This window comes from Taudactylus pleione, unplaced genomic scaffold (assembly GCF_031769625.1).
Source record: "Taudactylus pleione unplaced genomic scaffold, aTauple2 ptg000987l, whole genome shotgun sequence".
NCBI lineage: Eukaryota > Metazoa > Chordata > Amphibia > Anura > Myobatrachidae > Taudactylus > Taudactylus pleione.
This window is the reverse complement of record NW_028285388.1, coordinates 2,215,742-2,456,597: the sequence shown is the minus strand read 5'-3', so window position 1 is coordinate 2,456,597 and position 240,856 is coordinate 2,215,742. Positions and strand designations below refer to the sequence as shown.

The 240,856-nt window shown below is 48.8% G+C and overlaps 7 protein-coding genes across 14 annotated transcripts; 2 read left to right on the top strand and 5 right to left on the bottom strand.

Annotated features, from left to right (window-relative positions):
- Positions 1–13,108: 13,108 nt before the first annotated feature.
- On the bottom strand, positions 13,109–45,885 carry NGB (neuroglobin). Of its 2 annotated transcripts, XM_088460879.1 has the most exons (4): positions 45,632–45,885; positions 37,194–37,305; positions 35,314–35,433; positions 13,109–13,920 (listed from the first exon to the last, which is right to left on the bottom strand). In XM_088460879.1, the coding sequence occupies exons 1-4, from the start codon at positions 45,733–45,735 to the stop codon at positions 13,774–13,776; spliced, it is 483 nt and encodes a 160-aa protein (XP_088317005.1). In that variant the 5' UTR covers positions 45,736–45,885; the 3' UTR covers positions 13,109–13,773. The 2 variants fall into 2 exon arrangements, with proteins under 2 accessions (XP_088317005.1, XP_088317006.1); XM_088460880.1 differs by lacking the exon at positions 37,194–37,305.
- A 30,140-nt stretch (positions 45,886–76,025) lies between these two features.
- POMT2 (protein O-mannosyltransferase 2) lies at positions 76,026–125,006 on the bottom strand. 2 transcript variants are annotated; one of them, XM_088460868.1, is made up of 21 exons: positions 124,720–125,006; positions 123,439–123,523; positions 121,875–121,979; positions 120,902–121,010; positions 118,357–118,465; positions 118,119–118,278; positions 115,798–115,904; positions 115,514–115,596; positions 115,203–115,312; positions 115,058–115,124; positions 114,924–114,984; positions 88,255–88,333; positions 88,033–88,178; positions 81,661–81,752; positions 81,033–81,109; positions 80,881–80,952; positions 80,585–80,644; positions 79,799–79,904; positions 79,432–79,572; positions 77,842–77,953; positions 76,026–77,172 (listed from the first exon to the last, which is right to left on the bottom strand). In XM_088460868.1, exons 1-21 carry the CDS (start codon positions 124,908–124,910, stop codon positions 77,067–77,069), a joined length of 2,178 nt encoding a protein of 725 aa, XP_088316994.1. In that variant the 5' UTR covers positions 124,911–125,006; the 3' UTR covers positions 76,026–77,066. The 2 variants fall into 2 exon arrangements, with proteins under 2 accessions (XP_088316994.1, XP_088316995.1); XM_088460869.1 differs by lacking the exon at positions 80,585–80,644.
- A 28-nt stretch (positions 125,007–125,034) lies between these two features.
- Positions 125,035–139,667, top strand: GSTZ1 (glutathione S-transferase zeta 1). 4 transcript variants are annotated; one of them, XM_088460874.1, is made up of 9 exons: positions 125,035–125,088; positions 131,172–131,223; positions 131,319–131,386; positions 133,733–133,813; positions 136,184–136,309; positions 137,583–137,658; positions 138,706–138,758; positions 138,899–138,948; positions 139,413–139,667. In XM_088460874.1, the coding sequence occupies exons 1-9, from the start codon at positions 125,071–125,073 to the stop codon at positions 139,537–139,539; spliced, it is 651 nt and encodes a 216-aa protein (XP_088317000.1). In that variant the 5' UTR covers positions 125,035–125,070; the 3' UTR covers positions 139,540–139,667. The 4 variants fall into 4 exon arrangements, with proteins under 4 accessions (XP_088317000.1, XP_088316998.1, XP_088316999.1 ...); XM_088460872.1 differs by having other exon boundaries at positions 137,580–137,658; XM_088460873.1 differs by lacking the exon at positions 125,035–125,088 and adding an exon at positions 130,600–131,037 and having other exon boundaries at positions 137,580–137,658.
- On the bottom strand, positions 139,332–150,725 carry LOC148454518 (uncharacterized). 2 transcript variants are annotated; one of them, XM_088460870.1, is made up of 12 exons: positions 150,584–150,725; positions 147,177–147,350; positions 146,748–146,853; positions 145,648–145,773; positions 145,248–145,464; positions 143,986–144,108; positions 143,153–143,340; positions 142,883–143,079; positions 142,096–142,199; positions 141,934–141,994; positions 140,393–140,490; positions 139,332–140,310 (listed from the first exon to the last, which is right to left on the bottom strand). In XM_088460870.1, the coding sequence occupies exons 1-12, from the start codon at positions 150,643–150,645 to the stop codon at positions 140,093–140,095; spliced, it is 1,674 nt and encodes a 557-aa protein (XP_088316996.1). In that variant the 5' UTR covers positions 150,646–150,725; the 3' UTR covers positions 139,332–140,092. The 2 variants fall into 2 exon arrangements, with proteins under 2 accessions (XP_088316996.1, XP_088316997.1); XM_088460871.1 differs by having other exon boundaries at positions 142,102–142,199.
- A 7,785-nt stretch (positions 150,726–158,510) lies between these two features.
- TMED8 (transmembrane p24 trafficking protein family member 8) lies at positions 158,511–173,900 on the bottom strand. Its single transcript, XM_088460865.1, has 6 exons — positions 173,648–173,900; positions 162,989–163,088; positions 162,810–162,912; positions 162,369–162,510; positions 161,993–162,289; positions 158,511–161,268 (listed from the first exon to the last, which is right to left on the bottom strand). Exons 1-6 carry the CDS (start codon positions 173,784–173,786, stop codon positions 161,051–161,053), a joined length of 999 nt encoding a protein of 332 aa, XP_088316991.1. The 5' UTR covers positions 173,787–173,900; the 3' UTR covers positions 158,511–161,050.
- A 6-nt stretch (positions 173,901–173,906) lies between these two features.
- On the top strand, positions 173,907–178,274 carry SAMD15 (sterile alpha motif domain containing 15). Of its 2 annotated transcripts, none has more exons than XM_088460866.1 (3): positions 173,907–174,125; positions 176,564–176,668; positions 177,899–178,274. In XM_088460866.1, the coding sequence occupies exons 1-3, from the start codon at positions 174,039–174,041 to the stop codon at positions 178,064–178,066; spliced, it is 360 nt and encodes a 119-aa protein (XP_088316992.1). In that variant the 5' UTR covers positions 173,907–174,038; the 3' UTR covers positions 178,067–178,274. The 2 variants fall into 2 exon arrangements, with proteins under 2 accessions (XP_088316992.1, XP_088316993.1); XM_088460867.1 differs by having other exon boundaries at positions 173,908–174,125; positions 176,564–176,662.
- Positions 178,275–193,095: 14,821 nt separating this feature from the next.
- Positions 193,096–240,207, bottom strand: NOXRED1 (NADP dependent oxidoreductase domain containing 1). Its single transcript, XM_088460881.1, has 7 exons — positions 240,162–240,207; positions 228,866–229,094; positions 228,601–228,785; positions 214,523–214,703; positions 204,452–204,612; positions 195,395–195,578; positions 193,096–193,616 (listed from the first exon to the last, which is right to left on the bottom strand). The coding sequence occupies exons 2-7, from the start codon at positions 229,033–229,035 to the stop codon at positions 193,484–193,486; spliced, it is 1,014 nt and encodes a 337-aa protein (XP_088317007.1). The 5' UTR covers positions 229,036–229,094; positions 240,162–240,207; the 3' UTR covers positions 193,096–193,483.
- Positions 240,208–240,856: the final 649 nt, after the last annotated feature.

Below are 240,856 nucleotides of genomic sequence, written 5' to 3'. Positions count from 1 at the left end.
GACTTCCATCAACCATTGCTAGCCAGTCTCAGAGGATGGTGAGAGTTGTCATCCTGTATTTCTTCTTCAGGGTCCACAGGGAGACATTGGGGTGTAGGTGGGACCTGGAGGACCGGACACCAACAGCAAAGCTTTTCAATCCCAGGATTCTCCGGTCCTTCCCCCTATACCCCACCCACAGCCTGAAGGGCTCTTCAGTTCCGTTGGTGTCCGGCTGGAGCTGGATAACCATTATAACTGCATTAAGCAGCCCAAGCTTTTATTTTATGATTTATTTTATTTTCTATTTTTACTATAACTCCGGATGTCTGTGCTGCCGCCCCATCACCCCTTCGCGGTGCCATGACACCAAGCCTGTTCTAGGTACTCCCGGTGGGGCTCCGAGGGGGACTAGCTAGCAGGCTCCCCAGACCCAGACTGCAGCCCGAAATTCAGGGGACAGGTAAGGCGGAACTCCTTTTACGAGGACCCGCATTTTTACGCAGTCTTACCTCTTGTCTCAGGAGACATACCGGAGGCGCTGATGTGGACACTGGTGTGCCCACAACTTCACTAGACCACCAGGGCATATATATATAATTGGCGCAGGGCATATGTAGAGGCCAGGGGACCTGGTGGTTAATGTCAGCATAGGGGAGAAGGTGCCCTCCCTGCAGCCCCTCCCCCAGCTCAGGGCGCCATTCCACTGCGGTCCTGGTGTTCCCTGGACTGCTTCTTCCTCATCCTCCGTCCCCTCAGAGACGCGTGGCAGCCATTTTATGCAAGCAAGTCTCCGGGAAACGCTGGGTCCAGTCTCACTGTATACCTCTCCCACGGGCCAGGTTATACAGCGCTATATCCTACCAGCCACTGTGCTCTGTGTAGTTTATTTTAGTGCCCATTGCAGACATGTCATGTTTTTCTGCGTTTGTACTGTATGTGACTTGTGCTAGCGCTAATCTATACTTTCTATACTGTCAGTTTATACCTTTCCCTTTATTCTATTATTCCCTGACATACTAAGGTATAGGGGGGTTTATTGTACCTCACATCTCCTATATAATTGTGAGGGCTATTGCATACTATATAGTGCGGTTGCACACTACACTGTGCCATATTATACATTTACACATACTGCAGGGTGTTCACTGCACTGTACCATACTGTGTATTCTATTATTCTTGTAGCTATGTCTGGCAGAGGAAATAATAACAAGCAGCCTCAGGCTACTGCCCCTGATCTGGTGTCCTGTAAGTCCTGCTCAGCAGGTTTAGCCCCAGAGGACCTCATTCAGGAGGGTTTTTGTACTAATTGTTACACAGCCCCAGGTCCCTCAGCCCCGGTGTCTCTCCCTCAGCACCCACCCTGGGCGGCTGACAAAACTTGCGGACCACATAGCAGTCCCTGTGGTAGCTCCCCCTGTGGGATGACCACTGCAGGTACACCATGCAAATCATGGGTAGACGTACTGTCTACCTCAGTACAGAGTTTGGCTAATACCGCTATGGTTTTTCAGCAAATACTGCAAAAAGAAAAACCTTTACCTACTAAAGGTCCCCCTATACGGCAAGATATACGTGCTATATCATGACGTGTATGGGCACGATATTGTACCTGATATTGTGCTGCGCGCTCCCGTGGGATCGTATATATCGCATCCCCAGATCTTCCTGCAGGTTCATCTGATCTGGGATGTGATATACGATCCCATTCAGATGGAGGAGGGGAGAAGCCAGCGTATCGTGCGGTCAGCAGGGACCACACGATTGCCGGAGGTGACAGCACGATCTGTCTGTCGACGGATCAGCAGTCGCCCTACACGGTGCATCGCACCTTAAGCCTACTAAACGTGCTCTGTTATCTTCCCAGTCCACACAGTTACCTGATTCTGGGAGGCAGAAGACGCAGTCCTCTCTCATTCTGACTCCATCTCAGGAGACGAGGAGCCACCCTCTAAACTAAATATACCTGCTCTTGTGAGAGCTGTAAAATCTATTTTCTACTTCAGGGTCCATAGGGTATCCACAGGATACCTTGGGGTATAGGTGTGACGTCAGTCGCAGGGCACCAAAGAGTTAAGCTTTCAGCCTCCCAGGATGCACTAGGTCCCCCTCCTATACCCCACCCCCGGGCCAAGGCACCTCAGTTTAGTTTGGTGCCCGGCCGGCGTCGGGTGCACCTGTCGGAGTGGGGGCTAGAAGAGCCCCTGAAGCTTTCTTCAGTGCAGCTGTGGCTGCACATCTGGATGTACAGCATGGACAGTCAGTCCTGACGTCCATGCTGTCTTCCCTACACCCCCGCCGGTACCAGAACGCCGGTACCGATCCGGGGATGCTGGTGAGCATCTGGGGTCACAGCTAGCGGTGACCCCAGATGTTCCGGACCATGGCCGGATCCAAGGGGGACAAAGGTAAGCAGCGGGGTCCCGCGGTGGGTCCCCGCTGGTCACATGGTCCAAAGTCCCCAGGCAGGGGGCTCCCTGGGGACTGGCTGCAGCGTGGAGCCAGGTACTGAACCTGCGCTTTCCACTACCCCCTGGGACAGCGGACCGCAGCAGAGCGGTAGCGCTGCGGCGTCCCAGGGGTTAAATGCATGCCAGGGGAGCGCGCCTTCCCTGTCTCACAGCCGGCACCTCCCCCGCTGCACACAGCCCTCTCTGCACTGTGCTGACTGGCCCTGTGTCAGCGCTCCTCCCCCAGGCCAGCTTCTCTCTGCTCCTCGGCGGCCATCTTCTCTGCAACGCATGGTGAACGCTGCAGGAAGTCTGGAAGGAAGCATCGTGGTCTGGGTCCCCCCGCATACCTCTCCTCCGCTGTGGCTCAGGTCTGTGTATGCAGCGCTGTGTCCTACCAGGCCCTGTGTCTGTGTAGTTGAGTGATCAGCGCTGTTAGTGCAGGAATTGTTATTTTTCTGCATTGTATGTGACTGTGCTAGCGCTGCCTGTAACTTTTCTTCTCTAAACTGTCAGCTTTATTACTGTCCCTGTTCTTTCTGCTAAAGCCCTTGCGGTGCGGTGCTGCAGGGTGGTCTCTCGCCTATTTAATACTTAATTGGTGAGAGAGGTCACATACGTGGTGCCATCATGTCTGAAAGTGATTTTCCCCTCCGGCTACAGTGTACCACGTGCAAAGTACCGTTAGCGGAGGGGGAGGGTAGCGCGGAGGGCCTTTGCCGGCAGTGTTTGTCCATGGCGCGGCCTATTACGGTTACAGCACCGGTACAGGAGCCGCCCTGGGCTTGTTTCGCTCAGGCGCTTACAGCTTTAGTGGGCCAGTTAGCTCCGCAGCCCGCGTTTACTCCGATGGGTTTGTCCCAGCAGTCTGTGGTGTCGTCACCCATGCAGGGGTTCCCACGACAATTGGTGGTACCCCACAGTCTCCCTATTTCCCCGCTCCCGGGTTCTCAGGAGCCAGCGTGGGTTAACTCCCTGACGAGTTCTGTACAGCACTTGTCGGATGTGTTGCAAGGGGAGTCTGTGATGCGGCCTCATAAAAGGCCGGTGGCGTCTCTGTCCGCTCCTTATGAGGATGACGAAGGGACGTCTGATGATGGGGAGATTCTGGATCCTTACGATCAGGAACCTCTCCATACTAAGGACGCTGATGCTAAGTCCAAAGTATATATTCCTGGACTTATTCGGGCGGTCCGCACAGCCTTGGTGATTGAGGACGAAGTTCCCCCAGCGGCTAAATCTAAGTATGCCTTTTTCAAAGATGTGAAGGGCGATGCCACAGTCTTTCCTCTTTCGGGTCAGTTGGTGGACCATTTAGAGGAGGCGTGGAAACAACCTGGCAAAAGATACCAGCCGCAGAGACGCCTGGCGGTGGCTTATCCGTTCGCGGATAATTATTTTGCTAAGTTGGAATCCCCTCCACAGGTGGATTCTCACGTGACCCGTCTTGTCCGTAGTGCCACATTGCCGATACCATCCATGTCCTCCCTTAAGGATGCTACGGACCGCAAGGTAGAAATCTGCCTGAAGTCCGCTTATTCCCTTGCAGGGGGGGCAGCACGGCCGGCTATGGCCATTTGCTGGGTTGCCAGAGCGATGGAGCGCTGGGCGGATTCATTAGAGGCTTCTTTTGAATCAGACTTGTCAGGCCGAACAGGCGGAGTTGATTGGCAATCTCCGTGATTCGGCCACCTACATCAACGAGGCGGCTCTAGACATTAGTACTCTGGTGTCTAGAATTTCTTCAGCAGCGGTAGCTGCTCGTCGCACCTTGTGGCTGCGATCCTGGAAGGCGGACGCAGATTCCAAGAAAGGTCTGGAAGCGTTGCCGTTTACCGGAGAAGTTCTCTTCGGTCCGGATCTGGATAAGATTGCGGCCACGCTGGCGGCAGCCAAATCTGCTTGTCTTCCGTTGGCCGCTGCTCCTTCTGGTTCTGGACCATCGTCCTTTCGGTCATCTAGGGCCCAGGGCAGGCCCAAACCACAGTCGTTTCCTCGACAGGCTGGCCCTAAGAAATCGGTCAAGCCCCGGAAACAGGCATGGAGTACCAGACGTCCGGCCCCCAAGCCAGATGACAAGCCTGCGGCCTGACGGTCCGGGTCTCCCCTTGGGGGATTCCAGGGTGGGAGGCCGCCTGCTGCAGTTCTCCCAGTGTTGGTCGTTCACTACGACAGACACTTGGGTTCTGGAGGTGGTCTCCCACGGGTACGCCCTCTCCTTCCGGCACGGACCCCCGGCTCGATTCTTCACCACGGGTCTACCATCAGACCGGAACAAGGCTACGGAGCTGCGGAAGGTAGTACACACTATGCTCCAGGCTGGAGTTATAGTGTCTGTTCCATTCTCCCAGAGGGGCCAGGGTTTCTATTCAAATCTATTTTTGGTACAGAAGCCCAATGGGTCATATCGTCCGATTCTCAACCTCAAAGCACTCAACAAGTCTTTGCGGGTCCCGAAGTTTCGGATGGAGACCCTACGGTCCATCATTCTGGCGCTGGAACCTGGGGACTACATGGTGTCATTGGACATACAGGACGCTTACCTGCATGTCCCTATTCTTTTGCGCCATCAAGAGTTCCTTCGGTTTGCAATCCGCAGCGACCACTTCCAGTTTCGGGCGTTATCTTTTGGCCTGGCGACAGCACCACGTGTTTTCACCAAGGTGATGGCGGTCATGGCGGCTTCTCTGCGGCTGCAGGGAGTCCGCATGTTGCCGTACTTGGACGACCTGTTATTGGTGGCAGGATCTCCAGAGCTCCTGTTACACCACTTGGACCTGACCATTGCACTGCTGCAACGGCACGGCTGGCTTATCAACTGGCAGAAGTCCACTCTAATCCCGTCTCGGAGGATTCTGCATCTTGGAGCCTTATTGGACTCGGGACAGCAAAGGATCTTCGTGACGGAGGACAAGATCTCTGCTTTACAGTCAAGGGTGCGCAGTTGTCTGCACAGCCGCCGGGTGTCCTTACACTCGGCGATGAGGTTACTGGGCTCCATGGTGTCGGTGTTCGACATGGTGGAATACGCCCAGTTTCACTCCAGACCTCTGCAGCACCTGTCCAAATGGAACGGGCTGCCTCAGTCTCTGAAGTTCCAGACGATTGTGCTCACCCCGGAGGTTCGCCTGTCCCTTGCGTGGTGGTTAAAGACGACCCACCTCAACAAGGGACGTCCGTTCTGGGTTCCAAATTGGGTCCTGTTGACAACGGACGCCAATCTTCGGGGCTGGGGAGCAGTTTCGGGTCCACACTTGTTCCAGGGCAGGTGGACGCCGACAGAAGCGGAGCTTCCAATAAATATCTTGGAACTCCGTGCGGTCTTCAATGCTCTCCTGCAGGCACAGCGGTTTCTCCAGGGTCACCCGGTGCAGGTCCAGTCGGACAACGCTACCACCGTGGCCTACATAAACAGGCAAGGAGGAACTCGCAGTCGGCGGCTCTCGTAGAGGTCTCTCGGATCCTGGTTTGGGCGGAGCGCAGTCTTCCAGCCATATCAGCGGTCTTCATCCCGGGAGTGCTAAATTGGGAGGCGGACTTTCTAAGTCGCCAGGACGTTCATCCAGGGAAATGGTCCCTGCACCCGGACGTTTTTCAACTACTGGTGGACAGGTGGGCTCTTCCAGAAATCGACCTCATGGCGTCCCGGCACAACAACAAGTTGCCGGTGTACGGGTCTCGCACAAGAGACGAAGGGGCGTCTCTGGTGGATGCTCTGTCCGTCTGGTGGACGTTCAGGTTCGCATACCTGTTCCCTCCGGTCTCCCTTCTTCCACGGGTAATCCAGAAATTCAAACCGGAAGGAGGGACGCTCCTGTTGATAGCTCCCGCGTGGCCCAGACGGCACTGGTTCTCAGACCTTCAGGGTCTGTCCGTGGACAGTCCTCTGCGGTTGCCGCTACGACCGGACCTTCTGTCTCAGGGTCCTTGTCTTCACCCGGACCTGACTCGGCTGTCTTTGACAGCGTGGCTGTTGAGACGGCCATGCTGAGGTCCCGGGGGTTTTCCAGCTCTGTGGTGAGTACCATGTTACGAGCTCGGAAACCGTCTTCCGCGATGATATACCATCGCGTGTGGCATACGTTCTTCCAGTGGTGTCGACCGAGAGGTTATGCACCGCGGGAGTTTCGTCTGTCTCGGATTCTCGCCTTCCTGCAAGCAGGACTAGATCATGGGCTTCGCCTTGCTTCTTTGAAGGTACAGGTTTCGGCCCTATCTGTCTGGTTTCACCGTAGGATTGCTACAATCCCGGATGTGCGCACCTTTATGCAAGGTGTTCTCCGTATTCAGCCGCCCTTTGTTCCACCTGTGGCGCCTTGGGATTTGGCTGTGGTCCTGAGGGCTCTCCAAGGACCGCCGTTTGAACCACTGGGCTCAGTGGATATTAAATGGCTAACAGCTAAGACTGTTTTCCTTCTGGCTATTGCTTCGGCCCGACGTGTTTCTGAGTTAGGGGCTCTTTCTTGTAGACCCCCTTTCTTGGTTTTTCATGGGAACAGGGCAGTGCTCCGCACTCGGCCCGAGTGTCTTCCCAAAGTTGTTTCCCAGTTTCATGTTAACGAGGAAATCGTTGTTCCGGCCTTTAACTCACCGGGTCTTTCCGTGGGTGAGGCCTCTTTGGATGTTGTGCGGGCCTTAAGGACTTATGTTGACCGCACTTCTTCGTTTAGGAAGTCGGACGCTTTGTTTGTCCTCTATGGCTTCCGTAAAAAGGGTTGGCCTGCTTCAAAGCAAACTTTGGCAGCCTGGATCCGTATGGCTATTTCTGAAGCTTATCTTCATGAAGGCCTGCCGGTTCCTCCTTCTGTGAAGGCTCATTCCACTAGGTCTGTGGGTCCTTCGTGGGCAGCTCGACGTGGTGCCTCTGCAGTCCAGATCTGCAAGGCTGCTACGTGGTCCTCTGTCCATACCTTCGTGAGGTATTACAGGTTTGACACCTTCGCCTCTCCGGATGTTTCCTTCGGGCGGCGGATTCTCCTTTCTGCACAGGAGCGTCCCCACCCTTAAAGGATACTGCTTTGGGACATCCCCAAGGTATCCTGTGGATACCCTATGGACCCTGAAGTAGAAAATATGAGATATGGTAAGAACTTACCCTTGTTATCTCTATTTCTACGAAGTCCATTGGGTTCCACAGGACTCCCGCCCTGTCGCACCTGTGCTGCAGATGGGCTTTGCTCTGGTCACCGGTTTTCCGTCTCCCTCTGGTGAGAATGTGATTCTTGTATGTGTCCAGATCTTTGTTCTCTCTCTTCCTTCTCCTCCTCCGGCCTATGGCTTGGTAACTAACTGAGGTGCCTTGGCTCGGGGGCGGGGTATAGGAGGGGGACCTAGTGCATCCTGGGAGGCTGAAAGCTTAACTCTTTGGTGCCCAATGACTGACGTCACACCTATACCCCAAGGTATCCTGTGGAACCCTATGGACTTCGTAGAAATAGAGATAACAAGGGTAAGTTCTTACCATATCTCATATTTTTTGCCTCAAGGAAAAGCCAAGGGTCAGTCCTTTCCACGACAGAAGACATCAGCCAAGGCCTCCAAGCCTAGGGCCAAACAGCCCTGGGCTACTAGATGTCCACCTGGCATGTCTGAGGACAAGCCTACAGCCCGACGGGGTGGGCCCTCCCTGGGGGCTCCCAGGGTGAGAGGCGGACTTCTTCAATTCGCCCAAATTTGGCATCAAACCACGTCAGATGCCTGGGTAAGGGGAGTTGTCTACCACAGATATGCCCTCTCATTCCTGAAGCATAGGACCCAACCAAGGCCCTGCTGCTCCAAAAAGCCATTCAGTATTTACTGAATTCAGGAGTAATAATTCAGGTCCCCTCCTCACAACGGGGCAAGGGCTATCATACTACCCTTTTCTTAGTTCAGAAGCCCAATGGGTCTCATCGACCTATCCTCGACCTCAAATCCCTGAACAAATTTATCAGGGTGCCCAGGTTTTGTATGGAAACCCTCCGTTCTATTATCCTAGCTATGGAGCCTGGGGATTTTATGGTATCTCTAGACATTCAGGACGCTTACCTACATGTACCTATAGCGCCTACGCAGACCCATTGCAGAGTGATTGACAGGAAGTGCCATTTGTGGGTGGTGACGGCAGGGGAAACGCAGGCGTGCCAGTGTATTTCAACGCCGTTGCAGGGGCGTGCATAAATTATCCACTGCAATGGCCTACGCAGCCTGAGGCCTCAGAGATTGCTAACTTCCACGCACGCTATGAGTAAGGTCAGAGCTTGTGCAAGTGTGTACCCCATTGGACTCAGACAAAAGGATTTAGTGTAAATACATAAAACCCCAACCATTTATCTGCCATTTTTGGACAGATAAATGGTTGGCTCTGTAGAGATTTGTGAAGTTGTGTACAGAAGACTAGGTGGTTGCCTGGCACATCAGCTCACCCGGGGGGCCCGATGTTTCCCCGACACCAAGAGGCACTGACCAATTGAATAAAGCATGCCTTCACGCTTACAGGAAAAGGTCCTGTGTCAATGTAACCCAGGCAGATTACCAGCTGGTAATGGGCTGTTTAGATGCTGGCCAACTTCTCTAGTGAACATTGTAACAGACCAACCTGTAATTCGACCTGCTCAATTCCCAGCTTCTGTGGACTTGGGGCCTGATTCAGGTTGGTTCGTAAGGCTGCGTTTGCACACAACCCACTCCCTGCGAAAATATGCTAATGAATGCAATCACACGGCAAACGCAGCTCTATACTAAGATGGCCATCACTGTATAATGCCTACCCACTTCCCATGACATGCATCCGCAAGTCAGCGAAAACATCGGTATCATCGGAACCATCCTCACAGTTGTGGTTGACCTGATCCTACCCGCAGGAACTGCTAAACATCCTGTCGCCATCTAGACTTCTAGATTCGGGTAAGGAGCTTTCACTTTGAGATCCCAATGAGTGATAGGTGAGTGATAGTGATGAGTGATAGGAGCAATGTATGGAGTTTGCACAGTATTAGTTCCTCAAGGAAGACCTGCAATTTAGGAAAGAGAGAGTCCGTAATCTCAGAGAGAACCAGGAGGGCTGCAACCTGAAGCTTTTGCAGTGCTGACTTTCAAACCCCATTCCAGACTCTTTAAGAACAGTAGGAACTGATCCAATCATATTTGTGTCTGTCGGCTTAATAAACTTGCGTCTCAGTTATCCACCCCCAGAACAAAAACTGCTGTGATCCCTGAAACATTTACATCAGCCCATTGCATGATTGTTCTGGTCTCTCTTGATGGCCTAGTACATCAGGTACTATGACTCCTCCGGGATGTAGTTAATAGGACGGCAGACGAATTGCCGCCGGTCTAAATCCCAACACAACATGCTCGACAAGGGACTTAAGATAGGTGTCAAAATGCCGATGCCTGTCTTAATCCCGACGCCGGAAGACCGACCCTCGCCAAGGGAGGGTTAGGGTACTTAACGCCCGTCGGGATCTCGATCTGTCGCACTGTCACTGTCGGGATTTGAAACGGCAGCTGTCGAGCCCCCGATATTTCAATCCCATTCCGACTCCTCCATTTAATTGCCATAGAAGAGCGACAGTCCCTAATGCAATCGATGCAACGGCATAACTAACCGCCAGTGTGTCAGGGAGAAACCAGTGGCTTTGTCATTTGACCCACATAGCATTAGAGAGACAGCACGCTGGTATTTAACAGGCTGCACAGATTTTGAGCCTGTGCATCCCTGCCCCCTCTTGCTATTCCCGAGGTACCAGTAAGAGTAATTGTGTTGGGGATGGTGGAAGAAAACTTCAGGTGCCTGGTCAATGATCTGCCACTGGAGTCGCACCTTTAGAAATGGTCTGTAAAGCTAACTGTTTAAGTTATGGAGAGTCTAGTTCCATTTCAATATGAGCTCAATCTGGAACACCCTGGAATGGACCTGTGCAAATTGCACTGCCTCAAATGTGGAAACAGTCTATACTAGGGCCTTGGTGCAGAGGTGAACAGTCACCCGTCTACGTGCTAACAGGCACTACACAAGCCCCTGGAGTAAAGGGATTTTTGAGAAGCCCCAGGAAAACCATCCAGGTTGGATATCTCATAGTTGATAATACAAATGGGATGTTTCCAGAACATGAGCCTGCAGCAAAGCCAGAGGGCCCACATTGACCAGCAGGTCATCCAGCTATGGGACTACAGCCGGGTTCTTTGTAAACACTCTCCTCCCTGCAGCCAAAATGAAAGTTAAAGTGATGAGACTGCACAGCAAGCATGAAGAGACACCGATATTTCTTCTAGATTGGAACATGAGATTGCGTGCTCTTGATTAATGTTCATAGATACCATGAACTCGCCCTGCTCCATGCTGTTGATGTCCACCTCAATGATGAACCTGGATGTTCAGAGACTTATGGCTCAGAATAGGTAGAAAAGTATAATTCTGACTGAATTAGATTTTACACTCAAGTATCTTCCTGTTTTGGGAATAGGATGCAGTTACCGCTCCTACGGAAGTGATAAATAGTGGGGACTTCAGGGGATCTAGGACATATCCTTGATGTACGATGCCTTGCTCTCTGCCAGAGGGACAAATAGAGCAAATCCTAGAGCCCTTTAGTTTGGGAGGTAGACAGCGAGAAAGGAACATTTTACCACTGTGGGCAAATAATTGATTTTGTCCATGTCAGGACCGAACACAACCTCCCCTGAGAATTCTGTACTCTACCTCCGCATCCCTAAGCCAGAACTGCTGAAACTGAAATACTTGCCCCAAATCAGTTACGTATCATTGGCAGCATCTCCAAATCCTTGCTAGGGACTGCAAGCCTGTGGGAGACCTCAAACTTACACTCACCTTTGTTCCACGCCTCACCTTGAAGGTCCTCCAGCTTAAACAGTCAGCTCCTACGTCCTGCTGTCATTGGCAATTGGGGGCTGTTTCAGAGTTGCATGCAAGTTGCTTTGCGGACGGATCTTGCTACTTTTTGCACTGCACAGGTTTAGTAGCAGAGTCTACCCAACATCTCCGCTAGCAGCCGAGCAGCTGTAACTGGGCGGCAACAGACTGTTTACACATAGGATAAGTGTCCAGTGGGAGTGTAGACGGAATTTCTGGCTGATCAGCGGTGAGCATACATAGAGATCAGTCTGATTTCTGAGCATGCTTTTGCTTCTGTTCCTCCTCCACCTTGTCCAACTTGTACCAGCTACCTGGTGAGGCTTCCATCCCCCAGGGCCCAGCACCGAGAGATGGCTTCCATCCGCACGTACCTCCCCTACCCTTCCTTAGTTTCTCTGTACCTAGGCAGACCCCACATGACAAGCCCCCACCCCTACTCACATTCATCTTGTGCAGACCTCTAACACCCCCTCCCCTGCTCCAGGCGAGAGGAGAACTACTTACCATATTGCAGCACCTCCAGACCTGGATCGAAGGCACTAGAAGCATAGGGATCCCGGTCACTATCCCACGGTGTGTGCAGGGAGAGGGCAGGAGGATGTAACACCTGTGGTACCTCTTCAGCCACTCCATGCATCCCCAGCCGCAGCTTTTTGGTGCGATTAAAAATGTAATATGCTAAAGAGAAAAAAAAAAGCAATTCAGCCAGAACTAAAGAGAACACCCAGCTCCGCTGTGCACGTAACAGACTGGAAATCGCAGCGCGCTGCGGGGTATAGAAAGAGCAGAACTGGAGCTTTTGGAGGTAATTGCCTAAACCCCTGCCCCCACCATACCCAGCACCTTCAGTCCCACATGGATGAACAAGAAAGCTCATGTAATGAAAGGGGTGATACGGGAGAGGCAGGAGGTAGGAATCTGATGTCACAGTTAAGGGGCACATCCACTAGACCAGTGGTTTTCAAACTCGGTCCTCAGGACCCCACACAGGTCACGTTTTCCAGGTCACTCAGCAGGTGCACAGGTGTATTCATTACTCACTGACACATTTTGAAAGATCCACAGGTGAAGCTAATTATTTCACTTGTGAATGTGAGGAGACTTGGAAAACAGGCACTGTGTGGGGTCCTGAGGACCGAGTTTGAGAACCTGTGCACTAGACGATCTACTCCCTGTCCAATCTCTAAACTATTTTCCCTTGAAATTTTATCTTTCAGTCTGAACGATTTGCAAACGATCTTTAATAGATCAAGTGAAATTGACCAGCATGTTCAGTCGACTGACAAGACGATCAAACGACCAGCGGGAGCGCACATCGTTGATCATTAACGGCCAAACACTGCACGATTTATAAACGATTTTTAAACGATTGAACGATATCGACATCGTTAAATCTCCTGCTAATATCGTGTAGTGGATGCCCCCCTTAAAAACTTTTGCGCCTCTTCAGATTTCTCCACCTATCGGTGGATGTTTGTTGATGTTAACAGGGTGGGCTATCAGGGAGTAGAACTACAGATGTGTCCTCATTCACCGATCGTGTTTGGCCGTACGGAGCGAGACACTTGGTGCGATTAGATGCCCCGCCATTCATGAACTTTCGTAATTTTACCAGAGTTTATTCACTTCATAGCAGCATAAAAAGTAGCTTAGAGGGCACTTGGCAGACTAGACTAGTATTTTTACCGCAGAGGAAATGGAATAAGGCGTAAAGTTAAATGGCGCGGGTCACTCATATCGGACCCCACACAGTGTTTCCCAGCCATTCCCTGTATCAGTGTGTTCCGCAGCACCTTGGGGTAGCCAAATAAATAAGAGGATTATTGTTTATTCCAGTTTAATACTGTGAACCACATATAACACGTGACTGACACATAAGCACGCCTACCTTTACATACAGACACAACCACCGTACACACAGAACATATACAGTACATGTCAGTCTACTTCCACCTCAATACTGAAGTCGATCTGCATGCTAGTATATATACACGTGACACGTCTATGTACCGGCCACCCATGACACTGGAGTGTGAGGACTTGTACACACGTGATTGTTGCCTCTCCCCGATACATGCCATATTAGCAGTTCTGGAAATCCTGGCTGGCTATGTGTCAGTAAGAACGGAAACAGGTTTTTCTTGCTGTATTACCATGTAGGATATATGCCAGTCACAAGCCTGGCATCAGTGTCGGGTGATATAGTGGTAAGTGCCCGACAGTACAGATAGACGCTCACTACACAAATACAAGTTTAACACACAGACTGGATACATAGAACGGTGCAGTGACCATTACACAGCTGGGTCCCTCCAGAGGCTTCTGCGAGACACAGAAATAATTTCTCTGGTTCTAAAACCACAGACCCCAGCTGCGCTTTACTGTCATGTCCACAAGAGTCCGGCGTCTTCTCAAGCAGTCAGCGCTGTGGGGTATATAAGGTAGACTGGAGTCTGGTACTGGTGCGTACATAAAAACATTCTCTTCAATGTTCCTGAGGATCTTTGTACCAGCCCCGGCTCATGGCACGCACCACTGTGGCGTACAGCTGGCTCCAGGCTTCTCGGGTATCAGAAGTGAAGATTTCTCCCAGACCTGACGCCAAAGCGAACAGCAGCGAATCCCCCACCGTCTGTAAGAAACAGCTCATGTTATAGACACTGCCTGTACCTCTACCCACTGTGCATGTAAGGTTATACATCTTTACCCACTGCATGTGGAGCAGGAGGAGGGTTTTACAGCTCTACACTCTGTGGAGCAGGAGGAGGGTTATACAGCTCTACACTCTGTGGAGGAGGGTTATACAGCTGTACACTCTAGAGGAGGAGGGTTATACAGCTCTACACTCTGTGGAGCAGGAGGAGGGTTACACAGCTCTACACTCTGTGGAGCAGGAGGAGGGTTACACAGCTCCACACTCTGTGGAGCAGGAGGAGGGTTACACAGCTCCACACTCTGTGGAGCAGGAGGAGGGTTACACAGCTCTACACTCTGTGAAGCAGGAGGAGGGTTATACAGCTCTACACTCTGGAGCAGGAGGAAAGTTATACAGCTCTACACTCTGTGGAGCAGGAGGAGGGTTACACAGCTCTACACTCTGTGGAGGAGGGTTATACAGCTCTACACTCTGTGGAGCAGGAGGAGGGTTATACAGCTCTACACTCTGTGGAGCAGGAGGAGGGTTACACAGCTCTACACTCTGTGGAGCAGGAGGAGGGTTACACAGCTCTACACTCTGTGGAGCAGGAGGAGGGTTACACAGCTCCACACTCTGTGGAGCAGGAGGAGGGTTACACAGCTCCACACTCTGTGGAGCAGGAGGAGGGTTATACAGCTCTACACTCTGGAGCAGGAGGAAAGTTATACAGCTCTACACTCTGGAGCAGGAGGAGGGTTACACAGCTCTACACTTTGTGGAGGAGGGTTATACAGCTCTACACTCTGTGAAGCAGGAGGAGGGTTATACAGCTCTACACTCTGGAGCAGGAGGAGGGTTACACAGCTCTACACTTTGTGGAGGAGGGTTATACAGCTCTACACTCTGTGAAGCAGGAGGAGGGTTATACAGCTCTACACTCTGTGGAGCAGGAGGAGGGTTATACAGCTCTACACTCTGTGGAGGAGGGTTATACAGCTCTACACTCTGTGGAGCAGGAGGAGGGTTATACAGCTCTACACTCTGTGGAGGAGGGTTATACAGCTCTACACTCTGTGGAGCAGGAGGAGGGTTATACAGCTCTACACTCTGTGGAGCAGGAGAAGGGTTATACAGCTCTACACTCTGGAGCAGGAGGAGGGTTACACAGCTCTACACTCTGTGGAGGAGGGTTACACAGCTCTACACTCTGTGGAGGAGGGTTACACAGCTCTACACTCTGTGGAGGAGGGTTACACAGCTCTACACTCTGTGGAGGAGGGTTACACAGCTCTACACTCTGTGGAGGAGGGTTACACAGCTCTACACTCTGAGGAGGAGGGTTACACAGCTCTACACTCTGTGGAGCAGGAGGAGGGTTATACAGCTCTACACTCTGTGGAGCAGGAGGAGGGTTACACAGCTCTACACTCTGTGGAGCAGGAGGAGGGTTACACAGCTCTACACTCTGTGGAGCAGGAGGAGGGTTACACAGCTCCACACTCTGTGGAGCAGGAGGAGGGTTACACAGCTCCACACTCTGTGGAGCAGGAGGAGGGTTACACAGCTCTACACTCTGTGGAGCAGGAGGAGGGTTATACAGCTCTACACTCTGTGGAGCAGGAGGAAAGTTATACAGCTCTACACTCTGGAGCAGGAGGAAAGTTATACAGCTCTACACTCTGGAGCAGGAGGAGGGTTACACAGCTCTGCACTCTGGAGCAGGAGGAGGGTTACACAGCTCTACACTTTGTGGAGGAGGGTTATACAGCTCTACACTCTGTGAAGCAGGAGGAGGGTTATACAGCTCTACACTCTGGAGCAGGAGGAGGGTTACACAGCTCTACACTTTGTGGAGGAGGGTTATACAGCTCTACACTCTGTGAAGCAGGAGGAGGGTTATACAGCTCTACACTCTGGAGCAGGAGGAGGGTTACACAGCTCTACACTTTGTGGAGGAGGGTTACACAGCTCTACACTCTGTGGAGCAGGAGGAGGGTTACACAGCTCTACACTCTGTGGAGCAGGAGGAGGGTTACACAGCTCCACACTCTGTGGAGCAGGAGGAGGGTTACACAGCTCCACACTCTGTGGAGCAGGAGGAGGGTTACACAGCTCCACACTCTGTGGAGCAGGAGGAGGGTTACACAGCTCTACACTCTGTGGAGCAGGAGGAGGGTTACACAGCTCTACACTCTGGAGCAGGAGGAGGGTTATACAGCTCTACACTCTGTGGAGCAGGAGGAGGGTTATACAGCTCTGCACTCTGTGAAGCAGGAGGAGGGTTATACAGCTCTGCACTCTGGAGCAGGAGGAGGGTTATACAGCTCTACACTCTGGAGCAGGAGGAGGGTTATACAGCTCTGCACTCTGTGAAGCAGGAGGAGGGTTACACAGCTCTGCACTCTGGAGCAGGAGGAGGGTTACACAGCTCTACACTCTGTGGAGGAGGGTTACACAGCTCTACACTCTGTGGAGCAGGAGGAGGGTTATACAGCTCTACACTCTGTGGAGCAGGAGGAGGGTTATACAGCTCTACACTCTGTGGAGCAGGAGGAAAGTTATACAGCTCTACACTCTGGAGCAGGAGGAAAGTTATACAGCTCTACACTCTGGAGCAGGAGGAGGGTTACACAGCTCTGCACTCTGGAGCAGGAGGAGGGTTACACAGCTCTACACTTTGTGGAGGAGGGTTATACAGCTCTACACTCTGTGAAGCAGGAGGAGGGTTATACAGCTCTACACTCTGGAGCAGGAGGAGGGTTACACAGCTCTACACTTTGTGGAGGAGGGTTATACAGCTCTACACTCTGTGAAGCAGGAGGAGGGTTATACAGCTCTACACTCTGGAGCAGGAGGAGGGTTACACAGCTCTACACTCTGGAGCAGGAGGAAAGTTACACAGCTCTACACTTTGTGGAGGAGGGTTATACAGCTCTACACTCTGTGAAGCAGGAGGAGGGTTATACAGCTCTACACTCTGTGGAGCAGGAGGAGGGTTATACAGCTCTACACTCTGTGGAGCAGGAGGAGGGTTATACAACTCTACACTCTGTGGAGCAGGAGGAGGGTTATACAGCTCTACACTCTGTGGAGCAGGAGGAGGGTTATACAGCTCTACACTCTGTGGAGCAGGAGGAGGGTTATACAGCTCTACACTCTGTGGAGCAGGAGGAGGGTTATACAACTCTACACTCTGTGGAGCAGGAGGAGGGTTACACAGCTCTACACTCTGTGGAGCAGGAGGAGGGTTATACAGCTCTACACTCTGTGGAGCAGGAGGAGGGTTATACAACTCTACACTCTGGAGCAGGAGGAGGGTTATACAACTCTACACTCAGTGGAGCAGGAGGAGGGTTATACAACTCTACACTCTGTGGAGCAGGAGGAGGGTTATACAGCTCTACACTTTGTGGAGCAGGAGGAGGGTTACACAGCTCTACACTCTGTGGAGGAGGGTTATACAGCTGTACACTCTAGAGGAGGAGGGTTATACAGCTCTACACTCTGTGGAGCAGGAGGAGGGTTACACAGCTCTACACTCTGTGGAGCAGGAGGAGGGTTACACAGCTCCACACTCTGTGGAGCAGGAGGAGGGTTACACAGCTCTACACTCTGTGGAGCAGGAGGAGGGTTACACAGCTCTACACTCTGGAGCAGGAGGAGGGTTATACAGCTCTACACTCTGTGGAGCAGGAGGAGGGTTATACAGCTCTGCACTCTGGAGCAGGAGGAGGGTTACACAGCTCTACACTTTGTGGAGGAGGGTTATACAGCTCTACACTCTGTGAAGCAGGAGGAGGGTTATACAGCTCTACACTCTGGAGCAGGAGGAAAGTTATACAGCTCTACACTCTGTGGAGCAGGAGGAGGGTTACACAGCTCTACACTCTGTGGAGGAGGGTTATACAGCTCTACACTCTGTGGAGCAGGAGGAGGGTTATACAGCTCTACACTCTGTGGAGCAGGAGGAGGGTTATACAACTCTACACTCTGTGGAGCAGGAGGAGGGTTACACAGCTCTACACTCTGTGGAGCAGGAGGAGGGCTATACAACTCTACACTCTGTGGAGCAGGAGGAGGGTTATACAGCTCTACACTCTGTGGAGCAGGAGGAGGGTTATACAACTCTACACTCTGGAGCAGGAGGAGGGTTATACAACTCTACACTCAGTGGAGCAGGAGGAGGGTTATACAACTCTACACTCTGTGGAGCAGGAGGAGGGTTACACAGCTCTACACTCTGGAGCAGGAGGAGGGTTACACAGCTCTGCACTCTGGAGCAGGAGGAGGGTTACACAGCTCTACACTTTGTGGAGGAGGGTTATACAGCTCTACACTCTGTGAAGCAGGAGGAGGGTTATACAGCTCTACACTCTGGAGCAGGAGGAGGGTTACACAGCTCTGCACTCTGGAGCAGGAGGAGGGTTATACAGCTCTACACTCTGTGAAGCAGGAGGAGGGTTATACAGCTCTACACTCTGGAGCAGGAGGAAAGTTATACAGCTCTACACTCTGTGGAGCAGGAGGAGGGTTACACAGCTCTACACTCTGTGGAGGAGGGTTATACAGCTCTACACTCTGTGGAGCAGGAGGAGGGTTATACAGCTCTACACTCTGTGGAGCAGGAGAAGGGTTATACAGCTCTACACTCTGGAGCAGGAGGAGGGTTACACAGCTCTACACTCTGTGGAGGAGGGTTACACAGCTCTACACTCTGTGGAGGAGGGTTACACAGCTCTACACTCTGTGGAGGAGGGTTACACAGCTCTACACTCTGTGGAGGAGGGTTACACAGCTCTACACTCTGTGGAGGAGGGTTACACAGCTCTACACTCTGTGGAGGAGGGTTACACAGCTCTACACTCTGTGGAGGAGGGTTACACAGCTCTACACTCTGTGGAGGAGGGTTACACAGCTCTACACTCTGTGGAGGAGGGTTACACAGCTCTACACTCTGTGGAGCAGGAGGAGGGTTATACAACTCTACACTCTGTGGAGCAGGAGGAGGGTTACACAGCTCTACACTCTGTGGAGCAGGAGGAGGGTTACACAGCTCCACACTCTGTGGAGCAGGAGGAGGGTTACACAGCTCTACACTCTGTGAAGCAGGAGGAGGGTTATACAGCTCTACACTCTGTGGAGCAGGAGGAGGGTTATACAACTCTACACTCTGTGGAGCAGGAGGAGGGTTATACAGCTCTACACTCTGTGGAGCAGGAGGAGGGTTATACAGCTCTACACTCTGGAGCAGGAGGAGGGTTATACAACTCTACACTCAGTGGAGCAGGAGGAGGGTTATACAACTCTACACTCTGTGGAGCAGGAGGAGGGTTATACAGCTCTACACTCTGTGGAGCAGGAGGAGGGTTATACAGCTCTACACTCTGTGGAGGAGGGTTATACAGCTGTGCACTCTGGAGCAGGAGGAGGGTTACACAGCTCTACACTCTGTGGAGGAGGGTTACACAGCTCTACACTCTGTGGAGCAGGAGGAGGGTTATACAGCTCTACACTCTGTGGAGCAGGAGGAGGGTTATACAGCTCTACACTCTGTGGAGCAGGAGGAGGGTTATACAGCTCTACACTCTGGAGCAGGAGGAAAGTTATACAGCTCTACACTCTGGAGCAGGAGGAGGGTTACACAGCTCTACACTTTGTGGAGGAGGGTTATACAGCTCTACACTCTGTGAAGCAGGAGGAGGGTTATACAGCTCTACACTCTGGAGCAGGAGGAAAGTTATACAGCTCTACACTCTGTGGAGCAGGAGGAGGGTTACACAGCTCTACACTCTGTGGAGGAGGGTTATACAGCTCTACACTCTGTGGAGGAGGAGGGTTATACAGCTCTACACTCTGTGGAGCAGGAGGAGGGTTATACAACTCTACACTCTGTGGAGCAGGAGGAGGGTTACACAGCTCTACACTCTGTGGAGCAGGAGGAGGGTTATACAGCTCTACACTCTGTGGAGCAGGAGGAGGGTTATACAACTCTACACTCTGTGGAGCAGGAGGAGGGTTATACAGCTCTACACTCTGGAGCAGGAGGAGGGTTACACAGCTCTACACTCTGGAGCAGGAGGAGGGTTACACAGCTCTGCACTCTGGAGCAGGAGGAGGGTTACACAGCTCTACACTTTGTGGAGGAGGGTTATACAGCTCTACACTCTGTGAAGCAGGAGGAGGGTTATACAGCTCTACACTCTGGAGCAGGAGGAGGGTTACACAGCTCTGCACTCTGGAGCAGGAGGAGGGTTACACAGCTCTACACTTTGTGGAGGAGGGTTATACAGCTCTACACTCTGTGAAGCAGGAGGAGGGTTATACAGCTCTACACTCTGGAGCAGGAGGAAAGTTATACAGCTCTACACTCTGTGGAGCAGGAGGAGGGTTACACAGCTCTACACTCTGTGGAGGAGGGTTATACAGCTCTACACTCTGTGGAGCAGGAGGAGGGTTATACAGCTCTACACTCTGTGGAGCAGGAGAAGGGTTATACAGCTCTACACTCTGGAGCAGGAGGAAAGTTATACAGCTCTACACTCTGTGGAGCAGGAGGAGGGTTACACAGCTCTACACTCTGTGGAGGAGGGTTATACAGCTCTACACTCTGTGGAGCAGGAGGAGGGTTATACAGCTCTACACTCTGTGGAGCAGGAGAAGGGTTATACAGCTCTACACTCTGGAGCAGGAGGAGGGTTACACAGCTCTACACTCTGTGGAGGAGGGTTACACAGCTCTACACTCTGTGGAGGAGGGTTACACAGCTCTACACTCTGTGGAGGAGGGTTACACAGCTCTACACTCTGTGGAGGAGGGTTACACAGCTCTACACTCTGTGGAGCAGGAGGAGGGTTATACAACTCTACACTCTGTGGAGCAGGAGGAGGGTTATACAGCTCTACACTCTGTGGAGCAGGAGGAGGGTTATACAGCTCTACACTCTGTGGAGCAGGAGGAGGGTTATACAGCTCTACACTCTGGAGCAGGAGGAGGGTTACACAGCTCTACACTTTGTGGAGCAGGAGGAGGGTTATACAGCTCTACACTCTGTGGAGCAGGAGGAGGGTTATACAGCTCTACACTCTGTGGAGCAGGAGGAGGGTTATACAGCTCTACACTCTGGAGCAGGAGGAGGGTTACACAGCTCTACACACTCTGTGGAGGAGGGTTACACAGCTCTACACTCTGTGGAGGAGGAGGAGGGTTATACAGCTCTACACTCTGTGGAGCAGGAGGAGGGTTATACAGCTCTACACTCTGTGGAGCAGGAGGAGGGTTATACAGCTCTACACTCTGTGGAGCAGGAGGAGGGTTACACAGCTCTACACTCTGTGGAGCAGGAGGAGGGTTACACAGCTCTACACTCTGGAGCAGGAGGAGGGTTACACAGCTCTACACTCTGGAGCAGGAGGAGGGTTACACAGCTCTACACTCTGGAGCAGGAGGAGGGTTACACAGCTCTACACTCTGTGGAGCAGGAGGAGGGTTATACAGCTCTACACTCTGTGGAGCAGGAGGAGGGTTATACAGCTCTACACTCTGTGGAGCAGGAGGAGGGTTATACAGCTCTACACTCTGTGGAGCAGGAGGAGGGTTATACAGCTCTACACTCTGTGGAGCAGGAGGAGGGTTATACAGCTCTACACTCTGGAGCAGGAGGAAAGTTATACAGCTCTACACTCTGTGGAGCAGGAGGAGGGTTACACAGCTCTACACTCTGTGGAGGAGGGTTATACAGCTCTACACTCTGTGGAGCAGGAGGAGGGTTATACAGCTCTACACTCTGTGGAGCAGGAGAAGGGTTATACAGCTCTACACTCTGGAGCAGGAGGAGGGTTACACAGCTCTACACTCTGTGGAGGAGGGTTACACAGCTCTACACTCTGTGGAGGAGGGTTACACAGCTCTACACTCTGTGGAGGAGGGTTACACAGCTCTACACTCTGTGGAGGAGGGTTACACAGCTCTACACTCTGTGGAGGAGGGTTACACAGCTCTACACTCTGTGGAGCAGGAGGAGGGTTATACAACTCTACACTCTGTGGAGCAGGAGGAGGGTTATACAGCTCTACACTCTGTGGAGCAAGAGGAGGGTTACACAGCTCTACACACTCTGTGGAGGAGGGTTACACAGCTCTACACTCTGTGGAGGAGGGTTACACAGCTCTACACTCTGTGGAGGAGGGTTATACAGCTCTACACTCTGTGGAGGAGGGTTATACAGCTCTACACTCTGTGGAGCAGGAGGAGGGTTACACAGCTCTACACTCTGTGGAGGAGGGTTACACAGCTCTACACTCTGTGGAGGAGGGTTACACAGCTCTACACTCTGTGGAGGAGGGTTACACAGCTCTACACTCTGTGGAGGAGGGTTACACAGCTCTACACTCTGTGGAGGAGGGTTACACAGCTCTACACTCTGTGGAGCAGGAGGAGGGTTACACAGCTCTACACTCTGTGGAGGAGGGTTATACAGCTCTACACTCTGTGGAGCAGGAGGAGGGTTATACAGCTCTACACTCTGTGGAGCAGGAGGAGGGTTATACAGCTCTACACTCTGTGGAGCAGGAGGAGGGTTATACAGCTCTACACTCTGTGGAGCAGGAGGAGGGTTACACAGCTCTGCACTCTGGAGCAGGAGGAGGGTTACACAGCTCTACACTCTGTGGAGGAGGGTTATACAGCTCTACACTCTGTGGAGGAGGGTTATACAGCTCTACACTCTGGAGCAGGAGGAGGGTTATACAGCTCTACACTCTGTGGAGCAGGAGGAGGGTTATACAGCTCTACACTCTGTGGAGCAGGAGGAGGGTTATACAGCTCTACACTCTGTGGAGCAGGAGGAGGGTTATACAGCTCTACACTCTGGAGCAGGAGGAGGGTTACACAGCTCTACACTCTGTGGAGGAGGGTTACACAGCTCTACACTCTGTGGAGCAGGAGGAGGGTTACACAGCTCTACACTCTGTGGAGCAGGAGGAGGGTTACACAGCTCTACACTCTGTGGAGCAGGAGGAGGGTTACACAGCTCTACACTCTGTGGAGGAGGGTTATACAGCTCTACACTCTGTGGAGCAGGAGGAGGGTTATACAGCTCTACACTCTGTGGAGCAGGAGGAGGGTTATACAGCTCTACACTCTGTGGAGCAGGAGGAGGGTTATACAGCTCTACACTCTGTGGAGCAGGAGGAGGGTTACACAGCTCTACACTCTGTGGAGGAGGGTTATACATCTCTACACTCTGGAGCAGGAGGAGGGTTACACAGCTCTACACTCTGTGGAGCAGGAGGAGGGTTATACAACTCTACACTCTGTGGAGCAGGAGGAGGGTTATACAGATCTACACTCTGTGGAGCAAGAGGAGGGTTATACAGCTCTACACACTCTGTGGAGGAGGGTTACACAGCTCTACACTCTGTGGAGGAGGGTTATACAGCTCTACACTCTGTGGAGGAGGAGGAGGGTTATACAGCTCTACACTCTGTGGAGCAGGAGGAGGGTTATACAACTCTACACTCTGTGGAGCAGGAGGAGGGTTATACAGCTCTACACTCTGTGGAGCAGGAGGAGGGTTATACAGCTCTACACTCTGTGGAGCAGGAGGAGGGTTACACAGCTCTACACTCTGTGGAGCAGGAGGAGGGTTACACAGCACTACACTCTGTGGAGGAGGGTTACACAGCTCTACACTCTGTGGAGCAGGAGGAGGGTTACACAGCTCTACACTCTGGAGCAGGAGGAGGGTTACACAGCTCTACACTCTGTGGAGCAAGAGGAGGGTTACACAGCTCTACACTCTGTGGAGCAAGAGGAGGGTTACACAGCTCTACACTCTGTGGAGAAGGGTTATACAGCTCTACACTCTGTGGAGCAAGAGGAGGGTTACACAGCTCTACACTCTGTGGAGGAGGGTTATACAGCTCTACACTCTGTGGAGCAGGAGGAGGGTTACACAGCTCTACACTCTGGAGCAGGAGGAGGGTTACACAGCTCTACACTCTGTGGAGCAAGAGGAGGGTTACACAGCTCTACACTCTGTGGAGCAAGAGGAGGGTTACACAGCTCTACACTCTGTGGAGAAGGGTTATACAGCTCTACACTCTGTGGAGCAAGAGGAGGGTTACACAGCTCTACACTCTGTGGAGGAGGGTTATACAGCTCTACACTCTGTGGAGGAGGAGGAGGGTTATACCTCTCTAACATCTGTGGAGCAGGAGGAGGGTTATACCTCTCTCCACTCTGTGGAGCAGGAGGAGGGTTACACATCTCTACACTCTGTGGAGCTGGAGGAGGGTTATACAGCTCTACACTGTTTGTGGAGCAGAAGGATTATACATAATTTGGATTCTGGACATGTGAACTAACAGATTAGTCCAAGACTGGTTTGTGTAGTGATATGGGTGCATTGATGTGGTTTCAGGGTGATTACAAGTTGTGAGTTTCACAATTTATGCTGCTTACCCATTGGTGTTAAAATCACGCTTTTAATCATAATTTTGTAATGCAAGTTAAATATATTTCTATCACATGAGACCATATGTATAATGGGACTTTTGTACTTATCTGAAAGCCACTTCTCTGAATCCAATGGCGGACAATAAAACCCTGGGGTATAGACTGCAGAAGCAGGAGCTTAAGAGTGCTAAATTTCCTGGAAAAAATCAAGTTCCTTCCCCTCTGTACCCGATTGGTATCATGGATTCCAGTCTTTGCCTAATAAAGCCGCTAAGGACAGAACCAGGAGCGCAGAGCAGGAGGGAGAGAATAGAATAAAAGTTCTCCAACAAGAACCATAATCCGACAAGAATAACAGAAAAATGGCAAACAATAACAGAAACCAGAACAAAGCGCGAACGGCCAGGGCGGCCAGTGTCTCCTATTGGATTCCGGGATTAACTGCGAGTATAAAAATCTAATTTTCTTATTGGTAGAAATTTTGTACTATGTCGGTATTTAATTCCTTAGGTTAACGAATTTAATGATCTTAATAAAAACTTTAATTGGAAAAAAAAAATACAATCTAATTTTCTTATTTATCCATTGGGAACAGCTGTCCCCAAGAGGCTGCGCTCAGAAGTTCCAGTTCACAGCAGTATACATCCTAAACTGCCATCCCTGGACACATAAACATTAAATCTGTAGAATCTGAAGGCGTGTGGAAGACCACGTGGTCAAACAGCACAGCTGTTCCTTTGTGGCCCTATAGTATGCCACTTAAGAGTCCCCCACCAATCTGGCAAAATGGGCCTTCACATATTCATGATGTTCTGCACTAAATGTATGTGTGGTGAATTACTTAAGTACTTCAACTGGCTATGGTCCATTTAGAAGCAGGCCAGCATCTCTCATGGACATTTTGGATTACTAAATGGTTAATTATACATCCTGCACCTATCTCGTGCTACTGATGTGTCTCCATAAATGCCTGAACAATATCGAGAGAGTGAAGACAGTCCTCTTCCTCTACAGATTTATTGTGGTCCAAGGTTGGGATCACAATGTCCTGATTCAGATGAAACCTAGAAGGCACTTTGGGCTGAAAAGAAAGATTGGTTCTATGAACAATCTTGCCCTTATGGAAGATTAGAAAAGGAGAGAGACCTACAAGACAGACAGAGACAATAGCACCAAGTCTCAGCGGTGGAAATAGCCATCAGGGAGGTGGTTATCCAGGTAAGGAACTCTATGCCAAATCCCAAAAAAAGATGAAGGGCTGTCAGCACCAGGTTGAGGTCTCAAGGAGCTATTTGGGGGGCGGGGGACATATGGAGGCCTCATCACTCCCTGTAAGAAGGTCTGTGCTTCAATAAGTTTAAGATATGAACCTTCATAAATGCAGGAATAGCAGTAATTGGTCCAAACAAAAGAGAGGTAGGAAACTCCTTTGCTTCACCTCAGGAGATGTAACTATGTCAAATTAAGCAGCAATTCTTGGCCAAAACAGGCTTACAAGTCCTGAGCATGGTCTGAATCACAGAGCCAGAAAAATCCTTATCTTTAAAAATAATGTTTCTAACGGCCACGCTGTTAATGCCAGCCCATATAACTACAGGTGAAGGAAGGGGCTCTGGCGTAACACATCTGGATGAAAAGGCAGATGCCAGCCTGGACCCTCTGCAAAGCTTATAATATCTGGTAATACCAGAAGCACCTGAATACCTGGATGCAATAGATTGGTAAATCTAAAGAAAGTTGAAAGGAACAGACATGGCATCTACCAGAAACGCCTGTGGATCTCTGGTCAAGGAGCAGAAACTGATTCAACCAAAGTGCCATCACCTCAAGATCTGTTTGCCATCATCGGTCTACAATTTGCCGTAAGACTTCCAGATGAAGAGACCATTCCCCGCGGTGTCTCCTTGGGAATTCCCAGTTTCCTACCCCAAAATTAAGAACCTCAGTGATGGCTGGAAAGTTCTGCTCTGCCCGTTGCATGATCCTGCTGGTTTCTTTCATGGCCAAGGCACTCTTGGTGCCCCTAGTGATTTAGGCCACAGTCGTCCAACTGGATCTTGTGGTCCCTTCCTCGCAAAAAGATTTGCTTCCTATCCCTAAAGTACTGAATGCCACTCAGAGTAACAGAATATTTACTTTGACAATGGGACAAACCCCTCTCCATTGTCCCTGGTGGAGAACAGGTGATCTTTGTTGAGGTAGTGATAGATGCACTATTGGAGATATTCTAAAATGCAGGCTGCCCTAATGATGGTGACCCCTGCCCCATTTAGAAATTAGCTTGATTTGTAACACACTTAACTTAATAAGTAGACTCACCTCAAATATCAAAAACCCAATTTCCTTTTGGCCTTCAAGCAAAGCGCCTGTCTATGAACTAATCAGAACAATTCATGTCCCTGTAGAGATTTTTGTCCTCTGGTAAGAATACCCTCCTGGTGGGAAACCATAAATACAACTGCAGAAAGATCAGCTGCTGTGAAGGAGTAAGGGTGAATTACTTCCATATTTGAACTGTGAGATTCAGGCCTGGACCGTGTCTAGAACATTAGCCTGCAACAAGGCTGAGTATCCCGCATGAACCGATCATCGAGGTAATGGATGACTATCACCCCCGGATCAGAGAAGGACAGAAACGAAATTACTAGTTTTCGTGATCATCATTGTCATCATCTTTCATAAGGAAAGAGATGCAAATTAATGGTGGCACTGTGCTGCGCCCCCCAGGTTTGGAACTTGAATGTACGCAATGAACCTGTTCTATACTGTTGATGACCGGCCCTCAAGGGCTCCATCTTAAGCCTGCCCACCCACCATATGAAATTTAAGGAATTTCAGGTTCAGAATGGAACAAATAGATCACTCTTTGTTCTGGACCTAACACCGCTCTACTTTCAAGACAGAAAATAAAACTTCCATTGAATGGATTCTTTTAAGGTAAATCACAATATTTTTGCCTCCCGGAAGGCTGGAAAAATACTCATGGTAGGGACTACAGAGAGCGCTGAGGCTGGTCCAGTATCTAGAGGTGTCTCACAGACAAAGGGCCGTATTCAATTTGGAGTGAAAAGCCGTTTTCGGCAAAATGTTTCGCAGATGACGTAATTTTCGACGATTTCATTTATCTCCGTATTAAATGTCAGCGTCTTTTCGCCAGCGCGATAACGTAAATGCAATGTAATAGGCAAAAAAGTTTCGCCTATGACCACCCGGCGGAAAAAGTGCAGAATTTCGGTTTTAGGGTGCAAAGTTGCGGGAACCACCCTGCACCCTTTAGACACCCCCGACGCTAACTGCGTAAAAAAACACAAAAAAACCCACAAAGGATACCCCAAAAAAGCACTTTGATTTATTTTTTTTTTGCCCCTTTTTTCAAAGTGGGGGTACAAATTCAAAAACGAGCTAAATAGCATTTGGGGGGGGTCTGGAAGTATGGGGCAGGTGTATTTTTGATTGCAGGTGAATGCTGAAGGTGCGTTTTTGGTGTTTTTTAATGCTTGACTTTAGCAACTTTAAAAACAAGAGATATGGTAAGAACTTACCTTTGTTATCTCTGTTTCTACGAAGTCCATAGGGTCCACAGGGTTGACCTTGGGGTATAGCTGGATCTGGATCCACGGGCACCACACAGTTAAAGCTTTGCTGCTCCCAGGATGCACTTGGGTCCGTCCTCCTCTATACCCCGCCCCCGACCACAGGCACCTCAGTTGGTAAGCAGCTAAGGCCGGAGGAGGAGACTAAACAGAGAGAAGGAAGACTGGAACACACAAGAAACCATACTCACAGAAATGGGAGACGGAAAACCGGTGACCAGTCACATAGCCCACATGAAGCCAGGTGCGTCAGGGCGGGCGCCCTGTGGACCCTATGGACTTCGTAGAAACAGAGATAACAAAGGTAAGTTCTTACCATATCTCTTGTTTTCTACCTCAGGGTCCATAGGGGGTCCACAGGGTTGACCTTGGGGATGTCCCAAAGCAGTTCAACTAAGGGCGGGGACGCTCCTGTGCTGAAAGGAGCACCCGGCCCCCGAAGGATGCATCCTGAGAGGCGAAGGTGTCAAACGCATAGAACCTCAAAAACGTTTGAATTGAAGACCACGTGGCCGCCTTACACAGCTGAACAGCGGAGGCGCCACGTCTAGCAGCCCAAGAGGGACCCACAGAACGAGTGGAATGAGCCTTAACAGAGGCTGACACAGGTAAACCCTCCTGTGCATAAGCCTCACAAATAACGGAACGAAGCCAACGGGCTAACGTTTGCTTGTTGGCCGGCCAACCCCTCTTGTGAAAACCGAAGAGGACAAACAAGGAATCCGACTTCCTAACCGAAGCAGTCCGGTCCACATAAATTCTAAGTGCCCGGACTACATCTAAGGAAGCCTCACCAGCTGAAAGATCAGGTGACTGAAAAGCTGGCACAACAATTTCCTGATTAATGTGGAACTTTGAGACCACTTTGGGCAAAAACTCAGGACAAGTGCGGAGCACCGCTCTGTCCTGGTGAAGAATCAGAAAAGGAGGGCGACAGGAAAGCGCCCCCAATTCTGACACCCTCCTGGCAGAAGCAATTGCCAGGAGAAAAACGGTCTTAAACGTCAGCACTTGAGTTCCACCGACTCAAGCGGCTCAAAAGGAGGACCCTGCAAGACCCGTAGTACCACCGCCAAGTCCCAAGGAGCCACCGGAGGCACAAAGGGAGGCTGGATCCTGAGAACACCCTGGAAAAAGGTGTGAACATCTGGCAGTGTAGCAATCCGACGTTGAAACCACACGGACAAAGCAGACACATGAACCTTCAGAGAGGCAAGGCGTAAGCCGAGGTCCAAACCTGATTGAAGGAACTCCAAGATTCTGGAAACCCGGAACACCTGAGGATCATAGCTCCTGGATTCACACCACCGAAAGGAAGTGTGCCACACCTTATGGTAAATCCGTGCGGAAGCAGGCTTGTGTGCCCTAAGCATGGTACCAATGACCGAACTGGAGAAACCCCGACACCTTAAGACGGCTGTCTCAAGAGCCACGCCGTCAAAGACAGCCGACCCAGAGCCGGGTAAAGGCAGGGCCCTTGAGACAATAGGTCCAGATGCTGAGGAAGAAGGTACGGAGCGTCGATGGAGAGGCACCTCAGATCGGAGTACCAAGGACGTCTGGGCCACGCCGGAGCTACCAGCACGAGCGTGCCGCCGTCCTGCTTGAATTTCCGCAGAACCCGAGGAAGCAGGGATATCGGAGGAAACAGATACGCCAGGTGAAAGGTCCATTTCACCGACAGCGCGTCTACCAGACAGGCGCCTGCGTCTCTTGTCCTTGACCCATAAACGGGCAACTTGTGATTGTGATGAGAGGCCATCAAGTCCAGCTCCGGCAGCCCCCACCTGTCCACGAGTAGCTGAAACACCTCTGGGTGAAGCGACCATTCCCCGGGATGCACGTCGTGACGGCTGAGGAAGTCCGCCTCCCAATTGAGGACTCCGGGAATGAAGACTGCCGAGATCGCTGGAATGTGACACTCCGCCCAAGCAAGAATGCGAGACACCTCCGACATCGCTGCCCGACTGCGAGTTCCTCCTTGGTGGTTGATGTACGCCACCGTGGTGGCGTTGTCGGACTGCACCTGAACCGCCCTTCCGTGAAGAGCGGGGCCGGATGACTGCAGGGCCCTGTATACTGCCCGCAGTTCCAGAATGTTGATAGGAAGAAGAGCTTCTTCCGCGGACCAACGACCCTGAAGCGATAATGAGCCGGTCACTGCCCCCCAACCCCGAAGACTGGCATCCGTCGTGAGCAGGACCCAGTCCGGGATCCAAAAGGGGCGCCCCTCGAGCACATGAGCCGTCTGAAGCCACCAAGCCAAAGACTGCCGAACCTCCGGAGGACAACACCAGCATCTGAGAGCGGATCCGGTGAGGTAACCCATTCCATTCCGATAGAATCAGCCCCTGCAGGGGCCGGGAATGGAACAGGGCAAATTCCACCATGTCGAATGTTGACACCATGGAGCCCAGAACTCTCATAGCCGAATGGACCAACAGGCGGCAACTGCTCAGGCAACTGTGTATCCGCAGCTGCAGGGAGGAGACCTTCTCCGGGGTCAGGAAGATCCTTTGCTGACGAGAATCTAGCAGGGCTCCCAAATGAACCATCCGCTGAGATGGAATCAGGGAGGACTTTTTCCAATTTATCAGCCACCCGTGCGCTTGCAGGCAGGTGGAGATGTTGAAGCAGTACCTCCGGGGAGCTCGCCAGCAACAGGAGGTCGTCCAGGTACGGCAGCAGCCGAACATTCTGGTTCCGAAGATGTGCGGCCATGACCGCCATAATCTTCGTGAACACCCTCGGTGCCGTGGAGAGACCAAAAGGTAGCGCCCGGAACTGATAGTGGTGTTGAAGGATAGCGAACCTCAGATACCGCTGGTGCGAAGGTGCTATCGGAACATGGTGGTAGGCGTCCTGGATATCCAGGGACACCATGTAATCCCCCGGTTCCATCGCCAGAATGATGGAACGTAACGTTTCCATTCTGAACTTGGGAACTCTGAGGAATTTGTTCAGAGACTTCAAGTTGAGAATAGGGCGATGAGAACCATTGGGTTTCCGCACCAGAAACAGAGAAGAATAGTACCCCGTCCCTCGTTGTAATTGAGGAACGGGAACAATGACCCCTGCTTTCAGCAAGGACTCTATAGCTTCCTGAATCTGTAAAGTCTTGGTCGTATCCTGAGAAGGACTCGTGCAGAAAAACTGGTGGGGCGGTCTGTGCCGAAAAGACAGGGCGTACCCCTGGGAGACCACTTCTCGAACCCAGGCATCCGTGGTGGTATTGTGCCAGCACTGGGCAAATAGAAGAAGTCGGCCTCCCACTCTGGGGTCCCCCAGAGGGAGGCCCGTCCCATCAGGCAGAAGGTTTATCTTCCTGCTTGGAAGAAGGGCGCCTGGCACTCCAGGCCTGCTTCTTGGGCTTAGAAGCGGCCTTGGTCGTCGACTGCCTCGGGAAGGACTGACCTTTGGCCTTGCCCTGAACCCAAAAGGACCAAAAGGCAGAGCTCCGTACCTTGGTAGGTGCAGAAGCCGAAGGGTGGAAGGCTGATTTTGATTTAGCCAGAGTGTCCACAATTTTGTCCAAGTCTGGACCAAAAAGCAACTCCCCATTAAAAGGTAAGGCCTCCAGTCCCTTTTTGGAGTCCGCGTCAGCTCTCCAAGACCTCAGCCACAAGGACCGACGCGCCGACACCGCTGCCGCCGACACCTGAGAGGTCAGCAGGCTTGCATCTAACGACGCTTCCCCAATGTAGGAAGCCGCATCCCTCATTTGACCTATCAACGCTCTCTGGATCTCCGGAGCATCCTCCGGAAAGGTATCCTCCAAAGCGTTGGCCCAGCCCTCGATGGCCTTAGCCACCCAAGAGATGGCCATGGTCGGACGAGCCACCACCCCCGAGAGAGAGTAGATAGACTTCAAACAAGTCTCCACTTTCCTGTCCGTGGGATCTTTCAGGGAGGAGATCGACGGCAAAGGCAGCGTAGCGCTTTTAATTAAGCGGGTAACGTGGGAATCCACCGCGGGCGGAGTTTCCCACTTCCTGCAATGAGCCTCCGGAAACGGATAGTTCGAAGCCAACCGCTTCTGCGGTTGGAACTTCTTGCTGGGCAACTGCCAGGCCCCCGCCATGTGATCCGTTAACTGGTCGGACAGGGGAAAAACCGTCGAAGCTACTTTGGCCTTCTTAAAATTTGGGTACTTTGACCTAGGGGCCGGCACATCCTCCTCAATATGAAGGATGGCCCGCACCGCCCTAACCAATGCCGGCACATTAATGGAAGACTTAGCCTCCACCTCCTGGGCCCCGGCATCCGAGTCAGAGTCTTCATGGATCTCCCCGTCATCCGAAGACACGTCCGTGTCCGTGAACTGAGCCGCCAGTGAAGCCGGAACGGGTCGCTTGGACGCCTGTGGGGGCAAATCACTGTGCAACATAGATTGAAAGGCCGATGACGAAGCCGCCAGGCTCTGAACAGAGCTGGAGAGGACGTCCACCCAGGGAGGGGGTACCGCCTGAGGATACCCCTGAAAAAGGTACCATCGACTGCTGCGGCACCGTGGGGGATTGCACATATACAGGCAAACCCGCATAAGGACCCACAGTCTGAGACCCGGAAGGAGACTGCACCAGACGCGTCACACCCGGGGAACGGGGGATGGTAGGCTGGGGCAACACCCTAGAAGGGGCCGCAGTCGGGACCGCAAGTCGGTCCGCGATCGACGCCAGCACTTGCGTAAACATCGCCCACGGAGGATCCTGCGCCACCGGGGGTTTAGAAAGTCCAGGTACCAACTGGCACCGCCCGCACAGACCGTCCTGAGACAAATCCGCCCCGTCAAGTCCTGCCGAACAGCGTCGGCAGGAAAACAACACAGGAGCCACGGAGCGCTCATTCCCCTCATCAGACATGACACAAACTTTTCGCAATAAAAGGGTATCACCGAAACGAGGTAAGGCGTATAACACCCACGCACTCCCAAGTATGCAACACAAACAGCCCACAATATGGTACTGTGTAGCACACCGCAGTATGTGACGGACCTCACAAACACGTAGATCTATATAAGTGAGGTTACACAGAAAGAACACCCCTCCCCCACGCACCTGCGGGTCGTAGGAGAAGGAAAGGGATAGGTAAAAAGCTGACAGTAAGTAGAAAAGCACAGACAGCAGCACTAGCAAAAGTCACATACCATGCAGAGAAGTTATACTCACTGCACCTTCCGCTACAATCAACCTCCCAGATTCAGTGTCTGGGAGGGCTATAGCGCTGCGAACACTGTCCTGATCAGGGGAGAGGTACGCAGGGGGACTGGTCCACTGGAAGCCTGCCTGGGAGCTCTGCGATGCTGCCTGAAGATGGCCGCTGGAGAGCACTTAGGAGGAGTGGCCAGGAGATAACAGCCCAGGGACGCCAGCACGCATGAGAGAAGGCGCGCTGGGCTGAGGGGAGGAGCGCTAAAGCAGGGAAGGCTGCCTCCCCTGCTAGTAATAAACCCCCAGGGAAGCCGGTTCCCCGCCGGTCTTACACCCTGGAGGTCAGCAGACACGCGGGGTATGCCACATAGGGGGGGAGCCCGCCGTCGCTACTAGCGCCGCCCGTCTGTCCCCAGAGACCGGCGGCATGAAGACTACATTTTTACCCGCTTGAGTCCGGCAGCAGTCAGTGGGAGCTCCCGGAGCCACGCTAGCACTGACTCTGGGGTCCCGCTGCGATCCCCGGATCAGTACCGGCGTCGCAGCGCCAGCGGGGCTGTTGGAGCAGCAGCGTGGACGTCCAGAAGGACAGTCTGATGCTGCCGCTCTGAAGAAAGTAAAAATAAAATCTTCTTTAAAAATAAAGCTATGGGGCTGCTTATGCAGCCCCACTGCGCAGGGTGACCCGACTCCGGCCGGGCACCAACTAAAACTGAGGTGCCTGTGGTCGGGGGCGGGGTATAGAGGAGGACGGACCCAAGTGCATCCTGGGAGCAGCAAAGCTTTAACTGCGTGGTGGCCGTGGATCCAGATCCAGCTATACCCCAAGGTCAACCCTGTGGACCCCTATGGACCCTGAAGTAGAAATATGCTTGCACCCATTTTCATGTACCCCAAATTTGCTGGAACTACTTATTTTCCCCCCAAAAAATTGTAAAATACTATTCTGCACCACTTGCTGACAGACGCTAAATAGCGCCTTTTGAGACCATTCAAAGACCCCAAATACCTTCAGCAGGGCTAATCGGGGGTAACCATAGTGAACCCCCATGTCAGAGCATCTTTTGGGGGGTGTCAGGCTGATTTCCCCAAAAATGACAGGACTTTTCTCCTAATTGAGTTTAGCCACATCCTGTTTTCACCGATTTGAAATTGAATACGGGAATACGCACAATACTTTTTCGCGCAGAAAATCGTTGAAGACGGCGAATAGACCGGCCTCGGACTTTTCGCTTCAAATTCAATACGGGCCGCAGACCGTGATGGGACAAATGGATGCAGCAACCATAAGAAAAGAAAAAACTGTTTTAAGGGTTGTCTCGATCTTCCTATGCATGAAATCCTACAGAGCCGGCATTTGTACTAGGAATAGTGTTGGTTTATTATAGGTGCACAATGGAAACATCCACCCCAGGCACCTGGATCAGGTAAATGTATTACCGATGTCCCTTTCAAAGTCCAAGCCCTGGACATACTCCCCTAATCGAACTTAAAGGAGTAGTGAGAACAATGACAAGTTTATATCGTATTGCAACCTATACACACTGTTTAAGTTGGGCACTGCACCCACTCTCAGGAAATTTAGTGGCAACTATCGGACCATCTCCCGGAGGCAACCCCAAGGCTGAGGGATGTGGATTCAGCAGCAATATATAAAATAAACTTTAGTTTATACTAAAGTGACTGCAAATAAAATGTGCCCAGCTCTGGCAGCCAATCGGGGTAGGAAAGGGGAGGAGCTTGAGCTTGTGACTGTAAATATAAAGAGCCCAAACTCTGGTCTCTGCACTATACGTCCCATGTTCCAATGTCCCTATGGATGATGGAGAAAGAACTGATCAAATGAATCATGCGTGTAAACGGAATTTCTCAGTGTCTGTGTGCTGGGTGCGTGTTCATGCATGTGATAGATTACATTTACATAGAAATGCATAACACACACGTCTAGTATAAATGAGGTTTATAAGCTTCTTTGTATACTTGCACTTTAACATGTGCTAATATAACGCATCCCATAAGCCACATTCTACAGCAGTAAAAACATTTACACATCCGACAACAGTAATGTTTTCCGGGACGTTATGCAACAGTTAGATTGTCAGCTCTTGTAGCAAACAGAGTACTGTTCTGTAGTGGTAGTATGGTCACATATGATGTAGCTCTGTGTAAACAAAGTATCAGGTTCTTACATTGAAGGATTCCAGTTTCACCCCTGTAGCGCGGTGTTTCCGGCCTAGGCCGGTCAGATATTCATCTAGAGAGGGTAGAGAGTCTACGCTGCTCACCGCGGCATCGATGACCGTCATAACCTGGCGGAGAACAAGAGAAGCACGTTAGCAGGTGAGCAGTGCAGACTTCCTTGTAAATTAGAAGGGAGATTAATTTATATAAAAATATACACCTTACTTGCAATTTGCCGGGACAATAATTGGGAGAGAAATATTGTTAGAATTTTGGAATGATTACATCAGAATATATATACATATATATATATACACATAAAAAAATAGATGGCACTCAGATATTACGAAAAAATCATAATTGTATTCAGTATAAGTGTGGAATATATATATAATTTTCGTCGTCATGTGTATATATATATATGTGTATATACATATATACACACATATATATATATATATATATATATATATACACACACACACACATATACATATACATACACACAACAAAAATCAGGCGGCACTCAAGAGTCTTAGTACATACAATACCCTCACCAGAGGGATTTAATGGTCAGTCGACGTTTCGAGGTGTATCCACCCCTTCCTCAGGACAACATATGTATATATATATATATATATATATATATGTATATATATATATATATATATACACACACATATATATATACACACACACACACACACACACACACACACATATACGGCGAAAAATATATACATATATACACACACGTTTTTTTAACAACTAGATTTCTTTCTTCTGCTGAATTCCCGGGGGGCTGGCACGCTACCTCTGTGGACGTCTGTTTAGTCCGAATCTAGATTCAGTATTTGTGAAGGAACAAATTGGTGCTAATATAGAGCCCACATTGGATATCTTCTGTTCTTGTGTAATGACAGAATAACATATTCCTGCTAGGTATGTAGGCTGTGGCCATGGAGCCTGATAGTGATTTGGGGGGGCGGTTACAGGGGTACATCTAATAAAGACAAGGCAACCAATGAGGAGACATGAAATACTTACATAGAGGTAAAATCACATTTATACCAGAGATGGCGTCAGCGGATTTTCCTCTAGTTAGTTGGTAGCTGATGGAGAATTATGACGATAACGTTCAGTATAATAAAATGAAGTTGCTGCAGGATATTACTGACAAGTGACGCGCTACCGAGGAGACAGCACAGGTTTTCAGGTCACGTGCTCTGTTTAACGCTTACATTTCATGTGCGTTAGTAAGATACTGGCGCTATTACTGACCAGCTATGACCGACGCGTCAGACGGAAGAAGACTTATTATTCCATGGTTAGGCAACATGCAAAGTGTCATAGTTACATTACATGGGACTCTGGAGACAGTTTTTGTTTTATTGCTTTAAATAAATGTTCTTCACAAACCAGAGGGACAAACAGCTGCTAATGAGGGATCTAAATAAGGCCATATTAATAAGCAGAACACTAGCCCAGGGCCCCAGAAGGCTTCCAAATAAGACCCTGGATGTACCAACTCTGCTATCTTGGCCCCTGGTCCATCATTTGTATTGTAGTGAATAAGTCATATTCCCCTTAGTACAATGATAACAATACACATCCTGTGCCTCCAGCAACAACCTGCTGAGCTCCATCCCGTCTCTATCACCAAATTCTCCTCCTACTGTACTACTTGTGCCCTGTGCTCTCACAGACCAGTCCATCCCCAGCTCCGGTGCCCATCCCAGCTGTAACACCTGGCTCTCTCTCTACTGGTAATCACCCCCCCTCCCCAAAATCTGACCCAAATTCTCTTAGTTCCCAAGCCCCTCCAAGCTGGTCTCACAGCTGGAAACATGATGAGACACAATAAATGTTTCAGGGACAGGGAACCCACCTTGCGGATGTGTTCAGTGAACTCGGGGGAGCTCAGACACTCCTGTACATTTGAGAAGTTAGCGGAATTGTACTGGAAGAGGAAAACAAGATCCGGCTCCAGCTCAAACAGCCTAAAAGAGAAAGAGAACATCAGGACTAAGAACTGCAACAGAGAAAGGTACATTTCATACATGGACCAAAAGTCAGGAGTGCTGAGTGTACCAGGACCAGTACCAGGACCAGGACCTAGATTTGTCATGAGACATCTGGGCTGACTTATCAAATGTGGTTCTATCGTACATGTCAATGCGCTTGTTTACCTGGGCGGAGATGCACTTTCCCGTATAAAGTCCACAAGGAATGTACAAAAGCACTGAAATGAAAGAACTGGGTGAGTCCTGGGGCCTCTGCAGACACAAGGGGGCACACATTCTGCATTTAAACCTCCCAGGAGAACATCCTCACCCTGCATTTCCTCCATTCATGGTGTATAAAATTTGTTTCACGTGCTCAAAAAACTGGCACAAATGGCAGTTTCACTCCCAAATAATCTAGACGCCTGTCATTTCCCCGACGCCGGGAGACAGGCGCCCGGCATCCCGATCGAAGGAATGCCGGGCACCGCGAGCGGACAGCCATGGTGGGGGGGTTAGGTTTAGGGCACCCAGGGGTGACTTAGGGTTAGGCACACCCCTGGGAGGGTTAGGCTACGGGGAGGGAGGGTTAGGCACCCCCCAGGGGACTTAGGTTTAGGCAGCGGGAAAGGGGGGGTTAGGGTTAGACACTTAGAGGGGGGATTAGGGTTAGGCACCCCTAAGGAGGGTTAGGGTTTTGGGGGTTAGGTTAGATTAGTAGATACCTTACCACGATCGGGATTTCCAGCGCTGTCGGGCTTCCGCTGCCGGGCTCTGCTGTTTTGTCGGGCTGTCGCTGCCAGGATTCGAACTCCAGGTCATGCCGGGAAATCATACCGATTCCATCATAAGATGGGAGTAGGTCTGCCCCATAGTTTATTTGCCCGGTTTATGTCAGATACATCTGCACCCATTTTTTTAAGCATTTGTTTTAGAAGTGAAATACACGCCATCGTTCACGATTAGGTTTGAAAACATTTATAAGGGAAAAAAGAAAAAAAACTCTCAAATCCAGGTTGTGATAACTCCTCCTATTTATAAAATAGGAGCCTTTGGAGGAATAATAATCCTTGAGTGAAAACTCTGTTAGTTTCAACAACCCAAAAAGTATTTCCATATACTATAATTGTCAAGAAAGAAGGTGGCTTGTGTGCTCACGGCATGGTCTCAATAACTGGGTTAGCAAGACCCCTACTGTTAACAATCTTGGCTTCCCGAGCCATCCCAAGAATCAAACGTTAATAGGCTGCCACACAAGAAAATGGCCCCAACACACAAGTTCCTGCCATAGTGAAAGGCGCAAAGGCTGGTCTGCAGCGCTTCTTGTCTGACGTTCTGTGGGGTTTTGCGCAATCTGCAGAGACTGGGGAAACGTTAGGTGCACATCAATGAAATACATCCGCTGGTCACAGAGGTGCTCATTTATCTTTCAACATTCGCGGTGTATCCCCCCAAAACACACGTTTTTGGGGAATAGCTGCAAATATTAAGTATCAACCTAATGTATTATGGAGGGATCGCAGCAGAGGTTTCCAATAATCTACCGCTGTCTCTCCATTTTTCGCCAGCACTGAAAATCCCGCTGACGCGTTCACTTCACTCCCAGTACATCGCAGGGACGGGTTCCTTTTGGAGACCCTGTCCCTGCGGGTGCAAATTGATACATCCGGGCGGTATGATCGCATCCTGCAATGCAATCATGGGTGCTAAATATGGCGCCCTGCTCGCATTGCAAATGCGATAATTGATAATTTGGCCCCAGAATGCGGCGATACGGAGGAGCAGTTCACCATTTTTTTTGCGCAAGAGACACAAACAAAGATTCAACCTGAGGGAACCACTTTTCCTAGTCCAAGGCATTAACCCCCAACTGCAATGTAGGTGACTGCTATGGCAGGGTAAGACCATCCCATCACACCGGGGAAGAAAAGATGGACACATTTTCAGGGGCAAATGGAGAAGAGTGAAGTAGGATTTGTAAGCCTTATGATATGATGGGAAAGGATCACAAGAGTTCCCCAGTCATTTCTGAAGAAAGAAAGAGAGGATCCCCTCTGTACTTTCCGATTCCAGGGTCCCATCCTTATCAAGTCTTATCCTGATATCCGCTGTCTATAAACATTGTTGAGTTCTGACGAGTTGACTTTCATTAGTCCCAATGAAAATGGTTTTCAGGGATTCTCTCTGAACATCAACCATAAACAAGATAGATGAAAAATGGACATAAGCCTTATGGAGAGAGGTCTCAATCTACTCCTCGTTAAAGAAGCTAAATCCTCCCTCTGGAGTCCAGTGGTACAATCCAGAAATTAATCCAATCCAGGTGGTTTTCCCCATAACATTGCACAATTCCCGGGGACCACGTTAATGCTCATTAATCATTTTGTGATGGATGAGCAGCAGAACTTTGTCAGATTTCGAGAGCAGTTTTCTCCCTTCATCACCAGTGTTGCTGGCAGCTCTTTAATAAGCTATTTGAGGTATTTTCCATACAATAGATAAAAATATCATCTATGGTCTTGGTGGTAACAAATAACCAGAATCATGTTAAATACACTTTGGAGAACCAGGGCCTATGAGGGATTGGCTCTTCCCAACAACTCCCCCATCCCCTTGCAGTCTGAGAGTCGCTCCCCCACATTGAATAAATACAATTTGGAAAGGGAACCAAATATGGGAGTGAGATAGTTACTGTGGAAGTCTCCAAAAGCACAGGGACTCAAACTGTATAAGAGTGTATACAGAAGGCAGGTGTTCCTGTTCCCTTACATTATCCAGGGTGAACGTTTGGGTTCTCTCTAAAGAGGCTTATGGACCAGTTGGACTGACAATACTGTATTTTTATATACTTACTTTTACTGGCCATGTTTAGCCTCAAAGGCCTCAGCTGGCAGAACTGGGTGGCTTTGGCATGAGAACACTGTACATAACAGTTTTTTTTATAGCTGCAGGAACTTTGTGAATAAGTCTGAACAGATCTACAGTGCCTAGATAGACAGTCAATAGGTCAACACCAGATGGTCGACATGCAAATGGTCATCAGGGTCAAAAAGTGTCAAATGGCTGACATTAGAATGTCAACATGGACTAGGTCGATAGAGTCAAATGGTTGACATGATTTTTTAATATTTTTAGGTTTAGGATGAGGATTAGACATTTGGTGGAGGAGTAGGCTGCAGAAGGGGATGATTAGGGTTAGGATGAGGGTTAGGATGAGGATTAGGCATTTGGTGGAGGAGTAGGCTGCAGAAGGGGATGGTTAGGGTTAGGATGAGGATTAGGCATTTGGTGGAGGAGTAGGCTTCAGAAGGGGATGGTTAGGGTTAGGCATTAGGGAGAGGGTTAGGGTTACATTTTTTTTTTTTTTTTTTTAAAGTGTTGATTTTTTTGTGTCATCTATTTGTGTGTCGATATTTTGTATATATCGACCTTTTGACCCTGTCGACCATTTCGTGTAGACCTATTCACGGTTTATCTAAATAGTGTAGATCTTTCAATCCACAACCAAAGCATTTGGTCACAATGGACAACGTCTTGGGGTAAGCGACAGGGTCTCCCATTAACACTGCCTGAAGATCAGCTCTTAGTTAAGGATTGAACAGTCCTTCAATGACTCACATTTTTCTCTTCTCTTCTCTTCTCTGTTGAAATCATATGTAAAGTGAACAAGCAGATGAGACTACTCTGTAATTAAGTACTTAAATTTATAATCACTTTAAACTAGGGATGTGCAGGCTCGGATAGGTTTGAATTTGCACACCGAGTTCGGATTTATCCCTCAAAAAATCGGGTCTCAGAAAGAGGCAAAACATCATCATTCATGGACAAACATCATCATTCCTTGACAAAAGTCCATGGAAGATGATGTTTGTCCATGTAAGATGACGTTTTGCCTCTTTCTGAGACCCGATTTTTGGATGGAAAAATACGAACTCGGCGTGCAAACTCGAACCTATCCGAGGGTGCACATCCCTAGTTTAAACATTTTAAAAGTCTTTCATTGTTCATTTTTACGCTAATGTTACCTTATGTTGGATCTATGCATGGTTGTCCCTTGCAGGGCAGGTTCTGTTCGGTCAGGCACCAGCTCTTACAATGATGTGTTATCATTTCCTTCCTTTATTTTCTTTAGAGATCTTGGACTTAGGTCCTTCTGTTTGTATTATAGCAAAACTCAAAGAAACAAATATGATAAAAAAAAAAAAAATATCAGTCCCAGTCCTCAGAGAAGGAAGGATCTTGTCATTGTGACAACTTTGCTGTCTTCTCGGATGCCACCTTATGCCAGCCTAGTACCTCGTTGGGGTGCTACACTGGTAGTGACTGGAGCTGACTTATCACATGTGGTTCTATGGTGGTGGGGAAGTATTTCTGAGGCTGGTAATGGCTTTAAAGCAGGACTGTCAGGGAAAGTGCTGTCCTCTTCTCACATAAGCATTGCAGGAGTTACTATTCATATTTTCCTGGTTTCACTGCTCTCATTCAGGTTCTGAGGCCGCAGCAGGCGTACCGAGGCCGCAAGAGGAGGGCCGAGGCCGCAAGAGGAGGACCGAGGCCGCAAGAGGAGGTCCGAGGCCGCAGCTGGGGAAAGTCACAGAGAAGCAGAGAAAAGCTCAGCACAGGAGATGAGCTGGGAACACAGTAACAGCCAGAAACAAAGTAGCATCAGAGGAAGTGCTTACAAGGACCTCACCTATCTTAGATGTTTTTATGGCTAATAATAACACTGACTGCGGATGGTTACAAGACACCAATTCTACTACAACCAATAATTTTAGGAAAAGAGATACAAACTATATAGAAGAGAGACATTTATGAAGCAGTTGACTGTTCTAATTTTGGAACAACTTAAATGTGGAGTAAATGATAAGCTCTGGTGACATATAAACCTTCATATTATCAACATATACGTGGAGTAGATCCACAAAACCGTCCCCCAGCACACATGTAATGACAGCTGTCACAGGGGACACTCATGGACGTTTTCTGGTTCCTTCTTGTAGAAGACGACATTTTCCAGAACATACGTCACAGGGTATCGGAAGCAGAGAGGCAGAAATTATTGTATCACAACTACAAGGCTGCCGGATAGAGGAGAGGCTGGAGCATTGGATGGGCTCACTGTAAAGGTCTGACAATGGATTTCACCACCCACGAGCCACAATGTACAGGATTTGCCTTATCCAGCTAAAATCAGACTCCTGCTCACACATTTATGGTGGATAAAATACATTAATCCTGCTTAGGTTGAGGTATCTCCAACAAATATAATTTACGTCAACTTTCAATTGGCATATTATTAAATGTACAGTGCATACAATATACACACACAAACAAAAATTATTACATAGGTGTCAGTGGAAATAACATCAGTCAGTCATCCTCACTGTTCTCTGTACTACTGTTCTCTCCTGGTGTAACCCAGGCACATATACTACTGTTCTCTCCTGGTGTAACCCAGTCACATATACTACTGTTCTCTCCTGGTGTAACCCAGGCACATATACTACTGTTCTCTCCTGGTGTAACTAAGCTCATATACTACTGCTCTCTCCTGGTGTAACCCAGGCACATATACTACTGTTCTCTCCTGGTGTAACTAAGCTCATATACTACTGCTCTCTCCTGGTGTAACCCAGGCACATATACTACTGTTCTCTCCTGGTGTAACCCAGGCGCATATACTACTGCTCTCTCCTGGTGTAACCCAGGCACATACACTACTGTTCTCTCCTGGTGTAACCCAGGCACAAATACTACTGTTCTCTCCTGGTGTAACCCGGGCGCATATACTACTGTTCTCTCCTGGTGTAACCCGGGCGCATATACTACTGCTCTCTCCTGGTGTAACCAAGGCACATATACTACTGTTCTCTCCTGGTGTAACCCATGCACATATACTACTGCTCTCTCCTGGTGTAACCCAGGCGCATATACTACTGTTCTCTCCTGGTGTAACCCAGGCGCATACACTACTGTTCTCTCCTGGTGTAACCCAGGCGCATATACTACTGTTCTCTCCTGGTGTAACCCAGGCACATATACTACTGTTCTCTCCTGGTGTAACCCAGGCGCCTATACTATTGTTCTCTCCTGGTGTAACCCAGGCGCCTATACTACTGTTCTCTCCTGGTGTAACCCAGGCACATATACTACTGTTCTCTCCTGGTGTAACCCAGGCACATATACTACTGTTCTCTCCTGGTGTAACCCAAGCACATATACTACTGTTCTCTCCTGTGTAACCTAGGCACATATACTACTGCTCTCTCCTGGTGTAACCCAGGCGCATATACTACTGCTCTCTCCTGGTGTAACCCAGGCACATATACTACTGTTCTCTCCTGGTGTAACCCAGGCACATATACTACTGTTCTCTCCTGGTGTAACCCAGGCACATATACTACTGTTCTCTCCTGATGTAACCCAGGGATATATACTACTGTTCTCTCCAGGTGTAACCCAGGCACATATACTACTGTTCTCTCCTGGTGTAACCCAGGCACCTATACTACTGTTCTCTCCTGGTGTAACCCAGGCACATATATTACTGTTCTCTCCTGTGTAACCCAGCTACATATACTACTGTTCTCTCCTGGTGTAACCCAGGCACATATACTACTGTTCTCTCCTGGTGTAACCCAGGCGCATATACTACTGTTCTCTCCTGGTGTAACCCAGGCACCTATACTACTGTTCTCTCCTGGTGTAACCCAGGCACATATACTACTGTTCTCTCCTTGTGTGACCCAGGCGCATATACTACTGTTCTCTCCTGGTGTAACCCAGGGATATATACTACTGTTCTCTCCTGGTGTAACCCAGGCACATATACTACTGTTCTCTCCTGGTGTAACCCAGGCACATATACTACTGTTCTCTCCTGGTGTAACCCAGGCACATATACTACGGTTCTCTCCTGGTGTAACCCAGGCACATATACTACTGTTCTCTCCTGGTGTATCCCAGGCGCATATATTACTGTTCTCTCCTGGTGTAACCCAGGCACATATACTACTCCTGCTGAGCTGGATGCATATTGCGCTCTGCATGCTAAGTACAATGCTAATTTTTTGGAGCACATTTTGCATTTGTGATTTAGACACAAATTCCATCTAATTTCAGCATGAGCCAATGTGAGCCATTTTATGGCAGTGTAAGAACCCAATCGGAGACGCAAATCCCTAACGTACCTTTTACAGAAAACATCAAATAAAGTCTGATTCTTCCGTACTAAGATCTGCAGAACATTGCTCTGTCCCAGCTACCCCCCGACAGATATAGTGATATATTCTGCAGATTATTACATTACTAACCTCTCTAGAGATCTGCAGAATATTGCTCTGTTCCATCAACGCCGACAGACACTTAGTGATATATTCTGCAGACTACTCTATTGCTGATTTCTCTAAAGATTTGCAAAACATTGATTTGTCCTTTTAATCCTTCTAACCCCTGACACATACATAGTGATATATTTTGCAGATTATTATATTACCGATCTCTACACATCTGTAGAACATTGTATCTGTCGGGGCAGATTGGACAAAGCAAAAAGTTATATATTCTGCAGATTATTATATTACTGACCTCTCTAGAGATCTGCAGAACATTGCTCTGTCCCTTCTACCTCCTGAAAGATACATAGTGATATATTCTGCAGATTATTACATTACTGACCTCTCTAGCGATCTGCAGGACATTGTTCTGTCCCATCTACCCCCTGAAAGATATAGTGATATATTCTGCATATTATTACATTACTAACCTCTCTAGCGATCTGCAGGACATTGTTCTGTCCCATCTCCCACAGCAGATACTTAGTGGTGTATTCTGCAAATTATTACATTACTGACCTCTAGGGATCTGCAGAACATTGCTCTGTTCCATCTAACCCCACAAATTCGTATTAATGTTTCCTGCAGTGTCTCCCATACTAAGATACCATTAACCCCTTCCTGAATGTACCACCAGTGACGGAATACTTGTATCACTGATTAGTAGATGTGAGATCTTCCAAGAACAGTTCCTGGAATTAGCCATTTGTAGCACATGATAAAGCTGGCATATAATACTGTGCCATCTGGGCACACCTTGCCACCAGCCTGTGCCCTCGCCGTAACAGGTCAGAAGGATATTTGAGGTTTATCATATATAGCAGCAGATCACCCACCTGTTACTGGTCACAGTGATAGTACCAGAGTCTGAATAACAACCAATACTCATCATGTATTACTAGACCCATCTCCATCTATTGGCAGCTACATAACAGCATGGTCCCACACAGTACAGAACTATCACCAGTGCAGTGCCAGTCTCTCACCTGGTGAAAAGCACAGTGCCATGATGGATCTGGTCCTGGCTCACGATCTGCCAGCTGGCACGGATCAGCTTCTTCTGGGCTTCTGACAGTTGCTCTCTCTCCATGGTCCTTGCTTTGGTTGTGTCCCCTCCTCAGGGTCCTCAGTGGTGTCAGCATCCAGTATTGCCCAGGGTTATAGAGAGCACAGGAGGGGCAGCATGGCAGGGATCCCCCAGTTACTCACAATCTGCCTTAGTTATGGATCTCCCTGCTCCTCTGTGAATGTTTCCTGTCTCTTCCAGTATTTAAAGCTTTCCATCCCAGACCCCCTCCCACTCCCCCTCCCAGCCTCTGCATCCATTTCTTCATTTAAAGACACAGTGCCCTCTACAGCGTGATGGAAACTTTCTGATCTTCTATATTCCAGGAACAGGTAGCAAGCCCCCGCCCGCCCCCCAGCAAGCACAATGCCAATGGTGAGGAATAGTCAGGTCTGCTGAAGTCTACCTGCGATGTCTTTACTTATCTGTTTATTACAGCTAACTCTTATTTCTATGCTGTCCACAGGACTACAGTATATTCTACCCATTGTGCCACTGGCCAACACTGACCAAACTGACCCATGCCACCATCCCTCACTGACAGAACTGACCGTGCCACCATCCCTTACTGACAGAACTGACCCGTGCCACCATCCCTCACTGACAGGACTGGACCATGCCACCTTCCCTCACTGACCAAACTGGCCCATGCCTCCATCCCTCACTGACAGAACTGACTCGTGCCACCATCTCTCACTGACAGAACTGACCCGTGCCTCCTCCCCTTATTGACAGAACTGACCCGTGCCTCCATCCCTCACTGACAGAAATGACCCGTGCCTCCATCCCTCACTGACAGAAATGACCCGTGCCACCATCCCTTACTGACAGAACTGACCTGTGCCACCATCCCTTACTGACAGAACTGACCCGTGCCGCCATCCCTCACTGACAGAAATGACCCATGCCGCCATCCCTCACCGACAGAACTGACCCAAGCCTCCTTTTACTGACAGAACTGACCTGTGCCACCATCCCTCACTGATAGAACTGACCTATGCCACCATCTCTCACAGACCTGTGCCATCATCCCTTACTGACAGAACTGACCCATGCCACCATCCCTCACTGACAGAACTGACTTGTGCCACCATCTCTCACTGACAGAACTGACCTGTGCCACCATCCCTCACTGACAGAACTGACTCTTGCCACCATCCCTCACTGACAGAACTGACTCATGCCACCATCTCTCACTGACAGAACTGACCCATGCCACCATCCCAAACTGACAGAACTGACCTGTGCCTCCTCCCCTTACTGACAGAACTGACCCGTGCCTCCATGCCTCACTGACAGAAATGACCCGTGCCACCATCCCTTACTGACAGTACTGACCCGTGCCTCCATCCCTCACTGACAGAACTGACTTGTTCCACCAACCCTTACTGACAGAACTGACCCGTGCCACCATCCCTTACTGACAGAACTGACCCGTGCCACCATCCCTCACTGACAGAACTGACCTGTGCCACCATCCCTTACTGACAGAACTGACCTGTGCCACCATCCCTCACTGACCCTCAACACCATCTGTATGTTGTGGCATGAAAAATCGACATTTAGAAGGTTGACACCAAAATGAGGATATGTAAAATGTCGACATCCACAAGACACGGTCAAAATGTCAACATTTTCACTATGTCGACACTTTACATGTGGACGCCAGAATGTCGACAGTACACGGTGTGACCAAACAGTCATCTACAGCATTACAGAACAGCGTTTCTCAAACTCGATCCCTGACAGTTTGTGTTATATAGGTATCCTCAGGTTTAATTAGTACCACCTGTAGATCTATTGTGTTAATGAACATACCTGGCAATCTGGAAAACATGCACCGTTAGGGATCTCTGAGTACCGTGTTTGAGAAACACCGTTACAGAGGAATATATCAGACATGTAGTAATGAGAGGACCTGGCGATGCAGATACAGTAACTCTGGGTGAAGTGATTCCATCAGTCAGGGTCCTGGGTATAAAAATAGCCGCGCACGTTCTAACCAGCAGATTGTCATTTAATAAGTGGTTGCGTTTCCGAATGCTGCGGCTGACTGCAGCTGATGAAGGGACCAATTCATACTAATTAGCCAACACCAGTGCCTAGTAATTGCCATGGACATTGATTAATGGGCCTTATAGTCTGGAAGCAGTGTTAATACTGGGTGTGGGGGGTGTTATTAGCTGGATGAGGGTCTTAAACAATGACCCTCCCCCAGCAAGCTAAACATTTCTCATACCAGCAAGAGTCACAATGGTTCCAACCTCAATGGGAGAAGTAAGATCCTGACTGATGGACATTAGTGGCTGATTTTTCTATTCTTTATCTTGTATCCCAGTTTTTCACACAGTCAGCTCTGTATAATAATGTCTGGGGTCACAATACATACACAGCTCCTAGGGGGTCTATTTACTAAGCCTTGGAGAGAGAAAGTGAACGGAGAAAAGTACCAATCAGCTCCGGTCATGTTACAGGATGTGTTAAAAAAAATTACAGGAGCTGCTTGGTTGGTACTTTATCTCCGTCCAAGGCTTAGTAAATTAGACCCCATAGTAACATTTATATATTGTAGAGGTCAGAACTGAATGCATCACAGGGTCAGATAATAAATCCACATTATAAAAGAGCAGCTCCATAGGTCACTCTCATTTCTGTAACTGCCCATCATAAAATCATTCTTACTTTCATCAGGTTAATGTGTTGCACCTATAAACTATTTAGGAGAACAGACGGACCCTAAATACTAATGGAACAATATAAAATTATGACATTATTGTGGCTAACCCCCTACATTGGCTTTATGTGGGAGGTTGAGGAGTTTGAACTAGATTCTGAGCTGGGAGCCTGTGAAGTCGGTTGCAGATAGGGAACGCATGTGTCATACGGTGGGAGGGAAACAGAAGATGCGTTATTAGATTGCATTGGGGAGAGGCAAGTGTAATGGAGGCCAAAAAGAAGAAGGCTACAGTAGTAAAGCTGGCTGGTAAGGAATGTGTGAATGAGTTTTGGTGGTTTAAGGGTGAGGAAGGACCAGATTCTGGAGATGTTAAAGAGGTGGATGTAGCAGGCTGGAGAGATGGCCTGAATGTGGGGAGTGTGACAAAAGAGGGGGTGACACGGTGGCTGGTAGGCTGTGATCAAGTGGCTTTTTAAGTAGGGTTTAAAACAACGCAGTCTGATTGGGTGTGTGTATTCTATAGGTGGGCAGCAGCATGGACGAAGCCTTGGAGGTGAGCGTGGGATGTGGTCATCAGTGGGGAGTTGAGGCATTAATCTAGGGTGGAGGGAGATGAGGTTGGAGATGTAGCAGCGGCAGAGCCTGAGGGCTTTGTAGGGTTATATTAAGTTCTGTAGAGAATGGGGAGCCAATGAGCAGAAGGAAAATTAGAGTTATGGTAGACTTACCTTGATAACTCCTTTTCTTCATTGCCCATAGGGTCCACAGGGATACCATGGGGTAATGTGGTTGAAGAGAACCAGGCACCAAACCGTTAAAGCTTTCAGCTCCCAGAATGCCTCGGGTCCTTCTCCAAATATACCCCACCCCCAGCCACAGGCCTTCAGTTTTGTAAACAAGCCTCAAGGCAGGAGAAGGAAAGAGGAAAAGGAGAACAAACGTACACCAGAAACTCTCACACAAGACGAGGGATTTGGTGACCAAAAGAAAAGAAAAGGTATCCAATACAGCCAGGTACGTCATGGTGGGGTGCCCTGTTTACCCTATGGTCTTCGAAGAAAGAGAGTTATCTAGATAAGTCTACCATAACTAACTTTCTTCTTCAGGGTCCATAGGGATCCACAGGGATACCATGGGGATGTCCTAAAGCAGTTCCCCTAAGGGTGGGGGACGCTCCTGAGCAGAAAGGAGAACTCGTCGCCCAAAGGAAGCATCCTGAGAGGCAAAAGTATTAAAAGCGTACAACCTAAGAAAAGTGTGGACAGAAGACCACGTGGCTACCTTGCACAAACGTTCAGCAGAGGCACCACGACTAAAAGCCCACGATGGCCCTACAGACCGGTAGAATATACTGTAACCGTGCTTTGGACAGGGAGATCAGCCTGTGTGTACACCTGAGAGATAGTCATGCGTAGCCATCTCGCCAGAGTCTGCTTGTTAGCTGGCCATCCTTGTTTGTGAACACCATATAATAAAAAAAGAGCATCTGATTTTAGTTTGTGCGCTCCACATAGATACAGAGAGCACGAACTACATCCAGGGAGGCTTCACCTACAGAAAGATCTGGAGCCTGAAAAGCTGGAACTACAATTTCTTAATTCACATGAAAATGGGAAACTACCTTAGGAAGATAACCCTCCCTTGTACGAAGAACAGCTCTATCCTAATGAAAAATCAAAAAATATGGAGATATGGTAAGAACTTACCCTTGTTATCTCTATTTCTATGAAGTCCATAGGGTTCCACAGGATACCTTGGGGTATAGGCGATGGTGGCAGTCATCGGGCACCTTAGAGTTAAAGTTTTCAGCCTCCCAGGATGCACTGGGTCCCCCTCCTATACCCCGCCCCCGAGCCAAGGCAAATCAGTCACATACCAAGTCATAGGCCGGAGGAGGAGAAGAAAGTTCTGGAATGCACAAGAATAACATTCTCACCAGAAGGAGACGGAAAAACCGGTGACCAGAGCAAAGCCCATCTGCAGTACAGATGTGACAGGGCGGGAGTCCTGTGGAACCCTATGGACTTCGTAGAAATAGAGATAAGGGTAAGTTCTTACCATATCTCATATTTTCTACTTCAGGGTCCATAGGGTATCCACAGGATACCTTGGGGATGTCCCAAAGCAGTATCCTTTAAGGGTGGGGATGCTCCTGTGCTGAAAGGAGAATCCGCCGCCCGAAGGAAGCATCCTGAGAGGCGAAGGTATCAATGCATAATATCTCACAAAAGTATGGACAGAAGACCACGTGACAGCCTTGCAAAGCTGAACAGCAGAGGCACCACGTTGAGCTGCCCACGAAGGGCCCACAGACCTAGTGGAATGAGCCCTAACAGGATGGAATAGGAAGGCCTTCATGAATATTAGCCTCAGAAATTGCCATGCAAATCCATCCTGCCAAAGTTTGCTTAGTGGCAGTCCAACACTTCTTCCGGAAGTCATAGAGGATAAACAAGGAGTCTGACTTCCTAAATGAATTGGTACGGTCAACATAAATCCTTAGAGCCCGTACCACATCCAAGGTGGCCTCACCAACCGAGAGGTCTGGAGAATTAAAAGGCCGGCACTATGATTTCCTCGTTAATGTGGAAACTAGATACCAACTCAGGGAGGAAACTGAAAAATGAGAAAGGGAGGCCGACATGAGAGAGCAATGGTCAGAAGAAATACAGTCTTAGCTGTAAGCCATTTCAATTCCACTGAGTCCAGTGGTTCAAATGGTTGTCCTTGGAGAGCCCTCAGGACCACAGCCAGATCCCAAGGAGCCACTGGTGGAACAAAGGGAGGCTGAATACGAAGTATACCTTGCAGAAAGGTGCGGACATAAGGAAGAGTAGCAATCCTACGCTGAAACCACACTGACAGGGCAGAAACCTGCACTTTCAGAGAAGTAAGGCAAAGACTGTGATCTAAGCCCGCCTGTAGGAAAGCCAACACCCCGGATATCCGGAACACCTGAGGATCATAGCCTCTAGGGTGACACCATTCAAAGAAAGTATGCCATACTCTGTGGTAAATTCTTGCAGACGCAGGCTTCCGAGCTCTGAGCATGGTGTTAACTACAGAGCTGGAAAAGCCCCTGGACCTTAAGAGGGCTGTCTCAACAGCCACGCCGTCAAAGACAGACGACTCAGGTCCGGGTAATGAGAAGGACCCTGTGACAACAGGTCCGGACGTTGAGGCAATAGCATCGGAGTATCTACAGAGTCACTCCGAAGATCTGAGAACCAGTGACGTCTGGGCCACGTCGGAGCCATCAACAGGAGTGTGCCGCCTTCTTGCTTGAATTTTCGAACCACTCGAGGAAGAAGGGAGAACGGAGGGAAGAGGTACGCACACCAGAGGGTCCACCGGACCGACAGTGTCCACCAGAAGAGCCTCCGTATCTCTTGTTCTTGACCCGTACACAGGCAGCTTGTTGTTGTGTCGGGAGGCCATGAGGTCTATCTCTGGAAGGACCCACTTGTCCACCAGGAGTTGAAACACCTCCTGGTTAAGAGACCATTTGCCTGGATGCACGTCTTGACGGCTGAGAAAGTCTGCTTCCCAGTTGAGGATTTCCGGGATTAACACCGCCGAGATGGCAGGGAGATTGCCCTCCACCCAAGTCAAGATGCGGGACACCTCTGTTAGCGCCGCCCGACTTCGGGTTCCTCCTTGGTGGTTTATGTAAGCCACCGTGGTGGCGTTGTCCGACTGTACCTGCACAGGTTTTCTGTGGAGAACATGTTTTGCTTGCTGGAGAGCTTTGAATACCAGGCAAAGTTCCAAGATGTTTATTGGAAGCGCAGATTCTGCCGGGGTCCACCTGCCCTGGAACAAGTGTGGACCTGTCACTGCTCCCCAGCCTCGGAGACTGGCGTCTATCGTCAGAAGGACCCAGTTTGCCACGCCAGTTTGCCACCCAAAAAGGACGTCCCCTGTTCAGGTGAGTCATCCGCAACCACCAGGCCAGAGACAGACGTACCTCCAGAGAAAGCACCATGGTCTGTGTCTTTATCCGATGGGGCAACCCATTCCATCTGGAGAGGATCAACTTCTGTAGAGGTCTGGAGTGAAACTGGGCATATTTCACCATGTCAAACAGTGACACCATAGAGCCCAGTAACCTCATCGCTGAGTGAATAGACACTCGGCGGCTCTGAAGGCAACTGCATACCCCTGCCTGTAATGCATAGATCTTTTCCAACGTCACAAAGATCCGCTGTTGTTGAGAGTCCAACAGGGCACAGAGATGGAGCATCCTCTGCAAGGGAACCAGGGTGGATTTCTTCCAGTTTATTATCCAGCCGTGATTCTGCAACACAGAGATTGACCAGTTGCAGATGGAGCTGGAGGACATCTGGAGACCCTGCTAACAGAAGGTAGTCCAGATAAGGCAACAAGCGGACCCCCTGCATCCGCAGGTGGGCTGCCATTACCGCCATGACTTTGGTAAAGACTCGAGGCACTGTTGCCAGACCAAAGGGCAGTGCCTGGAACTGAAAATGTTGGTCGAGTACTGCAACCCTGAGGAATTGCTGGTGTGTTAAGATAATGGACATTCAGGATGCTTACCTGCATGTCCCCAATGACATCATGAAGTCCCCAGGCTCCATCGCCAGAATAATGGAACGCATCCTGAACCGAGGAACTCTCAAGGACTTGATGAGGGATTTAAGGTTGAGGAAGGGTCGTTAAGACCCAATGGGTTTCTGCACCAGAAAAAGATTGGAACAGAAACCCATGCCCCTCTGGGAGAATGGAACAGGCACTATAACTCCAGCCTGGAGCATAGAGTGCTACACTTCTGTAGTTTCAGGGCTTTGTTCTGATCTGACGGAAGGCCTGTTGTGAAAAACCTGCTGGGGGGCCTGCGCCGGTAGGAGAGGGCATAGCCCCGAGAGACCACTTCGTGTACCCAAGTGTCCTTGGTAGTCAGGTACCAGAACTGGGCGAACTGAAGCAGGCGGCCTCCCACTCTGGGGTCCCCAAAGGGAGGCCCATTAAGTCAAGCTGAAGGCTTATCGTCCGACTTGGGGGCAGGACGTCTTGTATTGCAAGCCTGCTTCTTTGGCTTGGCAGATTTCATGGACCCCGTCTCGGAAAGGACTGTACTTTGGACTTACCCTGGGCCCTATAGGGCCGAAAGGACGAAGTACCAGACCCCGATGGGACTGTAGCCGATGGCAGACACGCAGACTTAGCTGCTGCCAGAGTGACCACAATTTGGTCCAGATCAGGGCCAAACAGGACCTGTTCATTAAAAGGCAAGCATTCCAATCCCTTTTTGGAATCTGCGTCCGCTTTCCAAGAGCGCAACCATAGGGCGCGGCGAGCCGCCACTGCTACCGAGGAGATTCTGGAAGTGAGGAGACCTATATCCAAGGCTGCCTCATTAATGTACGTGGCTGAGTCTCTGAGATTGCCCACTAACTCCACCTGCTCAGCAGAAGAGTCAGTGTCCAGAGACGCCTCCAAGCTATCAGCCCAGCACTCCATGGCTCTGGCCACCCAGCACACGGCCATAGCCAGTCTGGACGCCCCTCCGGCAAGGGAATAAATGGATTTTAGGCATATTTCCACCTTGCGATCCGCAGCATCCTTTACGGAGGACATGAAGGGCATGGGCAATGTAGCACTCCTCACTAGGTGTGTGACATGAGAATCCACCTGAGGAGGGGTTTCCTACTTAGAAAAGTAATTATTTGCAAAAGGGTATGCAAAAGCCAAGCGTTTTTGAGGCTGGAACCGCTTACCCGGATTTTTCCAGGCCTCCTCTAAATGATCCACCAACTGACCAGATAGAGGAAATACAGTGGCATCACCCTTAATATTCTTAACGAAGGCATATTTAGATTTGGCCACGGGTCATCCTCATCCTCAATAACCAAAGCCGCACAGATTGCCCGTATAAGGCCAGGTATATAGACTTTAGACTTTGACTCCGCCTCCTTAGTACAAAGGGGCTCTTGGTCCGAAAAGTAAAAAATCTCACCATCATCAGACATGACTTCATCCTCATCAAACTGAACCGTCTGAGACACTAAAGGCCGCTTAGTAGGCCGTAATGAGGACTCCCCCTGTAAAATGTCCGTCAGGTGCTGTACCGTGTTGGACAATGAATTCACCCACGCAGGCTCCTGTGAGACCTAGGGGGGGCGAAAGCGGGAGACACTGGGGTACCATCAACTGCCTGGGGAACCCCTGCATGGGTGATGACACTACCGACTGCTGCGATAACCCCATCTGGGGAAACGCAGGGGACATCGCCAACTGGCCCAGAAGGGTTGTAAGTGCCTTAGCAAAACAAGCCCAGGGCGGTTCCTGCACAGGTGCAGTGCCAGAAACCGGGCATGATATAAGATAACATGTTCTACATAATCCCTCAGTGTTTCCATCACCCTCCGCTAATGGTACATTACATGTGGCACACTTAGCAGAAGAGGAAACTCACGTTCACTCTCAGACAGGATGAGTGTAAACGGAGCGTATGTGACTCCCCTCACAGAAAATACTTTCACTGTGAGGTAATAAACACCCTGCAACACCGCACCGCAAGGGCTTTAGCAGAGGAAGAACAGGGATAGTAACATGGCTGACAGTCAGAAAGTGAAAGTACAGTCAGAAAGCACTAGCATGAAGTCACATGCAATGCAGAAATAAATCCCTGCACTACCAGCACTATGATCAACTACACAGACACAGAGCCTGGTAGGAAACAGTGCAGCATACTCTGACCTTATCGGAGGAGAGGTATGTGGGTGACCCGCGATGCCACCTGTATTCAGCATCCAGCAGCGTTTGCACACTTCACTCAGAAAATGGCCACCGAGGGCCCAGGGGAGGAGCGCTGACACAGCCCGGCAGACCGCTATGGAAAGGCACTGTGCAGCGGGGGAGGCGCCAGCTGTGAGACAGGGAAGGCACGCTCCCCTGGCATGCAATTAACCCCTGGGATGCTGGAGCTTTACCGCTCAGCTGCAGCCCGCTGTCCCTGGTGGTCTAGTGGAAGCGCAGCTTAATACCTGGCTCCACAAGCAGCCTGTCCCCAGGGAGCCCCCTGCCTGAGGACCTAGGACTGTGTATCGGCGGGTACCCTCCACGGGACCCTGCCGCTTACCTGACCACTTTGAATCCGGCCACAGTCCAGGTAATCCGGGCTCACCGCTAGCGGTGATCCCAGACACCCACCAGCATCCCCGGATCAGTACCGGCGTTCTGGTCCGGCAGGGTGGAGGAGCGACAACAGACGTCAGTACTGACTGTCTATGCTGTGCAGCTCTTGTTGCAGCAACACTGTTTAAAGAACTTCAGGGGTCATAACAGCCCCCCTATGAAAATGGTGACCCGACTCCGAGCCGGGCACCTACGAAACTGATTAGCCTTGGCTCGGGGGCGGGGTATAGGAGGGGGACCCCAGTGCATCCCGGGAGGCTGGAAACTTTAACTCTAAGGTGCCCGATGACTGCCACCATCGCCTATACCCCAAGGTATCCTGTGGCTACCCTATGGACCCTGAAGTAGAAATGGGGAGCGACATGAGAGCGCTGCCAAATCAGAGACTCTGCACGCAGAAGAGATAGCGAGAAGAAAAAGTGTCTTCGCTGTCAACCATTTCAATTCTACAGAGTCCAGAGGTTCAAATGGGGGAGCTTGTAGCCCCTTAAGAACCAAAGACAAATCCCACGTTGCTACTGGTGGAACAAAAGGAGGCTGGACTCGTAGAACTCCTTGAAAAAAAATTCTAACATCTGGTGAAGAGGCAATCTTCCTCTGGAACCAATGATAGGGCCGCAATCTTGTCCTCTGGTAGAAAGACCCTCTGTGCCCGAGAGTCCAGAAGCACTCCCAAATGTACCATCTGCTGTGTTATAAAAAGAGAGTATTTCTTCCAATTGATGATCCAGCCATGCTTCTGTAAGCAGGCTATGGCCAGATGAAGATGGTGTTGTAAAACAACTGGAGTTTGTGCCAATATCAGAAGGTCGTCCAAATAGGACTCCCTGACGTCTGAGATAGGCCGTCATGACTGCCATTATCTTGGTAAATGTTGATAGGCCAAAGGGCAGCACCGGGAATTGGTAAAGTTGCTTTAGGACAGCAAACCATAGATATTGTTGATGGAATGGCGTACTGGGAACATGCAGATACGCATCCTGAATGTCCAGGGAAACCATACAATCCCCAGGTTCCATTGCCAAAATAATTGACCGGACAGTTTCCATATGGAACTTGGGTACACGGATAAATTTGCTGAGGGTTTTTAAATTTAGAATAGGGCGATGAGACCCATTCGGTTTCTGAACCAAGACTAGATTGGAATAATAACCCCTTCCTTGTTGTAACACGGGAACCAGTATTATTACCCCTGCCTGCAGCAGGGCGAGAATGGCCTCCTGGAGGGCCACCTTTACCGCACCTGATGGAGGAATTGTGCAAAATAACTTCTGGGTAGGATACCTCCGGAAAGTGAGAGCATACCCCTGAGAGAGGACTTCTCTGACCCAGGCATCTGTTGTTGTTTGATGCCAGCAATCCGCAAACTGAAGAAGTCGGACCCACACCCTGGTATCCCCCAGGAGGAGGCCCGCCCCATCAGGCCTCCTCCTGAGGGATCAGAGGACTCGCAGAAAGGTAACGGCCCAGCAGAAACAATTGGTAAGTAAACCATTTTTACCTAAATCACACTGCATCATAGTGTCATTGTCACCCTGATAATGCGTTCCTTATTTTCTGAGGTAATGTGAGCTGGGAAGGAGGAGTGCACCTACGACAACAGTGAGAAAGAATTATAACATACTGCCCCCAACACCCTGCCAAAAGTTATTGCCCACCTGGTCACCACCAGATTGGTAAATCACCTGCATTGGACGTCTCATCGCCCTCTAAACATATGTGTTGAAATTCCAGCCTCAAGTTTTTGCCCACCAGATCTTCTCCATAATCTTTCACTCTGACATATCCCACACATGAGGATTATAGTTACACTATACAAACTAGGGATGTGCAGGCTCAGATAGGTTCGAGTTTGCACACAGAGTTTGGATTTTTCCCTCCAAAAATCAGGTCTCAGCAAGAGGCAAAACATCATCTTTCATGGACAAACATCATCTTCCATTGACTTTTGTCCATGGAAGATGATGTTTGTCCATGAAAGATGACGTTTTGCCTCTTTCTGAGACCCCATTTTTTTGGGGAAAAATCCGAACTCGGTGTGCAAACTCTAACCTATCTGAGCCTGCACATCCCTAATACAAACTAACACCTATGTCCTAACATAGGCTATCCTACAATAGTTCAATTCCCATCAGAAATCAGTCACGAACAACATATCCACCACAGAGCACTTCCTTCAATCCCCATTGTATTTGTTTTTTTCTGAGTGAAAGAAGTAAGGACACTTCCAGAGGTAGCAGCTAGTGGTGCCAATTATACCCCTCTCCAGAAGCGCTGACCGCCAACTGCAATTTACTACCAATACTTGTAACCATAATCACACATGGAGCATATAATCTACAATATTAAGCAGATGAAAATATTTTGTCTCTTTCTTTCTCTCTATGTGATGAGACAATTTCCCAATTCCTTATAAGCAATCATGGAGTAGTATATTTCAATTATTGCATGTCAGGTATTTCCATTTATCAGTAAGAAAAAGTATATTATTTTTGTTTAAAAGTCTGAATCTTGCCGTACCAAACAAACAACTGAAGGCCTGTGGCTGGGGTATATATGGAGGAGGACCCGAGGCATCCTGGGAACTGAAAGCTTTAACTGTTTGGTGCCTGGATCTGTCCAACCACATTACCCCATGGTATCCCTGTGGATCCCTATGAACCCTGAAGAAGAAATGGAAGACATATGGCTGACACCAGGCAGCAGCCACAGGCAACAGAGGACAGCACAGGGTTGTCCATGAAGACAGATTTGTGGCAGGAATCAGAGAAGAATGAGAGAATACGTGATAAGCTCAGCATGAAGGGACCCGTAGACTTACTGGCACCAGTGCGGTATTTGCAGAGTGACGACATTTCCAGGATAATTCTGCATTGTAAAATACGGCCGCTCTCAACCTTAGTGCTAAATCGCCAACATTTTGTCACTTTGCAAATCTTGCACTATATTACATTTTGGGCCACGTGCGATTATTTTAAAAGCCTGGCCTGGCAGCAATATCACCTATCTACTTCCTAGAAGCGACGATTCTAACGGACCTTTGCAGACAAAGCTGGATGTCGCGCGGCATTGAGTTATTTAATCTTTACAGAAGCGCAGTAAAGTGATGAAACATAACCACGGCGGTTATCCCTGAGGACTCCCTCTACAGAAAGAAACTGGAACTGCAACACAACCACCAGCACATACAGCAGGATAACGCCAGTCCTCAAGTACCCGCCAACAAGTCCTGTTTGGTGGATCTCTTCAATCATGCTTATGTGAGTTTACCTATTTTGCTAGGTGAGTATTTATCCCAGCTGCTTCCATAGACGGAATCCTGAAAACATGACCTGTTGGGAAAACTTGAGCAATGATTTTGAGAACCTCTGCAGTAGATGAGTTTAAAAATAAATTAGATTAATTCAGAGATCCAGAAATACATTTTACTGATCATCAGAGAAACATGACCAGAAACGAGCTAAGGGAATTATGCATTATCATTATACTGGAACCTGCACTAGATGAGAGGTTCTGCGGCAGGCAGGGGGGAGATGAAATATTCAGACATCCCACTAACAAACCTCATTAAGTGAGTACAGGGAGGGCTCTCTGCAGATCAAACAGCAGAGTCATGAACACACACACACACACACACACACACACACACGTTAGTACGATGGTGCACAAATGCTTTCAGGACGTCACTTTTATGAAAGTTTTGTCCAGTTTCTAAACATATCCCCAGTAGTAGGACTCATGCATATCAACACTATGGTGGAGGGGTACTCAAACTTTTTTTGGGTGCCCATAGCTCGTTGGGAGCTATTCAGCAGTGTGTTCCACAGGTGCCCATTACTGATCGCTTGCAGCCTCCTGAGGTGTGAGCAGAAATCTGACCAATGTAGGGTTTTGGATGTTAATCCCCTGTATTTTGAGCACGACTTACGCGCTACGTGACGGGCACCCAACTGAATATCACTGGCCACTGCAGATGGGAGCTGCGGGCACGAGAAAACAATGAATTTTAACCTATGGGTCTGTCTCCGAGTTGCACGTGGTTCTGGTCACTCCAGCAATTGGATATCCATGTAACAATCTGCCTGGTATTCGGAATTAGCAGAGGGGCCATCATCAATATTTTCTGCATTTGCACCAGCCCTATCCTTGGTGAAGGAGGTCCAACTAGACGGATCTCTGCACATGCTCTACCCGGAATAGCACAAGGGGTTCTTATCCTAAGAGCTAACGTCCCCTGTTACCACCCTGTAAAGCATCTAAGCTGAAAGTTATATGCCAACAACTGTGCTTCGTAATACAGTCAGTCCCAGTGTTCCTTCACACTCAGGACACATGTAGACAGTCGTGGTGTCCCCGCACACTCAGGACACCTGTAATACAGACAGTCCCAGTGTCCCCTCACTCTCAGGACACATGTAATACAGACTGTCCCAGTGTCTCCTCACACTCAGGACACATGTAATACAGACAGTCCTGGTGTCCCCTCACTCTCAGGACACATGTAATACAGACAGTCCCAGTGTCCCCTCACTCTCAGGACACATGTAATACAGACAGTCACGGTGATCCCTCACTCTCAGGACACGTGTACTACAGACAGTCTCGGTGTCCCCTCACTCTCAGGACACATGTAATAACAAGAGATATGGTAAGAACTTACCTTTGTTATCTCTGTTTCTACGAAGTCCATAGGGTTGACCTTGGGGTATAGGTTGGGAACCAAATCCGGGCACCACGCAGTTAAAGCTTTTAGCTCCCAGGATGCACTTGGGTCCACTCTCCCTATAACCCCGCCCCCCAGCCAGAGGCACCTCAGTTTGTAAGTAGCCAAAGGCTGGAGGAGGAGAGAAAAAGAGAGAGAAAACTGGAACACTCTAGAACCATACTCACAGAAAAGGAGACGGGAAACCGGTGACCAGTAACACAGCCCATATGAAGCCAGGTGCGTCAGGGCGGGCGCCCTATGGACCCTATGGACTTCGTAGAAACAGAGATAACAAAGGTAAGTTCTTACCATATCTCTTGTTTTCTACTTCAGGGTCCATAGGGGGTCCACAGGGTTGACCTTGGGGATGTCCCAAAGCAGTTCAACCAAGGGTGGGGACGCTCCTGTGCTGAGAGGAGAATCCGTCGCCAAAAAGAAAGCATCCTGAGAGGCAAAGGAAACCAATGCCTAGAACCTTAAAAAGGTGTGGACAGAAGACCACGTGGCCACCTAGTAAGGCAAAACAGCCGAGGCGCCACAGCGAGCCGCCCACAAGGGTTACATGGCCCGAGAAAAAAAACAAGCATCAACAACAGAAAGGCCTACCCCTGGGTAAGCCCCTGAGGAAGACATACGAGGCCATCCAGCCAACATTTAGTTATAGGCCGGCCATCCTTTCCTGTGAAAACTAGAAATCTCAGACCACCAATAAGGAGTCAGATTTCCGTAAGGAGCTTGAACGGATCACATAAATCCAAAGAGGCCGGACCACAGTCAATGAGGCCACACCAGCCGAGAGGACTGGGGGCTGAATGGCTGTACCATAAGTTCCAGAATAATATGGAACCTAAAAACCACATTAAGAAGAAACACAGGGCGAGAGCAACTCACACCCTGACATGATGCCCTCCAGAAGAGGGAGCCACATGAGAACGCTCCCAAGTCAGACACTCTCCTGGTTAATATAAACACCCTGAGAGAAAGAGAGAGCCTAAGCAATAGACCATGTAATGGCTATCACAACCAGCGGTTCCATCGACTGTCCCCGGAGGGAACGAAGAACCACTACTAACTCCCAAGGAGTCCCTAGGGAGGACAAATGGAGGCATAGGCCAGAAAACACACCAAAGGATGAACTGGATACCAGAGTGGAGCAATTCCATATCTTAACCATACCGACAGTGTAGAGATCCGCACTGTCAGGAAGGCCAGGCCGAGGGTGAAACCCAAGCCAGCCGGCAGGAATGCCAGAATATCTGGAAATCCTGGACACCGGAGGATCATATCGACAGGTACGATACCGTAAGAATTACGTATGCCACAGTCTGTGGCAGATCCCAGCAAAGTCTGGCCTGTCTGCTCTAAACATCTCAATGAAGACAGAGCCAGGGAAGCCCTAGGACCACAGCAGGGGCGCAGTCATAGACAAACGATCCAGGTCCAGGGAAAAACAAGGACCCTGAGACAACAGGTCCAGATAGTGAAGCAGTAGGAACGGAGCATCGATGAGGAGACTCCGAAAATCCTAGTACCAGTGACGTCTGGGATGAACTGGAGCCCCCAGAAGGAAAGCCCCTCCGTCTCGAATTAAACTTCCGAAGACCTCGAGGAAGAAGGGAGACCGGAGGACACAGGTACACAAAGTGGAAGGACCACTTCACTGACAGAGTCACTGAAGGTTGCTTCAGTACTCCTAGAGCTGGACTGTAACACCGGTAGTGTGTGATAGAGTCAGAAGGCCATGAGGACCAATCACCTCAGGGAGGCCCCCTCTGCTCACCAGGAGTTGAAACCTCTCTTGGAGAAGAGACTAGTCCCCGGGATGCACGTCGTGACGGCTGAGGAAGCCCGCTTCCCAATGGAGAGCTCCCGGAATGAACACTGCAGAGTTGGCCAGGAGAAGACCCTTGGACTATGTGAGAATGTATGACATTCCTGTCATTGCCACCTAACTACCAGTGTTGCCTAGATGGAAGCCACTGTTGTGACACTGTTGGACTGAACCTATGCAGGTTTACCGTGACATAAGGGTTAGGCCAGAGTGAAGGCCCAAGACAGCCGAAAGTTCCAACAAGTGGCAGGGCGGAAGTGACAGACGTCCAGCTACCCCGAAATGAATGCGGACCAGACACTGTCTGCAGCAAAGAATACCCTGGACGAGATGGCCATAGCCACCCGGACAGAGACCGACTCGCCTCCGGAGAGAGCATCATCGTCCGAACAGCGATCCGATGGAAAAAACTCGATCCATCTGGAGAAGAGTCAATTATGGCAAGGCCTGGAATGGAACTGATCACATTCCCCCCTCCCAAAAGGTAGACACTCTGGGAGACCGCGCATCACCAAGAGTAATGACATATGTCGACCGCGTAGACATCCGCACACTCCAAGTTGAAGAGCGGAGAGCTGGTCTTACGCCAGAAAAATTCCCAGATTCCTGAGAATCCAGCAGTGCTCCCAGATGAAGAATACTCTGTGAGGGATGCAGGGAGGACTTTTCTCCAGTGACTAATTATCTGTGCCGAGAAAAAGCCACGGTTATCCTGACCCGGCGGTAAAGGACCTCGGTGATCCTGCTAAAAGCAGGATGACGTCCAGAGAAAGGAGCATTCGGATACACTAAACAGGTGAACCGTCAGAAAATCCGTAAAGCTGGTAAACCCCGGTGGAGTTAAGGACAGTCCCAAAAGGCAGAGCCCGAAACTTGCAAGTTTTGCTGTGGCACAGCAAACCTGAACCCCTGCTGATGAGAGGGCTCTGTATGTACCCGTAGGTACGTATCCTGAATACTCAGATATACCATAAAGTCCCCAGGCTCCAAACGTCGGATGATGGAGCAAGGAGGATTCCACCTGAGTCCAGGCACCCTTGGAATCTGATTCAGGGATTTGAGACAGAGTATAGGCAAATGAAGGACCAGTCAGTCACTGCCCCAGAAAGAAAAAAGAACAACCAGTCCCTCGCTGAGATAGTGAGGCTGGCCGAAATAGCTCTGCTTACCGCAAAGGCTGTATAGCTTTCTGGGTTTGTAAGGCCCTGATCGGAAGAAGGGCCCGTGTAACAACGCCTGTGAGAAGGCCGCCTGAGCAATGAGAGGCCGTTGAGAATCAGTATCTCACTCTGGAATCCCCCAGATGTAGACCTGCCCCGTCAGGCTGAAGGCTTATCCTCCGGCGTAGAAGCAGGGCCGTCCAGAAGTCCAGGACAGCACGGTACTAGATATGGTGGCCCCCGTGGAGGCCAACAGCCTAGGAAAAAACAGGCCTTTAGGCTGACCCTGAGGACAAAAAGACTTAACAGAGTTAGTCCGAATGTAGTGGGAGTAGCTAAAGACGGCATCTCTCCATTAGTGATACTGCCAATGATGCAACAATCTTGTCAAGGCTGGACCAAACAAGATATTCCCCATGGTAGGAGACTGCACCTCTGCTTTCCCATAACGCAGCCATAGGGTATTGCGGCGGATACAGACGCAGCCGAAACCCTGAAAGTTAGAAGACCGGCATCCAATGTAGGTAATCCCACATATGACAATTGCATATTTTATGTGAGCGGCAAAAGACATTTGAATCCCAGACGTGTTGAAGGGGAAAAACGTTACAAATGCATCAGCCCAGCATGCAACAGTATTAACCAACCATGCAATGGCCATGGTAGGACGGGCAACAGGCCCTGAAAACGAGTACATTGATTTCAGGTAAAGTTACCACCTACGGATCCGTAAAATCCGTCCAGGCCAGGATGGGAGGCATATTAATGCCTGTAACCCGACGATTAACATACAAATCCACCCCAGAAGGAGATTTCTTACTTGTGAGGACCCTCAGGGAATGGGAAACAGGAGGCCTTTGTGACCCCTCGTATCTGGCGACAGCCAGACTCCCGCCATGAGATCCACCCGCTGGGCAGAAACGAGGAATGTATGATACAGGTGCAGGATCGACATTCTATATATCCAGAATGAACCCGGCTACCAGCCCCAAAGCAGGAATAATAATACTTGAAATCGGCTCCCCCCATGTGAGGGGGAAAGAGCCGAATACACCCTCCAGTTCACGGCAGAGCCACTGGGAAGTAACCACAGGGCGTATATCACGCCATTTAGTATTTCGTAGAAAACGACATCCACCAGGGTGGCCGTTGTGGTAATCCCTGCAAGGGGAATGACAGACCGATGTGGTATCGGAGGTAATTCATGTACTGTGAAAAACCCCGGCAGGGAGCGATAGTCTGTGACACAGGGGTAAAGTGCAAGTAATTGTGAGATACCCCGAGTTGAAAAGGGCAGTATGGTGAAGTAACCACAAGCGAGTTACGACAATGGGGCCCGCCCGGCGATCCTCAAAGGAGAGGATCCTGAGAAATAAACCGCCCAAAGGGGTCGTGCAAGGGGCCCGGCACCAGATGGCGCCGCATACAAAACCTTTCTGAGTCAAATCCTCCGCACTAATACCTGCAGCACATGGCTTGCAGGATAGCAATAATGGGTGCAGTATCGTGCGCAATCTCCTGGTCAGATATATTTGACTATCTTGACGGAAATATTAAGCAGCGCCATACCGGTCCTGACTGACGCCAAGATTAGCTGCAGGGACCCATTATCAGCGTATGCAACACACAGTTCCATCTAAAATATGGCAACGTGCAGCACGCAACAGTATGTGACAAACCTCACAAATATTAACAAGTATATATATGTGAGGTCTCAGAACCACCCTAGGTCAGTGGCGTAACTAGGGTATTTGGAGCCCAGGGCACATTTGAAAACTGAGCCCCCCCCCTAACACACCGACATGTGCGCGCGCCGAAGGCGCGTGCGCGGGGAAAAATGGGCGTGGTCACTTTAAAATGGGGCGTGTCAACATGACACACCCCTTTATTTTCACACTGAAAATTCCTATCCATATGCACCTTAACCCCAGTAGTACCCCTTATACAGTACCCCCAGTATGCAGTTGTGGTCCTTCTTATGCAGGCCCATAGTAGTGCCCCTTATACAGTACCCCCAGTAGTGGCCCCCCAAATGCAGTGCCCCACGTAGTGTTCCCCTTATGCAGTGCCCCCAGTAGCAGTCCCCACAATGCAGTGCGCCCAGTAGCAGTATCCCCTTATGCAGTGCCCTTTATATGGTGCCCCCAGTAGTAGTCCCCCCCTATGCAGTGCCCTTTATATAGTACCCCCAGCAGTAGTCCCCCCCCCATGCAGTTTTCCCAGTAGTGGTCCCCTTATGCAGGCACCCTGTAGTGATCCCCCCTATCCAGTGCCCCCTGTAGTGGCCCTTCCTATTATTGCCCCCAGTAGTGGTCCCCCGAGTGCAGTGCCTCTAGTAGGCCCCTTTCATAATGCCCCCAGTGGTAGTTCCCCCCCAAGTAGTAGTCCCCAGTAGAGTAGGCGCTCCCAATGGTGCCCCCAGTAGTAGCCACCCCTCCCCCAGTAGAGGTCCCCCCAGTAGTGGCCACCCCTCCCCCAGTAGAGGTCCCCAGTAGTAGTCACCCCTCCCCCAGTAGAGGTCCCCCCGGTAGTAGCCACCCCCCTCCCCCGTTGTGCAGATAGGTTACAAAAAAATATATATATACACACACACACATTATATATATATATATATATATATATATATACATACATACCTATAAAAATATACTTACCTGAATCTCTGCTCCTGCTCCTGATCGCGACGCCACTCCCGCCCGGGCGGGCGCGCTCAGCATTATGGGACAGACGTCATGACATCAGTCCCATTACCCACTGCAGGAGCCGGCTCTTGCAGTGGGTGCTGCAGCAGTCAATGAGAGTCTATCTGACTCTCATTGGCTGCTGTTTAACACACGCATCGCCGCCAGTGCTGGCGGCGATGCGTGTGTTATGCACAGCCTGAGCCCGCCTCCTGGGGGAGGGAACGGGCTCAGGCGTGCAGTACAGGACCGGCGCTGGAAGCCTAGCGCCGGTCCTGTGTAAATGTGTAGCGCTGACCGCACTCATTGCAGTCGGCGCTACACTGGCTAACTAGGGCGGGCGGGCCGGTACCGCGGCCGGCGGCGCCCCCCCGCGCCGCCGGTCCAACAGCGCCCAGGGCACGAACCCCGCCCGGCCTGCCCTAGTTACGCCACTGCCCTAGGTACACCTGTATTAGGGCAGATAAAGAAAAAGGATAGATATACACTGACAGGTGAGAAAAGCAGACAGTCAGCACTAGCATAAGTCACATACAATGCAGAAAAATATATATACATACATTTGCATGACATATAATATACTGCACAATGCCGCTACATTCAACTGCCCAGATTCAGTGTCTGGGAAGGCTATAGCGCTGTGTACACTCACCCAAAATGGCCAGGTACACAGGGGGACTGGGCTCACTGACATCCTAAGAGTTCTGCAGCACCACCGAGAGATAATGGCCGCTGGAGACCTCAGAAGAAGCGTGGCCCGCGGAGAAAGCAGCTCAGCGACGCCAGACTGCGTGTTGAAAGGCGCGCTGAGCTGAGGGGAGGAGCCGCTAGACAGGGAAGGCTTCCTCCCCTGGCTAGCAATTAACCCCCCGGGATGCCGGCTCCCGCTGCCTCTATAATCCCTGGTGGGCTAGTGGACACGCGGGGTATGCCTCCATGGAGGGGGAGCCCGCCGCCACCGCTAGCGCCTCCGGTCTGTCCCCAGAGACCGGAGGCATAAGGCTGCATATTCACACGTGGATCACCGCAAGCGGTGACCATGCGACTTACCTGTCCCCGTCGATCCGGCAGCAGCCTAGGGATTCCTCCAGAGTCCGGCTAGTACAGACTCTGGGGTCCCGCTGCGATCCCCAGATCTGTACTGGCGTCGCAGCGCCGGCGGGGTGTAGGAGCGGCAGCTTAGACGTCCATTGGACAGTCTGACGCTGCCGCTCTGAAGAGTAGTAAAAAATAATAAAACTCTTTTTTAAAATAAATTTTAAGCTTAGGGGCTGCTAATCAGCTCCCCACTGCACTAACGGTGACCCGACTCCGGCCGGGCACCAACTTAAACTGAGGTGCCTCTGGCTGGGGGGCGGGGTTATAGGGAGAGTGGACCCAAGTGCATCCTGGGAGCTAAAAGCTTTAACTGCGTGGTGCCCGGATTTGGTTCCCAACCTATACCCCAAGGTCAACCCTGTGGACCCCCTATGGACCCTTAAGTAGAAACAGACAATCCTGGTGTCCCCTCACTCTTAGGACATATGTAATACAGACAGTCTTGGTGTCCCTTCACTCTCAGGACACATGTAATACAGACAGTCCCAGTGTCCCCTCACTCTCAGGACACATGTAATACAGACAGTCCTGGTGTCCCCTCACTCTCAGGACACATGTAATACAGACAGTACACCAGTGTCCCCTCACTACTGTTTAAGACAAATATCCTAGCATGGCGGCAGTGTCTTATACCGGTGACATGACATGATGCATGTACAAATCATGGGTTACTTACCTGCTGTAGATCACAGGGCACTAAAATGACCAATGAGGGGCTCCGTTGCTGGAGTAGCTAGGAGTAGGCAGCCCCTTCTCAGCTCTCCCGCTGAAATCCTGGTAAAATATCCTGTATTTGGCTATTCTCTCTCCGGATTGCCTCCGATCGTGTGGTAATCTCTAATGCCTGCTTTGTGGGAGACTCTCCGCTGCATATATTCCTGCATTCTCCTCTATACCCGGACCTGGTGATTCTGTCCTGACTCTCGCCACTACCTAGTAGAGTGGTGACTACCTACTGAATTTATACTTACCTTGGTCTGCGTCTCCTGGGGTGTTGCTGCCGCCTCCCGCTGTTAATTTCTCCATGTTTGCAGCTGGTCAGCTTTGGCGTTTGGGCGTCTGAGACTAGGTTCACCGCCATTTTGTTGCTGTGATCCTTCTGGCCATCGTCTGGATATCCTTGTGGTGCTGATGCTTCTTGGTATGCAGACTGGATGACCGGCTGGCTCGTCTGTCTCAGCACTGGTAATTTCAGCCTGACGCCTCCTGTCCCGACATTTACTTTCCTGGACTTAAGCCTGTTGGTTTGGTAAATTTTGTGGAGAACTTACTCACCCATCACCTCAGTTGTGATCAGCTCATTGTTTACCAAATATTCTGCTATTTGATATCCTGGACTTATCCTTGATTTACGCTCCACGTATACATACATATATATATTTTTGGATATATCCGTGATTGTTTACTTCAAGAATGGGTGGTTCTTTATATCAGATCCTTTGGGCAATTAAAATATCTACTCTCAGAACATGTGGCGAAGATGGATGTGCCTAAAGGCACACATCCACTAGACGACTAAATTGAGTGATTGAACGATAACGATATCGTTAGATAATCGTTTAAAAATCGTTGGTCGTTTAGACATTATCATCATACAAATATGTTGTAAAACCTGACGATATCGTCAGGTTCAACACGTTTGCAGATGATTGATGTACCTGCACGGATCGACTGCTTGGTCAGTGCAGGCTCATCACAGACAAACAACTGCACCATTACAATGTCGTAATTGTGCGATCTTTTGCCTGTCGTCTAGTGGATGTGTGCCTTAAGTCTCCTGTCCCTGCTGTCCTCATATCTTCTCCGAAAGATAATATTCTGGACTTATTTTCTCCATTGGCTGTGGACCTGCCTGTATTTGTCAACAACTTTGAGTCTGGGGGTGTTGGGCTGACAATGATCTGCCAAAATATCCTTTCGTTCATTTCTATTAGATGTGCTGAGGTTCCAAGATTTGTTACTCAAATATTTTACATGTTTTTCGATTTGTTCCCGGGTAGGATGGGACGATCTGTTCCCGGGCAGGATGGGACGATCTGTTCCCGGGCAGGATGGGACGATCTGTTCCCGGGCAGGATGGGACGGGACCATTTTTCTGTTTTTTTATTTTGGCAAGAGATAGAGGCTTGTCCAGACTAATATTATTGTCTACATAATCCTGATTGTTATACATTTGAAAGTGTTGTTTCAAGAATTTTTTATGGGGAGAGCTCCATGTCTATTTTTTCTGTAACAGGAGGGCGGAGTTTGGCCTAGCTTAAGGTCACTAGTCTATTGCCCTGGTTATATCTATTGCTCTATTATCCGTTATTAGGGATGGGGGGCAGGTGTTTAGTTTCGAAGGTAGTTAGTATAGATTTGGGGAGGGGAGGTAATTTGTGTGGTTTGCTTTGAGTATATGGTTTATTTTGGTGGATGAGGTTTTTTTTTATTTATATTTAAGTATATCTTTTATTACATTGTGCTGGTGCGGTTACTCTCAATGTCACACTTTTATTTATTTTTTTCTCATACTGGTTCAAGATGAGGGTATCCGAATGGTGCCTTCAGGTAACTGTTCTATCCAATTACTTGTTGGGGATCATAATTATATCCTGTTTGCTCACATATATTCTTTAACATGCTGTTATGCTACATGACATTATCAATGCTGCATTTATTTTATTCCTGGTCTACCACATTTATTGTGTATTTTTGTTATGTATGTTTATAATATTTTAAATTCAATAAAAAAAATATTGAATTGAAAAAAAAAGAAAAAGAAAAAAGACCAATGAGTATTTAGCCAGCGTACGCTCATTTATAAATACCTAAAAATGCTCCACCCTCCCCAGTTATACAGAGAGAACAAGTAACACTGCTCCAGCCCTGTAATTCTCCACTATGGGACGGTTACACAGGACCCCAGACTGCTCCTCTCTGCGTTATGGAAACTACTCTAAGCATAGTCAATATAACGGGCAGCTACTTTATGTACATTTCATACAACCACAAGACGATACAACCACACATCAAACAATTACTGAAAACCTTTTATTATGAAACAATTACTGTTTAAATTGACACATACTTTGCTTTTCAATGGTATCTGGAATATTGATAAATCATCAATAAAAGGCAGCTACAGATGTGTCCTCATACACCTAGCCTCCTCGCCCGGTAAATCGCCCTTCTAATCGCGCCATGCTGTGACTCTGTAGTGCCGAGCATCTTTCAGTGCGACTTTTTACATTCAAATGAGTCTTATTCACACAGTGATGAGACTAGATAGCACAAGCAGCTTCTGCTGAATAAAATGATATGCAGCATGCCCATGTTCTGTGCGTCTGCGGGTGTATCTGCATGCCCATGTTCTGTGCGTCTGCGGGTGTATCTGCATGCCCATGTTCTCTGTGCGTCTGCGGGTGTATCTGCATGTCCTTGTTCCCTGTGCGTCTGCATCTGCATGCCCATGTTCTGTGCGTCTGCGGGTGTATCTGCATGCCCATGTTCTGTACGTCTGCGGGTGTATCTGCATGCCCATGTTCTCTGTGCGTCTGCGGGTGTATCTGCATGCCCTTGTTCTCTGTGCGTCTGCGGGTGTATCTGCATGCCCTTGTTCTCTGTGCGTCTGCGGGTGTATCTGCATGCCCTTGTTCTCTGTGCGTCTGCGGGTGTATCTGCATGCCCTTGTTCTCTGTGCGTCTGCGGGTGTATCTGCATGCCCATGTTCTGTGCGTCTGCGGGTGTATCTGCATGCCCATGTTCTCTGTGCGTCTGCGGGTGTATCTGCATGCCCATGTTCTCTGTGCGTCTGCGGGTGTATCTGCATGCCCATGTTCTCTGTGCGTCTGCGGGTGTATCTGCATGCCCATGTTCTCTGTGCGTCTGCGGGTGTATCTGCATGCCCTTGTTCTCTGTGCGTCTGTGGGTGTATCTGCATGCCCTTGTTCTCTGTGCGTCTGCGGGTGTATCTGCATGCCCTTGTTCTCTGTGCGTCTGCAGGTGTATCTGCATGCCCATGTTCTGTGCGTCTGCGGGTGTATCTGCATGCCCATGTTCTCTGTGCGTCTGCGGGTGTATCTGCATGCCCATGTTCTGTGCGTCTGAGGGTGTATCTGCATGCAAAATGCTTCGTTACAGTGTTACAGCCGCTGACACTAACGTAGCATTTCACATGCAGATACACAGAGAACATGGGCATGCCGCATATCATTTCATTCAGCAGAAGCTGCGTGTGCCATCTAGTCGCATCCCTGTGTGAATAAGACGCGATTGAAGGTAAAAAGTCGCACTGAAATACGCTCTGCGCTACCAAGCCACCAGAGCTCCCGCGGTATGTGTTGCGCGACTTGTAGTGCATGGATAGATGTATGTGGACACATCGGTAGTTCGTTACTCAATCCCCATTATCATCAAAGTTCAGGAGAGAGTTTGCAACCTCCGTGAGGTTAGTCTTCTGGTTATGAAGGGCAGTAAATGTACGATGCGGGGCAGTAGGTGTAAGATAAGGGGCAGTAGGTGCACGATGCGGGGCAGTAAGTGTACGATGCGGGGCAGTAAGTGTACGATGCGGGGCAGTAGGTGCACGATGCGGGGCAGTAGGTGCACGATGCGGGGCAGTAGGTGCACGATGCGGACAGTAGGTGTAAGATAAGGGGCAGTAGGTGCACGATGCGGGGCAGTAAGTGTACGATGCGGGGCAGTAGGTGCACGATGCGGGGCAGTAGGTGCACGATGCGGGGCAGTAGGTGCACGATGCGGGCAGTAGGTGTAAGATAAGGGGCAGTAGGTGTACGATGCAGGGCAGTAGGTGTACGATGCAGGGCAGTAGGTGTAAGATAAGGGGCAGTAGGTGCACGATGCGGGGCAGTAGGTGTACGATGCGGGCAGTAGGTGTAAGATAAGGGGCAGTAGGTGTACGATGCGGGCAGTAGGTGTACGATGCGGGGCAGTAGGTGTACGATGCGGGGCAGTAGGTGTATGATGCGGGGCAGTAGGTGTACGATGCGGGGCAGTAGGTGTACGATGCGGGGCAGTAGGTGTACGATGCGGGGCAGTAGGTGTACGATGCGGGGCAGTAGGTGCACGATGCGGGCAGTAGGTGCACGATAAGGGGCAGTAGGTGTACGATGCGGGGCAGTAGGTGGAGGCAGTAATGATGCAGTCACACAATGCCCGGCCAGTGGGCAATGTGACCACACAGCTAAACTGCACCACCCTAGGCGCCAAATAATCGCCATCTGACAACATGACACGCAGAGTAGAAAAAAGGGGGGGTTAACCCCCTATTGTTCCTCAGCACACTGAATTGCACCTGCAACAATACATGAAGACTATATGGTGATAGAAACTCAGAGATATTAGTTGGAAGCATTTGCAAATCCATGGGAAGCTGCTAGGCCTCGTCACGGCTTCTCTGTCACTAGCAGTCCCTAACACTAAGGGGTTCATGTCCTGGGCGCAGGGCACATGAAAAAAACGTCCAGCCCAGGACTACCTCTACTTGGTATGACCCCTCCCTTTCATGCACCTGAAGAGTACTGCCAGATCGATTTGAGCAGCTGCCATTTTTTGTTTGAACGTGACACGCGGATAAAGGGATATGGTTCACATGATCTTCTGCGATATCCAGACCCAGTCGGTGGAAGGCTTGGACAGTAATATAATGGTAAATTAATCTGGTTAAACCAACAAAGCACATAAGTCAGGTATACGGCAGAGAGGTTATTTATCCTAATTAGTCAGAAGGGAGTAACGCCGGCAGCACGCGTCGCTGTCAGGTCCAGTGTGATTCTATGCTGGGCAACTGGGTCCATTAAAATATTAATAGCAATATTATCCCTTTATATTATTATTCTGTAGAGCTGATACAATTCCCATATCCGTATTTCAATCCAATAGTTTGCAGACAAAACCTGACCCATCTTGTCCTTCGCTTTGGTTACACAGAATAGTCACAGACACACTTATTTTATTTCTTACATTTTGAGATAAAAAAAAAACGTCCGTGTTGTAAATATCACATAGCTGCTGGCGTGGCCGGCCAGCGAGGGGTTAAATCCGTTGGGTACAATTACCGGCGCAGCATCCTGCAGCTGTAATTACTCCTCCCCAGCCAGCGGAAGGCAGCGAGCTCTGGTCCATCCTAATCTGCTGCTTTCTTCCCGTTCTGGACTTATTCCCATGGCAACCCATCCAATGACCACGGCCAGCCTTCCTCCATAGCTCTGTGACTGTAGGCCTGACTACCCCCCATCACATACACACAGGTCAGAGGCACTGGGGCTCCTTAGCTACACAACATGTGATGGTCTAGGGACAGATCCACCGCACAGAATATACCAAGCCCCATATTATACACTGCAGCTTTTATTATCAGCTGTGTCGCTAACGTGTGACATCCAGGATTGCTCCCAGTTCCCCTGATATGTGAATGGCCCCCGGCTTAGGAGTCTTATCAAAGGTTCCGGCGTGTACTATTTTGTGCTGTGTACGAGGGCGACCGGTCTCATCAGCTAGGACTCTAATGCTGTATCTAAATCATTAAATGTCCGTGTGTCAAAGGGCCTGATTCAGCAAGGAAAGGAGAGAACGCACGCACCCGTCCGCTGCGAGAATATGCTAATCAATGCGAACGCACAGAGACAGCAGCATAAGATGCAGACGCCCAGCCCTATAGTAAGCCGCCCATCTCCCTTTAATCAAAGCCTGATCAGTATGTAAGATAGCATAAACATCGGTAACATCAAGAACCATCGACCACATGTGCATAATAGTGGTTGACCTGACCTCGCGCAGGATCTTGGAAACTTCCTGTGTGCACTGAGTCTCATCACTGCGTCAATCGCCGCACTGGCTTAATTATGGATGCCCCTAAAACAGCGTCCCAACGCACACGTACACCTGCGTTCGTCCGACCACCCCCCGTCACTACCTGTCAATCAATATCGTAAGGGGTCTGCGTACACGCTGCATGTTGTCTGCGTACGCTTACCCGATTGCATTGGCTAGTGCATGCGCAGTATAAAAACATCAGCCAAGTGCGTGCGTTCTCTCCTTTGTGTTGCTTGCTGAATCAGGCCCAATGTCCTTTCCTATCCTGCACTCAGCTACAGTCAGGAAGCCTCTACTTAGCTGATAGGACATTGCAGAACCCGTCTCCTACTTAGGCTGATAGGACATTGCAGAACTCGTCTCCTACTTAGGCTGATAGGACATTGCAGAACCCGTCTCCTACTTAGCTGATAGGACATTGCAGAACCCGTCTCCTACTTAGGCTGATAGGACATTGCAGAACCCGTCTCCCACTTAGGCTGATAGGACATTGCAGAACCCGTCTCCCACTTAGGCTGATAGGACATTGCAGAACCCGTCTCCCACTTAGGCTGATAGGACATTGCAGAACCCGTCTCCCACTTAGGCTGATAGGACATTGCAGAACCCGTCTCCCACTTAGGCTGATAGGACATTGCAGAACCCGTCTCCTACTTAGGCTGATAGGACATTGCAGAACTCGTCTCCTACTTAGGGCCATATTCAATATGGGGCGAAAAGTCCGTTATCGGCGATAATGTATCGCTGATCATGTCATTTTAGCCTATTTCCATTATCCCCGTATTCAATTTCATTGACTTTTCGCCTATGCAGAATTGGGGTTTAGGGGTGCAGGCTTAAAAATAATAGTCTGCACCCCTGGGAATGGTCCCTAAAAATAATCTGTGTAAAAAAAAAAAAAAGGACACCCCAAAGAATTAATTAAAATTTTGGGGTTTAAAAAAAAAAAAAAAAAAAAAAAAAAAATATATATAGGGAACACACTTCTAAATTAGCGGAATGGAGTCCAGAGGGGTTCCCTTATATGCGGCAGGTGTTTTCTTCATTGAGGGGAGTAGCGGCAGGTGCATTTTTGCAGAGTTTTACAAATCATTTAAGGGACTTAAAAATATGCTTGCACCCATTTTCATGTACCCCAAATTAGATGGGCATAGTTATTTTTCCACAAAAAAACTTCTAAATGCTCTTCTGCATCACCTTCTTCAAAGCCGCATTTATACACCTGCCGCGGCTATTTAAAAACCCGACTTTCTTTTGCAGGCAAAAAAACGGGGGTACCCATAGTGATCCCCCAGGTCTGGACATCTTTAGGGGGGACCTACAATTATTTCCCGAAAATTCCCATATTTTTTCGCCGATCAAAGTTTCGTCAGTTCCCGATTTTGAGTTACAGGTAACAGCGGGCACGCGCGCGATACTTTTCTGCCTGCAAAACAGGTGAAGGAGGTGAAAAGTCCAGCAGGCGAAAAGTCTGGACTTTTCGCCTCAAATTGAATACGGGCCTTAGGCTGATAGAACATTGCAGAACCCGTCTCCTACTTAGGCTGATAGGCCATTGAGAACCCGTCTCCTACTTAGGCTGACAGGCCATTGAGAACCCGTCTCCTACTTAGGCTGATAGAACATTGCAGAACCCGTCTCCTACTTAGGCTGATAGAACATTGCAGAACCCGTCTCCTACTTAGGCTGATAGGCCATTGAGAACCCGTCTCCTACTTAGGCTGACAGGCCATTGAGAACCCGTCTCCTACTTAGGCTGATAGGCCATTGCAGAACCCGTCTCCTACTTAGGCTGATAGGCCATTGAGAACCCATCTCCTACTTAGGCTGACAGGCCATTGAGAACTCGTCTCCTACTTAGGCTAATAGGCCATTGCAGAACCCGTCTCCTACTTAGGCTGACACGCCATTGCAGAACCAGTCTCCTACTTAGGCTGACAGGCCATTGCAGAACCCGTCTCCTACTTAGGCTGACAGAACCAGTCTTTCAACTTATGAGTTAACCTGAGATACCAACCTTATGGCGTAGACATTAATGGGGAATAATCTCTGCAGCTGTAGGTTTGAGGCAACTTGGTGATATGAAATAAGGAGATTTGCACTACTAGAGAGCATTTTACTAGAAGATGCACCATGTACTTGTAGCTATTGTAGAACGGTGGTGAACAGTACACTGACCACAGAAAGGGACTAATTAATGTTGTATTTAATCACTCTTTAATGCTGCCTAAACTGTCCTTGTGCTCAGAGGACGCAGCCATCTGGGAGAGGATGAGGCCCACACACACACCTGCTCCATATACACACTGATATTCCATCTCCCCATAGAGCCAGCACCACCACCCCATGGATAACTCAGGTTAAAGGACAAACAGAGCTCTCCAGGGTCAAGGGTTCTGCACCTGAGACAACAAAGGGTTAATCTGTATGAAGCAGCGAAGCATTGTCCCCAGTAGTAGGAGAGGGAACACGTATTGTGTGGAAGCCGAGCTCTAGGGAGGGGAAATACTACAGAGGATGGCAGACAGCTGTTCTGGCCAGATAAAGACATGCAGATCACATAGGCTCCAACTTCCTAAAATGGGTAATGCTGGGGCGCCAGGGAGCAGAGGTTTATTCACCTTTGTTAGGAGACCAGAGTGACACACACACACACAACGTTCTGGTACTGTACATAGAGACACAGGCCAGTGCTCCACCAGCCTCCGCTAACAGTGCTTCCATCACAGGCCACAGAACAGATGTGGTATATAGGGGTATGGGCCAGTGCTCCACCAGCCTCCGCTAACAGTGCTTCCATCACAGGCCACAGAACAGAGGCGGTATATAGGGGTATGGGCCAGTGCTCCACCAGCCTCCGCTAACAGTGCTTCCATCACAGGCCACAGAACAGAGGCGGTATATAGGGGTACGGGCCAGTGCTCCACCAGCCTCAGCTAACAATGCTTCCATCACAGGCCACAGAACAGATGTGGTATAAAGATATATTGCTCAATCATTACAAGGCTATGCTGAACATAGAGGTCTCTCTAGTAAACATTTTCTCTGTGACATGTTCTACCTCTTCTGTGACCTGCCCAAACCGCTCCACAGAACTTCCACGAACGTGTCCAAGAACTGGTAATCTAGGTGTCGTCTTCCTGTCCAGGTCATCTTAGTCTATGGGAGGCAGGTATATGACCAGCACTAATACTGTCAGCAACTAGAGAATAGGTCCAAAAACACTGAACTAAAAGTCCCAGGAATCCATCCAGCGCAGGCCTGACATAGGGCTGTCGGATTCGTCTGCAAGAGGTCCCACCATGCCGTACGCCAGTGGGTGGAAGAGATAGAAGCTGGAAGATAACCAGAAAACACCATGTGTAAGTTTCATGGCACAGACACTGGAAGTCACTGTACTACGCTCACTGCCAGAAACACAGACCCCAACTCATGGAACTAAACTGTACAAAGGTGCAGGAACTGGAGGTCAGGTCACCATGTTCCAGCAATCGCAATGAACGGAACGTGTAGACAGCTCCAGCGTGATCCCGTGTTTCCAAACATTCAATTATTCCCAATAATCTCTATGGTGGGTTCTACGCAGAGTAATCATGGTCACAAATGACTTCTAGATCATCCCAAGTTGCTCTTTTATTTTAATAATACATTTTATACCAATAACTGGTTCAGAACGTATAGAGAAAAACATATGTGACTATACTCTTGTAGCATTAAAATACCTTACTGTAAATGATAAATAACTGTTTAGTTATGGAATGTTATCTGAATCAGAGGTTACAGTAATCAGCCACGTATTTGTTCTCCTAATTATGGCTGTGACTAGAAAGTTTATCACCCGACGCAAACAGGAGATTTGAACTCCAACCTCCCCAGTGTGGTCTTGCACAGCCCCAGTTACAGTCCTGCTCCTAATATAAAGGCTTCCTAAACTATTCCCAGGGGGCAGAGATCAGAGACATCAACCTCACAAGGACCAGACTGCATTCATGTACTGCCATTACCTGTATAGAAGCGTCAGCACCAGGACCGTTATCCCGGCTGTAAATACCGCCCGATGGTGTAACGGACAGAGGGCCTCAGCACACAGCCGGAGCAGGACAGATAGTGTCACAGCTGTAAGAAGAGGACACGGGATGAGACCATATTGTCCTCTCCAGTCCTGCAATTCACCTCATCCCCCTTCCTCCCCCAGATAGACAATGTCAGTCCAGTTCTAATCACAAGTGTGAGACAGCCCTCCCCCCACTCATCAGCCCATCAGCTGAGAAGCAGCTCTCATGTAAAGCCTGCCTCCATAGGAGTGAGAGAAGGAAAGGTGGCCAATGTTGGTACTCTCATTCATTATCATTACGGCCATCCAACTTGTAGAAACGCCCTGCAAGTGGTAGATGGCACACACATCGCTTTAAAGAGGTATACACATAAGACTTGTGCTTCTAGTACAGTGTTAGAGGCATGTCCTTATACAGGTGTGAGAGGGTCCTCTGTATGGCGTGCACTGAATTACTGTCCTTGTACAGGTGTGAGAGGGTCCTCTGTATGGCGTGCACTGAATTACTGTCCTTGTACAGGTGTGAGAGGGTCCTCTGTATGGCGTGCACTGAATTACTGTCCTTGTACAGGTGTGAGAGGGTCCTCTGTATGGCGTGCACTGAATTACTGTCCTTGTACAGGTGTGAGAGGGTCCTCTGTATGGCGTGCACTGAATTACTGTCCTTGTACAGGTGTGAGAGGGTCCTCTGTATGGCGTACACTGAATTACCTCTCATCTCTTTTTTTTCTTTTTGCACCTTTGCTAGTTATAAGCTGATTGAAGAACTTGCCTTTTTCTCTCGCCATCAATATTACCCACTGCGCTCATCTTATAAATGACTCCCCGCAGAAACTACTGTCCAGTTCCTCACGTCTCTGCTCCCTGATGCCAATGCCATGCCGGACATCTTCACACCCTGATGCCAGTCTCACATCTTGTCAATGCCAGTGCCATACCTCACATCTCATCTCCCCAATGCCAGTGCCATACCTCACATCTTCTTACCTCACCAATGAGTGTCCTATACCTCACATCTCCTCACCTCACCAATGAGTTTCCTATACCTCACATCTCCTCACCTCACCAATGTGTCCCATACCTCACATATCCTCGTCTTACCAATGTCCCATACCTTAAATCTCCCCACCAGTGTCACATACCTCACCTCACCAATGAGTGCTCCATGCCTCACCTTACCAATCAGTGTCCCATGCCTCACCTCTCCTCACTCACATCACCAATGAATGTCTCATACCTCTCATCTCACCTTACCAATGTGTGTCCCATACCCCATATCTCCTCACCCGACCAATGAATGTCCCATGCCTCACATCTCCTCATCCGACCAATGAATGTACCATACTCACATCTCCTTAACCGACCAATGAATGTACCATACCTCACATCTCCTCACCCGCCAATGAATGTCCCATACCTCACATCTCCTCACCATGAATGTCCCATAACTCACATCTCCTCACCATTGAGTGTCCCATAAATTACATATCCTCACCAATAAGTGTCCCACTTAAATTACACCACTGCTGCTCGTGCTTACCTGTTAGCATGCTAGAGAAGAGCATGGCTGGGAAGTAGTGGTGGTAGTACAGTACTCGGCCCATGAAGAAGAAGGGACAATAATGCAGCAGCCACCCCAACATCAGCTGTCCCCCACTCCCCAGGAGCAGGCTAAAGTTCTCTGCAACATAAACAACTTCTTGTAACATAAATCCAATATATAAATTATTACACCATACAATCCCCCAACCTAAATCCAGGTCTATTATTTAGGTAACAACAAGGCTTCTATAGCCCACAAATGGACCCCGGTCACCTAAAACACCGGAAACCACCAGCATGGAGACAGAGCAGAAGAGAAAGGAGATGACCCGTGTTACATAGACAATGGACTCTCCAGGATTTACCTTTCACCTTGTCAGACAAAGCGAGGCCACGATGTATGGAGACCGCAGCACAGAGGGCCATGAGAACATAGAGAACGAGACATCCCAGGTTCAGCCACCAAACAACCTGAGAGAATGAGAGAGACTTATGACAGGTCGACTCTAAAAAGGTCTGCAACGAATAGGTTGATACCAAATGGTCAACCTGTTCAAAAGATCGACAGGTTCAAAACGTTGACACAAAAATGGTTGAGACCTGATTTTTCCAACAAGTTTAAGGTTAGGGACTTGGGGGAGGGCTGGACTGCCAGAGGGGATGATTAGAGTTAGGCTATAGCTGGTGTGGTTGGCGGGGGGGGGGGAAGGGAGTTAGGCTACGGCTAGGTTTAGGCACTTTTGGGAGGGTTAGGGTAAGGCACCAGGGGGATGGTTAGGACTAGGCTATAGTTGGGGGGAGGGAGGGAGTTAGGCTACAGCTAGGTTTAGGCACTTGCGGGAGGGTTGGGGTAAGGCACCAAGGGGATGGTTAGGGTTATGCACCAGGGGGAGGTTAGGCTTAAAACAAAATAAAAAAAACGTGGAAACCATTTCTGTCTCAACCATGTGTATCGACCTTTTGTACCTGTCAACTTATTGTCGATCAACCATTTAGTGTCGACCTATACATTGTTGACCTGTTAACTGTTGATCTTTTATAAAGCGGTGATTCAGGAGGCATGAATGAAACCGCTAAAGACATAACGGGGGCACATGGTCTTCTCCACGGCACCTTCCAGGAAAATCCCCTTGCCACGATGATACACTTACCGGATTTCCCAAAAGGTAGATACGAAAATCTGATGCGTTAACACCAGAGAATCGGAGACCCTGTGTGGATAGGAAGCCAGGCGTGTTATATGCAAAGCAAACACACATCACACATATAAAGAAGAGGACTCTCCTCCATTCATGCACTTATTACAGTCTCAGAGGAGGTAACTCTCACAACTACAGAGGGGCCGTGAATAGTTTCAGTTGAGGCGCCCGCGTTCTGTGGTTACTACATGTAATGAGCGCTGTCTGAGTGTGTAAGATAAACCAACGTAAAGATCGCGTGTCCTAACCTGGAAGTTGATTGGCCAGTGCCAGGGCTTGGATGTGACTTCGTGCTCCTTGGGCTTTAGGCCGCTGTTAGCCTTGAAAAAAAAAAAAAGGCATAAAAGTATGTCACCCAATCTGCCAACACCTCATCTACCCAACTCCAAACTCTACTTACCCGCAGCATCACCACGTGGGACTCTGCCAGGATCTCAAAGAACGAAGGCTTCAGGATGGACACACTGATATTTGGCACTAGAGAAGAGAAAAGACCCAGCTGGTTTCAATACGGAGACTTATGACCTGATAGGGGCTGCGCTAAACACACAAACACACACACACACACACACACACAGGGCCCAATCCTGAATGGGACACTGTCAGATGAAGTGGCGCGACGTTCCTCGTCTGCGCTTCAGTCAAACCGCGCATATGTTCAGCCTTGTTCACACAGAGTCACAGTACAAATGTGACGCACAGTATCATACATGTGTGAGGCATTCATGGGCGTTAGGTGGCAGGTAACAAGGGGAGGGGGGCTAATCAGACACAAGAAGTGTCTGATTAGACACTAATTACACTGATTAGTAGTGAACGTCTTATGGGAATGTCGCTGATGGAGTTTCCGTTCATAGTAACACGTGACTGATGGGTCACAGCAGATTGCTGCATCTGCACCACTTTCCACAAACGCCCTCCAAAGATTAGTAATACAGCAAGCTGTGTATCTGTCCATTAATATATGCGTCTCTGGGTGCACCAATCACAGACGGACATAACTGTTACACAAGCAGGGTCTGACTTACGCCTGGGATTCCCATGATCCTCCACGTTCCACAGAGTGTTGGGGCTCTCGCGTATGTAGGGGCTGCAGGTGACCTCGCCCTGTTCCCAGCCCCTGTTGGACGTAAATACAGAGTACAGTGAAACTGTTGAAGAGTTGAGTAAGACGATACTTGTGCTATGTGGTGGCGCAGGGCTGCGCGTGCTATTACACTGATCGGCCAGCCCTGAAAATCAGCCCGTCTGCACAGATGCTGCAACAGAGGACACAGAATAGTGTATTGATGGCATTTCTCCGGCTCTCCTGCAGGGTGGCTCAGGAGAGACGCTAAATCCTTTATCCCTGTGTTCTGGCTGGGGGATGAATACTCTTCTCTAGCTGACAGCAAACAATCCAGTTCCCCACTAGTTATCCCTTTACGCAGCGCACATTCATTTCCCCAACTAGAACATGATGCCACAAGAGTCCATAGAGGTTGTAGAAAGATGGTCTGCAAAGCTGCAGACAGCCAGGGAGAGACCACCTAGGCAGCCCTCTCTTACACCTGGAAGGATTTGCTGGTTCCCCAGTGTTGGCAATGAAGACCGTACCACTAACGCCAACTATAGACCGTGTAAGCGGCACTTCATAAACAGCCATGAGCTGATCTTTCCACTGTTTGCCAATTACTGAATGGATGTCATAACCTCTATAGCGAGTGCTAATGGGGTTATCGCTCATTCTTAAATGGAGTGTAGAAAGCCTGGCTCACGTGACCTCCTGGCTCGTGTATTAATATAATAATCGGCACAAAGCATTTCTGTTACCTAGGACACTGCAAGACTGTAGCACAAACAAATGCAAGACAGAAAAGCTTCACCCATCCAATGTCTTTCTTACGGAGAGGATTTTAGGTACTTTATTACATTTATTAAAAGGACAGTTTTAAATTCTAGTAATATCCACTAACAGCTCATTAAATTATTCTCTGTACATGATAAGTTAACAAACATGAACCTTCTCTTGGGATTACTCAGAGAGAGCAGGAGACCTTTCATTTATACAGCATTAGAGGAGTATTGACAGTTACACCGGGATGCAGTCAGGAAGCAGACGGTCGAAATGCCGACCGCAGCTTCCCGACTGTCTAATCTCAGCAGGGGTCTAATAACAGGCGTCAAAATCCTGACGCCTGTCATTATCCCTACACCGGGAGCCCAACGCTCAGCATACCAAACGAAGGCAAGCCGGGGTGTTCCTGGTGGTCCAGTGACTTACCTTACTTGGTGGCTCCAGTTGTGGCTTACCTTGCTAGTTGGCTCCAGCTCTGGCTTACCTTGCTTGGTGGCTCCAGCTGTGGCTTTACCTTGCTTGGTGGCTCCAGCTGTGGCTTTACCTTGCTTGGTGGCTCCAGCTGTGGCTTACCTTGCTTGGTGGCTCCAGCTGTGGCTTACCTTGCTTGGTGGCTCCAGCTGTGGCTTACCTTGCTTGGTGGCTCCGGCGGTGACTTACCTTGCTTGGTGGCTCCGGCGGTGACTTACCTTGCTTGGTGGCTCCGGCGGTGACTTACCTTGCGGTGTTATGATGATGACTTCCGGCTGTGATAGAGCAGTCCCGGCAGCGAGTAACACCCCTAATCCCCCACCCAGTGCCAAACCCTAACCCTCCCGTCCCGCAGCCTAATCCTAGCCATCAGGTCCATGCAGAATGTCCACATTTCATACATAGCGATGTATTTTTTGTAATACAACAATAGATTTTGGCTTGTTAACGGCAGCCTCTGCCTAGATTTCACTCAGATGTGCATTGTCTGCCATCTCTTATACAGAACAGAATGCGCTTTTCAAATGACCCTTGGGGGTATATTACTAAAGGGCAGGTTATAGAAGTGAAGATGTTGCCCATAGTAACCAATAAGATTTTATTTATTTATCTAGCACCTTCTAGAGGATAATAGCTAGAATCTGATTGGTTGCTATGGGCAACAGCTCCACTTCTAAAAACCTGCACTTTAGTAAATATACCCCTTACTGTCTGTGACAGGAGTGCAGATCTATAATACTGACTATTTCAGCGCGAGTCACCCCATCCAGTCATTTTACAGATAGTCCAATGTGATCAGCGATCTTTGCAGTGTGACATGTTATGTAGAGACATGCTTTGGAGATATTATACTGGGATGAAGGCCAGCGGATGGATGTGTCCACAGTCTGACTGATCTTTTCTTACGAATTTGAAAAGACAAAATGCAGCTGGGCCACCCACACATTGTGGTCATACAGTATGCAGCTCTTCCCCACACACAGCTTCCCATAATACACTGCTCCCAGGCATGATCGCTGGAAGGGCTTATGTTCACTGCTTAAAGGTCAACGCGGTTTAATAAGTACAGCAAGTTGCTTTAAGGGTCCATCCTGTGAGTATAGAGAGAACTTTCCTTAAAGCGATCATTAGGTCAGTATAAGCTATGTTCACCATCCTGAAAATGTATAGTCCCTCCCCCCACCCAACAGGACAGGTTAGAGTAACTCTTAAAGTACTAAAGCAGGAAAGAAGGCTGGGCACACACCTCCTCTAATGTAATACAGGAGAGAAGGCTGGGCACACACCTCCTCTAATGTAACACAGGAGAGAAGGCTGGGCACACACCTCCTCTAATGTAACACAGGAGAGAAGGCTGGGCACACACCTCCTCTAATGTAACACAGGAGAGAAGGCTGGGCACACACCTCCTCTAATGTAACACAGGAGAGAAGGCTGGGCACACATCATCTCTAATGTAACACAGGAGAGAAGGCTGGGCACACATCATCTCTAATGTAACACAGGAGAGAAGGCTGGGCACACACCTCCTCTAATGTAATACAGGAGAGAAGGCTGGGCACACATCTCCTCTAATGTAACACAGGAGAGAAGGCTGGGCACACACCTCCTCTAATGTAACACAGGAGAGAAGGCTGGGCACACATCATCTCTAATGTAATACAGGAGAGAAGGCTGGGCACACATCATCTCTAATGTAACACAGGAGAGAAGGCTGGGCACACACCTCCTCTAATGTAACACAGGAGAGAAGGCTGGGCACACATCATCTCTAATGTAACACAGGAGAGAAGGCTGGGCACACACCTCCTCTAATGTAACACAGGAGAGAAGGCTGGGCACACATCATCTCTAATGTAACACAGGAGAGAAGGCTGGGCACAAATCTCCTCTAATGTAACACAGGAGAGAAGGCTGGGCACACATCATCTCTAATGTAACACAGGAGAGAAGGCTGGGCACACATCATCTCTAATGTAACACAGGAGAGAAGACTGGGCACACATCATCTGTAATGTAACACAGGAGAGAAGGCTGGGCACACATCACCTCTAATGTAACACAGGAGAGAAGGCTGGGCACACATCACCTCTAATGTAACACAGGAGAGAAGGCTGGGCACACATCTCCTCTAATGTAACACAGGAGAGAAGGCTGGGCACACATCACCTCTAATGTAACACAGGAGAGAAGGCTGGGCACACATCATCTCTAATGTAACACAGGAGAGAAGGCTGGGCACACATCACCTCTAATGTAACACAGGAGAGAAGGCTGGGCACACATCATCTCTAATGTAACACAGGAGAGAAGGACGGACTTATCATCATCATCATCTTCACCAACGGAAGACAGCTGGAGACCGCGTGCAGCTACACAAACTCATAAGGATTAAGGACAAGCAATTGAATTCTGTCCCCACATAGGTGTATTCCGCCATGCAATGCAGACATAAGCAGCTGTATCCATCCTGGCTACAGGAATGGGGGCTAAGCGGATGAGATCAGGGGCGTGTCTAGTCTGCTGAGATGTCTAAAACTGGCCACACATCTAAAGATTTTCTGTCCAACCAGCCAACTAGTTGATTGGTTGGAATGAAATCTGGTAACGTATTGGAGTAACTGATGATCAGCAATTTGCTCCTAAATGCCAGAAAACAGATGAAAATGACGTCAGACAAGTTTGTTAAATGTTTGATCTAAACAATTTGTTCAAAAAACAGTTTTTGTCCATTTTCTGGCGTTTGGGAGCAAATTGCTGATTGTCATTTGCTTTCATCCCTTACCAGATTTCATTCCAACCAATCAACTAGTTGGCTGGTTGGACAGATAATCTTTAGATGTGTGGCCAGCTTTACTCCCCTATCTCACTAACTGGTGGCCTGGCCTGTTCAAGAAATTTACTCTAGACCAGCGGCTTAGCCTTTGAATTGCTGCGACATCAGCTGGAGGTCAGCTTCCAACAATCAGCACTGCCTGCGGCAGGACTCCACCAGCTAGCGGGGAGCACCAAGCACCTGCCCCTTTTCCGCGAGTCTGGCAGCCGTCATGGATCTACATACCCTGCTGTCTCATGGAATGCCATCTCCCCAGGACTCCTCCAGTCACCTCTGCACTGCCATGCAGGCGCTCCCCCCCCCCCCGTGCAGGCGCTCCCCCCCCCACCCCACCCCCGTGCAGGCGCTCCCCCCGCCTTGCAGGCACTCCTCCCCTCCCCCGTGCAGGCGCTCCCCCCCCCTCTGTGCAGGCACTCCCACCCCCCTGTGCAGGCGCGCTCCCACCCCCCCGTGCAGGCGCGCTCCCACCCCCCCGTGCAGGCGCCCCCCACGGAGGGTAACAGATTAAGCAGCAGTTCAGGCGCAAATACAGAGCTGAATTTAGGATGGCTGTTACACATTAGCATAAGGGAGACGCCGGTTCTCTGTGCTCACTCCCTAGCAGCGGGAGGATCAGAAAACCTGCCTCGTGTATTTTATGCTACCATAAAGCACTATATAAACACCGAGTTCTCTTGTAATACAACATACTTAAAAAGGATAAACACAATAATACTCCTTAACTCCTTCATGGCAAAAACTGTTTTTCTAAGTTATTTCAAACTGTACTTTTTTTCAAGAATACGTATGATGTCACATATTGAATTAAAAAATATCTTATTTTATGAGAAATAACCAAAAAAAAAAAGAAAGTTTTTCCAACATTGTTCTACATAATATAACCAACATATGTACGATGGATGAGGTGGCTCTACATACCGTATTCTGCCGCACCGCCCCCTCCTCCTACTGGATATAAATAGTATCACATTCTATGAGCTTTTATTATCACTCCAGCACCCCCGGTACAGAGGCTGTTCCTCTCACGTTACATCATCCTTCCCCTTCTACCTCACTAAGCCCTGCATCAGGTCTATGTATCCACCCTCTATACGGGATGTAGTTAATAGACCGGCAGACGCAATGCCACCGGCCTAAATCCCGACACTACCTGCCCGACACGGGATTTAAGATAGGCGTCAAAATACCGACGCTGGAAGACCGACCTCACCATCCCAATCGTCGTGTGCCGGGTAAGCATAACACATAGCCCGGGGATGGGGGGGGTTTGATTTAGTGACCCCCGGGAGTACTTAGTGTTAGGCTAGGGGAAGGGGGGGGGGATTAGGCACCACTAGGGGGAGGTTAGTGTTAGGCACCCCCCCCCCCTAGGTTTAGTCTGTGGGAATAGGGGGGGGGCAGGTTTATGCACCCCTCGGGGGAGGTTAGGGGGGTTAGGCACCCCTAAGGGAGGGTTAGGGTGGAGAGGGGGAGGGGTTAGGATACTTGTCACCGGGCATCAGGATCTTCTACTGTCAGCCTTCCACTGCCGGGATTTGAACCGGCGGCTGTTGAGCAGTCGGTATTTCAATCCCATTCCCTCTGGACTATGGGGTTTATGTATCAAGCAGTGAAATGCATGGAGAAGTGGACCAGTGGAGAAATTGCCCATAGCAACCAATCAGCTTCCTACCTGTTATTTTATAGACTTTACTTGCAAAATGCTACTTCAAAGCTGATTGGTTGCTATGGGAAACTTCTCCATTGGTTCACACTTTTCACTGCTTGATACATAAACCCCTATCTGTCTCCTAGCCCATCCAACCTGCCCTGGGACCACGAAGCCCTGTGTCTCTGGCGGATCTCCCCCCCCCCTTCGCTTTGGAGTCTCTCATTCTCCCCGGGGTCCTTACGTCTGTGCAGTAGTACATCTTTCTCCTGGATCTCAGGGAAAGCTACTGGCCTTGCCTGACTGATGTACCACATGTAACAGCGCTCCTCTGCTTAACAGTTTTCATCATCATTTTGCAATTGACCATGGAATGTAATTACCCCGACTGTTTTTGGATAAAATTATAGATTCCTCTTTGGATAAAAATACTCCTTAAAAATATGAAGAGGAGATTTTTTACACAGACTAATAATACTTGGTGCGAGCACTGGACTCATTACCGAGGTCGGTAAATAACTTCTTACCAGATGAGGCAATACTTATACTCATTGTTGATCATTCACCAGGGGGAGGACTGAAAGAGGGGAGAGGAGAGGGTCTCTCACCATTTTGGAAGGGTCTTCCCCGGTGAGCAAAGAACACAGCCTGTAGATAGGTGCAGTATCCGGATCTGGCTACGCAAAACTTTCACTCGGCTTCTGCTACCGGTAACCTCAATCCTCCAGAAATCATTGCTGTCGCCGGTTCCGTTCTGTGAAAGGACGTGAGCAGTGGTTGGTCTCCTGGGAAGGAATAAAGACTCGGCCACTTCTCACCTTGTCACTCACCGTGCCGTATGCCGTCACCTGCAGATGTTTCTTGGTGAGTGGAGCCTCCCGCTGGTGACTGTGAAGATTGCGGCCTGTCCTGAGAATAAGCAGGAAATACAATAATTAAATGATGACCAGACCCCGCTGGGGAAAAGCATCCTCACAGAATGATGCTGCCACCCCCCATACCTCACTGTTGGGATTGCTGAGGAATGGGCAGTGTTAGGTTTGTGCAACACATCTGATTTGAATTGGGGCCAGGAGGAACCATTTTTGTCTCATTGACCACAAAACCTTATCCCACACTTTAGCTGATGGTTTGTGGCAATCTCTAGACGTGCTTTAATGCAGTTTAATGTGGTTTTCCTTTAGTAATGGCTTCTTTCTAGCCACCCTCCCATACAGGCCAGGTGTATGCAGGGCTCCTGACATAGCTGCCGGTGCACCCCCACCCCAGTCTTACATAGCTGCCGGAGCACCCCCACCCCAGTCTTACATAGCTGCCGGTGCACCCCCACCCCAGTCTTGCATAGCTGCCGGTGCACCACCACCCCAGTCTTACATAGTTGCCGGTGCACCACCACCCCAATCTTACATAGCTGCCGGTGCACCACCACCCCAGTCTTACATAGCTGCCGGTGCACCCCCACCCCAGTCTTACATAGCTGCCGGTGCACCCCCACCCCAGTCTTACATAGCTGCCGGTGCACCCCCACCCCAGTCTGACATAGCTGCCGGTGCACCCCCACCCCAGTCTTACATAGCTGCCGGTGCACCACCACCCCAATCTTACATAGCTGCCGGTGCACCACCACCCCAGTCTTACATAGCTGCCGGTGCACCCCCACCCCAATCTTACATAGCTGCCGGTGCACCACCACCCCAGTCTTACATAGCTGCCGGTGCACCCCCACCCCAGTCTTACATAGCTGCCGGTGCACCCTCACCCCAGTCTTACATAGCTGCCGGTCCACCCCCACCCCCGTCTTACATAGCTGCCGGTGCACCCCCACCCCCGTCTTACATAGCTGCCGGTGCACCCCCACCCCAGTCTTAGCCACTGAGCTCTGTGATTCCTGCACAGTTACAGTGGCCTCTAGGTGGCTCCCATACAAGTCTCCTTTTTGGCAGAATAGAATGATAGTAGAACTATACACACACACACACACACACACAGTATGTACAATAACTCACAGCTTACACACACAGTATTGTACAATAACTCACAGCTTACACACACACACTGTATTGTACAATAACTCACAGCTATAGACACAGTACATACAATAACTCACAGCTTACACAGACACAGGGCCTGATTCAGAGCCGCTCGTAAGCGACCGCACGTTCGCTCCGAGCGATGTTCGCACATCTGCGCATGCGTATGGGTCATAATGCGCATGCGCCGACCAGTCAGTGTGGTCGGAAATCGTGTGTTCGCAAAATTGCGAGTGCCTGCTAATTTGAGTGACAGGATGAGGCGTTTGTGGGTGGTAACAGGGGAAGGTGCTTGAAAACGGGGAGTGGAGATCCGAACGCAGGCCTGCCTAACGGTCAAAACGTGCGTTTTAAGGGTCTGCATAATTAACAAAGCAGCGTCATCGACCACGTCACTTGGTTGTTTCTTAGCCTGAACTGTTCGCATGATATCGGTAGGAAAATCCAACCACAAGCACTGCGAGCAGTTCAGACGCCTTTCGATGTACTCGATTAATCTAATAAATAGCGGAGATGACGTAGGATGCGAGCGGCCAGGGGGCGTCTTTACAAAATAGCGAGCGCATGTTTCGTTCGCTCACTCAGACATAGAAGCGTCAACAGACCGCAAAGAGCGAGCGCTCAATTTAAATAGCCGGCCCCTTTTTCTGAACGAGCGAGCGCAAATGGCGTCCGGCTCTGAATCAGGCCCACAGTACATACAATAACTCACATCTTACACACACAGTATTGTACAATAACTCACAGCTTCCACAGACAGTACATACAATAACTCACAGCTTACACACACACACACACACACACACACACACAGTATTGTACAATAACTCACAGCTATAGACACAGTACATACAATAACTCACAGCTTACACACACACACACACACACACACACACACACACAGTATTGTACAATAACTCACAGCTATAGACACAGTACATACAATAACTCACATCTTACACGCACACACAGTACATACAATAACTCACAGCTTACACAGACACAGTACATACAATAACTCACATCTTACACACACAGGCCCTGATTCAGAGCCGGACGCTCTGAGAGTGCTCGCTCTGAATCAAGGCAGCTTTTTTTTTCTATGGAGCGGCCATTGCTAATGCGAGCGGCCAGGATGATGGTCGCGATGGTCAAGACCATCGCGACCATCGGGCTTGCGACGAGACCCTTGTGGTAGGGTCGCGTGGCCGCAAGCCCCAGAGAGCTTTCGGCTCAAACAGAGCCGAAAGCTCTCCCACTGCCATCACTTGTGATGTCAGTGGGGCCGCCCCCAAACGGTAGACGTTCCCATGGGAATGCCTCAGTCTGGGCAGCCACCCCCCTGCCCCGCCCACCAAAGGGGGCGTGCTGTCACTCAACATCGACAGCACGCCCCCTTTGGTGCGATACCCGGAGCAACGGATTGCCCGTCGCTATCTGGGTCTCGCGCTGGCTCCATCGTGCGCATGCGCTCTGGGCCACCATCGACCAGGTTGTGAGCGCTCAGTTATTGCGACCGGATCTGAATCAGGCCCACAGTACATACAATAACTCACAGCTTACACACAGTACATACAATAACTCACAGCTTACACACACAGTACATACAATAACTCACAGCTTACACACACACACACAGTACATACAATAACTCACAGTTTACACACACACACACAGTATTGTACAATAACTCACAGCTTACACACACACAGTATTGTACAATAACTCACAGCTTACACACACACACACAGTATTGTACAATAACTCACAGCTTACACACAGTATTGTACAATAACTCACAGCTTACACACACACAGTATTGTACAATAACTCACAGCTTACACACACACACAGTACATACAATAACTCACAGCTTACACACACACACACAGTATTGTACAATAACTCACAGCTTACACACACAGTACATACAATAACTCACAGCTTACACACAGTACATACAATAACTCACAGCTTACACACACACACAGTACATACAATAACTCACAGCTTACACACACACACACAGTATTGTACAATAACTCACAGCTTACACACACACACACAGTATTGTACAATAACTCACAGCTTACACACAGTATTGTACAATAACTCACAGCTTACACACACACACACACACAGTACATACAATAACTCACAGCTTACACACACACAGTATTGTACAATAACTCACAGCTTACACACAGTACATACAATAACTCACAGCTTACACACAGTACATACAATAACTCACAGCTTACACACAGTATTGTACAATAACTCACAGCTTACACACACACACACAGTATTGTACAATAACTCACAGCTTACACACACAGTACATACAATAACTCACAGCTTACACACAGTACATACAATAACTCACAGCTTACACACACAGTACATACAATAACTCACAGCTTACACACAGTACATACAATAACTCACAGCTTACACACACACAGTGTTGTACAATAACTCACAGCTTACACACAGTATTGTACAATAACTCACAGCTTACACACAGTACATACAATAACTCACAGCTTACACACAGTACATACAATAACTCACAGCTTATACACACACACAGTATTGTACAATAACTCACAGCTTACACACACACAGTATTGTACAATAACTCACAGCTTACACACACAGTACATACAATAACTCACAGCTTACACACAGTACATACAATAACTCACAGCTTACACACACACACAGTACATACAATAACTCACAGCTTACACACACACACACAGTATTGTACAATAACTCACAGCTTACACACACACACACAGTATTGTACAATAACTCACAGCTTACACACAGTATTGTACAATAACTCACAGCTTACACACACACACACACACACAGTACATACAATAACTCACAGCTTACACACACACAGTATTGTACAATAACTCACAGCTTACACACAGTACATACAATAACTCACAGCTTACACACAGTACATACAATAACTCACAGCTTACACACAGTATTGTACAATAACTCACAGCTTACACACACACACACACACAGTATTGTACAATAACTCACAGCTTACACACACAGTACATACAATAACTCACAGCTTACACACAGTACATACAATAACTCACAGCTTACACACACAGTACATACAATAACTCACAGCTTACACACAGTACATACAATAACTCACAGCTTACACACACACAGTGTTGTACAATAACTCACAGCTTACACACAGTATTGTACAATAACTCACAGCTTACACACAGTACATACAATAACTCACAGCTTATACACACACACAGTATTGTACAATAACTCACAGCTTACACACAGTATTGTACAATAACTCACAGCTTACACACACACACACAGTATTGTACAATAACTCACAGCTTACACACAGTATTGTACAATAACTCACAGCTTACACACAGTAAATACAATAACTCACAGCTTACACACACACACACACACACACACACACACACACACACACACACACAGTGTTGTACAATAACTCACAGCTTACACACACAGTACATACAATAACTCACAGCTTACACACAGTACATACAATAACTCACAGCTTATACACACACACACACACAGTGTTGTACAATAACTCACAGCTTACACACAGTATTGTACAATAACTCACAGCTTACACACACACAGTACATACAATAACTCACAGCTTACACACACACAACAGTGTTGTACAATAACTCACAGCTTACACACACAGTATTGTACAATAACTCACAGCTTACACACAGTATTGTACAATAACTCACAGCTATACACACAGTACATACAATAACTCACAGCTTACAGACACACACAGTGTTGTACAATAACTCACAGCTTACACACACACAGTATTGTACAATAACTCACAGCTTACACACACAGTACATACAATAACTCACAGCTTACACACACAGTATTGTACAATAACTCACAGCTTACACACACAGTATTGTACAATAACTCACAGCTTACACACACAGTATTGTACAATAACTCACAGCTTACACACACAGGGTCTGATTCAGACCCGCTCGCGAACGCGTCGATGTTAGGCCACTGCGCATGCGCACAACGGACCCGGCTCCGTCGTGCACATGCGCGAGACCTGGATAGCGACGGGCAAGCCTTCGCTATGTGTCTCGCTACAAAGGGGGCGTGCTGTCGATGGTGAGTGACAGCACGCCCCCTTTGGTGGGCATGCCAGGGGCGTGGTTGGGCCAGGGGCGTGGTTGGCCAGACGTCTGGGGCCGGCCCCACTGACATCACAAGTGATGTCAGTGGGAGTGCTTTTGGCTCTGATAGAGCCAAAAGCACTCCAGGGCTTGCGGCAGACGAGACCCTATCACAAGGGTCTCGTCGCAAGCCCGATGGTCGCGATGGTCTTGACCATCGTGACCATCTTTTTGGCCACTCGCTATAGCTGTGGGTGGTCACTCACAGCTATGCGAGCAGCCAGGAGACCGCTCTAAAAAAAGAGAAGGAGGGCACTGATTCAGAGCGAGCGCTCTGAAAGAGCGTCCATCTCTGAATCAGGCCCACAGTACATACAATAACTCACAGCTATACACACAGTACATATAATAACTCACAGCTATACACACAGTACATGCAATAACTCACAGCTATACACACAGTACATACAATAACTCACAGCTATACACACAGTACATACAATAACTCACAGCTATACACACAGTACATAAAATAACATAAACAAAGGAGAAATACCAAACATAAAAGAATAAGGAATATACTATACATGCCGATCTAGTTTCTGCTCAGAGGGTTCCATTACTCAAAAGACTTTGGACCTGATTCTGCGTCGGAGGCAGAGGTGATGTCGGACACAGTTTGGTGATTGTTTTTTCATCTGGGCGTGAGTCTGGGTCACGCAGCGCATACATCCCTATTTTCTACATAAAGAATCGCAGTACAGATCTGAACACACAGTAGCAAACCTATATTGCAAATGTACAGGGCGCTCCTGGGTGGTGTATGAGGCGCTCCTGGGTGGTGTATGAGGCGCTCCTGGGTGGTGTATGAGGCGCTCCTGGGTGGTGTACAGGGGGCTAAGACGACAAATGGAGATGTTGCGTCTTAGGGAAGTGTCGCAGGCGTATCGCTGATAATGTCTGTGTACAGAGAATCGGTCACATAGGCGGCCGTACTATGACGGAAAACCTGCACCAAGCGGTATTTGAGCGCCTACGGACGCAGAGAGTGGGCGCCTCAGTCCTTGCACACAGGGAAGAATCCTGACTGCGACACGAATGCGGCAGAGTTTGATCTAAATTGATGTGTTTCAGGGGCTAAATTGCACATTTAAAAATCAATAATAAAAAAATCTTACGTTAGTAAATGTGCGATTTAACCCCTGTAACACGACATCAATTTATATCGATTTAAAATGGAATAAAATGAACCTTTAGTAAATGTACAAGCACCACCTACACAATTCTAACGGTGGCTACAGAAGTCATACTGTACCCACGGCAGTAACGCCATCACCTCTGTGACCTGCTCTATAGGAGGACGCCTCCTGCCGCGGCACGCCAAGTTATTCTGATTTATCATTTTCTGTACATAAAAGGGCCTTATACCCTAAAGATGTTACCCTGGGCATGGCAGGAAACCAGCGCAACCTAGTTCTGATCAGCAGTACAAGGGAAAGGACTTCGCTTTGCTCACAATTTGGCATGAAATGTGAACCATTAAACACAGATAAGAGAATGTTAGAACATGTGTATTTATAACTAGAGTTTCCATTCTGAGGCGATGAGGTCAGGGCAGCGGGCACAGCAGATGGGACTGTCCAGGCTCAGATCTCCGGCCCAGATAAATAAATACAATCAGGAAGTGACCGTCCCGGTGGGGACCAGTCCCTCCAGGAGTCAGACAGAACAGTTCCATCCTTACGCAATGCATTACACGCTGCTTCAGAGGCACACTGGATTATTTTGACATGAGCCATAAAAACGAGACGTCCTTTATAAACACAAGAGGTCAGCTAATGTTATACACAGCAGAATTTTTCCATCTCCAGAGTATCGGAGGCCAATTACACGTGGGAGACAGGATGGAAAACTTTCCTTTACAAGCCGCTTCCTGGGGGGGACTCTAATCTCATCTGTTTATGCAGAGAGTACGGCCGGAGGTCCAAGTCGGCCGATAGCCCCTTATAAAACACTTCATCTAAACCCAGCATATTTATTTCCTCATTTATCCCAACGGGATGGTATCATGCAGTTCTCATCGCAAACCCCTCCCTCAGGCTTTACAGCTGCACATCAAGAATGCAACTTGGGATGGCGACTGAAGGCGGTCGGCTCATCCACCATCTATTATGTGGAGCACAAAAACCGAAAGGGACAAATAGATTTGTTTAACACACATCAATACAGAAAGAATAGAGAGATAGATAGGTCCATTTCATAGTAAATAATCTAGAATTCATCTATATTATTAAGAAAGTGCACTGTGAACCAATTACAGCTAACAGTAGCTCATATATATATATATATATATATATATAAAATGTATGGAGAGTTATGGTAAAACTTACCCTAGTTAACTCTATCTTTTCAAAGTCCATAGGGTCCACAGGGGAGACAACGGGGTGTAGGTGGTACGTGGAGAACCGGACACCAACAACAAAGCTTTTCAATCCCAGGATGCTCCGGTCCTTCCCTGTATTCCCCGCCCACAGCCTGAGGGCAACTCCGTTTTGTTAACAAGCCCAAGGCAGGAGCAGGATAGGAGAGAGGGAAGATTGGTACACTGAGGAATCACACTCTCACACAGAGAAGGAAACAAGTGACCAGGAGAAGAAACCCATAGAGGCCAGGTGCGTCAGGGCGGGTACCCTGTGGACCCCATGGACTTTGAAGAAAGAGAGTTAACAAGGGTAAGTTTTACCATAACTCTCCTTTTCTTCGTCAGGGTCCATAGGGCTCCACAGTGAGACAATGGGGGAAGTCCCAAAGCAGTTGTTCAAGGTCAGGGACGCTCCTGAGCTGAGAAGAGAACCCGACGCCCAAATGAAGCATCCTGAGAGGCAAATGTAACAAAGGCATTAAACCTAAGAAAGGTGTGGGCAGAAGAGCAGGTGGCCGCCTTGCATAGTTGTTCGGCAGAAGCGCCACGACAGGCTGCCCAAGAGGGACCCACAGAGCGAGTAGAATGAGTAGATACTGTAGCCGGCACAGGAAGGCCAGTCTGCGTGTAAGCCTGTGAGATAGTTATGCAAAGCCATCTGGCCAGAGTCTGTTTATTATCTGGCCATCCCTTCTTGTGGAATCAATATAGGATAAAGAGGGAGTCTGATTTCCTGATGGAACTAGTATGGTCCACGTAGATCTTTAGAGCACGGACCACAACCAAAGAGGCCTCCCCTGCCGAGAGGTCTGGTGATTGAAAGACCGGAACCACGATTTCCTCATTAAGGTGGAAAACGAGAGACCACCTTGGGAAGGAAGCCAGGGCGCATTTGAAGAACAGCCCTGTCCGGATGAAAGATCAGAAATGGGGAGCGACAGGAGAGTGCCCCTAAATCCGATACCCTACGTGCAGATACTACAGCCAGAAGAAAAAGTCTTCGCAGTGAGCCATTTGACGTCTACTGAATCCAGAAGTTCAAATGGAGATTCCTGCAGTGTGTGTGGAGAACTACTGACAAATCCCACGGAGCCAAAAGGAGGAACAAAGGAAAGTTGTATATGGAGAACACCCTGCAGGAAAGTGTGAACATCCGGCAGAGGAGCAATTCTGCGCTGGAAGCAGATGGACAGAGCAGAGACGTGCACTTTCAAAGATCCAATCCAGCTTGAAGAAAGGCAAGGATTCGAGAAACCCTAAAAACCTGAGGGTCATAGTTTCTAGTAGCACACCACTGGAAATATGTATGCCAAGCACACCACTGGAAATATGTATGCCACACACGGTGATAAATCCTGGCAGAGGCCGTTTCATCACAGGCTTTCGCAAGGCTCTAAAAAAATGTTTACTGTCTAGAACATGAACCACTTATATGCCTAGATACACTGTCACAATGTACCAGAGGTGTCCATCGTCATAAGAATATATGTGTGTTTGTTAACCGCTAACTAGCTCCCTACTTTAAGTCGGACACACACGTGTCAGAACGGAGAACGCTTTAGAGCGTGGTCTGATTACAGCGCGAGCTGACAGACGCAGCTGTGGCCTGGGAGAGACTATCCAGCACATATTAGGGACTCTGCTGGGGTAACAAGTCTCCGGGTCACCACATTATTTGACAGACGCGGTGCGACCAGGGAGAGAAAATAGTGTGTGAACTAGCACGGGGGACACTGGTGGGGCATAAAGGGAATTCTATATACTTGCCAGATTAAGAAATATATGTCAGTAGCATATCGACCCCATGAATATTAAGCATGGTATTGAATATACTGAGGAGGCAGAGAATAAACAATTTTAAGATTGCATTTCCAGGTATATGCGAACATTTAATAAAGGTCTAACACACTAGATATAGCAGATTATTATTATACTGCTCTCTATTGGTAATGATAGGACAGTGATTGATTACAGGTTTATTGAAACTGTTTTTTTGTGAACTAAAAAGCGTGATAAAAAGGGACCTAATTGCAATATTATCGGTACCTACAGGATCATAAATAAGACTAATGTTGCATATCAGAGGAATCAAAACTACAGAAGCATAATAATCTCTTTATAGAACCAGATGACACTAGTAACTTATTTCTGATACATTTTATAACTGGACTCATAACAAAGGCCCTCATTCAGAGCCGGACGCTCTGAGCAGAGCGCTCGCTCTGAATGAGGGCCGTCCTCCATAGAAATGGAGCGTCCTCCTGGACGCTCGTATAGCTGTGGGTCACCACCCACGGCACATACGAGCGTGCAGGATGATGGTCGCGATGGTCTTGACCATCGCGACCATCGCCAGTGCGACCAGAAGCCTGTGGTCGGGTTTTTCGACCACAAGCCCTGGAGTGATTTTGGCTCTATCAGAGCCAAAATCACTCCCACTGACATCACTAGTGATGTCAGTGGGGCCGGCTTCTGACGGTAGGCGTTCCCTTGGGAACGCCTCCGTCTGGCAGGCACGCCCCTGGCACGCCCACCAGAGGGGGCGTGCTGTCAATCAACATCGACAGCACGCCCCCTTTGATCAGACACAACGAGCGAAGGAAAGTCCTTCGCTCGTCGCGTCTGGCGCATGCGCACGACGGAGCTCCCTCCGTCGTGCGCATGCGCAGTGCACACCATCGACCCACTTGCGAGCGGACAGCCGCTTGCGAGTGGGTCTGAATGAGGCCCAAAGTTACAACCAGATCTCTGGCAGTGGATACAAGTGTAACATTATATGGCAGAATTCCCATAGAATTCAAAGCAGCATAATAATTCTAGGGAAGTCTGGGTTCATAAACAGACAGTGGCCGAAAGTGTTTAGATACATTTTAATATACTATTCTTTTCTTTAGCACACCTAATATTTCACTATTTCTTTGAAAACTATTTTTAATATATACCAATAAAAACTTAATTTTTATATATTAGTTGGTTCAGAGTGCACCCTTACATATGATTTCTTTCCTCTTTTTTTTTTTTTTTTTATAAATTATTGGTCTTCGACTTATAGCATCAGGGTAGTACCTTATTGGAATCTTGCATATAAACTCTATAATATTATCTATATGATAGCAAGAACATGAATATGGAACCAACCAGATAATTTAAAATATAGGTTCATTTAAAATACTGGTACGGGATGAACTCATTACGATTGACCCTGACACAACCGGTCTGGTCGTAGAGGTAGTTGGAGAGGAGAGTCTACGGAGAGACTTTGAAGGTCGGAGTACCACTGGAAACTTGTGGATGTGTCGTGAGGCCACAAGGTCCACGTCCGGTAGACCCCATTTCTCCACCAGGAGCTGAAAGACTTCTGGATGTAGAGACTACTCCCCTGCATGCACGTCCTAATGGCTGATGAAATCCACTTCCCAATTGAGAAACCCCAGGATGAACACTGTGGAGATGGCCCATGTGAGGATGTGGGACACTTCTGCCATCGCAGACCGTCTTCGAGTGCCTCCTTGATGATTGAGGTAGGCACTGCCGTGGCGTTGTCGGACTGTACTTATACTGGCCTGCCCTAAAGAATATTCTAAGCCAGAGTGAGGGCTTTGTAGACGGCTTGGAGTTCCAGGACGTTGATTGGCAAGATCGCCTTGGCTGGAGCCCAGCGTCCTTGGAAAGGAATACTAGCTGGTCACTGCGTCCCACCCACGGAGGTTTGCGTCCGTGATAAGGAGTGCCCAGTCTGGGATCCAAAAGGGGCGACCCTTGTTTAAGTGGGACGTCTGTCGCCACCAGGATAGGGACAGGCAAACCTCCGCAGAGAGGCCCATCACCTGGGATCTGAGCAGATGGGGAAGCCCATTCCACCTGGAGAGGATCAGTTGTTGCAGGGGCCTGGAGTGAAACTGAGCGAACTCCACCATGTCAAAGGTGGACACCATGGATTCCAAGGTCTGCATTGCACAGTGAATTGACACTTGACGACTGTGGAGTAACCTGCGCACTCGGTGCTGTAGTGCAGAGATTTTGTCTGCTGTCAGGAAGATTCAGTGAGCCTGAGAGTCCAGGAAGGCTCCGAGATGTACCATTCTTTGAGAAGGGGTCAGGGAATACTTTTTCCAGTTGATCAGAAAACAGTACGTTTGTAGAAAGGAATTTGTTACTTGTAGATGGCGTTGAAGAATCTCTGGGGAGCTTGCTAAAAGCAAGAGATCATCCAACTACAGGAGCAGTCTGATCCGCTGACGAAGAAGATAGGCCGCCATAACTGCCATGATCTTGTTAAAGATGCGAGGAGCTGTAGAAAGCCCAAAAAGGCAGAGCCTGAAATTGGTAATGTTGCTGTAAGGACAGCAAACCAGAGATACTGCTGATGAGAGGGTGCTATAGGTACATGTAGGTTAGTGTCCAGAGACACCATAAAGTCCCCAGGGTCCATAGCCAGGACAATAGAGCGGAGGGTTACCATACCTGGGTACACTGATAAACTTGTTCAGAGACCTGAGGTTGAGGATAGGCCGATGAGACCCGTTGGGCTTCTGAACCAAGAAAAGGGTAGAATAATAACCCGTCCTTGATGAGGGGACCGGAGTTATTACCCCCGAGAGCAGCAAGGACTGAATGGCCTTCTGGAGCAGCAGGGCTTTTCGTGGGTCAGATGGAGGTCCTATGCAAAAGAAATGCTGGGGAGGCTGCCTCAGGAATGAGGGTGTATCCGTGGGAGACCCCTGCTTGTACCCAGGTGTCTGTGGGGTCTGACATCAGAACTGGGCGAATTGAAGAAGTCGGCCTCCCACCCTCGGAGCACCGGGAGAGTCCCACCCTGTCAGGCTGAAGGTTTGTCCTCAGATTTGGTAGGTGGACGTCTGGTAGCCCAGGCCTGTTTGGTCCTAGGCTTGGAGGCCTTTGTGGATGCCGACCGCCGTGGAAAGGACTGACCTTTAGCTTTCCCCTGGGGATGAAAGGACCGAAAGGAGTATATCAGAGGCTTCGTAGTAGATGCAGAGGGCAAGAACGCTGTCTTATTAGCTGCCAAGGTAGTCACAATTCTGGGCCAAACAGGATCTCCCCAGAGTAAGGCAGAGACTCCAAAGCCTTTATAGAGTCCGAGTCCGCGTTCCATGAGCGAAGCCAAACGATACAGCGGGCTACCACGGAAGTAACAGATGCCTTGGAAGTTAGGAGACCAGTATCCAAACCCGCTTCTCCTAAATAGGAGGCTGCATCCCTAATGTGAGTGATGCAGGACAGCTGTTCCCTCAAAGAATCAGAGGGAAATGTATCTTCTAGGGCAGGCATGTCAAAACATGCGGCCCGAATAAACATTTTCTGCGGCCCCAGAGTGTGGCCCACACCCCTACCCTGATCGAAGCACAGCTCCCATCGGACAGTGTTTACAATTACAAGCTGGCAACAGTGGTCTCTGAAGCGATCAGAAGCGACCATTACTGGGGACTCTGCATAAGGGGCACTACTAAGGACATTACTGGGGGCACAACATAAGGGGCATTACTGGGGGCTCTGCATAAGGGGCATTACTGGGGGCTCTGCAAAAGGGGCATTACTGGGGGCTCTGCAAAAGGGGCATTACTGGGGGCTCTGCAAAAGGGGCATTACTGGGGGCTCTGCAAAAGGGGCATTACTGGGGGCTCTGCAAAAGGGGCATTACTGGGGGCTCTGCAAAAGGGGCATTACTGGGGGCTCTGCAAAAGGGGCATTACTGGGGGCTCTGCAAAAGGGGCATTACTGGGGGCTCTGCAAAAGGGGCATTACTGGGGGCTCTGCAAAAGGGGCATTACTGGGGGCTCTGCAAAAGGGGCATTACTGGGGGCTCTGCAAAAGGGGCATTACTGGGGGCTCTGCAAAAGGGGCATTACTGGGGGCTCTGCAAAAGGGGCATTACTGGGGGCTCTGCAAAAGGGGCATTACTGGGGGCTCTGCAAAAGGGGCATTACTGGGGGCTCTGCAAAAGGGGCATTACTGGGGGCTCTGCAAAAGGGGCATTACTGGGGGCTCTGCAAAAGGGGCACAACATAAGGTGCACTTCTTGGGGCATTACTGGGGCACTGCATAATGGGCACTGCATAAGGGGTATTGCATAATGGGTACAAATTCAGAGGGCATTACAAAAGGGGCTCTAATACAGGGTGGAATTGCATAAGGGGCACTGCTACAGGGGACACTGCATTGGTTTTTATTAATAATAAACCTTTCAAAATTGCATAAGACTTTTTGTTTGTTGCGGCCCACACACTCTTAGACCTTTTGGTATTTTGAGTTTGACATGCCTGCTCTAGGGCCTCTGCTCAACTCTCAATGGCTTTTGCCACCCAGGCCATAGTCCTGGCAGGACGAGTAATAGCTCCTGTAAGAGAATATACAGACTTCAGGGAAGCTTCCATCCTTCTATCCGTAGTCTCTTTTAACCACTTGCCTGGCATGGTCGTATCAGATACGACCACACCAGGCTGGGCTTTCCCTGACATGGTCGTATCTGATACGACCAGTCAGGAATGGCCACTAGGCGGCTATGGGAAGTTAATCTTCCCACTGCCGCCTACATCAGAGGGACCTTCTGGTCCCTCTACACCCGCGGCTCCCCCTCCTTTGTCTCCCGATCACTGCTGGCCACAGTGATCGGGCATCTGGCGGCACCCCCCTCCCGGCGCGGCTGCAGACTCCAGTATATCCCGATCACTGTGGCCAGCAGTGATCGGGCAGCCCAGCCCAGCCGGCCCCACCCCCTTCAGTGAGAAGCAGCAGCGGCGGCACTGGTAGCCGCCGCTGCTGCTATGTATCGGAGCCGCCAGCGGAACACCCTTCCGCTGCGGCTCCGGGTACACACAGTGATCAGCGTGATCACTGTGTAGAAGCAGCAGCAGCGCGGCTCTGGTAGCCGCCGCTGCTGCTGAGTAGCCGGGCCGCCACCCTCCCGCTGTGGCTCCGGCACAGCAGTGATTACATAGTGATCACCGGCTGAGCAGAAGCAGCAGCAGCGGTGGCTCTGGTAGCCGCCGCTGTGCTATGGGTCCGGGCCGCCAGCGGGACACCGTCCCGCTGCGGCTCCGGCAGTGATCAATGGCCGCGTATAGACAGCAGCGGCGGCTCTGGTTGCCGCCACTGTTCTAAGTATCCGGGCCACTCCCTCCATCCTCAGCTGCTCCTCCTCCCCCATAATGCCCACTTTTATAAGGGGCCTGGCCATAATAAAATATATATACACATATATGTTCTGTATATACATATATGTTCGATAGATATCGCAGAGCCTCTGTTTAGGGATGTCAACCAACCATCGATGGTTTGCAAACATCGATGGTCTGGCTGAAAACAAGTGGTTTGCCATTGCTGGTGGCTATCAATGTTGCACCATCCATGGTATCCATCAATCGATGTTTAGGAAACATCGACAATTGTGGTCTACACAGATCTTGCCCAATCGCTAAACAATTGATGGCTTCTAACGATGGTTGAACCATCAATGGTACAGCTGTCAATGGCCATCACTACAGTATAACATAAAAAACAAGAGATATGGTAAGAACTTACCTTTGTTATCTCTGTTTCTACGAAGTCCATAGGGTCCACAGGGTTGACCTTGGGGTATAGGTTGGGAACCAAATCCGGGCACCACGCAGTTAAAGCTTTTAGCTCCCAGGATGCACTGGGTCCACTCTCCCTATAACCCCACCCCCAAGCCAGAGGCACCTCAGTTTGTAAGTAGCCAAAGGCCGGAGGAGGAGAGAAAAAGAGAGAGAAAACTGGAACACTCAATAACCATACTCACCGAAATGGGAGACGGAAAACCGGTGACCAGCCACACAGCCCATATGAAGCCAGGTGCGTCAGGGCGGGCGCCCTGTGGACCCTATGGACTTCGTAGAAACAGAGATAACAAAGGTAAGTTCTTACCATATCTCTTGTTTTCTACTTCAGGGTCCATAGGGGGTCCACAGGGTTGACCTTGGGGATGTCCCAAAGCAGTTCAACCAAGGGTGGGGACGCTCCTGTGCTGAGAGGAGAATCCGTCGCCAAAAAGGAAGCATCCTGAGAGGCAAAGGAAACCAATGCCTAGAACCTTAAAAAGGTGTGGACAGAAGACCACGTGGCCACCTAGTAAGGTAAAACAGCCGAGGCGCCACAGCGAGCCGCACACATGGCCCGAGAAAAAACAAGCATCAACAACAGGAAGGCCTACCCATGGGTAGGCCCCTGAGGAAGACCTACGAGGCCATCCAGCCAACATTTGGTTATAGGCCGGCCATCCTTTCCTGTGAAAACCAGAAATCTCAGACCACCAATAAGGAGTCCGATTTCCGTAAGGAACCTGAACGGATCACAAAAATCCAAAGAGGCCAGACCACAGTCAATGAGGCCACACCAGCCGAGAGGACTGGGGACAGAATGGCCGTACCATAAGTTCCAGAATAATATGGAACCTGAAAACCACTAAGAAGCAACACAGGGCGAGAGCAACTCCCACCCTGACATGATGCCCTCCAGAAGAGGGAGCCACATGAGAACGCTCCCAATTCAGACACTCTCCTGGTTGATATAAACACCCTGAGAGAAAGAGAGAGCCTAAGCAATAGACCATGTAATGGCTATCACAACCAGCGGTTCCATTGACTGTCCCCGGAGGTAACGAAGAACCACTACTTACTCCCCAGGAGTCCCTAGGGAGGACAAATGGAGGCATAATCAAGAAAACACTCCAAAGGATGAACTGGATACCAGAGTGGAGCAATTCCATATCTTAACCATACTGACAGTGTAGAGATCCGCACTGTCAGGAAGACCAGGCCAAGTGTGAAACCCAAGCCAGCCGGAAGGAATGCCAGAATATCTGGAAATCCTGGACACCGGAGGATTGTATCGACAGGTACAATACCATAAGATTTATGGCTGCCACAGTTTGTGGTAGGTCCCAGCAAAAGCTGATCCATGTGCTCTAATCATTCCAACGATGACAAAGCCAGGGAAGCCGTAAGACCACTGTAAGGACACAGTCAAAGACAAACGACCCAGGTCCAAGGCAAAACCAAAGACCCTGAGACAACAGGTCCGGGCAGTGAAGCATCAGGGATGGAGTATCGATGTAGAGACTCCGAAGATCCAAGTACCCCTGACATCTGGGGCAATCAGGAGCCACCAGCAGGAAAGCATCTCCGTCTCGATTGAAAACACTTCCAAAGACCTTGAGGAAGAAGGGAGACCGGAGAACACAGGTACACAAAGTGGAAGGACCACTTCACCGACAAAGAGTCGCTGAAGGTTGCTTCAGAATCCCCAAAGCTGAACTGTAACACCATAGTGTGATAAAGTCAGAAGGCCATGAGGGTCACCTCAGGGGGGCCCCCCCTGCTCACCAGGAGATGAAACCTCTCTTGGGGAAGAGACTAGTCCCCGGGATGCACGGCGTGACGGCTGAGGACTCCCGCTTCCCAATGGAGAGCTCCTGAAATGAACGCTGCCGAGATGGTCGGGAGGAGACCCTCGGACTATGTCCGAATATGTGACATACCTGTCATTGCCACCCAACGAACAGTGTTGCTAAAAAGGAAGCCACTGTCCTGACCCTGTCGGACTGAACCTTTTCAGGTTCACCGGGAAACAAGAGTTATGCCAGAGTAAGTTAATTGACAGGGTGGAATCGACAGACGTCCAACTGCACTGAAAAGGATTCGATCCAGACACTGTCCATAGCAAAGAAAACCCTGGACGAGATGGCCATAGCCACCCGGACAGGGACCGACTTGCCTCCGGAGAGAGCATCATCGTTTGAACAGTTATCCGACAGAAAAAACTCATTCCATCTGGAGATGAGCCAATTATGGAAAGGCCTGGAATGGAACTGAGCCCATTCCACCATGCATCCCAGAGTGTAAAGACATCTGTCGACTGCGCAGACAACCATGTACTCCTAATGGAAGAGAGGAGATTCCGTCTTACGCCAGAAGAATTCTCAGATTCTGAGAATCCAGCAGGGATCCTAGATGAAGAATACCCAGAGAGGGATGCAGGGAGGACTTTTTCCCCGTTGATTAAACGTCTGCACCCTGAAGAAGCCACAGTCATCCTGACCTGGCCGTAAAGTACCCCGGTGATCCCGCTAAGAGCAGGAGGCCGTCCAGGTACAGGAGCATTGGGATATACTGAACAGAAGAACTGTCAGAAAATCCAAAACGCTGGTAAACCCCTGTGGGGCTGAGGACAGTCCCAACAGGCAGAGCCCGAAAAATTGTAAGTGTTGCTGTGATACAGCAAACCTCAGCCCATGCTGAGGAAAGGTCTCTGTAAGTACCCGTAGGCACGCGTCCTGTATATCCAGTGATACCATAAAGTCCCCAGGTTCCAAACATCGTATGATGGAGCATAGGGATTTCCTCCTGAGCCCAGGTAGCTTTAGGAACTGGTTCAGGGAATTGAGACAGAGAATAGGCCAAAGAGGACCATTCAGCCACCGCACCAGAAAGAAAGCAGAACAACCAGTCCCTCACTGAGATAGTGGGGATGGCCTAATTAGCTCCACTTACCGCAACAACTGCATAGCTTTCTGGATCTGTAAGGCCCTTGTAAAGAGGGCGTACCCTCCTACCCACGTAGCCGCGGCAACTTGACACTAATACCGGGCGAACTGAGAAAATCGGTATCTCCCAGTTGTAGGCCTGTCCCGTCAGGCTGAAGAGATATCCGTAGGTTCAGAAGCAGGATCGGCTGGCAGTCCAGGCCTGCTCGGTACTGGATATGTCGGCCCTTGTAGATGCCGACAGTCTACGAAGAAACAGACCTTTAGGCTGACCCAGAGGACAAAAAAGACTTAACAGACTTAGTCTGAGGCCTTGTAGTGGGCACAGCTGAAAGCGGTAAACTTGTCGTTAGTAATACTGCCAATGTTACTACAATCTTGTCAAGGTCAGGACCAAACAATATCAACCCTAAAGATGGTATCTGTACCTCTGCATTCCCAGAGCGCAGCCATAGGGTATTACGGAGGATACAGTCGCAGCCGGAACTCTGAAAGTTAGGAGACTGGTATCCAATATAGGCATTTCCACCTATGACAACAGCATATATTACGTGAGCGACCAAATACATTTGAACCCCCGACGTGTTGGAGGGGAAAAAACGTTACAAATGCATCAACCCAATATGCAATAGTATTAACCAACCATGCTATAGCCATGGTAGGATGGGTAACAACTCCTGAAAGCAAGTATACTGATTTCAGGCAGCGTTACCACCTACGGATCCGAAGAATCCGACCACGCAGGAATGGGAGGCGTAGTAACGTCTGTAATCAGACGAGTAACACGCCCATCCCCCCCAGGAGGGGCTCGTGATGACCCTCAGGGAATTTGGGACAGGAGGCCAAACACTGTTGTAACACCTCCTATCTGGCAACAGCCAGAGTCCCGCTATGCGATCCACCCGCTAGTCAGCAACAGGGAACCCGAAGGCACGCAATACTGAGGGTGTATGATACAGGTGCAGGTCAACATTCACTCTAACCAGAATGGACCTGCTACCAGCCCTAAAGCAGGGATAATAATACCTGAAATAGGCTTCCCCCCGTGTAAGAGGGAAAGAGCCCCGAACAGTACCCAGTTCACGGCAGAGCCAACTGGGAAGTAACCACAGGGCGTCAACCACGCCGATTAGCGTTTCGTAGAAAACAACATCCACCCAGGGTGGCTGTTGTGGTAATCCCTGCAAGGGGAATGACAGACTATTGTGGCACCAGGGGGAATTCATATACTGCGAAAAACCCCTGCAGGGAGCGGTAGTCTGTGTCACAGGGGAAGAGTGCAAGAAGCTGCGAGATACCCTGAGATGAAAAGGGCAGTATGGTGAAGTAACCCCAAGTGAGGTACAACAATGGGGCCCGCCCGGCGATCCGCAATTGAGAGGATCCCGAGAAAACAAACCGCCCAAGGGGGTCGTGAAAGAGGCCAGCACCAGATGACGCCACATACAGAACCCTTTATGAGTCAAATCCTCCGCACTAACACCTGCAGCACATGACTTGCAGGATAGTAAAAATGGGTGCAGTATAACGCTCTATCTCCTGGTCAGACATATCTGACCAATCTTGGCGGAAATATTAAGCAGCGCTATACTGGTCCTGACTGATGCCAAAAATTAGCTGCAGGGACCCATTTTCAGCGTATGCAACACACAGTTCCATCTAAAATATGGCAACGTGCAGCACGCAACAGTATGTGACAAACCACACAAATATTAACAAGTATATAAATGTGAGGTCTCAGAACCACCCTAAGTACAGCTGTATTAGGGCAGATAAAGAAAAGGGATAGATATACACTGACAGGTGAGAGAATAAAGTACAGTCAGCACTAGCATAAGTCACATACAATGCAGATATATACATATATACATAAACATGTCATATAATATACTGCACTATTACACTGCATTCAACTGCCCAGATTCAGTGTCTGGGAAGGCTACAGTGCTGTGTACACTGACCTGATGGTGAGGTACGCAGGGGGACTGGACTCACTGCCATCTCCAGAGATTTCTGCTGCACCACAGAGATAAAATGGCCGCTGGAGACCTCAGAAGAAGCGTGGCCCGCGGAGGAAGCAGCTCAGCGACGCCAGACTATGGATACTGAAAGGCGCGCTGAGCTGAGGGGAGGAGCCGCTGTAACAGGGAAGGCTGCCTCCCCTGGCCGGCTATTAACCCCCGGGACGCCGGCTCCCTGCACCGATCGTTAAGTCCCTGGTGGTCTAGTGGACACACGGGGTATGGGGGGCCCGCCGCCACTGCCGGCGCCTCCGGTCTGTCCCCTGAGACCGGAGGCACAGGACTGCATTTGAATGCGCGGATCACCGCAAGCGGTGATCCGCGACCTTACCTGCTCCCCGTGGATCCGGCAGCAGTCCTGGGCGCCCACAGAGTCCGGCTAGTACAGACTCTGGGGTCCCGCTGAGATCCCCAGATCTGTACTGGCGTCTCAGCGCCAGCGGGGTGACGGAGCGGCAGCTTAGACGTCCTATGGACAGTCCGACGCTGCCGCTCTGAAGAGTCCAAAGTCCATGGAAAAAACTTTGTCCCTAAAAAAATAAAATAAGCTTAGGGGCTGCTAATCAGCTCCCCCTGCGCTAACGGTGACCCGACTCCGGCCGGGCACCAACTTAAACTGAGGTGCCTCTGGCTTGGGGGTGGGGTTATAGGGAGAGTGGACCCAGTGCATCCTGGGAGCTAAAAGCTTTAACTGCGTGGTGCCCGGATTTGGTTCCCAACCTATACCCCAAGGTCAACCCTGTGGACCCCCTATGGACCCTGAAGTAGAAATCGCTATTTTTCAAATAAAATAGTGATGGATAAGTTTAAAATTATGTTCTTGACCTAATTCAATCATAAAAGAAACCGACAATTTTGGAGCGGTTTTTGGAAAAAGAATTTGTCAGTTAAGTGGTTAAGGAGTTGCTGTATGGATAGGTAAGTTAGCATTCTTAACCAAGCATGTCACGTGGGAATCCACGGCAGGGGGAACTTCCCATTTAGTGCAATCAGTAGCTGGAAGAGCGTAAAAAGAAATCAAGTGTTTAGGCAGCTGAAACTTTTTATTGTGAAGCATATTCCATGTCTCACTCATTAGATCAGATAGCTGAGCAGAGTGAGGAAACTCTGGTAAAACTACCTTCTGTCGCCTAAAGAGTGGCTGGTTTGTCTTAGGAGTGGGTTCTATCATTTCTATTCGAAGAATAGATTTTACAGCTCTCACAAGTGCAGGTATATTCAATTTAGAGTTGGGTTCCTCGTCTCCTGAGTCAGAGCTGCATACACACACACAACGATTCAGTTAATGAATGATTTTAGTAAACGATTTTCTACCTTGAAAAAATGAACTAAAATCGTTTACTAAAGTTGTTCATTTACTATGTTCATTTAAATGTAATGAACGATTTTTATGAACTACAAACGATGTTTGCATATTAACTTAATGAAAATCGTTGAGTTGACAAGTCTGACTGAACTACAAACTACAAACGTGAACGCGCATGAACAATAATCGTTCACCGTTTGACTCAGAAAGTGAACGATTTTTTCAAACGATTATCGTTAAACGATATCGTTTAATGATAATCGTTCAAAAAATCGTTGTGTGTGTATGCACCATTAGTGGTAGGTAAGATGGGATCACTATGGATGATGGGACAACACTACAGTGATTCCGGAAAGTATTCACAACGCTTCACTTATTCCACATTTTGTTATGTTACAGCCTTATTCCAAAACAGAATAAATTCATTTTTGTCCTCATAATTCTACACACAGTACCCCATAATGACAACGTGTAAAAAGTTTTGGTTTTTTTACGATTTTTGCAAATTTAATAATAAAAAAATACACAACTAAGAAATCACATGTACATAACAATTCACAACCTTTGCTCAATACTTTGTTGATGCACCTTTGGCAGCAATTACAGCCTCAAGTCTTTTTGAATATGATGCCACATGCTTGGCACACCTATCTTTGGGCAGTTTCGCCATTAGTGATCAGTAAGGCTGCAAAGACGTAGGCTGCATTAGATTCCAAGTGTTAGATTATAAGTGTAATTACAATTTAATAACTAAGACGCAGTTACGCTGGAGTTAAGCTAGAGAAAAACTGAGGGAAAACATCCTCAAAGCCAGAACACCTCCTGACCGACATCAAGCAACATATTTATGTGAATTTCCAAATTCACCATCTGCCGCTGTATGAATACCTAGGACTCTCCTTGCTGCACTCACTGCTTGGACATTGCAGGTACCCCCCTATCTGCTGCTGCTCCTATTGATTGATCTTTGTTGTTCATAACATTTCTGACTGGATGGTCTCTGTACATTGTCATTTTTCCCCTCATACTCTCGTTTGTATTGCCTTTTTCCTTTGCGTCACATATGTTCACCTTAATCATCCTTTTAATAACTAATTCCTGCACCCACTACTCACACACCTCTCTTTATATATCACTTTTGGAGCTGTGCTCATACATTAGCAGCGCTGTTCTCTTACCTGTATTTCTGAACATTTAACTCCAGTTTTCATCTCACTTATTACCTCGTCCACAGCATGAACACGCTTACTGCAAACACCCCCCTTATTCAGTGCCCACATATTCCTCTGCTTTATCCATCTCTATCCCCCCCCTCCTGTCTCCTCCACTTATTGTTCCACCTTTTTTCTCTCATCAGTCTGCCTTCCAACCCTCTGCTCCTTTCCTGTTCCTCCACTCTCAGCCCCCTCCCTCCCTCCATGGTCTTGTTACCCCACCACACCACTAAGCCCTCCTGGTTCTGCCTGTCACCTCCAGGGCTGCCAAGAGAAATTCTGGGCCCAGGCACAACAACAACCTGTGGGACCACAACATGCACCCATTTGTGGGTGGGTCTAGCATGTGAGATGCACACACTGATAGGAGCATGGCATAGCACCCAGCAGCTGGGATTAAAGTAGTCACTACTGTATTAGGATGACAGGACAGTCCCATAATAGCTGCATTTTTATCTGGATGTACTGTATTTAGATGCTACAATGTAACACACAATAATTAAGGTGCTACAACTTTATTTTGTACATCTCATGTAAATAACACATAATCAAAATCTATTTGTTGACATAGAGATAGATGAATGAAGGAATTAATTTTGACATAACATCAGGTCATCTTATACACACACAATCCGCAGCACATATCCTAACCCATTGCTCCATGCTCCTTCCTCACTATCTACCCCATCTGTGTCACCCCTGTCTGTATGCCCCTCCCCTTTAGAATGGAAGCTCTCACGAGCAGGGCCCTCATTCCTCACCTGCTTCTCCTCCCCCTACTTATAGTATAATTTACTCCTAACTCCCCACAACAGCACCTAACACTTGGTTGCTTATGTCCTGCTGCTTGTGTTATGCAGCTATGTCTATAAACCATGTCCTTGTACTGCCTTGTATTGTACGGCTAATAACGTTTTTTTTTGTGTGCTCATTTATGTACTGTGTAAGGCGCTGCAGAACCTTTGTGGCGCCATATAAATAAAGGATAATAATAATAATTCCTCAATGCAGCACCTCTCAAGCTCCATCAGGTTGGATGGGAAGAGTCGGTGCACAGCCATTTTCAGATCTCTCCAGAGATGTTCAATTGGATTCAAGTCTGGGCTCTGGCTGGGCCACTCAAGGACATTCACAGAGTTGTCCTGAAGCCACTCCTTTGATATCTTGGCTGTGTGCTTAGGGTCGTTGTCCTGCTGAAAGATGAACCATCGCCCCAGTCTGAGGTCAATAGCGCTCTGGAGCAGGTTTTCATCCAGGATATCTCTGTACATTGCTGCATTCATCTTTCACTCTATCCTGACTAGTCTCCTAGTTCCTGCCGCTGAAAAATATCCCCACAGCATGATGCTGCCACCACCAAGCTTCACTGTAGGGATGGTATTGGCCTGGTGATGAGCGGTGCCTGGTTTCCTCCAAACATAACACCTGGCATTCACGCCAAAGAGTTCAATATGTCTCATCATGGTCTGAGAGTCCTTCAGGTGCATTTTGGCAAACTCCAGGCGGGCTGCCGTGTGCTTTTTACTGAAGAGTGGCTTCCGTCTGGCCATTCTACCATACAGGCCTGATTGGTGGATTGCTGCAGAGATGGTTGTCCTTCTGGTTCTCCTCTCTCCACAGAGGAATGCTGTAGCTCTGACAGAGTGACCATCGGGATCTTGGTCACCTCCCTGACTAGGACCCTTCTCCCCCGATCGCTCAGTTTAGACGGCCGACCAACTCTAGGAAAAGTCTTGGTGGTTCCGAACTTCTTCCATTTACGGATGATGGAGGCCACTGTGCTCATTGGGACCCTCAAAAGCAGCAGATATTTTTCTGTAACCTTTCCCAGATTTGTACCTCGAAACAATCCTGTCTCGGAGGTCTACAGACAATTCCTTGGACTTCATGCTTGGTTTGTGCTCTGACATGCACTATCAAGTGTGGGAACCTTATATAGACAGGTGTATGCCTTTCAAAATCATGTCCAATCAACTGAATTTACCACAGGTGGACTCCAATTAAGCTGTAGGAACATCTCAAGGATGATCAGTGGAAACAGGATGCACCTTAGCTCAATTTTGAACTTCATGGCAAAGGCTGTGAATACTTATGTACATGTGATTTCTTAACGTTCTTTTTTTATTTAAATTTGCAAATATCTCAAAAAACTTTTTACACATTGTCATTATGGGGTATTGTGTGTAGAATGTTGAGGACAAAAATGAATTTATTCCATTTTGGAATAAGGCTGTAACATAACAAAATGTGGAAAAAGGGAAGCGTTGTGAATACTTTCCGGATGCACTGTATATGGCAGAAGATACATATGGAAGATGTAAGGACAACAGTTTTCACCGATTTAACCTTTTCAAGTCGGGACTTGGGGCCCGATTCTTTGCCAATCTCAACTGCGATTACGCACACATCGGGATTACGATCACAGTGACTACGCAGACCCATCGCAGAGTGATTGACAGGAAGCGCCGTTTGTGGGTGGTGACGTTGGGGTGGTCAGCCGAATGCAGGCGTATCAGTGCGTTTGAACGCCGGTGCAGGGGCGTGCATAAATTATCCACTGCAATGCCATACGCAGCCTGAGGACTCATAGCGTGAACTAAAGTTAGCAATTTCTGAGTAAGGTCAGCTCTTGTGCCAGTGTGCGTGAGGCTGCGATGGTACTCCATGTTACCGATGGTTTCACAGTCTTGCTAAGTATTACGGATGTGTGTAAGTTAAAGTGGGCGTTCTTATGTTCTGCTGCTGCGGCATAGCGATCGCAGAGGATTAGCATACTATCTGAGACTGCGTGTGTAATCGCTATGGCAATCGCATTTGCGATCAGTAATGAACCAGACCCTTGGTGCAATGATTTATAATCAGATCCTCGCAGAAATATCCTTCATATGCTCATGACAAAGGGTCTCCTGACAAAGGGCCTGATTCAGAGCCGCACGCGAGCTCGATGTTTCCCCACTGCGCATGTGCCGCGTCCGGCGTGCACATGCGTGAGCCCCGTCCAGCAACTGAAGCTCAGTCGCTACGGGACTTGCTACAAGACGGGGCGGCTGTCGATGGTGAGTGAGAGCTCGCCCCGTTTTGTAGGCGGGTGTGGGTGTGGGGAGGGGGTGGCTGTACAAACGCAGGCGTTCCCTTAGGAACGCCTGCCGTTTGTGGGAATTCCTACTGACATCACTACTGATGTCAGTAATGGACTTCCTGCTCTATTAGAGCAGGAAGTCCACTCGGCCTTGCGGTAGCAAAGACCCTACCCCAGGGTCTCGTCACAAGGCCGATGGTCGCGATAATCGCAACGGCCTCCTGGCCGCTCGCACAGGCTGTAGGAGGTCTCCCACAGCTTTGCAAGCGGACAGAGAAAAAAAAACGCCCACAGACCCTGCGAGCTGCCTGTGGCAGCGAGCCCAGTACTACAGCGGTTTGCACAGAATGTAGGAGAGTCCTGGGATTGGTAACATTACACAAGGGTCACCAATCCTTTTCATACATAATGCGCCCCTGCTTCCAGAATATTTGCAGATATTGTATATTAAAGAAAAAGAAAAGACAAACCAAGGACAGTGAGCCCCAAACCCCGGTTATTCTACATACAAATATACTATATACAAATATACTACATACAAATATACTATATACAAATAAATATACTATATACAAATATACTACATACAAATAAATATACTACATACAAATATACTACATACAAATAAATATACTACATACAAATATACTATAAACAAAGTTTGATAGCTTTTTTTGTACAGCTCCAAAGCAGAACTTACATTTTGTGCTCCAGACGGATAATGTCTCCGTGATGGACAAATTCAAGGGGCGCTTCTGTGTCTGTAATGAAACGATAAAGGCATCAGTGGTAACCCCACGACTCCTAGCAACGTGGCCGGCCCGTGTCCATTACCGTATTCAGAGTCGTGTTTCTTCACAATCCACAGGTTGTTCTGATCTTTGTGGGAGTAAGTGGTGACCTGCAAGGAGGACGGGGGTGACATATCATCACTGGTCAATAGTGCGGGGAACCGGACAATACGTATTACTGTACCAACCTGCTGCTGCCGCGCTCCCACTCCCTCTGGGTATAAGTGCCAGTGTGAGTGCAGGTATCCGCTCGCCGTTCGCACGCTCTTCAGGGTAATGACTGAGCCGTACGCTAGGTCTAGGGAAGAGTGTAACCCATTATACACAGCGCTCCTGTGCGCCCCGTACACACATGCCATACACAGCGAGGGGGGGGTAACAAGAGAGACACACCACGAAACAGAGAAATAATGAGACAGAGACACAATGAGAGAGAGAGGAGAACTAAGACCAAATAAACAGCCCAACCACTAGATCTGGGACTCGGTGCCATACTTACGTTCCGGCATGGAGGCATTGTGGAGATTGTTTCCGAGCAGACGGGACTGGAAAGCTGAACTGAAGAAGCCATCACCAGGCCCACTACAAGACAGGGACAGGCAATTAATCCACGGAAACCTCACAAGGGCTGAAGTGCCTGAATAGGCTGTTGCTGTATAAGGTGCAGCCTGCGGTAACCTGCAGCTCTGTGATGAGCAACCTCTGCTGGATGGATAATGTGTGCGATACGCAGGTTAGAGGAGACACAGATCTGGCAGAAACGCACAGGGACCATCAATATACCTTTTATTAAGAACGGTGAAATGTACAGCAAAGATGAGGGAGTACAGGACAAGCGGCAGGAGGATGAGGCAGAGGACACGTGCAGCCAAGTGACGGAGGATGACTTCCTGTAAGGGGAAACACACGGCAGGTGAGTGCGGGATACGTATAATCCAGTCTGATCTGTGCGGGGTACGTATGATTCAGTCTGGTCTGTGCGGGGTACATATGATTCAGTCTGGTCTGTGCGGGGTACATATGATTCAGTCTGGTCTGTGCGGGGTACGTATGATCCAGTCTGGTCTGTGCGGGGTACGTATGATCCAGTCTGGTCTGTGCGGGGTACGTATGATCCAGTCTGGTCTGTGCGGTGTACGTATGATCCAGTCTGATCTGTGCGGGGTACGTATGATCCAGTCTGATCTGTGCGGGGTACGTATGATCCAGTCTGGTCTGTGCGGGGTACATATGATCCAGTCTGGTCTGTGCGGGGTACGTATGATCCAGTCTGGTCTGTGCGGGGTACGTATGATCCAGTCTGGTCTGTGCGGGGTACGTATGATCCAGTCTGGTCTGTGCGGGGTACGTATGATCCAGTCTGGTCTGTGCGGGGTACGTATGATCCAGTCTGGTCTGTGCGGGGTACGTATGATCCAGTCTGGTCTGTGCGGAGTACGTATGATCCAGTCTGATCTGTGCGGGGTACATATGATTCAGTCTGATCTGTGCGGGGTACATATGATTCAGTCTGATCTGTGCGGGGTACATATGATTCAGTCTGATCTGTGCGGGGTACATATGATTCAGTCTGATCTGTGCGGGGTACATATGATTCAGTCTGATCTGTGCGGGGTACGTATGATTCAGTCTGGTCTGTGCGGGGTACATATGATTCAGTCTGATCTGTGCGGGGTACATATGATTCAGTCTGGTCTGTGCAGGGTACGTATGATTCAGTCTGATCTGTGCAGGGTACGTATGATTCAGTCTGGTCTGTGCAGGGTACATATGATTCAGTCTGGTCTGTGCAGGGTACATATGATTCAGTCTGATCTGTGCAGGGTACGTATGATCCAGTCTGATCTGTGCGGGGTACGTATGATTCAGTCTGGTCTGTGCAGGGTACATATGATCCAGTCTGGTCTGTGCAGGGTACGTATGATCCAGTCTGGTCTGTGCGGTGTACATATGATCCAGTCTGATCTGTGCAGGGTACATATGATTCAGTCTGGTCTGTGCAGGGTACATATGATTCAGTCTGGTCTGTGCAGGGTACGTATGATCCAGTCTGGTCTGTGCAGGGTACATATGATCCAGTCTGATCTGTGCGGTGTACATATGATTGAGTCTGATCTGTGCGGGGTACATATGATTGAGTCTGATCTGTGCGGGGTACATATGATTGAGTCTGATCTGTGCAGGGTACATATGATTCAGTCTGGTCTGTGCGGGGTACGTATGATTCAGTCTGGTCTGTGCGGGGTACGTATGATTCAGTCTGGTCTGTGCGGGGTACGTATGATTCAGTCTGGTCTGTGCAGGGTACGTATGATCCAGTCTGGTCTGTGCAGGGTACATGTGATTCAGTCTGGTCTGTGCGGGGTACGTATGATTCAGTCTGGTCTGTGCAGGGTACTATAAATTAGGGTCACGGAATGTCAATAAAGCTTTAGTAGGGTTAACAGAACACTACACAATAACTAAGTATTTATAACAAAATAATGTATCTATTTCTAAAGATGGCCGCTGTATATTAAGTAACAATTCTGCCTAGTTTATAGCAATTAGAATAGCTGCTGGCTGCCATCTAGTGACAATAGTAACAGCTAGAGAATATTTCACTGAAACCCGACTGCAAGTTTATCCAGATGCAAAGTTTCTGCGATATTAACTCAAATATAATTAAGAATGTGTAGCATATATATATATGGAGAAACTTTATAGCACAATAAAAGTAAAGAGACATTTAGGATCAGTCTGATGCTCTGTGTATACAGCCAGCCAATGGTTACAGAGTATTATGTTATCGGTCTATAAATATTATTACATATTCAGGCAAGGTGATTATATATTAATTGGATTTAGATCTATTTTGTGGGCAAATGATTTTTCGTCAACTTTCTTTGCTGTTTTATCTAACATGATCGCCAACACTTGCACATACGTACTTAAACCTATATTACATGGTTACAGAATATAGTACCGCACCTAAAATCCCAAACTTTACGGCAACAACCTACCGGACGGATTCCGCGGTCAGTCTGATGCGAGTACATGGATTCTGGGGTGTTTCCCACCTGAGCAAACCAATGATTAATCCAGAGGCCTCACATTATAATTACCAGTGTCAGACTGAGATCTCCCAGCAGCTTCCACAGGTCCCTGACTGTGTTTAGACCGATGAAGAGAACCACGAAAAGGCCGACGAATTTCACTCCTATTGCTCCCGCCAAACTGACGCCAGTCAGTCCCAGCCACGACCACCAGGGGACGCTGAATGGCCTGAGATGAAGTACATGTAATGAGAAGCTGGTGTCTGCTCAGTAGAGGCTTTTTCCAGACCATCCTCTGTCCACTCACCTGCTGGAACAGGAATGGAACTTTACCATAGTCAGCACGGCTCCCATAATGAAGAATATCAGGATTGGGTCCAGCAGGATGTACTGGGACAGCGTGATGCAGCCAGTGTCTGGGGTAAACAAGAAAACCATCATAGTGGTTAGAAAGAGCACTCTGAACAATAGGAGTCACCATGTTTTAGAAGGAAGGGTAAGGAATGGGGGAGGGGAAGGAGTACCTGCTTAAAATTGGAGGGGAATATTCTGCAGCTCCACTGATCCATGTAAATGCTGCTGTCATCAAGACTCCAATATTGGCCCATGATGTAATCAGTGACAGCATCACTGTTTCTTTATTCACACAGTTAAAGATTTGTTCTAACTAAAATCTGTGGTCTGGAACCACATTAGCACGTCATACATTGTATTAGCCACCACTTGCAGACTGCACCCAAAGATTCTAAAACTCTCATCCACTATCTCCCACGGTGACTTCTCCAGCTTCTCTCCCCGCTTCTATCCAACCTCACTTTTACGGCAGGACTCTCTATGGTTTCCCTCACTCCCCGCTTCTATCCATCCTCTCCTCTACGGCAGGACTCTCCATGGTTTTCCTCTCTCCCCGCTTCTATCCATCCTCTCCTCTACGGCAGGACTCTCTATGGTTCCCCTCTCTCCCAGCTTCTATCCATCCTCTCCTCTACGGCAGGACTCTCCATGGTTTTCCTCTCTCCCTGCTTCTATCCATCCTCTCCGCTACGGCAGGACTCTCTATCGTTCCCCTCTCTCCCCGCTTCTATCCATCCTCTCCTCTACGGCAGGACTCTCTATGGTTTCCCGTCTCTCCCCACTTCTATCCATCCTCTCCTCTACGGCAGGAATCTCTATGGTTCCCCTCTCTCCCCGCTTCTATCCATCCTCTCCTCTACGGCAGGACTCTCTATGGTGTCCCTCTCTCCCCGCTTCGGCAGGACTCTCCATGGTTTTCCTCTCTCCCCGCTTCTATCCATTCTCCTCTACGGCAGGACTCTCTATCGTTCCCCTCTCTCCCCGCTTCTATCCATCCTCACCTCTACGGCAGGACTCTCTATGTTTCCCCCCTGTCCCCGCTTCTATCCATCCTCTCCTCTACGGCAGAACTCTCTATGGTTTTCGTCTCTCCCCGCTTCTATCCATCCTCTCCTCTACGGCAGGACTCTCTATGGTTTCTATCTCTCCCAGCCTCTATCCATCCTCTCCTCTACGGCAGGACTCTCTATGGTTTCCCTCTCTCGCTGCTACTCTTCCGCCTCCCAGCTCTGCAAATCCCTATGCTGATGCCTCTTTTTTTCTTGCAGCCAGTTCCCAGGAAACTGGTGATAGTGCAGCAACTGAGAGTAATTATCTTCTGCACAATGGATTCCAGCCCCGTCTGGTCAGCCAGCTTTACAGTACCAGCACTAACTAATAGTACACATTGTTTTAGTGATTTGGAATCAGTGAGAGCAGGTCCAGTTTCAGTTCCCAACCACTGTGCCACAACCCACTTACGTAGGACAATGGCAGGAGGACAGGAAAAAGAGAATTTTAAACTTATATTTACTAAGCCTTGTAGGTCCATAGCTAAAGTTCCTGTGTAATGTTTGTGTTTTATTGTCTCCTTCCTTATTCTCCCACGTGACAGTCAGTTTCCCATATTTTGGACTGGCTGTTGCCATAAAGCTTTTTTTGTTCCCCTCTGGAATCGTTATTTTCTATCCTTATAGTATTAGTCTCATACATAGTCTGATAGGGGTAAATTTACTAAGATGGGAGTTCTATTAAGAAGCGATGTTGCCCATAGCAACCAACCAGATTCTACTTCTCATTTATCTACACCTTCTAGAAGATAATACCTGGAATCTGATTGGTTGCCATGGGTTACATCACTTCTTAATAGATCTCCCATCTTAGTAAATTGACCCCCTTGTATTCATTATTCCCCTTGTTTTTGCAGTTAAGTTAAGTTTTGTTTTCTTTGTGTACAATTTGTGAAACTTTAATAAAAAAATTACCCGATTTAAAAAAGAAAACCCTTATATCTACCGAGATAAGGCTTGCCCCACAGCCGAGGACCGTCCCATAGCTACATTAACCAAAAGATCGTTCCCACCCATCATACACTTACTGTTAAAGTGCTCTCCAAAATTCGTGCTTATATTTACTAAGCTTTGCAGGTCCATATCTAACGTTACTGTGCAATGTAATGTTTGGGTTTTGCATACAAGCCTGAATTAAACCCTTATTCAAGCACTATCTTTCCTGTGGTCTCGTTGTGGCCCTAACTAGAGAGGACTAAAGTGGGATCTCTAACCTCTCTTCCTCTAAACTCGGATGCCTCCTTGAGTCACCCCGCTCCCTGGCCATGTCAATTATGTGATACAAGAAAGATGGCACGCTCTAACACAATGTAACAATGTACTTGTGTAGAAGCTTCAGTACGTCTTTGAAGAAAAAAAATATATACATTTAAAAGGCACACATACAGGCAAGACATTAATAATCAATATAGCCCATAAATGGTAACCTGGGGATAGAGGTTTCCTTACCTAACAGAACCAGCAGAGATGCGAGCAGAGCCCCCGCTAGCGATGTGGACAGCTGGTGAACGATAAGGAACACAAATGGAGGGAGCCAGGCACCCAGGAAGGCGCAGAACTACAGCAGAGAGAAAACGTGTTACTTAATGTTCTTACTCCGGCCTAATAAACACAGCAGGGAGCTGTAGCCAATGAGATCCGGTAACTAGCTAATGCTGGCGTGTATAGACCACATGCTCGGTTACTGATATATAGTGGGCAGGATAAAGGCTTGCGGACACAGGTGTTGCTGTCAGAGTGTGTCACTAGAGGGCATCTTCCTAATGCATTCAGTTCTCCATGGCCAATATCTCTGTGCAGCCACTTTTCAAATAATTGGATCTAAAACCAACCTACATCCAATAAGAGCATCAGACCATTCTCAGGGTTAAGGTGCGTACACACGCAGCAATATTTTGGACAATGAAACGATAATGATATAGTTATCGTTCAGTCGTCCAAAATATCGTTCAGTTCCTGCCCCAAAACAATGAACAACCGATGCGCGCTCCTGCTGGTTGTTGCCGTTCATCACCCGAACCTCCTGTCCAACCTGACAATATCGTCAGGTTGTAGCATGTTTGGGGATGAGGGAGGGAGCCCGGCACTGAACAAAATCGTTCTTGATATCGTTCAGTGTTTCTGCTCAGTGTCGTTAACGACACGGAACACACCCCTGCCGGGGGTACACACTGGACGATGTCGCTCATGGAGCGAATCGTCCTGTGTGTATGCAGCTTTAGAGGGATGGTGCTTGTGTGGGCATGTGATAGGAGGTACTAGTGGGAGGGGAGTGGTGGATTGGGAGAAGAGAGAGACAGAATATGCAGGACATATAGTGTAAGATGCACCCTGACATGAGAACAGTCACACACTCCATGCTATCTCCTAACGTTCATGTACCGGGCTTTGAGACTGGCACCCAGCTTGTCAGATATCTCACCCCTCTCATGCCCAGGTAGTAGTGGCTCTCATAGTGCTGCCCAGGCTTCAGAAAGGAGAAGGATCCATTGTAGCCAGTGAGATGACCAGCTAAACCAATCAGCATCTAGAGAGAAATATGCAGGACACAGATGTGCGTTACCTTAGTAGCAGTGAGACCACCAGTGGTTAGAACAGGGGGGAAGGGGGGAGAGATGGTTCAAGAGTTCTGCTCTCCGAGTTTTCATAAGTCATAAAATTAATGGCACTAGCTCCACTCCATATAGAAACCGCTTAATAGACAAAAAGACAAGTACCACGGTAACGGGGCATGTCCCCCTGACCACATAAGCAGAGCATAGAGGAGAACGCGGTAACAACAATAAAGCTTATATACCAACATTGTATGCAGGTGGCCAATCTGCTATGATCTAGTAACTGAACAGTAACACAATGAGAGGAAGCCTCTGATAGGTTTAATAGCTGTAGTAACTCACAATATCTATTTATTGCCCTCTCAGAGGGGTATACAATAAGGTGCGAAAAGTCGGTTTCTGCGGAAAAGTTTCGCCGGTGAAATCATTTTGCCATGCAAAAACTTTTCCCCGTATTCAATTCCAAAGACTTTTCGCGGTGTGGAAAGTCAATGCATTGGGATAGGCAAAAAGATTTGCCTATGAAAGCTGTCGAAAAAAAGTGCAAAATTGGGGTTTTGGGGTGCAAACTTGCGTGAACCACCCTGCACCCTTGCGACAGTCCCCTAAAGGTAAACTGTGTCAAAAAAAAAGAAAGTTTAAAAAAAAAAAAAATTAAGAACACCCCCAAAAAAGTACTTTCATTTTGGGAGTCGAAAAAAAAACAATGTTGGGGGACAAACTTAAAAACTAGCGAAATAGACTCCAGGGGGCCCCCAATATGCCCCAGGTATTTTTAAGATTGCAGGAGTTTGCAGCAGGTGGATTTTTAACGTTTTTTTTTTTAAACTTCACTTTAGCAACTTCAAAATATGCTAACACCCATTTTCATGTACCCCAAATTTGCTGGGACTACTTATTTTCAGCAAAAAAACCCTGCTAAATGCTATTCTTCACCACTTCTGCAAAGACGCTAATTAGCAGCTATTGACAGCATTTAAGTACCCCAAATACCTTCAGCAGGGCTATTCGGGGGTATCTATAGGGATCCCCAATGTCAGTGCATCTTTTGGGGGCGTCAGGCTGATTTCCCCAAATCTGAAAGGACTTTTTCGCTGGTTTCGAATTCGCCGGGTTCCATTTTCGCTTATTTGGAATTGAATACGGGGATAAGCGCAATACTTTCCAGCATGGAAAACCAGCGAAGACGGCAAAAACCTCGCCAGGCAAAAAGTAAGGGACTTTTCGCACATAATTGAATACCCCCCTCAGAGACAGATATGTTTGATATTATATGCATTGATAAATAAGTCACTTTTATGAGCACAGGTGCAGGAATTATACAGAAGCAGATTACGGATGGACATCAGTTATAGAAACGGTGACTTATAGACACTGATAACGGTCATACATGGAGAGGAGTGTTATTTAGGAGAAATCTCATTAGCTTACCTTTCCTAATGGAGGGTGAACATCAAAGAAAAATGTCCTGTTTATGTAATAGCTTCCCATCTTTCCAAAATGAGTCTCATCCCAACTGCAAGAGAATAAAACCATAATCATACTATAGGCAAGTCAAAAGATTACAGAAATGAGGCATCAGGCATAAGTGCATTCAAGTAAGTCCCCTATATTACCCCCATTTACCACACTCCATGCCCCGTCACTGGAACCTTACCCCCATATACCACACTATGTGTCCCTTATACACAGTCACTGGGCTCTTACCCCCATATACTACACTATGTGTCCCTTATACATCGTCACTGGGCTCTTACCCCCATATACCACACTATGTGTCCCCCATACAGTCACTGGGCTCTTACCCCCATATACCACACTATGTGTCCCCCATACAGTCACTGGGCTCTTACCCCAATATACCACACTATGTGTCCCCTATATAGTCACTGGGCTCTTACCCCCATATACCACACTATGTGTCCCTTATACATCGTCACTGGGCTCTTACCCCCATATACCACACTATGTGTCCCCTATACAGTCACTGGGCTCTTACCCCATATACCACACTATGTGTCCCCTATACAGTCACTGGGCTCTTACCCACATATACCACACTATGTGTCCCCTATACAGTCACTGGGCTCTTACCCACATATACCACACTATGTGTCCCCCATACAGTCACTGGGCTCTTACCCCCATATACCACACTATGTGTCCCCCATACAGTCACTGGGCTCTTACACCCATATACCACACTATGTGTCCCTTATACATCGTCACTGGGCTCTTACCCCCATATACCACACTATGTGTCCCCTATACAGTCACTGGGCTCTTACCCACATATACCACACTATGTGTCCCCTATACAGTCACTGGGCTCTTACCCCCATATACCACACTATGTGTCCCCTATACATCGTCACTGTGCTCTTACCCCCATATACCACACTATGTGTCCCCTATACATAGTCACTGGGCTCTTACCCCCATATACCACACTATGTGTCCCCTATATAGTCACTGTGCTCTTACCCCCATATACCATACTCTGTGTCCATTACAGACTCAGGGCTCTTAGCCCCATATACCACACTATGTGTCCCCTACACACAGTCACTGGGCTCTTACCCCCATATACCACACCATGTGTCCCCTATACAGTCACTGGGCTCTTACCCCCATATACCACACCATGTGTCCCCTATACATCGTCACTGTGCTCTTACCCCTATATACCACACTATGTCACTGGGCCCTTACCAGACATGGGGCGGCTCAGCGAGGCGGTAGAAGCGGCTGATGAAGGATAACGCAGTAACCGCTGCCAGCACAGCCCAGGCCTCCTTCTCCCTATCCCACTGGGGGTCCCCCGGGGACCGCTTGTCCTCAGCCATGATACTGGCACTTGAGGCGGCATCTGACCCATCACCATGGAGACGCCGTGACGTCATCACCGCTCTGCCAGCCGGGCCTCTATCTCCCTGTCTCTCTCATAGGATACATTTTGCTGTAGCCTCCTGTACCGTCCCCATAGGTTACTGTGAGCTCCGCGAATATGGCCGCCAGAGGGGGCGGGAGACACGACACTGACTGACCCCTCCCACCTCCAACATGGCGGCGCTGGGTAAGGTACGTAGAGCACGTGAAGCAATTGGAATTGCTGCCTTCTGATTGGTCACTTCCTCTTGGCTGCGGGGTCACATGTCGTCAGAGCGCCCGCTGCGGCCCGTAAAGTGTTAATACAGTGGATTTCACAGTATTACTAGTGTGACTGTGTAGTGTCCATCAGTGAAGGTGCTTCGGGCACGGTGGCTCGCTACATGGTTATATTCCCCCTCTATGCCCACTTGGATGGCAAGGAATGACGCTGGACACTGGCTGATGACGTCAGGGTCCTTTCCATGAAGGGGATTTAGACATTACCCTCAGGGAAGGGTTTTCCTGCCAGGGCATGTTTTCCGTATCTCCTTGCTGGAGCACATGGGGGAATCATTACTGACTGACTATCATTGTATCACTCCTTAAGGATGGCCATCAGCCATCAAAGGCCTGACATCGATGGTAACTAGTTTTTCTAATACCCAATGTTGCCAACTCTGAAATTAAAAATAAGCAACCAATAAGTAAAGGGCAAGCCCAAACCGATCACAAAAAGACCAATAAAAAAGCCCAATTTATGGGGGTGTCTGTCCTCACTCTCTACCTGTATAACTTCCTTTATCCCCGCTCTTCACTAACCTAAATATGTTAGTGTGTACACAGCCTTATTATCTGCCTATATTGCTTTTCTCCCTCTACATACCCCCTCCCTCTTTTCATACCTCATTCCCTTGCCAGTCTTCAGCCGGGTACACACTTGCCGATGTGTGTACCCAGCAATGAGACGCCTTGACCACGCAATATATATCGGACGGTCGAAGGATACTGCGCAATGCGGTGACCAAACGCCCGATATGTCGGGCACTGGCTCCATCCACTATGCAAGCGTCGGCATCTAGGTCGTTCCATCGGCCCTACATGCAGACCGACGAAACGACCCCGATGGACGCCCCCGTGGGAGTGCGCAGGGTCGTGCATAGTGGGTACACACTGGCCGATGTGGACGATATGTCGGCCTGATCAGCAGGATCAGGTGACATATCATCTAGTGTGTACCCAACTTTACCTGACTCCACATTCCTCTCACCCCTCTTCTTTACCTCCTTCATTCCTGTCACCTGTCTGATGCCATTATCCCCTCTCTTTAACAGCCTCAGTAGTTTTAACTCACCCCCATGTACCTGCCTCATATACATCATCTGTTTCACCTCTCCCTCTTGCCTGCCCCCTCCAACTTCAGCCTGTCCACTGCCTACTGCTCTCTATTCCCCAGACACAACCCCCCCCCCCCCCCCTCCCCTCCCTCAGTCACTACTGGTGTAAAAAAAACACACACACATACACTTACCTCCAGTGGTGCCTCAACAATGCACAAAAATAAACAAGCCCAAAAACAAGCTACCTTAAAAAAACAAGCCCAAAAACAAGCAACCATAAAAAAAAAACAAGCAACTCGGGAAAAAAAGAAGCCCAATTCCGCTTGTTATAAGCGGACTTGGCAGCTATGAAGACTTCCCTACAGAGTGGAACAGGCAGAAATGGCCATCGATCATCATTGGCTTTGCAACCATCGATGGTCTATGGCCGATGTCAAGTACTTTTGCCATTGATGGCAGGCCGCTGATGCTGCATCTGTGTCCTGACATTGAAGAACATTGGTGATGGTGGCCCTGATTTCCGGTCATGTGCAACACTCAGCCATCAATGGTATTCTTACGATGGTATAAAAAAATCATGAGCCATCGATGGCCGTCACTGCATGGCAGAGGTTCCCAAAAGTGGTTCTCAAGGTACCCCAACAGTTCAGGTTCTAGAGATATCCATGGTTGAGCACAGGTGGTTAAATCAAATTGACTGAGGCACTAATAAAGTCACGCATGGATATCCTTAAAACCTGGACTGTTAGGGTGCCCTGAGGACCGAGTTTGGGAACCTCTGCTATATCGAATTATGGCCAAAAAAGAGGACATAACCTTGTGTCAAAGGCCCCACATCACACTTAGGGGTCTATTTACTAAGCAGTGTTAGGCAACAGCGTGAAAAGTGATAAGAAAGTGATAAGGTGCCAGCCAATCAGCTCCCAACTGTCATTTTTCAAACACAGCCTGTGAGATGACAGGTGGGAGCTGATTGGCTGGCACCTTATCACTTTCTTATCACTTTTCAGGGTAAATAGACCCCTAATTTCCACCACTCTGGAGTGGCCCAGCATTCCCTGAGCTGCCCCCAGACTCACCCCTGCACTTAGATGTCATTCCCCGAACCCCTGATTGGGGCACTGCGGCCGTGGGTTGGACAGAGTGACAATGCCCGAAAAGCGGCTTTGGGAGTATGTTTAACCATGGATGGATTGTTCGATATCAGCCATGGAGGTCAAATGTTGGATGGCAGCTACGGTTAACAACTATAGATGGCCATCACTTTGCCTTTTACAGAAGAAAATGCCACAAACATAGGGAGCCAATAGGGAAGTTTTGGTGAAGACATGCAATGCAGGCCCATTGTCACTGATGAGATCTAATAAGCTGGAAACAGGGTGTATCTGTGGACGTATAACCTGCTTACAGGGCATATTTGCAAACGCTCCCTGATTGTCAGGAAGATTCCCTGAAATAGTAGCGATCTCCCTGACTCTGAAGAGTCCAGCAATCTCCCCGTTGGCACCTCACCCCCATTATAAAGTTGTTATATTGAAAACACCTCCACAGATATATACATTCAAATGCAGGGGCGCCGAGAGGGGGGGGAGCGGGTACAGATTACCTGGACTTCCTGAGGGGCCCGGGTCTGGCGCCGCCCCCCCCCCTCTCACAGCAGCCCAGCACACAGCGTGTGCTGAGCTGCATTTGGAGACTGCTCATGGCTGCTGATACAGCAGCCACAACAGTCTCCTGTGCCTGTGCAGGGGAGCGATCACACTGATCGCGCCCCCCCCTGGCTTTGCACCGGGCTGAGGGGGCAGAGAGCCCCCCCCCCTCCCCAGCGCGCAGCAAATCTTTTTTTTCTCTCGGCAAGGGGGCGTGTCCACGCCTCCCCTATTACCGGGGCCCACCACGGCTCGTGGCGGGCCTGTTCAAATGGGATCCTTAGTATCATGTCCCTGCCTTGGGTATAAGGCACAATGATCCCTATGGCTACATTATCAGAGTGTTTTCATCACCAAGTAGATCTTACTGAGCAATAACTGCTGCTTTGGGGCTCATTTACATTGGATGTAAGTCAGTATTATGACACGCCTCTCAGATGTACAGGACACGCCCACTTTACCGCCGCGCTCATAGGCGTTGCTTTCACAATTTCCTTGGATGTTTTTCAAAATTAGGCAAATATCTTACAGGGATCTATGGGGCCTGGTTATTTAATATTTTCTTAAAAGCCCAGAAAAGTGACATTCCTTATCACCGCATATCGCAATACATCATGTCTCTGACGCAGTGGCGGTTCTAGGGGCGGGCAAGCAGGGCTAGCACCTGGGGCGCTGCAGCCTGAGGGCACGGCCGCAGTCACCCCGCTGGCGACGTTTAATCTGGCGGCTCTTGCTCATCGCCATCATAGTTATTAACTGCAGCTGGCATTCTGGGACTCCCAGTGGGAGGGAAGAACACAGCACACAGTTTGTGTATAATACCCAAACTGTGCTGTTTTGTTCCCTCCCACTGAGACTACAATCCCAATAAGGAAATCCTGGCAAGGGATTTAACACAGGCATCGAAATACCGCCGTCTATGTTAATCCCGAAGCCGGAATCCCGAGAGGACGCAAGACCGATCGTCCTCAGCCGGGGTAAGTATACACTTAGCCGGGAATGGGAGGGTTAGGTTTAGGCATCCCTGGGGAAGGTTAGGGTTAGGTTAGTGTTAGGCACCTCCCGCGGGAGCGTTAGGGTGCGGGGGGTTATGTCTAGGCACAAATGGGGGGGAGGTTAGGCACCCCTAAGGGAGAGTTAGGGGGGCAGAAGGGTAGGGATAGTAGACTTAGCTGCGGTGTCAAGATTTCCAGCCATCGGGCTGCAGTAGTCGGGATTTGAACCGCCAGGCTAGAGTCCGGCAGTCATTCATTCTGAATCCGTAAAAAACATGTGTCTAACAGAAAATGCAGATATCCTTTCCCCCAATATAGAGTGACTGACAGTTATGCCCAGGAGTCTAGTGAACTTCAGAGGTGGACACTGTCTACAGGTAATATGTCGACATGTGAAATGTCGTCATGGTCAGAATATCGACATTAGGGTTAGGTTGCGGGCAGGGGGGCTAAGTTGTGGGAAATTAGAGTTAGGCACTAAAGGGAGGTTTATGATTAGGGGAGATTAAAGGTGGGTACACATTAGACGATATGTCGCCCGATCCGACAGATTGTGCTGGCATATCGTCCACATAAACAAGTGTGTATGCATCGTCAAACCACGCACTCTTCCGCGGGGTCATTCCTCGCATCGACAGATCGAGAGCTCTATCTGTCAATCTGATGAACGAGCCCATACATTTGGATGCGGCTGGTGAAGGAAATATCATGCTGGCGTTCACCAGATCGTGCAGTGTGCATGGACCGCACAATATGCCGTCTGTCGCCTCATAGGTCGGCTGGGTACACAGGTCGTCTAATGTGTACCCAGCTTTATTTACTGGAACGCTGGAGGATCACAGCTCTGACCTGGAAGTGACGTCACATGACCACCGATACCAGGAAGCCGCTGCAGCTGTCAGGAGCAGGTAAGTCACCGCTGGACCACCAGGGATGATGGCGACCTATTTCATCACTTCCTACATGAATGTTGACATTATGACTGTCGACATATCATACCCAAGCCATCCTGCAAATGTTTCTCTCTTATTTAATATTTAAAAGTGTTTAGCATTGTATTATCACAGAGGACGAGTTGTGCAATCCTGGGGCGTTGCCTCAACCTGAAAGAGGAACAGGAATCTGCGCCTGCCGGATAAACACATACGTGTGGCACTGACCCCATCACGTGTTACAGTCTTCTCCTGACTGCCACCTTTATGAGAGAGATACAAAAGAAGGACTTAATGTTGGATGTAAATAAATCCATCAGACACATTGGCCCTCATTCAGAGCCGCTCGTTAGCGGCAGTACGCTCGTTCCGAGCGATGTTTGCACATCTGCGCATGCGTACGGTTTTTAGTACGCATGCGCGAACCAGTCAGTGCGGCCGAAAATCGTTGGTACGCAATATAGCGAGTGCCTGCTATTTTGAATGACAGAATGAGGCGTATGTGGGTGGTAACAGGGGAAGGTGCTTGAAAATGGGGAGTGGAGATCCGAACGCAGGCGTGCTTAAAGGTCGAAACGGGCGTTTTATGGGTGTGTATATTTAAAACAGCAGCGTCATTGTTCACGTCACTGAGTTATTTTATAGCCAGAACTGCTCGCAAATTTGTGGTAGCAAACACCAACCACAAGAATAGCGAGCAGTTCATACGCTGGTCGATGTACTCGATTAATCTAATAAATAGCGGACATGACGTAGGATGCGAGCGGCCAGGGGGCGTTTTTAACAAATAAACGAGCGTATGTTTTGCTCGCTCGTTCAGACTTAGAGGTGTGAACAGACTGCAATGTGCGTACGGATCATTTGAATAGCCACCCCTTGTTTTTAAACGAACGACCGCAAATAGCGAACGGCTCTGAATGAGGGCCATTATCTACATATCTCAGTGTGTGATGGAAAATTGTATTTGTATTTAACATTTCTCATGCAACATCCCATAAACAAGCCAGCAAAATTGTATCCTCAGGGAAGTCTGTGACTTGTGGTCCTTGCTGTGTAGAGTAAGTCAGGCACAGGACAGCATCTGGGATTAGTGCAGTAAATACACAGACCTGCATCTACTTCCTGGCACTGCACGTTGTACACTAATCTCTCCCACATGGGGTAAAGTCTGGTGGGTGGATCGCAGGCGGCGCCCAGATTGGTCAGTGTCTCTCCCTGATCTGCAGTGATGGCATCTGAAGAGAAGGTGAGGAGTCCAGGGTCCTGCTGATCTGTGCATGTAATGGGGGCAGATTATATATATTATATACATGTATATCTTTATATTAGGTGTTACACCTATACAGTTACTGCCTGTGATTCCCTCTCCTCCTCTTCCAGCCTCTCCTGTTTGGATACTTCCGCAGCTCCTGCTCATGGAGGGTCCGGATAGGTGAGTTCTGCATACACGTCTCTCCGCCAGATGGAAGGGGTCCCAGGGCCACACTCTGTACACTGTGTATTGTGTCTCTGTTTGTGTCTGCACAGCGCTGGCTCTGAAGAACATTGAGTACGACCAACGTCCCATCAGTCTGATCCAGGACGGCGGGCAGCAGGTAATTTGTGCCCAGTTCCTGGCAGTGTGGGGGGGGATGAGGAGAATTCCCATGTTTTGGGTTGATCTCTCTCTGAGTGCTGCGCTGATCTCCTGTATGTGTGTGGCGTAGTGCTATGCTGATCTCCTGTATGTGGCGTAGTACTGCGCTGATCTCCTGTATGTGTGTGGTGTAGTGCTGCGCTGATCTCCTGTGTGTGGCGTAGTGCTGCGCTGATCTCCTGTATGTGTGTGGCGTAGTGCTGCGCTGATCTCCTGTATGTGTGTCGTAGTGCTGCGCTGATCTCCTGTATGTGTGTGGCGTAGTGCTGCGCTGATCTCGTGTGTGGCGTAGTGCTGCGCTGATCTCCTGTATGTGTGTGGCGTAGTGCTGCGCTGATCTCCTGTGAGTGGCGTAGTGCTGCGCTGTTCTCCTGTGTGTGGCGTAGTGCTGCGCTGATCTCCTGTGTGTGTGTGTGTGGCGTAGTGCTGCGCTGATCTCCTGTATGTGTGTGGCTTAGTGCTGCGCTGATCTCCTGTATGTGTGTGGCGTAGTGCTGCGCTGATCTCCTGTATGTGTGTGGCGTAGTGCTGCGCTGATCTCCTGTATGTGTGTGGCGTAGTGCTGCGCTGATCTCCTGTATGTGTGTGGCGTAGTGCTGCGCTGATCTCCTGTATGTGTGTGGCGCAGTGCGCAGTCTCTTAGCAACACAAAGCGCTTAATGTTCTTATATAGTTTTTATTTCTGTATTAAGTCACAGCAGCAAATATTTAAAATGTTTCTTTTAATTGGTGGGACAGGCTGGATTCTGTGTTGCACGTTGGGGGTGAATACAAATGTGTTCTTATACATCATTGCTGCAGTCACACCAAAAAGCCCCTCTCGGCACGCAAAATACCTTGAGATTCTGCTAGTGCTGGGCGTCTTTATAGGCAAAAAAGGCATTTAAGTCACAATGCGATGTGACCAGGAAGTTCCAGCAGAATGGGCTGATTAATTTCCTATGCAACGTTTATATATTTGTGTACGACTGAGTCTCTGATCTGTATAGGAACTGCTACAATGTAACAGCCACAGCTTATATTTCATTCCAAGTTCCGTTGTGGTTCATATACAGACTCAGGAACACACAGATATACAGGTGTCACATATCACATTACTCAGCGCAGTCTCCTATATACAGACTCAGGAGCACACAGATATACAGGTGTCACATATCACATTACTCAGCACAGTCTCCCATATAGAGACTCAGGAGCACACACATATACAGGTGTCACATGTCACATTACTCAGCGCAGTCTCCATATACAGACTCAGGAGCACACAGATATACAGGTCTCACATATCACATTACTCAGTGCAGTCTCCTATATACAGTCTCAGGAGCACACAGATATACAGGTGTCACATATCACATTACTCAGCACAGTCTCCCATATACAGACTCAGGAACACACAGATATACAGGTGTCACATATCACATTACTCAGCGCAGTCACCCATATACAGACTCAGGAACACACAGATATACAGGTGTCACATATCACATTACTCAGCGCAGTCTCCTATATACAGACTCAGGAGCACACAGATATACAGGTGTCACCTATCACATTACTCAGCGCAGTCTCCTATATACAGACTCAGGAGCACACAGATATACAGGTGTCATATATCACATTACTCAGCGCAGTCACCCATATACAGACTCAGGAACACACAGATATACAGGTGTCACATATCACATTACTCAGCGCGGTCTCCTATATACAGACTCAGGAACACACAGATATACAGGTGTCAGATATCACATTACTCAGCGCAGTCTCCCATATACAGACTCAGGAGCACACAGATATACAGGTGTCACATATCACATTACTCAGCGCGGTCTCCTATATACAGACTCAGGAGCACACAGATATACAGGTGTCACATATCACATTACTCAGCGCAGTCTCCCATATACAGACTCAGGAGCACACAGATATACAGGTGTCACATATCACATTACTCAGCAGTCTCCCATATACAGATTGTGGTGCGTCCATGTCACCTCGCTTTCCAACTTAGGCGCATTCGCATTTTATGCATAAAAAAACGCCAGACGAGTAGCGTGGGACCTGGCTGCTCACTCACGCCAGGCAAGTGACGCAGAGATGAGGACACATCTGTATACTGTACAGTGGGTGGTTAGGGAATGACAGGAGACAGAGCAGGAGGGTATTTAGTATTCTCACTATATCCCGGGATTGCAGAAGCTCCAGCGCTCACTTAAGCAGGGAGCCCAGATTGAAGCAGCAGACTGCCAGGGAAGGGCCGTCGTGGTAACGTTCAGCTGATCCCTATTTTCTCCTCCTCCAGCTGACTGATGAGTACAAGAAGGTGAACCCAATGCAGCAAGTGCCAGCGCTGAGGATTGATGGCGTCACCTTGTCCCAGTCGGTGAGCATCGCACAGAGGGTGCTACGTAAGGGCATTGGGATGCAATGGCGCAACTTCACAATGAGACACAGGGCCGCGGGCTGTTAATTTCTAATACAGGGTCACATTTTATATACTCTGCGCGATATCCTGGGGTGAGGCCAAGAGTGGAAGTGTAAGGAGGCTGCACTTCGGGGAAATATCTATATTTCTTCGGGTCCACAGGGATACCATGGGGAAATGTGGTTGGAGTGATCCAGGCACCAAACAGTTAAGCTTTCAGCTCCCAGGATGCCCCAGGTCCTTCTCCACATATACCCCGCCCATGGCCACAGGCATTCAGTATTTTGTTTGGTGCGGTAGGATCAGACGCACCTTTATAACAGGGCGACTGCTCAGGCAGTCCCAAGCTTTTTATTTATTATTAGACTGAGAATCTGACTAGCACAATGTGGGTGTTAAGCTGGGTACGCACCTATACAATCATCGGGCCGTTCTTTAGATTATGACTCGTTCGTGCGTTATTGTAAGACTGCGTACGCACCTTCCATCGTGTTTTGTCAGAAGAAAACTGGTCGAATCGAAGGATCGCATCTTATGTGCAGTTTAATATTCATCCTATTCGACCGGGGGAGATTGGACCAAAAGGGCAGTGTGTACGCACCTTCCACCATCCTTGTGATTCTACACCTCTGTGGGTGGTACAATCATCTTCTTTCGATATTTTGGCAGTCAGGGATCGAAGGTCAACAGTATGATTGTGTAGGTAGGGATGAAGTTACGAGACCGGCTGCTACAATGCCGCCGGTCTCAATACCGACATCCAAATCCCGACAAGGGACTCAAGATAGGCGTTGGTATTTCGACGCCTATCTTAATCCAGACGCCGAAGGACACCAAGCCGAACGAAGAAAGTCAGTGGTGCCCTTGGCATTAGGCGCGGGGGCCGAGGGGTTAGGTTTAGGGAGCGTAGCAGGGTTAGGTTTTAGGGGGGAGGAGGTTAGGCACCTGTAGGGGGGAGGGTTGGGCATCTCTAGGGGGGAGGGTTAGGCACTAAGGTGGAAGGGTTAGGTTTAGACACGAAGAGGGGGGTTAGCTTTAGGCACTGGGGAGGGTTAGGGTTAGGCTACAAGAAGGGAGTGTTAGGGGGGGTAAGTATACTTTCCCGACTCCAGTCCGGAAACCAACCATCGGGATGCCGCTGTTGGTATTCTAACAGAAGGCTCCCCATCAGCCAGAATTACGTACCCATTCCGTGTAGGTGTGTAAGCGCGTATCTGCACTACGGTCGCAACTTCCGATCGAGTGTGAAGTTGATCAAACCATCGCATCAACAACGAGTGAATGCAAAGGTGTGTACCCAGCTTTATCCCTCTGGTTACATGCTACCGAGGACTGTACTCTATACAAGCATCGCTTCCATCCAACCTCCGACCCACAATCTCCATCCTTACTATACCCGGTACATAAAACCTTCAGGAGTCAGTAGCTGTGTAACGTCAGAGCTCTCTAGCAGGGGAACCCCAACTTGCTTCTAGTACAAGTGTAAGAGGAGCATTATTAACTCTATGAACGGCGGGTGGTACCGGTCACACAAGGTCTTACCTACAGTGGAAAGATTCTGTCAGGTACTAACTAGCTGGCACCTCTTCTGTGCTGGCTCTGTCCTTACTGTCCAGGTTACTGATTAATCCTGGGCTCAGAGGTTCACAGTCTCCTGTATAAATTATTAAAATCCATTCATACTCTGTGGAAATAATATTCTGTATATCAGCTACACGTTGTCGGCACAGCAGGCACCCTCCAAGTTATAATGATAAAAAGAGGCAGCATGAGACAGTTGCCCCTGCAACAGGAAGACCACAAGCAAGTCATACCCCTCCCTTAATGAGAGCCAGTCCCAGGCCAGCCAGGGGAATATTGTAATAAGGTGCTGCCCCTCTGCTCCGGGAATGCAGCTCCATTCTGGAAAGCCCTGACCCTCCTGGTTGTGATAACTGAGAAGATTGGGTGCCCTGCAGCAATTGTCACCTGAGTGGTCCCACAATACTGGACATGGTTATAGCAAAAGATAACGAAAACACCCCACGCAATAGAAAGGTAAATATGAACAGAATAAAATCACCAAAACCCTCATTTACGGGGATACTGTACCCCAGACATAATGACCCACCTTCCTCCCGCTCTCATTCTCCCTCAGCCTGCGCAAACTGCCACTCTACGCCAGCACAGCCATAAACCGATTTGTCACCGCGGAAATCTAGGAAAAGACAAGGCGGATACCGCGTGTTGAGAGCTGTATTTGTCCCGTGGAGCGGGCGCTGTGCGTTTGGTCCATGACCTGCATAAACACTGTAGCAATAAAGTGACCATTCCACGTCTGTCCCACAGCTCGCCATCATTGAATATCTGGAGGAGACGCGACCAAACCCCCCACTGCTCCCCAAGGACCCCATCCACAGAGCACAGTGCCGAATAATTAGTGAGCACATTGCCTCGGGCATCCAGCCACTGCAGGTCAGTACAGAGGGCCTCATTCACTACCAATCGCAACTGTGATTACGCACACAGTCGGCCAACTGTTGCGTTCTGCGCATGCATCGCACTGCGCGTGCCGGTCACTGCAATCGGAGCTACTACGCAGACCCATTGCAGAGTGATTGACAGGAAGTGCCATTTGTGGGTGGTGACGGGAGGGGGGGCTGAGGGGTCAGTGGTCGGAGAAACGCAGGCGTGCCAGTGCATTTGAACGCTGTTGCAGGCGTGTGCATAAATTAGTTACTGCGATGCCTTACGCAGCCTGAGGCCTCATAGCGTGCGCTGAAGTTAGCAATTCCTGAGTAAGGTCAGAGCCTGTGTAAGTGTGTGTGAGGCTGTGATGGTACTCCATGTTACTGATGGTATCTCAGTCTTGTGTAATCACTGTGTGTGTTGAGGTTAGTAATTCCTGAGTAAGGTCAGAGCCTGTGTAAGTGTGTGTGAGGCTGTGATGGTACTCCATGTTACTGATGTTATCTCAGTCTTGTGTAATCACTGTGTTTGATGAGGTTAGTAACTCCTGAGTAAGGTCAGAGCCTGTGTAAGTGTGTGTGAGGCTGTGATGGTACTCCATGTTACTGATGGTATCTCAGTCTTGTGTAATCACTGTGTGTGATGAGGTTAGTAATTCCTGAGTAAGGTCAGAGCCTGTGTAAGTGTGTGTGAGGCTGTGATGGTACTCCATGTTACTGATGTTATCTCAGTCTTGTGTAATCACTGCGTGTGATGAGGTTAGTAATTCCTGAGTAAGGTCAGAGCCTGTGTAAGTGTGTGTGAGGCTGTGATGGTACTCCATGTTACTGATGGTCTCTCAGTCTTGTGTAATCACTGCATGTGATGAGGTTAGTAATCCCTGAGTAAGGTCAGAGCCTGTGTAAGTGTGTGTGAGGCTGTGATGGTACTCCATGTTACTGATGGTGTCTCAGTCTTGTGTAATCACTACATGTGATGAGGTTAGTAACTCCTGAGTAAGGTCAGAGCCTGTGTGAGTGTATGTGAGGCTGTGATGGTACTCCATGTTACTGATGTTACTGATGGTGTCGCAGTCTTGCCAAACATTACGGATGTGTGTAAGGTAAAGTGGGCGTCCTTATGTTGTGCTGCGGCGGCATAGCGATCGCAATGGATTAGCATCCTATCGCAGCCAGACTGAGTGCGTAATTGCTATTGCATTCTCAATTGCGATCGGTAGAGAATCAGAGTCAGAATGTCACAGCTCTATGATCCCGGCTTATTATGTCTGTCTTAGCAGAACCTCGCAGTGCTGCAGAGAGTCGGAGACAAAAATGTGGAGTGGGCCCAGCACTTTATCACACGCGGGTTCCAAGGTGAGAGGCAGGACTGGGGCCCACAGGGCACTGGATACAGCTGGTATAACGGATGGGCGGGGGGCATGTATCATTCTATATTTTCAACAAAGGTTTAGTGAAGCCAAATTGACATTGACCATTGTCATTCATGATCTGACCATTAGGAGCGCTGTGTTTTTTTGGGTTAATCATGTAAATCTAGCATAAGGTGGAAGGGGTACCAGGCATGTTCTCGCCAGTGAATATACTGACGGCATAATACTAACATGATACAAACGTTACGTAAAGCATATTTTACCGCCTCGGCAGTATAACTTTAAACAGGATGCTTTTCGTTCATATATAAAGTTATACCATTGGCAGAACTATAATGGATGCAGGGCGTGCGCAATGCTCGGAGCCCCTCCTCTCATACACCACACCTGAGTTATACTGCCGACACAGTCAGAATGCTTTAAGTAATATTACAATCATGCCAGTATTAGGACGTCGCCGTTCTCCCACCGCCATACTCACTTTTCACATAGTGACTGTCGACTAAAGTTATGTATCCCGGTGGAAGTTACCACGTTGGCATATGGGGCAGATACATCCGGGCACTCGGGGGCACTGCATACATACGGGCACTCGGGGGCACTGCACTTGGAATGTTGAGAAATAAGGATGATTGAGCGCAATAGCGAATCTGATGTCAGCACTAGACGGCAATTGGCCAAATGCTTGGAGGACCATGAACACTGTTGGGGTCAGTGCCCCCCACTGTGTAATCTAAGGTGATATGAATGACAAGTACACAGTGGAGATAGAGGTCCATGCAAGACTAATAGCAATGGAGGGATTTGGCTAATCGGGCAAACGCAGTGTCTCAGGGAAGGGAGAGGATGTTACCAGCTGTTGTGGAACTACAAGTCTCAGGCCATCTTGCCGGCCATAGTCTGGGACTTGTGGGTTAGAATAAGCGATCTGGTGACCGTCCTGTTATTCGGCATTAAGTACCGTGAATGTACTGAAATAGTGACAGCATTGAGAGATGGCGGTCACTGACTAGTCATGTTGTACTTGCAGCACTGGAGCTCCTGCTGAAGGACACGGCCGGACGGTACTGTGTGGGGGACGAGGTAGGGCTGATTACATTCTCTTTGGGCAATTAAAGGGTGGGAACGTGTATATACTGTATCTTGTCACCCCTTCCCCAGCATGAATTGACCCCACGGTGTCCATGTGGAATAATCAGCACCTTCAATCCTCTCTCCTGCAGGTGACGATGGCGGATCTTTGTCTGGTTCCCCAGGTGTACAACGCAGACAGGTGAGAGACTGCCCAGTCACTAACGTGTCCAGCGCCTTCATACATACGTGTCCTACGCTGCTCTCACCCTCACGCACCAGTCACATGCCTCTGCCGTGCCATACACACTTCGCACTGCTGCTCCATTGGTGGGCCCTCGCCAATGCGTACCAACGTTATGTCACCAGGTTCCAAATTAGTCTACACCAAGACTATTAGCCATACCAGGTAAGATTGGCATCTCCGCCTGCGTATCTGCACAACCAAATTTAATCTAACACCCCTGCCCTCGCTCCCTACACCTGCAGCTGGTGTCTATTCCACTCTGATCCCCACCACCCACACTGTGAAGCTGCGCAGGGTTCCTCCCCATGTGATCCCCACCTAAAGTTGCCCTCCCCTATGCCATGAAGCTGATGCCCCCACTCTGCTGCCCACCTTGACGTTGCTGTCTGTGTCCCCTCATCACCCTTATTTTATTGTAGGTTTAAAGTGGACATGACTCCATACCCCACAATCTCCAGGATCAACCAGTCACTGTGCCAGCTGGAGGCATTTCAGGTCAGCCACCCCTCCAGGCAACCAGATACTCCCCCTGACCTCAGAGCATGACGTCCCTGAACAGCAGGCACCGCCCCTGAGACCGCACCGTAACCGTGGACGATAGAAAGCTTCTCATTTGTTTCTTTAGATCAGAAATATCTGTCGGAATGAAAGAATAAAGAGGTTTCAGCGCAGAACTGATTCGAGTTCTCTATATGGGGATCAGGGTCTGTGTTCAATGAACTTTATGTATGAGGACACCCGCTGCCCTTGGCGTGCTCTCATGTTAGCCACACCTGCTACCCCGGTGTGGTCTTACACCACCCACTACCCTCGGGGCACTACTAACACAATTCAGACCTGCACAAACCCCACTTCCGCTAATGACGAAACAAATTAGAGCATAATAATAAATCTCTATTAGTGACATTACAACACGTGATTGCACAATACAACTGCCCCTCCACAGCTCCCACTAGTGGCCACTTACTGTCACTGGATTGTGAAAAATATAACTTCAGTGCAGCCGATTTTCTAATAAATAAGCCCCCTAATCTCAGTCACCTCTGTAGCTGAATAACAATGACAGCAGATTTAATAATTACATATAAAAAAAACAACACTAAGTGCTCAGGTCCAGCTTGAACTTGGGAGTGTCACTATAGAAGTTTCCAGCACCATCAGAGCCCCCGATGACGATGACCCTGCACATGCTCCGCTTTCCGCGCTTCTCCTTGTCAGAGTCCGTTAGGTGAGAGGATGTGAGGTTCAGCAGAGAGTGGCAGGCCCGAGGCAGCTGGGGGCCCGACCCAAACGTGACAGGGCTCCAGGTCACCGTATCTGCGGGCGGAACAGGAAGATCACCCAATGTCAGTAAACTTGTCAGAAAGTCCCCATCACAGGGCACAGACCTACTACTTACCCAGATTAAAAATGAAGGCGTCTCTCTGGGTCCCAGTTACAGAACATCCACCGTGGATCAGGAGCTTGTGCTCAGACAGCTGCATAGCGGCGTGGAAGCTACAGAGATGGAAACAAACGGAGAAGAAACAATGAGGACAATAGCAGGAAATTAGGGGAGGGGGTGGTGGGGGGAGATCATATAGTGTTTAGAATACAGATATTTCTCCTTGGTTAATGTCACAAGTAGGCAGGGCCTGGTGATAAAGATGGAGGCCCAGGAACCAGCCTGGTGCAACCTCATTTCCTGGCTTCTTCCATCGCTACAGACAGTTCCTACCTCTGATTCCCAATGGTGTCTGCAGATAAAGTGCCGACGATCCTGGTGCTAGTTTCATGTTTTACTGGTTTATTCTGGAATTTGGTTTTAATGCGTCAGCATCAGTGTGGGAAGAGAGGCACCGATGCTTTCTCCACTCACAGCAAGCCGTTTATCAGCTGGTTGTGTCTGCACATCGCCGGAGTGTTCATGTAGCTAATCCATGCGACGGGAAACGGTCGTTCACACTGCTCGCAATCTGCAGGCATAACGAGCGGATGAACGCTAAGACCCGAGCAATCTGCAGGCATAACGAGCGGATGAACGCTAAGACCCGAGCAATCTGCAGGCATAACGAGCGGATGACCGAAACCCGAGCAATCTGCAGGCATAACGAGCGGATGAACGCTAAGGGTATGCAGTCGGGATGCAGATTGTCTAAATGCCGACCGTCGGCATCCCGACGCCTGTCATTTTACCTACGCCGGGAGCCAGACATCCCGATCGAAGGTAAGCTAGGCGCCGGGGTGTGGACAGCCGCGGGGGATGAGGGTTAGGTTAGGGGCTCCCGGGGGGAGGACTTAGAGTTAGGCACCCCAGGGGGAAGTTAGGGTTAGGCACCCCCCCTCCCCAGGAGACTTATGTTTAGGCTGCGGAGAAGGGGGGGTTAGGTTTAGGCACTTACAGGGGTGGTTAGGGTTAGGCACAGGCACCCCGAAGGGAAGGTTAGGGGGGGGGGGGGTTAGATTATAACCGCCGGTCTTCCAGCGTCGCCATTAGAACCGCAGGGCATGTGTCCGGCGGTAAATCATACCGATCCCGCACTAAGACCTGAGCACAGAAAGCACCGGCATGAAACTTCTCCCTTTCCTAATGTTACCTATAGTATTGTAGTATAAGCAGGAATTGTACAGTGATTAGTAGTGTTCATTCTAGCACCCTGCACCTGTCACAATCTGTGCTGTTCCTCTGTGGCCCTAAGTGAAACATACTGTAGTTCTTATTGGCCGCCACGGGCACACGTTGCAGCGAGTTATAGAGGCGGGGATGACCTGCCAGGAGACGCTGTACTAGTTTATATACGGAGATAAATTATATACACAGAGGTTCTGATTCACCCAACTGTGAGAAAGATCAGTCACGGATAAATCTATAGACAGCTGTGGGGGTCTCAAGGAGCAGCATAAACGGCACAGAGACCCCCCCCAACCCCAGTGATGTCATGCGGTATAGAGATATCTCACCAGCGTGGGGACGGTTTCTCAGAGGAGGGCGAGAGGGACACGGCTGTGTATTCCATGTAACCTGTGGAGGAAGGAATTACTGGGTAGATTGTAACATTTTGGTTTGTATTAGATGCACAGTGTATGTGCTGGGCACTGAGGAGAGGAGACTGCTGGACTTACACTCACCCAGGTCCAGGATATACACATCATTCAGATAGACCGAAGACTGAGAACGCCGACCTCCGAACAAGACAAGGCGGTTTCCGAGGAGGGTGGAGCTGTGACTAGAAGAGAGGAGAGCAGAGGTGAGACCCCCTCACACCAGACCATGTGGACAGTCACCTCATGCACTTATATCAGGCTAGATAGTCCCAGCATGGTTTGCCAGCCAGGGACTGAATTGTGCTGCCCAACAGCTGGAGAGCCGCAGAGTGACGAGATTATGGATGCATCTGTCCAGCCGATCACAAACCACTGCCCTCTTATTTTATGTCCCAGGTGAATTTTATTTTGGAGAATGACAGATACAGGGTATGTGGGGAACATAAGACAATGCCTCCTTCTCTCACATGCATCATTCTAGGGCAAATGCACTTTGAACCAGGCACAGAGTGAATGAATAAAAATAACACAAAATATGACTACGTTAACTATGCATCTGCTAATAGGGGTAAATCATAGTAACTTGGGAGAATTGCTGATGAGTAAATTCACCCATCACATGTAGGAGTGAGTCTATAGTGGATGAAATTATTCAGCAACAATTCTCCTGTGTATAATTCTGACAGCTTTCCAATACGTTGCGCATAACATAATGACGGTCAGTACGGTTAAGTTTAGTGAAGAGGCGGTTTCTGCAATTCAGATCCCTCATTCTCTGTTCCTAAGCTCAAAAATGTACCACGGCCAGGTTCTCTTGACTGAGAGACGCCTGGAACCCCGATCTATGGCTGCGTAGGTTACCTACCCGAATCGGGGCAGTGGCCTCTCTCCTTCCACAATGGGCTGGTACCAGATTTTGTACTCCGGGTTGAAGATATAAAGAGAATTGGTGGAGGATCCAGATTCTGTCCCTGTCTGGGGACACAGACCCCCAAACACGTAGAGCTCTCGCTGGAACATGGTGGCGCTGTGGTAGGACAAGGTGGGGACCTTTCCCACCGCCTGGGGTAAGATGGAAGGTAATGTAAGCGACTAACCTTTACACTGTGCACTCACAGAGATGGACCACACTTACCGTGACCAACGTCCACTTCCAGTCCAGAGTGTCCAGCATATAGACATTGCTGAACCAACGACTCTCCCTCATCCCTCCGTAGACAAACACTTTCTTGGTCTCAGGGTCGTAGGTCGCGGTGTGGCCCCTGGAACACTGCGGCGCAGAGCCTGAGCACAAGCTGTCCATCTGGAACCAGAAGTCACTGTCTGATTGGGGGCAAAGGAGAGATGAGACCGTGAGAATCACTTAGTAACATGGAGAGGAAGCGGGGATAAGGAAAACATGACCTGGGGCGGCACGGTTGGTGTCATGGTTAGCATTATTGCCTCACAGCACTCAGGTCTTGGGTTTAATTCCCATCATGGCCCTAACTGGAGTTTTTGTGTTCTCCTCATGTTTTGTGGGTTTCCTCCGGTGTCCGTGAGAGTTTGAGAAGTGGAGATGTTGCCCATAGCAACCAATCCGATTCTACTTAACATTTAACTTTCACCTTCTAGAAGATAATACTTATAATCTGATTGGTTGCTATGGGCAACATCTCCACTTCTCAAAACTCTCACTTTAGTAAATATACCACTAAGTTTCTTACCCGGTCTGTGTGGACACATCAGTAACAGCAATGATCGGTGTATGATATTATTATCACAATGGAGGGCCCTATGGGACAGTGAGATCTCTTATATACTAGTTATCCTAACCAGCTTACGCCTGCCAATACTTATTCTCTATTTATGTGTAATTCATTTGTTAGTAAATACGCCCCTTACACTGCTCGACTTGCAGAACAACCACAGGCCCGTATACTGCTCTGTACACAACAGCTCTCCTGAAGGACTGTGGGAAATAAGTACCTATTTCCAGCTTCCAAAGAGAGTCCCGACATGGCTTCTCATTGGCTCCTTCTCCACCAACCAGAATGGCTGTATCTGGATCACAAAGGCAGACGCTCTGCCACCACCGTGCTGAGGGGTACGCTGTGGGGGTGCACAATGTATAATAATAAGTATATGCTATCTCCAGTGTTAAAGGGACAGGTGGGAGAGACAGTACAGGAAGGTGGGAGGGGGTCAGTGACTTATGGACTGAAAAGCAGAAGTGTGACATCTGAGCTCTATACTCAGACATACAGTCAGGAAGTCAGATTTAGATTTGTAGCTTCATCCTAGATTCTGTGATATATACCCGGCTTTCTGATTCATTCTGGCAGAGTCTGTAGCATTATGGCTGGCACTTGGCACATGCCTAATAAGGTGTTTTAGCATGGCAGGGAAAGGTGCACCCCAGGGGAGGAGCGGGCTAGGAATGGTATGCCCCGGTGCAGGAGTGGGCAGGGAAAGATTCATCCCATGGCAGGAACTGGCAGGGAAAGTCAGACAAGGAGTAGGAATGGACAGAGGCAGACCACGGGGCAGGAGCAGGCAGGGAAAGGTATAACCCAGGACAAGAACTGGCAGGGAAAGGCAGACCAGGAGTAGGAATGGACAGAGGCAGACCACAGGGCAGGAGCAGGCAGGAAAAGGTATAACCCAGGACAAGAACTGGCAGGGAAAGGCAGACCAGGAGTAGGAATGGACAGAGGCAGACCACGGGGCAGGAGCAGGCAGGAAAAGGTATAACCCAGGGCAGGAGCGGGCATAGAAGGCAGACCCAGGGCAAGAGTGGGCAGAGATAGACAGACCCATGGCAGGAGCAGGTATAACCCAGGGCAGAAGGGGGCAGAGATAGGCAGACACAGGGCATGAGTGGCCAGGTAATGCTAAACTCCATGGCAAAAGTGGCCAGAGAAAGGCAGACCCAGGTCAAAAGCGGGCAGAGAAAGAAACATTTGAGGCAGGAGTGGGCACAGAAAGGTAGACTTAGGGCAAAAGTGGGCACACAAATTTAGACATGGGCAGAAGCAGAAACAGAAATAATTGGGTCTCAAGTGAGCAGAGGAGGAGCGACATGTGACACAGGTCTGTGCCACCCTGTCAAGTTCAGGGACAAGTTTTTTTTTGCCCCAAACGCTGTGCCCACTGTCTGAACAAGGAGCAGGATGCCTTAGGGATGGTAGAGATTGGCAGTCCTCCTCACTCACAGCTTGTGTACCTAGAGAGCAACACTGACCACTTACCTGCCCCAGGGGTGCCATCTTCAGACCCTTTGCTGCCGAAGCGAAGCCTCCTGGGATTTCTGGGTACAATGTTGGCTCTCCTGTAGGGATCCTGCCCTCCTGCCACCGCTTCCTTGATTTTGGGTGGAGGATTTAAAGCAGCTTTCTTTAGAGGGGGTGAGTCTTTCAGTATAGCACTGGCCGCCAGCTGGGGGACCTCTGGACTAACATCTTTCTCCTATAATGAAGAAGGTTCATATACTGGTGCACATGCCCATTCCATAGACACATTTATGCATATCCATGCTTTATAAGCTGTCTCAGTTATATGGTCACAGCCATAATATATGGCATATAATATACTGTACACATCCTGACCAATCCTATAGAAGAGCCACTCTCAGGGCATTCGGATACTTACCTCTCTAGGAGCTTCCAATAGTCTCACGTGGGCGATAGTGCTCTCCGAGAGCAGTGGGCTACTGGGTGGTCCGACGCCAAGTCTTCTGGCTGGAGTGCTGCTGCTGAACCTCGAACCTTTCATGACCTGGGCAGAGTAAAGGCACAAATCAGAATCACAAACTACAGAGATAATAACCAGCGCAGAGGGCGGGTGACCAGCAGAGGGAAGACTCAGAGCAAAGGGCGGGTGACCAGCAGAGGGAAGACTCAGAGCAAAGGGCGGGTGACCAACATACAGCAGAGGAAGACTCAGCACAGAGGGTGGGTAACCTGCAGAGGGGAGATACAGGGCAGGAGACCAACATACAGTAGAGGGAAGACAGTGCAGAGGGCGTGTAAGCAACAGAGGTGCAATGCAGGGCAGAGGGAGTGTGAAGCAGAGGGAAGACCAAGCGCAGAGGGTGGGTGACCAGCAGGGGGGAGATACAGGGCAGAGGACGAGTGACCAACATACAGCATACAGATACACCCTCATCCCTGTATCTGTATAGGCAGATACAGAGATGAGAGTGGATGACCAGCATACAGCATAGGCAGATACAGGGATGAGGTTGGATGACCAGCATACAGCATAGGGAGATACAGGGTTGAGGGTGGATGACCAGCATACAGCATAGGCATACAGGAATGAGGTTAGATGACCAGCATACAGCATAGGGAGATACAGGGATGAGCGTGGGTGACCAGCATACAGCATAGGTAGATACAGGGATGAGCGTGGGTGACCAGCATACAGCATAGGTAGATACAGGGATGAGCGTGGGTGACCAGCATACAGCATAGTGAGATACATGGATGAGCGTGGATGACCAGAATACAGCATAGGGAGATACAGGGATGAGGTTGGATGACCAGCATACAGCATAGGCAGATACAGGACATAGGGTGGCTGCCTGCCAGAGGGGAGACAGTGCAGTGGGATCTCTCTGTATTATCCTAGTAATATGAGAACATTGGTAAATGAGAAGTCATACAGGTACCAGTGTTGGCGAATGGCACGAAGAACAGATAGACACCCAGCCACATCAGCAGGTGGGTGCCCCTATGGCTCATTGTTACCTTCCCAGTTACAATCAGAAGCAGTTTGGCTGGAATTCCTTGGGCTGCCAACTTCACACAGTCCATGACGATGTCCAGGCTCCATTCCCCCTCCCATACTAGCGATCTACAGGGACACAGACAGGAGCAATGTACATACAACTGACATGTCACCATATAGGAAGGTCTTTACCCAGGTACATGGTTATAAAGGAACCAATCACAGTGCCAGAACTTCTATCCCCGCATGTGACGTCCTCTGTACGTTATTCTGGCCGGGAGCTGCCAGGACTGTGTACACGGAAAGTTATAGAATAAGAAGGTGAGATGTGAATGTGTAAAGCCCCTCACCAAATGACCAGAGCTTCACCAAGACCAGTGATCTCCTTCCAGTCCGTTTCTAGTAGGTGGTCCGCTTGTAGCGATTGGGACACTTGTGATGTCCATTACCTGCAGCCATATGACAGCGTTCCTAAATGCTGCGGCTGTCCGGAGCCCGTGCTGAGCTGAGCAGTCACATAGGTGTCCCTGGTGTATGAGCTCCAATCCCCCAGGCTGAAGAGAAGCAGCTGCTTGGGGAGGGGGAGAGGTAACGGCAGCTGAAACCCCAACCGGCTTCCCTTACTGCAGAGAGAGACATATACTCATAGAATGCAGAGAAAGAGACAGATACTCATAGAATGCAGAGAAAGAGAGACAGATACTCATAGAATGCAGAGAGAGACAGATACTCATAGAATGCAGAGAGAGAGACAGATACTCATAGAATGCAGAGAGAGAGATACAGATACTCAGAATGCAGAGAGAGAGAGATACAGATACTCATAGAATGCAGAGAGACAGATACTCATAGAATGCAGAGAGACAGATACTCATAGAATGCAGAGAGACAGATACTCATAGAATGCAGAGAGAGAGACACAGATACTCAGAGAATGCAGAGAGAGAGATACAGATACTCATAGAATGCAGAGAGAGAGAGAGAGACAGATACTCAGAGAATGCAGAGAGAGAGAGAGAGAGAGAGATACAGATACTCATAGAATGCAGAGAGAGAGAGAGACAGATACTCATAGAATGCAGAGAGAGAGTGACAGATACTCATAGAATGCAGAGAGAGAGTGACAGATACTCATAGAATGCAGAGAGAGAGTGACAGATACTCAGAATGCAGAGAGAGAGAGACAGATACTCAGAATGCAGAGAGAGAGAGACATATACTCAGAATGCAGAGAGAGAGAGACATATACTCAGAATGCAGAGAGAGAGAGACATATACTCATAGAATGCAGAGACAGATACTCAGAATGCAGAGAGAGAGACATACTCATAGAATGCAGAGAGAGAGAGACATACTCAGAACGCAGAGAGAGAGAGACATATACTCAGAATGCAGAGAGAACTCATAGAATGCAGAGAGAGAAATATACAGTCAGGTGCATAAATATTGGGACATTGACAGAATTTTCATATTTTGGCCTCTATTCACCACCACAATGGCTTTGAAATGAAACAAACAAGATGTGCTTTACCTGCAGACTTTCAGATTTAATTTGAGGGTAATTACATCCAAATCAGGTGAACGGTGTAGGAATTACAACGGTTTCTATATGTGCCTCCCACTTTTTAAGGGGCCAAAAGTAATGGGACAAACTAAACAATCCTAAATCTAACTTTCACTTTTTAATACTTTGTTGCAAATCCTTTGCAGGCAATTACAGCCTGAAGTCTGGAACGCATAGACATCACCAGATGCTGGATTTCATCCCTGGTGATGCTCTGCCAGGCCTCTACTGCAAATGTCTTCAGTTCCTGCTTGTTCTTGGGGCATTTTTCCTTCAGTTTTGTCTTCATCAAGTGAAATGCATGCTCAATCGGATTCAGGTCAGGGGATTGACTTGGCCATTGCATAACATTCCACTTTTTAGCCTTAAAAACCTCTTTGGTTGCTTTTGCAGTATGCTCCGCGTCATTGTCCATCTGCACTGTGAAGCGCCGTCCAATGAGTTCTGAAGCATTTGACTGAATATGAGCATATAATATTGCCCGAAACACTTCAGAATTCATTCTGCTGTTTTTGTCAGCAGTCACATCATCAATACATACAAGGGAACCAGTTCCATTGGCAGCCATACATGCCCACGCCATGACACTACCACCACCATGCTTCACTGATAAGGTGGTATGTTTTGCATCATGAGCAGTTCCTTTCCTTCTCCATACTCTTCTCTTCCCATCACTCTGGTACAAGTTGATCTTTGTCTTATCTGTCCATAGGATGTTGTTCCAGAACGGTTATGGCTTTTTTAGATGTTATTTGGCAAACTCTAATCTGGTCTTCCTGTTTTGTGGCTCACCAATGGTTTACATCTTGTGGTGAACCCTCTATATTCACTCTTGTGAAGTCTTCTCTTGATTGTTGACTTTAACACATATTCACCTACCTCCTGGAGAGTGTTCTTGATTTGGCCAACTGTTGTGAATGGGTTTTTCTTCACCAGGGAAATAATTCTTCTGTCATCCACCACAGTTGTTTTCGGTGATCTTCCGAGTCTTTTGGTGTTGCTGAGCTCTCCGGTGCGTTCTTTCTTTTTAAGAATGTTTTAAACAGTTGATTTGGCCACCTAATGTTTTTGCTATCTCTCTGATGGGTTTGTTTTCAGCCTAATGATGGCTTGCTTCACGGATAGTGACAGCTCTTTGGATCTCATATTGAGAGTCGACAGCAACTGATTCCAAATGCCAATGTCACACCTAGGATCAACTCCAGACCTTTTACCTGCTTAATTGATAATGAAATAACGAGGGAATAGCCCACACCTGTCCATGAAATAGCTTTTGAGTTGATAGTCCCATTACATTTGGACCCTTAAAAAGTGGGTTGCACATATAGAAAACCATGTAATTCCTACACCGTTCACCTGATTTGGATGTAATTACCCTCAAATTAAATCTGCACGTCTGCAGTTAAATCACATCTTCTTTGTTTCATTTCAAAGCCATTGTGGTGAAAAAGGGCCATAGCCTCATGGGGAAGGGCCAGGGAAGAGATAGGGGAGGCCAGGAGATGCAAGGGATAACAGAAGAGGAAGCTACAAGTGAGAATGATAATAAACAAAAAATTGACAGATCCAAACAGCGCCCCCTGCCCTGCGGTGCCCTATGCCATGGCACTGGTCGCACTACCCTAGTTACGGCCCTGGATGGACAGGTGGGTGTATATGGGGTAATATTTACACATATAGAATATATATAATACACAGATGTACCTGCAGAGTGATGGGTAGATGGGTGTATATGGCGTAATATTTACATATTTCCAATATATATAATACACAGATGTACCTACAGGGTGATGGGTAGATGGGTGTATATAGGGTAATATTTACACATATAGAATATATATAATATACAGATGTACCTGCAGGGTGATGGGCATGTGGGTGTATATAGGGTAATATTTACACATATAGAATATATATATAATACACAGATGTACCTACAGGGTGATGGGTAGATGGGTGTATATAGGGTAATATTTACACATATAGAATATATATAATACATAAATGTACCTCCAGGGTGATGGGCATGTGGGTGTGTATATAGAGTAATATTTACACATATAGAATAAATATAATACATAAATGTACCTGCAGGGTCGTGGGTGTATGGGGTAATATTTACACATATAGAATATATATAATACACAGATGTACTTGCAGGGTGATGGGTAAGTGGGGAGGTAAGGTTATAGGCCAGGGCAATATTGCATATGTAGCGCATAACTAAGTGACCCCCGACTAGCAGCAATACCTCGGTAAGGCCACACGATGGCGCCACATAAACTCCCCCACCTGATCAGCTGCCGCGGCGCCTCCAACACAGACCACAGCGCGTAGAACTCCACCCGCCCCATAGCGCCTTCACCTCGGAGTCTGCGTCTGTCACGGGGCCGGGATGGGATGCCGGGGGTGTGGCTTGTGCATGGGGGCCGGCCTGTGAGATTAAGGAGGTGGAGCTAGTGCATGAGGGGCGGAGCTGTACACAGGGGGCGGGGCTTACATTAGAGGCGGAGAGGTATGTGTATGGGGGCAGGCGTTGTGAGTTAGGGGTGGAGCTGGGGTAAGGTGAGCATGTGTGTGGGCGGGTCTATGCACATGAGGAAGAGCTGCTGTAAGGAAGGAGGCGTGGCCAGCCAGCTGCACACAGGAGATGATGAGATATCTCATGTTGTGTAGTGTGAGCTGAGGGGGGGGACACTGATGTTATTGCCCTTGGTGACAGTGAGGGAATACTCTGCTTCTCACACTTGTTTTCCGCCTGCAGTCATCTTGGCTGAGTGTGAACCCTCCTACATTGGTGTCAGCAGTGCCATGCTCTGACCAGGCCAGCCCAGCCTTGTTGGTGAAAGTGTGAGGGCATGGCTACCCCGAATTGTAAATTTGGTTCCACATTTGCCGCAGTGCCCGGCTGAAGAGGGTATGTGCATCTATGCCATGTTGGGGTGCGACTGCATCACTGGCTGGGCCAGAGCCCTGTATATAGCACCTGCACCCTCCTGATGCCTGACCTAGGGCTGTCCATGGATGGTCAATGTTTTTTAACCAGCAGGTAGAACCCATCAATGGTTCATGCACAAGTGCAAACAGAAGTCTCCCCTCATACTCACACCATGAGATGGATCCATGGTATTTTAGAGAGAAGCGGAACTGGTGGAGGTCCTGGTTCACTTTTCAATAAAGGTTCTTTTTCTTTTTTTACTACCTAGTACAGCGTTTCCCAATCTTGGTCCTCAAAGCCCACTAACAGGCCAGGTTTTACATTTAACCAAGGACTTAATTACTACCTCAGTTTTTTTAATTTAAGCACCTGTTCTCGAGAATGGTTATCCTTAAAACCTGGACTGTAATACCCTTTTACACCAGAGAAAAAACCTGGGTGTTTGCTGGGTCTACCCGGGTCACAGCTCAGTGTAAAAGGCTCCCTGAAAAATAACCCGGGTCATGTGACCCGACAATCCAACCCAGGTAACTACCAGGGTCTGACCCAGGATGGATCTGGGTAATGGTGCAGTGTAAACGGCGCAACCCGGGTTATCCGACCTGGATCATGCCTAAAATTAACTGATTGGTGGTTGTAGAGCAGTCACCTTCCACTTTTTATGACCTCCCAAGTTTAGCAGGACAGACCCAGGTTCAGTGTGAATGGGGCTGACCTGACCATAACCCAGATCGATGGTGCTGTGTAAACGGTGTCTGACCTGGGTTGGAACCATGTCTGAAAACCCAGGATGGATCGTGGTTTTTGTTGCAAAAGAGGTATTCGTGTGCCGAGGTTGGGAACCACTGACCTAGTAATATTAGACCAAGCTGTTTACGGATATTGTGGTAATTTGGAAAAGCCTTGCTACTTGCTCAAAGCTTGAGCTGGCTAAATGGTCTACAGGTCAGATGCTTGGGTGGTAATACTGAGACCATAGCTATGTAGACTTCATCTTGTGACGTTGAATCAGACTGGGTTCTGCTAATGATGATATTCACAAACCTCTATCGCCTAACATCGTAACCAGGAGCATTCAAGATATTGATGATGGAGGCCAAGGTTTGAATCCCCGTGTAGACTCTCTTTTAGTAACTTGGTATGTTCCAATATGACACTGGTGAAGGTTTAATCGCATACTCAAATCAGAAGCAGGTAACATGGCAGGTGCTCCCCGGGACAGGCAGTGGAGTTACTGTGTAGTTCAGACTTTTGAAGAACTTGAGGGGAGGTGAATCAAACCTTAGAGAGAGATACATTGAAGAGATATAAAGTACCCACCAATCAGATCCTAACTGTCGCTTCCCAGGCTGTGTTTGAAAAATTACAGTTAGGAGCTGATTGGATGGTACTTTATCGCTCTACTTTTTCTTTCTCCATCTTCCCCTTGATGTTCTATCAGGCTGATTTAGAATATCTATGACCAGCACGAAAAGTTAACCCCCTTTCAAAAATCCTAAACTGCTTTGTCGACTTCTGTTGGGACTGACACTAGTGGCCCTGCCTTACATCCTGCTGCAGGCTCAATAGCATGTTCCATTAGACTGATTAAGATACTGATGACCATGTACAGTCTACTCACCCTTGAACAATGTATGCGCTAGCTCAGTGGTCCAGCAGGCATTGTTAGCAATGAGTAACCAATATTATAGAAGTCCCGGTAGTGGGGTCATGAGTACATAAATAACATCAGGTTAGATATTGTAAAAAATAAGAGCACTTGAAACAAATGAATTCGACATAAACAGATGAGTATTGGCAGGCATAAGCTGGTTAGGATAACTAGTATATAAAATAGATCTCACTGTCCCATAGGGCCTTCCATTGTGATAATAATATCATACACCGATCATTGCTGGTGCTGGATGTGTCCACACGGAATCGGTATGAAATACCGCAGGCCGCATGGCCGACCACAGCAGAGTTCCCGGCAGCGGAAGCCCGACAGCGCTGGAAATCCAGATCGTCGATAGGTAAGTATTGACTAACCTAACCCTCCTTAGGGGTGTCTAACCCTAACCTCCCCCCCAAGTGCCTAACCCTAATCCCCCCTCTAAGTGTCTAACCCTAACCCCTCCCTTCCCCGCTGCCTAAACCTAAGTCCCCTGGGGGGGTGCTTAACCCTAACCCTCTCTCCCCCTAGCCTAACCCTCCCCCTTGCGGCTGTCCGCTCACGGCGCCTTGCATCCCTTCGATCGGGATGCTGGGCGCCAGTTTCCCAGCGTCCGGGAAATGCCAGGCGTCTACATCTAGACGCCCGGCCTTTCACCCTCGCCGGAATATGACAGTCGGAAAGCCGGCTGCCAGTATTAAGGCAGCCGCCTTCCCGATTGTATACCGTCCACACAGTCCGGGTAAGAAACTAAGGGGTACAGTATATTTACTAAAGTGAGAGTTTTTAGAAATTGAGATGTTGCCCATAGCAACCAATCAGATTCTATTATCTTCTAGAAAGTATTAGTTAAATGTTAAGTAGAATCTGATTGGTTGCTATGGACAACATCTGCATTTTTTAAAACGCTCACTTTAGTAAATATACCCCTTAGTATCACCGGTATCCAATAATGGAATCTTAGTAGCAATGTGCGGCAATATGTTGTGGTTTGAGATTAATTCACAACAAGCCGCCGAGAGCCGCAGCTCTCCACACCACAGACAGTGTCCAGGCAGCCGGTGTAAACAATGCTTGGCTCAAATAGCAGGTAAACAGCGAGTCGTCCGATGGTTGGAAACGTGATTAGTACTCCAAGTACAGCGGCACGGCACTCCTCTCCATGGGTGTCCCTGCAAGGCAAACGTAGCGGGTGCTAGCGGTACCACGTGGAAATGTCAGCGAGTGCAAATAAACTTCAAATTAGGCTCTGCCACTAATCCCGTATCCTCAAGGCGTTTCCTAGCAATAAGGCGGCTTTTTAGGCCACATACTAGGCGGCCTCTTGAGAAGGCAGACTAGTGCGGGGAAATGCGTCGAGGATACGGGATTAGTGGCAGAGCCTAATTTGGAGTTTATTTGCACTCGCTGGCATTTCCTGGACTCTGCTCCCGGCAGCTTGTTGTGAATTAATCTCAAGCCACAACATATTGCCACACACTTGCTACTAAGGGGTAAATCTACTAAAGTGCCGATTTCTATTTGATGTAATCAGAGATCAATCTCGGATGATATCGTCCGTATTCATGCGTTTCATTTTTCGAACAAGTTACTGAATTTACTAAGCTGCCGAGTTCATGTCATTCGTATTGTTCGATGGTGTAATCATTTGTTGTAATTCGTATTATTAATTTCTATTTAGCGTTCGGTGTTGACTAACTCGAACAAACAGATGCATGGACGGATCAGGGAGATCCGTGATACATGCATCTGTGTGTAAAAGAAACATAGAAGCACGGACAGGATCAGCGAGATTCGTGATACATGAATCTGTGTGTAAAAGAAACATAGAAGCACGGACAGGATCAGGGAGATCCGTGATACAGGCATCTGTGTGTAAAAGAAACATAGAAGCACGGACAGGATCAGGGAGATCCGTGATACATGCATCTGTGTGTAAAAGAAACATAGAAGCACGGACAGGATCAGTGAGATCCGTCTGTGCTTCGGTGTTTAAAAAAAATGAAAACCAGTGTAAAAATTAAAATAAAAACGAAAATGGGGAGAGCCGCAAAGGTAACTTAAGGTCACTTTCGCGGTTCTCTCCATTGATGTCAATGGTGGGAACCGCTCATTGGCTGAGAGGCAAAAGTCCAGCCTCTCTCAGCACCGGGATTTCTATAGTGAAATCCTGCAGAGGACAGTGCTAAGTTCATGGGGCCGTGTATTTTCGTTTTGCCAAGCCCGTGGATGCCTACATGGACAGAAGAGGCCATGATCCACGAATAGGAGTATAGATTTTTTTTTTTTTTTGTTACAGGTACCTTATGGATTCCTACTGGACAAGGGGACATGATGGGCTTCAGAGATACTTAGGGAGTGTGAGTGTGCACGTATGTGTTATTACATTTGCACTGTTTTTTTCCCCCTGTATTTCCAGAACTAGGACCTTCTCCGAGCCCAGTGCTGGTTGCGCTAAATACAGAGGGCCACTATTGTTTTTTGTCCCCTGTATTTTGGCAACCAGGGCTGGTACTGAATAGCCTGGTGCTGGTTGTGCTTAATAGAGGGACCCCTAAGTCGTTTGACTCCAGTATTTAGCACAACCAGTACTGTGCTAGTTGTTTTTGTGGGAAGGGAGGACCACGCCTTTTTTTTATTTTTACACTGGTTTTCATATTTTTAAACACAGAAGCACAGATTGATCTAACTGATCCAGTCTGTGCTTCTGTGTTTATTTATTTACACACAAATGCATGTATCATGGATCTCCCTGATCCGTGCATGCATCTGTGAAGGCTGAGATGTGAAACTCGAATGGTGTTCTATTTGAGATTTCTATTTGGGTTCTTTTTTGTGTCTTTTGCAGCCGACTTGCACTATATTTCAGGCGTTACTTAAAACAAATACCAATCCTTAATAAATTTCCAGGTCCTATTGATGTCTATGACAAAAGGCTGCCAAGTTGTACAGATGGTCTATGGGGGGTTTTCAATTTGGAGCGAAAAGTCCGTGCTGGACTTTTCGCTCCAAATCGGAGGTTTTGACGGGGATAAAGTATCGGGCGCGTGCCCGCTTTATCCCCGTATTCAATTAGGAATCAGTGAAAACGGGACCCGGCCGAAAGGTAAGTATCAAAAAAATTGGGGAATTTTCGGGACGAGTTCCTGGGACCCCCCTAAATATGTCCAGACATGGGGGATCACTATGGGTACCCCCGTATTTGCCTGGTAAAAGGTAAGTCGGGTTTTCAAATAGCCGCAGCAGGTGCATAAATGTGCCTGGAAGAAGGTGGTGAATAGCAGCACTTAGCTTTTTTTTTTGGGGGGGGGGGGTGGGGGAGGAAATAACTATGCCCATTAAATTTTTGGTACATGAAAAAGGGTACAAGCATATTTTTAAGTCCCTAAAGTGCATTTTTAAAATTCTTCAAAACTGCACCTGCCGCTACTACCCGCAATGAAGAAAATTCCTGCCGCCTACATGGGGACCCCTCTGGAATCTATTTAGCTATTTTAGGATTTTGTCCCCCATATTTAATTTTTTTTTTACCCCAAAATTCAAATAAATTTTTTTGGGGTGTCCCAAGTTTTTCTTAAAACTTTTTTTGACACACATTAATTTTAGGGGCCATTCCCAGGTGTGCAGGCATAGTTAAAAGTCCGACAGCGGGGACTCCAGCGCAAGGAATCCCCGCTAATTGAATAGGTCCAGCGCGGCTAATTGAATCTGCCCCATTGTGGTAGTTTCTGAGGTTGTACCCGGCTGGTATGTGATATTGATGACACTGCGGGAATCTCTATTACTGGGATCACAGGAGCTGACGGCTAACGTTATAAAATGTCAGATTGAGAAGATCTTGCAAGGAATTTACCTTACGTGGAACTTGCAGAATGATTGGCCTAATATTACACTTACATTGTAATGACACAATTAGAGCAGACATTTTGGGAGTCCACGGACTCCCATGACCTCAACCAACCAAACCTTCCCAGGCAGTCAAAGTATAAGTTCACTGACCTTAATTATATCAATTGGATTTTAATTAAGGTGACTGGGATAGTGGGATGGGAGAGGACTGCATGATTGGGTGTAATTAATATCCCGGCGATCGGGATGACGACACCGGAATCTCGACGGTAAGTATAGGGGTTGGTGGTTACGGTTGGGCTGGGGGGGGGGGGGTTTAGGGTACTAACCGGCAGGTGTCTGTATATTAACCCAGTTGGGATCCCGGCGTCAGGATTCTCAGCGCCCGATTCCTAAACGCTGACATCCCGTACCTAACCCTGCATGAGTATGCGGTCCAATAACACAGCCCTGCGATGAGATTATCCTGACTGTGGATCTCCTCTCCAGTCTGTCCTCCGTGCTGCCGCTCAACTCAACTTTCTCTCCAAACGTTCTACATCTGCCTCCTCTCTCCTACAAGCCCTACACTGGCTCCCCTTCCCCTACAGAACCCAATTCAAGGTTCTCACGCTCCCTTACAAAGCCCTCAGCCAATCTTCTCCCATTTACATCTCAGACCTCATCTCCCGTCACACTCCTGCCCACCCCCTTCTTTCAACGCACACCGCCTCTCATGCCAACTGATTACTTCCTCCCACTCCCGCCTCAAAGCTTTTGCCCGCGCTGCCCCCCACCTTTGGAACTCTCTCCCCATCAGACTCTCCACAATCCTTCAAATGGGCTCTCAAGACTCACTACTTCATCAAAGCCTTCCAGCTCTCATCCTAACCTGCTGCTTCCTGCTCCTTCCTCCCTGTCTACCCCATCTGTGTCATGCCTGTTTGTGTGCCCCTCCCCTTTAGAATGTAAGCTCTTACGAGCAGGGCCCTCTTCCCTCTTGTGCTTCTCCTTACTTTATTTTCATCTACTTCTTACTCACCACTAGGGCACCTAACACTTGGTTGCTTATGTTCTGGGTGTTATGGTCACTATTGTAGCAATGTATACATGTCCTTGTCCTGCATTGCATTGTATTGTACTGTTATGGTGCGTACACATGTAGCGACTTAAAAGAACGATTTGAATGATAACGATAATTATCGTTCAAATTGCTCATTTAAATGGTCCCTACCAACATACCATCGACGCGCGGCCACGTATGGATGATAGCGATATCGTCTATCGTCCGTGCAAGCCGGTCAACTTGCTCAATATCGAGCAGGTTAGTATAGGCACCCGTGAACGTTGATTGCGGGTCGCTATAGCCGACGGTAAGTAGGTGGTGTGCTGGATGATTGATATCGATCATCCAGTACACCAGGGAGGGTGCCTGACTATCAGCCAGCGATATCGTATCACTGGCTGATCGCTACGTGTGTATGCACCATTAGACACTTTTATGGTTATGTACTTTGTAAGGCGCTGCGGAACACTTGAGGCGCCATATGGATAAACGATAATAATAACTGGATCTGAAGTGTATACTCACTCGCTAATAGATCTGATCAGTCAGCAGTGGGGTTGCACAATGCGAGCAGCATTATGTACTTTGCCTTTGCTAACTTAATCCATCCTGCACTCTCTCTCTTACATCGTGGACTGCAGTCTTCGCCGGTTGAACGTACACGCGTGTTGTATGTCACACAGTCACACTTGGGGGAGGGGGAAAAAAAAAACACACAACAGAGGCGGCTGCAGAAGACACATAAAAAGATTTATTTAAGGAAAGATACAGAGTGCCTGGTACAAGAATCATCAGTCCAGACGGAAATAGCTGGTGTCAGTCACGTGACACAACTACCCACAATGCACTTTTCCTCTATGTCGCACTCTTCTCACACAGGCCCCCGTGTAATAAATAAAATTTAATTCTAACCCTAAAATATTTACAACAAAAACTCATAGAGGTGGCGCTTAGTCATAGAAACCATTCACCCTAAATGAAAGGAGTTTATTGGCCATGCAGAGTTGTACTGTAACTTTCCTCTGTACAGCTGCACATACCCTGACAGAATGCGAAACGCGTGAGGAACAGGCCACCCTCTGTTATCAGTCATGTCATAGGGATAAAGTGTTCTCATTAAACTCAGACAAGCTGGGGCTGGTGGAGAGTTGGATCCAATTGCACTGTGTTCCCTTGAAATGCTGCCACTGAATACACAGCTGACAGAATGCGAAACGCGTGAGTGACAAGCCACCCTCTGTTATCAGCCATATCATAGGGATAAAGTGCTCTCATTAAACTCAGACAAGCTGGGGCTGGTGGAGAGTTGGATCCTATTGCACTGTGTTCCCTTGAAATGCTGCCACTGAATACACAGCTGACAGAATGCGAAACGCGTGAGTGACAAGCCACCCTCTGTTATCAATCATGTCATAGGGATAAAGTGCTCTCATTAAACTCAGAGACAAGCTAGGGATGGTGGAGTGTTGGATACAATTGCCCTGTGTTCCCTTTAAATGCCACTGAATACACAGCTGACAGAATGCGAAATGCGTGAGTGACAAGCCAACCTCTGTTATCAGCCATATCATAGGGATAAAGTGCTCTCATTAAACTTAGACAAGCTGGGGCTGGTGGAGAGTTGGACACAATTGCACTGTGTTCCCTTTAAATGCTGCCACTGAATACACAGCTCCTCTTAAGATATGCGCGGACAGCATCAGTGGCATACGTGTCCGATTTATGCCAGGCACACGGTACAGACACTTGCGCCCTTTTATTTTGATATATTACAAATGCATTCGCTATTAGGCATCAATAAAACTTCTAAAACCTCTCTAATGCGCCATAAATAGCTCCTCACCATATAATTGAAAAAATAAAAAATGATGATATTTGGTTACATACTCTCCCAAAATCATAACCTATGCCCAGACGCCAAAGAGAAAACAACAATTATTGTCGGCAAGATTTCACAAACAGCCAATCAGAAGGTATAAGCTAGCGCAGGGGGGGGCTCAACCAGCACCTGCCCCTGACCACCCGCAAATAATATGGATGGGACAAGCATGTATGTGCCTGCTCACGGCCTGCATACGTTTGCCATTGCAGACCTACATAAGGACGCAGCCAGTCATTCGTGTGAAATGCCTGCACATCTGCGTGGGAACACGAGTGTGTACACATACTTTTCACACAAGATATGCTACAACAATTAGTGCAGTACTCACTTCTGTGTCCGCTGAGCCTAGGAAAGCACAATCGCGCTAAACCTTTCCTGATTATTGCTGGTTGTTACATATCACAACATGTATTTTAGCTTTTGCAGTAATTTAATACTCAGATTACTTCCAATTATAAAATAGAGGTTGAGTATAGCCTAGGACGGATGACTCATGATGCTGGTTGGACATGCTGGGAGTTGTAGTTCAAAGCTGACCTGTCAGGTCTAGGACCAAGAAGTGTATAGTACTTATGGGAGCATGTTACTGGTGTGTGGATGATGGCGTCTGACACACAGAGAGGAGTCACAGTAACAGACTTCTCTGTCCTCTTTCCCTAACGTCAGATTAAACAGCCGTCCCCTTATTTACACTGATAGAAGGGCTGATGCGTCTGCCTCCTATCCAGACACCGTAGCACTTAGATCTTGGCAAGAAATTGCCAAGGGCAGGACACAGATTAGGAGAAGGTCAGTAATTGTGACTGTAACACAATCAGCATAATAGGGGGACCGTAGGATTTTATTTTTTACCTAAATCAGAAAGGGTAATGTCACAATGTAGATGAATACAGACCATATATGATCCTTTAGGTAGCGTCTAAGCCCAAGAAGTACAGACGCCAGATGACCCCCGACATAAGACACAGATCCCCCATCAGTATCTTCCTATCTTTCCCAGAAGGACACTGGGGGTACACAAACCTGGATGGCCCTCGCTTGGAGGACAAAAGGGGGCACCCAAAACCAGATCTAACACATTTCTTTGCCTTCAGGACACTAGGGGGCGCACATGCCCTGACCTCTCGCTCCTCTTTCTCAATAAGACACTAGAGGGCGCTTGTTTCCGGAAACTTTAAAAGGCAGCTTACACTGGAGGGCTATGGGTCAGAGGGAGTAAATGACTGCAGCAAGACACTGAATGGGAACAGGCATCACACACAGGAGGTGTAGATGGAAACTTACTTTTGGGCATGTTCACGTCCAAAAATTCATCAACCCCAGCCGCCGCCCACTCCTCCTCCCCTACCAAAAAAAATAAATGAAGCCAACACCCAGCCCAGGTGCCAGACGTCTCAGCTGCTGTAATAGACATGGAAATAGAGAGTCTTACTCCGCAGAAGTGAGTAAGAGTTGTCCAGTTTTAGCAGATAAATCCCCTCCCCGGGATATTCGTGGCTTCCTGCCTGTACCTCTCGGTGACTGTCTCTGCGGAATACCTGCATGATTTCACCATATCGGCTACGCAGGCGGTAAACGGACCCTCGCTCCACGTCTCCTTCCCGGCTGTGCCCTGAAACACATAACATGAAACAGATCAGGAGGAATAGCGAGAGAGAAGGGAGCGTCCGAGCGACGACTGACAGATAATAATGGGGGAACGCTGGTGAAACCTTTAATTTTATCACATCCGGTCTTCAAATAGCAGATGGTTCTATGCCAGGATCTGCACCATGTTCAGGAAAAAACCCTCCCCCTCCGCCCTCTAACACTGCTTTTGTCAGTGATGACTATTAGAATCAGTTTACACTCAAACAGCGCCAAAACGGGTTCTTAAGGGGCCCATACATCTGCGACTGATTGCCGCAATCCCCGTTCTGCCGACGGCTGGCTCAGGGGAATCGGAGAAATTCAACATGTTGGATTTCCCAACTTGCTGATTCTGGTCAAAAAATTGTTCATGATCGGTGAGTTGGGGAATTTTAACATGCTGTTTTTCCCCGATCAGGAGTCAGATCGACGATCATCGATGGCCAGCGATCGGCGGTGTGGATTGCGATAGGGAATCGCAGTTTTAATGACTGGACATAGCTTGCAATATATACAGCGCTGTGTGACCGTCACATGATCCTGGCGGCTGGATCATGTGACGGTCAGGATTATCTTGCACTCATTTTATTGTCATTTTAGCTAGTGTCAGGGTTATCTTGCACCCAGGATTACCCTGGTATTGGGGAACAGATGGTTCTGCCATCATAAGACAGGCAGGATGCCACTGTATGTATGGGAGGACTCACAGGGGCTTCCTGTCTCCTCCTCTTCCTCCTCGTCGCTGGATTCGCTGACTTGTAGCGTCACAGCTGTGCTAGTGACAGGTGTCCAGTCAAAGTAAATCCCAAAACCAATGTCATAGTCGTCAGTGGCAAACTCCCAGCAGAGCCGCTTCCCATCAGGATGTGTCGGCACGCGGACAGTCATCACTTCTCCCCTCCGCACCGTCAGCTGCCCATGTTTCTCGCTGGCCATCCGATGCTTGAACTCTCGCAGATTGGCACTGGTCCAGGTGACGGCCGGCGTCAGCGGCGGTGGAGGCGCTATGGGGACAACAGAATAAGATGAACTCTCCACGTCTCCTCCTGGCTGCACAAACACCCCACCTGTCAGCCTCCTCACCTTTCCCTTCTCGCCCTTCAGAGTCACTCGGGCTCCTGTCTGCCTGCACTATGTCCACGGTACCAGCGTGTTCTGATTGGATCATGAGGACATCGTGAGGTGAGGGGTTGTCGGGGTCAAGGGACAGGAGGGCTTCCAGCTCCTGGAGTATAACAAACAGAAGGCGATAAGGGGAACAGCATAGCTGTGAGGACACAGCCCTATAGGAGTCATGTGCAGAACAATCAGACAGAAATAGGACACTCTGGTCACTGACTACAGCTCTATCATCTGCAGGTATCACGGCTGACCACAAACACAGGTATGTACTAGAGATGGTGTATTCCCCTCCACTGCAGTGCTCTATGGTATGTTCCTAGCTAATGATAAATTGTACTAATTACATACATACATATATACACACACACACACACACACACACACACACACACACACGGTTACCTTTACGAGGGTTTGGGTGGGATCAGCAGATGTCTCTTTTCTCTGTGTGCTGGAACATTTTGCCGGAGGATCTACAGTGGCGACCTTCATGTCGGATTGTGACCTTTAACAGACAGACCAGTTAACCCCTTAGTGTCACTGACGCACAGCACAGGGGGTAGGATCAGCTGTGGACATACCTTTCTGTGCTGGGACATTCCGTATTCTCAGACTCCTGCGTCGGTATCGCTGCCCCCTCCTCTTCAACCGGATTCTCATGCCCAGCGGGCACCACTTCATCTACGGAAAGAGAACAGGTTTTCATCCCTTTCATTTATCCAGGAGAACAACAACATACAGGACTCATGTACACCCAGGGGGGAGGACGATACGAGAGATTACCGGGAAGCAAGTATCCGGCCATCTACAACTTCACCTTAAAGGGTATCCATAATCTACACACAGTGAAGGCAGCTATTTTGGTAGCCAAACCAATAGGCAGTCAAAAAAAACAAAAACAGCCTATGCATTCATTAGAAACCAGTGACATCACTGAGAATGCAGCCTATCAAGTCACTAGGAACCGGTGACATCACTGGGAATGCAGTCTACCCATTCATTAGGAACTGGTGACATCACTGAAAATGCAGCCTATTCAGTCACTAGGAGCCAGTTACATCACTGAAACACTTTTCATCACATTGGCTTCACCTACACAATGACTGCCTCCTCTGGGTGTATATGAACAGTACACACATTTCTGTCTTATTCCGTATTGGATAGCTGTGAGGACACAGCCCTACAGGAGTCATGTGTAAAACAATCAGATAGGACACTCTGGTCACTGACTACAGCTCTATCATCTGCAAGTATCACAGCTGACCACAAACACAGGTATGTACTAGAGACGGTGTATTCTCTTCCACCGCAGTGCTCTATGGCAGTGATTCCCAACCTCGGTCCTCAAGGCACACTAACAGTCCAGGTTTTAGTGATATCCATGATTAAGCACAGATGGTTAAGTCAAACTAACTGAGGTACTAATTAAGTCAGCTGTGCTCAAGCATGGTTATCCTTAAAACCTGGACTGTTTGTGTGCCTTGAGGACCGTGGTTGGGATGCATCATGCTAATGATAAATTGTAATATATACACACACACACACACACACACACACACAGTCAGGTCCATAAATATTGGGACATTGACAGAATTTTCAGATTTTGGCCTCTATTCACCACCACAATGGTTTTGAAATGAAACAAACAAGATGTGCTTTAACTGCAGATTTTCAGATTTAATTTGAGGGTAATTACATCCAAATCGGGTGAACGGTGTAGGAATTACAACAGTTTCAATATGTGCCTCCCACTTTTTAAGGGGCCAAAAGTAATGGGACTATCAACTCAAAAGCTATTTCATGGACAGGTGTGGGCTATTCCCTCATTATTTCATTATCAGTTAAGCAGGTAAAAGGTCTGGAGTTGATTCTAGGTGTGACATTTGCATTTGGAATCAGTTGCTGTCAACTCTCAATATGTGATCCAAAAGCTGTCACTATCAGTGAAGCAAGCCATCATTAGGCTGAAAAATCAAAACAAACCCATCAGAGAGATAGCAAAAACATTAGGTGTGGCCAAATCAACTGTTTGGAACATTCTTAAAAAGAAAGAACGCACCGGAGAGCTCAGCAACACCAAAAGACTTGGAAGACCACGGAAAACAACTGTGGTGGATGACAAAAGAATTATTTCCCTGGTGAAGAAAAACCCCTTCACAACAGTTGGCCAAATCAAGAACACTCTCCAGGAGGTAGATCTATATGTGTCAAAGTCAACAATCAAGAGAAGACTTCACAAGAGTGAATATAGAGGGTTCACCACAAGATGCAAACCATTGGTGAGCCACAAAAACAGGAAGACCAGATTATAGTTTGCCAAACAACATCTAAAAAAGCCATTACAGTTCTGGAACAACATCCTATGGACAGATGAGACAAAGATCAACTTGTACCAGAGTGATGGGAAGAGAAGAGAAGGAAAGGAACTGGTCATGATCCAAAACATACCACCTCATCAGTGAAGCATGGTGGTGGTAGTGTCATGGCGTGGGCATGTATGGCTGCCAATGGAACTGGTTCCCTTGTATATATTGATGATGTGACTGCTGACAAAAGCAGCAGAATGAATTCTGAAGTGTTTCGGGCAATATTATATGCTCATATTCAGTCAAATGCTTCAGAACTCATTGGACAGCGCTTCACAGTGCAGATGGACAATAAACCGAAGCATACTGCAAAAGCAACCAAAGAGTTTTTTAAGGCTAAAAAGTGGAATGTTATGCAATGGCCAAGTCAATCCCCTGACCTGAATCCGATTGAGCATGCATTTCACTTGATGAAGACAAAACTGAAGGGAAAATGCCCCAAGAACAAGCAGGAACTGAAGACATTTGCAGTAGAGGCCTGGCAGAGCATCACCAGGGATGAAACCCAGCGTCTGGTGATATCTATGCGTTCCAGACTTCAGGCTGTAATTGCCTGCAAAGGATTTGCAACAAAGTGTTAAAGAGTGAAAGTTAGATTTAGGATTGTTTAGTTTGTCCCATTACTTTTGGCCCCTTAAAAAGTGAGAGGCACATATAGAAACCATTGTAATTCCTACACCGTTCAGCTGATTTGGATGTAATTACCCTCAAATTAAATCTGAAAGTCTGCAGTTAAATCACATCTTGTTTGTTTCATTTCAAAGCCATTGTGGTGGTGAATAGAGGACAAAATATGAAAATTCTGTCAATGTCCCAATATTTATGGACCTGACTGTATATATACTACCTGGTTTAGCAGACTCCCCACTTATCAGATCTTATTCCGTATTGTAGTGGTCTATATTATGTAGGAAGATGACCCAGGACTGTAAAGGCTCCCATACATCAAAGATTGATTGTAGCAATTGTGCAATTTGCATTCGATTGTGTATAAAGATCTTTCCCTTTTTCAATCAATCGCAGATTGCAGAATTGCCACAATCAATTGAAAAAGGGAAAGATTTTTATACACAATCGATTGCAAATTGCACGATTGCTGCAATCAATCTCTGATGTATGAGGGCCTTAAGATAAATATTATATAACCTGTAAATGTGTCCTGGGAAAAGATAACAGGGGCGTGATGAATGTGGCCACAAATTTTACATGAAAGGACGATGAACACTAATTATCAGCTAACAATATTTAATTAACATTATTTCAAATGACTGTGGAAGAGTTAACGGAGATCCGAGGGCCCCCTGAGACCATGTTACATATGATGTAAGTCTTGCACACGATGTAGGATGCCTATAAATACACAGATATACACTGATGGGGGAGTGTTACTGAGCTCTGATCTGTACTTAGCAGTACAACCTGCCCAGGGGATGCCACGTGTTTAACCACCCACCCCTGGGGAGCCCGAAACAAAGCAGCTAATTACCTCTGCCCAGGTGAGGACAGAAGAACAGGAGTTTATATTACTATTATTTATAACAAGTCGCTGTACAACTGGGGAGGACACAGGCCGTAACATAATAACAAAAAATTTGTTCAATGGACTCGATTCAATTGACCGCAAATTAAATAGCGACAGGAGGGAGCACCCGGAGATATTCAATTCTGTGCGCAGTTAGGTCGGGGAATGCCCGTTCTCCCGCCTTAAACAAGGTGTTTAGTCGCAAGGACGGGCATTCTCCGACTAAACTTCCCGGCGCGATGCTGTTTTCCCGGCGCTAAGGCCAGAAACCAGCATCGCGCCTGTACTTCTGTCGGATTTCTGTTCGCACCCCTGCAGGATGAAATCCTTAACAGCGCGTTGAATTGAATAGCTCCGGGAGCTCCCTCCCGGCGCTATTTAATACGCGGTCAATTGAATCGAGCCCACTGTTTACTTGGAAATAAATGGAAAGTCTTCCCTCATATCCTGGACACACCAGACATACTGTGGTGACCTAGTGGCGCACGTTTGCAGATTTAGGTGGCTCAGGAGCCCAGGAGTAGAAGGCATGGAGCTGACGTATATTGCTGCCGGCTGCTGAAGGTGTAGTGTGCTGGATTTTCTATAAACTGCCTCCCCATAGTCTATCATAGGCCTCATGTACACAACGTACTTTAGGGCCATAAAGGATCATCAGGGAGTGAGATCTAGGGGACAACAGGTGAGGCGATGGGGACAGAAGTAATATTTAGGGAGGAGCAGATGAGGGGACAGGAGTGATATTTAGGGGATAGTACGAGGGCGATGGGGACATGACTGATATTTAGGGGAGAGCAGATGGGGGGAAGTGAGTGGTAATTAGGGGAGAGCAGATGAGGCAATGGGGAAGTGAGTGGTAATTAGGGGAGAGAAGATGGGGTTATGGGGAAGTGAGTGGTATTTAGGGGAGAGCAGATGGGAACATGACTGATATTTAGGGAAGAGCAGATGGGGGGGAAGTGAGTGGTATTTAGGGGAGAGCAGATGAGGCAATGGGGAAGTGAGTGGTAATTAGGGGAGAGCAGATGGGGGAAGTGAGTGGTATTTAGGGGAGAGCAGATGAGGCAATGGGGAAGTGAGTGGTATTTAGGGGAGAGCAGATGAGGCAATGGGGAAGTGAGTGGTATTTAGGGGAGAGCAGATGGGGGGAAGTGAGTGGTATTTAGGGGAGAGCAGATGAGGCAATGGGGAAGTGAGTGGTATTTAGGGGAGAGCAGATGGGGGAAGTGAGTGGTATTTAGGGGAGAGCAGATGGGGATGGGAGTGATATTTTAGGGAATATTACATCAGTGATGGGAGTAATATCTAGAGTAGAGCAGATTGGGCAATGGGGACATGACATATTTAGGGGGGATGGGAGTGATATTTTGGGGAGAGCAGATGGGGGATTGGGAAGTGAGCGATATTTTGGGGAGAGGGGATGGGAGTGAGATTTTGGCCTTAGCTCAAAATTCCTTGATAACTTTGCTTCCTGGCTCCTAACTATCAAATGGGCTCTCAAGACCCCTTTCTTCCTCAAAGCTTTCCAGCACTCATCCTAACCCACTGCTCCATGTTCTTTTCTCACAATCCAGCCCATCTGTGTCACCCCTGTTTGTCTGCCCCCCATTAGAATGTAAGCTCTCACGAGCAGGGTCCTCTTTCCTCACGTGCTTCTCCTTCCCTTACTGATATTTTAATTTACAACACCTAACATTTTGGTTGCGGACACCATGCTGCTTATTTAAGTGTTATGTAGCAATGTTTATAAATCCTGTATTTGTCCTGCATTGTTTGTACTGGTAATTACTGTTTTTCATGTGCACTCATTTCTTTATGTACTGCGTAAGGCGCTGCAGAACCCTTGTGGCGCCATATAAATAAAGGATAATAATAATAATGGGGTGATGGGGGACAGTAGTTATAATGTTGGGAGTGCAGATGGGACGATGGGGGACATGAGAGATATTTAGGGGAAAATACATTGGTGATGGGGAGGTTATTGCCTTTGCGACCAGCCTCAGTATTGGTATGTTGTTTATGTAGGTTTTTGATGTTACTTCGTTTTAATCAATCATTTGTGTATACTGAAGCTGATCTAGATAGATATGAGATAGATAGATCATACATAGAGTTTGGGACGATTTGAGAGAATTATATATATATATATATATATATATATATATATATATATATACTTGCCGACAATCAGCTCCAGCCTTCCGGGAGGGAGCTGATTGTCGGCTAACAGCAGGGGGACGGGGGCGGTCATTGGGGGCGGGCCAGCCAGTTGGTTCAAAGCTGTACCTGTCAGGTCTAGGACCTGTTGTAGTTGTAGTTCAAAGCTGACAGGTCACATTGGGGGTGGAGCCGCACAATCGCATCATCGTGGCTCCGCCCCTCTTCACAATGCCGTTATTTTGGACATAGTGAAGCAGGGGGCGGGGCCGCGATGACGCGATTCAGCGCGAATCGCGTCACCGGCTCACCCGCTGCGGGGGTTTCTAATCTTTTCAGGGGGGAGGACGTGAGGGTCGGAGGCTTCAGGGAGGCTTGCCTGCCTTTCCGGGGGGGCCGGGAGCGGCACCCGAAAATCGTGAGGCTCCCGGCCAAATCGGGAGGGTAGGCAGCCATGATATATTTTACATACATATACACACACACACACACACCATAGCCAAAGAAGAACTGGCACTCAGAGATATTATAATTAGAATAATACCTCTGAGTGCCAGTTCTTCTTTGGATATGGTATTTATGATTCTCTGTACACCAGAGGAATTTTGTTTGCATTTTATTGAGTGCCGGTAACACATGATAGCTGTGTTGTCTCTTGTTAGTGAGTCTTGATAAAGGTCCTGTTGGACCGAAACGTCGACACATGATCCTATGATGAATTAAAAGAAGAATTCCTTTTTGTATATTAAGTGGTGAGTGCCCTTTTTTCTGGATTTTTCTATTTTTGGGGCTATATGCCTTTAAAGGAGCACCCCTAGACACTACATGTTTGGTTCAGTGTGCAGTCATTTTTGAGATACATCTTATTAGCACAGTCACTCTCTAGGTTTGTGACAGACGGCTACAACCACCATAGGTCCGTATTCAATTTGGAGCGAAAAGCCAAGTTCAGCGAATAAGTCATTTCGCCAGGCGGGAAAGTATCGCCGTATTCAATTTGGAAGACTTTTCACCCAGGGAAAGTCAATGCAATCTAATAGGCGAAAAGGTTTCGCCTATGAATAGCAGGCGGAAAAAAGTGCAGAATTGGGGTTTTGGGGAACAACATTGCGGGAACCCCCCATGCAGCCTTCAGACAGTCCCCTAAAGGTAAACTGCATCAAATTTTAAAAACAAAAAGACTTAAGAACACCCAAAAAAATCACTTTCATTTTGGGGGCGAAAAAAAAAATGTTGGGGGACAAAGTTAAAGACTAGCGAACTAGACTCTGGGGGGGTCCCCAAGTATGCCCCAGGTGTTTTTTTGATTGCAGGTGCTTGCGGAAGGTGGGTTTTTCACGATTTTTAAAACTTAACTTTAGCAACTTTTAAATATGCTGGCCCCCATTTTCAAGTACCCCAAATTTACTGGGATAAGTTATTTTCTGCAAAGAAAACACCTGAATACTAATCAGCACCACGTATACAAAAACACCAAATACCTCCAGCAAGCCAAATCGGGGGGTACCAAAGGGAACCCCCATGTCAGAGCATCTTTTGGGGGGCGGGGTGTCAGGCTGATTTCCTCAAATCTGACAGTACTTTCCGCTTGTTTCAGTTTCGCCGGGTCCCGTTTTCGTGTACTTTCAAATTCAATACGGGGATAAGCGGGCACAGGCACGATACTTTTCCGCCTCCAAAACAGGCGATGTAGGCGGAAAGTCCGGGAGGCGCAAAAGTATCGCGAGTGTGAATCAAATTGAATACGGCTCAGACTGAAATGGGAATGAATAGACCGGCTGCATGATTTCCGTGTGGAAAACAAGTTATTTTAGGGCAGGACAGACTATGCTTAGGATTTGAATAACTTTGAATGTGCGATTTTTAGCAGTCAAATTAGGTATTTTGTCACAGCGCATCGAAATAGATAAACCAGTGATGTGCTCAACTATCGCGAGGCAGGAGAATCCCCGTCCAAGTCATCCACCGAGGCGGACAACTGCTCAGGCCAATGGCAGAACTACCCCACTGCCCCTTACCGCGAGGCCTGGAGGTTATACATACAGTACATGTGTATATACCCATAACATAACAGATCAACTGAGTCTTGCTAAGCTGCACATAAAGGTTATACGAAGGGGGTTGGCCATTTCCTCTCCATAAAAAAGAATCTTATCGGATTTTCACATTGAATATTCTCCACAAGTATATAATTAGGTGATTGATTTGAATGTAGTTTTAGAATAAAAGATGCCTGATTGCTGCCTCCATGTAAGGCGTCTTTATATCTAAGAATTACCACCATTGCACAGGGAAAGGCAGTTTTCGGGCCCCTGGTGAGCTCGTAGGCTTCCAAAAGAAAAACCAATTAAGAAAATAGAAATTGCACCTCCGTTTACTGGTATGTACGCAAGCCTCGGACACGGATACTGCTGTCCCATCGTTACCTAAGTGGCTCTGGGTGACCCCGTCCAGGTGTATTACTACCTGTTGTGGGACACTCCTTCCACTTTACAAGGCAATATGGAAGACCTCTAGCACAGAAGTATATAGGTGGGTATATATACAGGCCATCCATATCATCAATTAAGATTACTGTGTTTCTAACGTGCAGAAATTTGCATTAAAACCAATTCATATTACAAACTATATAATAATATTACAGAAATATAGGTACCCCCCCAGCACACAATACTGGATTACTGTGGACCTCCCCCAGCGGTTTCATGGTATTGCTGCATAGACTATCCCTGAGGTGTGGCCATAGGGGTGGCACCAATAGTAATTGTTATAGGAACCAGAGGCTCCGGGGCCAGAACCTCCAACTAAACAGATGCACGTTTGGGGGGTCCAGAGGCCTTTACTTGGCCTAAACATGAAGCAGAGACACAGCCCATTATGTCACAGCCACTCTCTATGTACACAGCATAATCAGCCTCCTGCCCCCAGCCAGAGCCTGGGGCCACACGCCTCCCTGCCCCCAGCCAGAGCCTGGGGCCACACGCCTCCCTGCCCCCAGCCAGAGACTGGGGCCACACGCCTCCCTGCCCCCAGCCAGAGACTGGGGCCACACGCCTCCCTGCCCCCAGCCAGAGACTGGGGCCACACGCCTCCCTGCCCCCAGCCAGAGACTGGGGCCACACGCCTCCCTGCCCCCAGCCAGAGACTGGGGCCACACGCCTCCCTGCCCCCAGCCAGAGACTGGGGCCACACGCCTCCCTGCCCCCAGCCAGAGACTGGGGCCACACGCCTCCCTGCCCCCAGCCAGAGACTGAGGCCACACGCCTCCCTGCCCCCAGCCAGAGACTGGGGTCACACGCCTCCCTGCCCCCAGCCAGAGACTGGGGTCACACGCCTCCCTGCCCCCAGCCAGAGACTGGGGCCACACACACACCTCAGACAGAGCCAGGGGCCACACACCTCCCTGCCCCCAGCCGGAGACTGGGGCCACACACACACACCTCAGACAGAGCCAGGGGCCACATGCCTCCCTGCCCCCAGCCAGAGACTGGGGCCACACGCCTCCCTGCCCCCAGCCAGAGACTGGGGCCACACGCCTCCCTGCCCCCAGCCAGAGACTGGGGCCACACGCCTCCCTGCCCCCAGCCAGAGACTGGGGCCACACGCCTCCCTGCCCCCAGCCACAGACTGGGGCCACACGCCTCCCTGCCCCCAGCCAGAGACTGGGGCCACACGCCTCCCTGCCCCCAGCCACAGACTGGGGCCACACGCCTCCCTGCCCCCAGCCACAGACTGGGGCCACACGCCTCCCTGCCCCCAGCCACAGACTGGGGCCACACGCCTCCCTGCCCCCAGCCAGAGACTGGGGCCACACGCCTCCCTGCCCCCAGCCAGAGCCTGGGGCCACACGCCTCCCTGCCCCCAGCCAGAGCCTGGGGCCACACGCCTCCCTGCCCCCAGCCAGAGCCTGGGGCCACACGCCTCCCTGCCCCCAGCCAGAGCCTGGGGCCACACACACCTCAGACAGAGCCTGGGGCCACACACACCTCAGACAGAGCCTGGGGCCACACACACACACATCTCCCTGACAGAGCCTGGGGCCACACACACACACATCTCCCTGACAGAGCCTGGGGCCACACACACCCACACATCTCCCTGACAGAGCCTGGGGCCACACACACCCACACATCTCCCTGACAGAGCCTGGGGCCACACACACCCACACATCTCCCTGACAGAGCCTGGGGCCACACACACCCACACATCTCACTGACAGAGCCTGGGGCCACACACACCCACATCGGTATGCAATCGGGAAGCCGACTGTCTAAATACCGGCAGCCGGCTTCCCGACTGTCATATCCCGGCAAGGTTTAAATGCCGGGCGTCTAGATGTAGACGCCCGGCATTTCCCAGACGCCGGGAGACCAGCGCCCGGCATCCCGATCGTAGTGATGACGTGCGCCGCGAGCGGACAGCCGCGGGGGGGAGGGTTAGGTTTAGGGCTCCCGGGGTGGGACTTAGGGTTAGGCACCCCCCGGGAGGGTTAGGGTTAGGCTAGGGGGAGGGAGGGTTAGGGTTAGGCACCCCATGGGGGGACTTAGGGTTAGGCACCCCCCCGGGGGACTTAGGTTTAGGCAGCGGGGAAGAGGGTGGTTAGGGTTAGGCACTTAGAGGGGGGAGGTTAGGGTTAGGCACTCCTAAGGAGGGTTAGGATTAGGTTAGACAATACTTACAGATCCACGATCAGGATTTCCAGCGCTGTCGGACTTCCGCTGCCGGGATCTCTGCTGATGTCGGGATGCTGGGAATCATACCAATTCCCACACATCTCCCTGACAGAGCCTGGGGCCACACACACACATCCCTGACAGAGCCTGGGGCCACACAAACACATCCCTGACAGAGCCTGGGGCCACACACACACATCCCTGACAGAGCCTGGGGCCACACACACACATCCCTGACAGAGCCTGGGGCCACACAAACACATCCCTGACAGAGCCTGGGGCCACACACACACATCCCTGACAGAGCCTGGGGCCACACACACACACATCTCCCTGACAAAGCCTGGGGCCACACACACACATCTCCCTGACAGACAGGGGCCACACACACATCCCTGACAGACAGGCGCCACACACACACACATCTCCCTGACAGAGCCTGGGGCCACACACTCCTCCTGAGGGGAGATAGGCTGGATATGCAACAGGATTGGGGGCTCATGTTAGAAATGGGGACCACACCTGCAGGGGTATCGCTGGCCTGCTCCTCGGTGCTCCCCGTCTCGGGTGCCCTCTCTTGCCCCGTCTCGCTGCACTCACTACCAGGGGTCTCGGACAGCTCCCCGGACACAGAGGAAGCAGCATCCTGCGCCAGAGCCATCAGCGGATCCCTCAGCTCGGGAAAGTTCGGCAATCGCCGGAAAGGGGCGTGTCAGACAGCTGCAGTGGCATACCGCAAGCCAATCACGGCGCTCAGCGTGTAGTGGGCGGGATCGAAACAGGACGGAAACCACCGAAGTGAGCCGAGCAGAAGCCACTGACATAACTTCCTGCTTCGTACCGGATGTGCGGCTTCGTTGCCATGGAGATCTGATAGCGGAAGTTGCGGTTGCTAGTGACGCTGGGAGAAGAGATGGAGGTGCGGGTGCCGGATTGTTTGCGTTGGAGTAGCCGGGATGTCGGGGGCTGGATCAGGCGGCAGGGATTCCCGCAGTATGAGGTGACAAATCCGCTGGCTAAAGGTGGCGGGCTAATGTAACCAGTGCGGACCCCAGCCCCCAGATTTCTCTCTGACTAAACCCCCTGTTCCTCACCCCAGATTCCCCTCTTCCCCAGATTACTCTGACTAAACCCCCTCCCCCAGATTCCCCTCTTCCCCAGATTACTCTGACTAAACCCCCTCCCCCAGATTCCCCTCTGACTAAACCCCTTTCCCCTCTTCCCCAGATTCCTCTCTGACTAAACCCCCTCCCCCAGATTGCTCAGTGACAACCCCCTTCCCCTCTCCCCCCAGATTCCCTTCTGACTAAACCCCTTCCCCTCTTCCCCAGATTCCTCTCTGACTAAACCCCCTCCCCCAGATTGCTCAGTGACAACCCCTTTCCCCTCTCCCCCCAGATTCCTCTCTGACTAAACCACCTTCCCCTCTGCCCCCAGATTCCTCTGACTAAACCCCCTGCTCCTCCCCCCAGATTCCTCTCTGACTAAACCCCCTTCCCCAGATTCCTCAATGACAACCCCCTTTACCTCTGCCCCCAGCTTCCTCTCTGACTAAACCACCTTCCCCAGATTCCTCAATGACAACCCCCTTCCCCTGTCCCCCCAGATTCCTCTCTGACTAAACCAGCTTCCCCTCTTCCATAGATTCCTCTGACTAAACCCCCTGCTCCTCCCCCCAGATTTCTCTCTGACTAAACCCCCTTCCCCAGATTCCTCTCTGACTAAACCACCTTCCCCTCTGCCCCCAGATTCCTCTGACTAAACCACCTTCCCCTCTGCCCCCAGATTCTTCTGACTAAACCCCCTTCCCCAGATTCCTCTCTGACTAAACCACCTTCCCCTCTGCCCCCAGATTCCTCTGACTAAACCCCCTGCTCCTCCCCCCAGATTCCTCTCTGACTAACCCCCTTCCCCTCTCCCCCCAGATTCCTCTCTGACTAAACCACCTACCCCTCTGCCCCCAGATTCTTCTGACTAAACCACCTTCCCCAGATTCCTCTCTGACTAAACCACCTTCCCTTCTTCCCCATTCCTCTGACTAAACCCTCTCCCCCAGATTCCTCTGACTAAACCCTCTCCCCCAGATTCCTCAATGACAACCCCCTTCCCCTCTCTCCCCAGATTCCTCTCTGACTAAACCCCCTTCCCCTCTCACCCCCACATTCCCCTCTGATACAACCCATGCCCCCCCCCCCAGATTCCTCTCTGAGTCAATCCATGGCCCCTCTCCACCCAAATTCCTATATGAACCAACCCCCTTTCCCTATCCTCCCAGTTTCCTCTATAACCCAATTTCCTGTCCCTCTCCCCCCTCAGATTCCTCTCTGACCCAACCACCATTCCCTCTCCTCCCAGACTTCTCTATAACACAACCACCTTTCTCTCTCCCCCCCCAGATTCTTCTATAACCCAACCACCAGCCCCCCTTATTCCTCTATGACACAACCCCTGACCCCCTCCCCCATACCTCTCTGACCTATTTCCTCACTTGGCCAAATGGCTGGTTTGGATGATCATCGTTCAGTGGGGGAGATGGATGTATCAAGCCTTGGAGAGATATACAGTGGGCAGAGATAAAGTACCATCCAATCAGCTCCTGTAATTTTTCAAACACAGCCTGTAAAGTGACAATTAGGAGCTGGCTGGTTGGCGCTTTCTCTCTCTCCATGGCTTAGTACATCTTCCCCAGTGTTTGGGCCAAACATGTCTGATCCACCCAGCTGTCATTCAGGCAACTTCTGGCTGTGAATGAGATTGCCTTCATACATTGTGTAGTAGTGTATGGAGAAGCTCCAGTTACTGGTCCACTGCTCCTGCTAGATGCATACAGATTTGCTATATTACCTAGACTGAGAGTGTAAAGAACTTTGGCTCCTTCCAAGCCAGATGCCCACAAGAAGCTCGCTGGCACCAAGGTTTGATAGCCTGAGGTGATCTCAGATACCATCGTACTGGACCAATCAGATCATTTATACCTCTTACCCACAACGGCATCAAACCTTTGGGTTCAGCCGACGCTGCTTTTGTGGGTATTATGACATATGCAACAATGATTATATAGCTTGTATCCCATATCCTGCAGTGTTCAGTTCTGGGAGTCGCTTTTGCATTTTTCTTTCTTGTTTTGTTTGCACCTTTTCTGCTTATGCACTTTGTATGGCACTGCGGACCCTACTGGTGCCATATAAATATAAGAAGAAAAATAAAATGTATTTTAAGAAGGAAAAAAAATAAATGTTGTTTTGAACCGTGTGTTATTTATTCATATATTAAACTGTTATTCTTAGTGTGGTTACCTTGTGGGAGTACATCATTACTCTTTCTAATTTATCTCTGAGGTAACAAATATCATAGGCTGAGAGATCCTGAAGCATACATTATATATCATATGATCTGTACTTTGTATGTAAACCTCACTGACCATATGTCATATTACAGGCATGTTTTATAGAGAACTGTATCAGTGGCAGGAAACTTATCTATGTTACATGCTCCAGCCTCCCTCAGATTGGAATCACTAACTTCCAGGACATGAAGGTCAGTGTGAGTACACTCCTAGCACACAATTCTCATCCCCAGAACACTGCTAGTGCCCCAACACACAATTCTCATCCCCGGAACACTGCTAGCGCCTCAACTCGCAACTCTCATCCCCGGAACACTGCTAGCGCCTCAACACGCAACTCTCATCCCCGGAACACTGCTAGTGCCCCAACACACAATTCTCATCCCCAGAACACTGCTAGCGCCCCAACACACAATTCTCATCCCCAGAACACTGCTAGCGCCCCAACACACAATTCTCATCCCCAGAACACTGCTAGTGCCCCAACACACAATTCTCATCCCCAGAACACTGCTAGCGCCCCAACACACAATTCTCATCCCCAGAACACTGCTAGTGCCCCAACACGCAATTCTCATCCCAAAAACACTGCTAGCGCCCCAACACACAATTCTCATCCCCAGAGCACTGCTAGTGCCCCAACACACAATTATCATCCCCAGAGCACTGCTAGTGCCCCAACATGCAATTCTCATCCCCAGAGCACTGCTAGCGCCCCAACACACAATTCTCATCCCCAGAACACCGCTAGTGCCCCAACACACAATTATCATCCCCAGAGCACTGCTAGTGCCCCAACATGCAATTCTCATCCCCAGAGCACTGCTAGCGCCTCAACACACAATTCTCATCCCCAGAACACTGCTAGTGCGCCAAAATGCAATTCTCAGAACACTGCCAGTGCACCCAATATGCAATTCTGGTCCCCAGAACACTGCTAGTGCCCCAACATATGATAATGATTTCCAGGACATTGCTGGTTCCTCCAACATGAGTGTGATCCCTCTATACTGCTATTATCCCTGACACAGGAGTATTATCCTCACTATACTATTATCCCTTGCCAGGAATGTGACCACCTAATGCACTGCCATTATCCCCGGCACAGGAGGGCGATCCCCATTACTACGCTGCCATTATCCCCGGCACAGGAGGGTGATCCCCACCACTACACTGCCATTGTCCTCGGCACAGGAGTGTGATCCCCATTACTACGCTGCCATCATCCCCGGCACAGGATGGCGATCCCCATTACTACGCTGCCATCATCCCCGGCACAGGAGGGCGATCCCCATTACTACGCTGCCATTATCCCCGGCACAGGAGGGTGAACCCCATTACTATACTGCTATTATCCTTGGTACAGGAATGTTAGGTACATGCAGCACCGTAATATAGCCTCTTTAACTATGTATTCCCCTCCACAGGCCATCTCACAGCTGGTCAGAAATTTGCTGGGTGTCACTGATCCCCCCTGGAGCCGCAGTATCTCTCTGCCACGGAGAGACCCCCTAGGCCTGTTCCTGGAGCAGAAGTCTCAGACTGGGGAGAACCATGACTTTCTTACCTATAATCAGTTCAAGGAGTCCCAGTAACCCCCAAGGCAGCTCCGCATGACCTCAGTGGCGTCTGTGCTGGGACATAGTAATGAGACGGTTCTGGATGTGTGTTAGATCATAGAGAGAAACCAATTGTATATATTCTGTACCTATTTCCCCATGGATGGCTCATAACTGCAGGTCTGCTCATGTATACTGGACACAAGACTGTTCTCCCTGCTGCAATAAAACCAAAAGATAGTGACTGATATGTACATAGACTGAATGTGCAACATATTAGTGACTGTGCTCAGCTGGCAGTGATGGAAGAGGCCGTGATCACCAGACTGGTTCCTATTAATGCCAGGCTGGATGGTGACCCTGAGATAAGTCTTCCCTCCGGCCTAATATATAAGCTGACTCTTAGTAGTCTGGCTCTCAGGATGCAAAAAACTAATAAGGAAACACGTCTGATGTGCAAAGACACCAACAGGTAATAAGTGTCCAAAAACCGCAAAGAAGCTGAGTGTGAAGATACAAAATGGTGTCCAGCAGATTTCATAGTACAGGTTGAGTCTCCCATATCCGTAATTCTATTAACCGAAATATTTCAAAAACCGAAGTATTTTGTGGCAGCCGTGATGTCATGACGTGACCTGGCGTCATGACGTCACAGATCAATGACCAATCACTAGCGGCGTGGGCTTGGTCTATATGCCGCGCTCCCCCCCACTGCAGTGCATACCAGGCACTTGGTGACACCCGCCGGACTCCCCCGCAGCACCTAACGGACCCTACTGCGGGACCCACCCCCGCCGCACCTGCCGGACTCCACCCGCCGGATCACTTGCGACACCCCCGTAGCACACGCCAGGCCTCCTGTGACACCTGCCGGACCCCCCGCAGCACACGCCAGGCCTCCTGTGACACCTGAATTTCGGATATGGGAGACTCTGCCTGTACAGAGAAATGGTCACAAATGTTTAAATGAACATTTAAAAAAGGATATTTCATTCATATAAAATTATAAATATAATAAATGACTTCATATTTAAACATAATCAGAGACCCAAAAAATTCATTTCACAGAGATGTCTCCGCACAGAGGGTCTGATTCAGACCCACTCGCGAGCGCTGAGCGCTCGCAAGCGGGTCGATGTTGCCCAAGTGCGCATGCGCACGACGGAGGCGGCTCCATCATGCTCTTGCCCGAGACCCGAATAACGACGGCCAAGCCGTCGTCAAGGGTCTAGCACCAAAGGGGGTGTGCGGTCGATGGTGATTGACAGCACGCCCCCTTTGGGGGGCATGGCTGCCCAGACAGAGGTGTTCCCATGGGAACGCATACCGTCTGGGGCCGGCACCACTGACATCACTAGTGATGTCAGTGGGAGTGCTTTTGGCTCTGATAGACCACCCACAGCTATTGCGAGCGGCCAGGATGATGGCCACGATGGTCAAGACCATCGCGACCAATGGGCTTGCGACGAGTAGTGGTAGGGTCTCGCCCATTGCAAGCCCCAGAGATTTTTCGGCTCTAACAGAGCCGGAAGCTCTCCACTGACATCACTTGTGACATCACAGTGGAGCTGCCCCCAAACGGCAGGCGTTATCCGTTTGGGCAGCGATTCCCCCCCCCCCCCCCCCCGGCCCGCCCACCAAAAGGGGCGAGCTGTCACTCAACATCGACAGCTCTCCCTCTTTGGTGCGAGACCCGAAGCGACGAAGTGCGGGTCACGCGCATGCGCACGATGGAGCTGGCAGTGGGCTACCATCGACCCGGTTGCGAGTGCTCAGCGTTTGCGACCGGGTCTGAATCAGGCCCTGAGTGCAACTGGTGTTTTTCTCAGTGCAAGAACGGAACGGAGAACACTAACTGAGGTTGGCCTAAAAGGTAGGATTCCCCAAAAAAAGCCATTGCTGAATGAAAAGCAGCTGCAAAAATGTATACAGTGGGCAAAAGAACACATTGCATGGACAGAAGGTCAGTGAAAACAAGTGATATGGAGTGCCGAAACTAAGATATCGATATTTGGTAGTGATGGGAGAGAATGTGTGAGACGTCGCATCGGGGAAGAGGTACATCCAGATTGCATTCATGCGACAACAGAGAATCCTACAAGTGTTATGATCTGGGCATGTATGACAGCAGATGCTGTAGGCCGCCTTTATGTCATAGATGGCACACTGAACAGCAGAAAGTACATTGACACCATCCTACAACCAAAACTTCTACCTTCCATCAGGGATCTTTTTCCAAATAATGTCCCATTTTTTTTCCGGCAGGATTCAGCTCCCTGCCACACTGCACGGATATGCAAACAGTGGTTCACGGAGAACTACATACAGGTGTTGGGATGGCCACGAAACAGCCCAGACCTGAACCCCATAGAACATTTGTGGTTCCGTTTGAAAAAACTGGTACATCTGAGGCGTCCATCCAATAAAAGACAATTAATTGAGGCTATAATTGTCTCATGGCACCACATAAAAAGAAGGAAGAGCTCCAAACATTGGTTGGCTCAATGCCACGTCACTGTGCTGCTGTCTTGAAAAATAAAGGATACCCAATGAAATACTGATAGGACAGTAACATCATAAGTACACAGGGATTTTCACCCTAAGAGGCATATTCAATTAGCCGCAGGATTTCACCAGCGGCTAATTGACAGGCTAAAGTCCCGCGACGCGGGGTTTAGTTATTCAATTAAAATAGCTATATCCCCGCGTCATTACACCAGGACTCTCGAGCGAGAACACACTGATTCCGCGAGAACTGCGGAATCAGTGTGTTTTACCCGCTCGCGCGAGGCCGAATAGGGCGGCTTCACGCTGATTTTACCTCGCACCTACATGAGGTGCGAGGTAAAGTCATACAGCGGGGACTCGCGCGCAGCGTCTCAGGGACACCCGCGTGTGGAATCCCCGCTAATTGAATCCCGCCAGCGCTAAGAATTAGCCGCGGGGTTTACCCTAATTGAATATGCCCCTAAGTGTTGTTTTCACTGAATAACTTCCCTTGTAATGCAAATATTTGACCTCTGTTTATTGTGTTGAATTCAGCATTAAATTTCCTTTCATTTGATATATGAATCATTGCACTGCGTGAAGTCTAACAGTTTTAATAAGCATTCGAAGTTGAAAAACATAAACATTTTATAAAGTGGCCACCACTGTGTGTGTGTGTGTGTGTGTGTGTATATGTATATATATATATATATATATATATCCTGCCCCACCAGTAATACTGTTGAACACAGTCTTTATCACTCACCAACTGGGAAATCCAGCACCTCCGCACAGGACTGGGCACTTCTCAATGAATGAATGAATAGGACTGACACGTTTCGCCAAGTAACAACTCTATCATGGATGTTAAATCAACATGTTACTGGTAGTTAAACCCACTTCTAAATGAGTGTCCTCCCTTCAGTGTGATCAGATCAATTGCGTGTTCATGTTGATGTTTCAGTAACTCTTAATATCAATATAATAATCATCTATAATACAACATATTCAGGAGCTCCTGGTTTATGTCCTCTGTACTTAGTCAATTGAGGCAACTAAGGTATTAAATAAGAGACAGATGCTCTAATGGCAGCGGGAGTTGAGACACTATGTTGAATCCCCATTTAATCTCCTTTTAGTAAACTTGGTGCCTGATGAGATGGATGCAGTTCACATGATGCAGCAAAGAGGTGTCTAAGGCGAAGAGACGCCTCCTGACTGCATCGCAGATCTGAGTGCTGAGTCTGAAAACACAGCATTGGATCATCTGCGAGGCCATCTACCATCTGAGTGACCCTGAGCTTAGATTGGCCCATAGTTGTAGCCAGGAAGTCTGCATCGGGAAGATCCTGACATTGGCACACCCCCCCCTTCCCAAATGTCACAGCCTGTCAATCAAGATGCAGGTTAGGGGGCAGTGGTGCTCATGCACAGAACTCGTCTTGCGCATGGGCAGGCGCCCCACCATCGGAGATGTATGCAAACCATCACACAAACCTTAAGTTGACTAGTTGCCAGGTCACCACTAACAGCGACTGAGAGTTCCCTGGTTTGGAGTCTCCTGTCTTCCTTCCATTTTCATACTTGGATGTGGCACCAGGCTGGTTGACGACACTTGAGAAAAGTCTCCCCACAACTGCCTCAATGGACTAGAACTCAGCTCTGCGTACTGTGATAGTAGAGGCCCTTGTTCTAATCCCGTGTGCGGCTTCCCTTATATTTAATTATAACTGTTAGATTTTATTTTATAGGGCGCTACAAGGTTCTGCAGCACCGTACAGCAGTGATACAAACAGGGCAGATACAGTAACAAACTGAAAGGGCAACAAGCGCATATAAACATAATTACATGCATATGCACAATGGCACAGTAATGTCAGCTAGAGGGGAGGGAATGGCACAGTAACATGAGCTAGAGGGGAGGGAATGGCAAAGTAACATGAGCGAGAGGGGAGGGAATGGCACAGTAACGTGAGCTAGAGGGGAGGGAATGGCACAGTAACATGAGCTAGAGGGGAGGGAATGGCACAGTAACGTGAGCTAGAGGGGAGGGAATGGCACAGTAACGTGAGCTAGAGGGGAGGGAATGGCACAGTAACGTGAGCTAGAGGGGAGGGAATGGCACAGTAACGTGAGCTAGAGGGGAGGGAATGGCACAGCAACGTCAGCTAGAGGGAAGGGAATGACACAGTAACGTCAGCTAGAGGGGAGGGAATGGAACAGTAACGTGAGCTAGAGGGGAGGGAATGGCACAGTAACGTAAGATTGCTTCTGTGCTCAGGCACAGAAGCAATCTTGCGTATTTCCAAGCATCCCTGGGCTATTCTGAATCAGACGGATCTTGGACAGATCTCTACATCCGTGAAATGGGCTTTTCTGGCCGGTAACATCGTGGACACACGATATGCGTCTCGGAGTGTAATGGGAGTTCTGTGCTATGTTTTTGCTATGAGGTGAGCATATAGCAAAAGAACGCCTATTTGTGACGGGTCTCTTGCACCCTGCATGAGGTCAGTGTACAGGGGCGCCGAGAGGAGGGTGGGAGCGGGTACTAAGTACCCAAGCTCGGAATTGCTGGAGGGGCCCGGCGCCGCCCCTTCTCCCTCTTACCTCACAACAGCCCAGAACATGCTGCTGTGTCCTGGGCTGCAGATGGAGACTGCTCGCGGCTGCTGAGCGGTAGCCGCTGCAGGCTTCTATGCCTGTGGGGGGGGGAAGTAATCACACTGATCACGCCCCCCTGGCTTTGCGCCGGGCCGAGGGGCTCACAGCACCCCCGCTGCATCAGTGATTTTTTTTTTACCCTAAGGGGGTGTGGCCATACCTCCCGCAATTAGGTCACGCCCCCAGCACGGCCCTTAACGCTCCTGTCAGTGTAACTGCCAATACTAATGATGGCGGTCACAGGTGTGGAGGACAATCCTTGGACGGTGCGGCTCGCCGCTTGTACGGATACTCTCGTTAGAATGCAGTAGTATATCTGGCTGCTGCGACTTCCCGCACTTACAGCCACTATGCGACCAGTTCAGAATAGGCCCCACTGAATGTCGTCTTACGTGAGGCAGACGTTGGTTCAGAGGAATACTTTAAATACTTTATGACACAGAGACAATTCCCCTTAGTGTACTGGCAGCTGTCTGCAGGCCATGAGGATAGCACTCAGTACACAAAGCTAGATAATAACTCTGAGAAGAATAGCCCCACTACTCTGAAGCATTCACTGGCTCAGGTGCTGGCAGCCGGTGCTCGGCCAACAGTAATAGTGGAAGCCCTGGCTCTGGCTTCCTGTAGTGCCTCGGAGGTTGCACCAGGCTGACTGAAAAAAAAGAAGACATTGAGAAAAGCAGAAGCTGGCTCAGTACACAGGTGCTTTCCCGGTGGGAATGGTGGAAGCCCAAGTACCAATTACCACATGGGCAGCTTGTTTTTCACTGCATAGACAAACGTAGGGGGGGGGGGGTTTCCAGTTGCCTGGAAACTCCCTTCCCCCAGCCCAAACCATGATGACCACAATAGAAATAGCATATAATACTAAAGTTGCATGTTTTTGAGATCCCCTCAGTGTCATAAATGAAATAATTAGCACCACCTGCTGATCTTTTTTTTTTACACAAACTGTTTTTATTGAATGAGGACCAAGCAAATCCAAATAGAATACAGAGAAGAAAATTAATGGAGCAGATACAATGACAATAAATCATCTCAATTTGAATAATACAAGTAGATTCACAGTCTAAAATAGGTAGGTCTCAATATTACTAGACAATAAATCAGTAAACAAAGCAGAATAAAGGTGAAAAAAAATGAAATAAAGAATTAAATGATTAGATAATAAAAAATGAAGGGAGATCGGGGAAGGAAAATCTGAGGGAGAAAAAAGGGGGGGGGGATTCAGCGGGGTGTTAAAATGAAAAGAAAATACAATCTAAAAGGGTAATCCAACACCTCTTCAAAAATAATTCAAATATACCTTAATTGCCTCCTAACAGAGCACACCTGAAGTCAGGGAAGAACAGATATAGAAACATTATACGGCCTATTTAAACTTGGAGTATTGTGTGGAATCTTTGAACATCAGCCAGGGGAGCCAAACAGCAGTGGAGTCGGTAGGGTTACCATTAGAGAAAGATACTATGTCCTCCATGTCCATATAATAATCTATCCTTCTAAACCAGTCTTTAATGGAGGGAGGCGAAGTAGATTTCCACAAGACAGGTATGACAGCTTTAGCCGCATTATTCAAGTGTCTCAATAGAGAATTCTTGTAAGAAACCGTGGAAGATGAAGTTATATTTAAAAGCCAGAAACCCGGATCTCTAGGAACTTCTACTCCAAGAATTAATTTAGAACACTCAAATACATTCAACCAGAATGGGACTAGGGAAGGGCAACCCCACCATATGTGGATCATGCTACCCGGAGCGGAGTTACATCTCCAACATGATTTTGTTACCTGTGGGAACATTTTATTTAGAAGTACAGGATATCTATATCAGCGTGATATAACTTTATAAAGAGTTTCAAGAGTAGCTATGCAAGAGGAACTGGCAAAAGTGTTGTTAAATACTAACTCCCAATCAATGTTTTGAACTTTATCGTGGAGTTCTTTTTCCCAAACCTTAGTAAATATCGGGGGTAATTTGAACAAGTTTGCAATAATCAATGAATATAAGGTAGATATTGTATGGGACGGCGTTTTAGAAGCTGAACACAAGGATTCAAACAGAGTGAGAGACCTATTAAGATCAGAAAGCTTACATGAGGAAGAAATAAAATGTCGTACCTGCAGATATTTCCAGAAATCAGACTTGGGCAAATTCCACGATTCTTGGAGCTCTGCAAACGGACGCACCCCTGACGGATCAACCATCTGACCTAATCTAAAATGACCTTCAATCATCCATTTTTTATGGCCGTGAGGAGTATACCGGGGAGAAATCAGAATTGTCCAGGAAAGAAGTAAGAGGAGAGATAATAGACGAGATATGAGGGAGACGTCGCAGTTTCTTCCAACAACGCAATGTGGGTGTTATAGTGGGATGTTTAACAATTGGGAGTTTAGGAAGCCAAGGAGCTATTTCTATAGCTTGAGCCATGCTACTTTCCTCCAGCTTAATCCATTGTCTGAAACCCTTAGCCCGAGTCCATTCCAGGACTCTATTAAGCATAATAGCGTGATAATAACTAGTGATGTGGGGAAGCTGTAAACCACCATCATGTTTACGTCGGTATAGGATAGAATGTTTAAAGCGTGGTGTGGAGTTATTCCAGACAAATCTATGAATACTACATTCCACATCTATAAACCATGATGGAAGAATATGAATTGGAAGGGTTTGCATTAAGTATAACATTTTTGGAAGGGAATTCATTTTCACCACGTTAATCCTGCCAATCCAGGACAAACGTAAATTACGCCATTTAGTGAAATCATAACGAATAGCTTGTAATAATGGTGTGAAATTATTCGAGAACAATTGAGATAGGTCTTTAGTCAGATATACTCCTAAATATTTAAATCTAGTGGGGTGCCAAACAAAAGAGAAGGATTGTTTCAAAGAATTTACCAAGGATGGAGGTGCAATCAGGCTCATAGCAACAGATTTAGAATGTTTAATTTTAAAATTGGAAAGCCTACCAAATTTCTGGAATTCTAGTATAAGGTTCGGAAGGGAGGTAGTCGGATTAGTTATCAATGCTAGAAGGTCATCAGCGAAAAGAGCTAATTTATATTCCTGGCCACCTATGTGAATGCCTGAGATAATTGCATTTAATCGAATGGCCCTCGCCAGAGCCTCCATACAAAGGACAAATAAAAGTGGGGAGAGTGGGCACCCCAACCTCGTGCCGTTTGATATAGCAAATGAATCAGAAAGAGACCCGTTTACCTTGATTTTTGCTGTGGGGGAGTCATATAGAGCTAAAATTCTCTGTAGACAAGCAGGTCCCAAACCCCAATGGCGCAAAAGACCTGACATAAACTCCCAGTCAACCCTGTTGAAAGCCTTTTCTGCATCAGTCAACAAGATAATGGACTGTGAAGAAGAGAGAGATGCCTGGTGTATTAAATTGATAACTTTAGTGGTGTTGTCTCTAGCCTCACGACCCAAGACAAAACCAACCTGGTCATCATGAATCAGTTTTGGCAAAAGAGTCTTCAACCGGTTGGCTAGGAGCTTGGCAAAAAATTTCAAATCAATGTTTAGGAGTGAAATAGGCCTATAACTGGGACATAAGGTGGGGTCTTTACCTTCTTTAGGTAGGACAGTAATGTGGGCCTCCAATGATTGTTTGGAGAATCGAGCCCTATCTGAAATTGAATTAAAGGCACGAGTCAGGAGCGGCACCAGTCTACCCTTAAATGCCTTGTAGTATGCAGTCGAGAATCCATCCGGTCCTGGGCTTTTACCAGCTGGGGAAGAGGAGATCACCTGATCTACCTCCTCAACGAGAAAAGGCGATTCGAGGGTGTCAGTCTTTACTTGAGATAGCGTAGGATAATCAAGTGAATGAAGATAAGACGATATTGCCTCTCGGTGAGAAGAGATGTCCAAATCTCGACTGGAGTTCTTCAAATTGTATAGCTTAGAGTAATAAGAACGAAATGATTCTGCTATTCGTTTAGTTTCATAATGGGTCTGATCAGAATCGTCTTTTATAACTTGAATGAATGTGACAGCACGTTGCTCCCGCAATGCCCTAGCCAACATCTTGCCCGGTTTATTACCCCATTGGTAGAATCTGCTACAGCACTTACGGTAGGATAACTTAATTTTGTCCATAGAAAGCCTATGAAGAGCGGACCTAGCTTCTTCCAGCTTAGAGTGATAATGTGGAGACAAGGACGCTTTGTGAGAAGTTTCCAGGGATTTAGGACCTCATTCAGAGCCGGTCGCACAGAGCGTGCGGTCGGTCTGAATGAGGGGAGGACATCTTGAATTTTCAAGACCATCGCGACCATCGGGGCTTACGACGAGACCCTAGGGTAGGGTCTCCCTTGTTGTAAGCCCCGGAGAGCTTTCGGCTCTGTCCACTAGTGATGTCAGTGGGGCCGCCCCCAAACGGTAGGCGTTCCCATGGGAATGCCCCCGTTTGGGTTGCCACCCCCCCGGCCCGCCTTCCAAACAGGGCGAGCTGTCAATCAACATCGACAGCTTGCCCCCTTTGGATCGAGACCCACTACGACCGGCACTGTCGGTCGTAGCTGGTCTCACGCATGCGCACACCGGCGCCGTCGTGCGCATGCTCTGTGGGGGGCCATCGACCCGGTCCGAGCGCATCGGCGCTAACGACCGGGTCTGAATGACCCCCTTAATCTCAGTGAGAAGGGCATCTCTTTGTTGTGTTTTCTGTTTTTTAAGTATGAACCCAGTTGTATACAAGTGCCCCTCAAAACGCATTTATGCGCCTCCCAAACGGTTACCTTGGAGATGTCATCCTGATCATTCTGCTCAATATAAGAGTTTATAGAGGACTCGATGTGGGACTTGCAATATGTGTCTTGTAATAGAAGATCATTAAAACGCCATGTCCACGGGTTTAGCGAGCGCTGCGGAAGGGAAAGTGTAAGAAAAACTGGGGCATGGTCAGACCACGTGATAGATCCTATTGAAGTGTCAGATATTAGGTGTAGATGTCGATGGCTTAAAAAAAGATAATCGATTCTAGAATAGGTATGATGTGGGCGGGAGAAGAAGGTGAAGTCAGATTCAGCTGGATGCGCAATTCGCCAAGAATCAGCTAGTTGATGATCGGGAAGGGTGCGTCTTACCCGCCTGAGCTCCTTACCCGGCCTATGAGATGCTTTATTGGAAGTGTCACAGAGAGGGTCAAGGGGCCAAATTAAATCACCTCCAACTACGGTAATCCCTTCCAAGAACGTCTCAGCTTTATCCAAAACAGAAGTAATAAAGGAAGGTTGGCCAGAATTAGGTGCGTAAAGATTTAAAAAGGAGAAACGCTGACAATATATTGTGCATTTAACCAAAATACCCCTACCCTCTACAAACTTATGTATAGAAACATCAGATATTGGGAGGTGTTGGGCAAACAAAATGGCAACACCTAAGGTTTTACCAGCAAAATTATCGCTAGAAAAAGTGTGTGGGTAATAGTAGTTTTTTAAGGGAGGGGCATGACCACTCTTAAAATGCGTCTCTTGTACCAGAGCTACATTTACTTTGTCAGCCCGAAAAGACCTAAGCATTTGAGATCTCTTTTCTGGAACATTTAACCCTTTGGCGTTAATAGTAACAATCCGTAATACCGGTTTATGACTAGACATGTATTTTAAATGTGAAAATAGCATAACAACTCGCCCCTCGGAGCAAGGCTTGGATTAACCAACTAAATAAGCCGCTCTTGAAAGATAGAAGACCTGGGAGAGAGGGAAAGGGTTGGAAAGAGGGGTAGGAAAAATAAAAGAAAAAAAGGGGGACAGCATAACCACGAATATGAGAAATACTGTAAAATTTGCAAATATAGGTAGAAATTTAAACATCAGAATGCTGCATCTGGACGACCAGGAGACAAAAATCAGCTCCATGTCCAGAATGGAAGGGGATGCAGCACTGAGGGGGTTCGGAGGGATGGCACCAACAGCAACCCATTAAAAAACGAGAAATGTATAAACGAGTCGACCTACTTCGGGAATCTCAAAAAGAACTACATGTTGTAGAAATTACAAACATACGCAGAAAACATCAAGAACATTACTAAGATTAGTGGAGAATACGAAAACAGCACTAAAATAAATATCATTAACAATGCATGACAATATAGGGTGAAGACCCAATTCCTTGTAGAACAAGGAAAACCGGAACATTCTCACCACTCTTTCACAGGGGCTAAATTAATCAAGTCTCTTCTGAGGACGCTGGAATAGATAGACGACGTGTCTTCTGCTTGGAATTAGATATTCGTTGCCAACGTTCTCCAGCAGAAGGAAGGGAAGGAATCACCAGAGGATTATGCAAGGTTTCCCACTCAAGAAGTGCCACTGGATCTATACCCAAAGCCGTGAAAAAGGAAGGAAGATCAGCTGGAGTATGGAGAATAACATTCTTCCCGTTGTGCATAACTTGCAAAGTAAACGGGAAACCCCATCTATATCTTAAAGAATGCTTGCGAAGTTGTTCCGTCAGTGGTTTCAGAGATTTCCTTTGTTGCAAAGTATACCACGATAGATCGGGAAACAGCTGAACTTTATCACCGTTAAAATCAATCTCTTCAAGCTGGCGCACCTTCTGCAGGATAGCCTCTTTTTGGGTATGGTAATGAAGGTAGCAGATGACATCTCGAGGCTTGTCCGTAGATAGACCTCGTGGACGGAGAGCCCTATGTGCCCTATCAAACAGGATTTCGCTATTAGGATCAAGGCCAAGAATCTCTCCAAAAATCTTTGTGAGTGCATCTGTAAGATTGGGCTGAGTAACATCCTCAGACAAGCCTCTTACTCTGATGTTGTTGCATCTGCTGCGGTTATCTAAATCGTCCATACATGATTTAAGAGAACGGATCTCTGAATGTTGTTGAGAAAGAATATCTGTAACTTGGAGTAAAGCATCAGCAGACATATCTTTATGATCTTCCAAACTATAAATCCTTGTTGCCAATTCAGACATGTACGATTGAATGGTAGCCACCTCTTGGCGAATCGTGGACTGAAGCTTGGTCTCCAGGGACTGAAAATCTTGTTTCGTGGGCAGTGATCTGACGTGTGAGAGAATTTCACTAATCTTGTCACGGAAGGTAGAATCAGAAGGACTAGAAGTGTGAGTAATTCCCGGGGACATCCTGTCTGGAGAGGAAGAGATATTAGGGGAGGCTGGTGCAGAGATCTCCCCTGTGGCAGATGTGCCAGCGGGCTTTAGAAACTGCCTCAGATCTTGATGAGAGCCATTATCTATTCTACTACCAGCTTCCGACTTGGACCTTTGTTTCTTGTCCTTCCCCATTCTGCGATTATCAAGTGAAATAAGTGCATATCATGAAGATTCAACTATTGATAATTCCCATTGATAGAGCCGTTCTAGGGGAGAGTCGGGTCACTGCCAAGTACCATCCCTCCTATGGGCCTAGGCAGCCATCAGAAATGCTGTCACATCACATCAGAGAACAAGACTAGGCTTGGTTTTGATCATTATATATGGTAAAATTCTACAGTTTCTCCACAGGAGGAAGCCAGAGGATCAGATAATATGGGAGACAATAGAATCAATGAAAAACACTCATGGAGGCTTTTTGTAGAATATAGCAGATATAGAGATTGATCTCAGTGAATCACCTATGGGAGGATATAGTTACTCAGTGAATCGCCTATGGGAGAGTATATAGTTACTCAGTGAATCACCTATGAGATAGTATAGTTTTATCTGGACTAGGTTCAGTCCACTGCTGACACACAGGAGGCCAAAGCGATAGCAGCTGAAGATGGAGGGTGTGAGGAGGACAAGGAATTATCAATCTGCAAGCTGCAGTCGAGCTGCAGGATCAGCGCTCACCAGCTCTCCCACCGCATCCAGGCAGGGAGAGAGAAGGGTCCAAGATGGCGGGCATCGTTCACCTGTAGGAAGGAAGAGCCTCCAGATGCCCGTGTACAGTCAGGAGAGAGGTCGGGCGGTCACTTCTCCCGGCGGTCCGGCAGCAGCTGAATCAGAGAGACCTCTGATGATGCCGGCAGCGTCAGCTCGCGGCCCGCGTGTCACCGCCTCAATCGGTGCCCCGGCTTCTGGAAGGCTACCAGGCCACAACCCGCGGGAAGGTAGGAGACCCTCCCCGGCTCCGTAACCTCAGCCTCCGGGGGTCCACTGGTGCCGGACAGCAGCGGGAGGTACTTAGGGGGTGTAGGGGCCAGGGCATGTATTCCAAGCCTGGTATAAAAGGCAATGTCTCAGAGCCTCTGGTATATGCGTCCACCTGCAATGGCCGCCAAGCCACGTCCCACCTGTTGATCTTTTAAAATGTGTGAGCCAGAAATTAATACAATTGTGCACCAACCAGGATATTTGGAAAACATGCACTGTTAGGGGTGCACTGATATAGACCATGTATAGGGTCAATTATTAATACTGTATAATAATACACTGTCCAGGGCATAAGGAGACCAATGTGTACATATATGTCCAGGGCAGTGCAAGTTTTTTTTTGTTTGAGGGTTCTTACCTCCCACCAAATCCAGAGAGGGCTCTTCCTAGTACCTTGCATGTCACCAGAATGAATGGCACTGAGAAAATACTTTTTAGTCTAAAATTGGCCATACACCTAAAGATTATCTATCCAATTAGTTGGCTGGTTGGAACGTTAGTCTGGTAATCTGGTAATGTCTTGGAAAAAATTACAATCAAACACTGGAAAATGAATACAAATAGTTGTCTGATCTACTGTTTTTTGTCCGCTTTCCAGTGTTTGGGGGCAGCTAGTTGAATGTCATTTACTTAGTGGACTAGTAGCCCGTTGCTTTATGTATCATGATTGGGAAGCCCCTGATTTGAATCCCAGGACAGTCCTCGGTTCTGTCCAAGATGGTGTAAATCCTGCTTTGAATCCCTGTTCAGTCCTCTGTTCTAGCCATGATGTTGGATTTTCTGCTTTGAATCCCAGGACAGTCCTCGGTTCTGCCGATAAAGGTGGAAATCCTGCTTTGAATCACAAGACAGTCCACGGTTCTGGCCATGATGGTGGAAGTCCTGCTTCCCAGGACAGCCTTTGGTTCTGGCTAAGATGGTGGAAGTCCTGCTTCCCAGGACAGCCCTCGGTTCTGGCTAAGATGGTGGAAGTCCTGCTTCCCAGGACAGCCCTCGGATCTGGCCAAGATGGTGAAAGTCCTGCTTTGAATCCCAGGACAGTCCTCGGATCTGGCCAAGATGGTGAAAGTCCTGCTTTGAATCCCAGGACAGTCCTCGGTTCTGGCCATGATGGTGGAAGTCCTGCTTTGATGCCCTGGACAGTCCTCGGTTCTGGACAAGATGGTGGAAGTCCTGCTTTGATGCCCTGGACAGTCCTCGGTTCTGGCCATGATGGTGGAAGTCCTGCTTTGATGCCCTGGACAGTCCTCGGTTCTGGACAAGATGGTGGAAGTCCTGCTTTGAATCCCAGGACAGTCCTCGGTTCTGGCCATGATGGTGGAAGTCCTGCTTTGAATCCCAGGACAGTCCTCGGTTCTGGCCAAGATGGTGGAAGTCCTGCTTTGAAATCCAGGAGAGTCCTCGATTCTGGCCAAGATGGTGGAAGTCCTGCTTTGATTCCCTGGACAGTCCTCGGTTCTATCCGTGATGGTGGAAGTCCTGCTTTGAATCCCATGAAAGGCTTTTGGGATCTAGCACCAATTTAGTTTGAATCGGAGACATGTTTCTCTACTTACAGACAGTAGTAGCTGGCTCAGTCTAGAACCCATCAGGCCATCTACTGGCAGTGATGGCGGAGGCCTTGGTTCCAATCCACATACAGACTTCGTTTTAATAATGTAAGATACTTAAAACACAAAATGCTGCTCGTTAGGAATAAAAAGTGAGAAATTAGAATTATGACTCTTTATTTAAATGTATTGAGTGGATAATTCTAATTATTACTATATATGCACAACAACCAATATAATATAATGCAAGTTAAGATAGATAAAATACCATTCTGGTATCCCAATATTATCAGTCTGTACAGAGATCCGTTTAAAGAGACTGTTATGAAAGGTTCATCCAAAACAGTCTGAGATCTCAATGTTTTAGTGACGTCGCACAATACTTTAAATGGGTTTCATAACAGTCCCATTTTGTTTCCATCTTTTTCCCGTCCCTTATTCATACTGATACTTTGCAGTGAATTCCTGGTCCAGGTATATGGTGGAGATGCCCCAGAGGTACTATAAGGTGACTCACATTACTTGGTTATTAGTGTGGGTTATACAATGCTGAGCTCTCTGTGCTATACCAGAGCAGGGTGCTCAGTGGGTAGATGTCCTCGGCTCAGGGGTCAGGTTGGCTGGCAGAAGAGGCTGCGGTACAGCTTTACTAGCTGTTCTCTGAGCTGCTGAGAGCCTTCGATATGCTGACTGAGAGGAGACCCTTCCACCTGGGCACAACACAGGTCAAACCAGGGAAACGGACTGCATGGGAGGAGGAGAAACAGAGACACAAAGTGACTGATTTACCCTGCACACTGGATCGGCTTGTGTTTTGGGTATGCTGACAATATTAGTTCTTTATACCAGTGGTTCCCAAACTCGGTCCTCAAGGCACCCTAACTATCCAGGTTTTAAGGATATCCATGGTTGAGCATAGATGGTTAAGTCAAAAGACTGAGGTACTAATGAATACCCCTTTTCCACCTAAATTCCGGGTCTGACCCGGAGTTGGAACAAAGTTCCTATCCGGATCAGACCCGGAATTTTGCAGCTCACACCGCAGTCGGGTCTGCATAGACCCGGCTTTTGCGGAGTGAAAGTGGTCGCTTGGTGATGACGTCATCTCTAAGCGCCACTGAAGCCGGACCAATCGGCCGGCTAGCAGCGCACTCCAGGTCATCGTGACCCGGAGTGCGCTGTTCTCACAGCAGGGTTTCACGGGCTACGCCCGTGTTAAACCCTGCTAGTTACCTGGGTTGGATTGCCGGGTCACTCGACCCGGCGATCCAACTCTCTCCCCTTTTACACCAGGGAGCTGCCCGGGTTAACCCTTCAAAAACCCGGGATTTAGCTCCGGTGTAAAAGGGGTATTAGTCACCTGTGCCCAAGGCATAGTTATCCTTAAAACCCGAATCGTTAGGGTGTCTTGAGGACCGAGTTTGGAAACCTCTGCACTATGTGATTTTGCGGTTGAAGCGACATTCGGCGCGGTTTTTCTGCCGGTGGGAGGTCCTGATATCGGCAGCACACACTATACAGCTTCCATGGCTCATGGATGGATAATTTGCATATGTCTGTCCACAAGGTAAACATAAAAAATCATAGGAAATGTGGTCTGATTATCGTGAATGCCCTCATACTGTACGATATTGGGACCTTTTGGCTGATAACTTCGGCCCAGTGTGACCGATCTGATAATGGAAACCGAGCGCTTCTGGGCGTTTTATCAGCGTTTCACCAAAACGCTCATGGTTACACACTACACCAAAAAAACTGTGGAGAAGATACCTACAGCAACCAATCAGCTTCAAGGTAGCATTTATACAGTACATTCTATAAAATGACAGATAGAAGCTGATTGGCTGCTTTGGGCAACTTCCCTGCTCTTTGGGCCCGTTTCTGATATTTATACAGATTGAGCGATTGTTAGCCATTGCGCATACGTGTAAGCTGTACTGCGCACACCCAGCCATTCTATTGCGATTACGCTTGCACAAAGGATTCACTCATAAACACAGTGACAGCATTTGGGGGAGGTATCGGGGGATGGCTAGGCAAATGCAGGCGTGTAGGAACCGTGTAAACGCAGTGTCATGGGTGTGTATAAATTAGCCATTGTGATTTCCTTCGCAGCATGAGAGCTCTCAGCGTACCAGGAGAGATGCAGTGACTGAGACAGGTCAGACTTTGGGCAGCCACACAGCTTCTGAGTAATCTGTGTCGACGTTACAGATGTTTACCCCGTTGTATGTTGTTGCGCGTAGTTGAGAAGGCAGAAGGGGGCGTCCCAATGCCCAGCTAAGCTTTGGAAGGCATTAGCATATTTTAGCAATTGCGATCCATAAGAGATCACAGTTGCGATTGCCTTAGTGTAAATCTGGGAATCAGACCCTTTATCTCATTTCCTATCATGCTATGGGAACTTTCCAGGCGTATTTGTATATTACACAGTATGTCTCTTTATCTAATATATATATTAATTGGCCCTTTGAAACTGCTGCAAGTTGTGTCTAGCAGTATGCAGCTTTGTCCCGGCTCACCTGTCCTCAGCCTGTGATGACACAAAGTTGTCAGCATTGAGTAGCGCCCCCTGGTGTCTGTCTCCTGTTGGTAAAAGTCGCTGGATCAGGCTGTTCAGGGCTCTCAGTGACTGTCGCTGTGACAGAGCTTGCGACGTGTACATATTCAGGACGGCATACAGAGCTGCTCCCATCAGGCTGCTGGCTGGAAGGCAGAGGGGTCGTTACTGATTATATGTAACCAATATTCCAGCCAACCGGCAGCTAATGAATTTCTCTGCTACATTATCCCAGCATGGAGAAAGTATTCCTGTGCTTCCGCTAGGTGATGCCTACAGGGCCTATGTGTGTCTCCCCTTTGCTCTGACATTTGGGTCATCCATGTAAAATGAATCAGCCACCAGCACTGCCCATGTGTTACCCTCCTCAATGACAGCTGACGGGAGCCCGAAACGGAGGCTGCACACGGTCCCTGGTTCTGATGGGTCTATATTCCTCTGGGTTGTTAAATTTACAGAGTTTACAACACTTTACAAACTTGTATAAAACACTTTACAGACATTTTTCTGTACCCCAAAATACTGTAAAGAATTGGCTTAAAAACACTTGCTGGCTGTCATTTTCCCACCATTGGTAGGAAATGTAAAAATGAACCATTTCACACCATTTAAATAACCCCCAATGTCGGGGGAAGGGTAAGCGCTCTGTGATGTAGACTGACGTACTGGTTGTTCCCTATTATGTACACTACTTAGTAGATGTGTCTGGAAGTTTATGATTGTTTGTGAAGTTTTATGTGACAGCTATATCCTAACTTTTGAGCCAGTCCCAAAAACCTCGGTCCAACCGGTCAGCAATAACTGTGGGCAGAATCTTCCCTCCGAGTGCAGAGTCAATGGTGACAAAATAAACTGTTCAATAGTCAGTAACGAAATATCAGTATATCTGCTGGGCAAAAACTGTCGGCCGTGTTTTCATTAAAAGGACTTGCAATAAAATCCTAATCCCGTATGTTGCTCCCGTTACTCCTTATTGTTGCGTGTGCAGTAGTGAGCACCTTCTCTCTAACCTAACCCCCAATACTTTCCTTATGCCCACTAACAGCCTTCTATATGGTTCTGCTGTCTCAGTTGTCATTTATTTGGGGTACAGGATGGTTTCCCCATTTTTCATGCACTTCTGCCAGGTCGCATTTGGTAGAAAAGTCGCACACCCTCACTGGAAGTCCTGCGTATCACTATTTCTAATAGAAATCTGCGTTTATCAGGTCTGCATGATGAGCTGTGATGTGCGCGTCTTTATAAGCTGCAATTTCACTTTTGCAAAATCGCTTGTAATATCACTGACCCCTATCATTGTGTATACTGACGGGTAATGTGTATTTTAGTGCTGTGTTAGTAGTAGAATGTTTATAAGCACAGTCTCAATTTGTTCATATGATTTCCTAACAATGACTACAAGAACTACGCTATAGAGCACGAGGCAGCCAAGGTCATTAATGAAAGTGTAACATAATACATTCAGAAGTATGTAGTGTTCCCCACAGAGAAGTGTGTAATGTTCCCCACAGAGAAGTGTGTAGTGTTCCCCATAGAGAAGTGTGTAGTGTTCCCCACAGAGAAGTGTGTAGTGTTCCCCACAGAGAAGTGTGTAGTGTTCCCCACAGAGAAGTGTGTAGTGTTCCCCACAGAGAAGTGTGTAATGTTCCCCACAGAGAAGTGTGTAGTGTTCCCCATAGAGAAGTGTGTAGTGTTCCCCATAGAGAAGTGTGTAGTGTTCCCCACAGAGAAGTGTGTAGTGTTCCCCATAGAGAAGTGTGTAGTGTTCCCCACAGAGAACTGTGTAGTGTTCCCCACAGAGAAGTGTGTAGTGTTCCCCATAGAGAAGTGTGTAGTGTTTCCCATAGAGAAGTGTGTAGTGTTTCCCATAGAGAAGTGTGTAGTGTTCCCCATAGAAGGGTGTGTAGTGTTCCCCATAGAGAAATGTGTAGTGTTCCCCATAGAGAAGTGTGTAGTGTTCCCCACAGAGAAGTGTGTAGTGTTCCCCATAGAGAAGTGTGTAGTGTTCCCCATAGAAGAGTGTGTAGTGTTCCCTATAGAGAAGTGTGTATTGTTCCCCATAGAAGGGTGTGTAGTGTTCCCCACAGAGAAGTGTGTAGTGTTCCCAATAGAAGGGTGTGTAGTGTTCCCCATAGAAGGGTGTGTAGTGTTCCCCATAGAAGGGTGTGTAATGTTCTCCATAAAAGGGTGTGTAGTGTTGCCCATAGAGAAGTGTGTAGTGTTCCCCTTAGAAGGGTGTGTAGTGTTCCCCATAGAAGGGTGTGTAGTGTTCCCCATAGAAGAGTGTGTAGTGTTCCCCACAGAGAAGTGTGTAGTGTTCCCCACAGAGAAGTGTGTAGTGTTTCCCATAGAGAAGTGTGTAGTGTTTCCCATAGAGAAGTGTGCAGTGTTCCCCATAGAGAAGTGTGTAGTGTTTCCCATAGAGAAGTGTGTAGTGTTCCCCATAGAGAAGTGTGTAGTGTTCCCCATAGAGAAGTGTGTAGTGTTCCCCATAGAGAAGTGTGTAGTGTTTCCCATAGAGAAGTGTGTAGTGTTCCCCACAGAGAAGTGTGTAATGTTCCCCACAGAGAAGTGTGTAGTGTTCCCCATAGAGAAGTGTGTAGTGTTCCCCATAGAGAAGTGTGTAGTGTTCCCCACAGAGAAGTGTGTAGTGTTCCCCATAGAGAAGTGTGTAGTGTTCCCCACAGAGAACTGTGTAGTGTTCCCCACAGAGAAGTGTGTAGTGTTCCCCATAGAGAAGTGTGTAGTGTTTCCCATAGAGAAGTGTGTAGTGTTTCCCATAGAGAAGTGTGTAGTGTTCCCCATAGAAGGGTGTGTAGTGTTCCCCATAGAGAAATGTGTAGTGTTCCCCATAGAGAAGTGTGTAGTGTTCCCCACAGAGAAGTGTGTAGTGTTCCCCATAGAGAAGTGTGTAGTGTTCCCCATAGAAGAGTGTGTAGTGTTCCCCATAGAGAAGTGTGTAGTGTTCCCCATAGAAGGGTGTGTAGTGTTCCCCACAGAGAAGTGTGTAGTGTTCCCAATAGAAGGGTGTGTAGTGTTCCCCATAGAAGGGTGTGTAGTGTTCCCCATAGAAGGGTGTGTAATGTTCTCCATAAAAGGGTGTGTAGTGTTGCCCATAGAGAAGTGTGTAGTGTTCCCCTTAGAAGGGTGTGTAGTGTTCCCCATAGAAGGGTGTGTAGTGTTCCCCATAGAAGAGTGTGTAGTGTTCCCCACAGAGAAGTGTGTAGTGTTCCCCACAGAGAAGTGTGTAGTGTTTCCCATAGAGAAGTGTGTAGTGTTTCCCATAGAGAAGTGTGCAGTGTTCCCCATAGAGAAGTGTGTAGTGTTTCCCATAGAGAAGTGTGTAGTGTTCCCCATAGAGAAGTGTGTAGTGTTCCCCATAGAGAAGTGTGTAGTGTTCCCCATAGCGAAGTGTGTAGTGTTTCCCATAGAGAAGTGTGTAGTGTTCCCCATAGAGAAGTGTGTAGTGTTCCCCATAGAAGGGTGTGCAGTGTTCCCCACAGAGAACTGTGTAGTGTTCCCCATAGAGAAGTGTGTAGTGTTCCCCCACAGAGAAGTGTGTAGTGTTCCCCACAGAGAAGTGTGTAGTGTTCCCCATAGAGAAATGTGTAGTGTTCCCCACAGAGAAGTGTGTAGTGTTCCCCATAGAGAAGTGTGTATTGTTCCCCATAGAAGGGTGTGTAGTGTTCCCCATACAGAAATGTGTAGTGTTCCCCGTAGAGAAGTGTGTAGTGTTTCCCATAGAAGGGTGTGTAGTGTTCCCCATAGAGAAATGTGTAGTGTTCCCCATAGAGAAGTGTGTAGTGTTCCCCACAGAGAAGTGTGTAGTGTTCCCCATAGAAGAGTATGTAGTGTTCCCCATAGAAGAGTGTGTAGTGTTCCCAATAGAAGGGTGTGTAGTGTTCCCCATAGAGAAGTGTGTAGAGTTCCCCATAGAAGAGTGTGTAGTGTTCCCCATAGAAGGGTGTGTAGTGTTCTCCATAGAGAAGTGTGTAGTGTTCCCCATAGAAGGGTGTGTAGTGTTCCCCACAGAGAAGTGTGTAGTGTTCCCCATAGAGAAGTGAGTAGTGTTCCTCATAGAGAAGTGTGTAGTGTTCCCCATAGAAGAGTGTGTAGGGTTCTCCATAGAGAAGTGTGTATTGTTCCCCATAGAAGGGTGTGTAGTGTTCTCCATAGAGAAGTGTGTAGTGTTCCCCATAGAAGGGTGTGTAGTGTTCCCCACAGAGAAGTATGTAGTGTTCCCCATAGAGAAGTGAGTAGTGTTCCTCATAGAGAAGTGTGTAGTGTTCCCCATAGAAGAGTGTGTAGGGTTCCCCATAGAGAAGTGTGTATTGTTCCCCATAGAAGGGTGTGTAGTGTTCCCCATACAGAAGTGTGTAGTGTTCCCCATACAGAAGTGTGTAGTGTTCCCCATAGAGAAGTGTGTATTGTTCCCCATAGAAGGGTGTGTAGTGTTCCCCGTACAGAAGTGTGTAGTGTTCCCCATAGAGAAATGTGTAGTGTTCCCCATAGAGAAGTGTGTAGTGTTCCCCATAGAGAAGTGTGTAGTGTTCCCCATAGAGAAGTGTGTAGTGTTCCCCATAGAGAAGTGTGTAGTATTCCCCATAGAAGAGTGTGTAGTGTTCCCCATAGAGAAGTGTGTAGTGTTCCCCATAGAGAAGTGTGTAGTGTTCCCCATAGAGAAGTGTGTATTGTTCCCCATAGAAGGGTGTGTAGTGTTCCCCACAGAGAAGTGTGTAGTGTTCCCAATAGAAGGGTGTGTAGTGTTCCCCATAGAAGGGTGTGTAGTGTTCCCCATAGAAGGGTGTGTAATGTTCTCCATAAAAGGGTGTGTAGTGTTGCCCATAGAGAAGTGTGTAGTGTTCCCCATAGAGAAGTGTGTAGTGTTCCCCTTAGAAGGGTGTGTAGTGTTCCCCATAGAAGAGTGTGTAGTGTTCCCCATAGAAGGGTGTGTAGTGTTCTCCATAGAGAAGTGTGTAGTGTTCCCCATAGAAGGGTGTGTAGTGTTCCCCACAGAGAAGTGTGTAGTGTTCCCCATAGAGAAGTGAGTAGTGTTCCTCATAGAGAAGTGTGTAGTGTTCCCCATAGAAGAGTGTGTAGGGTTCCCCATAGAGAAGTGTGTATTGTTCCCCATAGAAGGGTGTGTAGTGTTCCCCATACAGAAGTGTGTAGTGTTCCCCATACAGAAGTGTGTAGTGTTCCCCATAGAGAAGTGTGTATTGTTCCCCATAGAAGGGTGTGTAGTGTTCCCCGTACAGAAGTGTGTAGTGTTCCCCATAGAAGGGTGTGTTGTGTTCCCCATAGAGAAATGTGTAGTGTTCCCCATAGAGAAGTGTGTAGTGTTCCCCATAGAGAAGTGTGTAGTGTTCCCCATAGAGAAGTGTGTAGTGTTCCCCATAGAGAAGTGTGTAGTATTCCCCATAGAAGAGTGTGTAGTGTTCCCCATAGAGAAGTGTGTAGTGTTCCCCATAGAGAAGTGTGTAGTGTTCCCCATAGAGAAGTGTGTATTGTTCCCCATAGAAGGGTGTGTAGTGTTCCCCACAGAGAAGTGTGTAGTGTTCCCAATAGAAGGGTGTGTAGTGTTCCCCATAGAAGGGTGTGTAGTGTTCCCCATAGAAGGGTGTGTAATGTTCTCCATAAAAGGGTGTGTAGTGTTGCCCATAGAGAAGTGTGTAGTGTTCCCCTTAGAAGGGTGTGTAGTGTTCTCCATAGAGAAGTGTGTAGTGTTCCCCATAGAAGGGTGTGTAGTGTTCCCCACAGAGAAGTGTGTAGTGTTCCCCATAGAGAAGTGAGTAGTGTTCCTCATAGAGAAGTGTGTAGTGTTCCCCATAGAAGAGTGTGTAGGGCTCCCCATAGAGAAGTGTGTATTGTTCCCCATAGAAGGGTGTGTAGTGTTCCCCATAGAGAAGTGTGTAGTGTTCCCCACAGAGAAGTGTGTAGTGTTCCCCATAGAAGAGTATGTAGTGTTCCCCATAGAAGAGTGTGTAGGGTTCCCCATAGAGAAGTGTGTATTGTTCCCCATAGAAGGGTGTGTAGTGTTCCCCATAGAGAAGTGTGTAGTGTTCCCCATAGAGAAGTGTGTAGAGTTCCCCATAGAAGAGTGTGTGGTGTTCCCCATAGAAGGGTGTGTAGTGTTCTCCATAGAGAAGTGTGTAGTGTTCCCCATAGAAGGGTGTGTAGTGTTCCCCACAGAGAAGTGTGTAGTGTTCCCCATAGAGAAGTGTGTATTGTTCCCCATAGAAGGGTGTGTAGTGTTCCCCACAGAGAAGTGTGTAGTGTTCCCAATAGAAGGGTGTGTAGTGTTCCCCATAGAAGGGTGTGTAGTGTTCCCCATAGAAGGGTGTGTAATGTTCTCCATAAAAGGGTGTGTAGTGTTGCCCATAGAGAAGTGTGTAGTGTTCCCCTTAGAAGGGTGTGTAGTGTTCCCCATAGAAGGGTGTGTAGTGTTCCCCATAGAGAAGTGTGTAGTGTTCCCCATAGAAGAGTGTGTAGTGTTCCCCATAGAAGAGCGTGTAGTGTTCCCCATAGAAGGGTGTGTAGTGTTCTCCATAGAGAAGTGTGTAGTGTTCCCCATAGAAGGGTGTGTAGTGTTCCCCACAGAGAAGTGTGTATTGTTCCCCATAGAGAAGTGAGTAGTGTTCCTCATAGAGAAGTGTGTAGTGTTCCCCATAGAAGAGTGTGTAGGGTTCCCCATAGAGAAGTGTGTATTGTTCCCCATAGAAGGGTGTGTAGTGTTCCCCATACAGAAATGTGTAGTGTTCCCCGTAGAGAAGTGTGTAGTGTTCCCCATAGAAGGGTGTGTAGTGTCCCCCATAGAGAAATGTGTAGTGTTCCCCATAGAGAAGTGTGTAGTGTTCCCCACAGAGAAGTGTGTAGTGTTCCCCACAGAGAAGTGTGTAGTGTTCCCCATAGAAGGGTGTGTAGTGTTCCCCATAGAAGGGTGTGTAGTGTTCCCCATAGAGAAGTGTGTGTAGTGTTCCCTATAGAGAAGTGTGTAGTGTTCCCCATAGAAGGGTGTGTAGTGTTCCCCATACAGAAGTGTGTAGTGTTTCCCATAGAAGGGTGTGTATTGTTCCCCATAGAGAAGTGTGTAGTGTTCCCCATAGAGAAGTGTGTAGTGTTTCCCATAGAAGGGTGTGTAGTGTTCCCCATAGAGAAGTGTGTGTAGTGTTCCCTATAGAGAAGTGTGTAGTGTTCCCCATAGAAGGGTGTGTAGTGTTCCCCATACAGAAGTGGGTAGTGTTCCCCATAGAGAAGTGTGTAGTGTTTCCCATAGAAGGGTGTGTAGTGTTCCCCATAGAGAAGTGTGTATTGTTCCCCATAGAGAAGTGTGTAGTGTTCCCCATAGAAGAGTGTGTAGTGTTCCCCACAGAGAAGTGTGTAGTGTTCCCCACAGAGAAGTGTGTAGTGTTCCCCACAGAGAAGTGTGTAGTGTTCCCCACAGAGAAGTGTGTAGTGTTCCCCACAGAGAAGTGTGTGTAGTGTTCCCTATAGAGAAGTGTGTAGTGTTCCCCATAGAAGGGTGTGTAGTGTTCCCCACAGAGAATTGTGTAGTGTTCCCCACAGAGAAGTGTGTAGTGTTCCTCATAGAGAAGTGAGTAGTGTTCCTCATAGAGAAGTGTGTAGTGTTCCCCATAGAAGGGTGTGTAGTGTTCCCCATAGAGAAGTGTGTAGTGTTCCCCACAGAGAAGTGTGTAGTGTTCCCCACAGAGAAGTGTGTAGTGTTCCCTATAGAGAAGTGTGTAGTGTTCCCCATAGAAGGGTGTGTAGTGTTCCCCATACAGAAGTGTGTAGTGTTTCCCATAGAAGGGTGTGTATTGTTCCCCATAGAGAAGTGTGTAGTGTTCCCCATAGAGAAGTGTGTAGTGTTTCCCATAGAAGGGTGTGTAGTGTTCCCCATAGAGAAGTGTGTGTAGTGTTCCCTATAGAGAAGTGTGTAGTGTTCCCCATAGAAGGGTGTGTAGTGTTCCCCATACAGAAGTGGGTAGTGTTCCCCATAGAGAAGTGTGTAGTGTTTCCCATAGAAGGGTGTGTAGTGTTCCCCATAGAGAAGTGTGTATTGTTCCCCATAGAGAAGTGTGTAGTGTTCCCCATAGAAGAGTGTGTAGTGTTCCCCACAGAGAAGTGTGTAGTGTTCCCCACAGAGAAGTGTGTAGTGTTCCCCACAGAGAAGTGTGTAGTGTTCCCCACAGAGAAGTGTGTGTAGTGTTCCCTATAGAGAAGTGTGTAGTGTTCCCCATAGAAGGGTGTGTAGTGTTCCCCACAGAGAATTGTGTAGTGTTCCCCACAGAGAAGTGTGTAGTGTTCCTCATAGAGAAGTGAGTAGTGTTCCTCATAGAGAAGTGTGTAGTGTTCCCCATAGAAGGGTGTGTAGTGTTCCCCATAGAGAAGTGTGTAGTGTTCCCCACAGAGAAGTGTGTAGTGTTCCCCACAGAGAAGTGTGTAGTGTTCCCCACAGAGAAGTGTGTAGTGTTCCCCATAGAAGGGTGTGTAGTGTTCCCCATAGAAGGGTGTGTAGTGTTTCCCATAGAAGGGTGTGTAGTGTTTCCCATAGAAGGGTGTGTAGTGTTCCCCATAGAGAAGTGTGTGTAGTGTTCCCCATAGAGAAGTGTGTAGTGTTCCCCATAGAGACGTGTGTAGTGTTCCCCATAGAGAAGTGTGTAGTGTTCCCCACAGAGAAGTGTGTAGTGTTCCCCATAGAAGGGTGTGTAGTGTTCCCCATAGAGAAGTGTGTAGTGTTCCCAATAGAAGGGTGTGTAGTGTTCCCCATAGAGAAGTGTGTAGTGTTCCCCATAGAGAAGTGTGTAGTGTTCCCCATAGAAGAGTGTGTAGTGTTCCCCACATAGAAGTGTGGAGTGTTCCCCACAGAGAAGTGTGGAGTGTTCCCCACAGAGAAGTGTGGAGTGTTCCCCACAGAGAAGTGTGTAGTGTTCCCCGTAGAAGGGTGTGTAGTGTTCCCCGTAGAAGGGTGTGTAGTGCTCCCCATAGAAGGGTGTGAGAGACAGGGGGCACTTCTTACCGCTGCACTGTCCTTCCCCAGGAGCTGTTGCCTTTACAAAGGATCCATCCTTTAGCGCCTCTGTGATTGTACAGTGCTTGTCCCATTCCAGCCCCTGCACACGGCCCTCTCTCCGGTACTCCGACCTGACCACGCTGCTGTGGGACAACAGTGTCTTCAGCCTGCAGGAAGCAAGTCATCAGGAGCGGCGGCCATATTGTTCTAGGACCTATATACAGCACTGCAAGGAGGCTGAGTAAGCCTAGCCCCTCACACTGAACAAATATGTGTGTGTATATACATACATATTACACAACATACAGCATATATGCAGTGAGCTGGGATGCTCAATTGTTTTCAGAAATATAAGAATACATACACATATATATACAGAGGTTGAGTCTCCCATATCCAAATATTCCGAAATACGGAATAATTTTAGCATGACTGAGAAAGTGAAACCTTGGCTTTCTGATGGTTCAATGTACACAAACTTTGTTTAAAGCACAAAATTATTAAAATACAGTATAAAATGACCTTCAGGCTGTGTGTATAAGGTGTATATGAAACATAAATGAATTTCATGTATCTACACAAACTTTTTTTGATGCACAAAATTATTAAAAATATTGTATAACATGACCTGCAGGCTGTGTGTATAAGGTGTATATAGAACATAAATGCATTCTGTGTTCAGATGTGGGTCCCATTCCCAAGACATTTAATTATGGTATGCAAATATTCCAAACAACAGAATATTCCGATATATCCAAAATACCCTGGTCCCAAGCATATTGGATAAGGGAGACTCAACCTGTATATGTATATGTATGTATGTATGTATGTATGTATATATATATATATATATATATTAGGGGTGTGCACCGGCCACTTTTCGTGTTTTGTGTTTTGGTTTTGGATCTGGATCTTTCTTCGTGTTTTGGATCTGGATTGGTTTTGCCAAAACCACCCTTCCGTGTTTTGGGTTCTGGGTTTTGTGTTTTGGATCTGTATTTTTTTTAAAAAAAGCATAAAAACAGCTAAAATCACAGAATTTGTAGGTTTTTCTGCTCCTATGCTATTATTAACCTCAATAACCTTAATTTCCACTCATTTCCAGTCTATTCTGAACACCTCACACCTCACAATAGTGTTTTTATGTCCAAAACGTTGCACCGAGGTAGCTGGATGACTATGCTAAGCGACACGAGTGGGCGGCACAAACACGTGACCCATCTAGGCGTGAAACTGCAGTGGCAGACAGGATGGCAGTTTGAAAAACTAGGCCCCAAACTGTACATAATGCAAAGAAAAAAAAGAGGTGCAAGATGGAATTGTCCTCGGGCCCTCCCACCCACCCTTATGTTGTATAAACAGGACATGCACACTTTAACAAACCAATCATTTCAGCGCCAGGGTCTGCCACACAACTGTGGCTGAAATGATTGGTTCGTTTGGGCCCCCACAAAACAAGCTGGCAATTAATGTGTCCCTGCACAAACTGGCTCTATGGAGGCAAGATGTCATCCTCATCCTCCTCATCCACCGATTCCTCACCCTCTTCAGTGTGTACATCCTCATCCTCACAAAGTATTAACTCGTCCCCACTTGAATCCACCACCACAGGTCCCTCTGTACCTTCTGGAGGCTGGTCTCCCTGGAAGAGCTGATAATTCATTTTGATGAACATCATCTTCTCCACATTCTGTGGAAGCAACCTCCTACGCCTTTCGCTGACAAGGTTCCCGGCTGCACTAAACACTCTTTCGGAGTACACACTGGAGGGGGGGCAACTCAGGTAAAATAGAGCCAGTTTGTACAGGGGCCTCCAAATTGCCTCTTTTTCCTGCCAGTACAGGTATGGACTGTCTGCCATGCCTACTTGGATGCTGTCACCGATGTAATCCTCCACCATTCTGTCAATGGTAACAGTATCATATGCAGTGACAGTAGACATGTCAGAAATTGTTGCCAGGTCCTTCAGTCCGGACCAGATGTCCAAACTTGGTCCTGCCTGCCCTGCATCACCGCCAGCGGGTTGCTTAGGATACCTAAGTTTTTTCCTGGCAGCCCCAGTTGCGGGAGAAAATGAAGAAGGAGCCGTTGACGTGTCACGTTCCGCTTCAGCTGACAGTGTGTTCACCAGCAGGTCTTTGCACCTCTGCAGGCTTGTGTCGGCCGGAAAGAGAGACACCACATAGGCTTTAAACCTAGGATCGAGCACGGTGGCCAAAACGTAGTGGTCTGATTTCAACAGATTGACCACCCTGGAATCCTGGCAAAGCGAATGAAGGGCTTCATCCACAAGTCCCACATGCCGAGCGGAATCGCTCCGTCTTAGCTCCTCCTTCACTTTCTCCAGCTGCTTCTGAAAAAGCCTGATGAGGGGAATGACCTGACTCAAGCTGGCAGTGTCTGAACTGACTTCACGTGTGGCAAGTTCGAAGGGCTGGAGAACCTTGCACAACACGGAAATCATTCTCCACTGCGCTTGAGTCAGGTGCATACCCCCTCCTTTGCCTATGTCATAGGTGGATGTATAGGCTTGTATGGCCTTTTGCTGCTCCTCCATCCTCTGAAGCATATAGAGGGTTGAGTTCCACCGCGTCACAACCTCTTGCTTCAGGTGATGGCGGGGCAGGTTCAAGAGTGTTTGCTGGCGCTCCAGTCTTCGGCACGCAGTCGCTGAATGGCGAAAGTGGCCAGAAATTTTTCGGGCCACCCAAAGCGTCTCCTGCACGCCCCTGTCGCTTTTCAGAAAATTCTGCACCACCAAGTTTATTGTGTGAGCAAAATATGGGACGTGCTGGAATTTGCCCAGATGTAATGCCCGCACAATATTGGTGGCGTTGTCAGATATCACAAATCCCCAGGAGAGTCTAAGTGGGGTAAGCCACTGGGCGATGATTTCCCTCAGTTTCTCTAAGAGGTTGTCGGCGGTGTGCCTCTTACTGAAACCGGTGATACACAGCGTAGCCTGCCTTGTAACGAGCTGGCATTTCTGAGATGCTGCTACTGGTGACGCTGCTGCTGTTGCTGCGTAAGGTGATACATCTACCCAGTGGGCTGTCACAGTCATATAGTCCTTAGTCTGCCCTGTTCCACTTGTCCACATGTCCGTGGTTAAGTGGACATTGTGTACAACGGCATTTTTCAGGACACTGAGGACACTTTTTCTGACGTTTCTGTACAGTCTCGGTATCGCCTGCCTAGTGAAGTGGAATCTAGACGGGATTTGGAACCGGGGACACACTACCTCCATCAATTGTCTAAATCCCACTGCACTAATGGCGGATACCGGACGCACGTCTAACACCAACATAGCAGTCAAGGCCTCAGTTATACGTTTTGCTTCAGGATGACTGCTGTCGTACTTCATCCTCCTCGCTAAGGACTGTTGGAGGGTCAATTGTTTAGTAAAAGTAGTGGTGTTCCTACTTCCTCTCTGGGATGATGAACGACTCCCAGCAGCAGCAACAGCAGCAGCGGCAGCAGTAGGCGTAGCAATGCAGGATCCTCCAGAGGAATCCCGGATAGGAGAGTCAGTCATGCCAGTGACATGGCCTGCAGGACTACTTCCGATCCTGACTAAGGAGGAAATTGACGAGGAGGGAGTTGACGGTGTGGTTTGCAGGCGCTTGGATACAACAGGACAACGGGATTTAGGTGTCCCTGGACTGCTTACGGTCTTAGCCAAAGTTTCTGAACTTGACAGTAACTTTTTATGAACGCGCTGCAGGTGCCGTATAAGGGAGGATGTTCCTAGGTGGTTGACGTCCCTACCCCTACTTATTTCACCTTTTCATATGGTACATATGGCAAGATAGTTGTTGTCCGGATTTGGATAGAAATATTGCCAGACCAAAGAGGTGGAATGTTTGGTCTTCTGCCCAGGCATGACCGTGATGGGCTTTTTCATCCCACGGACAACAACTGTCTCCCCCGGAGCCTGATTTAAACAAACCACATCACCATCAGAATCCTCCTCGCCAACTTCCTCCTCAGCGCCAGCTACACCAGTATCCTCATCCTGTTGTACTTCCAACAGTGACATCTTCAATTTGCATATCAGCAAGTGGACTGTGGGTGCTCCTTTCAGCACTTGCAGGGGGCGTGCAAATGGTGGAAAGAGCCACCTCTTCCCGTCCAGTGCTGGGAAGGTCAGGCATCGCAACCACCACCACACTTGGACTCTCCTTGGGGATTTGTGATATCTTCTTAGAAAGCACAGTTCTTCGCTGTGCTTTTGCCAGCTTAACTCTTTTGATTTTTTTAGTGGGAGGAGGGCTTCCATCGTCATGTGAAGCTGAACCACTAGTCATGAACATACTAGGGATCGACCTTAGCCGTTCCTTGCCACTCCGTGTCGTAAATGGCATATTGGCAAGTTTACGTTTCTCTTCAGCTGATTTAAATGTCTTTTTCAAGGTCATTTTCCTGAACTTTGCCATTTGGGATTGTATGTGCCCTCTACTATGACATTGGGCATTGGCCTTGGCAGACGACGTTGATGGCATGTTATCGTCTATGTCATGACTAGTGGCAGCAGCTTCAGCACTAGGAGGAAGTGGTTCTTGATCTTTCTCTATTTTATTTTTATCGGAGAAAGTTTGGTCCTCCATTTATGTTATATCGATTTGATATATACGTGCGGCTAAACACAGAAAATAATTTTTTTTTTGGTTTGGACTGGAGTGTACTTTCGGGGGTTACAGCACCCTTTAACGGTCAAGCCAGCCGGCCCTTTACTTATGACACAGGCGCACGCTTGGCACTACTTTGTTGATGCACGTGCGGCTACTGCGCACACAATTCACAAACACAGAAAATAATTTTTTTTTTGGTTTGGACTGGAGTGTACTTTGGGGGTTACAGCACCCTTTAACGGTCAAGCCAGCCGGCCCTTTACTTATGACACAGGCGCACGCTTGGCACTACTTTGTTGATGCACGTGCGGCTACTGCGCACACAATTCACAAACACAGAAAATAATTTTTTTTTTGGTTTGGACTGGAGTGTACTTTCGGGGGTTACAGCACCCTTAACGGTCAAGCCAGCCGGCCCTTTACTTATGACACAGGTGCACGCTTGGCACTACTTTGTTGATGCACGTGCGGCTACTGCGCACACAATTCACAAACACAGAAAATAATTTTTTTTTGGTTTGGACTGGAGTGTACTTTCGGGGGTTACAGCACCCTTTAACGGTCAAGCCAGCCGGCCCTTTACTTATGACACAGGCGCACGCTTGGCACTACTTTGTTGATGCACGTGCGGCTACTGCGCACACAATTCACAAACACAGAAAATAATTTTTTTTTGGTTTGGACTGGAGTGTACTTTCGGGGGTTACAGCACCCTTTAACGGTCAAGCCAGCCGGCCCTTTACTTATGACACAGGCGCACGCTTGGCACTACTTTGTTGATGCACGTGCGGCTACTGCGCACACAATTCACAAACACAGAAAATAATTTTTTTTTTGGTTTGGACTGGAGTGTACTTTGGGGGTTACAGCACCCTTTAACGGTCAAGCCAGCCGGCCCTTTACTTATGACACAGGCGCACGCTTGGCACTACTTTGTTGATGCACGTGCGGCTACTGCGCACACAATTCACAAACACAGAAAATAATTTTTTTTGGGTTTGGACTGGAGTGTACTTTCGGGGGTTACAGCACCCTTTAACGGTCAAGCCAGCCGGCCCTTTACTTATGACACAGGCGCACGCTTGGCACTACTTTGTTGATGCACGTGCAGCTACTGCGCACACAATTCACAAACACAGAAAATAATTTTTTTTTGGTTTGGACTGGAGTGTACTTTCGGGGGTTACAGCACCCTTTAACGGTCAAGCCAGCCGGCCCTTTACTTATGACACAGGCGCACGCTTGGCACTACTTTGTTGATGCACGTGCGGCTACTGCGCACACAATTCACAAACACAGAAAATAATTTTTTTTTTGGTTTGGACTGGAGTGTACTTTGGGGGTTACAGCACCCTTTAACGGTCAAGCCAGCCGGCCCTTTACTTATGACACAGGCGCACGCTTGGCACTACTTTGTTGATGCACGTGCGGCTACTGCGCACACAATTCACAAACACAGAAAATAATTTTTTTTTTGGTTTGGACTGGAGTGTACTTTCGGGGGTTACAGCACCCTTAACGGTCAAGCCAGCCGGCCCTTTACTTATGACACAGGCGCACGCTTGGCACTACTTTGTTGATGCACGTGCGGCTACTGCGCACACAATTCACAAACACAGAAAATAATTTTTTTTTTGGTTTGGACTGGAGTGTACTTTCGGGGGTTACAGCACCCTTAACGGTCAAGCCAGCCGGCCCTTTACTTATGACACAGGCGCACGCTTGGCACTACTTTGTTGATGCACGTGCGGCTACTGCGCACACAATTCACAAACACAGAAAATATTTTTTTTTTTGGTTTGGACTGGAGTGTACTTTCGGGGGTTACAGCACCCTTAACGGTCAAGCCAGCCGGCCCTTTACTTATGACACAGGCGCACGCTTGGCACTACTTTGTTGATGCACGTGCGGCTACTGCGCACACAATTCACAAACACAGAAAATATTTTTTTTTTTGGTTTGGACTGGAGTGTACTTTCGGGGGTTACAGCACCCTTAACGGTCAAGCCAGCCGGCCCTTTACTTATGACACAGGCGCACGCTTGGCACTACTTTGTTGATGCACGTGCGGCTACTGCGCACACAATTCACAAACACAGAAAATATTTTTTTTTTTGGTTTGGACTGGAGTGTACTTTCGGGGGTTACAGCACCCTTAACGGTCAAGCCAGCCGGCCCTTTACTTATGACACAGGCGCACGCTTGGCACTACTTTGTTGATGCACGTGCGGCTACTGCGCACACAATTCACAAACACAGAAAATAATTTTTTTTTTGGTTTGGACTGGAGTGTACTTTCGGGGGTTACAGCACCCTTAACGGTCAAGCCAGCCGGCCCTTTACTTATGACACAGGCGCACGCTTGGCACTACTTTGTTGATGCACGTGCGGCTACTGCGCACACAATTCACAAACACAGAAAATATATTATTTTTTTAGCACTTGGGGGGAGCACCCCTGATGGACAGAGCACCCCCTGGACAACACTACAGCACCCCTTTAGGTCTGGGACACTGCACAGGACTTTGGAGTGGACACAGCCCCTATGGAGAACTGACTGCACAACACAGTCCAGCCAGCCCCTATGGACTTTGAAGTAGTGGACACAGCCCCTATTAACAACAGCAGCACAGCACAACACAGCCAGCCCCTATGGACTTTGAAGTAGTGGACAACAGCAGCACTACACTACACTACACTACACTACACAGCCCTAACTCCCACCCTCCCTCTTCACTGTCCACAGCCGAGTGAGAAAATGGCGCCGACGCGGGTACCTTATATAGGATCCAAAACCCGCGAGACTCGGAAGGCGGGATGATGACGTTTTGCCTCGATTTCAGATCCGAGTCAGGCGGGAAAAGTCGAGCCTGACTCGGATCGGACTCGGATCGGGGGGGCTCGGGGGGGTTCGGATTTCAGAAATCCGAACCCGCTCACCCCTAATATATATATATATATATGTATGTATATATATATATATATATATACACACACACACAGTCAGGTGCATAAATATTGGGACATTGACAGAATGTTCATATTTTGGCCTCTATTCACCACCACAATGGCTTTGAAATGAAACAAACAAGATGTGCTTTAACAGCAGACTTTCAGATTTAATTTGAGGGTAATTACATCCAGATCAGGTGTACGGTGTAGGAATTACAACGGTTTCTATATGTGCCTCCCACTTTTTAAGGGGCCAAAAGTAATGGGACTGTCACTATCAGTGAAGCAAGCCATCATTAGGCTGAAAAATCAAAACAAACCCATCAGAGAGATAGCAAAAACATTAGGTGTGGCCAAATCAACTGTTTGGAACATTCTTAAAAAGAAAGAATGCACCGGAGAGCTCAGCAACACCAAAACACCCGGAAGACCACGGAAAACAACTGTGGTGGATGACAGAAGAATTATTTCCCTGGTGAAGAAAAACCCCTTCACAACAGTTGGCCAAATCAAGAACACTCTCCAGGAGGTAGGTGTATATGTGTCAATGTCAACAATCAGGAGAAGACTTCACAAGAGTGAATATAGAGGGTTCACCACAAGATGTAAACCATTGGTGAGCCACAAAAACAGGAAGACCAGATTAGAGTTTGCCAAACAACATCTAAAAAAGCCATTACAGTTCTGGAACAACATCCTATGGACAGATGAGACAAAGATCAACTTGTACCAGAGTGATGGGAAGAGAAGAGTATGGAGAAGGAAAGGAACTGCTCATGATCCAAAACATACCACCTCATCAGTGAAGCATTGTGGTGGTAGTGTCATGGCGTGGGCATGTATGGCTGCCAATGGAACTGGTTCCCTTGTATTTATTGATGATGTGACTGCTGACAAAAGCAGCAGAATGAATTCCGAAGTGTTTCGGGCAATATTATATGCTCATATTCAGTCAAATGCTTCAGAACTCATTGGACGGCGCTTCACAGTGCTGATGGACAATGACCCGAAGCATACTGCAAAAGCAACCAAAGAGCTTTTTAAGGCTAAAAAGTGGAATGTTATGCAATGGCCAAGTCAATCCCCTGACCTGAATCCGATTGAGCATGCATTTCACTTGATGAAGACAAAACTGAAGGGAAAATGCCCCAAGAACAAGCAGGAACTGAAGACATTTGCAGTAGAGGCCTGGCAGAGCATCACCAGGGATGAAACCCAGCATCTGGTGATGTCTATGCGTTCCAGACTTCTTGTTTGTTTCATTTCAAAGCCATTGTGGTGGTGAATAGAGTCCAAAATATGAAAATTCTGTCAATGTCCCAATAGTTATGCACCTGACTATATATATATATATATATATATATATATATATATATATATATATATATACATACATACATACATGCAGTATCCATCTATCTATCTATCTATCTATCTATCTATCTATCTATCTATCTATCTATCTATCTATATATATACACACACACCCACATAATAGTAAGAATACAGTTATACATTGGTGGTATTTTAATTACTTATATCTTTACACAGCTTTCATTTTAAACTTTATTTCACTGGTTTAGAAATCGGACTTTGAGTGACAACTTATTTTAATGGGTATAATAAAGGTCCTTCAGTGCAGCCCATTCTGACCCTCTTTTCTCTCGTGAACACTGATTGGTCACTGAATGTCTTTGGTGGTGTAACCTCCCCAATGATCTGAGAGTAAAGAAACTACTTACCCAACAATAAAGAAAGTGGCAGTGAGCACACGAACAGCAAATACAGGGCCTGATTCAGACCCGGTCGCAAGCGCTGAGCGCTCGCAACCGGGTCGATGGTGGCCCAGAGCGCATGCCCACGACGGAGCCGGCGTACGCATGCGCGAGACCCGAATAGCGACGGGCAATCCGTCGCTCCGGGTCTCGCACCAGAGGGGGCGTGCTGTCGATGTTGAGTGAAAGCACGCCCCCTTTGGTGGGCGGGCCGGGGGGGGGGGGGTGGCTGCCCAGACGGAGGCGTTCCCATGAGAAGGCCTACCGTTTGGGGGCGGCCCCACTGACATCACAAGTGATGTCAGTGGGAGAGCTTTCGGCTCTGTTTGAGCCAAAAGCTCTCTGGGGCTTACGGCCACGAGACCCTACCACAAGGGTCTCGTCGCAAGCCTTATGGTCGCGATGGTCTTGACCATCGCGACCATCATCCTGGCCGCGTGCATTAGCTGTGGGTGGCCAGGAGGCCGCTCCATAAAAAAAAAAAGACGCCCTGATTCAGAGCGAGTGCTCGGTCAGAGCGTCCGGCTCTGAATCAGGGCCACAGCTTGCTGACCTGGTCTTACAAGGTTTCAATCAGTTGTGGGTGCAGATCCTGTCCGTCATCAATAGTAAATGTATATTGTTTTCTATAATGACCTATTGATACCTGACAGAAGAGATTGGGACATACGGCTGTGTCAGTGTGGCCCTTATAGCAGTATAGATTGTAGTATATATACCTGGGCAGCGGCACGGCAGACACCAGGCTGAACACCACACAGGGCTCTCTCAGGTGACTGCTGATCTCCGCACACACCGCCGGTAGCTGGGACGGCAGAACGCACAGGTACACCACCTGGGCCCATCTCACCAGCCACTTATTGTCATATAGACACCGAACGCCCAGATCGTGGATCTCACCTGGAGAAGACATCACACAAGACACAGTCACACGCTTCTCCTATACATCACCAGTCACCATCATTATAGACCACGGTGGGTCTGTGAGCCCTCTATACCATAATTCTATATGCATGGAAATTCATTCTTCTATAACTGTTACCTCTAAATAAATTACCCTCCACTTACTGCTTCCCCAATGTCACAGACAGAAGTACAAAGGACATTCTCATGGCTGATACTGTATGGCAGGGAAGAGGGCAGTACAGGTGATGGTGGGTACTGGGGGGGTGTTATACATACAGAGTGTTTCCGGTGTGCAGGATGATAAAGTATGGCAGGGAAGGGGGCAGTACAGGTGATGGTGGGTACTGGGGGGGTGTTATACATACAGAGTGTTTCCGGTGTGCAGGCTGATACTGTATGGCAGGGAAGGGGGCAGTACAGGTGATGGTTGGTACTGGGGGGGTGTTATACATACAGAGTGTTTCCGGTGTGCAGGCTGATACTGTATGGCAGGGAAGGGGGCAGTGCAGGTGACGGTGGGTACTGGGGGGTGTTGTACATACAGAGTGTTTCCGGTGTGCAGGCTGATACTGTATGGCAGGGAAGGGGGCAGTGCAGGTGACGGTGGGTACAGGGGGGTTGTTATACATACAGAGTGTTTCCGGTGTGCAGGCTGATACAGTATGGCAGAGAAGGGGGCAGTACAGGTGATGGTGGGTACTGGGGGGTGTTATACATACAGAGTTTTTCCGGTGTGAAGGCTGATACTGTATGGCAGAGAAGGGGGCAGTACAGGTGATGGTGGGTATTGGGGGGGTGTTATACATGCAGAGTGTTTCCGGTGTGCAGGCTGATACTGTATGGCAGGGAAGAGGGCAGTGCAGGTGATGGTGGGTACTGGGGGGGTGTTATACATAAAGAGTGTTTCCGGTGTGCAGGATGATACTGTATGGCAGGGAAGGGGGCAGTACAGGTGATGGTGGGTACTGGGGGGGTGTTATACATACAGAGTGTTTCCGGTGTGCAGGCTGATACTGTATGGCAGGGAAGGGGGCAGTGCAGGTGACGGTGGGCACTGGGGGGTGTTATACATACAGAGTGTTTCCGGTGTGCAGGCTTATACTGTATGGCAAGGAGGAGGGCAGTACAGGTGATGGTGGGTACTGGGGGGTTGTTATACATAGAGAGTGTTTCCGGTGTGCAGGCTGACACTGTATGGCAGGGAAGGGGGCAGTACAGGTGATGGGTATTGGGGGGGTGTTATACATACAGAGTTTTTCCGGTGTGAAGGCTGATACAGTATGGCAGAGAAGGGGGCAGTACAGGTGATGGTGGGTATTGGGGGGTGTTATACATGCAGAGTGTTTCCGGTGTGTAGGCTGATACTGTATGGCAAGGAAGAGGGCAGTACAGGTGATGGTGGGTACTAGGGGGTGTTGACATACAGAGTGTTTCCGGTGTGCAGGCTGATACTGTATGGCAGGGAAGGGGGCAGTGCAGGTGATGGTGAGTACTGGGGGGGTGTTATACATACAGAGTGTTTCCGGTGTGCAGGCTGATACTGTATGGCAGGGAAGGGGGCAGTGCAGGTGACGGTGGGTACTAGGGGGTGCTATACATACAAAGTGTTTCCGGTGTGTAGGCTGATACTGTATGGCAAGGAAGAGGGCAGTACAGGTGATGGTGGGTACTGGGGGGTTGTTATACATACAGAGCGTTTCCGGTGTACAGGCTGATACTGTATGGCAGGGAAGGGGGCAGTACAGGTGATGGGTATTGGGGGGGTGTTATACATACAGAGTTTTTCCGGTGTGAAGGCTGATACAGTATGGCAGAGAAGGGGGCAGTACAGGTGATGGTGGGTACTGGGGGGTGTTATACATACAGAGTTTTTCCGGTGTGAAGGCTGATACTGTATGGCAGAGAAGGGGGCAGTACAGGTGATGGTGGGTATTGGGGGGGTGTTATACATGCAGAGTGTTTCCGGTGTGCAGGCTGATACTGTATGGCAGGGAAGAGGGCAGTGCAGGTGATGGTGGGTACTGGGGGGGTGTTATACATAAAGAGTGTTTCCGGTGTGCAGGATGATACTGTATGGCAGGGAAGGGGGCAGTACAGGTGATGGTGGGTACTGGGGGGGTGTTATACATACAGAGTGTTTCCGGTGTGCAGGCTGATACTGTATGGCAGGGAAGGGGGCAGTGCAGGTGACGGTGGGCACTGGGGGGTGTTATACATACAGAGTGTTTCCGGTGTGCAGGCTTATACTGTATGGCAAGGAGGAGGGCAGTACAGGTGATGGTGGGTACTGGGGGGTTGTTATACATAGAGAGTGTTTCCGGTGTGCAGGCTGACACTGTATGGCAGGGAAGGGGGCAGTACAGGTGATGGTCGGTACTGGGGGGTGTTATACATACAGAGTGTTTCCGGTGTGCAGGCTGATACTGTATGGCAGGGAAGGGGACAGTGCAGGTGATGGTGGGTACTGGGGGGGTGTTATACATACAGAGTGTTTCCGGTGTACAGGCTGATACTGTATGGCAGGGAAGGGGGCAGTACAGGTGATGGGTACTGGGGGGTGTTATACATGCAGAGTGTTTCCGGTGTGTAGGCTGATACTGTATGGCAAGGAAGAGGGCAGTACAGGTGATGGTGGGTACTAGGGGGTGTTATACATACAGAGTGTTTCCGGTGTGCAGGCTGATACTGTATGGCAGGGAAGGGGGCAGTGCAGGTGATGGTGGGTACTGGGGGGTTGTTATACATACAGAGCGTTTCCGGTGTGCAGGCTGATACTGTATGGCAGGGAAGGGGGCAGTGCAGGTGATGGTGGGTACTGGGGGGTTGTTATACATACAGAGCGTTTCCGGTGTGCAGGCTGATACTGTATGGCAGGGAAGGGGGCAGTGCAGGTGATGGTGGGTACTGGGGGGGTGTTATACATACAAAGTGTTTCCGGTGTGCAGGCTCATACTGTATGGCAGGGAAGGGGGCAGTGCAGGTGATGGTGGGTACTGGGGGGTTGTTATACATACAGAGTGTTTCCGGTGTGCAGGCTGATACTGTATGGCAGGGAAGGGGGCAGTGCAGGTGATGGTGGGTACTGGGGGGTGTTATACATACAAAGTGTTTCCGGTGTGCAGGCTCATACTGTATGGCAGGGAAGGGGGCAGTGCAGGTGATGGTGGGTACTGGGGGGGTGTTATACATACAGAGTGTTTCCGGTGTACAGGCTGATACTGTATGGCAGGGAAGGGGGCAGTGCAGGTGATGGTGGGTACTGGGGGGTTGTTATACATACAGAGTGTTTCCGGTGTGCAGGCTGATACTGTATGGCAGGGAAGGGGGCAGTGCAGGTGATGGTGGGTACTGGGGGGTGTTATACATACAGAGTGTTTCCGGTGTACAGGCTGATACTGTATGGCAGGGAAGGGGGCAGTGCAGGTGATGGTGGGTACTGGGGGGTTGTTATACATACAGAGCGTTTCCGGTGTGCAGGCTGATACTGAATGGCAGGGAAGGGGGCAGTGCAGGTGATGGTGGGTACTGGGGGGTTGTTATACATACAGAGCGTTTCCGGTGTGCAGGCTGATACTGTATGGCAGGGAAGGGGGCAGTGCAAGTGACGGTGGGTACTGGGGGGTGCTATACATACAGAGTGTTTCCGGTGTGCAGGCTTATACTGTATGGCAAGGAGGAGGGCAGTACAGGTGATGGTGGGTACTGGGGGGTTGTTATACATACAGAGTGTTTCCGGTGTACAGGCTGATACTGTATGGCAGGGAAGGGGGCAGTACAGGTGATGGGTATTGGGGGGGTGTTATACATACAGAGTTTTTCCGGTGTGAAGGCTGATACTGTATGGCAGAGAAGGGGGCAGTACAGGTGATGGTGGGTATTGGGGGGGTGTTATACATACAGAGTGTTTCCGGTGTGCAGGCTGATACTGTATGGCAGGGAAGGGGGCAGTGCAGGTGATGTTGGGTATTGGGGGGGTGTTATACATGCAGAGTGTTTCCGGTGTACAGGCTGATACTGTATGGCAGAGAAGGGGGCAGTACAGGTGATGGTGGGTATTGGGGGGTGTTATACATGCAGAGTGTTTCCGGTGTGCAGGCTGATACTGTATGGCAGGGAAGAGGGCAGTGCAGGTGATGGTGGGTACTGGGGGGTGTTATACATACAGAGTGTTTCCGGTGTGCAGGATGATACTGTATGGCAGGGAAGGGGGCAGTACAGGTGATGGTGGGTACTGGGGGGTTGTTATACATACAGAGAGTTTCCGGTGTTCAGGCTGATACTGTATGGCAGGGAAGGGGGCAGTACAGGTGATGGGTATTGGGGGGGTGTTATACATACAGAGTTTTTCCGGTGTGAAGGCTGATACTGTATGGCAGAGAAGGGGGCAGTACAGGTGATGGTGCGTATTGGGGGGGTGTTATACATACAGAATGTTTCCGGTGTGCAGGCTGATACTGTATGGCAGGGAAGGGGGCAGTGCAGGTGATGGTGGGTTCTGGGGGGTTGTTATACATACAGAGTGTTTCCGGTGTGCAGGATGATACTGTATGGCAGGGAAGGGGGCAGTACAGGTGACGGTGGGTACTGGGGGGTGCTATACATACAGAGTGTTTCCGGTGTGCAGGCTTATACTGCATGGCAAGGAGGAGGGCAGTACAGGTGATGGTGGGTACTGGGGGGTTGTTATACATACAGAGTGTTTCCGGTGTACAGGCTGATACTGTATGGCAGGGAAGGGGGCAGTACAGGTGATGGGTATTGGGGGGGTGTTATACATACAGAGTTTTTCCGGTGTGAAGGCTGATACTGTATGGCAGAGAAGGGGGCAGTACAGGTGATGGTGGGTATTGGGGGGGTGTTATACATACAGAGTGTTTCCGGTGTGCAGGCTGATACTGTATGGCAGGGAAGGGGGCAGTGCAGGTGATGTTGGGTACTGGGGGGTGTTATACATACAGAGTGTTTCCGGTGTACAGGCTGATACTGTATGGCAGGGAAGGGGGCAGTACAGGTGATGGGTATTGGGGGGGTGTTATACATACAGAGTGTTTCCGGTGTACAGGTTGATACTGTATGGCAGAGAAGGGGGCAGTACAGGTGATGGTGGGTATTGGGGGGGTGTTATACATGCAGAGTGTTTCCGGTGTACAGGCTGATACTGTATGGCAGAGAAGGGGGCAGTACAGGTGATGGTGGGTATTGGGGGGGTGTTATACATGCAGAGTGTTTCCGGTGTGCAGGCTGATACTGTATGGCAGGGAAGAGGACAGTGCAGGTGATGGTGGGTACTGGGGGGTGTTATACATACAGAGTGTTTCCGGTGTGCAGGATGATACTGTATGGCAGGGAAGGGGGCAGTACAGGTGATGGTGGGTACTGGGGGGGTGTTATACATACAGAGTGTTTCCGGTGTGCAGGCTGATACTGTATGGCAGGGAAGGGGGCAGTGCAGGTGACGGTGGGTACTGGGGGGTGTTATACATACAGAGTGTTTCCGGTGTGCAGGCTTATACTGTATGGCAAGGAGGAGGGCAGTACAGGTGATGGTGGGTACTGGGGGGTTGTTATACATACAGAGTGTTTCCGGTGTGCAGGCTGATACTGTATGGCAGGGAAGGGGGCAGTACAGGTGATGGTCGGTACTGGGGGGTGTTATACATACAGAGTGTTTCCGGTGTGCAGGCTGATACTGTATGGCAGGGAAGGGGGCAGTGCAGGTGACGGTGGGTACTGGGGGGTGCTATACATACAGAGTGTTTCCGGTGTGCAGGCTTATACTGCATGGCAAGGAGGAGGGCAGTACAGGTGATGGTCGGTACTGGGGGGTGTTATACATACAGAGTGTTTCCGGTGTGCAGGCTGATACTGTATGGCAGGGAAGAGGGCAGTGCAGGTGATGGTGGGTACCGGGGGGGTGTTATACATACAGAGTGTTTCCGGTGTGCAGGCTGATACTGTATGGCAGGGAAGGGGGCAGTGCAGGTGACGGTGGGTACTGGGGGGTGTTATACATACAGAGTGTTTCCGGTGTGCAGGCTTATACTGTATGGCAAGGAGGAGGGCAGTACAGGTGATGGTGGGTACTGGGGGGGTGTTATACATACAGAGTGTTTCCGGTGTGCAGGCTGATACTGTATGGCAGGGAAGGGGGCAGTGCAGGTGATGGTGGGTACTGGGGGGGTGTTATACATACAGAGTGTTTCCGGTGTACAGGCTGATACTGTATGGCAGGGAAGGGGGCAGTGCAGGTGATGGTGGGTACTGGGGGGGTGTTATACATACAGAGTGTTTCCGGTGTACAGGCTGATACTGTATGGCAGGGAAGGGGGCAGTACAGGTGATGGGTACTGGGGGGTGTTATACATGCAGAGTGTTTCCGGTGTGTAGGCTGATACTGTATGGCAAGGAAGAGGGCAGTACAGGTGATGGTGGGTACTAGGGGGTGTTATACATACAGAGTGTTTCCGGTGTGCAGGCTGATACTGTATGGCAGGGAAGGGGGCAGTGCAGGTGATGGTGGGTACTGGGGGGTTGTTATACATACAGAGCGTTTCCGGTGTGCAGTCTGATACTGTATGGCAGGGAAGGGGGCAGTGCAGGTGACGGTGGGTACTGGGGGGTGCTATACATACAGAGTGTTTCCGGTGTGCAGGCTTATACTGTATGGCAAGGAGGAGGGCAGTACAGGTGATGGTGGGTACTGGGGGGTTGTTATACATACAGAGTGTTTCCGGTGTACAGGCTGATACTGTATGGCAGGGAAGGGGGCAGTACAGGTGATGGGTATTGGGGGGGTGTTATACATACAGAGTTTTTCCGGTGTGAAGGCTGATACTGTATGGCAGAGAAGGGGGCAGTACAGGTGATGGTGGGTATTGGGGGGGTGTTATACATACAGAGTGTTTCCGGTGTGCAGGCTGATACTGTATGGCAGGGAAGGGGGCAGTACAGGTGATGGTGGGTATTGGGGGGGTGTTATACATGCAGAGTGTTTCCGGTGTGCAGGCTGATACTGTATGGCAGGGAAGGAGGCAGTACAGGTGATGGGTACTGGGGGGGTGTAATACATACAGAGTGTTTCCGGTGTGCAGGCTGATACTGTATGGCAGGGAAGAGGGCAGTGCAGGTGATGGTGGGTACTGGGGGGGTGTTATACATAAAGAGTGTTTCCGGTGTGCAGGATGATACTGTATGGCAGGGAAGGGGGCAGTACAGGTGATGGTGGGTACCGGGGGGGTGTTATACATACAGAGTGTTTCCGGTGTGCAGGCTGATACTGTATGGCAGGGAAGGGGGCAGTGCAGGTGACGGTGGGTACTGGGGGGTGTTATACATACAGAGTGTTTCCGGTGTGCAGGCTTATACTGTATGGCAAGGAGGAGGGCAGTACAGGTGATGGTGGGTACTGGGGGGTTGTTATACATACAGAGTGTTTCCGGTGTGCAGGCTGATACTGTATGGCAGGGAAGGGGGCAGTACAGGTGATGGTCGGTACTGGGGGGTGTTATACATACAGAGTGTTTCCGGTGTGCAGGCTGATACTGTATGGCAGGGAAGGGGGCAGTGCAGGTGATGGTGGGTACTGGGGGGGTGTTATACATACAGAGTGTTTCCGGTGTGCAGGCTGATACTGTATGGCAGGGAAGGGGGCAGTACAGGTGATGGTCGGTACTGGGGGGTGTTATACATACAGAGTGTTTCCGGTGTGTAGGCTGATACTGTATGGCAAGGAAGAGGGCAGTACAGGTGATGGTGGGTACTAGGGGGTGTTATACATACAGAGTGTTTCCGGTGTGCAGGCTGATACTGTATGGCAGGGAAGGGGGCAGTGCAGGTGATGGTGGGTACTGGGGGGTTGTTATACATACAGAGCGTTTCCGGTGTGCAGGCTGATACTGTATGGCAGGGAAGGGGGCAGTGCAGGTGACGGTGGGTACTGGGGGGTGTTATACATACAGAGTGTTTCCGGTGTGCAGGCTTATACTGTATGGCAAGGAGGAGGGCAGTACAGGTGATGGTGGGTACTGGGGGGTTGTTATACATACAGAGTGTTTCCCGTGTGCAGGCTGATACTGTATGGCAGGGAAGGGGGCAGTGCAGGTGATGTTGGGTACTGGGGGGTGTTATACATACAGAGTGTTTCCGGTGTACAGGCTGATACTGTATGGCAGAGAAGGGGGCAGTACAGGTGATGGGTATTGGGGGGGTGTTATACATACAGAATGTTTCCGGTGTGCAGGCTGATACTGTATGGCAGGGAAGGAGGCAGTACAGGTGATGGGTACAGGGGGGGTGTAATACATACAGAGTGTTTCCGGTGTGCAGGCTGATACTGTATGGCAGGGAAGGGGGCAGTACAGGTGATGGTGGGTATTGGGGGGTGTTATACATACAGAGTGTTTCCGGTGTGCAGGCTGATACTGTATGGCAGGGAAGGGGGCAGTGCAGGTGATGGTGGGTAGTGGGGGGGTGTTATACATACAGAGTGTTTCCGGTGTGCAGGCTGATACTGTCTGGCAGGCAAGGAGGCAGTGCAGGTGATGGTGGGTACTGGGGGGTGTTATACATACAAAGTGTTTCCGGTGTGCAGGCTGATACTGTAAGGCAGGGAAGGGGGCAGTACAGGTGATGGTGGGTATTAGGGGGTGTTATACATACAGAGTGTTTCCGGTGTGCAGGCTGATACTGTATGGCAGGGAAGGGGGCAGTGGAGGTGATGGTGGGTACTGGGGGGTGTTATACATACAGAGTGTTATCGGTGTGCAGGCTGATACTGTATGGCAGGGAAGGGGGCAGTACATGTGATGGTGGGTACTGGGGGGTGTTATACATACAAAGTGTTTCCGGTGTGCAGGCTGATACTGTATGGCAGGGAAGGGGGCAGTACAGGTGATGGGTACAGGGGGTTGTTATACATACGGAGTGTTTCCGGTGTGCAGGCTGATACTGTATGGCAGGGAAGGGGGCAGTGCAGGTGACGGTGGGTACTGGGGGGGTGTTATACATACAGAGTGTTTCCGGTGTGCAGGCTGATACTGTATGGCAGGCAAGGAGGCAGTGCAGGTGATGGTGGGTACTGGGGGGTGTTATACATACAGAGTGTTTCCGGTGTGCAGGCTGATACTGTATGGCAGGGAAGGGGGCAGTACAGGTGATGGTGGGTACTGGGGGGGTGTTATACATACAAAGTGTTTCCGGTGTGCAGGCTGATACTGTATGGCAGGGATGGGGACAGTACAGGTGATGGTGGGTATTGGGGGGTGTTATACATACAGAGTGTTTCCGGTGAGCAGGCTGATACTGTAAGGTAGGGAAGGGGGCAGTGGAGGTGATGGTGGGTACTGGGGGGGTGTTATACATACAGAGTGTTATCGGTGTGCAGGCTGATACTGTATGGCAGAGAAGGGGGCAGTACAGGTGATGGGTACAGGGGGTTGTTATACATACGGAGTGTTTCTGGTGTGCAGACTGATACTGTATGGCAGGGAAGGGGGCAGTGTAGGTGATGGTGGGTACTGGGGGGGTGTTATACATACAAAGTGTTTCCGGTGTGCAGGCTGATACTGTATGGCAGGCAAGGAGGCAGTGCAGGTGATGGTGGGTACTGGGGGGTGTTATACATACAAAGTGTTTCCGGTGTGCAGGCTGATACTGTATGGCAGGGAAGGGGGCAGTACAGATGATGGGTACAGGGGGTTGTTATACATACGGAGTGTTTCCGGTGTGCAGGCTGATACTGTATGGCAGGGAAGGGGGCAGTACAGGTGATGGTGGGTACTGGGGGGTTTTATACATACAAAGTGTTTCCGGTGTGCAGGCTGATACTGTATGGCAGGGAAGGGGGCAGTACAGGTGATGGTGGGTACTGGGGGGTTTTATACATACAAAGTGTTTCCGGTGTGCAGGCTGATACTGTATGGCAGGGAAGGGGGCAGTACAGGTGATGGTGGGTATTGGGGGGTGTTATACATACAGAGTGTTTCCGGTGTGCAGGCTGATACTGTATGGCAGGGAAGGGGGCAGTGGAGGTGATGGTGGGTACTGGGGGGGGTGTTATACATACAGAGTGTTATCGGTGTGCAGGCTGATACTGTTTGGCAGGGAAGGGGGCAGTACAGGTGATGGTGGGTACTGGGGGGTGTTATACATACAAAGTGTTTCCGGTGTGCAGGCTGATACTGTATGGCAGGGAAGGGGGTAGTACAGGTGATGGTTACAGGGGGTTGTTATACATACGGAGTGTTTCTGGTATGCAGACTAATACTGTATGGCAGGGAAGGGGGCAGTGTAGGTGATGGTGGGTACTGGGGGGGTGTTATACATACAGAGTGTTTCCGGTGTGCAGGCTGATACTGTATGGCAGGCAAGGAGGCAGTGCAGGTGATGGTGGGTACTGGGGGGTGTTATACATACAGAGTGTTTCCGGTGTGCAGGCTGATACTGTATGGCAGGGAAGGGGGCAGTACAGGTGATGGTGGGTACTGGGGGGTGTTATACATACAGAGTATTTCCGGTGTGCAGGCTGATACTGTAAGGCAGGGAAGGGGGCAGTACAGGTGATGGTGGGTACTGGGGGAGGTGTTATACATACAGAGTGTTTCCGGTGTGCAGGCTGATACTGTAAGGCAGGGAAGGGGGCAGTACAGTTGATGGTGGGTACTGGGGGGGTGTTATACATACAGAGTGTTTCCGGTGTGTAGGCTGATACTGTATGGCAGGGAAGGGGGCAGTGCAGGTGATGGTGGGTATTGGGGGGTGTTATACATACAGACTGTTTCCGGTGTGTAGGCTGATACTGTATGGCACGGAAGGGGGCAGTACAAGTGATGGTGGGTACTGGGGGGGTGTTATACATACAGAGTGTTTCCGGTGTGCAGGCTGATACTGTATGGCAGGGAAGGGGGCAGTGCAGGTGATGGTGGGTATTGGGAGGTGTTATACATACAGAGTGTTTCCGGTGTGCAGGCTGATACTGTATGGCAGGGAAGGGGGCAGTACAGGTGATGGTGGGTACTGGGGGGGTGTTATCCATACAGAGTGTTTCCGGTGTGCAGGCTGATACTGTATGGCAGGGAAGGGGGCAGTGCAGGTGACGGTGGGTACTGGGGGGTGTTATACATACAGAGTGTTTCCGGTGTGCAGGCTTATACTGTATGGCAAGGAGGAGGGCAGTACAGGTGATGGTGGGTACTGGGGGGTTGTTATACATACAGAGTGTTTCCGGTGTGCAGGCTGATACTGTAAGGCAGGGAAGGGGGCAGTACAGGTGATGGTGGGTACTGGGGGTTGTTATACATACAGAGTGTTTCCGGTGTGCAGGCTGATACTGTATGGCAGGGAAGGGGGCAGTGGAGGTGATGGTGGGTACTGGGGGGGTGTTATACATACAGAGTGTTATCGGTGTGCAGGCTGATACTGTATGGCAGGGAAGGAGGCAGTGCAGGTGATGGTGGGTACTGGGGGGTGTTATACATACAGAGTGTTTCCGGTGTGCAGGCTGATACTGTAAGGCAGGGAAGGGGGCAGTACAGGTGATGGTGAGTACTGGGGGTTGTTATACATACAGAGTGTTTCCGGTGTGCAGGCTGATACTGTATGGCAGAGAAGGGGGCAGTACAGGTGATGCTGGGAAGGGGGCAGTACAGGTGATGGGTACTGGGGGGGGGGTGTTATACATACAGAGTGTTTCCAGTATTTGGGCTGATACTGTATGGCAGGGAAGGGGGCAGTACAGGTGATGGTGGGTACTGGGGGGGTGTTATACATACAGAGTGTTTCCTGTCTTTGGGCTGATACTGTATGGCAGGGAAGGGGGCAGTACAGGTGATGGTGAGTACTGGGGGTTGTTATACATACAGAGTGTTTCCGGTGTGCAGGCTGATACTGTATGGCAGAGAAGGGGGCAGTACAGGTGATGCTGGGAAGGGGGCAGTACAGGTGATGGGTACTGGGGGGGGGGTGTTATACATACAGAGTGTTTCCAGTCTTTGGGCTGATACTGTATGGCAGGGAAGGGGGCAGTACAGGTGATGGTGGGTACTGGGGGGGTGTTATACATACAGAGTGTTTCCTGTCTTTGGGCTGATACTGTATGGCAGGGAAGGGGGCAGTACAGGTGATGGTGAGTACTGGGGGTTGTTATACATACAGAGTGTTTCCGGTGTGCAGGCTGATACTGTATGGCAGAGAAGGGGGCAGTACAGGTGATGCTGGGAAGGGGGCAGTACAGGTGATGGGTACTGGGGGGGGGTGTTATACATACAAAGTGTTTCCGGTGTGCAGGCTGATACTGTATGGCAGGGAAGGGGGCAGTACAGGTGATGGTGGGTATTGGGGGGTGTTATACATACAGAGTGTTTCCGGTGTGCAGGCTGATACTGTATGGCAGGGAAGGGGGCAGTGGAGGTGATGGTGGGTACTGGGGGGGGTGTTATACATACAGAGTGTTATCGGTGTGCAGGCTGATACTGTTTGGCAGGGAAGGGGGCAGTACAGGTGATGGTGGGTACTGGGGGGTGTTATACATACAAAGTGTTTCCAGTGTGCAGGCTGATACTGTATGGCAGGGAAGGGGGTAGTACAGGTGATGGGTACAGGGGGTTGTTATACATACGGAGTGTTTCTGGTATGCAGACTAATACTGTATGGCAGGGAAGGGGGCAGTGTAGGTGATGGTGGGTACTGGGGGGGTGTTATACATACAGAGTGTTTCCGGTGTGCAGGCTGATACTGTATGGCAGGCAAGGAGGCAGTGCAGGTGATGGTGGGTACTGGGGGGTGTTATACATACAGAGTGTTTCCGGTGTGCAGGCTGATACTGTATGGCAGGGAAGGGGGCAGTACAGGTGATGGTGGGTACTGGGGGGCGTTATACATACAGAGTATTTCCGGTGTGCAGGCTGATACTGTAAGGCAGGGAAGGGGGCAGTACAGTTGATGGTGGGTACTGGGGGGGTGTTATACATACAGAGTGTTTCCGGTGTGTAGGCTGATACTGTATGGCAGGGAAGGGGGCAGTGCAGGTGATGGTGGGTATTGGGGGGTGTTATACATACAGACTGTTTCCGGTGTGTAGGCTGATACTGTATGGCACGGAAGGGGGCAGTACAAGTGATGGTGGGTACTGGGGGGGTGTTATACATACAGAGTGTTTCCGGTGTGCAGGCTGATACTGTAAGGCAGGGAAGGGGGCAGTACAGGTGATGGTGAGTACTGGGGGTTGTTATACATACAGAGTGTTTCCGGTGTGCAGGCTGATACTGTATGGCAGAGAAGGGGGCAGTACAGGTGATGCTGGGAAGGGGGCAGTACAGGTGATGGGTACTGGGGGGGGGTGTTATACATACAGAGTGTTTCCAGTCTTTGGGCTGATACTGTATGGCAGGGAAGGGGGCAGTACAGGTGATGGTGGGTACTGGGGGGGTGTTATACATACAGAGTGTTTCCTGTCTTTGGGCTGATACTGTATGGCAGGGAAGGGGGCAGTACAGGTGATGGTGAGTACTGGGGGTTGTTATACATACAGAGTGTTTCCGGTGTGCAGGCTGATACTGTATGGCAGAGAAGGGGGCAGTACAGGTGATGCTGGGAAGGGGGCAGTACAGGTGATGGGTACTGGGGGGGGGTGTTATACATACAGAGTGTTTCCAGTCTTTGGGCTGATACTGTATGGCAGGGAAGGGGGCAGTGCAGGTGATGGTGGGTACTGGGGGGGTGTTATATGTTTCCAGTGTGCAGGCTGATACTGTATGGCAGGGAAGGTGGCAGTACAGGTGATGGTGGGTACTGGGGGGGTGTTATACATACAGAGTGTTTCCTGTCTTTGGGCTGATACTGTATGGCAGGGAAGGGGGCAGTACAGGTGATGGGTACAGGGGGGTGTTATACATACGGAGAGTTTCTGGTCTGCGGGTGGAGACACAAATGTGTTGAGGTTCAATTTCTTTTAAGCCAATAAGACATTTAACTAGTTGCTTCCCCAGATGACCTCCTCCAATGATGCCTACAGGAATACCCTTGGAGAGCGACCCATGTGGGATCCTGGAGGCAATGAGAGGGTCCATCAGTAGCTGCTGCCTGAGAGCCAGGAAAGAGTAACAGGTATTAGTATTAGTTTATTGAATGTTGGGTTTATAGATCAGGTGCGGAGTACTCACCGGGCGCAGAGCAGCAGTTTGTAGAAGAAGACAGAATGAGCGCAGCCATGAACCATGAGAGACTGTCTCTGGCTCCGCAGCATCAATAAATCTTCATAATGGTCCCCGATCTCACTCTCAACATGCAGCAAGCTGCTTAGCCCGGCTGTGAGATCCATGTTACCTGGCATGCTGGGCCCTGCTGATTGATGGGCAACAAGGTAATGCCTCCAGAAATGACCAATGATCCCTGGATAACAGGAAATGGGAACCACAGTTATGTAATAAGAGTAAGACAAATGCAGTGCCACGTCTGAGCCACGTCTGAGCCATTCCAGGGGCTGAAGACACAGAAGTGACCCTGCCACTGATCACACAGACCACAAATGTCATACAGTGCAGGCAAACCCAATACTCTCAGAATCTCTGTGCTAGATCACGTTTGCTTCAGACCTTTAAACCAGTGACTTTCACATTAGGCTAATGTTTACTGTATATATACCTATAGACCAGGGGTTCCCAACCACGGTCCTCAAGGCACACGAACACTCCAGGTTTTGAGGATAGCCATACTGGATCACAGGTGTCTTAATTAGTGCCTCAGTTATTTTGATTTAACTATCTGTGCGTAAGCATGGATATCATGAAAACCAGGACTGTTAGTGTGCCTCGAGGACCAAGGTTGGGAATCACTGCTATAGACATACACAAGGCAGTACCAAGGGGTTGGTCAAGATGGCACACCACGGGGGTGCTGGACGAGGGGGGGGCACCACAATTCATCATCATTAAAATAAGGAAGGCTAAAATCCCACTACTATAATGAGGATGTCCTAGTGCAACTTCTATGAATGACCGCCGGACCCATGTCCGACGGTTCAAATCCCGACAGCGGAACACCGGCAGCGTCCAAAATCCTGATGGTAACAATTTTAACTATTGCTAACCCTCTCCCCACTAACCCTCCTTTAGGGGTGCCTAACCCTAACCCCCCCCCTGTAAGTGCCTAAACCTAACCTCCACTTCCCCGCACCCTAAACCTAAGACTCCTGGGGGTGTCTAACCCTAACCCCCCCTTCCCCTACCCTATCCCTCCCGGGGGGTGCCTAACCCCAAGTCCCCCCACTCGGTTGTCTGTGTCCGGCTTACCTTTGTACGGTAAGCCGGGCATCGGGCTCCCAGCGTAGGTCTAATGACAGGCATCAGAAATTCGACACCTGTCATTAGTACCTTGCCGGGATTTGACAGTCGGGAAGCCAGCGGTCCGCATTTCAACTGTCTGCATCTCGACTACACACCGTATATTTGGGATGTAGCCGGCATCCCGGTGGTCTGGATCCCTGCTCCAGACCGCTGAAATCCCGACAATGAGTATTAGGGTTAGGGATAGGCACTAGGGGGAGTGGAGTGTTAGGGTTAGGCTGCGGGAGGGGAGTGTGAGGGTTGGGCTGCGGTAGGGGAGTGTTAGGGATAGGCTGCGGGAGGGGAGTGTTAGGGATAGGCTGCGGGAGGGGAGGGTTAGGGATAGGCTGTGGGAGGGGAGTGTGAGGGTTGGGCTGCGGGAGGGGAGTGTTAGGGATAGGCTGCGGGAGGGGAGTGTTAGGGTTAGGCTGCGGGAGGGGAGCGTTAGGGTTAGGCTGCGGGAGGGGAGTGTTAGGGATAGGCTGCGGGAGTGGAGGGTTAGGGATAGGCTGCGGGAGGGGAGTGTTAGGGATAGGCTGTGGGAGGGGAGGGTTAGGCTGCAGGAGGGGAGTGTTAGGCTGCAGGAGGGGAGTGTTAGGGATAGGCTGCGGAAGTGGAGGGTTAGGGATAGGCTGCGGGAGGGGAGTGTTAGGCTGCAGGAGGGGAGTGTTAGGGATAGGCTGCCGGAGTGGAGGGTTAGGGATAGGCTGCGGGAAGGGAGGGTTAGGCTGCGGGAGGGGAGCATTAGGGTTAGGCTGCGGGAGTGGAGGGTTAGGGATAGGCTGCGGGAGGGGAGTGTTAGGGATAGGCTGCGGGAGGGGATTGTTAGGGATAGGCTGCGGGAGGGGAGTGTTAGGGTTAGGCTGCTGGAGGGGAGCGTTAGGGTTTGGCTGCGGGAGGGGAGTGTTAGGGATAGGCTGCGGGAGTGGAGGGTTAGGGATAGGCTGTGGGAGGGGAGTGTTAGGGATAGGCTGCGGGAGGGGAGTGTTAGGCTGCAGGAGGGGAGTGTTAGGGATAGGCTGCGGGAGGGGAGGGTTAGGCTGTGGGAGGGGAGCGTTAGGGTTAGGCTGCGGGAGGGGAGTGTTAGGGATAGGCTGCGGGAGGGGAGGGTTAGGCTGTGGGAGGGGAGCGTTAGGGTTAGGCTGCGGGAGGGGAGTGTTAGGGATAGGCTGTGGGAGGAGAGTGTTAGGGTTAGGCTACGGGAGGGGAGTGTTAGGGATAGGCTGTGGGAGGGGAGTGTTAGGGTTAGGCTGCGGGAGGGGAGTGTTAGGGATAGGCTGTGGGAGGGGAGTGTTAGGGTTAGGGGGAGGGTTAGGGTAAGGATACTTACCAAATCCTGTTGGTATTCTGACTGCCGGGATCCTATACCCAACCAGTATATTTATACCTGTGACATACTGCTGACACCTCTGTGTTTGATAAAGTCCTGAGGTTCTGAATTCTCTGGTCTCCTCTAACACCTGTCACTGAACGTTCTATACTATGGTGGTCTTGCATCATAATATACTGTATACTTATTCAAATGATTGGGGTGGGAGTGTGGCAAGTCCTTCACTTTGGCAAGGGCACCTGGACCCCTAGATACAGCACTATGGGGCATATGTATTACTAGATATCTAGGATCTCTAATTAATGGCACACCTGGACACCTGGATTGAATTTGCATAGGTATTCATACCTACTCCAATGTGCAGCATGCTACACTTTGCCTTGATAGGGTAATGAAGGTATCCTCTGTGCGAGTCTTTATAAGGATCCACTTTATGGGCTGAAACATCGCTATGCTGTATGTAATAACACTGTATGGTGGAATGTAAACATTAAAAAATAATTGTGGACATTATGCAGTCTGCAGTGAGCACCCCGTTTCTTATATACACCGATCACCTACATATTGTGTAGGTCCCCATCATGCAACCCGTCAAGGCATGGACCCCACAAGACCTCTGAAGGCGTCCTGTGTTATCTGGCACCAAGACGTTAGCAGCAGATCCTGTAAGGTGTAAGGTTGGGACCTCCACGGCTCGGACTTGTTTTTCCAGCACATCCCACAGATGCTCGACCAGATTGAGATCTGGGGAATTTGGAGCCCAAGTCATCACCTTGAACTCTGTCATGTTCCTCAAACCATTCCTGAGCAGTGTTTGCAGTGGTCCTTCCTTGGACCACTTTTGGTAGGTACTAACTACTGCATGCCGGGAACACCCCACAAGACCTGATGTTAAGGAGATGCTCTGACCCAGTCGTCTGGTCATCACAATGTGGCCCTGGTCTGGTCACTCAGATACTTACACTCGCTCATTCTTCCTGTTTCCAACACATCAACTTCAAGAACTGACTGCTCCCTTGCTGCATAATACATCCCAGCCCTTGTCAGGTGCCATTGTAATAGGATAATCACTGTTATTCACTTCACTTGTCGGTTTTATTGTTATGTTTGATTGGTGTATTTGTTATATGTTCACTTTAACTTGAAAAGCATATTGAGGATGTACCCTGGATAATGAACTTTAATAGTGTGTGCTGGCATTTCTCCGTGTATGAATATCTATCTGTCTACAGGCTTGGCGATGCCTACCCTCCCGATTTGGCCGGGAGCTTCCCGAAAATTGGGAGCAGCTCCCGGCCCCCCGGAAAGGCAGGCAAGCCTCCCGGCAGCCACCGATCCCCCAGAGACACCCCCCCCGCGATTAATAGTTAAACCCCCACAGCAGAGGGGGCCGGTGACGCGATTCACACTGAAAACAGGAGATATGGTAAGAACTTACCTTTGTTATCTCCATTTCTATGAAGTCCTTAGGGTCCACAGGGATACCTTGGGGTATAGGTCTTGGCTCCAGCCATGGGCACCACAGAGTTAAAGATGTCCTCCCAGGATGCACCGGGCCCCCTCCTATACCCCGCCCCCAGGCCAAGGCACCTCAGTTTTAGTATAAAGCCATAGGCCGGGAGAGAGGAAAAAGGAAGAAGAAAGTCTGGAACACACAAGATTCACATTCTCATAGAAAAGGGAGACAGAAACTGGTGACCAGAACAACACCCTACGGAAGCACAGGGCGTCAGGGCGTGCGCCCTGTGGACCCTAAGGACTTCGTAGAAACGAAGATAACAAAGGTAAGTTCTTACCATATCTCCTGTTTTCTACCTCAGGGTCCTTAGGGATCCACAGGGATACCTTGGGGATGTCCTAAAGCAGTATCCTTCAAGGCAGGGGACGCTCCTGTGCAGAGAGGAGAATCCGCCGCCCGAAGGAAGCATCCTGAGAAGCAAATGTGTCAAAAGCTTATGCTTGACGAAGTTCCATCGTGCCCACAGAGCGTCCACCAGGAGAGCTCCTGCGTCTCTTGTTCGGGATCCGTACGCCCACAGCTTGCGGTTGTGTCTGGAGGCCATGAGGTCTATTTCGGAAAGACCCCACTTGTCCATCATGAGTTGGAACACCTCCTGATGAAGAGACCATTCCCCCGGGTGTACATCGTGGCGGCTGAGGAAGTCCGCCTCCCAGTTGAGCACACCCGGAATGAAGACGGCCGAAATGGCAGGAAGATTGCCTTCTGCCCAAGTCAGAATGCGGGACACCTCCCTTAGAGCCGCTTGGCTTCGAGTTCCTCCCTGACGATTTAGGTAAGCCACCGTGGTGGCGTTGTCTGACTGAACCTGCGCAGGAACGGTCTTGCATGCTGCAGCGCTCTGAACATTGCTCGAATTTCCAATATATTGATTGGCAGGTCCGATTCCTCTGACGTCCACCGTCCCTGGAAGACGTGTGGGCCTGTCACAGCACCCCAGCCCCGAAGGCAGGCATCCGTTGTTAGAAGGACCCAATCCGAAAATCCAAAACGGACGTCCCCTGCTGAGATGAGACTTTTGTAACCACCACAGGCGCACTTCCGGAGTGAGCCTGATCATCTGTGTCTTTATTCGACGGGGATATCTGTCCCATCTGGACAGGATCAACATTTGTAGAGGCCTGGAATGGAACTGGGCATACTTCACCATGTCAAACGTTGACACCATGGAACCCAGTAACTTCATCACTGAGAGAAGAGACACTCGCCGACTGCTTAGAACATTGCATATTTTGGACTGCAACAGGGCTATCTTTTCCTCCGTCAAGAAGATCCTCTGTTGCTGAGAGTCCAACAATGCCCCGAGATGGACCATTCACTGAGAAGGAATTAGAGAGGACTTCTTCCAATTCACTATCCAGCCGTGAGCCTGCAATACAGATATTGTCAGTTATAGATTCCTGCAAAGGACTTGTGGCGACCCTGCCAACAACAGAAGGTCGTCCAAGTAAGGTAACAGGCGAACCCCCTGCAACCGCAGGTGTGCCGCCATAACCGCCATTACTTTTGTGAACACCCGAGGAGCCGTGGAAAGGCCAAACGGTAGAGCCTGAAACTGGTAATGGAGGTCAGACACTGTAAATCTGAGGTAACGCTGATGAACCCTGGCAATGGGGATATGCAGGTAAGCATCCTGAATATCCAGGGACACCATAAAATCCCCAGGTTGCATAGCTAAAACAATGGAACGCAGAGTCTCCATTCGGAACCGAGGGACCCTTAAAAATTTGTTCAGGGACTTGAGGTTGAGTATAGGTCGGTATGATCCATTTGGTTTTTGAACCAGAAAAAGGTTGGAGTAATATACGGTCCCTCTCAGGGATAATGGAACAGGTTCTATTACTCCCATCTGAAGCATAGAACGCACCGACTCTTGGATCGCTAGAGCCTTCGTTGGATCTGAAGGACGTGCTGTTACAAAGAACTGATGAGGAGGCCTTCTGCGGAAGGAGAGGGCATATCCCTGAGATACCACCTCCCTTACCCAAGTGTCTGTGGTGGTTTTGAACCAGCACTGGGCGTATTGCAGAAGTCGGCCTCCCACCTTGGGATCCCCAAAGGGGAGGCCCAACCTGTCAGGCTGAGGGTTTGTCGTCCGGCTTGGCAGCTGGACATCTGGTACTCCAAACTTGCTTCTTGGTCTTAGCGGTCTTTTTGGGACCTGAATGTCTCGGAAAAGACTGAACCCTAGGTTTTCCCGGAGGGCGATAGGGCCGAAAGGACGGATTTTTAGACCCAGACGGAGTCGGGGCTGAGGGTAGACATGCAGATTTGGCAGCCGCCAACGTGTTCACTATTTTGTCCAAAGCTGGTCAAAACAGGACCTGCCCACTGTAGGGTAAGCATTCCAAGCCTTTCTTGGATTCAGCGTCCGCCCTCCACGAACGTAACCACAAGGAGCGTCGAGCGGCCACAGCTGCCGCCGAAATCCTAGAAGTAAGCAGGCTCAAGTCCAAAGCTGCTTCGTTAATGTACGTAGCGGAATCCCGAAGGTTACCCACTAACACAACCTGTTCGCTGGTACCCTCAGAAGCAAATGACGCTTCCAAAGCGTCCGCCCACCTTTCCATAGCCTGGGCCACCCAGCAGACAGCGATAGCTGGACTAGATGCTCCTCCAGCAAGGGAATAGATAGACTTTAGGCACACCTCCACTTTACGGTCTGTAGTATCCGTCAGAGAAGACATAGATGGCATAGGCAAAGTTGCGCTCTTTACTAAGCGCGTCACGTGAGAATCCACCTGAGGAGGAGACTCCCATTTAGTGAAGTAATCTTCCGCAAAGGGATATGTACGAGCCAGACGCTTTTGAGGTTGAAATCTTTTTCCCGAAGCTTTCCAGGCCTCCTCCATGTGATTAACTAGCTGACCAGCTAGAGGGAATACTGCTGCAGCTCCTTTAACCTCTTTAAAATAAGCATGAGTAGGCGCTGCCGGTAAGTTGTCGTCCGTAATTACCATGGCCGCACGGCCTGCCCGCATGAGGCCTGGAATGTAAATACTAGACTTAGCCTCTGCCCCTACTTGAGGAGTGTCAGTATCCGAAAAATCTACAACTTCGCCCTCATCAGACGAGCCGTCATCTTCATCATCCTGAGCGGATGGATATGACAATAACGGTCTTTTACCAGGTCTAGATTGATCCTGCTGAGAGCCCCGCATCCCAGAATCAGACAAACCTGGGTCAGCCTGATTAAGGACCTGTTTCGGGGGGCACTGCATTACTATCGGTCCTGGAACTCCCAGAACAGGAGGCGGGACTACGGCCTGCTGTGCAAACCCGAATTGTGGAAACGTAGGAGGGGCTGCAAGCCTATTTACAAGAACAGTCAGGGCTTGTGCAAAACAAGCCCAAGGTGGCTCCTGAGAGGTGCTGGGTACAGCAGAGGTACTAGGGATGGCCAAACATGCAGCACATAACCCATCCTGAAATACCGCCCCCTCCCCCACACCTGCTTTACATCTGGAGCTGGAAAATTGGAGAGGTGCTCCTCTAGCAGAGTCCTCACTGGACATAGTGGTATGTGACACTCCTCTCACAGAAATAAATCATAAACTGTGAGGTAAAATTCCTACCCTGACAGTACTGGCACTGAGAGGGCTGGTCAGGAGGGAGAAATAGGGATAGCTAAAATGGCTGACAGGAGAAATAATCAGGCACACAGCGCTAGAATAAAGTCACATACAATGCAGAACACCCTGCACTAAATGCACTATCACATACACAGACCTACAGCCTGGCAGTGATAGCACTACATACGCTGACCTTTACTGGAGGAGAGGTATGTAAGGGGCAGCCTAGGCTCCGCACCCTGTCACCACAGCATCTGTCACATAAAATGGCCGCCGGAGGATGAAGGGAGGCGGGCCTGGGGAGGATCACTGCCTCAGCCCGCCGTAACCTTAATGTAAGGCGGCGGAGAGCAGTGATGGGGAGGAGCCTCCTGTGCGCTACAGGGAAGGCATCCTCCCCTGGCAGGCCATTAACCCCCCGGGATGCTGGAGCGTGTTCCGCAACGCTCCAGCCCCGTATCCCTGGTGGTCTAGTGGAGAGCACAGGCATCCGCCTGGCTCCACTATACTGCCGTCCCCAGGGAGCCCCCAGCCCTGGGGACGCCAAACTGTGATTCAGCGGGCGCCTACCGCAGACGCCCGCTGCTTACCTTATGCAGCTCCTCGTAGGTCCGGCCACAGTCCAAGGCCCCCGGGGGTTCCGCTAGCTGGAACCCCCAAGAGCTCGCCGAGCTCCCCGGATCACTACCGGTGGTCGGCGCCGGCGGGGGTGGTGGAGCGGTAGCATGGACGTCCACTGGACAGTCCTATGCTACCGCTCTTGAAGATCTTCAGGGGCTGTATATACAGCCCCCCTCTGCGATGACCTTGGCCTGGGGGCGGGGTATAGGAGGGGGCCCGATGCATCCTGGGAGGACATCTTTAACTCTGTGGTGCCCATGGCTGGAGCCAAGACCAATACCCCAAGGTATCCCTGTGGATCCCTAAGGACCCTGAGGTAGAAATGCGTCATTTTAGCCCGCCCCCTCCTCCACAATGCCTGTATTATCGGCATTGTGTAGCGGGGGGCAAAATGACGCGATTCAGTGTTAAACATCTGCAATGCTGTCTATTTATACAGAAAAGAATAAAGCTGCATTTTGAACTTCAAGAACAATAGAATTAGTTTGCAATAAATTGTTAGAATTCCATGAATATGATGGTGTACAATATTTCTGCTGTGACGTGAGATGTATAATACACAATGTATAAATGGTGGGGGCCAAAGTAAACTTTCGCCCTGACTGAGCTCCACAAAGTCTAGAACCGGCCCTGATGAGAATTATATAAGGAGCAGGAATATGTATGAGAATGATATAAGGAGCTGGAATATGAATGAGAATAATATAAGGAGCTGGAATATGAATGAGAATTATATAAGGAGCAGGCATATGAATGAGAATGATATAAGGAGCAGGCATATGAATGAGAATGATATAAGGAGCAGGAACATGAATGAGAATGATATAAGGAGCAGGAATATGAATGAGAATGATATAAGGAGCAGGAATATGAATGAGAATGATATAAGGAGCGGGCGTATGAATGAGAATTATATAAGGAGCAGGAATATGAATGAGAATTATATAAGGAGCGGGACTATGAATGAAAATTATATAAGGAGCGGGACTATGAATGAGAATTATATAATGAGCGGGACTATGAATGAGAATTATATAATGAGCGGGACTATGAATGAGAATTATATAAGGAGCGGGACTATGAATGAGAATTATATAAGGAGCAGGGATATGAATGAGAATTATATAAGGAGCAGGCATATGAATGAGTATTATATAAGGAGCAGGACTATGAATGAAAATTATATAAGGAGCGGGACTATGAATGAGAATTATATAAGGAGCGGGACTATGAATGAGAATTATATAAGGAGCAGGGATATGAATGAGAATTATATAAGGAGCAGGCATATGAATGAGAATTATATAAGGAGCAGGAATATGAATGAGAATTATATAAGGAGCAGGGATATGAATGAGAATGATATAAGGAGCAGGAATATGAATGAGAATGATATAAGGAGCAGGAATATGAATGAGAATTATATAAGGAGCAGGAATATGAATGAGAATTATATAAGGAGCAGGGATATGAATGAGAATTATATAAGGATCAGGAATATGAATGAGAATTATATAAGGAGCAGGGCTATGAATGAGAATTATATAAAGAGCAGACATATGAATGAGAATTATATAAGGAGCAGACATATGAATGAGAATTATATAAGGAGCAGGGATATGAATGATAATTATATAAGGAGCAGGGATATGAATGAGAATTATATAAGGAGCAGGAATATGAATGAGAATTATATAAGGAGCAGACATATGAATGAGAATTATATAAGGAGCAGGGATATGAATGATAATTATATAAGGAGCAGGAATATGAATGAGAATTATATAAGGAGGGAATATGAATGAGAATTATATAAGGAGCAGGAATATGAATGAGAATTATATAAGGAGCAGGGATATGAATGAGAATTATATAAGGATCAGGAATATGAATGAGAATTATATAAGGAGCAGGGCTATGAATGAGAATTATATAAGGAGCAGGGCTATGAATGAGAAGTATATAAGGAGCAGGCATATGAATGAGAATGATATAAGGAGCAGGAACATGATGAGAATTATATAAGGAGCAGGAACATGAATGAGAATTATATAAGGAGCAGGAACATGAATGAGAATTATATAAGGAGCAGGAACATGAATGAGAATTATATAAAGAGCAGGAATATGAATGAGAATTATATAAGGAGCAGGAACATGAATGAGAATTATATAAGGAGCAGGAACATGAATGAGAATTATATAAGGAGCAGGAACATGAATGAGAATTATATAAGGAGCAGACATATGAATGAGAATTATATAAGGAGCAGGGATATGAATGAGAATTATATAAGGAGCAGGGATATGAATGAGAATTATATAAGGAGCAGGAATATGAATGAGAATTATATAAGGAGCAGACATATGAATGAGAATTATATAAGGAGCAGGGATATGAATGATAATTATATAAGGAGCAGGAATATGAATGAGAATTATATAAGGAGGGAATATGAATGAGAATTATATAAGGAGCAGGAATATGAATGAGAATTATATAAGGAGCAGGGATATGAATGAGAATTATATAAGGATCAGGAATATGAATGAGAATTATATAAGGAGCAGGGCTATGAATGAGAATTATATAAGGAGCAGGGCTATGAATGAGAAGTATATAAGGAGCAGGCATATGAATGAGAATGATATAAGGAGCAGGAACATGAATGAGAATTATATAAGGAGCAGGAACATGAATGAGAATTATATAAGGAGCAGGAACATGAATGAGAATTATATAAGGAGCAGGAATATGAATGAGAATTATATAAGGAGCAGGAACATGAATGAGAATTATATAAGGAGCAGGAACATGAATGAGAATTATATAAGGAGAGGGCGTATGAATGAGAAGTATGTAAGGAGCAGGAATATGAATGAAAAGTATATAAGGAGCAGGGATATGGAGCCTGGTCACAATAAAGCGATTAATGACCTCTCATAATAAATCCGGAGCTGTGGGTGAGCCCCATTCCATCATCCCATTATATGTGTAATAATATGAACGTCCCCACACAAAATGATCTGTGACGTAGGCATGGTATGCTGGGCCTGTTAGTCCCACACGGCCCGGAGAGCCCCCTATACATACCAGTGACTGTGTGGCCCCTGAAATTCGGCCAGTACCGGGCCCTGGATCATAGTCACACGCCGTAACCATAACAACAGCGCAGCCAATCAGAGAAAGGAGCTCGGCTGTGAAGGCGGGGCTATGCTTCATAGCCAATGGACGCCAAGTATAGCCGTTCAGCAGCCAATCAGGTGACGATCTGTGCGGACACTTGCAGATTTATTTTGTGAGTTACGTCTGGCTTTACTGCACCCCCCCGGGTGCCAGTGTCCGCCCGTGAGAGTGTGAGCTCCCCGGGCTAGAGGCTGTTCCACACCCCTTCAAGGTGTAAGCTCCCCGGGCCAGAGTCTTCCCCTCTCCCTATCAGCGTGTGGTTACAGCTAGATCCCCTTCCGTAGATATACCCTGACATCATCAGTTACTGACGTGTGAGAGCTCCCCGGGGTGCTAACAATCCCATGGGAAGGCGAGCAGACACTGCCCCAGTGAGCTTAAACTCATGGGAAGGTCAGCAGACACTGGCCCAGGGAGCTTACATGTTAATGGGGAGATGGGCATAAGCATTGTCTGCCCATCTCCCCATGAGCATGTAAGCTTACCAGGTCAGTGTCTGCCCACCTTCATATGACCATGGAAGCTCACCAGACCAGACCAGTGTCTGCCCATATACCAATTAAGCATGTAAGCTTATGGTGCATACACACTGTCAGATTTTC

Excerpts from the sequence above, each read along its gene's own strand:
- NOXRED1 (XM_088460881.1), bottom strand. The coding sequence starts at position 229,035 with ATGCCAGGTAACATGGATCTCACAGCCGGGCTAAGCAGCTTGCTGCAT. Across the intron at positions 228,786-228,865 it reads AAACTGCTGCTCTGCGCCCG|GCAGCAGCTACTGATGGACC; the intron begins GTGAGTACTCCG and ends CCTGGCTCTCAG. Across the intron at positions 214,704-228,600 it reads CCGCAGACCAGAAACTCTCC|GTGAGATCCACGATCTGGGC; the intron begins GTATGTATAACA and ends TGTCTTCTCCAG.
- GSTZ1 (XM_088460872.1), top strand. Across the intron at positions 131,224-131,318 it reads CTCATGGAGGGTCCGGATAG|CGCTGGCTCTGAAGAACATT; the intron begins GTGAGTTCTGCA and ends GTGTCTGCACAG. Across the intron at positions 131,387-133,732 it reads TCCAGGACGGCGGGCAGCAG|CTGACTGATGAGTACAAGAA; the intron begins GTAATTTGTGCC and ends CTCCTCCTCCAG.
- NGB (XM_088460879.1), bottom strand. The coding sequence starts at position 45,735 with ATGGAGAGAGAGCAACTGTCAGAAGCCCAGAAGAAGCTGATCCGTGCC. Across the intron at positions 35,434-37,193 it reads TCACTGAACACATCCGCAAG|GTTATGACGGTCATCGATGC; the intron begins GTGGGTTCCCTG and ends GTTCTCCGCCAG. Across the intron at positions 13,921-35,313 it reads TGAAACTGGAATCCTTCAAT|ACGGTGGGGGATTCGCTGCT; the intron begins GTAAGAACCTGA and ends TGTTTCTTACAG.
- LOC148454518 (XM_088460870.1), bottom strand. The coding sequence starts at position 150,645 with ATGGGGCGGGTGGAGTTCTACGCGCTGTGGTCTGTGTTGGAGGCGCCG. Across the intron at positions 146,854-147,176 it reads ACGCTGTCATATGGCTGCAG|ATCGCTAGTATGGGAGGGGG; the intron begins GTAATGGACATC and ends GTGTCCCTGTAG. Across the intron at positions 140,311-140,392 it reads CGCCTTCATTTTTAATCTGG|ATACGGTGACCTGGAGCCCT; the intron begins GTAAGTAGTAGG and ends TTCCGCCCGCAG.
- TMED8 (XM_088460865.1), bottom strand. The coding sequence starts at position 173,786 with ATGGCTCTGGCGCAGGATGCTGCTTCCTCTGTGTCCGGGGAGCTGTCC. Across the intron at positions 162,913-162,988 it reads GAATGTCCCAGCACAGAAAG|GTCACAATCCGACATGAAGG; the intron begins GTATGTCCACAG and ends TGTCTGTTAAAG. Across the intron at positions 161,269-161,992 it reads GGAGGAGACAGGAAGCCCCT|GGCACAGCCGGGAAGGAGAC; the intron begins GTGAGTCCTCCC and ends TATGTGTTTCAG.
- SAMD15 (XM_088460866.1), top strand. The coding sequence starts at position 174,039 with ATGGAGGTGCGGGTGCCGGATTGTTTGCGTTGGAGTAGCCGGGATGTC. Across the intron at positions 174,126-176,563 it reads AGGGATTCCCGCAGTATGAG|GCATGTTTTATAGAGAACTG; the intron begins GTGACAAATCCG and ends GTCATATTACAG. Across the intron at positions 176,669-177,898 it reads TCCAGGACATGAAGGTCAGT|GCCATCTCACAGCTGGTCAG; the intron begins GTGAGTACACTC and ends TCCCCTCCACAG.
- POMT2 (XM_088460868.1), bottom strand. The coding sequence starts at position 124,910 with ATGACGTCACGGCGTCTCCATGGTGATGGGTCAGATGCCGCCTCAAGT. Across the intron at positions 88,179-88,254 it reads AGGTGACGGCATACGGCACG|AACGGAACCGGCGACAGCAA; the intron begins GTGAGTGACAAG and ends GTCCTTTCACAG. Across the intron at positions 80,645-80,880 it reads ACTGGCCAATCAACTTCCAG|GGTCTCCGATTCTCTGGTGT; the intron begins GTTAGGACACGC and ends CTATCCACACAG.